Genomic DNA, 204,702 nt, shown 5'->3' on the forward strand with positions numbered 1-204,702 from the left:
TGGTGCTAGGCTGAAATCTCTCCATCTGCTGGAGCACAAGCCTCAGGTGACAAGCAGCCCCCACCCACACCTCCAAACAGGGCTGTGCTGCCAAGAGGCTGCAGCTTCCTCCCTCGGCTGCCTCACTTGAGGGCCTCCAGATGTATCACTGATCTAAACCGTTCTTGCCCAACTCAACCTTGCAGAGTCAGCTTTGCTACAAGTTGTTTCTTGTCCACCCTTCTGGAGTCCTTCAGCCACTGCCAGCGCCATGGTTGGTCCTCACATGTTCTCTGGTCCCATGTCGGCTGCTCAGCTCCAGCTGCTCACACCGCAGGATACACGAAGTGATCCCTTGGGAGATAACTCCCCGTGCAGCACCATGACGCCTTCTCCCCAAGTCAACACACGGCAGTGTTACATCCCGACACTGCACTCTCACCCTGTGGTGTTGCTCCCCTGTCACTCACGCCCCAGCTCACAGTTACAGGAGCAACCCCACAGGGCCTCATAGGTGCGAAGCATGGGGAAATCCCCGTCTGTGTGGCTCCTCCTGAGCTCCCCAGGCAGGCAAATTACCCGTCACTGGGAGAGCATTCTGCAGCTAGAAGGAATTGCATGCAAATAGGCAGAGCAGCCACAGTGTTCCAGCTCTCCCAGCCCTGCTGAGACTGTCTGCAGCCGCTGTGCACCTGCTCCAATGAAGGGTGGAGCTGCCATGGGTAAAACCTCACCGGGCTTTCTCCATCAAAGCTTTGGAGCATATGTAGAGCTGCCCATGGAGGAATGTGGATGACTTCCAAGCCGATGGGCAGGGACAACAACCAGTGGGCAGCGAAACCGCTAATACCTCATAGCAGCGGTAGCTGCTGCAATGGCAGCCGATGAGCTGGTTGGCTTCGAGGGCAGGGATGACTCAAAGCCAGTTGATGTTAGCTGGTGAGCTGTCATGCTGGGCTCAGCAGGGCCTAATTCAGCAATGTCTGCTCCCTGTGCTGGGTGAAAGGAAGAAGGTGTTTTGGTCTCCATGGGTGAGCTGAGTTAGTCCATTCTTGCCCTAGGCTGGAGGTCATGCCAGTAGCACTGCACACTTCCTCGTGTGGCACAACAATCTGGTGTGGGGGTGTCCCGGCCCAGAGGACTGAACATATTAACCTATCCTGCTGTCTCAAAGTCTGTATCAAAGAAGAGATGAGAACAGTGCATACATACACGGCCAGCAGCACCTTGTAAACAAGCCCACTTGCCTCTGTCTGGTAGATGCTCTCATTTGCCGATATGAATATACAGCTCTGCTTCCACACTCACTAGCAGAGACGCACCATGTGTGCAGCACAGAAGCAGCATGCACGGTGAGCCCAGAGCATGCAAAGATCAAAGCAAATGTGCAGCCACAGCCCGGGGGGCAGCCCCAACCGCACCCAGAGAAGCTCTCGCTCTGCTCCTCCCAGTCTCTTGCATACCGCACCTAACTGAGGGGAGGGAGGCCAGCAGAGTCTTTTCAGTGCTCGCTGGGATCATGCTTGGTATCTCAGCCTGCACTCTTGGTTGGATCGAGGTGATGAAACCTTTAGCTTCAGTGCAGTGTCTCCACAGAGAAGGAATTTTAGCCTTCTCTTCATGTGAAATCCATAGCTGGCCATTGTGGCCCTCTGCTGCTTCCTACCACAGAGCAGCCTATGTGGGACGTGCTTTCTGGCAGACCTGCCACTTGTAGCCTTCTGGGCACTGGGCATACTTTTGGCTGCAGGGATGAGGGCCACCTTGCTCCATGACAAAGCCATCACCACCTGTCCAGTTCCTGAATACGGATTTCCTCTTCCTGCTGCTGCCAGCACTCCAGCTGACAAACCATTCCCCTTGCCCCTTGTACACTTCTCCCAGCTGCTTCTCCCCCTGGAGTTGCCTACCCACAACTGCCATTTTGGGACTCAGAATGTCAGTCCGTGAGTGGTGAGTGAATAACTTTACTGATCTCGAGCTCTCCATCGAGTTCTTCAGTGTGTGCAGGCTGTGAAGAGCTGTTTATGTGAAGCAACACCTATCTGGTTTTGCTGCGTCTGCCATCAGCCTCTCCTCCTTTGAAGGACGGGGATTTCCCACCCTCTACTGCTAACCTCTACTGCACAGGGCTCCTTTGGTCTAGGCCAGATGGCCTTGGAGGGAATGGCTCTGTTCTCCATTTCTGAATACCACTGATTCTTTGAAAGATTGGGTTTGCTGCTCTCTCCTTGGCTTCGGAGCTGCAGCCCTTACCCAGCTAAATTCAGCTGGGGGAATTCCACCTGTAAGACGTGCAAGTAAGGGCAAAGACATCCTCTGCTTTGTCCCTGTCAAGTTTCTGCTCCCCAAGGCCTTGCTTTCTCTGCTGGTAGCTCCTACATGCAGCAGCAAGTCTGCTCCCCATGTGTTTCGCTGCAGCAGAAATGCCCACACATTTTTTCCATTGTGAACCTGGCTACATCTCTGCCAGCTCACGAAACAGGCTATTGTTAAGTAATTGTTTGAGTCATCAGCCGAGCCCACACCCAAGCAGGCTCTTTAGATTTGACATATGGAGGATTCACTACTGTTAGCATGGCTCTAGGGTACTCTGCCTCCTGCCTTGTCCAGGACAGGGACAACCGGTGCCCTGAGACACTCCATTCCCATGGCCTTCCTCGGGTCCCTGCTCCCAGCCACCACAAAGCCTTTTCTGGAAGAACAGAGGCTTAAAGCAATGCAGAAAAGCTGCCAGACTGCCCCATGTGGGAGCTTTTTCTTCCCTCCCACCGGTACCTTGCCTTTGCTTCCTGATGTTGCCATCTATCAAGGGTCTCTCATATGCCCTCCCTGTCCCCACTGTCATTACCATGTGGCACAGAGCAAACATCAGAGCTTCTTCCATGGCCAGTGCCAATGCCTCTTGCTGAACCCTGTGTGACGTGTGGGATTGGTAGTCCAATTTGAGTTTGGCACAGTTGCTACTCCCCGACTCCAGCAATTAGAGGAGTGCATGACGGGGCTCCGATTTCTTGTATGGTCATTCTGGCTGACATCACCCTTTTTACCACCTCTTTACATACTCAGACAAAGTGCTCGGCACATTTTCAGAAGAGGGAAGATTAAAAACCCAACCAAGAAAAAAAAAAACAAAAAACACAACACAACAAAAAACAGAAAAAAACCAAAGTGAATTACTGAAGTTTATAAGGCTAATACTTTATAGGGCTAGCATGCACAGGCCTGAGGCCTTCCAGATAATATAATCTAATACTTGGAGATCCCCTGATGAAAGGCACTATATATGCAAAGTGCTTTATAAACATTAATTAGCTAATGTTGAAAATTTTGCCTGGGGCAGAAAAAGAGTAAAAAAATACCAAAAATCCCCCTTCTCTGCCTCCTTCCAGTCCCTAACTATTCGAAGTTAATGATTCTCTATGTGCAAACTTAGAGCACATTTTAATTTCTGTTTACTTCTGGAGAGATGGAAGTGCTTTTATACACTTTATGTTTCTGCAAGCACTGCTAACATGGCTGCTTCCTATATCTTCTGATTTAAGTTTTGTGGATCAAGACACCTCAACACCTACAGCACGATCTTTACCACAGTGTTTGTAATAAAACTGCCCAAGCTCTGCCATCAGTTTCAGCTCATCCCTTTCATTTTGTAATCACCACCCAACCAGACTGTGTGTGAATGTCCTTCTGACAGTAGCTTCACCTTAGGCCACCTCCCCAAACCTTGGGGACTCAAGCGCAGGGCAGCTGCTGTCAGTGTCATCACACCACCCATGTATGCACCTAGGGCAAGAGGCAAAGCAATAAACTTGTTAGTTATTGCGAAAGAAGGGAAATAAGGAGATATGAAAGGAAAAATTGTCTGTTGTGTGCATGTTGAGTTTTTTACAGTAAGGATGATGAGGCACTGGAACAGGTTGCCCAGAGAGGTGGTGGGGGCCCCATCCCTGGAGACACTCGAGGTCAGGTTCGATGTGGCTCTGAGCAACCTGAGTGAGCTGTAGGCGTCCTTGTTCATCGCAGGGGAGTTGGCCCAGATGAATTCCAAGGGTCCCTTCCAACTCAGATGATTCTGTGATTCTATGAGGCTTTGTTTCAAAGTAGTTCACGCAAAAATGTTCATGTTAAAAGTTGAACTTTTAATGATGTTTCCAGTAAGAAGAATATTTAATGATCCTTGCTGGAGAAGAATTTAGTTTCTAGATAACACCTTTGGAAGTTTTAAAGTTGGTTGGATGGGGCTTTGAGCAACCTGATCTAGTGAAGGTTGCCCTTCCCATGGCAGGGGGTTTGGACTGTGATGTTCAGTGTTTCTTGCAATCCCACTGGGTGTTTTGCACCCACTTGAGTGAGTCAGCATCAAGGGATGAGACCCTTGGTGAAGTGCCACCATTTCCCTCAGCCTGAGACATGGTAACCCTTATGAGCAAACTCCTGACGTGAGGCAGCGCAAATAACCCCTGGCAGTGCAACCATTCCTGAGGAGTGGTGAGAGCTGACTTCAAAACACGCGTCCCCAGCACAGAAGCAGGCACTGAGCCAGGGCAGCACCTGCAGCAGAGCTCAGTGCTGGTGCAGCTACCAGCCCAGGCTCAGCCCTGCCAAACTTGTCTGGGAAAGGAGAAAGAAATGCTGTAACAGTGGTGCTGCCCTGACCCTCACTGTGCCTGGGCTGTGACAGCTACCACAGCAGAGTTGGTTGAAGTAGACAGGGTGAGGAAGACAACTTCAGCCAGCTTGGCCAATGGGCCGCTGTTATCCTGCTCCTTCCTGTGAGCTGTCACTTTCTCTTGCTCACACACTGCTTCTGCTCTTACAGAGTTACAAAGGGGCGCTGGTTCTTCAGTGCTAATATGATGAGGATCTCACCCACAGAGACTTGCGGGTAGAAGGTGAGGTGATGGCTACCTGAGCAGGAGGAAGGGAGGGCCCAAGAGTGAGGCAGGAGCATATCTGAGGATGGCCCCAGACCTTGGTGGCCGGCTCCTTTCCACTGGTACAATTATGGTCACATGCAGTGCTGTGACTGTGGAGCTGCTGGAGGGCTCTGACAGAGACAGGGAAGCTGAGCTCCTGCATATGTCTGCTACCCAGGCCAACCTTTCAAGGGCTGGTGTTCCCAAGGCTTTCCACTGCCGGGGCCCAGCTCCACTCCTTTAGAGAAGAGATATCAAACTTTAAGGCTTTGAGAAGCCTTGGATAATGCGTTTAGATCTCGCTCTCAGGTTGCCCTGCATGGAGTCAGGGGTTGAACTCGATGTTCCTTATGGATCCCTTCCCATCCAGGATATAGAATCATAGAATGGTTTGGTTTGGAAGAGACCTGTAAGATCATCTCGTTCCAACCCCTCTGCTATAGGCCAATCTCCCTCTAGACCAGGTTGCTCAAAGCCCTGTCCAGCCTGGCCTTCAATGCTTCCAAGGAGGAGGGTATATTAGCATCATATTCTACGATGCTATGATCCTCATAGGTCCCTTCCAACTCAGGATATTCTGTATGTCTGGTTTGAGTAGTGTTGTGCTCGACAGCTACAATGACTGAGCCATAAGCCCCAGCCTTAAAGAGAAGCCCTCTTTGTATCAATGACAGCTATTGATGAAGCCTTTGAAGGAGCTGCATAGCTTTGCCCTTGTCCAGTCCAACCTTTACAACCTCTGTGCATGTTGCCACACATCCAACCCCATCCAAGCATCCACTGCAGCAAGTCTTCTTGGGGATTTGTCAATACAGAAACGTGAGATCAAGCTCGCAAAGAGCAGTCACTTACTTACGTAGGTATCTTCTTCAGATGTACCTGAATGAGCTACGCTGTGCTTTCATCTCCCACAGTTAAGGATGTTTAATTTTAATCCCATGTCAAAGGGGAGAAAAAATCCTGTACTGAACTTCTGATAAATAAACCATGCCACCAAATGCTCAGATGAGCACATACTTGCTGGAAGCGGTGCAGAAAAGCCGCCTTCCAGCATTGCAGGCTGTTAAAACATCCCTTCAAATAGATGCTATTGTAAGCTGGTGGTACACCAGTGCTGTTGTATTGACTTCAGATCGTAAAGCTTTTGCCATTCTGAGTGCACGCAATGCCGAGGAAGAAGAAAAACACGAAGCATTTAGCAGTTTTAGATGTTCAGCTTGAGAACTCATGAAGAGCTGTGGTTTTCAGGAGCCATTCAGCATCTGCTCTCACAGTCTGACTGCTCTGACTGGTCTGAGGTGCTTTGTGCTGGGCACCCATCAAGTCAGCCACCAACATCTGGAAAGCCACGATCAAAGCTGGAGATGGGGCAAGCTGGCTGCACTGCTGCTGCTGTTGAAGTTATTGATTTCCACCTCTTCTGCTTTTAAATTACTTTGCAGCATTATCGGTTCTCCGGCAGAAAACTGGAAGTTTCAAAAGTGAGAGGAGTCATTTGTAGTGCAGCAGGTGACAACCTGATTTTCCTGATTTCAGGAGTGCTTGGACCCTCGTCAGGCTTCCATGACAGCCAGGTTCTGCCAATGTTACCAAAGCCTCCAGTCTGTGCCGCAGCAGAGTGTTTGCAATATGTATTAGGACCAAAGCTGTCTACCACCCACTGATGAGCTTTTATGTGTAAAACGTCCCTTTCCCTCTGTGTGCTGAAGCAGACACAGGTTTGTTGCTTTGATAGTAATATGAAAAACCTTAACTTTGCTTCAGGATATTTGTAACCAAAACATGCGGAATTATTACACCATAAAGTCTGTTTCACTGGGTTTTGCTGATATGACAGGGTAAAAATTAAAAAAAAAAAAAAAAAAAAGGAAGAAAAGGAAGGTTAATACAATAAAGAAAAAAAGACAGATGGGTACACTGAACACAGCTCAGATCTACAGCACTATATTGCCCCAGCAATGCCACCAATTCAATTTAAATCCTAAGGAAAAAGCTAATGCTATTGGAGCACTGCAAATTAATAGCAGAATGTACATCACCTCTCCAAGACAACGAGCACATCAAACACCTCTGCTGCTATGTGCGCAGACGGAGCAGGGGAAAAGTAGCATAAAAGTGAAATGGTTTCTCTTCCCCTGCCACGCCGGAGGCAAGTGCCAACTCTTGCTGCTGTAAACTGTAGGGCAAGGCAATGTGAGCAGTTCTGGAAAGAAAACGAATACCACATAGCAGGCAGGCAGAATGAGACAGAGGTATTTTTAATTGATGCTAGACAAACGTAAATACTTGAAGCTGGTGTTAAGCAGTGCAGTACTTTTTCTCCCCATGCCAGGTACCCATTTATCTGGGCTCATAACCAAAGGCCAACATGACATCAGAAGCCCTGTGGTGTTTTGCCTTTGGGCAACAGCCGGTAAAACTGGTTTCATCTGGCAGATGAGAGTGTGAGCTGAGGTAATTGGTGTGTTCTTTTCTGCCTCAGATTCCTTATCTCATCCTGAATATTCCCATAACCTCCCTTTTTCCAGCCCTTTTGTTTCTCAACAAAAAAAATATTTACATTGAAATAAACATTGAGAGCCTCCAGATTGCATCAGGGCAGACACAGGTGCTGGCAGCCCCAGGAGCAATGAGCAAGCACAGTGGCAATCGTGGAAGAGGAGAGCTGGAAACAGGGCTCTTTCTGATGGGATGTCATACAGAGAAGAAGAGGTTTGGACAGACACCATTTGACAAAGGAGCGTAACGCAAACAAACACCTGCCATTCCATTTTTCTTTCACTCTACAGGTTTGTTTGGATTATTTTCCTGTATTGTTTCACAACTGAAGGATAAAACCCATCTGAATGTGATGGCAGTGTCATGAGGGAGTCTTTCTGTCTACAACCCAAGGCTGGAAACAGCCATGGCTGCCTATTTCTGGAGCTGCAGGAGCGGTGTTTGCCACGAGTTGTGCAGGTGTTGAGAGGGCTTCCTGCAGGCATCCCCACACCAACCCTTGCTGAGGAGAGCACTCACAGAGCAAAGTCTGCTTGTATGATAATGGCAGTGAGCACATATTATGGATTTTTGTTAAACAGGCTCTGTGAGTGAGGAGCATCACCTGCCATTGCTTTTGAGTTGGCTACGGCACATCCACAGGATTCACACTGTGGGGCAGCCCCACCTCCAGACAACATGGGACTGTGTCATGTAGATCGATGGGATGTATACTTCTAGCTTGCCAGGAACACATGATCATCTAAGAGCTGTCCCTGGAAATGAGTTGAAAGGGAAAAAAAGATTTTCTTTTCCTTCTTTCCAAGCATACTACTGATAGATAAAAATGTAGCACAAGGACTGCACGTGATGCCTAGCAAAGAAAGATTTGCCAGAGGTGAAGTCCCTGCTCTGACATGCTGCATCTGTAACCTAAGGAAAAGTGCCTTGCTTTTCAAAACGCTTGTCCTTTCTACCTACGCATCCAGCTGAAGCTGCAGGGTGTTGGAAGCATGGAGAAGCCTGGGAAGTCTGGCCATGTACAAATCCAGAAAATTAGTTTTAGCCTCTCCTATTGGAACATTTTTGATGCTTTTCCCCAGCTGCTATGGAAATCACTGGTGAGGTTTCCCACTGAAGCTGAACTGGATCCCAAGTCTGTCAACCCTAGCCTAGATGAAGAAGGAGAAGAAAAAGCTGAAGATGATAGAAAAGGGAGACTTTAACTTGCCAAGCAAGGCTAAAACACAAATATAGTGGTTATGTTAAACAGTCCAAATGAAAATTATCCAAATGTACAGGATTATAGGAGAAGAAAGAAAACAGACAACTAAAAGGAGATGATGAAAAATGGGTTAAGGGAGGAGGAAGATATAAAAGGTGGGAAAGTGAATGGGAAAATCCAGTCTGGGATCAGTCTGAAGAAGATGTGAAAAGAGAAGAGTGGAGGAACACTGGTGTGTAAATGTGGCAGAAACACAGGAGCTGCTGGGGTTGGGGATGGAGGGGACAGACTCGGACTTTGACATCAGGGTCTGAACCTCAACAGCAATTCAAGGAGACTCCCCCAGGGGAGTTAAACAACTCTTTGAGCTGTTTATGGCCTCCTGATAGAAGAAGACAGTTGTAATGGGGAAGGGAAGGTAGTTGGGTGCCCCTTTGTCCTACCCATCCTGCCAGACATGCCCTAGGGACTGAGCCCAGGAGGATACTGCAGGATCCTCTTTTTTTTTTTTTTTTTTTTTTTTTCTTTCTTTTTTTTTTTTTTTTCTTTTTCTGAGGAATTGTGTGGCTTCCTACTGGACAGTCAGGACAGGCCCAAGTGTCTCCTTTGTCACATCCCCCTTACCTCAACGCACCTCCCTCCTCTTTTGATACCTGCGAATAGGGGTACCCTTGTTGTAGGGGCTTTGGAGCTGATACGGTGTGCCATTCCTGTGCCCCTGCCATGGCATGTATTCATCTAGCAGCAAGCAACTTGGTTCCTGAGCCAACCTAAGAGGTGCCATGGACCCAGACAATCATGACCAGGCACAGGATAGGACTCTGTCACCAGGTTCTGAACCAAGCCCATGAGTATGAAGTTGGGAATGTGGTTTTGGCCTCTCCTACTCTTGCTGTCCTCTCTCCTCTGCTTGGGGACGTTTGGCCTTCCTGCTTGGCCATGGCCTACTTGGCAAGAAGCTCTCTTCTCTCCCAGTGCCCTCTCCCTGGGCTGGAATGCCCGCCAACAACAGCAGTCTCAGGGACTAGAGGAGGCAAGTGCCTCACGTTCTGGAAGCATGTTTTGGCCTTCTAAGAATGATGAAATGAGGCAGCTGTCCATTGTGGACAATTTAGTTTAATGTGATACTGAATTTGTCTGTTTAATACACCCAGATGCTCCGGCAGTAAGTGCATTACAAAATTCTTCAATAAATAATGGAGATGGGAATAATTTTTTCATTGTTTTCTTTTTTAATGAAAATGGCAAAAATAGTAATTTGCTACAGTACATCTGCATCAGTTATTTAACGTGACATCTTGCTGTAGTAATAATCCATCAGCATCCAGCATTACATATGGATTCATAAAAAGGTCTATGTGTGTGTTGATGCATTTGCTGCCTGCCAAACCAATTACATACATTTTACCATAAATTATACATATTGAACTGGGAACCTGCTGTGTTAATTGCTCACATTTTTATAGGGGAAAATGTGGTCATGGAGCAATTTTTCTTTTTAAACATATTGAGAACAAGGCAGAAGAAGATGCTATGTCTTCAGTTTTCAAAGCTGAGAAATCAATATTTAGCCTGACAGTTTACCATCATTAAAACAAACAAAAAGCTCAGCAAAAACAAACATTTGGAGAAGCTTCCCTTGGTGTCTTCTCTCCTCTCTTTCCTTTAGGCACCCATGTGTTTGCTTGGGGAAGTATGAAAATACATGCACAGTTGTACTGCAACTGTTCCACTGAAATGAAGACTGAACTTCTAACGTATCAACACTAAGGACAGTTTAATTGCCTTCCCATGTTGGATCCCCACAAAAGACCTTTGAGGAGCACTGGGTCGATCTTTCTTAGTGTTCTGCTGATCAACTTGCCCATTCTTCAGGAACAATGCCATGTAATTACGAGCCACAGCTTGGCTGTTCACAGACGTTCTGTGAGTAATTCTTTAAATATAGTTTATTACATCAAGCTCAGCACTGGAGCCCGATGGCTTTCAACCCCTGGTAGGACTGAATCCCCGTACAGTTCCCTTCTGAATAAAATGTAGAAGAATGAAGTGGTCTCACTTGTAAAAGATACAAGAACTTCTGATGAGCCAGAAACAAATTGGCATAACTTTAGAGAGACAGTTGGAAGGAGAAATGAATTTGTGTCCTCTTTGGATCACTATATATGGAAAGAAGCGTGGAAGATGTTTTGCTGCTATTTTTTATGTTTGACATAACACAATATTGTGTTCAGGGAGTCAAGAAGTACAACAGTTACAGTTACATAAAGGAAGCTGAAAAGCGGACTCATTTTTCCAATCACTCACAAGGTTCTTGTTTTATTTATCCCTGTTTAATGAGAATTGCCTGTTGTTGCTTCTCCTGCAGAAGAATAACATCCAAGGCACTTCCCAAAGGAAACTTTTAGTCAGGCTCTGCCTCACTCACTCTCTCAAAACACAATTAAATTTCAAGGTAAGGGACTGGATGACCAGACAGAGTATATTCATGTATTAAGAAAAGTTATGTATAAATAATGGTTTTTCTGGAGGGAAAATAAAAAAAACTTTTTAACATTAAACTGTTTCAATTTTTGTGTGTGTGTGTGTACTTGCTTACAGTATGTATGATGTGTTGAACAAGAAAGAATGAAGGGAAGGCCAGGTAAGAAACTGATGTTGTAGTTTAGAAAGTTGAAAGATATGGATTTCATGGATGGACTGTTTGATAGAGAAGAAATTGGTTACAACATCGTACTCAGAGAGCAGTAGTCAATGTCTGAATATTCTGATGGAGATCAGTGACAAGTGGTGTTCTCTCAGAAGTCGGTACTGAGATAACTGCTCTTTAACATCTTCATCAGTTACATTGACTGTGGAATTGAATGCATTCTCAGCAACTTTTCAGATGACACCATGCTGTGTGGTGCAGTTGACACCCAAGGGACACGATGTCATCCAGAGGGGCCTAGAGAGGCTTGAGCAGTAGGCCCAGATGTACCTCATGAGATTCAACAAAGCCAAGTGCAAGGTCTTGCACTTGGGTCATGGTAACCCCAGGTATCAGTACAAGCTGAGGGATGTATGGATGTAGCACAGCACTGCCAAAAAGGATCTGGGGGTACTGATGGATGGCAAGCTGGATATGAGCCAGCAATGTGACCTCCCAGCCCAGAAAGCCAACTGTATCCTGGGCTGCATCAAAAGGAGCGTGGCCAGCAGGGCAAGGGAGGTGATCCTGCCCCTCTGTTCTGTGCTGGTGAGATCTCACCTGGAGTACTGCATCCAGATGTGGAGTCCTCTGTACAGGAGAGACATGGAGCTGTTGGAGCACATTTCAGAGGAAGGCCACAAAAATAAAGCAAGGGATGGAACAGCTCGCCTGTGAGACAGGCTGAGAGAGCTGGGGTCGGGAGAAGAGAAGGTGACCTAAGAGCAGCCTTTCAGTATCCAAATGGGGGCTCTAAGAAAGAAGTCAGACTCTTTAGCATGGTCTACTGTGATTAGAACAAGGGGAGATGGTTTCAAACTACAACAGGGAGATTTAGGTTGGCTGTAAGGAAGAAAGTTTCTATAAAAGGGTGATGAAGCACTGGACGAGGTTGTCCAGAGAGGTGGTGGATGCCCCATCCCTGGAGACACTCAAGGTCAGGCTGGATGGGGCTGTGAGCAACCTAATCTAATTGTAGGTATCCCTGTTCATTGCAGGGGAGTTGGACCAGATGGCTTTTAAGGGTCCCTTCCAACTCAAATGATTCTGTGATTCTATGGTTAATGCACTAATGTTGGAAGAAGGAGATAATGAGAACACTGTTACAAAATAGACTTTTTCAGATTGTCTTTTCTTTCTTCGCTCTACACTGAGTGGCTGTCCAGGTTTTGCCTTTGTGTGCTTTCCCAGTAACAGATGTAGCTGTTTCATCTTTGAACAAAGCAATAAGGAGCATTTCCTCCTCTATGCATTGTCACTCAAATTACTGCCCTTCTCCCTCTGTGCCTTGCTGTGTGAAAAGTTCATGCTGATCAATTTTTCTGACGAGCATTTTACTTGCCCTTATCCTTTGCCATTCCCATGTTTTACCATCACTAACCATATAAAATACAAACCTAACACCAGAGCTGCCAGTGACTCTAAATATTTCTTTTATGGTCTGCTTCTTAAGCATTGCTGAAGACTGATAGCCGCATGAGGACCCTTCCATGTTTACACAGTGCTCTTCCTCCCATACTGTTTTTAGCCCTGCTCTTGCAGCACTCACTCATTATCTGGGGAAGGCATCATTAAGTGGTGGTCGTTGGTACCCCACGCTGATGATCCCCCACATCAATTCTGCAGAGCACCTAACAAGCACAGACTGTCTGAAACTGATGCAATAAAAATAAAGCCCGGCTAAGTATCGAGGAGAGGTAAGTACCCTAATTTTTTGTGTCTCATATTGCAAATCTCTTATTGCAAATCTCATACTGCAGCTGCTGTCAGGCCAATGAGAACAGCAAGCAAACAACAGCCATGAGTGCGGCTACATCTCTGAAATTAAAGAACGTGCAGCAATGTAAGCATGCATAAAATGAAGGCATGCTGCTTGAGAGATGCTGGCAAAGCACTAGGATAAAGAGTGACATTTACTACCAAGATGTGTAGAAACAGCATTCTTTTTATCTCCCACCATATTACAGCCCTGTATCACATCTCTGGTAGATCTCATGGAGTAAGTTAGAAATAGACTCATTCATACACAATGGACAATGGGAAAGAAGCATTTTTACTAACATTTTGAGAAACACTTTTTCCTACCAAAACAAGGTATATCCTACTCTGAAATATTACCTTTCCCTCTGAGCTTAATGAATTTATTAAAATTAAGCAGGTAAAGATTTTGATCCAAAATAGATGTAGAGTTGTAAATCAGATGGATTTGTGCTGCTGTTAAATTTCGGCAAAAAGAGAGTTGTACTTAGAGGAGAGGCATCGGTGAGAGGAAGGGGTGACCACCAGCACTGGTCACTGGGAACAACTGTCCCATCCAGTTGGTAAATCTCAGCGCTGGGCCAGTGAGCAAGGAGTAGCCATGGGTTTGAGGTCACAGAGAATCTCATAGAATCATAGAATCATAGAATGGCCTGGGTTGAAAAGGACCATCATGATCATCTAGTTTCAGCCCCTCTGCTATGAAGGTTGAAAAGACCAATAAGATCAGCTAGTCCAATGCATGTGTCAGCCCATGCATGTGTCTGCTCTAGGCCACGTCACTCAGTGCCACATCCACCCTTTTGTTGAAAACCTCCAGGGAACAGAATTGTACAGAAGGTTACAATTAAGGTTAGAAAGACCAACATGCTTCCACGTCGTTCCCATCAGCACAGTGTTCGTTCACTCTCCAAAGAGCAACCCGAGGATTTTTCCTTCCCAGAAAGGGGAAGATTGATCAGAAATGAACATGAATGCATGCAACATGTTAAACCACCATGTTCCATGCACTGTGTTTGATTTTTCTTCACCACTGCTCCGCTGTGCTCCCTCGCTGGATTTCAAAGCACTCAGAGCGCTCTGCTCTGCAATATCTGGTTTCAGGCAAGCAGCGTGGCAGTGTGCCTGAGCTGAGAAAATATGCTTGAAGTCTGCATTCACAGGCAGCTTCAGCATCCTAAGGAAAACGCTTTGTTTTTGTAGCCTGAAAGTATGTCGCAAACATGAATAGAATGATACGCTCACTCTCCCTTGCCCTCAATCCTCTTCACCTTAGGAAAAAATTATACACTTCCAATTACAGGGCCAGTTAAAATCAATACAAAGGTGGGAGAAAACAGATCATTTTTCTTATGGAAGTAACTGTTTTCATTAATTTTTCATTAGTCCTGCTTTTGTTGTGCTATCCATCACTGAAGGAGCTGGTATGCAGTAGATTACATTTAGGTTATCTTACATGCTTCCAGGATTTAGTAGATATTGTCTGATAAAGCTGCAAGCTCTATGGCTTTAACTTACATCTATCAATAATGCATCAGAAGAGAATTTTTTTGCACGCAGCTGTCCCTGAGCCAAGCGGCTTTCTCCTGGAATAGCAGCGCTGGTTACAGCTGATACGCTGCTGCAGTTTACAAACCTCTCATCTAAAGGCTACAACTGCGAGATGAGCAGATGTGCCAGGAGAGAGATCATCTGGGAGGGTTTAGCTCTGCTTTCCTGGTGCTGCCATTGAGATTTTGGAACTCCTGAAGCCAAAGCTCTTCCACAAAATACACCAGGGTACTTTGTTACTGGTCAAAATCAAAACCAGCAGAAAATTTTTTTTCTCCTTCTAATACCCAAGTTCTGTGGTAAGGAACTTCAGCCTGCTAAGTCCTGAGAAGGACTTTAGGGGTCCTGGCTGATGAAAAACTTAATATGAGCCAGCACTGTGTGCTTGCAGCCCTGAAAACTCATGGTATCTTGGGTTCCATCAAAAGAGGGGTGACCAGCTTGGACAGGGAGGGGACTGTCTGCCTCTGTTCTACCCACATGAGGCCCCAATTGGAATACTGCATCCAAGTATAGGGCCCACAACACAGGAAAGATGTGGAGCCATTGGAGAGGGTCCAGAGGAGGGCTATGAAGATGATCCAAGGGCTGGAGCATTTCTCCTATGAAAACAGGCTGAAGGAACTAGGTTTGTTCAGCCTAGAGAAGAGAAGGTTGCAGGGAAACCTCATTGCAGCCTTCCTGTATTTAAATGGAGCTTATGAACATGAGAGAAATCAACTTTTTATGCAGGTAGATAATTACAGGACAAGTGGGAACGGTTTTTAACTAAAGGAGAGATTTAGATTAGATGCTGGGGGAATTTTTTTACTGAGAGAGTGGTGAGATGCTGGAACAGGCTGCCCAGAGAAGCTTTGGATGCCCTATCCCTGGAAGTGTTCGAGGCCAGGCTGGACTGGACCTTGTGCAATCTGATCTAGTGCTTGATCTAGTGGTGGGCAATACTGCCCATAGCAGGGGATTGGAACCTGATGATCCTTGAGATCCTTTCCAACCTAAGCCATTCTACAATTCTATGATTCTGTGAACTGAAACATCACAAATAAATAGAAAATTGCAGTTGCTTCTGGAAAACTGAGCCAGAGGGAGGAGATGGAGACATAAGAAGAGCCCACTGTTTGTTTCATTTATTTTTCTTTCATTTGGGAAGGAATTAGAAAACAATCCCAAAGTTGTGTCAAGTCTAACATGCTCACAGCGTTACTCGTTAAACCTATTTGGACATTTCAACAATGCTTTATATTTTCTCAGCCTTAAAACAGTGTGCCATAGCACCTCACTGACTCCAACATCTCTCCATTCTGTAGAGGTGCTGTGAAAGGCGAGGTGACAGCTGGTTGGGAATCCTGGAGCACAGCTTCTATCCAGGTATTTGGAAACCATCCTTCTTGAGTCCCCCAGCCGTAAGAGGAGCGTGTTACTGCCTTTTGCTCTTAAAGATAGGGAGGTGCTCAACTGAAGGCTCACATGATGCTTTGAAGAAATCAATTATGGTAATAAAGTCAAAATTACTACTTTTGAGCTGCCTACTCACAGGCAGAAGAAAATTAAGCTTCCTGAGCTGAAGAAAGAAATGAGGGAAAGAAAGACACAGCTACTTTTGGTTATTATCTGGCAATACAAGTTTTTAATGTGAGCCTTCCAGATCTTGAGAGGCCAGGCTCTTCTCAGTGGTGTGTAGTGAGAGGACAAGGAGCAATGGCATAAAACTTAAATACAGGAAGTTTCATACAAACATGGAACTTCTTTATGGTAAAGGTGGTGGAGCACTGGAACAGGCTGCCCAAAGACGTTGTGTAGTCTCCTTCTATGGAGATATTCAAGACATGTCTTGATGCCTGCCTGGGCAACCTGATGTAAGGAACCTGTTTTAGCAGGGGGTGGACTCATGATCTCTTGAGGTCCCTTCCTGCCCCTGCAATTCTGTAATTGTGTGAGATGTTTAGAAGCAGTAAGGATTAGCGAAATCACTGCTGCTGATCTCAAGAACCACGTTTGGTTGGTCTGGTTTGTTTGCACTTCCACTGATTCTGATTTCTTTGGGGCTAAACAAGGGAAGCACTGAATACCTACCTCTATCCTTGCTAAGCCTTCTATTTGAGCTGAGCCAGAGCACATGCAGAATGGGACTTCAGGGGACTTCAGCAAATGTAGTTCTTTCTTTCTGCCAACGCCCAAAGGGAGCTGCATGCTTAGCACATCACCACCCTGCCCTGCAGGGAGGAGTCAGATTCAACCAGGCTTCCAGTGACTGCCTATGGGAAATGTTACAGCTTTTAAAGATAATACACAGAGGGCATGGTCCAGTGCAACACTACAGCTGATAGCTGTGCTGTGCCTCTTTTGTGGGGCAAGCTCACCATTAATAAGGAAGGTAGAAGATGAGATCTAGCCCACAAGAGCTGTTATCAGCTGCATAATAATGTATTCTATTTTAGGGGCACAGGACTCAGTAATGTATTAAGCCCCCATCCAATAAATGGAAATAAAAGCATAGATTCGGGGAAAAAGGTCTTTCCCCAGCTGTCAGAAGGACACCCCTGTTTGGGAGCTCACTCCTGTGCACACGGAGGAAGCTTTTTGGGTTTGGTATCAGTGTTCTCCCCTAGCATGGACATTAGCATCCTGGTTACCAGGTAGAAGCACTAACTCTAGATTAAAGGGGATATATATGTTTATGCTATGTGCCTGCATTTTTTTTTTCCCTTTTCCTTTTTCTTTTTTCTTCATTTTCTTTCTTTTTTTTGGGGGGGGTGGGGGTGGAGTGGAAGAGATGTGACTTTAATCAATGAGACTTTAACAATTTTAATCTCAAACAGGGCATCCCAAGTGCCAAGACAGTTTTGAGGTCTTTAGTAACCAGGTCAATGAGGTGGCAGCCAAAGCCAACACTGGGACCTGATGCAACATATTGATTTTTGGTGGTGGTGATGCCTCCGGACCCTCAAGAAATAATAAACCACTCAAACTCAAGTCTGAGAAAAAGCAACCGGTCTACAGGCCCTGAGGCTGTCTTGGTTTCATTTCCACTGTAAATAAACTTCAGGCAGCAAGAATGCCTACATACAAATACCAGTTGTCTCTAGAAATAATTCATAATATAGAACTCTGCAGTCAAGAAATGACAGATGGAAATAAATGTTTTTATTTCTCTGAAAAAACAGCCCAGTGGTCAAGAAATATGCTTTCCTCACTCCCCTTAAAATCAAGTTTTCCTCCCTAGAGTCCCCAAAAAGATGAACATTACAGAAAAATGCATGTGACAATTCATTTAGGTGATGGCAAAGCCCCTGTAAATTAGCGTATCAATCAATTTTTAAAGGGTGCTGTAAAAAATTATGCTCATGAACAGAAGGTTTCTCCTCGAGTTGAAATCAAGGCCTGCTGAGCAGAAAGTAAAATTGCTGAATGGGTGGCTTAGTTTTCAGAGGGGGCTGAACCCCGAGTCGATGGAATCAGCGTTCACACTAGAGAAGGAGATGACGCTGGCACAGCTCCTCCATGAGAAGGGGTGGAAGTGGCAACTGCATTCCCCATGTGCCCACAGTGGTTCTCCAGTCACTGCCTGGCCAGGCTGCTCAGCTACAACGCCGGCAGCAGCTGCTCACCGCACCGCTTCCTCTTGTTGAGTGCAGCGCTGCTGGCAGCGTAACATTTTTAATAAAAAATCAGATAAATTTAAACTACTGCACACATCAAAACTACTGACCTCCAGGAAAGAGCTAACTGTCGTCTGCTTCTTTGTTTTTTTTCCACCTCCCTTCCTGTCTGCTGATCCCTTTTTCTGAAGAGCAACTCAAACACGCGGTGGTAAGCCTGGGCTGAACCCAGAACCAACCTCACTGCCTCTCTCAGTCCACCTCGCTGCTGTGTAGTGTTTGCTGCGCATCTGGCTGTGTTTACTTACGACCTCTGACTTTGTGGCCACACCGTTATCACAGTGACATTCACGTCCAGGGTCAAAGGGTGATTTATGGCTCCATTAGCAATGCGTGTGGCCTTGGTGGGAAGCCACCCGGCCATCCAGGTGCCACACAGAGCACCGAGGTGGCCTTGGTGCTTGTCAGCTTGAACAGGTATGGATACAGCAAGCACAACTGCCAGCCAAGCACAGCCTTCTGCTTTGGGAGCAAGGCAACAAGTATCACAGATGGTAAAAAGTGGGGTGAACATCGAGTGAGTGCCCCTTTTGCCTGCATCTCACATGCAAGGCACCATGAGGACAATTTTGGGGCTGACGTTGCTACCAGCCCATCCAGCTTGCACCAGAGCCCAGGCCCATACTTGTGCGTGGGGGCTGGCAGTGCTGAATCTGGGAGCACCTCTGGGCTCAACAGATGGAAACGTGTCCTCAGGTGCACACAGGGCTGCATCTGGGGAGCAGGAAGGATTTCTGCAGCAAACTGTCCCCAGAACAGCACATCACCTCATGCCAGTACTCGGCGGTGTCTTGTCAGCCTGCAGGACTGGCTTCAGGTCAACATTGTTCAATTCAAGAAGTCTGAAGAGATGTTGAAAGTATTTATTTCCCAGAGTTTGTTTGTTTGTTTGTTTTTTTAATTTTTTTTAGACTTTTCTATGCATACTAACAACCAAAATCTGGGTAGAAAGAGCAAGCATTTATTTGGTATGAGGACTACTTGCTGCTGATTGAAAACAAGCACTTTCAGTGAGGCAGCTGTTTCAGTACTGTGAGTAGACAGATCAGCAACACATTGAAGACCCAATAACCTGCTCAAGAATCTTCATTTATGGAGCCCCCCCTTCCACCCATTTCCATATCTCAGTAGTTTCAAAACCCCATTATAGGTGTTGCCAAAGAGCTATGTAAGTATGCCCTCTGACAAATTTCAATGGAAAACAGAAAAAAAGGGTAGCTTTGAGTTATCAGACTATATTAAAAACCTTATTACATGTATTTACTTTAACAATTTCTTTTTTCTTTTCTTAAATAAATAGCAAAGTGTCACCAAAATGAATGTAACGCCGGCACCATTGCTTCGATAGAAACTTCCATACCGGGATGAGTACACAGTCATATTCTGGAATATTGCATAAAAAGGTACTTCAGAGGAAAGAAAGTGGTTGCTGGTTTATCTCATGTGGCAGAAGCATCTCCCTGGGAGAGGGCCATGTGGTGGCCTCATGGAGTTGGGCTGGCTCTAGGATGGCCTTGCAGGACTCACCCATTGCCTGCTGTCAGCCACGGTGCAGCGTGAGGAGCTGAGGGGCTCACTCTCTAGGGAGAAGAACACTAGGTCTGAACAAGGGAAATGAAGGGCACGAAAACAATCTGGCTGGTTAACATGCAGCAGGGCAAGGTCACTGAAAATGGAAGCTGCCTGCTCTTTAGTTAGAGGAAATGATGCAAGCGTTGTTACATCAACACTTACAAACTCAGGCATCCATTCCAGATGGGTTTCCCTGGGCTGGATTGGTGCTGTTTTTTGAGCTGGTCTCTTCAAACCAGGACAAATCTTAAGGACAGCCCTGAAGGAAGACCCCAAAACACAATGCCCGCACAATGCCTGCTGCCTTCATCTCTGTGCACTGTGCCAGAGCGCAGGGAGTTGAACCCCACCTCTCTGCTCCTGCAGGCTGAAATCAGACCTTTATTACTTTAAACAGAGTTTATTGTATTTAATACATTATAAAATTTGAAAAATTGTAGGAAAGCAGCAGATTCAAACCAGAGCATCTCTACCAAATATTAATTATTCTGGCCCCCTTTGAAAAAACACAAAACAAAATGAAAAAAAAAAAACCAAAAAAAAAAAAACCCAAAAAATTCATTCAAAAGAAAAGTTAAGCTTTCACATCTGTGAGGGCAGACAAAACGTGTGCGACTTCTGTACAAACTACATTTAAAATTTCATTTGAGTAGCTTTTCAATGCAATGAATGGTCATCTCCTGAACGCCTGCCCATCCACCTCTAAAAGACAGACATAAAACCTCCATATGCAAGTAGAGTTGAATCAAGGCGTGTAGATATTAAAAATTGAATGAGTGTTTGGAAATGAAAAATGTGTTACGAGCTGTCTATGAATCCCCCCATGGTAATGGCTTGTACACCATTAAGTGGACCCAAGTAAGTCTTAGGACACTTAATGGCCATCACAGCACCAACCTCATCTACCACTTGTTTGTCATTGCATTTCCTACCCTTTGATGTATACATACATATATATATGTATGTATGTACATATATATATGTATGGCTGTATTTTCTTCTACACCTTGAGGTTTTTATTATTACTACTATTCCAAGTGTTCCCATATGAATTCAGGTGTGGTCTCTATATTTGATATAAATGTGTCTTTTATTCACTTTTACTTGCAGGACTTGTTTGGAGTCCAAACTGCACATGAAACGTTCCCCCTTTTTTCCTCTCTTTTTGTTTTCCTCTTTTTTTTTTTTTTTTTTTTTTTTTTGCATAAAGAAACATGTCCATTTTAGTCCAGAGGCTCTTGCTTTATTCGAATGACGGAGGGTGCACGAGATGTCCTTCTGAGTTCTCGTCTCAGTACGTATTCACTGAATTGGGAAGAGTCCACTCCACCTCCACACGAGCCAACAATCTCAAATCCTCTTTGCTGTAACCTCTCAAGGACCTGAAAAAACAGGAAACAAACACCAAGGTTTAAGTAATGAGCAGACTGTCTGTATCTTCTAAAGACTAAAAAACCAACAACTGCAAAGATCTGTGCCTGTATTCAGACCAGTGGTAAAAACTAGAAAGCTTTAATGATGGAACTAAATCTCTCCAGTCATCTACTTTCCTTCATCTTCACAGCCTGAGTGTTGCTTCCAGTGGGAGGGGAGGGAAGGGAAGGGGAAAAGAGAGGAGGGGAGAGGAGAAGAGGAGAAGGGAATAGAAAAGTGAAGAGCAAAGGGAAGGTGGAGAGGAGCGGAGAGGAGCGGAGAGGAGCGGAGAGGAGCGGAGAGGAGCGGAGAGGAGAGGAGAGGAGAGGAGAGGAGAGGAGAGGAGAGGAGAGGAGAGGAGAGGAGAGGAGAGGAGAGGAGAGGGGTGGGCAGAAGGGCACGCACCCATGCAGTTCACCCAGCAAGCAGACGGGCTAAAGAGCTCAGGTCCTAGCACCACACTGCCAAAAGCATGCAAGAGCCAAGTTTTCCTCCACAACAAGATTCCACTGTTATTATTAAGTTTTCCTGCAACTCCTGTGCTCTTAACCTTGCTTAGACTCTGCTACTTTTCCCATGCCTATCTCTTCTGCTGCCAGGGCTTTATTGTCTCTCACCAGTAAGAGACATGCGACTTCTGTCCAGAAGGACAATACTGACAATACCCCACTGATGTTTAGCTGAAGTAGGGACACTTGCAGGGTTCCCTTCTGCTACCAAATGCTCTCACTGCTCTCTTCACACACCTGAAGGCAGGGGAATACAGTGTTTGTCCCACTGTACCAACAATTAGCACATTGGCTTGCAAGGGGAGGGTTGGGGAAGATGGAGGAGCAAGTTGCGTTTTAAAATGCTCGGAACTACAAGACATGCCATGCTTTTACATGCACTGCTTCAGGTCAGCAAATGTCTTTCCAAAATACAGTTAAGTTAATTAAAGAGCAGACAAATCTCAAGAAGTAGAAGGTGGAAAGAAGCCCTGAAAGAAGAACAAACATCAAAACTTCAGAGCAATTTCTGTTTAACGTGATCCTTAGCTTTTAACAACATTAAGTCTACATTCCCCAAGTATGTCTCAGTGCAAGCCACTGGAAAATACAGCAGGAGAAATTAGGTCCTGGGAAAAAATGCAATGGGTCAGGAATCTAGTTCAGCCTTGGGCAAATCACTGAGTCTACGTCTCCTTCTCAAGGTCTGCAAATAGTCACTGTCCTACATCACACTGTTTTGGGGATGGGGAGATGATTACGGCCACCAAAAATGGAAGATGTGGCATTATCAGCATGGGATCATCATCTGTCTTGAAGTCTATGTACGTGTTGCCATTTTTACTTTTTATTGTGAAATAGGCTTGGAAATTCTTATTTGTGTGATAAAAACATAAATATCGGGACAAATGCTGAACTGCTAAACGACAAATTGCTTTGACAACTCTCATACAACATGTGGCTAGACAACTCTCCTTGAAATTCATATCCCTTTTCAGTTATAATCTTGCATGTAGCGGTGTTCTAAATTTGCATTAGTCACTATGACAAAAGAGCTTTGATGTTTCAGTATGACCATGGGGCCAGTAAGAGGCACAACTGTCTGACCGTAGCATGCATTAACCACATCTCAATAGTTCAGATAGATCTGTCCGTATTCCTGTGTTGCAGTAGCACATATGCAGCACCACACAAGCCTTCAGCACATGCTGCCATGCTCAGCCCTCCTCTGCATCAGAAAAGGGGGATAGAATTTTGCTACCTGGAGGCAGGACTCGGTAGCAGGAAGATGTCAAGCTCAGATGGCAATGCTCTTTCAGGTAAGAACTTGCTCATGAGTGTTGAGCGTAAGGAGGTGCAGCTAAACCAAAGACCATCATAGAATCATAGTATGGCTTGGGAAATGACTACCCAGCCATGAAAAAGCATTTCACTCCAAAGTGCTGGTTGTGCATGATGTGCTAACTAGTTGCAGATGGGTGTGAACTTTTTTCCACTGGAAAATTATATACCAGTTTTATCACACTTGTGTTAACTTCCCCCGTAGTGCTCTGTAAGAATTCTTCACATTGCATGTCACCTGACAGTCCCATTGAAAGGCCAAAATCCCACCAGGATGCCCCACTTCAGGGTGTTAAAGCAAGTTTTCAACCAATGTAACTTGTTTTGCGAAGAGATTTGGTGATGATGCGTGAGAATTAAGATGAAAAAGCAGCCATAACCCACAGAAGTAACTAGCTCAGAACCAGCAGCTGGTTTTGTTCATGCAATTCCCAGCAATGAGAGCGAAGCACATCAGCCCACAGGTACCTGGTCGGTAAGCTCTTTCCTACCTGAACTGAGTTGAGGTGGCAGTATCCGTTCAGAGGAAATCTGATGACATGCGTTGAGTCATGATTCCAGCCGGCATTGACAGAATTACACATCACATCACCAATCTCTGGAAACACTTCTTCTATCAATGACTTATCGCCACTCAGTGTAATCCTCTCACCGAGATCTGGGGCAACACGCACCACCAGGCATTCACAAGATTTTGAGAAGCGGCCACTCTCCCGGTCTTGTTTCCACCTTTCCATCTCTCCTAGCATGGGCTGAAGCTGGAAATACTTTGCTTCTTCGTATAACAAACTGTAGTCCTGAAAGACACGTATGTTACTGTGCACAGTTAGGAAAGAGGCAGTGCTAATGTACTGCTTAATGTATACGGTTATTCAGGCTAACATTGCTCTAGCTCTGGAACCCTTCAGACATAGCTCATAAATACTGTGTAGGAAGGTGTAATAAAATAACAGCGCAAGCAAAAAATAATAATAAAACCATCAGCTGCTTGAAACAGACCAGCGTTTGTAAGGGAAGGGGGAAGCTGCATTTGCTCATGCTGTGGAATAACCCAGGCAGTCACATCCCACTTTTCCCTTTGTTTTTATTCCAACAGTGATGTCATAAGATAATGACCTCATTAAGCAGATGGAACTGAATTCAATCAGGATTCAGAAAATTCATCATTAGGATCCATTCTGTCTTACAGCAATACTGGCAGCCACTGTAACAGGTATAAGAATGTAAATGAGGGAGCCTGCATTGGTTCAGTGCAAAATGGTTAAGAAATTTGCATAATAAATTGCACATACTACTGCATTTAAAAAAAATAAGGATCTTTTAGGACCTCTCCATTTTGCCAACAGTATTGTTCACTACATCATTTCACACACCAGAGCAGAGAGAATGCATTTCTGAGCATGGCTGTACCTGTCGGTCTGAACTTTGTCTGTCATCGCATTTTAAATAAAAAAACATATATTACTGATCTAGGCTTAAGACCATAAGACAATTTGGAAAATATTTATATAGGGAAAAAGAAATACAAGAGAATTTGGCAAGGCAGAGGAATAGGAGGACCAAATAAGAAGGCTGGTAACAGTCAATACAGCCCTAAATTTCAGCTACAGACTGAATACTCGATGAACATGGGAAACCTAAATCATATTCAGAATACTTCCTACTGTCTAATGAAAAAGTAATCTAACCTATACATTTCTGAAAAATGAGTGCTGCAGTTCATTTTAAACACATGTTTCAAGCGACTTGCAACACAAGTGGAGAGGATCAGAAGTTAACATTTTTAATTTCAGCAGAGCTACAGCGTATTTATGTTGTTAAAGGTCTCTGCATATATAATTTCTTAATACTGCATGGAAAGTGGCTTTTCCTTTTTCAATATTTCTGATTACCTTCAGGACAAGAGCAGAGAGCAGCACAATGCCATTCTAAGGCTTCAAAAGAGGGGTATGACTCTTATCAGCTATTTCTAAACTCCCACATTATTCAGGTAGGTCTGCCCTTGTCATGCATGGGAGCAGTACACATCTGCAGCAGAAATTCAAAGATTGCTCTTGAACTCAAGCTCACACCTGTTATGCCCCAAACACCTCAAAATGTCTCAGATACAAAAGATAAAAAAAACTGCACTGCTGTGTGAACTGCTCTAACCCTTCCACAGCACCACTTCTGTTCAGTTTGAATTGCTGTATGTCCTATAGTGATCCAATCGCCCAGCTGGCCACATTGATGTGCATTCATAAATAACAATTAAAATCTCTTCTAATTGCAACTGTTGTCTCCAACACTTACTACACTGACACCACAGCTACACCAATATACCTGATATACCTGCAAGAACACAAAGTCTGAAGCTGTGCATCTGCAGGCTGATGTCTAGGTGAACTATCACAAATTTACTTTGCTATTAAAAAAGAGAAAAGCAGACTCTTTAATAAAGATTAAATAAACCAAGAATCTGGAGGAGAAAACAGTCTATGACATAATGCTCAAACATTACCATGTGTGCAGTTTATTTTGTCAGTAATACGATTCCCAAACAATTTTCTGAATTTCAGTGTGGGAGTGGAAGCAGGAGTTGTTTCAATCCAAAGAGAACCATAAGAGAAGACTAGAAGGCAAGTAACCGGCAAGGCTCATGAGAAGCTGGTTACAGATGCTAACATCCCTTCTGTCTCCTTCAGTATATTATGACTTCTAATTTCCCTAGGTCAAACATGGCAAGGTTGCTCCATTACACTACAGACAAGGGGATAATTTAACACTGATGTCGCTCTAGGTAAGCCTGACAGATGCTATGGCAGCAACACCACACTTAGTTTTGCAAAGTACCTGAAATCAAGCACCATATTTTAGCTGTGCCCCCTGTCTAGGATTCCAGTTTGATCACAGATTCTTGTTTTACTGAAGTACATGCAAAATATCCAAGTCCTTTGAAATCTCACCTTGAAATCATCAGGAATGAGGAGTTTCGATGTTCTTAAAAAATTCAAGATATATCTGAACATTTGCCCATCTCTGTCGATGAAATAATGCTGCTTGAGGCTGTCGAGGACGATGGGCTCCGTGCCATCAAAGAGTCTGCCGATTCTGCAGAGGAAACAAGAGGCAAACGTCAGGGTCAGACCATGTGCGGCTTGGCAGTGATTGGGAAAGCCTTCTGCTCAAAGCCCTGTTTCATAAGAGGACAACCCTTGAGTATTTTGGGCATCTCTCTCAACAGCAGATCCCATTTAGGACATATCTCCCAGTGGCTTCACCAGCAAACCCCATCCCACTCTGCTGCAGCAATCTCCTCCATCAGTTTCATTCTGCTTTCTGGGGGAGCACACGGTGAACTTGATATGGCTTAAAAACTGCACTCAGGAAAAATTTTTTAATTATTTCTAATGTATTATTAATTTACTTTTAAACCCAGATCACTTTTTGGATGCCATTTACTGCAGCTAACACTTAGACCAGCATAACTGAGGGGACAGCACATTGTAGGAATGAGCAGCTAAGGATGTAAAAGATATCGTGTTTAAATGGGAGGTAATGATTTCACAGTAAAACTCAACAGTTTGTGGCGAGTATCAATCACCAGGCTCTAAAATAACCAGAAGAAGCACCTCAGCTTTTAGAGACCACTCAGTCACCCAGAGAACCCAGAAAATCTCACTTGCTAAAAAAGCTCGTAACAGCAGCTGCTGGTTGAACACACACTTTCTACACATGTTCCTCACAAAACCTGATTTAGTCGGAGCAATGGGAAGGGCTGAAAACTGGGAACAGAACATCAGCCTCAGTAACAAGAAATGCATGCTATGTTTCTGTGCTGAGGTGTTTGCAAACAGCTCCTGAGTCACTCACCATTTTCCAGTGAAATCAAAAGCAATGACAGGTATGTCTGACTGGGAGTGCATGTTTACGTGCCTATACGTGCATGGGGAGGTATTTTTTGATTCTTCATGACACCACCCACCCCTCCAAAGAACTGTAAACAAAATGGTCTCAAAATAGCTAACTTGTGATACGTCACGTGGACACTTTGCATGAAATACTACCGACACATGAGTATGATTTTAGAGCTTTGTCACAAGCTGTTGCATTCTGCAATATTCTGCAGACTCTGTGCCTTCATTGTTTTAATGAAAAGGCTCATTTGTATGTAGCTCTTGTCCTAATATACACAATCTGATCTGTGAACCAACACGAAAAATCCTATGCATTTTGTTAAGGAACAGTCAATAACATCAATGTACACCAGCATGGAGCTAGGTGAGGCACAGGCACTCTTTCCCTGATCACACCCAGCTTGTGACACAGGCAATGTACACGACTGTCTTTTCACAAACAGATCCAGCAAGCACAATGAACAACCACAGCACACTGTTTTCCTTTTAAAAGAAGATGTGAGTAAACAACCATTCTTCATCACCACCCTGAGGCTGCTTTGAGCCCTCAAAACCAAAACCCAAACTCAGTGTAACTCAGAGGCAGTCAACCTCTGGTTCATTTTCTTGTAGAATGGCTTAGGTTGGAAGGAACCTTAAAGCCCACCCAGTCCTCTCCATGCCATAGGCAGGGCTGCCACCCAGCAGCTCAGGGCCCCATCCAAGCTGGCCTTGAGCATCTCCAGGGATGTGGAACCACAGCTTCCCTTGTGCCAGTGCCTCGCCACCTGCTCAGTGAAGAGTTTCTTCCTCAAGTCTAATCTAAAGCTCTCTCTTCTAGTTTAAAGGCATTACTCCTTCTCCTATCACTGTACTTCCTGATAAAGAGTTCCTCCTCATCTCTCCTGCAGACCCTTTGAGTACTGGAAGACCACGATCAGGCGTTCCCAGAGCCTTCTCTTCTCCAGACAGAACAAAGCCAGCTCCTTCAGCCTATCTTTGTAGGAGAGGTGCTCCAACTGATCATCCTCAAGGCCCTCCTCTGGACCCGCTTCAAAGCTCTACATCCTCTGCTGTGGACTCCAGACCTGAACAGAATACTCCAGCTGGGGATTTACAAGGATGGAGTAGAAGGGACAGTGGCCTCCCTGGCCCTGCTAGCCACCCGTCTTTCAATGCAGACCATCTGGACTGCAGACTTCCAGTTTGCTAGAATAAACCGCTGACTCCATTTTTTCACCCACCAGCACCCCAAGTCCTTCTCCAGAGGGCTGCTCTAAATCCACTAATTGCCCAGCCTGTACCCACATTTAGGATTGCCCTGACCTCGGGGTAGAATGTGACCCAAGGATGCTCTGCATCCATTTGAAATGTCACAGCCAACCCAAATGGAGTCTGAAATGGCATCCATGAGCACAGCAGGCATCCCTGTAGTACATTCAGTAATAAATGCTGCATATTTATATGCACATAATGCTAGAAGAGGTGAGACCAAGAAAGAAATAAAAACCCATTAACCTCAGCGGGCCATTAAAAACTCAGAATTAATTCAAGTGGCTTGAAATCTGTAAGATATAAGAAACTGAACACATTTTGCAGAAAGATCCAAGCAGCACAAAACAATTTCTTCTCAAAGCTATCCCTTAGATTAGAACAATTCAAACTTTCTTCCACTGCTACTTGTTACTGCCTGCCCCAACAGTCAAAATGTAAACTGTGACAGGCCATATAATGCAGGCTCCTGTTCACTAGATGGATGAGCAATGTTTATGTCTAATATGGAAACATAAGGCATTTAGATTTAATTTTCCCCCATACTCAAGCATGTTGTCTTGGAATCTATCACAGAATACACACACAAAACATATACATTTGGCCAAGTCAGTCATTACTGAAATGTATAATTGTAATTGGTTTCTGCAGCATTACCCTAGTTCTAAATTACTGTTATAATTATGTATTTTAAAACCTCTAGGCTTTTTGCCTTCATTTTATTAATTGTTTAGGAGAAAAGTAAGATATTATCAGAGGATGGAGTCTTCTGACAAAAATCACAGAGAGCACCAACACCTGAGAGCCAGCCCAGGTGGCCTGGGAGGGAGAGCCAACAAAGTGCCACCTTTGAGTGCAGCTGCTTTCCAGCAGCAGAAAAACTCGAAGAACTGCAAAGTGCCAACTTCATCCCCTGTCCCCTCCCCAGATTCAGACTGCAACAATGATGCTCTGGGAGACTTTTGTAAATAAAATGGTAATGGTAGCTTTCTTTTTTTTTTTTTTTTTTTTTTTTTTCAGTAGAGAACAGCAATTTCCAGCTTTGTGGCCCCTCCAGGGTAAGGCTTGTGATAACTGAGTGCCCAAATCTGGTGGCATGGCCTAAGCTAAATTTGCTGCACCTGCCAGGAGAAGAGACAGAATGGAAAGAGGCACAGCAGCAAACTGTGACTGTGCCCTGCCTCATTCTGCACCCTGGGTAATATCTAAGACCCTCTCCTCTCTGTCACTCTTCATTCTGCTTGGTCTCATGCTGAAATTACAAATGCTTAAGTGACACCAGGCTGCAGGCATGAGATGGGACTGTGAAGGCATGTTTCACTTACCAAGAAAAACTGGAAGATGTTTTTCCTCATCTCTTTCTAGACAACTTCAGCTGATGATTGACAAAGATAAGTTTGTTTTTTTCACTGCCAAACACATAAGAACTGAATGGATTTCCAAACAGCAAAGTACTTTGAAGGATGCTTGCAAAACAAAGTGATAATTACATGGAGAGCTAACCAAATATCAAGGGTAAAGGATGAAAAATTGTAGTCCATTTACAAGGCAACATACTTCTAAAATGTTTAATTAAAGCTAACAGGCTGGAATTTTCTGTATATAAGGAAAATTAATGTCCCATGGGTTGAAAGTGCAACCTCCAATGGGTAATAATTAATGCTGATGGCTTTAAGTATCATAATCCACTGACAGAAATCGAATGCTTCAAGGGTTGAAAATATAACCAGTGTAAAAGTCAGCTCTCCTCAGAGAACTGGGTTTTACTTTAAGGACATAAAACAGGTGCAGCCACAAAGCTGGTGCTGTGGGGGGAAAAAACAAAGATATGCTGAGGAGACCAGTGCTTTACTTCTATAAAATACTGCATGGACCCTTGTTCCCACAGCCCAGTGCTCGCATAACAGCATTTCTACAATAAAAAGCAAGGGAAGGTGACACCACTTACAGGATGTCTCAAATTCTTCAGAAATGAGTCCCTTTTGTCAAATATAAAAATACACTCAGTCTGCAGTGAAGCTGTTATACACAGCTTAAGTGTTTTTATAGCCTTGTTCTCTGAACATACAAATACTTACATACATTGTTATACACAAAAAGAGTCTTTTCTTTAGTATATGCTGCCTTGGATGAGAGCTTGGGAAAGAAGCAAAGCCCTTTGAGTGGCCTGGCAGAGATGCATGGGCACACCATCAGTGGTGTCAATGCACCCAGTCCTGGGACCCACTGAGCTCTGATACAAAGTATTCATGGAAACACATTTCTCTTCTTCAAATAAAGGACTGCATGGCAGAGAATTTAAAAAAGGGGAAAAAAAAAAAAAAAAAAAAGAGAGAGAAAAAGAAAGTATTTCAGTTGATGCTTTACCTGTTTGGGCCCATAGAGACAAAACGAACACGGGTTTTCCTATCTCCTCATTACATTTACGTGGCTAATGCAAATGCTTATTTAAGACTCCAGGGTGTGCAGACAGTGAGTTTGAAGAGGCTTTCACTTTTTTTTTTTTTCTTCTTAGTCCACATTGTCCTTATTAATTTCTTTTCATTTTCTTTCGCTGAGCGCTCAAAGGCAATTTGCATAAGAGTCCATTATAAATTAGATCTGTTTAATGGTATGCTCATCTCATGGCTATTTAATTTTACTTCCTTGTATGTCTAAATTACATAATATTGCACTCTCCCCTAGCAGCTAGTACTTTCGAGGAGGTGGCCACACCAGGTAGAAATGCTGTGCTAGCCAAGTGCAGACTGACTGCATTTCTATTATGTCTCAGAGGACCACGCTAGCAGTCACTACCTGCCCATCTTATTCTGAACACCTCATGTCACTTGGATCTCTGAATACCCAGCAACCTTCCTAGCTCTGCATAACAAAAGTTGCCTCATAAGCATGACAGAAGAAAGTTAACTTTGCAATGTTCACTAACACATACATTATGAAAACCATAATTTAACAACTTCTTGTTGTAATCTCTTGTTCTCTGTGCTGTTATAGTTTGTTCTTATCTCTTCCCCCTTCTATTTAATTTCAGGTTTCATGTCCAGGAGTCTCAGGAATTCCTTGGCACAGACAGTTCCTATGTTATTAGAAGTGTCATGAAAACAATGATTACAACGCAAAAGTAACTGGGGAAAAGTGTATTGAAACCAAAAATCTTATTAAACCTTCTATAAAAAAGGTATTAATACAGGAGCCAAAGCAGACCAGGTAAGAAGGATGTACAGGAGGAAACGTCAAAACACCAGGTCTTAGGAGATTTAAGAGAAAATGTTACTTGGCATTTTAAAGAACAGATAAATCCTAGATACTGAGTGGAAGTGAGGTTGGAAACCCTTGTGGAAACATTTGCTGAGGATTAAAGAACAGAATCATTTACATGGAGACCACATGAAATGTCTTAGTGTTATCTGAGCAAGGAGGCAAAAGAGAGGGTAAGGACAAGTGCAAGGGGCTCATACAACACTTGGAAGACAACACTTGAGATAAGGAGGTGGTGAATAGCTTTAAATGAAGAGTAAAGCATGTGAGGAACAGAAGGATTGAGATGATGAGTGAGGCGGTATCATGAAGGAAAGCATCACAGACAAAGTAGTGAAGTGAGGGATTTGCTATGACCCACATCATCAGTGGCAGCACCAGGAGCAGAGATGAAAGCCAACAGATATACATCATAAAAAGAACCAGCAGTCACTGGGTCTAACCCACATGGACAAACAGACTTTAACTGGAAGAGAATAAATTGCCCAACACCATGCAGTCATGCTGCAGGAATGTGACTTCCACAAGAGTCAGCTGCAGCTTTCTGTTCCACAGATGAGTGTGGAGATGCTGGGATGTGCACCTGAGCAACACCTTGCAATAGGGACATGTGGGTTACAGGAGACATGAGGGTGAACTAAACAATGGATGGCAAAGGCCCCAGAAGACAAAAGCACCAGCCTTATCTATTTGTCTGAAAAGGAAGTTTTCCCAAGAAAAATGAAAGCCTGTATTTTCCTCAATAAGCTGGCTATCTAGAAACTGAGGAGGTTCAGGCAGAAGTAAAAATTATCCTCCAAAATACAACTTGTACAGCAAGTCACTCTGTATTTTAAGTACAAGCAGTAGGTTCAGGGTGCTCAAATGTCCAACAGAAGTAGGCTAAATAATTTGGCTCTGACACAGCCTCCTCCTGGGATGCTAAGGAGTATCACCCACCTAGAGCCAAGCATCTCTTGTAGAAATGCTGATGTTTTAGAAAGAAAGGGGATAAATACTTGGGCTTGGATGTCAGGGGCTAGTGACTCACGACCAGCAGACAATGCATGCGAGCAGATGGAAGTCATACCCCACACTGCACGGCTGCGGCCAGGGTGAGACCAGCAGAGCACCATCCCTGGAGTGTGGGTGATGGGCCAGGAGTTTCTGCTTACCAGATACTTTATCTCTCTGCTTTGCACATCTCAGCTTCTGGTATACCAAGGAGATACAGACAGATAAGAGGAACAGGGTGCAACCCAAATATGCACCTTTTCATGCACGGCGAGGCAATTAAGTGCTTTAAAAGCGCTTTCAATACCATGGCAGCCAAACTGACAAGCTTTAGAGCTGGCTGAGTGAAGTCCCCAGCTGAGACCCTTGCCCCACGATCCCCAGCACTCCTGGCAAGGTGAGGTTCCTCCTTCTGACAGACACCAAAGTGGCTGATATTCCCCAAAATATTGCATCTATCACCAACCCTCTCAGTTCTGCTTGCTTCCAGCCACTGAGCACTTCTCCAAGCCCTTTTTGCTACAGTAACAGACCCCCTTTCCAACAAACCTCAGCCGTGCAAGTCCCACATAGGTTGTCCCTAGTCCTTTATCTACACCACACCACAGCACTGCAACTTCCTAAATCTACTGCACAGCAGACTGCAAGTCTTGAAGCCCACATCTCCTACAGTGCTCGATATCTTGCAAGCAAGTCCTGGAAAACTTTTCAGTTTTCCACTGCGTATCAAAACCACTTTTCCTAAAATCACTTAAGCCAATGAAATGTTAAATCAATTATTTACGCAAACACTTTCTCCATCTCTCTTTTTTGTAACCAAGTTTTCTTGGCAATGATAACATTTCACAGAAAAATTAACAAATATTCTCTTTGCTTGCCAAGATAATTTTACTAAGCTCGAATCCGATTTCATTGAGGTATGTTATTTATGTTTTATCTTGAGGGAAGCTGCCTATTAAGTTACTACCAACCGTGTCCTTTTGCTTATGATACGGTTATTACCAAGTTATCAGGAGTACCTTAAGTTATTAGGGTGCAATGGCAAATTAAGTACTTTGCGTCATAATTAGCTAATAACTTTTGAATTATATTTTAATCATGTTTAAGATGGCCAGGTTTGCTGTGAGTAGAGATAATGGAGGATAGGAGCAGAACTGGAGTGTTTATCATTCAATACCAAAAGCCAGAAAGCAGCTAAACTAGTGAAGGCACAACATCCCAAAGGCCATGATGATCTGTGTACTCAGAAGGCTGAACCCATTCCCAGTCAGCAAAGTACTGAAGCAGAACTTGTATCTTGGGAACATGTTTAGGGAAAAAAGCAATAAATTCATTTGCTCCAACCCACTCTCCTCTGAGCCTGTCAATTTTTCTTAAAAATGCTCTGGCAGTCTTCACAGCCCTATCATAAGCCCCATAAACCTAGATTACACAAAGAGATAACACTTAAAAAAAATGAGGAAAACTACAAGAGACATTTTCTTACAAGAAAGAGAGAGAAAGTCTTACAAGACTAACAAGAGACACTTTCAAAAATGTGGGTGCTAAGGGGGGGAAAAGCACCAATATCCAGCCTTCTCGGAATGGGAGAAATTCTTTGATGGATTCCTTTGCACATCAAACCTGCCCCTCAGCTTTCATGAATTTCATTGAAACCTCTCCCAGCTCTCAGTATTTTCTCTGTACACTGAAGAATGCTCAGCATTAAATTTTCACATACATGTCACTGGAAATTAAGAAACACAGATTCTCCACAAAAAACATTTTCTCTTTGAAAAGCATCAGCAAAATGATACTCTGGAGACCTTAGTTAGGCATGCGTACACTACGTAGGAAGCACCACAATACTGCCAGCTCTGCCACTTTTCAGCAGGTTACTTTGCAAGCTGGGCATCCCAGCCCCTGCAAAGAACAATCACTGCCATGAAACTGTAACAAATTAAGCTTTCCAAGGGCTTTACAACTCTTCCTACTTTGTCACAAATCCCAGCTCTGATGTTTTGCTAACTGTTGCTTCCTCCAATAGGATGGACAACACACTTCCATAGGCAAGCTAAGGAAGTGCTATTTGCAGGAGTTGCACAAGTTCCTTCTGCACTGCTGCCCATGAAGACAAGAGTCTAGGTCCAGACTGCATGTCATAGTGGGAGATGGTGAGGACTGCTTGAGAGAGAGGTCACTTCTGCAGTGAAGCCTAAGTAACAGAATCTCATTAATGAATAAAAGTCAAAGTGCTTCTGAAACGTTTAGCTGTTAATTACAAGGCTGTGTTGGAATAAAGTATTCCCACACACACTTGTTCCTCTTCTCTCAACAAACACCAGTGGGACTTGCATAGTTTATATCACCCTCCTCGGGTATGGTTCACCCAAATGACAACAGCTTGTACAGCAAAAGCCTGTAGGACAGATTAACAAGTTTCAGCCCTTCTGCTGAACTTGTTCATGCTTTCACAAGGCAAATTTGCAAGAGAAGGTGGAAAGGACATTTAGCCTGCTTTTTAAAATGTTACAAGAACACACACATGTGCAAGAACTCATATAAAGAACATTATGACAGTAGTCAAAACAAGCACCACATGTTAAGATGTCAGACACTGGAAATGCTTCTGCAACTTTAATTTGCAAACTGCTTTCATATGAAACCTCTTCAGGATTGGTCTATCATGACATACAGCCTTCCTCCAGCACCCTCTGTAATCCCTGGGCAGCAGATGAGCCAGGGCTGCATTGTAGGGGACTGCAGCCAACGGCACCCCTGCTTGAGCTGCTGGAGGAGCAGAAGCAGGTCATATTTTGCAAACTTCTCTGCTGTCAGACATGGGTCTGGTTTGCAGAAGCTCTGAGAGCTTATAGCATCAGTCATGCTGACCACAGAAAGGCGCTGCATGACACAAGTGCTGTGTGAGCTTGGGTAGCAGTGTCTCACAGTAGACAAAGTCACAGCACAATCCTGGTCACAACTTCCATGTCGCACCACCTCAGACTTTTTCACATCAAATCTCTGCCTTCAAACAAACTGCCAGGAGAGAAGCAAGTAGGCAACAGGCTAAGGAAAGCTGCAAGAAAGCATGTAGGAATGACTCCTCAGAACAGGACATGAATAATGTGCAGGAAATATGGCCCAAGGACAGTGCTTAACTGTGAGGACAAACAGGAGATGTTGATGAGCTGTTCATTAACCAAGAATCACACTGAGCACATACACCATGAAGATGACAAACTAAGGTTGCCCTGGTAGCCCTAATGGATTTATTTTCCTAAAAAGCTGACTTTAATTGCACTGAGAAAAGCAGCAAGGCCAACTACACAGTAACACGTTTACGTCTCTTGAGCATTCGTGTTCTGCTTTACCATGTAAAGTGTTACTACATTCCTCCACCTGAACTGAGCATTGTACTTCCAGGTTAACAGCTCAGGTTACAAATTCCTTGAGAAAAGCAATCCAGATAGCATGTGAGCAGGCACAATAGAAGCAAGGAAGGTGTGGACATATAGAATTTACTATGAGAACACAGGGCCATGTGCTGCTATTGTTCTGATTAACTCTAGCTTACATGCATTACAATTGCATTGCACTGATTCCTAGTGTGGACACCCATGTGCCTACACAGAGAGACGTGTTTACACCTGCCTAATTTATTCTCATACATTTACATGTTTAACTGCTTCCACGCTAGAGGTCGAAATGATGTAAGCATTTCAGTAACTAGGAAAATCACATTATTAACCAAATCAGTTGATACAAAACCTGCATGCTAATCAGTTAAGAGGACGGGAAAGTCCACCTCAGACAGCTTAGACAGTGGCTCTGAGCAATAAAAAATGCTTAATGCATAGGTTAGAAATGCCAAAGCCACACCTGAATACTCTACTGGTGGTGGGGGTGTTAAAAAGCACACAGATAACATTACCTCCATTGACAAACTTTACATGTACAAAACAGTGGCTTTATTGTTTATTAAATTAGATGCTGTCATGGTGTAATAATCCCTGCAGCCATACCAAACCCAACAGTACATAAGACGTATTTCTGTGGAGGAGGTAAAGAAGGAAGAAAAGAACGGAGATACAGTATAGAAGCAATATAACCCCATAAATAGGGACATGAGAAATAATTAATCAACACGTGAAAACAGCATAATTTCAGCTGACAAAACCCTCAGAAGTATCACACATCAAAACTAAATGTCATATCACAATGCTTTCAAAGCGGGAGAGCCAGGATGCAATTCAGCTGCCAAATTGCAGGCTCCTGGTGCCATTTGGGATGCTCAAGAGCATCTCTGGGATCCCTGGAGGACTGGGAAAAGCACAGGGAAGTCTCACAGGAACCATACATGGGTGCTAGCTGCCCACGTGAAGGCAAGAGTTTCCTGCCCTCAGGATGATCAGACCTTACTGGTAGAAACCAGCAGAGCCCAACAGCCAAAATTTCCTCGTGGCAATACCAGGTTGATAATAAACAAGACATTGCTCTCCTGGAAAGCTGAGCACTGCTTTTAAACAAGCAGCTAGATGTTGCCTATGGAGTAGTCTACTGCATGAATCTACAAATTTTCTCTATTTTTTTTTTCTTTTTTTTTTTTGTACACTAATTTGAAACCTTTCTTTAAAAAGACAGAATGGTATTAACCCCACTTGGATTAAAGAAAGGGGTATGGGGAGAAGGCATCACCTAAAAGACATTTCCATACTGTATCTGCCCTTGTCTCTGGACATTGGTACAGCTGCATCACTCTCCTTGCAGCTTGCACTAATGAGTGCAACTCAAAAAAACTGAACAACCATCATGGGTTATGTGTCCACAAGGCTGCATGTCCCTAACTAACAACATGGAAAAGACCTAACAATGCAGTTAGAAAAATCCTGAATCTCAAAGTATCATTTTGAAGAATAATATCAGTTCCAGTACAAGCATTTTCAAGGACTTTCCAAAATGTCCTCTTCCTCTCTGTGCTCCCTGGAAATAAAACATGTTACAACAATCTTGCATTAGCCCCTCCATTTGTGTAGCTACTTAATACTGATACTTTTTGCTCTATTCTTGAATGTAATAAAATTTTAATTTAGCAGAAATCCAGGTGTTTTGTTAGACTTCTGATTTTTTTTTTCTTGCCTCACCACAGGGCATAGATATAATTGTTTTCTACTATCTTTAGAGGAGATCAACAGAACCACGTTATCAAAAGGTGCAGAAGCCCAAAAATAGTTTGGGATAATCAAAAGCTGTGCTTTTTCATCAAAGCTCTCCACTGCCACTGCTCCAAAAGCTGCTGGGGCTGCAATAAATGGTTTGAGGCCACATGAAGGTAAAGATCATTTTCCACACCTTTCTGAAAGCCTACTTTTCGTAGAGTTCAAAGGCAGGCAGAAGCCAATTAGCACAATCTGTTGATCATAATGTTTTTCAAAACAAGCAACGCCAACTATGAATCAAGACCATCAAATTCTCTGTACTCTCTTGCTAACCACCAAGTCCAAGAAAGTCTGTATTTGCATTAGCCATGCAGACCTCAATGAGGGAAACCTACAGTGCTGTTCTTTACCACCCACTTTTGCAGCAGCAGTGCCAACACTCACAAAGGTGATTTGTGACAGAGCCTGCTGCCTCTGAGTGACATCAACCCATACTGAACTGCTTAGATGTTCAGACCCCTAGCAGGGACACAGTCCCAGCTGTGAGGAAAGAGCTCTGCCACATCTTCAGCGGGGACAGCCTGTAGGGATCAGGGAGAAGTGCTGCCTGATGGCTTGTCAGGAGGAAGGAGTATTTCCCCACTATGCTTCAAGGTCTGGTTGATCCCTGTGGGAAATCCTCTGCTAAAAAACTCCAAGTGGTGCAGGAACCACTACTGTGTCACTGCAGATGGCAGCTCCGGCTTCTCCATAGCATCAAAGTCAGCCAAGAACATGCCAGCTCCATACAGTCTGAGAACACAGGCAGAGTTAAATCTTCCATCTCACTTTCAGAGCACATTGATGGCTTATAATTTATTATCACTGGACACACAGAGAAGACAAACAAGGGATTTCGCTTTTGACGTGTGGAATAGGAATGTTGTGAGGTGCAGAGCCCATAATGACCGCTGGCTCTGCCCGTGTCGCCCCATAAATGTTTTGTTACTACGGCACAACAACATTAGCACACCGATGAGGAAAATAAACCCTCTGTGCTGTGATGGATATGCCCTCATTTCGTACATACATTTAGTCAGCAACGTACTGCAAGTGACATGACCTTTACTGGCACTGGGTTTCACTGGCCCTGTTTTTCCAGACCCCACCCCGTTCATTTTGTTCTGTGCACAGCCTCTCCAGTGGTAGCAGCCTGCAAAGAGACTCAGGCATGCAACTCGAGGGGCAGAGCTGCCGCACAGCAGAGCAGAATGCAGGACCATGGGCTCCTGGTGCAAGCCTTCCTACAAGGAGCAGCCTGGATCACACAGTGCTGCTGTCCTCCCACAGCTTCGGATGGGACTGGAAACAACATGGCCAATATGATTCTACAAATGAAAAACGTCCCACCGTACTGCTTTGTGATTTTGGCATGGCACTGATGCCTGGAATGCTTTCTCCATCATTTCCTATGACCTTTCATGTTTTCAGGCCCTCTCAGTAAAAAGAAGGAAGGACTCACGCCTCTTGCATAGCTAGCTATTTTACATTTCCATAGATAATACTGTGACCTAGATGGAGGCTAACTGCAATGGAAAGTTGCAGCCCTACAAGCTGTTTCTATTTTCAAACCAACACTTGACACACATCCTTTTCACCTCTCCTTTTGTTAAGCCCACCAAAGAGACGCATGAAACACACCTGATTAGGGCTGTTATTTCTGTGTCTAGAGTGAAGAATTAGAGACTCTCCTGTAACCAGACCTCTGCAGCTCAGAGAGCAGCATCCACTCAGTCACAGGGAGCTGCGCCATTAATCCAATGGGGAAAGGGGAAAGCGCAATTGTAGCTCTGCTGATGAGTTTATCTGGGTTAGCTACTAAGAAGGGAAAGGCCAGTATGAAAGGCATGGCCCAGGGCCCGGCTTTATGAGACAACAATATTAGAAGCTGGAAAAATGAGAACGCCTGACAAAAAGCAGAGCATCCAAATAGGCATTAGCCACTGAAAAGCAGCAGCTTTTCTCTTCATCCTTTTCCGTGAATTCAGTCTTCCACAGCAAAAGCAAGCAGGGAAGCATCTTTCCTGCTACCATTGCTCTGGCTACTCCACCTATAACAACATGGTAGCAAGACTTAAGAAAAATCCATTTTAAAATAAGAGACTGGGAGACAATCACGATTGACAGCAAAATGACTTGAAAACCTAAGAGATGAAAACCAATACAAAACAGCTCTATGAAAAATAACCATCTGCCTTTCAAATGCTTGCCGGTGACTTCAGTTATGCAGCTGTATCAGCAACACTTGGAGAACAAGGAAATTGTCTTATTGCTTCAAATGGAACTTGTGCTGTTCCACGTGACAAGCTCCAAGTATAAAATTAAAAAACATTTTTTTTAAATTCTGCAATTATACTGCTACTAAACCAGAATAAGTAGCAAAAGTGAATAAACAATAGGTTTTCAGGCTGGAGAAATTACCATCACGGTGTTATCTAATCTCTCCCCAGAAGTCAAGAATTATGACTAAGCCCTTCCAACACAGATACAGCCTGAAATTCTATGTCAGAAGTATGTCCAATTGCATTTGGCAACCCTTAGTCAAGAGAGAAGCTGAATATAATTGGATGAATATTTGAAGTTTTCATTATTCATGTAGGAAGGCTAGGTAAAAAGTGTTTTGCAGTCCCAAGACACTCGAGGGTGTGTGTTATTGGGTAATAACCAATTAGGAATGTTGACAGCACTCTGCCTTTAGGATCACCGTGGCCAGCAATGTACCTGGGTGGATGTTGTGTAAAAGCACACACCCGTTGCCTACTGCTCAGTTTATTTAAGCAAACCTTTCACCGAAGGAAATGGAAGACACCCTGAAGGATTTAAGATTGATGGGTCAGCTGCATTCTGGAAAACTTTTTCTTTCCCCTCCCCATTGCATCTGACCTCCAAAAATATCTTTTTTTGATCATTGGTACTACTGATTACTGGAAATGAATCTGATGGCATCTGTCTTTTATTTCATAGGATCTAACAAAGTGCTTATTATTAGCAGTATGGAAACACAGACTGCAAAAATTCAGCTGCTAAACACAGAATCTGGTAAAACACACCAGTCTGCAGTAAACGCTGCAAACTCAGAACAGCTAAAAGCAAAGATCTTCCTGTCATGCTTACTTTTCAAAGAAAAATATACAAATAATTACTAAAGGCATGCAAAACATTTTAAAAATGCCAATATTTAAGAAGTAACAGTTGTGACACACTCACAAGAACCTGAAGTTCAGCACCAATTTAGCCCATGATACTGAGTCTCACCCATTGACAACCTGACAAAACAAGGATAGAATGCACTGGCAGCACACCAAACACTCTTTTTTTTTCCTTTTCTTTCCTCCCTCACATTATTATTGTGATGCAAAAAAATCCCCTCCAAAATCAGAAAGTTTGTATTCTGATCTAAAACAGAGCAATTATTGTAAGAGATGCCCAACAGGGCTTTCCTACCTACACAAGAAGCATTCCAAACTTTTCCTGAACAATTTGTTTGCGTCTCAAATATGTATAATATGAAATCCATTTGTTATAAAGAGGAACATATCAGTTTTGTTGCAGCTCTCATTTTCTGGCTCGCATCATATTTAGCCTGTCCTGTGGCACCGACTGTACCACAGATGCTTCTCTGAATTCCCTGAACGCTGCCTCGCTCCCTCCCCATGTATCACCCAGATGATGATGTTTTGATGAAGCATTGCACACGGGCCCTCAAGATAATGGATTCAATGGGATACACTTAAAAGATCATTTTTCTCCTTTGTTATTGACTGCATGCACTGCTCTAAGACAGGAAGGGCTTTCATTTTTTATGCAAGCCACGAGGCCCCCAGGGCCCTCTGAACTGTTTAAGAAGAATCAATTTTGAGGTGGGCAAGAGGGGCCAGCAAAGCCTCCGTTTTGGGAGGCCTCTCCTCAGATCGCTTACAAGTTTGGGCAAACTGGGAGCATCTCCCAGTCCTGCTGTGTTCTGGCACGGCGCTGCTTCCCACTCTTGAAGGTCTGTGGTTAGCATTCGCTCACAAGTGTAATTTATAGCATGCATATGGGCAACAAAATAAGCAAAAAAAGTTCCACAGAAGCAAAATAATCACCACCGATGGAGATAAGCAGCAATACTGCTGCTAAGCTAAGCAGTCCTTGGCACTGCGTAGCGGCAGGAAACCATTACCTCGTGACAAGGTTTTAATACCCTGACATTGTTGCAATTACACCCAGGCAACCTAACAAAACAAATTCACTGTATGGCAGAAAATATTTCCAATTCAATGTCGCAACGTTTATTTTTTAATTACAGCACAAAGAATACTTTTGGGGTGTGGAAGAATGTAATCTATCATTTGCTCTGAAGTGACACACTTATGGGAAATGCTCTGCGCTATAACTTTCTATGCCACAAGTAGTAACTACGAGCAATGTCTTAGGCAAGGAATGCAGAGAGCTTGGGTGCGGTGCTGGGAGATGCTTCTTATCCCTCCATCTCCCTCCCCGCCAGCTGGAGCCGAAGGCAAGCCTCATTTTGCTGCACTGGGACATTCGTCACTCCTCTCATTTTATGCATGTCCCACAGCTCCCTACCTGCAACGCACCTTGCACAAGAAGGGCTTTAACAGTTTGGATACAGGGTGCACAAGAGCACAAAGACAAATTTTAATTAAAAGGAATGGTATTTTAATAGGTCACTTAAAGAACAATTATGCCTACCATTTGACTGACAGACAAGTCACATTTTAACATGAAAACCCAGTGGGGTCGAGGAAGTAGAATTAATCTCTGTCTTTATAAATTGATGAACTACTGTAGTATGCTCCCGCTGCATTTAATATTGCTTTGGTCTGCCATCTCATGAAAATAAAAATGTATCTGTATCTTTCTATTACCCTTCCCTTCCACTTCTTTTACCTCCTCACGAAGTTGATTCACAAAAACTGAGTTGCCAGTGTTGCTCTCCTTTTACTGAGTGCCTGTACTGCAGAACGCAGTGGTGCGTAGAAATCCAGAAGATCGGTCTGCAGTAATTAGCTTGGGTACCCGAGGCAGCTCAGCTGAGCTAGCTGGAAGCAGGATAAACGAGTCCAGGAAGAATGTTGTACCATATTGCTTTGAGTCTCCGCAGACCATGCTGCACAGCAGGACTGGGTGCAAAGGTGACCATTGTGTTCTTAAATTCCCTTCAAAGCAGACCACAAGAATCAGCTCCAAGCTCAGCTTAAACGCCTTCAGACTGTTATAGGAGCCCCTCACGTCTCTGAGGCAAGCAGAAAGTGCATCAAAAAAGCCTGGAGAACTGTCCAAATGAAGTCCAGAGACAACAGTGCTGGATCTAAGCTAACATACACACCACAGTTGGTAATACATTATTCTGATTATCAATTCAAAGATTCAATGGAAGTGATCAATATCAATGAATCTCACAGCATCCTCTGAACTGCTGTTACTACAAGAGAAAGCATTATATGATGTAACCATAAAATATACTGGCTGTTTAAGTCCTCTTGGGAAGCTCACCATTAACAGAAGCCAGCGACCCAAGGGTGCATGGAGAGTAATGGACAAGAAGGAGGCAACGTGACTTGATCTGATCAGGTAAAGATCAGTTTTGACCTTTGTGAGCTTCAATCCCTTCTGACAGAGACAGAAAAATGTAGGTGAAGAAGAAATGACACAGAAGCAAGGAGGGAATTGAGGTGACAAAATTAGGCTCAGTGCTCGGAGCTGAAAGGGGATTGAAGATGCAGCTGAAGAGACTGCAACATCTTGAAAGCTAAAGACTGAGAGAAAATAAAGACTGAGAATGAATGACAAAGGAGAACTAAAGCTCGTCAGATGACAGGTGTCTGGTTATGACACACCTGCATTTGAATGCACTCTAAACCAGCTAAGTTAGAAGGCATGCTCTCATAACAGGAACAGGTGACAACCCCCAGGCCAACACACTATAAGGCATAACCCTTGTTTGTGTTAGAAAGAGTGCAGATAACCTAAACAGTTTTCCCAAATTTCTATACAAACATATCCCCAAATGGCAAACAGGCTTGTATACAAGAAATCCGTCAGGAAAGTTGATTGTCACCAGAAAGAAATAAGACGGAAATCAGAATCTATGTCCTAAAGCTCCAAACATACCCAATAGGTGGCTAGGTGTTGATGGTGAAACTGGAGGTCAAATGTTTACTTCAGCAATTATCTACCTACCTATATGAGACACCAATTTGCTTAGCAACTGCACTGCAATTTATGAAAGACCAATGAAGCACACATAATTTATGAAGGAGCAGGATCTGAATCTAATGCTAACAGAGAGGTTCCTGAGTGCAAGAATTGGGTACAGCAAAACAAAAAGCAAAGCAGTGAGCCTCAAGGCTGTTACTGAGATCTAGACCCAACCAGAATGACCAATAAGCCAAATCCTTCAGTGCCAAGCAGGAAGCAGCCACCTCAGTTTCTAATGGGCTTGTCCTTATCAGAAAAGCACAACCCACAGACTCGGCACTCTTTTATTTTTCCTGAGAATTTTCTTGGCTATTTCAAATGAGAAATACTGCTTGGATGCCTTTAGGCTGGTTTAAGAAGCCATGCTACTGAGCACAGAAGTCCAAATGCTACAACAAACTGCTTCTCACTAAAACATTTCCAATCATGGGGCTGGTATCGAGTCTTGGCAAAGAGAAGATTTCTCAATGTACAGACCCTACAAAAGTAGTTGCTGACATCCCTCCTCTTTTGGATTGCCATCTCGATCCAAACCACATGACTTCACACAGGCCTACTGGTTAACAGACCTCTGAACCCTGCTGACAATATGGATTCCAACCTTCTCTTCCCTCAAGACAAAGATTTGCTGACTCAGAGGCCTCAGAAATAAGGGGACAAAACCTTTCGCTTTGTAATGCTCCTGAATATACAAATTTATTCTCCTGAATATTTCCATGTGCACTATCATACTCATGCAACCATGGATAAAAGCATGGCATGAACCCTGTAATACGAAGTTTGTACATTTACTTTTTATCAGTCTCCATATGGCCACTATCCACTATCTTGATTTCACTATTATATTAGATATTTGAGTACACAAGCATATAACAAGTAGAAAACACCATTTTTAATCAACCAAACAACTAATATACCAAAACAATTTTAGTAACACTTAAAACATAAAGACATGAACTCGATGGTTCAGTGATTACTCACTACCAGTTACTGACCACACAATGTGAAAACCTTCCAAACTGATGATACTGTTTCTTTCACCCAGTCACTAGCCACAAGCAACAGCAATGACTTGCTGACCTTGCAAGGCAAATATAGTACAGGACTAAGATTCAGAAAATATTCACTCCTACCAAGGTGACAGTGATGTCTGACCCGTGGTGATCATTAATTGAGACAAAGTGAGGTCAATATGTATCTTGAGCTCAATATATGCACCTAGAGATACAATTAATCTTCAACCAGAAAATACCCCTCTGAGCTCTTTATTGACAAACGTGTGTTACAAAAGATTTCTCTTCACAATATCAGTTGCGAAAATTCTATAAATTTCTTGAAATAGGCATGGAGTGCACTATCAGTCACTGTTCTATTTTCCCCCAGATTTGTACAGTTGGTTACAGCAACCAGAACAAAGCACAGACCAGCAGCCTAGGAGTAAGAAACAGCAGATGACAGCACAAAAGTTTTAAACAGCGTTGGACTAACTGTACTCCATATGGTCTTTCTGAATCAGCATTTCATTTTTTACTGATACATGCTCCTGATGATTCCAACATCGTCAGCTGTTTCTAGCACAGCTCCTGGTATTTATAAACATTTACGCATAGAGTTAGCAATCTTTCACACATTCAATCATCATCCCAAAGCATTTTACAAATTGCCTTTTTTGTCAACTTTGTCAGGAAGCAACAAAACCTCAAAGTTAAGTCAATCTTGGGCCACACAACAAGTCAGTAATGGACTCAACATATTTCTTTTTTACTTACCACAATACCATGCAGATATCAAATGACAAAATACAAAAGGTGAATAACTAGACGAGCAAGCCAGGCAAAAATTAAACTGAGCCAATACCTACCTGTTCTATCCATTCCCCCCTGCTAGGAATGTTACAAAATATTTAAAAAAAAAAAAGAAAAGAAAAAAAAATGCTGCTGCCTGGACCACTCACATCAAGGAAACTGCCTGAGCTAGTGCATGACTACGTTCAAAGCTCTTCAGGGAGTTGGCTCTTTACAGCCTACAGAAGCAAGAAAACTGTATAAGATTTTTAGCATGGTGATTTAAGAAGTATTAGCTCAACAGCTTGGATGACGCTACTCTAGAAAGGTCACCAAATAGTTCCACTGATACAGATACTCCTTCAAAGAAGATGGACATAAATAGGGGGACTGGAAGAAGGATGTAATAATTCCCATTCTATTAGCATTTTCATAAAAACAGAAAAACATCAAAAAGCAAACAAAAAAAAACCCCAAAACTAAAAGAGCTAATTAATTAGAAGATTTTGTATTTATTGTTTTTGAACTACTAGCATCATGTGACAATAGTTTGGAAGGTATCATCCAAAGTGAGTAGGAAATGGGTAGCGCAATTACTCTCGTGATGGTGTTGCAGAGGCAGTGCTATGCAAAGTATGAAACAACCCCATCACAACAAACCTCCTATCTAAAAAGAAGCCTCCAGCATGGTGCTGCAAACTGCATAAGTATGTACTAAGGGCAAAGACAGTGTCTTCTTCTGGAACTGTGAACAGTATTCAGACAGCAGAACCTGCCAAAGCTCTGAAAAAAGTGAAAGTGTCGTCCTACCTAACTCAAGAGTTTATCATGTCCATATGTAACCTATGAAGGAAAGATAAGCCCTGTTCCCAACTTGCCCGTAAAGGCCAAGGACAGTCTGGGCATTCTCCTAAGTAATTTTGTGCTACTGATGCAAAAGAAACTCTCACAAACCAAAAAAAGCCAGTGTCCTAACTAGATCCAGGTGTGTGAAATTTAATTTCCCTGAGGGCTGAGAGGGAAGATTGTGTAAGAAAACTGGGACATGAATGGATTGGTTAATATGAAAACCTGAAATAGCCCTGGGCAGAAATTTGGAAGTATTGTGAAATACTATTCAAGAAGAACCCACCTTCATATGCAGGGAGTAACTGAAGATGGGAGATGTAGCAATGCAAACAGATGCCCCAACAGATTGTAGAAGGAAAAAATATATAGGGCTTTTGATGAAATCTTTCAACTCTACAGTGAGAATACAGGATGTGGCAATTTGATGTTTTGGAATTATGCAAAGGTTTGTACTGTGTGACTTGGACAGTACTAATTAGAAGTTCATATGCTTTGAACTTGTGATAGACCACACTGCTGATATAGTCGATAGCAGATAGCAGAGAGCTGATCTCCATAGAGTCAAAGTCAAACATTTTTCCATTTAGTCGTGACAGTTGTTTGACTTTGTCTTAGCCTGGTGCACAGCACCTTTTGGTACCTCCCATACAGACAGCATTAAAGCTTAAAGGTGTAGAAATGCCATCTCCAAGCAAAGAGTTTGATCTTATGCAAGATGATAATGCACTGAGAGAAGGTGAGTAAGCTGCTTAAGTTCAACAATCAGAACTAACAGGACTGTGCTTCCTCTGCTCATAATCAGATCTCTGCTAAAACCTCAACCTGGTTTTCTCAGACTCCTTGGTGACCATGAGAAAGGGTACCCATCTTCTCCGGAATAAAAACCATGAGGCTTACTCTGGGCTGTCGAAAACAGACTAATTTCTGAAAACTTCCTTTGCAGAAAAAAAACAATTAAAAACATAAATAAAACAGTGCGCCCGAATTCTTAATAGATAACACTGTGTTATGAAATATCCTGAACAACCTAGTTCAAAACAAACAAATTCCAAAACCACAGGACTCCTCACAGAGTAGAAACACCATTGTTTGGTTAGCTCACATAGATATATGCATAACCATTGATTAACAACTGAGAAGCAGGAGGAACAGTCTGCACATGGGTGAATGCATCACAACTTACAATCTTCTTGGGGGGAGGTGCACAGAAGGACATCTGTCCCTGCTCAAGCATTTAAAGAAAATTACTTTTTTTTTTTCCAGCAAATTGACCTTACATTAAGTCCTCTTGGCAAATACACTGATTCCAATTGCCTCTTCATGAAGCCTAGCTCTGGCAAATTTTTTTATTCAGCAGCATGAGATCATGTCTGAGGCATGATGTCTTGGGAGATCCTGAAGCCTGCTGATGCATTGCAATGATTATATGGGATCTTCCTTGTGAAGACAGCAGGAATATAAGCTGGGATCCCCTAAATTCTATTCTGCTGATTATTATTTTTTTAAATGAAATGTAAGCATTATTTCAGCTTCAGAATTTTTCATTCCAGGCTTATTTACTCAATTCAAGCCAGCAGAAGATAAGCTGCTTGTCTGCTGAATTGCTTCATGGTACCAGCCTTTGCCCAGAATTCAGTTAGGCCTCAATTCCTAGTGTTCTTTGTATGAACATTTGAGGGAAGCCCACAGTGGTCTTTCCATAGGAAGGGGCAGGGACATAGCATCAGCAGCAAGATGCTTTTCTAATCTTTCCTAGGTTTTCTTTGTAGGAAAGGATAGATACCTGTCTGTAGCAATTTTACATATCAAATTATAAATTGCTTTCAGAGATCTAACAAAAGAATTATGGAAAATGTACTCTGCAAACTGCAAATCTTTACCTGGTACTAGTTAAGGAACTCTTTCCAATTCCCACTGTATTGTTCAAGAACAAGAGAATGGAGAGGAACAAGATCAGCTGTTATTAAATCCAAAAGATGAAGGAACAATACACGCTCCCAAACAAAGTGCTCTATCAGGATGGGTCTCCCCTACACTGGCAAGTCATAGTGACTCCAAAACTGCTGCTTTGGATATCACCCTTTCAATCTCACAAAGAAAGATGACTCTGGTACCTGGCCCACAGATGAAAGGTTCATTTTAGGCTTCTGGCCCTTAGACTACATGTAATACGAGTCAGGAGCCTAATGACTTTCGTGTCTCAACCTGTTAGATGCTGGAGCCTGCAACCTATGCTTTGACTCATCCCTGGAGCAGTGCTCTTTCAGGCAAGATAATCAAGACCTTATTTTTCACAAGCAATACTCCATGTGACAGTGAGCCTCAGGAGGCTTCAACTCACCCAAAAAGATCTGTGAGACTCTGCCATAGTTTTGATCTCGTTCACAAATGTGATATTGGTGGAAAAAGAAGATATTAAACAAAGTTGACCAAAACTTCGGACAAGAGTAACACACGCTAAAAAAGTCTGTTGAGTACAGACTGACCAGGTCAGGCTCTGAGGAACAATCTGTATTAAGGTCCAAACGTTACTGGGTACTACCTAGAACTCCCCATACACACACATGCAAAACGCTGGAAATAAATTGTTAAGATCTCATAGACAAAAAACAAACTACAGTATCGTAATTGCCAGCTTATTGCTTCATGCCACTGTCTTGACATCCAAACGAGTTTAGTAATTGTTCTTTTGAAGCTAGTGATGTTAAAAAAGAAATATCTCAAGTTCTGGAAGTGACTGGGAATTCCAGAATCTAATAGCTGTGCTGGAATTATTCACTCATCAAGGGGTTCAAAAGACACTTTCTGTCAGAACTGAGACATAAATGCATGTCAGAACGACTTGAAACAGAATGACTATAACTTAGAGTTTGGATTTTCTATACACTATGTTCGGAGAGCTTTAAAATGTTTAATTTATTAAACTGACTTTGATACTAGAGGCGTAGCTTCCACTTTAAAGTGTTACAATAACTCAACTGAATGTAGAATGCATTAAGTTTAAATTCCACTGCCACTAAACACTTAGAAAAGATACTTCAGTTTCTGCACTTAAAAAGAAATACGCTGTCCTGGTGAATTCGACATGCAAACAGAAGCTGCATGCATTAATAGCAACAGCCTCTTCTGCTGCACTGTAAGAAGCCATACACAGCAGGAAGGCATTTCCCTATTATTTCAGACACCGTCATCACCCCAGCTACAGAGGAAATGCTAAATAATAACCAATCCTAGAAGCTGAACACAACCAGGTCCTAAGAAAAATTCTTCATGTGGGTAGGTTCCATTTTCAAAGAACACTTCGAGTTTTTCCAGACATTGCTTCAATCTCTCAAGGCAGGCCTGTCATCTGGCAATGCCTCTATTAGTTCTCTCTGCCTGGCCTTCCTTGAAGTGTTAAAAGAAAGGCCGTGTGTCCAGCTGTTTCTCTTTCACATGCCTTTATTTACCATTCTCTTCCTGTCACTGTCAGGTCTTAGTGTTAGAAGCGCTCCAGTCCTACTTAAAACTATGCTGACAATGCTGCAGAGGCAGTAGTAGCAGTGAAAACTACTCTTAGAACAAAACCATACTCCATTAAGTGCACCTTATGCCCTTTGAAAAGGCAAGTTAGTGTTGTGGGATCAGGAAACTCATGAAATCACTCCCCACAACCCAGTAAAAAAGAGCTGATGGAAACAAAAGCTTAGCAAGACAAAAGAAATTATCTAAATAAATGCTTCAGCTGTGAATTGCTGTTACTAAAATAGCTCAAAATAATGGGCAAAGGTGACACTGGAGATCAGTCATGTGATAGGACAATAATTAATAGAGGGAATTGCTCGTGAAGCAGAAAAGGAGAATTAACTTGCTTGAATTGCAGGAAGGATCTTTCTGTCTTTCTGGGTTCTTTCTAAATGAACCACTTAACTGAGATTCAACTAGAGTGACAGGATGCCACCAAGACATCCTCTCATGGACTAGCATGAGTATTTCCATTCACTGTAAGATTCTCTTTAATTTCTTTAGGTCTCAAAACATGAATTACAAGTCTCATTGTGATGGAGAATACCATTTAAATCATTTATGTGATCGCCATGCAAAAAAAGTGATATCAGTGCTAGTAAGGTGACAATGCTGCCAAATGCCTATGGCCAAGGATGTGATAGATTGCACTGCTCTTCTCCCACTAAGCCCCCATGCACTAATCCATCTGTCCTGTTAGACTGAGCCACCTCTCTGCAGAAGGTCACACATCAAGGGGGCATTGAGACCCCTTTGGGTCTTCTGCTCCTATGAAACCATAGACCTATGCTGACTATACTATGCAGAGCTTCTTTTCTGCCTTAGCAGAGCAGAGCTGAGAAAGAGGAGTACAAGTGGGTGGGGAGAAAGGGGAGCTGTGCCTTAAAATTCTTCCACCCCTACTCATACGCTGGTGAGGAAAGACCATGAAGGTAAAAGTTCTTATTCTAGAGTAGCTATAGAATAATGCTGCAGACACAGTCAACCTCTGATAACCACTTTTAGAATTACAATATCCTGCCATGTTTATCTGCTATCACCACTATGAAACATTCTCATGCTATATGTTCAGTGAACCCGTTTTCTTAAAACTGCACTTCTATTACATCTATTCTATATACATACAACCCTTTACTCATGCATTCAAAAGCTTTCTAATTATTTAATTCCATTAAGTTACCAAAGCCACATATTTTCCATTTAGAAGATATATAAAGTGAGAATGTGAGAATTAAAGAGTCTAATTATCTGAAAAATTCCTAAGATGCTATAAAAAGTATGAAGTTAATGCTGTCCTATATTTTGTTACATATAACCTCATGTGACACATCTAAGAGTATACTTTCACAATACAGCAAAAAAGGTCTCCAAAAGACCAAAAAAAAAAAAAAAAAAAAAGTGAAAGGTTAAAAAAAAAGTGAAACAAAACAAATATCCCAACACCCCCAACTTCAGACTTACATGCAGTATTTGTACAGCTTTTGATTGTAATAAACCACAGAATGTATGCCGGGCAAAGAACTATGGTAGAAAGTCAGTGTTCTTTACTTTGTTTTAGTATGTAAACACAGGGATCTGCAAAGATGCCATTTGTCTGAAACACAGTGGATCAGAGAAAGAAAAGTCAGTCTCTAACCTCCTATGAACAAAGAAACCTAATTTCATTCCGAAACAAAAGGAACTAAATTTATCGCTCTAAGACAGCCCCAGGACGTCCAAGCATGAAATTGAAGAAAAGGAGTTGCCAAAGACATGCAGAACAATCTTTTTAAAGTTACCTGGAATCAGGATATTTTGTAAGCGTGGCCAAGCTGCTGGTATACATGTGCCCACCCACATCAATGTGAACTGGTGCGTTGGATTTTGTGAGTTGTGCTGGAGTGGGGATGCCTTGATTGTTCAATGGAGATGCAGGGGATCTAGTGATCAGAGGTCTTGACATATTGGGCCGACTGTCCTGTGAAGAGATAGACCCGGATTAATGATCTTCTTGAAAACCTCGCAGAAACCCACAGTCTCCAGTCAACAGTTCTGTTGCAGCCTCAGCTTACCATTTTCATCTTATTAAAGCACAGATAAATCTTTGGCAGTTTTTAAAATCAATCCACTTGTAAAAGTCTTAACTGGCTGCATTTCAAATAGGTAAAGCGTGGCAAAATGCTGCGATTGAGCCCCCAAAGTAGGAATCACACTTGATACAACAAGTTCCTCCTGAACACTGCTCGTGACAGACAATCCATACAGAAAAGAGAAAGAAGCTCATTCTCATACTTCAGAGCTGATAAAGTCTCTGACAAAAGCACCACGAGCCGCAGACAGAAAGCCTAAGAACAATTACTATTTTCTTTAATTAAAACCCACAGGTAGAATTTATGTTCCTTCCCAAGCCCTCAGTCACTGCAATGCAGTCAGAAGAGAAATACGAACCCTCAACTCCTCCATTCTGCACACTCTTCTCTTGAATTTCCAACTCACATAGCACAGAAACAGAAGCAGAAACACCTGGACTAGTCAACTGTTCACGCACTGCACACCGCTGGACATCGGCAGCCTTTGAGAAAGACATCTTCCATTTAAAAGTTACACGGATGGCGAGAGCTGCCCCTGCGTGCCCCACATAGGCGGCGGGTCTGAGCGGCTTCCCCGGGCAGGCGGGCTCCCAAAGTGGAGCGGGAGCTGATGCTGATGAAACCAACTTTTAGTCACAAAGGCAGGGATGTAACGCCAGCAAGCAGCGTGCTCCTCGTCTGCGCGCCCGGCGGGGTGGGGCAGGGCAGAGCCATTTGCCCGAGCCAGTAAGGCAGGCTGTATTCAAAGCTGGGGATTAAAATAGAAATGCGTTCGAGAGCGGTTTTGGGACGACCGCGCTTTCTGCTGAAGGAAAGCTCCACACTGGTGGAATCTTATAGAGATGCCCTGAGAAATAAAAGCCCTTGCAAATTATGCAGTTTTACATTTAAAAGGTAAGCAAAGCAGTGAGAAGTCAGATACACTTCATCACAAAACTCTCTTTGTTCTTTCAACACGTCTTTTAGCTGCAAAACCTAATGGCTTCTTTGTAAACATCTCACAGATCTGGGTACTAAGCCTCGCTGAAGCAGAGTTACGGGGAATTTGGACTGGCGAAGCCCTTTGCTGTTGAAAACATGTATGTTTTTCATGGCTGTTAAAGATTCAAACCATAAAGGCAACGTAAGCCAGGTAAACGTCTAACCCAAATGATTTACAGGCCAGTGTTGCACAATAAATCCAAGTAATACGTAACAAAAGGCATCTATAAACCACAAGGTACTTAACTAATTTTCTTTCATATACAAAAGCAAGCTTTGGTCAAATACTGATAAAAATGAAGAGGATGAAGAAAAACGCCTAGTTTAGATGTTGGAGTTGGGGGGAGTGCTGCTTGTTTTGCTTTTTTTTTTCCTTCCTCTGTTTCTACATAAGCAGAAGTTAATATAAATTTGCAGAAATACCACTCTTAATTACTACAATTGCTTGAGGAGGTGCCTGCAGCACAATGAAGACAAGTCCAGACAAAATACGGTACACACGCTATGCAAAACTAATGTCTGCTATAAATGCTATGTGGTACAACCACCACCCAAGATGTTAGTGATCTGCAGCAAGGTACTTAGCAAAATAATGAAGAAAAAATTAAAAATGATGACTGGAAAAGTGGAAATAAGAAGGCAAGAAATGATACTGACTGAGGATAAAGTGTGCACAGTGGGGTACAGTACACATTCCAGTGCTCAAAAGCGGGCAAACAATTTGAAAAGCCAACAAAGAAAGCTGAGACTAAAAAGAAAAATAAATTCTGTAACTTGTATGGAATAGACAGCATCACCCCCCTTACTGGGATCCTCTCTGTCAGAAAAACACAGCCCTGTAACAATTTAGCAGACCGCAGCACTGTGGAGCCTGTAATAGTTTTTCAATTGGACACATTCTCCTGTATATCCTGCCCAGGGCTGCTCGGGAGAAAATGAACAGATTTTCAGGGTTAATATTGTAGTTAGGCTGGGACCTCATTCAGCAGAGCTGTGATAATGCTGGGCATATGAAACAGGAGGAAAAGGCATAGGAAAACCATCACCACAAGTATGGGAAATAGCTCAAAAGACCATGGGCATTTCACAAGACAAAAAAAAAGGTAAGAAAACAGAACTGGTTTCCAAAAGTGAGACATAACCAAGCAGCTCTGTACACAGTTTACCATTAAAACTCCCAATAAATAAATATCTAGAACTATATTAAAACCATTGCTATTTTATTTCACCGTCCTCCTTCTCAACATTCCCCCTTCAAGCTAACTACATCATTCTACCTCAAGAAACAATGCTCGAGTGTTCAACATTTAGATACTAAATACAATAACCTAATGCTGCTCCAGTCCTAGCTTACAAAGATGAAACTCATTCACTACTCCTTTGGTGACCACTGCGAAATTATGCAGCAGTAGCTCTGCTATTCCACTACTTTTGTCCAGTTACCCTTGAGAAATTGATGCAGAAATGGGATTCAGAGAACTGAGTGATTAAAAAACAACTTCTTCTGTGTGGCACATCCCAGCCAGCATAGCATAGAAGATCATTGTTCAACAGGCATGGTGTTAGACCACTCTGCTTAACAGATTGGAGTTAAATTGTTGTATTAGTTCAGCTATGGAGACAATGAGTTAGGAAGATAGTCCCCCTGCAAAAACATCCAAAACTATCACAAATATGAATTGAGCAAGCTTAGATAGAAAAAAGTGGTTACAGTTAAGGCACTACTGGTAAATTAAACTTCCACTAACCTGCAGTAATTACAAATACCATTCCTTAGAAACAATTAGAGGAGTGAAGGGAGTCGTAGAAACCAAACTCAGCGGGATCCAACCGATTACAAGCCATTTAAAACAGCTGGTAACAAAAACAACCAAAAGGCTCCTCGGCAGCCTCCCTTGGTGTGCTCTGTCTCACGTAGGTCCCTGTGCCCAGGAAGGGTTTGTACTTCAACCATGGCTGCTCCCATATGGGAGGGAGATTATGCAGGTGGTTTTCTGCCTTGGGAATTGCACTGACTTCATTCATGAGTGGGACACAAAGCACAGCCAGCATCTGTGCTGGCTGTAGGATCAGTAATCTTCCTGCTCTTCTAGCAGTTCACTTTTCCACTTGGTATATTTCCTTTACAAATATTTCAATATTTACTATGAAAAAATTAAATAAGAACAGGAAATCCCAAGTTTCACAACACTTCCCGTGGACTGAAATACTTGAGATACTTTGTGAAATATTTGTCATTATTTCTACTCCAGTATTTTGATCCCAACAACTTTTCAATTAATGAGTTCCGATTTCAAACAAACTTATTGCTCAAACTACATACTCAAAAGAGCTACTAAAAGCTATATACTGGGCAGGTTAAAGATATTTAAGTTTTACAAGATGCTGCAGTTTTGGTTCAGCACACAGAAGTACAATTTGGTTCTCCTCTGTTTCCCTGCTGTTACTAGAGGGAGCCTTCAAATAACAAGCAGTTGGTAGGTCCAGGTCTTTCGAGTACATCTGAATCCACTTCTCACTTTCTGCCCTATGTGAGCCATCACGTAGAGTCAACAGAACCAAAAGTAGCCTTATCTGAACTCTTTCCTGAATCTACAAAAATCCTTAGGACCAAGAAGGCATTCTGCCAAACGGTACTGAGGGTCATGGTGGAAACCTTTCAGATCTCCTCACTCCCTGCCTTTTTTTTCCTTTCTCACCAACTAAGTCAAAAAATATTGCTAAAGAATAAGCATTTACATCCAGGCTGGAAAAAAAAAACCAAAACTGTAGGACTGAGATGTGCACCAGAACATCCGGTCTACCAAAGTACAACACAATAACCACATCAATGTGGTGGCAATTGGAAGAAATAAGAAATATCTGAAGAATATAAGGTATTACAATGTACTGCTAAGAGTACTAAATCAAAGAGACAAGATGCTCTGAAAATATTCGCTCATGTTAGGCTGCTCTGATTAGAAGTGGTTTCAGAAGTGTTATTTACACTCTGTGGTCTTAAGCAAAGTCATTTCAGTTCCCTTCTCATGCCAAGAACCTTGACAAAAACCACACCACTACAAGACAACCCAAGCTCACTCACTGTATGATCAACATTCAAGTGCAAAACATCTACTTAACTCCCATGACCAAGAGGATCATTTCAGACTGTGGGTCAAGGCATATCTGGCCAGGGTTAATAAAGCAAACACACTGCCCATGAGCCAGCCCAGCTCAAGAAGAAACGTATAAATGCTACTCAGTATGCTTCAGTTCTGGTCTTTGTACCAAACTGTAAAGTACTGGATCCTCCCTATCACAATTCAAACAATTATCCCTGTTGAGAAAGTCACAGTTACATACTTCAAACATTCTTGGACTTTTCAGGGGGAGACAAGGATAACTTTTCTCACCCAGGCAGGCCAGAAGAAATGATAATCATGTAACAGTTCATTGTAACACATCCAATCATTATATTTTCTTACAATAGAAAGCCGTAAGAGATGTTTCTCTCCACAGCTTTGTGTTGAGGAACCACCTGAGGTGGCAAAAGTAGTCAGCACAGTCACACCAACAATTTCCAGCAGAAACATCTTTGACTGCACATATCCCACCGTGTAGAAAGTGAATCCAAACAGCTAAAAATCTTCCAAAGATAGAGGCACAACGGCTTTTTCCTTCAGTACATAGCAGGAACCATTCAAATCTCACAGTCAGCTGTGCTCCTTGACTCTGAAATAACAGTGGGCTGATTCTCAGGGAAGCTTGTGGTGATGCACAAAATACTGCTTCAAGTCCCTCATACAAACCAAGAACATTAAGATGACTCTGATTTGGCTCCTGCAGAAGTGTCCTCATTCTGAGGAGACACTTTTTTCAAAAGAAACATTTCATTAAAGATTAAAAAAAATCGCTATCATGTCTCACCACAATGCTTAAGCAAGTACCCTCCACTTTTTTCCAATTCAGCAGAAACAGTCACCACAACAAAGAGGCTGGAGAAAGCATTTATTCAATATAAACAGTATCAGTACAGTACAAACAACTCCTCTAGAAGGTGTAACAAACACAAAGAGATACAGAGCTATGTGTCCAGGAAGCTTGTTCTGCTGGAAGGGGAAAATCCTCCAGGCTAGTGACATCCTCACAATGAGCTCCCTGGTTTTGGCCATGGTACACCACGTCCACAGAGAACACCAGGTTGTGCTAGCCCCTCAGACAGACCTGCAAGGTTGTCAGAGACTGTACACAGCACAGAGTATGCCAGATGCTTTTCAGTCTCCTAATTGCAATGGCAGTGCCTTCTCTTCATCTTCATTCTGAAGAACAGACACAAAGTGGTTCAGACCCTTTGCAAAAAGTCTTTACTCTTTTTGCACTTCACACATATCAATGCTCTTTTTTCTTCTTCTTCTTCACCTTTGCACTGATGGTAGCTCTCTGAGGAGATGTCTGGGCTGTAATGGTGCCATCAGGTCTGCAAAACAAAGAAGTAACGCATCACCTTCCCTGGCAAAAATCTGCCGATTGTGCTGTAATGTTTTGCCTTTCATCAATATAATCTGAATGCTCTTTCCCTTGCAGCTGCAAGCTTTAAACTGCTGACTCTGAACATTAAGAATTACGTTTATAAAGCAAAACTCCAAAACAATTGTTTGAGTGCTGTGTGAGAGACAGGCCCAAAACACCATCAGATGCAATTTAGTGCCACAGTAAGTTGAGATACTAGGCCCCCTGAGACTCAGTGGTAGTAGTAGAAGAATTATTTTAGATCTCTGGAGGAAAAACCTCATTTTACATCCGGAATGCCTGTCAACATGTGATGGAAGACTAAATTATTCTATACAAGACAGTCAAGTACAATAGAGAGCTTGAGAAGTCAGGACAGTTTCTCTGAGATGCTGAAGCACTGAGTGCAGCACAAGACCAACTACTTTAACAAGCAGCACTCTGCCTACAACCACTGCCATGTCTGCAGCACTCAGTACAATTTGCAGAAATACAGACAGCAATGCATTTCACAACAAGGTGTGTGACAAGTGACTGCCTGAGAGAAGTCAGAGATACTCAGAGGGTATCGCAGCCTGGGAAAATGGTCCAGGACATCAAAAGGCCATCAAAGGCCATCATCTTTGCCCAGAGAGGCTGTGGATGCCCCATCCCTTCAGGTGTTCAAGGCCAGGTTGGAAGGGGCACTGGGCAGCCTGGTCTAGTATTAAATGTGGAGATTGGTGGCCCTGCCTGTGGTGGGGGGTTGAAGCTTCATGATCCTTGAGGTCCCTTTCAATCCAAGCCATTCTATGAAAAGATAAAGATATGCTGAACCAACTCCTGGAGGTGAGATCATCTGTATCATGCAATAGTCCAAACAACAAAGGTGACTGAGGCTTACCTGACAGGACAGTTTGCTGCTATGTCCTCCTTGTCCCAGAGGTGCTGACCCCAGTGGGCCCTCAAGACGAGTCTCCCTTGCTCCATATCCTACATGCTACTCTCACAGCCTCCTCCACTGGATGCAGGCACGGCTGGGCACACCAGCCTGTGAAGTGCTGCAAGAGCTGGAGAGAACATGGTTGAATTTCCTTGGCACAATAAGTCTTACTGGAACTTCATCTGAGTTGATCAGACCTAGAATAAACACCACAGGTGCAGAGAACCAAGGGCAAGGCAAGATCTAGAGGATGAGGGGTATTTCTGCTGGATGGAGAGCACTGCCTACCTGGAGGTTCAGGACAGTGAAGAAGTCTTGAAATCTTCAAATCTTGAAGATTTGAAAATCCCAACATCAATATGCAGGTAGACAGTAGTCGAGCCTGCAGCACACATCTCACTTCAGCAGAACAGCTCTAACCACAATTTCATCATAGACTGACCACTGAGAACTTAAGAAAATCTCTAATTAATTTGAGAAGGAGGCTTTAGGAATAAGGGCAGGAGCTATGCTTATACCATCATTGCAGCAAAGGCAACTCCAAATTCTAGTAAAAGTAAAGTTTACAGAGACAGGATTTCTCTCTTCAAGTGCCCAGAAATTTTTCTGAAGATTTCCCTAGGCCTTGAAACTGCATGTGAAAGTTTACCACTGCCCCTCAAGATATTCTATAGTTTGCAGTCTTTATGGAAGATTAACTCAGCCCCTTGCTTGTTTGGGTAAGCATAACTGAGGCCAGACCAAATGCTTTCATTTATTACATTCAAGCATTGTAAGTAAAGCTCTATACTTCTGTATGTCCTACCCTCTTCTTGCCATATACACCCTCTAAACACTGGTCAAGCCAGTGGTAAATGTGGCTGATGCAGGACTTGACTTAAGCCTATAGCTCAAGCTGGATCTTCTGCATATATGCAACCCAACACACTATTAAAATAAAATCCATGTTAAACTTGGGGGTCAAGCTCAGGTGCATCACCTCCTCCGGCACACAGCCTCTAGCCACTTTGCTTTCTGTAATAGAAGCAGACTTCTATGGTCTTCAGACTTGCTGCTGGTTGGATTCTCACTTGGGAAAAGAGGCACTGTAATTTACAAGCAAAACCGGATTTGAAAGCTGCTCTCAATTACTACACAGCACACAACTGCCCACCCAACACTGTATAATCACAGGGTATACAACCCAGACTGTGGCCAGCAAAACCATCCCCTAAAACCTTCGGGAGGATGAAGGAGGGCACCAGACCGAAGGCCAACAGACCTGCTGCACCACCTCTAATGGAGTCCTACAATGGGAATGGGACACATGCATGCAATTTTAGACCGTTTGTTCCACTAGGAGCTGATTTGCTCTACACTAGCTTCTACTCAAACTGACAGTAACATTGATTTAGGAGTGACCAAAAGGAAGAGCAGCTCCCCAGCCTGAGCCTCCTCTAACTACATGTGCCCAGCCCCAAATACTTGAAGGTATGCATAGCCAGGTACCTCCTTCTCATGCTTTTGTTCTCACAGACAGAAAGTGGATCCTGCCAGGTACTGCAGGAACTGCTACAAGCCACCAATTGCCAACAGATTCCTCAGCCTCAATGGAGACAGACTACAGTTATCTTGTACACATCCATGCAATTATTTTTATTTATTTATATTAATAAAAGGAAACACAGAGATGAGGAGTCCCTGGGAAAGAGGCTGCAAGGTCTGAAGAGCCTTGCACAGTCTGGCAGCCCTGCCCACAACACTCCAGCTGATACAAAAGCCTTTGCCTCCACTGCCCTGAGGACAACTTCATTTATTTTTCTTTAAAGCTGGAAAATAGGTCACTCATTTCTCTTACCTCTATCAAACCTCAGGTAGCAGAAAGAGGGTGAATTTATCCATAACTGTATGAAAGCAAGCACACAAAGAAGTTTTGCCTTCTGGCAGAGGGCGGATGACAGACCTGTTCTCCTTCATACAAGGCCTTAGCTGTTCCAGCAGCAGCCTTGATCCAAACGCCATGGACCACCTCATCCTGGGTGCAGAGGTGTGGTCTGCCAGTGCCTTTGCAGACAAGATACCTGCCCTGGGACTCCAATGGTGCTCTCACCTCCTCCCTAGAAAAGACAGCCACCTGGGCAGCTGCCCCCAGGCTGTGCTGGGAAGAACCCAGCACAGAGCAGCCAACAGTTCCTGCTGCAGCGATGCTATACCACAGCCACCTTGGCCCTGAGTAGTACACAGAGTTCAGGTCAGGAATGGAGGTGGGAAGGAGCAGTTCTGAACACACGAATCTGCCATCCACTCCTCCCAAGTGGACACCCCATAGGTTAAGCTGAATAAATAATTTCACTCATACTTCTCACTCTGGTCCTTTATCCACTTCCAGCAGGCACTCTGAGCACATTCTGTAGGAGTCTTCACATATGAAAAAAAAAAAGAGGGAAAAAAAAAACAAAAACAAGCAACACAACGCTCCCTCCTGAGCTTAAAAAGGGAAGAGCTTTTCTTGGCCAGGACCATGCAGGTACATTTGAATGCAAACTTAAACAACTCTTTAAAGATGGTGTCAAAATTTGAACGAGGAGAAAAACTAACTGGCTACATTCTTCATGAGTCTGCAATTTGTCCAATAATCTCCTGGTGAGAAGAAACACCAAAATACAAGCATTGCTAAAATCCGGCTGTTTTGTTTGTGAGTTAAGATCCTATCAGCTGTACATGAACAAAGATTAGCATCTTGAATTGCAGTCATATCTGAAGATTTTAAAGACTCATAAGAATGCAGACTACAGTGGGATAACTGGAAGATTGTCATTAACTGTCAGAATTTGAAAAATGGGCCTTTTCTGCAAATTTGACTCGCAACCCCAACAGAAGTAGGCCCACACTACTTTATTTAAAGTTAATTTACACTACAGTTTGAATAGCACCTGCCCTTGGGTATGTTCCAGAGGAACGTCTACCTTTTCACAAAGCCAGGCTAACACCCATTGTAAAACTTCCAGAGGCACATTAGATGTCTGTTCTCCCCCAAGCAATTTCACCCTTAGAAGTAGAAGGAACGCTGCCAGTTACAGCCTGTGCTGAGGAAACATGAGTTATAATTTACCCTGGGAAAATTGCTGAACTGGGAGCTTCTGGTGTGGCATAGGTCTTGCCTTCGCAATCCAATGGTTCTTTTGATTCAGAGAGGCTTTGAAAGGGTGGTGATGAAAAACATAGCCTCACCCTTTGAATCAGCCAGCTGCCTGCTTTCCTTTGCACTTTTAAAATTTGTTTTATTAATTTGCCTGGGAGCAGAAAGAGATAATACTGACCCATATGGAGAAGATGCATTTTTGGACATATCAACAGAATATTATCTACTTCAGACTGAACAAGCAGCCAACAGAAAGAACCACCTTCATATAGCCTGAAGAATTTTATATCTGGAATCACCTTAAGAAAAAAAAAAAGCGCCTCTGTTAGCTCTTCCTGCCATATGAGAGGGACAAATCCTAAGAATCCAATAAAACTGTTTCTATGAAACGCTGTAATGCACTTGAGCTCTAAGCACTCTCCAGATGTTTCTTGCAGCAACAAATAATAAAATATTCTCAGTCTGAATTGTAATTTTGAAGACACTGTGTCCGCTTAGTAATTATGAGACTAGACAATATAACAGACAGATAGCTTCATCTATAACCTCACAGCGGGAAAAAAGGACACAAAAGACCTTTAAGACAATACCTTTGTAATTACCTAATTTACAATTAAGATGTCAACAAAATTGCAAGTTTGACAGTTAGAGTTCAAGCTAGTACAGAATTTGAAATACTGTGGAAAACTGCAATGCTAAATTATACATCCTTCACTCCAGGAAGGATGAAATGCAACACTATAGCCAAAAAGAATCAGCCTTCAGGAGTCCTCTGTTGTCACAGGCTTTTCCTTCTCTCTATCGCCCATTTCCCCTCCCAATGCTGACCTAAGCAAAGCGGTGGTGCCACCTAAAAAAAAAAAAAAAAGGTTCTCTACCGAAAACCTGTCAGAGTGATAGAGACCAAGAGGGTGAAGGAAATGATAAAGACCAAACTTACTGAAACAACAAGCTGTTCGGAAGTCCTGGTTAATGTAGAGTGCAATAAGGAGAGTTTAGTCAGCTCTAAAATGATCCCAAGCATTTCCAGGTCTGGCTAAAAGTTTCTCTCTTCTCTTGTAACTCTCATTAAAATTATCAGCCTACATATTTCATAATAAGCAGGAGAATGAAAAAGTCCAAGCACTATCATGAGAGAAATCGCCTTATTTATCATTAGCTATTTCAAAACACACGTAGGTTACTTAATACCTTGGGACAGGCGGCATAACAGCACACAGGTGCTGGGAGAGAAATCAGGCTTATGTTGAAGGCACATACACAAAGTGACAGAAGATGGTTGAGGTATCTCAGGAGCAATCCTAGCAAGCTACGGACGCACCACTGCATACAGGAGCTGAGTAAACAGCCCTCAGCCACCCAGATACTTTCCTACCCCTGCTCCATACCGAAACTCGGATGCTCTCTCGATCTTAAAGCCGTCATAGGAGGAGGTATTGCTTTGAGGCAACTAGTGGAAAGGGGCTGAAGTCCTCAATTAAACTTAAAAGGCTTCATTAATGCAGTACTTTTTAGTTTGCTTCTACCCCTTTTCTATTTTGTTTTGTTTCGTTTTTTTTTTTTTTTAAGTTTTCTTAAACATCGGAAAAACTCTTAGGGATGAAAAGAGAAAAAGAATGGCATCCACACAACTGTGAGGTCAAGCAGTGACTTTTTTGCATGGTATGAAGGGCAGGATTTGAGAAGAGGAGAACACAGGATCCTGCTCTAGGAGAAGAGAAGCGTGCTTGGCAAGACGGCAAACATATGGCATAGGAACAAAGCATACTTTAGATTTGGTTCATTTGATTCCATTATGTGTAAAAGATACCTTTGGATCCAAGGCTAAGAAATACAATTCTGATTATTATTGTTTTCAGACCTGTAGGGATTCCTCCAAGTAGTCATAGTAGCTCATACGATAAAAACACTCATTTGCCAGCTAATTTTAGTGCATTTTGCCCACAAGGGTGGATTAACCACAAATCTATATAACCATGTGCTGTATGCACGCTGAAGCCATCACTGCTATCACCAACTTCATGAAGCAGCAGCTGACTAACTAGTTTTAGACAGAATGGTTTCTGTTAACTAGCTCAGCAAACTCACAATTTCATACTAAAAGACTTCGCTTGGTCTGACATGCAATAGACCACACACACATCCTCAGAATATCAGAAAAAGTGTCATATAATATTCATAAGCTTTCCATGGGCTGTTTCTGAGTCTAGTTTTGCGCTTTGGTTATTACTAAACATATGAAGTGCCAGTGCTTGGACAACAAAATAACTGAATATGTCAAAAGAAGCATTAAAGACCATATCTGTCACTCAGCAAAAAATATCTACTTTAACTTTCTCTAGCTATTTGCTTTTAACATTTCTAACATATAACATGCATTTCAAATTGACAAGCAAGAAATAAAGACACATTAGCAAACTCATGCTAAAGATACGTATACTATGACATAGAAGCCAGCAATATTTCTGTATTCTTCCAAACGACCAAATGAGACAATTCTGAGACAGCTAGAAAGAAAAAGGGCAACAGGCAGCTTTACGAAGAAAATAAAAGCCAAGCTTATATTACACAAAGTTGCTTCGTTTTTAAAACAGAAGCTACATCAGACAACCTAAGGGCATGCACTGCCACTGGCAAGAACTGGATCAACCCCATGTGGAAAGAGTTCAGGTATGAAATTTCTCTTTTTGGTTGGTTATTCTGTAACTGAGTTCTTGGAGAAGCTGGCCGTTGCCAAGAGGTTAGTTAGCATAATTTAACCACTGCTGAGGCAGTAAGCTTAAGTGAAACTGTCCTCATTCAAAACAACATCTGAAAAAATCTTTTATCTGTCTGGGGGGAAGACATCACCTAACAAGAGCCACAGAAATCAAATCCAGTGAGCATCTTGAGCGGTAATAACCAGTGGTACGAACTAGTAAGACCATGCTAACAAGGGGACACATCCTCTATAAACAGCTCAGGTCCAAAATTAACCGTTCTGAACTACACCTGGCTTTTGCAACAGACAAAAAAAATACTTCAGAGAAGGATCAAGCCACAAGGACTGGGCAGGACATATTAAGGAGAACAGTTTGAGTACATAATAATTACATGCTTAGAAGACATGATAATTTAAGATCTGATACCATTTTTTCCACACAGAGGAATTCATTGACAGACCACTGCTTCAAAGGCACTTCCATATCAGACGCCAATTTGTCAGATTCCCCCTCTGCTGCCATCTGTCACACAGCAACAACACGCGTTATGTAGATACTGGGATATTGGTGGGAAGATTCAACATCTACTGCCACAGCACCAACATCCGCCTCAGATGTCACAGGCCAACATCTTAAAATAGGCATTACTTTCTCAGCAGCCCTCATACATCAAAATTTGTTTGATTTCCAAACAAATCTAACTGACTTAATATAGCGAAGTCAGTTTAACTTCCAAGGGGAAAAAAAAATGGGTTAAAAAATATTTTCTACACAAAGTAGGCAGGAATGGAATCCTACCTCTACCTAAAACAAAACAACCAAAACCAAAACAACCAAAACCACAAAAAGAAAAAAGAAAAGAAAAAAAAAAAGAGCAAACCTCACAACAAACAATGATTTTGAGACACTGTCCCTTATTTACCAAGGAGACACCACTGGAGGCTTTTCCCAGGCACACAGGGAACAAGACATTGCATGCTATGGAGAATGCTCAAATCAAATGCACCATGCAGCGGGCTCCCAACACTTAGGCTGTTTTTCACAAAAGTACTGCCTTACTGTGAATAAAAATAAAAACAAAACCACTAACTTCCAACAGACACCTGAGAAGTGGAAGGAAGCATCACAGGAGGAATACTTAACAGCTCATGAAAGGACAGTCACATAGTAACGCATCTCAAGGTGTTGAAAGAGCAGATCCAGATTAAATCTGGAGGACAACCCTCAAAGGACTTACTCTGGAAGTGGGCAGGCTTGGAGAAAAGGCCAGAAAGCCTAGGACTTCATGCGCTGCCCAGCCTTTGTCCAGGAAGGTGGTACAGGACACCTGCAGCTCTGTCCCAAAATACTGGGCAGGAAAGCAGGGAGACTGCAGGGTCTCCAAGAGGCAAAAACAGAAGGCAATGGGGAAGCCAAGCATGTGCTGGGAGTGGGAGAAGTAAGACAAAGCTTCCCTTGTTGGGGCAACAGAGCCCTGCCAGAAGAGAAAAGGGTAGGCTGGAGGAGGAGGCATTTAATTTGCAAGAGTGTGGAGAAGGGTGGTGAAACACAAAAAACATTCAATCTTTGCTTTGGTCTCTTCCACAGAACAAAAGTTTGCCTTCAGGAACAGCTGAATTGTAATGAGTAAGAGCACTTAGAGCAAACAGGAAAAGTTTCAGAAGACCTGTGATGAGCATGTAGCAGAGGGGGCAGAAATTAACTTCAACAATTCCTAAATGATGGATTTGTCTCATGGCTGTCATCTTAAATCCCATTATATACATACCCACGCTGAACACTTGATTTCTGCTGAGTGGTGCCCTGGAGCTGCACAACTGAGGGGGATGAGTTAGAGGAAGGAGCGCAGTGGAAGGATGGGATCTCTTTGTGTTTATCAGAAACATTAAATCTCAGGATTTCCATCCATGCTGCCTCGTAGAGGGAACAGGGCTGCAGCCCAGGAGCCAACAAGCAGCGAGGGTATGTGTGTGCCTTACTCCACATATTTGAAAGCTGTGTGGAATGAGGTGTGGCAGTGGAATTCATAAATCCAGTCCTAGCTGGAAACAGTGGCGGGTTGCCAACCACGCCATAAAGGTCCTGTCATCTCAGCTCCAAGTAACGTCCTCAGGATCCCAATGTTTTCTCAGACTGAGGTGTGCCACAGCTGCAGAGAAGAGTTATAGTGCAGTCACAAAGTGCAATACCTACCCTATTCCCTTAAACAAAACCTCACCAGGATGAACCTCACAAAGGGTTCAACACCATTGTAGCTTCACCAAGAACAGCACTCCTGCCAACAGTAACTTCACCTGACCACAAGCCGGTCTGGACGTTTCCATGAAGCTCAAACAGAAGTAACTGGTGATGGGTACCCAGTAGCAAGGATGGAGGCCCACCTCGTGTGACCAAGACAACGCAAACTGCAAGTGATATCAGTGGGACTACAAAACCCAGAAGAAATCAGAATGTGTGCCTAAGCTGTTAAATTAGAAGAGATTTTCAAAACACAAAAAGGAAATGCAAGACAGACAGACAAACTCTACTGCACAGATGAGAATCAATGATGACTACTATTTTTTATAAAGAGTCTAATAACACAGTACAAACAAATTCCTCTCTTCTGAATCCTGGCACCATTTGGTATCTTCAATTCAAAAAAACTACAAATCAAAACCCAAACAACTGCACGCCTTTTTTCTTCCCCCCCCTTCTTCTCGCTCTTTTGCCATGCTGACGCTTGTTTGCATTATGTCTATTTTGAGCTAAATTAAGTAGGAGCAGCAGAGCTTTGATTCAGTAGTAGCAATAAATGGGGTTAGCCTGGCATTGATCTGTGTAAAGGGCCAAAGCTGGGACTGCCAGCAGCAAAACGTGGTCAGTGAACTCTGCAGTGCAAGTGACCCTGCAGCTGAATTCTTAGCCCTGATTACAACAGAAATAGACTTGCTTTCCTGAACAAAGAGTATTTCAGACAGCAGATTAGCAAGCGAAAGTGCACTTATAACAGAGGATTGAGGAAATGGAACAAAAATAAGAACCACCACACGCTTCCGAGTATTTTAGATAGCTCCTAAACAGTGCAAAACAAATGCACAACTTGCTTTGCATTTTAGTTATTCCAGCCAGCACTAGGCCTGAATGCTAAGGAAAATACAGTTTATTGCGTATCAGCTGAACAGCTTCAGCAAGTAAGTAGGCAGCACAAAAGATGAGGAAAAGCCATGTTAAGGACAGCATACTGGAGAAGTCAGAACATCTGCCTAGCAATCCTACAGAAAGGGAAGTCATGCTAACTACAAGAGGCAAGGCACCCGTCATAAATCATGCTTCAAATTCAGACAGCAAATTTATATACAACCAGAATTTCACAATCCTTAGGAACACAGATCAAATCTGCTAGCTCGCAGATGTCTGGGTGTCTGTACTGTTGTGCAATGCAAAAGAGGGAAAGAATATCAGTATGTCCAGTCTCCTAACTAAGAGGTTTAATCAGTGCATTCACAATGCGGAACAAAGCGCCTTGTTTGAGCTGCAGACTCCCCAGTCTTACCCAACCAGGGTAGGTCCAGGTCCCTGGACAGGGATCTGTCCCACTTAGGTCAGGAAGCAGCAGAACTGACTGCTGCCCCATAGGGACCCCAGCTCCTGCAGCAGACTGAGGAAAGTAGGGACTCACAGATCATCCCACTTCCTCTTCTAACCAACTTCTATTCCATGTTTCACCATGAATGCTCATTAACACAAGCATTTTCTTAGATCAAGCAGTACAAAATAGTGAGTCTAATCTTCTGCCTGCCCACAGCAGGAGGTTTGAATTGGATGATCTTTAAGGTCATTTCCAACTGAAGCCATTCTGTAATTCTATGAAATCCTTATGAAAGCCCATAAAAGCTTTCATCTCATTTCTCCCAGAAAATCCCTCTGTGGATTTCTGTTGCTTGATTTAAGCAGCAAGGTGGGGGGCATGGAGGAAAGAGAGGGTGGTTCTAAGAATCTGCTGGTGCACTGACAGTCTGAATAAAAAAACAAGGCAGAAATCTGTCAGATTGTGCCCTGTGTTTTAAATGCCACTCCTCTGCCTTGCTGCTCTTTATGGGCTGACTGCAGCCTTTGCTGGAGTTTGTGGCAGCTGCAGTGCCCGAGCACGGGACATGCGGTTGTCACAATGACTGGGAACTTGCTGACTGATTTATGGGAACTTACAAAACCACAAAACCAGAAGATATTTGTATTCACTCATATCCTGAGTGCTCCTTTCACCTCTCATTGAACAGCTCCCATGCAAGTCAGTGAAAGTTTCTGTATAGTTCAAAAGTCACTCTCGGCAGACTTAAAGCATCACACCGCAGTGCCCAGACCGAGCAGCTTGAGGCCAGCGTGCCCACACTCGTAACAGCAACTCCAAATTAAGCCATCATCTTAACTGGGTAATGGTTATTGAGACATCTCAAATGGATCAGCTCATTATTAAAAAAAAGGCAATTATGGTAAATTAGACTTCTCACCAGAACAACAGCCTAAGCTTTAAATTTGCTACGATACATGCCTGACCACCCTTTTTAAATGAGGATAGCTGAGGGCTCCGACTCACCATCACTCAGCAAACAGCTGTGCAATTTGGGACGGCTCCTTCTCACCGCTCCTCTCCCTGGGGTCACTGCCCTGGGGCAGTGCCTGCAGAGCTGACCACGTGCCCGTGCCTCATGCATGCCCCGTCACCAGCTGGGCAGCCCAGTGCCCATCCCCAGCGACAAGGGCAGCCCCATAAAATCCGCTGACCAGGGCTTGGTGCAGCTGCTGAAGCCCAGGTACGTTCTGCTGACTCTGCAAGGGAGCAAAAGCCTTCTGCAAAGGAGGGCAGCCGAGGGCAGCAGCATCAAGCTAAGATTTGCCAGGGCTTGCCTGCCAGAGGACAGAGTCTGGAGTTTTAACCATTTTTGGCACATTCCACATTCAGTATTTTCAGAAGCTTTCGAGGATGTTTATGAAACAACTGCAAGGTAGGCAACTAAATTCACAGCGGTACAAAGAATTCCTTCCCACATTCCTCTCCCATGCTCTACAGTCGAAATAAATGAAGATGTAGTTTATGTTTCTGTAATTACAGTTTGTTAAAAGCAGAACAGGTTGTTAAGTTATGGTAAGGAGCCCAGGAGCTCATACCCTGCTTTGAATGCCGCAGCGGTGTAGATTTCACTGAATAAAAAAGGCTGGCCAAAACCAGAGGGAATTTGCGCTCTGGTATTGTTCAGCATAAACCAATTTACCTTTAAAGCAATCATGTTAACCAAAGCGATCAATTAGAAAACGATCTTATGAGAGCAATGTCAATGCACAGCACACTGCCAAGTTTCAGTTATTTAATACCAAATACCACAAGGGTAATACTGCTCGCTTGTTTTATGACGTTGTCGTACAATCCATCTTCTGCCGTTTGCTTTTAATCCTGCTTTTCCCCCATTAAATACTTACAGTATTTATACAGCCTTGTAAAACTTCAGTACAAAAGAATAAGCAACAAGAACTTTCCCCCATACATTACTTCCCAACTTAATTATGTAATGCAATGTGAAAGGTTTATGTACACCAGCTGGATCTCATTACAGCTCCGTTTCTTTCTTTTTAAAGTGTACTTTATCTGGAATACTGAAGTCACTAAGAATTTCACTTAAATATGTTGAACTGGTGCACACAGTGCTGCAGGACTCCAACTCATTAAACAGGCTCACAGCAAGTCAGGCATGTGGACGCTTATTTTGGAATTTTAAAATGCACCAGGTACAGGTAAATATTTGAAGCTAAGTCAGGATTAAGTGATTCAGCCTCATTCAACCTTCCCTTCCTCAGCATCACAGCAGACTGAGGAACGCTCTGCCATGTACAAGAGGAATTAGGAAAGTCAGAAAGGAAAAGTTTCAGGAGACCATTGGTATCACACTCTTACTAAGAGTCAGGCAGGTGCCAGCCCTATAAACTGAACAAATGCCTCAAACAAGCAGAATTTCAGTGCTGTGAAGAATGTGTTGTAAGACCATCAATGAGGTTGCTAAATGCCAAGCTGAACCCAGGTAAGCTTGTTGTGCACTTCACGAACCTTCACAGAATGGTTTGGGTTGGGAGGGACCTCAAAGCCCACCCAGTTCTGCCCCGTGCTGTGGGCAGGGTTGCCATCCAGCAGCTCAGCAGCCCATAGACCCATCCAACCTGGCCTTGAGTGCCTCCAGGGATGGGGCACCACAGCTTCTCTGAACTTCGGTCCTTTGGTACCACCGACTGAGAGATTCCTGTTCAGTCGCGAGGCAAGAGTTGTGGTTTAATAAATAGAGAGAACAAAACCAAGCATAAAAAAAAAATAAAAAAACCCTGTGCAGTGATTTTATTTTTGTTGTATATTTGACTGTAATTACTGCCTTAAGTAGTTTAATTGTCTGGCATCTCTTCAAGTGCCTTGCCTGTGGGGAGGGGAGGCAGGCCAGTTTATGGTTTGTTATTAATGAACAAAGCACAAACAAGTTTACCTTGTCTGCAATCAACATTCCCATCAAAACAGATTGAGAAGAAAATGCAAAGGGGTCCGTTCATCCCACAGACTGAACGCTATTGTGTTAATATCTGATCTTTTCATTATGAATGTCATTTATACCTCAGAGGGAAATTGGTGTTTTTATAACACCCACATGAGAAGCACCTGAGACCACCACAAGCATGCCCTCCCTGCCCATTTCCTAGTCTCCGCAGACACCTGCTCCTGGTCACTGGCCTAGGGATGGGAGCACTGGAACAGACAGCCCCAGGGTCCAGCCCTGAATGACCTCCCTCACGTACACTCAAGGTGAGAATACAGGATGTGCACACAGGCAAAATGAGTTCTGATGTTTGCAAGCAAAACTGTGGGGCCTTTTACAACTGCGGTGGAATGACACGCATCCAACCCTTCTCAGCTGGAAATAATTTTTGCCTGGAGTGGAAACAGAGTGGAAGGAAAACAAGAATGAGTGACAAAAAGAAGCTTGTGCAGGACAGAATAAAGTATAGCCCCCCTGCTTCATTAAGAAATGATCAGGCACAAGAAGCCATCAGTAAAAGTCAGATAAGTTATATTGAGGAGATGGTAAAGCCAGGAGGATAGAGAAGCAAATCGCTATTTTTCAGGGCAAGTAAAAACCATGAAGACAACAAATTTGGTCATTAGTCTTGCTTTTCCACTTAAATTGGTGCAGGAGCCCACTGCTTTTAGCTTACATCCTGCTTCCAGCCCAGCAGGACACCCTGATGGCAGTGTGGTGGGGGCAGAGTCACAGCCAGCTCATCACAGGGGAGCTCACTGCTGGTGACAGAGGCAGCTCCTCCTCTCAGCCTCGCTGCCAGCAAAGGTGACAATTAGTGTCATTCGTGCTGGACTCCTCTGCCAGGAGGGAGGACACTCTACTAGGATCCCAACTGACACTGCTACCTTTCATGTAAATCACAAGAAAACTGCTTTAAGAGTCAAAGAATGGGTTGGGTTGGAAGGGACCCATCCAGTCTCTCCCACCTCCATGGGCAGGGCTGCCACCCAGCAGCTCACACCTTACCACCCTCTGAGTAAATAATTTGTACCTAATATCTAACCTAAATCTCCCCTCTTCTAGTTGAAAGCCATTCCCCTTGTCCTATCATTCTCAGACCATATAAGAAGCTGGACTCTCTCTTGTTTAAAAGTTCCCTTCATGTAATGGAAAGCTGCAATGAGGACTCCTTGAAGCCTTCTCCTGTGCAAGCTGAACAAATGCAGCTCCCTCAGCCTTTCTTCATGGAAGAGGTGCTCCATCCCTTTGATGATCTTCATGGCCCTGGTGCTCTTTTGGACACGCTTCAACAGCTCCACATCCTTCTTGTGCTGGGGGCCCCAGGACTGGATGCACTGCTCCAGCTGGGGCCTCAGGAGGGCAAAGAACAGCTAACAATTTCCCATTATCATTGCTGAGGACTTCCTTCCCCACCCTGCTTTGGGCTAAAATTGCTGATGATACTGATTAACATCTCTTATCAGCTTTCTCAGTCACCTCCAGCACTTCTATCCCTAGCTCCTGAAGCACAACCTTACACCTAGGTGATGGTCACACTGGCTGCAGGGAGGTTCTGTGTTGTGATGGCTATTTCTTGTGGGCTTCATTTTCCCCACAGCAAAACACAGCTTTTATTCAAATTGCACAACAAAAACAACATATTCAACAGTGCCTCCAAAACAAAGCTGCTGATTTGCAGCAATGCTCAAGGCATCTGCCTGCCATGGGTAAGCAGAGCAGATAAACTCCTCTCCTTGAATAAAGTTATAATGCAGCACATGGTTGGGCATCTTGTTACAGTTACACGTATAAAGCACAGAAGCAGATGCTGTAAATACTGTTCTGAGGTCTTCTACTCATCGAGATGCACAAGCAGAAACTTGATAGAGGAGAGATCTGAAAAGAGACTGTATAAAAGTTTAAAATAGGTTTAAGAAAAATGGACTGCTGTATGATAGCAGCTTAACTACTTCTAAAGAATTACTTGCTGAAAGCCAGCATCCAGCCATCCACCAACAGAACCAACAAGAAATTCCTGCCTTCTTGGAGCTAGGACCCTGCAATTGTTTCTTTAGGGGCAAAACCAACATGTTTTGATTAAGCACATCACTGAAGCATTTAAAGCTGTGATACGTAACATGAACTGACTGCACAATGAGAACGCAGGCATTAACATACAGAACAGAACAGTATAGACAAGTAATTTTGGATGCACATAGCCATTTATCACAGGGACTAAACAATGCTAGCATTTCACTAGAAAACCACAAGCCAGATAGGCACAAGAGAAGCAGGGCCACAGCCCATACGTTGCATCCTATTCTTGCATCCCTCTGGGGACCCACATGCTCCCACCTCATTGCTGGAACCAGTTTGGGTGGGGGAAAGCTTTCTTTAGAGGAGAAAATCCACTGGAGTTCTCTTGAGGAATTATATGAAGAAGCTTAAAGACTAATGGGGTACGTCACCAGCACACAGTGCTTTGATCAAAACCCTGTTTGCCCGACTTCCTCACTGAACTTTAATAAGATGTGAATGAGAGATTGATCTGGACACTTGAGTTTACAAGGAGTATTTCAAGGAGCTTGACGAAACTCGTTTATTGGCCATTAGGAATAAAAGCAAGCACAATGCTTCCACGTTGCGCTACCACAGTGCTGACAGCAGATCCCTTTTGGGATACATACCCAAGAACCAGCACTTACTGTAAAACAGAACTCTAAAGGCAACCACTACTTTAAACACAACTTTTTTTAAGGTTAAGGAAAAAAAAATCTTCAGGTTTTGATTTCCATAAGAGGCAGTAATACAGCGTACTCAATTTAAGTCACACTCAGCTTCTTGTAACTAACTTGGAAATTGAAGAACACCAAGATTTTTCCCCCTCTACTCTACTTCTACATTTTCCTCTAGCATTTCTACTTTAAATAAAGCAAACCATTCTTCGTTGCCACTCCCTGGCTCTATCTTTTCCTTGATCAAATCTTGCTTTACTGCCCTCTATACATGTTATTTAGTATTAGGAAGGACAAATTTTTTAATCTAAATTTCCTCCTCTAGTTGTAGCCCCAGTTCGGAGACATTATTTCCCACCTTTTGAACCCATCCAATGGACTCAGTGGATGTACACTGGCATACAGAAATGAAATCTAGTCCATACCTGACAGGTTACAATAAGGTAGGTGGTAATGGTTTCTCACCTTCTCATCCTTATTCCTCAGTTCCATCTCTTTTCCTTGCCCCCAAATTCTGCCCCACAGCCCAGCTGGACCCATTATTTAACTCTACTTGCTTACTTCTGGGTAGGTTGGAGCACTCACCTCTGCTCTCCTCCCTCTCTTAGGTAACAATTACATCACACCATTGCCTTTAAAGTGAATAAAAAGTTTTCAGACCATGTGTTTGATTTGGAGCTTTTTGTTTTCTATAAACAGTAGGGGAAAAAAATGAGAATGTTTTAGGGTTTCTCTACAATACTTGTTTACGTTTCTGGAGGAAAACCCTCAGGGGGCTCAGGCTGCCTGCTGCTGGTGCCCCATGTCCCCAGGGCAGGGCTCCTCGGTCACTGTTCAAACAGCAGCACGGAAGGAATTTTTGTTTGCTCTGCTTTCTCCTTTAGAAAGAATGTGGACATGGGCCCTGTGAAATCTAATCTACTACTATATATATCCATGTATAGAGAAAAAGAGAGAGCACATGTTTTATAGTATTACAGTACATAATTTAAATATATTTGTATTATTTATGCTATGTATAAGTATGTTTCATATATATAAGAATGTAAATACATACGTTTATATATAAATAGAAATATTTATATAATAAAAAGTATATTTCATGAACACATAGGTCACTCTGAAAGTAATGCTTCCTATTTATTTCCACAGAAACTACAACAGATACATAGACTGCAACAACACTATTTGATAGAAAAAAACTCTCAGCTACAAAACGCTCTTTCTCAACACAGTCACGACCATTTGTTATGCTTTGTCTCCAGCAATGAACAAGAGTCTACATGCCATGCTCATAAAAATTTGCTCCAGTGGAGGTGACCCACTGTCACTGTTGCCACAGCTGAAATGTAGCACCCACCACCTTGCTGTGCTCACAGCCACTGGTTGGTCTCCATAAGCACTCAACAAGCATCAACAAATAGGTGCCATTTCTTCCATATGAAGAAGTTCAATGGCACATCTTTGCTTCATATGAACTTCCACATCAGATGCCATTCTGTCAGACTGCCCCTCTGCTGCCATCTGTCACATGGCAACAACATGAAACTGAATACAGAATCAACCTCAACTGTCACATCTCCAACTGTTGATTTCTTTCTATGTGTTTCTAGTATCCTTCAAAAGTGGCAGGGAATAGTCACTGGGAGCAGGAGGTGATCATCCCCTTGTACTCATCACTGGTGAGGCTGCACGTCAAGTACCGCATTCAGTTTTTGGGTCTCTCACTACAAAAAGACATAGAGGCTCTGGAGGGGCCAACACCAACATTCACCTCTGCCTTTGTGGTCCAGCATCAAAGAATAGGAGGCATTACTTCCGGAGAAGCTCTTGTATATGATATTAAATATTTACGAATTTACGTATATGAAATATACATCAGCCACTTCTACCTTGGACAAATTATGGATTTGATCTGATGCCTTACTATCTCTCTATAACACAACTAACATGCAGCCTCCATTCACGCTACATGACTGCAGCAGTCACTGCTGTATCACTACCCCACACCATGATTGAGCCTGCTATTATTATTCATCATCCTGCATAGATCTATCAGCAGTCTGCAAGTTAATATGCTACACTGAGGAAAACTGATTTGTTATAACTCCCCTTCTGAGGAATCCTTCTCTATCAAATACCACAGCAAACTTAAAAAACAACCAACCAAACAAACAAAAAAACAAACAAAAAAAAGCATTCATTTCTCTTCCACTATACCATATAGATACTCTTGGCCATTCACATCTCAGTGTAGTGCTACTTGTGTTTACCAATGCAGTGCATTAGAATGCAATTCACACTACATTTAATATTATCTGAGTCACCACATTTAAGCTTGATTCATATTTTAACAACTCCGTACTGGTTAAAATGAGCATAGCTGTTACTTGATGCTTTGGGGCATGCCTCACTTCTGGCACTTCCCTACAACCTAAAAGGAAGGGAGTAGCTTGTGTCCAGAAGTCCTTTCAGAGGAAACACTGGTATCCAGGTCCTGCTTAAGCAGCAGCAAGAAGACCTGCAATGTTTTCTCTGAAAGCAGCTGACAGATGCAGGTGCATTTCAACAATGCTTTAAATAAATAAATGGTAACCTGCAAGGACTTCCAGAGATAGAAACAGAAATCAGGTCATTTTGGAAGCGCATCAAATGCACTAAACAAGGCAGGCAGAACCCTGCTTTGAGTTAAACTTGTGTCCCTGTCATAAAAGTCAAACCTTCACATAGGGGTTTGGAGAGGGAACAGGTTCCCAAGCCAATTTTCCAGACTTGTTTTTTTTTTTTTTTTTTTTTTTTTTTTTAAGACACCTAAACCATGGCTGAAGAATACACGTTCCAAGACTTCACATTTTTCAAATCTTATTCCCACCACCATCAGTCTGTTCTACGGAGACCACACAGCTTTGCACCATTCCCTCTGCCTGCAAGGACAGGTGCTTTTCCAGCCCTCACAGTCCTGGAATTTGCCAATTACTGTGTTTTTTTGTGTCACCCATTTATATGTATTTTTAGAAAGACAAGGTAATTCTTCTGAGAAGCTGCATTTTCAGAGATATAGTCAGCAAAATGTATGCTTCAGCATTGCGAAGTTAAAAGGAAACAGAAAGTATACAGATACTAACAGGCTTATTTACTAAGCAATTACTTCCCAAAAACCCACATGCTTTCAGCATCTCTTTACTTCTTCCCACTAAAATGCACTTCCAACAGTTGAGTAAAATGTGAACCATGTCCAGACTGGATGCAGGGACAGTTCCATTAACTGGTGATACAATTACAGAAAAAAGGCAACACGTTTCCACACCAACTTGATAAAAGCCTAGAGAAAGTATCATCTCCCAAACACAGCAAACATGGTCTGCATTAATTTCCTAGCTATCTACTGTGATATCCAAGACAAAGACTAAAGGAACAATGCACAAGTTTGTTTTGTGAGTGTAAAATAGGAGCTCACACTGAAGAGGTGGGCATGGGCTTCACAGCTAGTAACTCAAACTCAGAGCAAGGGGTCAGGACTATGGTACTGGACCTTAACAGAATCATGGAATCTTTAAGATTGGAAAAGACCACTAAGATCACCCAGTCCAACCATCAGCCCATCACCACCATGCCCACTGACCACGTCCCTCATTGCCACATCCACACGGTTCTTGAACACCTCCAGGGACAGTGACTCCTCTACCTCCCTGGGCAGCCTGTGCCACTGCCTCACCACTCTGCAGAGAAATTTCTCCTAATACCCAATCTGAACTTCCCCTGGTGCACCTTGAGACCATTACTGCTCTCCTATTGCTGTTACCTGGGTGAAGAAGCTGAAACATACCTCACCATAACCTCCTTTCAGGGAGTTGCACAGAGCAATAAGGTCTTCCCTGAGCCTCCTCCAGGCTGAACAATCCCAGTTCCCTTAGCTGCTCCCCATGAGACTTGTGCTCCAAAACCTTCATAGCACCATCGCCCTTCTCTGAATGTCTTTCTTGTAGTGAGCAACCCAAAAACTGAACACAGTACTCAAGGTGCAGCCTCACCAGTGCTGAGTACTCCCTCTGACTATTCCCTGCCACTTTTGAAGCATACTAGAAACACACAGAAAGAAATCAACAGCAGTAAAAGCAGCATATGCATACGCATCCATTACACACACAAATACATATCTCTATACATGTGCACTTAGAAACAACTCAGGGTTCAGCTCAAGGGTACTGAAAAATCACTCTTGAAATTTCTCCAGAAGTCCTTAATTTTAAACACGCAAACGGACATACACACAAAAGAGGAGCTTAAAATACAGTGGCGTTTTAGAGAAGTCATTCATTTATGCACTATGCTTCTGGCAGAGAGATGCAAAAGTAGCAACAGCATACACAGGTGCCAATTTACAGGGCAGCCCAGGAGCTGCAGCCCTTTCATTAGAGATCCCAAATGCAACACTTGCAACTTCACAGCCTCCCACTCCCCATATAAAAAACAGCAGAACTCAAATAAATGACAGCATCACCAGACACTGGTGTGTATGCTTAAGGAGGAAGGATGGAGATGGAGTACTGTGCTAGAACTGAAACTATCTGTACAGAAGAGTACAGACACATGCAATCAGTAAGCATATCAATTAATGAAGAATTTACTGGAAATGTACATGCTGCATCTGCGTGCTCTAACTTTATTTCCTAAATTAAAAATGGCACTAAGAACAGATCAAAGCACTTGTCCTCATTAGGGATTAAGTCCCTAGCAAGTTTGAAGGTTTTCAGATCAACTCACTAAAATTGGCTGAGTGCAAAAGCATGTGAATTTCTAAAAGCCTGGAAGAGCCATTTTTCTACGTGGATAATCTCAAAATAACAACGAGAGCAGACTTCAATCTCATGTCTTTCAACGTTACTTTCAGATCAAGGTATTGTGAGAAGTTGCAATCCCTTCCCTCCTCCCCCCTTAAATGCCTGAGAGGGGCTTACAAAGCATTCCCTGAAAATGTGATTATATATTTTGACTATCACAACATTAATAAATCTCTTCTACATCAGATAGAACGCAGTCACTAACACTTGTCCCTTCAATCCAAAATACGATAAAAAATTATCTTCCACGTACATATTTGGCTACATGCCCTCAATAATTTCCTTCGAAAAACAGGATGCTTTTATTGCTTCAGAAACAGAAAAGCAAAATAATAAGAAAAAAAAAAAAAAGGACACTAGGAAAGGGATGAACAGAAGGGCTTCGAAAGTGACTGAAAATCTACAACATTGCTAATTAGGTTCCAGCTTCTAACACAATAGTGGGTGTACCATGGTCTGTTATCAAGTTTATAGCCAAGGGCACAAGACAATACAACCCCACATTCAATTTAATTACAGCCTATGGCTTGTGCAGTAGTGGTGTGTTTCAAAGGGTTTAAGCACTCATTTATTTCTACACCACACATGAAATAAGGCAGCTCGCTGTCACACAGACTCACCAATTAGACCAAACAGTTTCTGATCTCTTGCTCTCTAGCAGGAGAGCAGTGGGCAATGGGAAATCTTTTACAGGATAATCATGGAAGACTTTCCTGTTAGAAAAAAACAACTGCTGCCTATAAGTTTGTGCAGTTCCCCTTTGATGCTCACAGAGGAAGAGTACCGACTTACTCATTTGGGGTTCTACAGAGTTGCAGAAGTGTCAAAATACAGCAGTGCTTCAATGACACTGTCTCCCCTCTAATTGTATGTAAAAGGTCATCTTCATTTGACTTACATGAAATGGATCATCTCTGGCACTCCTCTCACCCAAAGCTGGACTAGGCAAGTTTCTGACTACTTCACATGATGTAAATAACTAAATGGAGTCCAACTTCTAAAAAGTAAAAACTTTATAAAAACTTACATGCTGCTGGTAGAAAACACCACCTGAAACAGGTACATACATCACACCAATGCAACTAAGTTGATACAGCAACTGTATTTGACTCCAAAATCCAAATTCTACGTGTGCAACAAAATGCCATTCTCACATCTAAGAAATTCACCCCAGGTCACCTTGGAGCACATCTTGCCCTCCCCACCAGCTGCCTCAAGTGGAAGAGAAGAAGGAGCAGCTCCCATCCTGCACTCCAATGCACACACAGCCCCCAGAGCCTACGGAGGCCACTGAGCTTCTTCTCTGTTCTGCTTCTCATTCCCTGCACTCATCTCTGCCTAACCTCAGGTTGGTTATAAGGATCATAGTTTAGGATATCCTTCCACTTTCAAAACAACAAAACAGCTCTGTTCAATGACTGGTCTTTAGAAAAATTCACAGTTACGAACAGCATGGATTGTACACTGAATAAACAATAGCCAAGGTTTTGCTATGGAGACTGTTAAGGACATCAGATTTAGGGACAATATGTGCTTCATCTGCCTCCCCTCCCCCAGATTTAAGAGCAGCTTTGATGACTAGCAGCTATAACACATCCTTTCTGCAACTGTCTTCCTACATATGTAACTCTACTAGAAGAAACTTTTTCCTTTCAAGAAAAAAATAAAAATCAACCAAGAAACAAACAGCCTCAAAAGCAGGTACAATGTTACATTCCTTTTATCCTCACTTATAGATTTTAACAGTGTTTCTTTTAGAACAGACATGAAGTACATCTTGCAAGCTCTGCTAATCTACCAATGAAAGGGGATGGCACTAACACCACTATATGGTGTAACCAAAACTAACCTGGAAAGCTAAATAAACAGATGCACTTTCAGAAGAATTAACAAGGCATTTTGCAATCACCAGTCTCAGTAGCAGCTGTACTTTAAGCCGCTGAGACAGGAATATTGGTCCACCTATTATCCACACAGAAATAAAGCCTAGCTTCCTAACACTGCTAAGTATTCCTGATGCTTTCTGATCCTAAGTATTCCTGATGCTTTCTGAAGAGTTCTCCTATACTGCACACATGGAAAGCTCCTGGTGATGATTCTTGGCAGAGCACTGTAACAGCTTATGCAGAACAGGAGCCTCTTTTGTGGCAGTTTTTGGAAACATGGGACATCCTCACACCAAAGGTAAAGATTGTCACCCACTTCTAAGAGAAAAACGTAATGAAGAGAGCTAGACTAATGTATTAATTGCTTTGATTTGCTGCCATTTGTGATTTCTGTCTAATTATTTCATCATGTAATACTATTCTGCCTTCTGCAGTCAGTACAAGATTTCTGGGTCTGGTCAAAGAAAGCCCTTCAAAGAAAGTGTAAGGCAGTGAAAAAAATCAAAAGAAAACAAACAAAAAAAAACCAGCCTTGGGTTAAAACCAGCAAAAAAACACCGAAGCACTCCCCAAAACACCCAAGACAAAAGCACACGGGCCATGCTTGTGACATCCTCTGAACATCTGGTCATTTAAGAGCTGATAAACTCTCCACAAGCTGTCAGGCACTGAGTTACAGACCAACATGACAGGAGAATACTGAAGCGACCCGCGACTCTGTTCACCCACAGCGGAAGCTGAACTATTTCCTTAGACCTATTTTTGGGAATTACTACTGTAGGAAGCTCAGCATGTACCAGGCCTATAAATCTCAACAGCTACCACCACATTGCAGCATCAAAAGCTTAAACTTCAGCTATTGTTCATCTTTCAGTACCATGAGAGATGAACAACAGCCAAATTACATCCCTCTGTCATCAACTTGAGCTGAAACACTGCTGTCAGTGGCAAGAAAATTGCTACACTTCAGAGCAAACGAGGACTGAAAAGCAAGTTGTGCCAAGATGGCACAGTGTGCTTAAAGCACACTGCATAATGCAGCTCTCACGGCTGCAACCTAAGGATCAAGATGATCATTCAAAGCATCTTTTCCAATTCTGAAGGAGGCTCCTGCAAATCAAGTGTTAACAACTCATCCCGGGGCTGAAACTTAAAGAACACAGCAGCCACAATAAAAAAGAGCAAAAGCAGCATCTCTGCTCAGATTGTTTGAAGCTCATACTCAGAGCAAATTCAGTACCTTCAGTTTAGTGCCTTTGCTTAACCTTTTCCATACACTGCTGTGGGACAGCAGTGTGCAACCCCTGGAAGGATAGCTGCCAACACAACCAACTTCAGGGAATCAGTGATATTTGTCAACAGCAGAATTTAGCACCACATGGCTTGATAAGATGCATTCAGTAAAATGGCCAGGAAAGTCTTTGTTTATAATGAAGCAACCACGATTAGAGAGCCGAGGCATTTCCTGGGGATTAATGACCAGCTGGGAGAGCCAATGACTGGGGGCCGTGCCGTGGGCCATTAACCCCAGCCAGTCATTAATTTCCCCAGGAAATGCCTTGGGTCCCAACCAGCGTAACTAGTATAAAAGGTAGATGGAAAGAAAAAGTTCAGCATGAACATTTACCCAAGGAAACTAGTCCGCAGACAAGATTTTGTCACATCCCAGAAGAAGCACGTAAGTTAAAACAAGCTAAAAATGACACACAAGAATTGGTGATTAAGAAAAAAACAAAGCTTCCCTCTCCTCAAGACTTAAATTAATGAGTTTTGTAGCAAAGGAGAGATTTAGCTACAGAAGTGGCTGGGTACCTTGTTTAGCTCATTATATTGTGAACGGAGATGAACATTTCCATATAATTACTTCTGAAGCCCACACTGTCTCCTAGCTTCGCTGACTGCTCATTTTCCTCCCTGCTGCAGTTATAAGAAAACAGCACATAGCTGTGCACGCCGCCACCTGTTTGAGATACTTCTCTCCTCCTCCCAGTCACAGAACCATAGAACAACTTGAGTCACCAGCCACTAACGAGAATCACTAGTGCCCAAAAACACAGCTACACAACAAATGGATCCCTCCTCACATGAGCTGGGTGCGTTGTTCAGAGAGGTGCGGGCCAGGCTGTAGACCCAATGCCCTTGCAGTACGGTTTGAGGGTGCATGATGCTCTCTCCATTGGGTCCCTGTCCCTGTGTGAAAGACCTTCCTGAACACTGGACCGTGCTGAGAGTTTCAAAATTACTCTCAAGGTTGTTAAAAGAAAGTAAATGAGGAGCGTGGGGTTAAAACTCAGCCACAAGCTTTAGCTGATACCTGAAATAATGAGCTAGAACAAAAGCTCTGTCTGCACACAGCCAGGCCTCCAGCCATTCACAGACACCAGGAGATCAAACCCCACTGACTAGGTCAAAGAACACACCAAAAAGCAGGGGGCATCGGTATTCTAAAGACCACAGATGCTTATGCAGGCATCCCCGGCCTCTCCCCTAGCCAGCCCTAAGGTGGCTGAGGAGCTGCAGGCACTCGGTGGGGTCACTCTGTCCAGAACTGGTATTTCCACTTGGGAGCAGCTCAGGCATGTTGGAGAGCTGTGCTCACCCACAGCGGGCTGCGACTGACCGCTGTTATTGGGCATTGCAGGGGTGGGAGTCACATAGGGCAGTGAGCAATGAGGTTACGGCCTGAAACATGAGATTGTATGGGGCATGACGTTGGTGCCAAGATCTTATAGACAAAGCTGGAATGACTTCCAAACTTAAAGTAAGGGGTAGAAGTGTAGCAACGTTCCAATTGAAGCTGGGTTTGCCAAGTTAGCTCCTGTGACCAAAAACCCAAAGACAGGGTAGTGCAGGGGCCAGGCAGCAGGTGGTGGGCGTGCAGGCAGAACTGGGCCTGGTTCTGCAGCTCAGCTCCACCTAATTGTGCGCTGCTGTATATTTCGCCACTATGGCAACTAATGCTACTCAAGTCAATTTGCTTCATAAAAAAAAAAAAAAAAAAAAAAAAAAAAAAAAAAGAGGAAAAAAAAAAAGAGGATCACTGCCAGGAAACAGAGCTATTTTAAATAAACAAATACAAGATGAATGCAATTGCCATATTAACCCTCTTGTTAACTTCTGAAGTTTAAAATTACACCCTCATTACTAGTGTGTAATTGAGTATTCTCCTGGCTGTTTCCTGCATCTGAGGTTATTCAAATAGTTCATTAGCACATCAAGAACACCACACACACTAATGATATCAGACGCCCTTATCTACTACTTTGGCCCGACTTTCAGAACTCATAACTCGCATCTTCCGCAAAAAGGAAGGAGGAGAAAAAATAAGGAGGGAAAGAAAGAAAAACAGAGGGGGAAGAGGGGCAAGCAGCACGCTGCACGGGACAGGGTCACCAGCTTGCCTTTTTCTTTTCTTTTTTTTTTTTTTCTTTTTTTTTTCTTTTTTTTTTTTTTTCCTCCTTTTTCCGGTTACCTGTGTGGGGGAAACAAGAGCAGGTGATACTACAGTGGGTGAGGTGGTGCTTCTGTGCCCGTTGGCTTCGGGCAGGAGGTGAGGCAGGGGGTCGTGTTTCACTGAGACCACCACCACGGCAGGCACGGCGGCGGCGTCTGGGGGCTCGGCGGGGCGGCGGCACAGTCTTTTAGGGGAGGCTGAGGACCCACAGGCCTCACCGCCGGCCGCGGCCCCTGCTGGGAACACTGCCTCGTAGAGGGCTCGTTTGGCCGGGGCCACCGCGGCTGCTTCTGCCTTCACTGGCGCGGCGTCACCGTCTTTGGGCAGCACGTACGGGTTGGCGGTGGGCGGCCGGGGCCTCGGCCCACCGTTGAGGGCAGCGGAGGCATAGCAGGTCCCGCCAGCGGGATGGTGGAGGAGGTGGTGGTGGTGGTGGTGGTGATGGGGAGGGGGGTGGTGATGGGGCAGCGGTGGCCCCCCCAGCTTGGTGCCGATGCCGGCGATGCTGTTGAGAGTGGCAATGGAGACGGCGCCGATGCAGTGATTGGTGTAGGTCTTGGAGAGCTTGGCCGCCTTGGAGAGCATCTGCATGCGGGTGCCCAACAGGTTCTTGCCGATGGCCTTGTTCTCGTACCAGGTGACGTCGCCCTCGCTGCAGTGGTCCCGTGGGCGCTGGAAAAAGGCTTTGCACAGGGGGTTGCGCTTGGAGAGGTACTTGACGAAGCTGGCGTAGGGGCAGAACTCAGTGCCAGTCTCGTACATGCGGGGCAGGTTCTCCTCGTCGCTGCTCTCCGCCCGCTTCTTGCTCCAGGAGGACGAGCGCGACTTGTGGTAGGGCCCCAGCGCTTTGAAGTAGACGAACTTGCGGCCATCCTCGTCCACCGCCAGCCCGAAGGAGTCCTCCTCCAGCTCCCGCTGGTTCTCCCGGCCCCGCGTGCAGAAGTACATGCAGGTCTCAAACCAGACCTTGTTGAGGAGCCCGAAGGGGCTCTGCGTGCTGAAGACGCTGCAGGTGTAGAGCTTGCGGAGGTCGGCGCGGGTGATGGCCTGCTTCTGCACCACCGGCCCCGCGCCCTGCTCCTCCAGCTTGCGGATGACGGCAGCCAGCGTCAGGTTGGCGGCACGCAGCTCGGGGTCCTTGGTGAGGTCGAGGGTGCGGCAGTAGGGCGGCTCGTTGAGGTAGCGGTTGAGGGAACTGCGGATGCTGATGAGGGACGACTTGGAATAGAGCTGTCCGCTCTTGGAGCGCGCCTCGGCGTAGAAGGAGCGCAGCACCCGGCACAGCGCCCCCTTGTCCATGGTCTCGAAGTCCGGGCTCTGCGCCTTCTCGCTCAGGTACTCGCGGAAGATGCGCACGGCGTAGCGGGTGGCCAGCCGCGTGTTCTCGCTCAGCCGCGCCCGCTCGGGCCGCTGCAGAAGCAGGGCCGCCTCCAGCTCCGCGTCCTCCGCCGCCCCCCCGGGGCCGCCGCCGCCGCCCCCCGGGGCCGTCGCCGCGGCTCCCCCCGGGGCTGCCCCGACGCCGCCGCCGCCGCCGCCGCTCGGCGTACGGCCCGGGGCGGGCGGCATGGGCTCGGGCTCCTCCTCGCCGTCCCAGTCCAGACCCATCTCCTCTTCCTCCTCCTCCTCCTCCTCCTCCTCGTCCAGCAGCAGCCCCCCATCGGCTCCGTCCTCCTCCTCCTCGTCCCCCGTTATCTGCACCTCCTGGATCTCATCCTCCTCCTCGCCCTCCTCCTCCTCTCCAGCGCTGCAGTAGCGGTGCGGCCGGGGGGCTCCTCTCCCACGGCCCGGCGGCCGCTCCCCCGCGCCGTACCCGCCGCCGCCGCCGCCGCCCCCGCCGCCGCCGCCGCCGCCGCCGCCGCCGCCGCCGCCACCGCCGCTCCACTCGCCGCCGCCGCCGCCGCTGCCAGGCATTCTCGCCATATTGCCGTCTCCCTGCCAGTCCTCGGGCAGGGCGCATGCGCTATATTGGACCGCAGCGCTGGAGCGCTTTTGTGTTTAATGACCTTCAGCTACCGGGAGGCAAAGCCGGGCTCTTAAAGGGGCCGCGCTCCCAGTGGCGGCGACGGGGAACGGACGGGGCGGGACGGGAGAGGCTGGGTGAGAGCGGGGCTGCAGGGAGCGCGCGCCGCGCCGCGCCGCGCCGCTCAGCTCCAGGCCGGCCAGTCCACGGAAGGGAACGGGAGCGGGAAGAGTCCGCGTCCGCCCGTCCCCAGGCGGCTTGTTTTTCGCTCTGTCACTTAACTCTGACTCAAAGCTTCCGAGAGCTCTCGAAGAGGGGGACCCGATGCCGAAAACGCGGAGCAGAAAGGCCGCTAAACGGCAGGAACTGCAACGGATGATCGTCGAGGTCCCTTCCAGCCCACGCCAAGCTATGAGTCTACGATTATATGATGCTATGATGCTGTGTCCCAAACGAGTTTTTCTGAGGAGCTCTAGTGACCCACCCAAGAAGACACAGAACTGCAGGGCTTGCAATGCATGGATTTTCAATGGAGATCTTTTTCCTTTATTGCTCTAGTAAATGCAAAAAATGACACAATTGATATTAGCCTTCCAACCTGATTCTGTGCTAAGGTCATACACCTCCTCTCCCTCTCCCTCTCCCTCTCCCTCTCCCTCTCCCTCTCCCTCTCCCTCTCCCTCTCCCTCTCCCTCTCCCTCTCCCTCTCCCTCTCCCTCTCCCTCTCCCTCTCCCTCTCCCTCTCCCTCTCCTCTCCTCTCCTCTCCTCTCCTCTCCTCTCCTCTCCTCTCCTCTCCTCTCCTCTCCTCTCCTCTCCTCTCCTCTCCTCTCCTCTCCTCTCCTCTCCTTCCTTCTTTCCCCTTCCTTCTTCCCCCTTCCTTCTTCCTGTTTTCTCTTCCCCTTCTCCTTTCACTTTTTCCCCTTTCTCTTTTCCTTTTCCTTTTCCTTTTCCTTTTCCTTTTCCTTTTCCTTTTCCTTTTCCTTTTCCTTTTTCCTTTTTCCTTTTTCCTTTCTTCCTTTCAATCTTTCCCCCTTTTCTCCTTTCCCCCTTTTTTTTCCTTTTCTTTTTTTTCCCCTTTTATATTTTCCCCTTCTCCTCCGCTCCCCTTTTTTTTTCATTTTCCCCCTTTCCACCTTAATCTTTTTCCAAGAGTTTTTCAGAGCCACATGAGTGCAAAAGGTAATTGAACGTTGTTTTTTTTTTTTTTTTTTCCTAACTTTAAAAAAAAGATGAACACCAGGTTGACAGCTTCTGTACTTGGATGTTCATTTAATCACCATTTCCTGATTACAGGAGGTGAACTGTGTTGACAGATTCAGAGATGAATATGGAGCCAAGTATAGGAATAGTAAGTATAAAGGACATTAAGAACTTGCAGTGAGGTTGGAGGGGAAAAATATACATGGAACATCCATATTATACACATCAGTTGGAAGCACCTCAACAGCCAGAGGGAATTCAGAGAATTGCAAATGAAGTGTTTAGGGTGCTGCAGGCGACCATAATTGGGAAGACACTCATATAACATATATACCTGTATAACCTATATGTATACGTGTGTACGTGTATGTTAATCACATAGGCATGTAAGCTGCCTGTCTCTCTACATTCATAAAGATAAAATATAGCTTCCTCAGTTGCATTCCTGAAGCTTCAGCTCACAAGCTATGCCAGGTAATGGAGCAGTGTCTCACAGCTGCCTGAGCCATACAAGGCTGTCTGACTGAGGCACACCAACATCACACTTAGACCCATCACACCCTCCATGCCACATATCAGAGTTTTGTCCTGCAGAGAGCCCCACACAGGCAGAGCCTTCCCCTGTGACTCAGTGCTCGAGGCTGGTACCAACGTAAGCTCTGTCCACACAATAAGTTTTATTACTGCTGTCAGTGGAGAAGATGTAATTACCCACAGAGCACTAATAATGCACCTGCCCCCACTAGGATTGAAACCCCAGGACTTGATTTTCCTTCTTTTCATATTCTCAGAGATTGATTTATATGTAACACAATTAGCATTCCAGGTTAAGAACCAAAACCAAAGGAGCCTTCTGCCCCTGTCATAACACAGGTAACGCTGTAACCAAATAGTTTCAGGCTTTTCCTCACTTCTTTTTTTCCAGCTCCTTTCCCCCCCACCCCATCTTCCCCTGGTCTTGCTCCTGGCAGGCACAGAGACCAGGACAATCAGACCATTGTCTAAAGCTCTTTGCAGCCTCATTCTTGTACAGATCCAGTGCAGGCGCTCCCCCAGATATGACTATTTGACTTGCATTCACCTAAGGCTCTATGTTCTCGGCAGGTGTTTCATGAAGCTTCACAAAGAACTAAAATGGTATGCACTTCAAGAGCTAAGGAGCAAAGAAAACCCACCAGACCTCTGTTCCTTGGGATCCAGGAGAAGTATCTAAAACAGATTTTTAAAAGCAGTGCTCAGAACAAGTGTGTTGGTTAGCTTTAAAGCTGACCACACGGCGTGGGTTTAAGAAAATTGCTTTTTCTCCTTGTTTTTTTACTGTTAGTTTGAATACAATAGACACGTTCTTAAAGCATGTTAATATATTTTCTAAACACAGGCTATTTTCCCCATAGAGGCAGGCAATGCAGCAATCGGTATGAGAAATCCACAGAGACACCACAGAACCAAGAGGCAAACAATGCTCGGGATGCCTGGTAAATTCACTCAGGGAAAAAGCATGTCCCAGAAGTCCTTCAGGCACACCACAATTTGAGAGGAGCTTTTTCAGCATTTCAGAGCAGTCACTTCAAACACCATTTTCCTTGTAGTCTTTCACTTGTATATAGAATAATTTGGGTTATTTCATTACTTCTCAATACCAGGGAAAGCTGATGTCGACACATTGTGCTATAATAGATTATAAATCTCTCTTATTTTAGTGGGTTTTTTGTTTGTTTGTTTGTTTTGTTTTGTTTTGTTTTGTTTTTTAGATTAGCAGTTCCTATCTGGGCAGCAGCAAAACAGATTTACACAACCCAACAAAGGAGACACTGATTTAGAAAGCAGCGCTGTATCCATTGCAGCCAAGTAGCTGATGTCCTTAATGATTTTTAACACACAAAAGCTATTGCACCTAAGGGACGGTCCTGCTGTGAAGCGCAGGCGGTAGCAGCGCACATCAAAGCCCCGACTGCTGCCAATACACAGTGGATGAAGGCAGCATCCAGCCTGCCCACACCGAGCCCTGTGTCATGGCTTGAGAGCACGCTGCCGAAGTGTGCTCGCAGTTCTACCACAGCTTTTTGCTGCTTTTAACTCACGTTTTTTCACTCTTTTACAGAAGCAATATTTTGTGCTGCTGAGGAAAGTTGTTTTCCTCATTACTCTGTTTTCCAAGCAAAACAAAGAAAACCCAACTCATCATCTTTGCAAGGAAGCACAGTTGGCAAATTAAGTGCCAAGACTTTGCGAATTGCTGTTATTTGAAGTGTCAAGCAGCTGTAGCATTTTTTGCTTATAAACAGACATACAGACAGCTGCGTTGTCAGACAGCTTGAAGAGAGTCAGGTAGTGTATTGCATCACACTGCGCAGAGGTTTTAAGGGTCTCTTAATCTGTGCAGGGTGCAGGTTGCCAGCAGGCATATTAATGTTCTGTTTATCTATGTTTGCATTTGTGTTTGTCTTTGCTTCTGTGCTGATGATGGCTTTGGAAACAAATCAGCTGCTCTGTAATGCACAGAAGTGGCTCCGGCAGTTGTGTGTAGGAACTGCTGACACTGAGCAGCCCACTACGTTGGGGACATGGTATTTATCCTCCGCAGGGAGAAAGGGCTCTTTGTGCCCGGGTAATAATGCAGGTCAGCTTGTGGTCCTCCTCAGTAAACTACCCTGAGGTGAAGATTTGGAACGACTAAAGCAGTGACTCAGGAAAGAAACCTCAAAAGAGAGATCCCTGTGAAACCACTAAGCCTCGTTTATAGATATTCTTGGTCTGTGGAAGCATAAGTTTTTGCTTTTAATAGCATTTTTAGTGCTACATAATGGAGTATAAATTAATACTTTGTTGGATATGGACTTCTCAAAATATATAATCTTCCAATAAAAGTTTATTTTGAACAAAAAGTTGGGGCAGGAAGTCAAACTGGGCTGTGTGAAATCTACAAATGCAGCAAGGAAGGCACAGCTGTACTGCAGCACTGCTTCTTAAGATTTCTTAAACGTTCCCTTAAGAAAGAAAGGAGGAAAAACCTGAAACCTCACAGTGTAACAAACACTAGTCCAGCGGTTGGTGATGCTGCCCAAACACTGGTCTGGTGGTTGGCAACCCTCCCTGTGGTGGGAGGGTTGAAAATAGATGATCTCTGACATCCTTTTCAACCCAGACTATTCTATGATTCTATGATGCTATGAAAAATAAAATACTGCTGTTGAGACCGTGATGAAATGCACTCCCTACCTTGTTTCTGTACTGCATGGGTTCAGCTTTATCTTGTTTATTCTCTCCATCCCCAGGAAGTAAGACACAGCGCCAGCACTCTCCAAGGTGGGGCTCAATGCCCCAATCCAGTGTGGGACTGGAGCTGGGGACTCGCCCAAACCCACTCGCTCACAGCAGGCTTTGCTCAAGGTTGGATCCTCAAGGGATGGGCAGCAGCTGGCCTTTGGCACCGTCTGCAAAAGGGAATCTTCCTCCCACTGCCAGGCGAATGGCTTCAGAGACTCTTTACACTGTGGATTCACTGTCAATATACTTTTGTTTTGACTTAGTGACTGAAATAAACTGATTATTCCCCTTTTCCACCAGTATTATGTCTGTGTCACAGTGGATTTGGAAATTCCTTTTCAGGTATTTATATAGCAAAAAATCCAGCACCAATGGCCTGTCTACTTGGATTTTCTTCCCTCAATTGAGTTGTCTCAGCCGGGTTGACACAAACCCCTTTTAAGCAACTTTAGAAGTGGCTGAGTTCAGCTGAACCGTGCAGAGCGTGACACTATCCTGACCACAAGTGTCAGAGTCCCATGCAGGCTGTCACCCTGTCCACCTTGCTGCTGCTGGAGCAGGAATTTACCATCAGAAAAACAAAAAAACACCGCTTCATTCTTGTGCCCCTCTCTTCATTCTCCCACATTTTGTTTGCTAGGATTTTGGCAAAGCTGTCTTGTGCAATTTTTGCACCTATCTTCTTTTAAACCATTACCTAGACACAAAGATTTCTGGCTCTACTAATGGAATTCCTCATTCCCTTCTCCACGTGTGAGATGCTTAAGAACTTCTAGTCATCCTGTGAGAACAGGAACCATCTATGTAAGGTCGGCATCACAGATCACACTGACTCGTAAAGCAGCGTTTGAAAAGAAAGGAATATAATCATGGATCATGTGGAAGAAGAATACAGGGACAGAAAATATAGAATGTTGACTGCCATCTCGTACCATGTCCTCTTTCAGTCTGTGATTTCAGTCTTTATCAAGAAAAGAGCTGGGTCAGAATATTACCAGATGAACAGAACTAGCTGCGCACTTGTTTCAATTTGACTGATCTTTATGCAAAAGCCCTTTCACAAATGAGTGTGTTATTTCAGGCAGAAACTTGTGGTAAAATCTTCAGCATGTTGCCAGGACTTTCCCTTGAGGTTTGAAACCAGTGGCCATGTAGTAGAAGAGAACAGAAAGTGGAAATTGTAATAGAAAGCTGTATTTTAAGTCACAGACTGCAAACCCTAGAAATATATATATATATATATAAAAATTGAAATGATTTTTTTCATGTCATGAGGAAGCAAAGAAAACACACAAAGTGAAAAAAAACCTGACACATTGTGTATACTTCTCTTGTTTTCAATTCAGACAATACTAGAGCAGGTGAAAAATACCTTCTTACAGCTGGTGAGCATCAGTATTTTTATTAGCATTTTGCATTACAAACAATTACCTCTACAACTGCTAAGCATGCTTAAATGCAATATGATTTCTGTCCATTCCTGTTCTAAACAGCCCTGCCTTTTTAAGTCTGTGAAAGATTAAGCTGCGCACAGTCCAAATTTTCCTTCTTTAATGATCAGGGCTAAAATTCAGTTTTTTTCCACAGAACAAAAGATGCCATCAAATAAAGAAAATTTAGGGAGTCCTCCGAGAGGACCTTTGCACATTCATGGACTTTGATTTTTTTAAATATGGGAAGGTAGTTATTTGATAGTAAGAACTCTACTTTTTAGGATCAATGAGTGTTGTGAAAATAAACAAGGAAAGACCTGAGGTTTTTATTTTGCCTTGGACAAAACAAGATCTCATTTGCTATTTACAGTGTACAATCTCTCAGTTAGCAATTTTGGCAAAGGTTTATCAAGTTATTCGGAATAATTTCCTCCCAGATATGACACTATCACTGTGTCTGCTACAGAACTGTCCCCGCAGTTTCCTCGGCTGTTTACCTGTGTGTTGTCACACTCATTCCTGCTGATTTGTGTCACAGGAGAAAAAAATAGGTTTCAAAATTAAAGCTTCAGTGTGGAATGATATGAAGTGTGAAATCCAGACCCATTGCTTTCATTCTGGCTTTAGTGATCGCAGAAACCTGCTGTAGGGCAGGAGTAATCTGCCAGAAAATTATTATTGAGCCCTGGTAGCTCAGATATATGTGCAGACATGAAAATGTTGCTCTTTGTGCCAACTCTAGGTCCTATAAGAACCTTGCATGCCATCTTCCACCTGGCTTGAAAATATGCTGCATTCCACCATAAAGGACAGGAAGTTTGTTAATTCCCAGGCAGCTGTGAACAGTTTAATCTCTTTCCAGACAGCCCAGCATCCCATTCCAATTGTGGAGCTTCCTGGGGGATAGTTTGAAGAGCTGGTGAGAGATAATAGGGCCTTTATTCCAAGGTCATTCCTATGAGTTTGGCCTTGACAGTAACATCTTGATAACAGGGTTGCCAATTCAAGCAGTCTCATGATAGGATTTCTGAAGCTTCCTCCTCCATATACTGGAATGGAGGGCTTGAAAATTAATGTTTGGAAGAATAGTTTGAAGACTCAAATGACTGCTCTGTTAAACTTAGGAAATTAGCTGGAGAAGCATAGTTCAGAAAGGAGAAATTCCTGTGATTTTTAAGATAGATTTCTTATTCTGAACACTGCTTGTTGGCACTCCTGGGATTTCCCAATCTGCCTGTGAGGGCTGAGCTGGTAATTTGCCTTGGGTTTCTTGACAAGTCTCTAAGTTACTGAGCTCTTCTTCTCTCAAGGCTTCTGTATGTATATTAAAAAATACAGAAAACTCCAAACAAACGCACCAGTCTTCTTGTTCTCTCTTTGGGAATATATATTGAAGAATCAAAGAATCACAAAGAACTACCATAAGACACTAATGTCCACTTCTCAGAACCAATAAGTTTGCTGTTTTCTAGAAATAAAAAATTAAAAAAAAAAAAAAAAAAAAAAAAAAAAACTTGAATAGGAATTCAAAACAGCTGTAGTTTTAAACAGGGTTGTGCTTGATATAGTTTCCATAGGAATTGCTTGGTGCTTAGCCATTTGAAAACATGGCTACTTATGTAGATAATTAAATTAGAATTAGTGAACGCAGCATTCTTTTGAAAACCTGACCTTTGGTCTTTCTGGCACGCTGGTTGAAGATTGCAGGAAAACACAGCCTTTCTGGGCGTTACATATTTTGTACCTCCATATTTGCTAGATGCTACATTTAGAAATCTTCTAAGAAAAACTCCCACTGCTTCACTGTGTTCTCAGCAATGTCAATTGGATTATTCTGCCCAGCTCAGAAAAGGTGTACCTTTTGTTTCACCACCGTCAGAGAGAGAACCATTCCTTCCAACTTCTTTGCCAAAGTGTCATGAAAGGTCAACAATAAGAAGTTGAATGTTTGACAACTTCAAATATGTTTTAAAATTGAATAATAAACTAAGCTGAAAATAGACTAATGTAAACAAGAAACTTGAAATCAATATAGGTAATACAACTTCTTATTTGGGTGACACAAGAGATTTACACACTGCTAGAAAACGATCTTTTCCCTCAAGTGCATCTAAAATGTCACTGAATCAACAGACCAGTACACAGAATTGGGCAGTAACTGTATTGTGTTGGAATAACTAGTTTGAAGACAATTAGCCAGATAATGCAGAAGACATATTTCTCATGTAGAAATTACTAATTACTGCAAAACAGTACATCAAGAATCACTTCAAAAGCAAGAACAGAGAAAATCTCACATCACTGGCTGCCCTTCTTCTTTCGAGTCCTACAATGAGGACTGTCCTTGTGTTCTGGATTAACACAGAAATCTGGCAACAAAATATGACTTGGCAAATAGGCTGGGCAAAGGAGAACTGAATCTCAGCTCTCTGCAGTCATCTGAGACCTCATGTTCATTCACGCCATGCTGTTTGCCCTCACTGAAAAATGTGTACACCTTGGAGGACCATGTTAGTAATCTAGGTGCAAAATTGAAGACTTTCTGGTAGAATAATCTGCATCACGGATTTGGCTTAGTTTCCTCTTGGGAGAAATTGGAACCTCCCTTACTCTATGTAGTCAGCTGTCACTCAGCTTGTTATTTTATTTTTAAAAGGACATTCTCAGCAAACAGTAAGGATTCCAAGACTGCTGATGTGCCATAATTATATATGTGAGATCTTTATGTTCCCTTGTTAAGGGGAAGAAGAGTCACAGATTCGTGAATATCTTCTAGAAGAGAGAAGAAAATCTCCCAGGATTGCAAACCAGCCCTATCAGAGGAAACCCAGCTTGGACTCATGACAACCAGTTTGACAGAAAATTACTTGCAAGGGCGTAACAGATGGAAACACTATTTCACCATGGACATTCCTCTTGAGCAAAAAAAATCCCACCCAAAACTGATCAATCAATCAATCAATCAAACAAACAAAATAACTCACCAGAAACTGAGATCAAACAGATGGCTTTTGCTTCAATACCATCCTCTCTTGATCTTTTGAACCACTATCCCAGTCCTATCAGAGAAGATCTGAAGCCATGATGTGACGGCTGTTTTAGATCAGCCAGGGAAAAGAAGGTGAAACAAGGATGAACGACAGGAATAAGCGAGGGCTAATGCTGGACCACAACAGAACATTAAGTAATTCTGAAACTGCTCTTCTTCGGGTTGTGTTTTACTCCAACAGTCCCTGCATGTCACACAAACCTGTTAGCAGTTATCTGAACCCTTATGGCCCCAAACCCATCCTTTTGTCAGACTGTGTGACATTCATCCAATACTTTCCTAAGGAGCACTTATTAGAAGATGAGGTCTGTCTGCCTGTATTTTTTTCCCGTACAGAATGAGTCAATGTGGGAGAATTCCTATACCACTGATGATACATAGGTACATTCAGATATATTTGTGAGCTCCATACAGGTAAAGGCTTCTCACTAGCACCACTGAATTTGAACTCCACTGCCCCAGTGATGTGGCAGCGATGAACAGGTTTCAGTGCCATTTGACAGAGAGGAGGGAGGGGAGTGGGGGCAGATGTGACAGAGCCAGAAGAAAGGTGCCACAGAGCCAGGCTTCCTCCATCCCACAGCTGGAAAGAGACAGGATCTGATTCCTCCTTTTCCAGAAGTGACAGTCCCTTGGTAAACAGCAGGAACAAATCTCATTTCTTAGGGCTCTGGCTGAGGTGGTTTTATCCCCATGACAATCTGCTGCTCTGGGTTCTTCCTGAATTGCTAGAACCTCTGGACAGCTATGCTTAAAATCTCAACTCATGTCAAACCACTGGTGTCTCACCAAAGCCACGGTAAATTTGCTGTGCCTACAAAGGCAATACAGAATCTCCCCTTGGAACACTGAAGAGGGCTCTAGGGCAGTGCAAAATGGAAGACATCTCACAGAGGCCAGGCAAAAATCATTGCTGGCAGACAGGGCAGCTCTGTCCCAAAAGCGAGCATGAAGCCTGGTTTCAATGGTCCTTGATTTTCTTTTTTTGCAACCCCCAAAGAGGTATGAAACCTACCAGTTTCCAATTGTTCACTCCAATTAAACACAACTGTGGACAAATTCATCTTAGACTCCTTGAGCTTTTTCTCCTGACTCTCACTCTCAGCAGTCAGGTGCTACACTGGTACAAATAGCTGATAAATGTTGTGTGCCTGGCACTCTCCTTTCTGCTGGTATTCTTCTATGAGAAACACTTCTCAGGGAGAATCCCCAGCTCCACTGTTGTTCTTATGGGGTCATTCAAACAAATGATCATAATGCTGGTATTTATGGGAAGGACAGGATGATCATCACCTCCTGTTCCAAACTCTTCCGTTTTCTGTGTAACCCTGCCAGCCTCCTTGGGAGTTTCTACCTCCTCACCTTGGCATATGACATGGAAGAAACGTGATGGCACCACGGCAGTCTGCCAGCACTGATCTCTACAGATACATGTAGGGAACATCCATGCTTTGAGTCTGTGTCATTGCAAGTGTTTGGGTACAACAGAGCCCAGGCCTTGCCAGCCTCAAGTACACATAACCACAAGATGTTCCCAAACAAAGCACAAGGAAAAGAAAACAAAAACTTGATCATTATTTTTTTTTAAAGCAGATTGTTTGAGGGAATTCACTTATCTTCTTGTTTTGAACCTTCAGATTGCATTTTGTCTGTTTTTGTGTCCTATTCCACCTTCCTCTTCTCCTGCTGCCCAATCCATTCCCCCTCCATCCCAAACATAAGGGCTAAAAAATATTGTTTCCCTCCTTTGAAACCTGAGATTTTTCTTCATTCCTGGATATAAGACAGAGTATAGCGGGGAGTGAGGTGGGGGAAGATGCTTGGCAACCCAAAAAAGAATGCAATAAGCCAGTCATTTCCTTCCAAAGCATTAAACTCCACTCACCAAAGTTAGCACTTTATGACAACCCAGTCAAACAGAAAAAGCAGAGGAGAAATGTCCCATGTATCAGATCTGATGCATGGACAAGGTGCCAAATGATTGCATTTCTTCCATTTGCCGCAAACTGGGTTAGCTTTGAGCTTGAAGGAGCAGGTTTTTAAATACTGCTTCTGGGCCTGGCATCAGCACTTCTGTTGCCATAATGAGTCAGACATCAGAGGCAATGCACACTAAAGGATGCAGGCCAATACCTAGGCAAATATGAGTGGGAAAGGAGGGCTAGCAAGTACATGCACCTGACAGGCAAGAAGGACTCCAACCCAACATACATTTTGAAATTATAACCTCAATTTCCTGGGCTTCAGCAAATAAAAACATCTAAAAACAAAACTGATGGAAAAAAGTCTCTAGAATCTGTGCAAGGTTAATTTGCCAGAGGCAGATTTTGTTCTGTTAATTGCCATTTGCCATGTACCAAAGCCACAGACCCCAAATGCTCTTGCACATTTCCCATCAGGCAAGCAGACACAATTAAGAACATTTGAGCAGTCATCCTTACAACTGTAAAAAAGATAAATCTTTAAATGAAGGGGAAATTAATCTTTTGAGCCACAGAATCCACTGCTTCCAATGTTCCTTCCTCTGAGGGCTGCTGAGCGGCTGTTAGATGAGTGTGAGTAGACAGCTGGCTTTGGGGACAGCCATGGGAAGGACACTGGATTGATGGAAAACATTTGAAAATTCAGTTCCAACCCGCATGCTATAGGCAGGGATACTTCCCTCTAGATTGGGTTTCTCAAAGCCCCATCCAGCCTGGCCTTGAATGGGGCACCTACAACCTCTCTGGACAACCTGTTCCGGTGTCACACCACCCTCACAGTTAAGAGTTTCTTCCTCATATCTAGACTACATCTATCCTCTTCCAGTTTGAAGCCAGTTCCCCTCATTCTGTTGCTACACGCCCTTACAAGAAGCCCCTCCCCAGCTTTCCTGTAGGCCCCCTTCAGGTACTAGAAGGCCACTACAAGGTCTCCCAGAACCTCTCCTGCATACTAAAGAGCCCCAGCTCTCTCAGCCTTTCCCCGCAGAGGAGATGCTCCAGCCCTCTGATCATCTTTGTGGCCCTCGTCTGGACCTGCTCGATGTCCTTGTAGTGCTGGGGGCCCCAGAATTTGCACCCTGACTTAGGCTCTATGCAGTCCAAGGACATCTAACTGACAATTCTCACATATAAGTCAACTAATTCTCAAATTCATTCTCATCTGCCTCATTTTCCCTATTTTTACTTCCTCTTCAGCTTATTTTCCTTTGTCTCTCCAGGACTTCATCAGACGTAACTGTCACAAATAATTTACTACATGAAGTTGCGACAATCTGCCCACCAAATAATACAAAATGGCCAACTACAGACCTCCAACCAACCTCTCATGCTCCTTCCTTTCTCTGTTCACAGGCTTCTCATACCATTTCAGAACTGGCTTAACACTGACAATTTAATTAATGTGATTTTTAAATGGGAAGAGTTTTAATTTTATTCTTATCAATGATGGTACTGATAAAGTCTTGTGCATTGTTGTGAACACGACCTCCACAAGTCACATTTCTTATGAGACCACCACCATCATTCAAAGCTCCATGCAGCTACAAATGGATATCACTCCTTTTTTTCTGGGATTCATCACTGAGCCTGTCTTCGGACTCAAAAATTGGACTGACATGTTGCAAACTGTGTTACAAATCCATGTGATGTAAAAAAAAAAAAACAAAAACAAAAAAACTCCAACCAAACAAAAAAACACTTATTAATGCATACAGAAATCAATAGCCATGCTTTAAAACATCCAGTACCTCAATTTCCATGGTGTTAGACAACACTAAGACTATACAAGCCTAAAAGGTGAGGTCACTGCTTCAACAGGAACAAAATAATGAGGTCCAATATCCACAAAGAATTTGTATTCACATGCCTTTGTTCTGCAGTCAGTTAACTATTAACACAGATTAGCTCATGCACTTTATGGACGTAGTGCCAGGGTTTCTCTAAAATGCAGAGATACACAGATATGCTGTAAGGATTTTGAAAGACTGTATTTTCAAGATTACATAGAGATGAAAAGCAAAGACCTTACAGAACAATAAAAATGTGTACAATTTCTGATCAACCTTTATGTTACATTCAGTGCCTTGGTATTTGAGTTCAAGCCTACCTTGTGTGATCATGCAGGCACATTTAAATAGAGAGAAGGAGATAAGGCAGCAGGAATATGATTCAGCTTTGATCGTAGAATGGATCCTGACTTTAATGTGTTGAGGATTTATGGAAACCAACTGGAATATGGTAAATTTGCTCAACAAACTAAGGGTTTAACATTAATGCAAATCATCCAGTGTTGAGGTCTTCCATACAGCCACATCTACCATAAAACAGTTTCTTCATTAGTTAAAGACAGTGTGGCCATGCTTCTTCTTCCTACTGCCACATTTTCTTCTGCACTTAATGATCTAATCACATTCTCTCTTTTCTACAGGGCCTTTGCCTTATTCAGTGCCCAGGATGAATGGAACTCATTGAATAGACATCTGTAGTCTGACAGTTTGTCTGTAGACTTGCCTGGAGCTCAGGATTCATCTTTTGATTCTAGCCTTGTTTGTGCCACGAAGTTCCTATGCTATGATACTGGGATAGTCACTTAAACCAAACTGAAATGGGTGTCTGATTCAAGTCATTCAATGCGTCATTTGTGAAAGAGCTGAATGCTCATTCCATACAACTGCAGCAGAACACTACAAAAACACTAAATATTCCAGAATAAGACACTCAGCAGGTCAAACTTAAGACCATTGCTTTGGATGAAGTCAAACGAGGCTTGCAAAGACATCTCTTTCATCTAAACTTTGTTGTGCCAATTATGGATGCTCCAGACCTCCTGAGGAGCTAATCTGGCTCAGGTGGTCATCTCATGCTAGAGACTTGGCGAGTGATCAAGAAAGCACAGTTTCCCTAGGCCATCTATCAAACCTGCAAAGTCTTCAGACTTTGTAAATATCCAAGCTTTTCACCTTCACATACATATGTACAGGAAACTACCAGGTATCAAAATACAGTGTGACCATAAGTTGGCAGAGAATTGATGAGTCCAAACGGAGAAAGAATGTGATTTAATCAACGTGCTTATCTTGCACTGGACTTGAGCAAACATGGGAGAAATTTGCTTATCTGACCAAAGCAGCAGACAGATGTGGAGGTACATTGTTTCACACTCCAACATGGCTCGATGACCGTAGCAACAGCGTCAGCTATGTCCAACCTGCAGAACACAGCTTGCATGAAGCCCAACCCACCTGGCAGAGCATCCACCCCCTGCCCTGTGCCATCATGGCAGCGGCTTTTCCTACTGAATGGCCTGGCCCAGCCCTTCAGCACCAACCAAACCTTGGTGTGCTGTGAGCCCCAACTGGGCTGAAACCAGGGCATGGGGCACAGCATGGTGTAAGCTCAAGTCATGGCCAATAAAGTTATGCACTTAGATACACTGGCTAAACATAGATCTGCAAACAGCAAAGAATATGCTGCGCCGTTATCCCTTTCCATAAAGGAACTTGAGAATACATTTGAAAAAAAATCATCAAATTTTTTGTTTATTTGCAACTTCATTTTCAGTCAACATAAACATATTAATGGAATGTATAAAGCCGTAATCAAAACTTTGATGAGAGTTTTATAATCCCTCTCTTACTAGAGAGACATATCTCTGACTCCACAGTCATGCCTTATTATCGTTATCACTTTTGGTCAGCACGTACATTTGTGAACAACTCTTTTGAAGGATGAAGTATGTGAAGAGTAAAATTTCTTCAAAAACCTCTGATTAACACCTTGAGAGCTCACTAAGAAAGCTCACTGAGCCACTGCCATTGAACCAGAGTGACGTATTAGTTTCACAGAAACAAGGTCACATATCCCACAAGTTTTATGTTTTTGTTGCTCTCATTTGTATATGTTTTAATTCAAAAAAATTTATTACTTATATACATCAATTATGCTATATATTTAATGAGAGCTGTTCCAAAAGTAATGCCTCCTTTTTATTAATTTGGCTCACACTGTCAGAGGTGGATGTTGGTGATATGGCAGTACAGGATGAATCTTCCCACCAGTATCCCATTACATTTTGTTGCTGTGTGACAGTTGGCAGCAGAGGGGCAGTCTGACAAAATGGCATCTGACACAGAAGCGTGTATGAAGCAATAGAGTGTCACTGAATTCCAGCATATAGAAAAAATAGCACTTGTTGACATTCATTGACACTTGCTGAATGTTTATAGGGACCAAACGGTGGATATGAGCACAGTGAAGCAGTGGGTAGTACATTTTAGCAGCGATAACAGCAACAGTGAGTCACCTCCGCTGGCACAGATTTTTACAAGCTTTGCACAGCTAATGGTATTGACTATGTTGAAAGATAGTATTTTGTAGCTGAGAATTTGCTCAAACACTGTTATTGTTCTCTTTGCTGTCATTTCAATGGAAACAAATAGAAGGCATTACTTTTAGAGCACCCTGCGTATATGGCCCAAGACAATTCCTCTTTACTCACTGTGGCCCACACAAGCCAAAAGGTTGGACACCCATGGTCTGAGTGATGCTTGGGGCAAGGTGGTGACTTCACAACCCAACGCTGTTTCAGTGAAGGCGAAAGAGCAGACACTCACTTCATTCAGATCTCTATACCAGACTTCATTTAACAACACAAGAAGCCTCACTAGATGCCTATCAACACACAACATGTGACTCATTCCCATCTCACAAGCAGTATAAAGCAGGTCCCTTGCGTTAAAAGTAGACACTCCATTGACTTGAGTGGATTCGTGGATCTGTCTCATTCTCACTGCCTATTAGCAGGGTTGCCTCTTTTAGTAAGAAATTGCACCTCTGTTACTTTGTGAATGATAAATTGGTAATATAGCTTAATTAACTACTGACTAGCCTCATAAAATTTAGAACTAATGTAGCTAGTGCATTTATTAATGACAATTCCAAATCTGTTATATCTGTTGTCTCAAAAACCTACCATTACAAAAAATCTACCATTAACTTTGTAAAATCTATCTCAGAGAAAGTCCTTGAGAGGCCTCTGACAGGCAATTGTTGATTCCAATAAGTGGCTATGCACAAAATCCCTCTGACATAAACTGTTGACCAAGTCTGAGAGAAAGACTGGGCCTAGACACACCTAGATTCCTCTCTGAAAAGGAGTTTAGAAACCTTGTAGCTCAACAGGAGGACTTCACCAACCAGCCATGTGTCAGACTCATACAATTAACAGGACATTTTGTCCCCCCCACCCCCCTATTTACTACACTCTATACGGGAAGGCGTAGTAAAAACTCTTCTGAGGAGAGGACTCCATCATCCCATCCTACCCCCACTGTAGCCAGTTATTTCTGTATCCTTTTTCAGCCCTGCTGAAATATTAGGTAAGACTGTTAAAAAGAGATGGAAAGATTTCAGCAGGTAGTGGTAGCAACTGCAGGGTTTTCTATGTCCTGTGCAGGTCACTTCTACCAAGAACCTGAGCAATCTAGTATTTAGGCAATGTTGCTTTGGGAGCAATTCTCCTTTGCAGTGTGATAAGTTTCTTTTGTGGTGTCAAATTTGGTATCATTTAGGGGACTGATCTGTGGCGCTCATCCAACAAGTGTAAGTGAGTCAGTGTTGGGCAAAGTTGGCAGGAGAGGCTTGTTCAAGTGTTTGTTTTCACCCTGTAGAGTAACTGCTCAGTAATTAATTAAAACCTTGTCTTTAAAAAAACAAAGAATGAATAAAGGTACACGGAGACCTTGTTCCTGTTTCTCCTTGGTTCTATACGCTTTGAGAGAGCATTCGCCTTTGGGCTTGCACTCTGGTTTCTCCTCCTGACTGAGCCAGATGCCCCCAGCTGAATTTGCATAGGCCACTCTATCTTCTGGGCAGCAGTTTCCTTCTCTGCAAAATGCATCCAAAGCTCAACACCTCATTTGTTAGAGACTTTGAAATCTGCTGCTACTGAAGAGATTGCCATTATTATTACTATCGCTATCTTTCCTTGTAGTTATTCCATTCAAATGATCATAGTTTTAAATTAACCTTTTGTGTCATCTACCCATTGCAGAAGATACATATTCTCCTGAGCACAATGGGAACAGAATGTTCAGTTTCCAAGGCTGCTTCTTCAGGTAAACCTGTGTCCTCTGGGAGCCTGCTTCACTGGATTTACCCAGAATAGAGCACAAAAAACACTTATATCTGCCTTACTGCCTACTCATACTTATTCATAAATGCATGGTGTACTGAGCAACCCTTTTCTCCTCCATATGTGCCTAGGGAATGCTCAACTGCTCTATTTTAGCTTCTGAACCGGTATTCGGTTCTTCACTTTGGGACAGTGACTTCCACCTTCCCAAGACACAGCTGTACTTCCTATTTGCCTATCAGTTTTAACCTGATCCAGTCTGCAGATCCAACAAATGACAGACAGCACCTACTAAAACCTTCAGCAGAACATTTATTTACAAATGTAATGGACGAGGAAATGGGGGGAACTCCTCATACGCGGCTAAATATGGCAGGTTTTGTCCAGCATATCTGATCTTGTTAGGCTTTGAGCACCTCCGCTGAAACCCTGAGACACTGAAGGATGCTCTGAACAGTCTGATTGCCATTTTGTGGCTGGCAGACACCAATGTCCATTTCTTTAATACTCTGAATATATTTAAAGACATGCACCCACCATGGGGATTATATGATCTGCCTTTGCAAACTGAAGAGACAGTCACAATCTGGCTGTTCTCTTTTTTCCCCTCACCTTCTTACATCCATATAGCAATAGGTATTACCCTAGAAGCCTCTGTGAAAGGTTTGGTCAGAAGTTCATCATATATTGCATGCTTTTCATTTTCTAGCAGCCCACGTAAGGCCATCTTGGCACTCTCCCAAATTTGTCATTCTGCTTTTAACATTATCAATCCTGTTAGACAAAACCACAAATCAAATACTAGGCTTTCAAATGCAGTTTCCTAGAAAATACTCTGGATGAGCCAGAACAGAAGCATCCACTAGGGACACTGACTAAAAAGAACAAAATATAGCTCTAATTTCTGTTTACTTAAACCACAGAAAAATGTCATAGTTCTGCAATATCATTCTGAAGTCACCAATATTTTACCTATACTGTCACTCCAGTGCCAGGGAGAAGCATAGGAATTTAATCCCTTTTATTTGTAGATCAAGTCTGGCAGAAGGGCTGTGTGTTATTATTTCTTATCTTGCAGACTGAAGCATGTACAGTATGCGTGAGTGAAATTTATTTTCCTTTTCTCCATTGTCATTTGTGTCACAATAAACTTTAGTTTCTCCTCTAAATTATTTCCTTCTCTATAATTTCCCTGGGTGACTCTTGAACCCTGAAGTGCTCCTAGCTGCAAAACTACCAATAAGAGTATTCTGAACTCTACTTGTTCACAAGAAACTTGTAATCCTCACATCCCATAAATGCTGTAAGATGAAAGGAGCTTACTCTGCTTTCATCATGCCCTGCTCATTTCCTCAAACTAGAATTTCTCTTCATTCAAGTGTCTCTCCATTTCTTTCTTGCCCACTCCAGAAATGAAAAAAAAAATCATATAGGCGCATACTGAACTGAACGGTAATTTTGCAGCAGAATTTCATCACTACAGGAACAAGGGAATGAAAATACACAAGAGTGGAAAAATCCTTTAGATCACAAAATTTAATAGTTTTTGTAGATAAATGGTATGAAAGGCTCCAGCATTGTTCTCCTTAAAAAATGCATCACAGCTTTACTGTAGAGCACTATACCAATCTATATATACCAACCAGTACCAATGTGAAGCATACTAGCAATGTGTGGGATGATCAGCACTTCATGGATGGATTTCAGTTTTGCACTGGAAACCTAAATAGATAGATAGATAGATAGATAGATAGATAGATAGATAGATAGATAGATAGATAGATAAAAAAAGGAGGGATGTGGGAATAGATTGTGCTTTCACATATACTAAACTTGGGTTATTCTGTCCTATATTGAAAATGTCAGCACAAGATTTTCTTTTGTTATAAATACCCAATAGCTTAGAATGCCTTTCACAAATCTTGCTAGAAATTTATAAAGTGTCTGCTGTTGTTGTAGTTTTCTCTAGCATCGTGTGTTGGATTTTCCAAAAATACATGTTTCAGAAGAAGCACCCAGGTGAACAAAACCTCAGTAGCAATACTAGTGCTGCTACACATAGTTTTCCCCAGCTTTGTGTTGGGAGATCCCCACCTCCAGAGCAAGAGTCGAGAGGCTCCTCCAGGAGCCCTGCATGCTGCCTACTGCACCCCGCTGCTGCAGCGCTGCCTTTAGCAGCCACACACTGCATGTGGCACAAGAAATAAAGCTTTTAGACATTTTCCGTAACCTGATGGCATATGTGGAGAACTCAGAATATTCCTTCTCACATTTGTCACTTTCTATGTCATCAAAGAAGCAAAATGAATTTCATCTTCCTTGTCACAGCGCTGTATTTGGGTCCCCAAGTTCTCAGTCTTGTCTTGCCCTGACTGCCCAAAGGAACAGACATTTTTGATTTTATTACATCCAAACACCCCGCTTTATTGTTCAGATAACTGATCAAAGTATTAAAGACTACCCTAAGGGTCTATCTGGGGGTATTCTGCTGCCATCCTTCCTAACCCCACTGCCCTTTCACTTTTCATTCTGATGATATTTGCTTTCTATTTCAAATCAGATACGAAGCAGAAGTTTGCACCTTACCTCCTGGCTGCCAGATTTTTCATAACGATAACACTTTTCTCATCTTGTGAGAAAAACTATTGGATAGTTTCCCAAATTTTTATGGAAATTATTTTCCCTAATATTTATGTTAAATGGTTCTGTTTAATCCATGGCTTCACCGAGAGACTTCAAGGATCTGTTAGGAAATTAGGAGAGATATGCTTTTCCTCTACTCATTCTACAACATCTAACATTCAGCTCATCTGCAGGTTTTGTACCTCACTAATTCACCCTTTCTTCTTTTTCATTAGGCTGAGATGATCTCAGTTGTAAAGCAAAATGCTTGAAATGTTCCATTTATTTGGTATAGCAGAGTAGTCAATTGCTAAGGGAACACTGCATGATTTTCTTAACAGCTCTCAGCCTTGATTAATGCCATCTGCTCTGGGAGGTTTGTTCCTTTAGCACGTCAGTCCTGAAGCTTCTCTTGTGATACCCCAATGTTTGATAGGCCCTTACCTTTAGTAATTAAATAAAATATGTAAAGAGTGAATATATTTCCAACGAGTAAAGACTAACAGGAGGACACAGTGTAGGCTCTGTGATACACTTATCATTTTTGAATAGCCTCTGCTAGCAAGTCTACCAACTCTCTTTTACATATTAGTATTTCTCATTTGTTTCTAGAAATATGTCTGCTTGCTTTTAAAATTTCCTCCCAGTCCTCCTGTTTCCTATCTTTCACTCTTCCTTGCCAGTTTACGTTCCTTTCTGTTGGGTTAGTCAGGGCTAGATTTCCTTTTCCTGAAGGTTACCTGTTTGGTTCATCGTACTGTGTTTGTTTTTTCTTGCCTTCCTGCTTCCTTTTTGGTTTCAGGGTATGCATACCTTCTGTGATGCAATTATGGTATGCTTAAGTAGTTCCATGCAGAGGCTAAGGATTGTGATGTCTTCACTTCTGATTAGTTTCCTCTTCTGTACTTCTTTCCAACCCTCTCCTCCTTCCAAATCCAAGAAATGTAAAAGATTATATTTTAACTACAATATAATTTAATTGTTAGCTGCCTAGTAGATTTTGTTCTCCACCCTGTAAGGCTTTGTATTATGTTTTGGGTTTCTCGTTCCGTGCCGGGGTGGGAGATATTTGTGTTAGCTTCTTTGTTTAAGGCTGGCACAAGCTTTTATACTTCCAGATCCTGCATGAAACACAGTTGTGACACAAACAAGTGGCAAATGCAATTTCAAATAAAAGTGCTGCCAAAGCACTTTGAGGGGGAAATGACAAAGTAAGACTGGTCAGACTGCTTGATGCTGGAACATGTTTCAATAAGTTCAAAAGCACTGGCAGCGTTTTGGAAAAAAAGCTGGATATGTTATCAGGATGGCATTCTCCAGGAATGGAGGGGTTGCTCTGTTTTCTTTTTGCTCCATGATCCTGTTTCACTGTGTTTATTAAACATAGAAACTGGGAAAACTGCAAGAAAAAATTCTGGTTTAAAACCAGCAGACGCACATGCTTTGTTTTAACATCTCCTTGCCATGGTAGAACAAACTGCTTTAATCAGTTTCAATCAGCTTTGAAACCTAAGGGGAAAAAAAAAAAAAAAAAAAAAAAAAAAAAAAAAAAAAAAAAAAAAAAAAAACGGCATTTAAACAAAAATGCCAAGAGCACTGAGAAGGGGCATAATGAGAAGTCTGGGAAGGAAGAAACTAACAACTAGCCTTCCTCACACTGAAAACAAGAGTATTATCATGCAGGAAGAGAAAAAGAGGAAAAACAAGGAAAGGGTCAGGTAAGGCTCTGAATATGACCAAAGAGTTTGCATATGGAGGCTGGCCATAAAGACACCAAATCACTGGGCTGCAAAGCTGCAACCAGGTCCAACGGGGGAGCTTGGAGTGTTTCCCATCTGGATGCCTGCTACAGCCACATCCCAGATGGGCCCTTGGCAAGAACCCACTGCCCTCTGCTGCACAGCAGCCAGGCAGGAGCTGAGATACCCTTCAAGCCACATACCTGATTTGGAGGTGACGGTTGCCATTGCGTAGTGAAGGTCAGTTTGGACAGTTTCTTTTACTTCCCCACCATGGTGGGGGATTTACTTGGCTGCAGGTAGCTGAAGTCATGCAGCATGGTGACATTACATTTACTAGACCTTGGCTTTAAAAGGAGATTTGTAAAAGAAAAGAAAAGCACCAATGTATTTTTAGGGCAGAGAAAATTTTAAAAAAAGATATGTATTTTGAAACTGACCCTTGGCAGCCTGTTTAAAAGAGCTTGAAACTATCTGAACAACACAAGGGAAAAAAAAAGGGAAGAAAAACATGCCCAGGAGGGCTGAAAAATCACTTCAGTAATAGATGACTTTTAACTTTACATCAGAAAATGTTTGGCAGGCATAATTTTAAAGTGTTAGGGAAATGTGTGTGATAACTGCTCGGGTGAAAGAGCAAATGTAGTCCGCAGTGAGATTTATCAAATGTTCATATAAGCAGTCAGAATCTGGCAAGGCCAGCTACCGGAGAGGGGTAAAGAGGATCACAGCTCTGAACTTTGAAAATCTAATGAAGCCCAGTGATTTCTCACAGGAAATTTTTCTTTGAGCATGTTCATATGTCGTGGGAATGCTAGCAAGCAGAAGGCTCTGACAAAATGCCAGCTATAAGGCATAAGGGAAACAAAACCCTCCAAGCCCCACCAAAGGCCAAACCACCCTTTTCCTCTCTTAAAGCTGAAAGATTCTTGATGCAACAAAATCCCTGAGCTCTGCTGCATTATCCTTAATTACACAAACAGGCCTATTAACACAGCCAGGGTTATCAAGAGGGTCTTATAGGACTGATTCTTTCCCCAAAAGACCTGAAAAGAACTGAACAACGCAGCGCCTGCACGAGAATATGAGCAGAGGCTTTAGCCAGTCAGCATCAGAAGTGCAACCCAGGGTATACATGGGAGCAGAACCTTACTACATGCTCAGAAAAGGAGAGGTGGACATCAAGGTAAGGGAGAGAGGTATAAGGCTAAGAGGATAACAAGCAGAGGAAAAAATACAGCTTAACGCAGAAATTAGATTTCCCCGGTTTTGCACCATAAATATCTAAGCAGCTTGCTTTTGCTATTCTGCTGGAGTAGCATCCTATCAAGGAAGTGTATCCTCTTAAGCACCTTTTGTGGCCAAAAAATAAAAAAAAAAGAAAAAAGAAGAAAGTGGATTTAATAGCAGACACCTCCAAGATCATTCTCAGTACTTGAGCCATGATCGTTTTGCGATGAGTTGACATTTGGAAATGTTTGCTTGTAAGTTTCCTTGGAGCATGGGTTGTAATAGCAGGGTACACCTCAGATCCCTCACGCCAGAAATGAGGGGACACCAATGACACAGAAAGCCACAGAGGTCACCAGACCTGACATGGACTTTTGGAGAGCACTAGGTGTGTGACAGAAAATATGTAACAGCCAAGCCTACTTGCAAATGTACCTTAGTCTTGAAACTATACACATGAAGTCCAAGTGGGAGTGTGGGGTGCCCAGCACCTTCAAGAATTGGGCCATGTCTTGCATGTAAGAAGCCGGAATTTGATTCTGTTTTTCACTTTCGGCAGAACTGTGCTGACTTTCCAAGTCCCCAGGAACACATGAAAGCCATGTGTCTCTTTGGCCCCAGCCATTTATAACTCATACTTTCCATATGAAGTTCACCATAAAATAACAAAGAAAATGACTTAATTGAATTTGTTTGGAACCCAATGTCAGAGCAGTGTAACAAACAGAAAACAGTCAGGCACTGTGCAATCAAACAATTAGGGAGATGTTAAAAATTTCAACACACATGCAACTGCATTGTGGAAAAACAATCCAAACTACTACATGTAGTACGGCTGTGCTTCTATAATAATTTCCATCCAGGCGTAGAGAAACATATATTTTACTTGAAAATTCTCAGCCTCATTCCCTGGGACTAAAAGGGAAACTGCAGATCTCTGCTGCTGAGTGATTAGCACAGGGTCATAGGGTAGGAGAGGTGGAAGCAGGACTCTGGACTCCTGGCAATGTACCTTAGCCACAAAACCATCCTTCAGTCTCCTTCATGCTGATGACTTTGGAACTCACTTTAAAAGATCCAGTGAGTTGCAATGATGGGAGTACTAGATAGCCATGCTAGACAGCCAGAGGCAACAAAAATGATTAGAGACGTGTGGGGGTATTTCTAAACAAAAAGATTAAGACCATTTCATTTAGAAAGGAAAACGGTAAAAGATGATAGAATTGAGGTATAGAAAGTAATGAATGGTGTGAAGGAGAAATCAGATGCCCTTCATAAAACAAGAGGGCACCTAATTGAACTTAAAGCGGCATTAGCCTATAGATGGATATCACTTTCCAGCTTATCTCTAAGCAACCTATGGAACTCTCAGTTGCAGGATACTGATGTAAATTGTTCAGTAAGATTAAGAAAAAAAGGAATGGTTATAGCTAGTTATAAATACAGAAGATCTTTGAGCTCAAGAAACTACTTCTTCAAAGCTCCATTTTTCTTCTGGAAGAACAATCTCCCGAGAAAGACCTAACTCTTCATGTTCTCCAACTGAGTGTCATCTGTCTGAGTGTGAAAGTCCAGCAAAGGCCGCAGCTGATTTTTCATACGTCCCCCAAATGGGAGCAGACCAGCCTACACACTTTTCAGGAGTCCTGTTCATCAGAGCAGCCTTTGACACTCAGCCCTGCTAACAGTCAAAATGATACTCTTATCTTGCCTCCAGGAATCCCAAACTGCCCTTGTACACATGGGCCAATACAAGAAAAAGCTTAGGGTCAGGAAGGCTGTGCTGTCTGTTTCTTTTCCCCTCAGCTCACGTGTGCAGCCACTTCCAACTTTACTGCTCCATTCCCTCTTTCCCTCTTTCTCCAGAGCTGAGCTGTGGATCTATATGAGATCCCATCAGGGCCTCAGCAGTGATTATTTCCTGGACATCCAGGGTGTTCATCAGCCCTTTTTTTTTGTCTACACACAATGAAGCCAATAGATCTAACTGTTCAGGTGTCTCTTCTGACTCTCTTTAAAGCCCCACAGTGGTGCTGCATTTTCTTCAGGGCTCTCCCTAAACTTCCCCACATCTGTAAGCTCTTTTTTTTTTTCCTGTGATTACAGTGCTAACCCTTCTCTGTTGACCTAGTCTGCCTTTAGTAGTGCAGTGGTCTTCATTACTTTACCCACAGGCACTGGTTCAGGTGCCTTGACATCACCCATAAAGTCCCCTCCAATACAGATCATAAGGCCCACCTGGCCATTTTCCTACTATTCCATTTATAATGAATCAGGCTGCTGTATATAAATGATCTCAAATTTGCCTACCAATAGCAAGCTAGGAAGGTCTGTGTTCACCTTATGTGAGTGATCCCCAGCATCACCCTTCAGTGTTTAGAAAAGTGTTTGGTTTAATGAGTACATAATGGGTTACAGAAATGACAATGACTTGAATTACTCAGCATGGGTCCCAATGCTGAATGGATGGATGGAACATTGATCTCACTTAGGAAGATGTCTTAACTAAACCTTTGAGTTAATTCCTTGCATTACTTGGAAAGAAGCACGCCTCATAGAGAGAGGCATCATTATTTTAGTCAGAGATCCTGCTTCAGCCCTTCCCCCTCTGTCTGGTGACCATGGCACTCTTACCTTCAGCCCTTGATCATGCTGGTGTGCCTGCATTTCTTTTACAAGACACGAGATGCACAGCTCCTCTTCTATCTAATGCTACCTCCAAGTTCAGATCACACAAGGAAATACTGCTGTTCTTATTTCGTAGGAGTACTTTGCCTTAACTCTGAGCAATTGTAACAGCTTCTAAACGCTTTGGTTTCCAACAGCTATTTATATGTTCTCAGCATTTGCCTTTCCACTCTTCCCTCTGCTCCTCTGGCAATGATAGCAGGAGCTACTATTATTAATTACTTGTTGAATAACTGCAGTGTTCTGCTATAGCAGGAGAGGTGGTCCTTCCCCAGCAGGATCTGTAAGCTGGGTATACATGCAAACTAGCATGTAGAAAGTTTGCAGGGTGATCAGATGATGAGGAGGATGTTTTTAAGTCCTTGTAAGAAGGTGAGGAAAAGAGAAAAAGGCTCTTTGCGTAGTTTCTTTTTCAAGTGCTCCTTTCACTGACATAGAGCATGATGAATATTAATTATAGAAACATAGAACATCCAGAGTTGGAAAGGACCCACAAGGAACACTGAATCCAGCTCCTGGGGGGATGAATGAGGTGAGAAAGTGAATTCACAACAAAGTGAATGTCAGTAAGTAAATCAGAGAACAATAAACATTAATGGTTTACTTGAAGAAAAAAAAAAAAAGAACTACAGAGAGAGAAAAAATTTTACAGCTGGAACAGAGAAGCAATGATGGATCTACATACGGGGCAATCAAAAATTCCTCTCATGGGCAAACATCCAAATTTTTTATTGATCAGAATAACAGACAATGATTGAGGACTTTATTCCTGTGAAAAAAAAATCAGATACTTTTTCATTTTTCTGTCACATGGTCTTCTTCAAATTTTTATTTAACTGAAGTTCAAAATAAAATAAATTGTGGTTGCTAGTTGTGAGAAATCTCTGGTTTCAGTTTTGTAAAAGAATCCCACCACATCTGCTTTTAAACAGATTTGATTTTTTAAAAGTAAAATGTATTTTTACTTGAGAAAATTAAGCTTTTTTCCACTGACAGAACTGTTGATGAAAAGAGTGACTCAGCCATAGACTACTGGGACTGTGCAGGTGAGCTCACCAACATAAAGAGTTGGCATTCTTTGTAAATATTCTTCAAGCAGCTCAGGCTTTAAACACATGTTCAACGCATCACTCAATTCAAGGGTATCTCACTTCCAATAACATACTCCAGATTTTGTGTCAGGAAGCATTCTTGGAAACAATTGCTTTCTTTATGTCCACATTTATCACCGCTTTGCCTGAGCAGATTTTTTTCTCTGGGATTTACAATTTGTGTATATTTATAAAGAACAGTCATATCTCTTTCTAAACTATGCTCTGCTAAGATAGACATTCAAGTTCCCTTAAATCTCCTTTCGCTCCACTCCCTAGTCATCCTTTTAGCCCTGGTTCCAGCCCAAGTTCATTGTTCTGCAAGACAGATGCTCTGAGTCGTGCATTCTGCTCTAGATTAAATTTCACCTGTGCCTTAAACTGAAGTATTAATATTTCTGCTGGAATTGACTCTCCTGAGACAACTACCCATAATTTCTAGTCCAGCCAAGTACCAATGGAGTTTCACACTTCTAAACTAAAAGCTATGACAGATGAAGTCTAGCACATATATTACAGCAGCATGAGATAATTCAGTCCCCACACCGGGTGCATGTCTGGCAGAGACCACCATATTCACACAGAGATGGGACAGGAATAGATATATGCCTGAGTTTATGTATTATCAGTCACAGTCCCGCATGCTAGATATCCAGTCAGTCATTCTGAATTATTAGCATGAAAATAAAGGAAATCCCATAGATGCTTACACCAATTCCAAGGTCTGGAGCAGAACTGAACCACCAGGGCTGGCTGAGAGCAAATAACCATAGCTGTACAGGTCTCACCTTAAAATCACAAGTAGAAAGCCTGGGTGAGAGAGAAATCCTTCCCTTCTTGGAAGCGGACAGGACAGGAAGGAAAGATAACCTCCTTGTACAGTGCTATTTTTTTTTCCCTTCCTCAAAAGTCTGTTTCTTATGAGTGTACTGAGCAAGGAAAGCCAGGTGAGTAAAGCCACTACATAATTTGCAAGGATGAGCTGCTCTTTGCCCAAACAAGCACCTTTAAGGTTTGTATCCCTCACTTGTACACCTCAGCTACTTATAAACCACCTGCAAAGCCACATTTGTGCTAACCTGCCAACCACACCAAGCTGGGAGCCTCCACTGCTGGTGGGGCAGCCAGCCATATGAGCAGCCATCAGGAGAAGGTTGTGGGGTGAGCAGTTCATATCACAAACATGGGCTGAACACAACTGAGAATGTACCAGCATCCACTTTGATTCAGTTGGGCATGGGATAATTTTTATTTGATTTCTGGATCAAAAGTCCGATTAAAATTCACAGCAGACAACTCAAGATTATTAAAACTACAACACACATCATCAATTTGGAATGTGCTCATGGCTTTCATGTACATTTAAAAAAATGCTGAAGGTATTATCAGCTAGGAAGATAGTAGTTACTGCCTCCCCCCACCCATAAACATTCTCTAAGTGTATAAATACATGCAATACATGCCTCTGGGCAGCCTGGTCTAGTGGTTGGCAACCCTGCCCGTTGCAGGGGGGTTGAAACTACATGATCATTATGGTCTTTTTAAACCCAGGCCATTCTATGATTCTATGAACATAATTTACTAGAGAAAAAGGAAAAGGAGAGATACCCCTGCCTGCACAAGTAGTGAAGTGGACAAAATAAAAATGAAGGTCTGCGTTTCACACTGTTTGATTTCAATCAGAAAAAAAAAAAGAAAAAAAAAAGAAAGAATTTCTATTCTGTGGAAAGTAGGACACAGAAATCTGTATTTTAACACAGTAAGGCAAATTAATTCTTTGTGAAACAACACAGAAGTCGATGGAACTATACCAAAGATGAATTTTATCCAGGCTGTAAAAAGAAAACATAAGTGCAATGTGGATCAACAGAAGATATTCCATTTAGAGCAGGAGTTATGTTTCTGTCATAAAAACAACAACAACTAACTAAATTTATTTCCTGGAAGGAGATCCAACTTGGCTCCAGTGCAGTAGTGTAGAAGGGTCCAAAATAAGTAACAGCAGGCATCTCCACTAAAATTTGCTTCTGAGCATCATGATTTTTCCTCTGGTACCAGCGAAGAGTTGAACACATATTGCAAGTGAGGCACAGGAGCTGACTGCACAGAATGTAAAAAGGGGGCAAAAGCTCTGGAATTTAAAACTCAGCTTGGGAATCGGTGTACGATCTTAAACAACTCACACACATTCTGTGAAAGTAGCTCCCACTCAAGTGTCTTCAACTTCCTAAATATATAGGCTCAAACTCAGGAGTGGGGGGAAAACAGTTTCACCAAGCTCAGTGCCTGCTGCCTCACACAGAAAGGTGGGGGTCTAATCCTTGCTGCAGGAGTGCTTGCAACAGTGAGTGCCTATGGGCTCCCTGAAGCATCAGCACTTTCCAAAACCCAGCTGATGACTAGATACACAAAAGCAAGAACCCTGTATTATTTTAATGGTAGCAGTTCACACACACCAGCACAACGTTAACAAATGAGCAGCAAAGCGCCATAATCACAATCTGTGTGTTTCTGTCTGTTTTCTGGTATCCTCTAAATGTTTCTAAAGAAGGCAGGATACAGAAAACAGAAATATCTTTCCTTCCCAGATGGGCTCATGTGAAATTCAGCCTGACTGTGAATGGCAGATAGGATATTTTGTTCACTGCGAGAGACCCCGCTTTGAATAATGTCCTCACATTTGTTATAAACAGTGAATATTTCCTTTCAGGTTACATTTTCTCCATACGTAAACTTGGCTTAATACAATAAAGAGCCTATATATGCAGGTCTTCTACCCATGACGCAGGGGAAAGGGTGGCTTTTTGATCCCTGATAGTCAGCCAGTTTTTCATTTCTGCATGAGCAAGACCCATGAGTGGCAGTTTCCCTCATGTGAAACCGTTTGCTCACAGGTTGTTCTTAGCCTCAAAAGGAAGGAGGCATCTGGTAAGTAGTGCTTCTTGGAGGGCAGCAACAAAAGCTGCACCAGGCACAAGGAAATTGTTCATTAAAGAAACAATACCAAACATCAACCAGGGAACTATGCTGATGTGACAGATGAACAACAACAACAAAAGAATGGAGAGAAAACACAGTTCTAAAGTTTTGCAATAAATTTGTCTTCTGAATAGCAGATGTACACCAAACATTCCTCCGAAATTCTGGCGTCTAATTCAATCATGTTTAAAATGGAACTTTAAATGGTGGCAGTTTCTAAGGGACAGAGCAACACGTAAGGTCTGAATCTGACTGATATCTGGGAGAATTCCACTGAAATCAATGGTTACAACAGTGCAAATCCGCAAGAGATCTAAATCTGTCCTAGCTGATTCCAGATCTATCTTTTATTTGCTATTTGGCTCCAGGCAAGTCAGTGACCTTCTTTTTATTTCTCAGCTTCTCCATCCGTAAAATGGTGATAATGCTGCTTGTAACACACGAAGGCTGGGGGGACTGGTTAGTTCTATGGCACTCTCTGGAGGTGGAAACTGCGTGGGCTCAGCCATTTTTAGTCACCTCCACCACCTTTACGGACTATTCTCAATTCAAGTATTTTCACTCGCTTGCATATTTCTCTTTTAGAACTCTCAAACTGTAGGCTGAAGTCCTTACTCAGGCGTTAATTCCATCACAGGATTCATTTGAGAAAACCACGGATCAAATTCGGACTTCGGCCTCAACAACAACAAACTGCAAAGATACCTCATGCAAGATAACCCATGCAGCACGCAGTGCCATTGGTTCCTCTCGCATTCGTTTTTCGGAGCTCGGGCGACCCAAACAGCCACGGTACCCGCACACTGACAGCCGCCCGTTTCCTCGCTGCCGTTTCAGGAGCCCTCCCGTTCGCAGCCACAGCCCGCGCTGTTTCAGCAGCGAAACCGGGAGAAAGCCCCAACCTGGGAGCACCCCGGTGCCTGACAGCGGTGAGAGGGACCTCTAGCGTGTGCTACAGCTGCGTGCTGCGCTCGGGGCTCGCACATCCCAACCACTGCAGTCATTTTGAATACGCGACGGGAAGTTTCGCTCAGTGCTTCCCAACTACTTCGCGAGCATCCTCGCACGGGCGCGGCTTAACCCGATCGGCATCAATAAAAGTTCCACTTTCTGACGGTTCGGTCAGCGAAACACCAACTTCCTCGGCTTATCCCGAGTCCTATCTCGGCCTCAGCGCGGAGCTCCGCGCACCCCCGAGCCCCCGGGGAGACGAAAAGTCGCGTTTCGGGCGAGCCTAGGAACCAACATAAGGCATCCAGCCGGCAGTCCGCCGCCGTCCCCCGCACACTGGGCGATGCTCGCGCTGCGGCGGCAGGAAGCGTCCCTTCCCCGCCGCCCTGCGGGGACGCAGCCCGGGCTGTCCCCGCCTCTGGGAAGGTAGAGGCGTTTCGCCCATTTTTTTCATTTGCCCGAACAGTCCCAGCACGCTCGCTGCCCGCGGGGCATTCTCGAATAAACTTGTATCTCGTTGATTGAAAACAGGCGGCGAACGGCTTTATTATTTTTTTTATTATTTATTTTTGGGTTTTTTAAGATCAAGCCGCTGCTCTCTTTCTACCGGGACACCAGGGGAGCGGAGCCGGACGCTCGGGGACCTCAATCCCCTCCGTTCTCGCGGCCCCGCCGCCTACCCCCCGGGGCCGTGTTGGGGGAAGGGCCCCGGGGCCGAGCCTGTCTCGCCGCCCCGGCAACAAAGGGCCCCGCGGGGTGCTCCGAGGGGGATGCACCGCGGAGGAACGGCGGCGCGGGGGTGAGATGAGGTGCGGCGCGCGTGTCGGGGGGAAGGTGCCTCCGGCTCCCGCACACACACACACACACACACACAATGGCGGCCCCCTCCTGCAGCCCGCCGGAGAACAATGCCTGCCGCGCACCCCCCGCGTGAAAATATTAAAATTTAAATGAAATAATTCCCCCTCTTCCATTCCTCCCCCCCCGCCCTCCTCGGAGAGGCGGTGGGGAAAGGAGGAGCCCCCCCCCGCCCGCCGCCGCCGCCGCCGCCGCCGCGAGGCCCCCCCCTTCTTCCCTCTCCATCCTTCCCTCCCTCCCCGCCTCCCCGCGGCGCTGCGCTGCGCGGGGGCGCGAGTTGCGCGGGGGAGCGCGGCGGGTGAGACGGCCGCGCCGCGTCCCCGCGCGGGGTGCGAGCGCCCGGCACATGCGTGGAAGCGAGCGGCGCCCGAGTCCCTCCGCACCCTCCGCTGCAAACAACAACAATCCCGAGCAGCCCTTACCTGGAACATCGGAGCCTCCAAAGTGTCCCTCTTTTTTTTTTCTTTTTTTTTTTTTTTTTCCCTCCTTTTTTTTTTCTTTTTTTTTCTCCCCTTCCCCCCCCCCCCAACTCACACTTCCGATATTTCTCTCTCCCGGCAGCGGTCTGCTCTCCTCGCTACACCAGAGAGAAATGCAATAGCTTGGCTAAGGTAGACAGAGCAAAATACAGAGAATAGTTGCTCCAGGGCTTTGAAACCCCTCAAGGCAAGGATCAGGATACAATTAGCTCATGTCTCTACCTCCAGTCTGAATCAATCTCCGAAATAAAAGTTAAATTAAATTAACTGATCACACGGGCATTAAATTGATCTCCTTCGAAACGTGCATATATATATATATATATATATATACATATATCGCGTGTAATTTTTTTTTCCGATTTTTTTTTTTTTTTGGTGGAAAAAACAGTCTCATTCCAGCCTCCAACTTGCTTTTTACTTTCCTCTTGCACAGAAAAGCTGATTTTAATCGTTGTGATTAGTTTTGATGTAACGTTTCCGCAGGCGATTTCTGCAAATGGATGGAGTGTTTCTTTGCCAGAAGAGGGAAAAGCAGCAGATGATGATAATTATAAGGATTGTTGGTTGTTTCTTTCTTTCTCTCTGTCTCTCTCCCTATTTGTATTTAGATCTGTCTCCTCACTCCCCGAGCTGACCTGACATTGCCATTGCACCGAGGTCACACCACTTGTTGATTAGGATCACCTCCCGTTCTGATCGAGGGATATGTGATAATTTGGCAGCGGAGCAACACATTTTCTGTTCCCTTGGCTATATAACTTCCCAAATGACGTGTATAAAAATAAGCACATGGAGTCTGCTTTGCCCCAATCGAGTCTGAATCAGTGCCTGGGGGTGATGCACAAACTCATTTCAAATGTTCAACCATGCAGAATTCCAAAAAGATTGAAGGAGTTGCATTGCATTTTTATTTTATTTTATTTTTATTTTATTTTTTTGGAAGCAGCAAAATTAAAAGAAAACAAACCCATGTAAGCAAAGCCAGGAATTTAGCAATTAGGTTCATGTGACATTGCTCACAAATGCTACTAACTTTCTTTCTCCAATTACCCAATTAAAATGGAGCCTGGCGCATTTCCTCTTCTTCAGCGGGGAGCGTGCAGCTCCCTTCTCCTGAGGAAAACAAAACCAGGGATAACTCAATCATTGGGAAATCTTTCTCTTGAGCGGGGCTCCCTGACATTCCTCACTCCCCACTCCGTTACATATTGCTGCGTTCAAGGCTACCGTGTTCAGAAATATATCTTTTTTTTTTTTTTTTTTTTTTTTTTTTTTTTTTTAATTATGTATACTTTGTTACAGTGGGCTATTTTATCATAAACCCATGGGTCGCCTCCCATTAGTGTCACATCCTTGCAGTATACTTTTTTGGAAACTGTATGTTTCTAAGCACTTCACAGCCCATTAATTCAGGGACTTTGTTGACATTTCTTATGACAAAGACCAGGCTGTGCGGCCAAAACTGCCCAGTAAAGCCCCTAAATAGAACCAGCCATGTCCAGCAAATATCTGCATTTAGCGTTTTATTATATTTTTGTGTAGTATCTTAAATAAAATAATTCAAAATATAACTATTGCCTTTTCCCCCAATGGCAGTCGATGTAACCTAAGGAATGATGACCAATTCTCTTGCTTAAAAATACATCCAACTCAATCCCTTCTTTCTTTTTTTCCCCCCTTTTCTCTTTCAATAGCAGTTGTCACTTCTCACATAAGAGTCACATAATTTGCAACTGCTTTGTCTTTGTGGTATAACAGGCACAGATATCATAGAATCATAGAATGGCCTGGGCTGAAAAGAACCACAATGATCATCTGGTTTCAACTCCCATGCTGTGTGCAGGGTCAATATATTTGTTAATTAATCGAGAATGGCTGACAGAAATTAAAAGCAAAAACTTTAAGCAGCCACACACTTACATGCCCCAGGAAATACTGAAATATGTGGCTTCATCTGGAATTTTTATTTTTAATACTCTTCCCAAAACCAAGCAGCACACAGGAGGAACAGCTTCCCTCAGCCATTTGTGCCTTCCCCACTTGGGTTTGGGCGGCACATCATCACTGCTCTTACTCATGTTATGCGGCTTCAGCAACTGAGTCATCTTTAAGAACTTAAAGCTGCCTTAAGAACTAAAAACCTTGAAATGCAGTAAAGAAAAGGCCTCAAGTTTTCCATCCAAATGAACTGAGCATCAGGGTTTGGAAGACCTGTGCCTTGACCTAACTTTATTTCAGTCTTACTTTGTGTCACTGCAAAAATCTTTATGGCTCTTTGTATGTGACTGTTTTAAATGCTTCACTGCTCTTCTCTTTCTAATAAATAAGTAAAGCAATGCCAGCAGCCTAGTACTCATTAGCGACCTGCATAATACACAGAGAAAAAATCAGGAAGGGAACAGATTTTAATTTTAAGCTTGCGTGTAGCTAACGCAGAGAAAGGTGAAGAAAAATAGCGAAGCAGCATCTTTAAAAAAAATATGAAAAAATATTATTTTACATGCAGTAAAGAGTTTATCGGGTGATGTCAAAAGATAAGAAAAGACGTATTTTCCTAAGAAGCAATTATTACTTCAAGAAGACTCATCCACTAAAACTTTCATTTCCATGTCAACTACGGGCTGAAGTCTCCCATCGCATTTATAGGGTAGGGCAAATGCTCTCTGCAAACCATACTGGGGAGATGCTGATGTCTCTATTTGACCATTGCCATATGGTGGTGGGACTGCAGCCTTCTTCCCTTTACAGGATGGAGAAAAATATAAGTGCACATGCATAAAATGGAGACACACTCAAAGATGTCAAGATTAACCATCACACTGAAAGGCCATCTGCATCTCTTTTTACATGCAAATTAAACATTTCCACAGTGCTTTCCAAGAGATGCAAAGCCCCTGCCTGTGCTTCTTCTGCCTTCTACCAGCATCCAGTGCTCTCAGTCTGAATTTTCTACTTGTTTGGCCATGCTCTGACCTGGGGATGTATTTTTGACATCAGTAGGGCTCACTAGTCTAAGCCATATGGGCTGCCACATATCTCTAAATAAGTTAGTGGTGTTTACCTTTATCAATTGCTTGGAGGTAATTTTCATGTAAAGGAGAACGTACTAAACCAAATTCTTTTCTCTTTTATTTGAAGTTATGTTTATTTTTTCTCCCTTAAAAACAGGTTTACATAAAATTTCATTATGTTTGTGCATTATAAATATTTTACCAATGCTGAATAGCAACCTTAATGAGCTCAAACTGAGCTCAACATTTGATTTCTTAATTTTTGCTCAAATCATCACCTGTTCATAATTAGCTTCTGGAAATCTATAGTAGTTTTGCTGCATCATTGTCAGTGTTAACAGTTTGGAAAATTGTGGCTTCTGAAGAGACAGGTTTTCCAGCTGCTGCAAATCATACGTGCCCACTTGCTAAAGGGCATTATTTCTGATTTAGTTGTAATCCTGTCTGCAAGCAAGGACTAGGGCTCTTCTCAGGAAGTCCCTCATGTTGGTCTGACCTTCTTTTGCAAGTTTCCTCCTGCAGTTCCTTAAGTTCCACATGTGCAGTAATCTAGTTTCAGAAGTACTGAGAAGTGCAGGTCAGTGTGGAAATAAAAGCTGAGTGACAGTTATCTACCTTAGATTGTTTGGATGGTTTTTCAGTCGTTCCTTCTTTTTAGGAAACAAATGTGGAATATTTTAAATTGCATTCAACAAGGGAGATGTAGAAAGACAATTTATCCAGATTTGTTTTCTCAAAAGACTGCAAAAAATACTGACAGTTTATTTTTTTCCATTGTTATTGGTAGTATTTTGATGCAGCATTTGAAGAAATAGATTTTATTATTTAGCTGTAATTGAGACTGAACAGTGCAAAGCAAACTGAGCAGTATGTAGGCTCAGCAGTAGTATCCCTTCTGCACTTGTGAGAAAAATCACACACAAAAAAAGTAGGAAATCATGCCATGGGTCTGCTGTAGGATGGTGGCTGAACTAATGCAGCAACAAGCTTCCCCGTCCCTAAGGAATCCTTACACACCACTACCATCTATGCCACTTATGTTCTGTTGTGTTTAGAAAAACAACAGAAAAACAACAGAATCTCAGTATTTCCGTATCCCACTTGCAGTTCCCAGCTGCTTTCCATGCAGATGCCCTTGTCCTGTGCTTGGCTGCCCAGATATGACAGCCCTTTTTGCAATGAACTACAGGAGGAGGCGATGTTTCTTCCTACATTTAAGCACCTTGGGCTCCAAGCTCTTTCTTATCCTCTTCAGGGCATAAGAGCAGAGTCTGTGGGTATGTGGTTAAAGGAGAAATAGCATCACTGGAGTGGGAGACGAAGTTAACGTAACACTGTATGCAATTTTTCTAACTGGAGTGAGAACAAGAACTGAACTACGTTCTTCCCCAGAAACATGAGGTAATGGAATATCATAATCTTCTGAGAGTTTCTGGGTCCCATGTGAATCTGTGGATGCACTTAAAGACTGCACAGGTAATTAAGGGACCATAGAATAGCTTCATAGAAAATCTCTATTTTTTCTTTGGAGGACTCTTCTGTGAGTGTTTTCCAGAGGCTTTCAGTGACCCTAGATTCCTCTACCAGCAGCTGGAGATGCTAAGAACTCCAGGAAACCTGTGGCTAGGCAAAGAAAGGATGGGCTTAGGAGATTGTTTTTGAGCATGCAGGACTGAAATTATGAATCTTGATGTAATTGCCTCCTATGTACAGGTGCATTTATAGTGAACTTTGAGAAATCCCCTGATATTCTCTCCTTCTCTCTTCCTTCCCCTGGCACTCCTTTCTGTGAGTCGCATACCCCTCTGCTTGCCCAGTGGTGGCATAGAGAAGCTTTTTGAGGGGCACAACAGGACAGAACTGCAGAAAGTGTTTTCTGCTGAAGAACAGGTGGGAAAGAACCAATTCTGCACAACCTGTGAAGGCAGAGTGCAAACTGGAGTGCACCTGTGCTCCTGTTACCTGTTGCTTGGATATTCAAGCTTTTTCCCTCCACCACCTCAGCAGAAGGCAGATTGTTTTTCAGACAAGGATGTCTGCTTTATCGAAGGTCTAATGCACCCTGATGACCACTGTAAGCTTTTATGGGCCAGACTATGTGAAACAGCAGCAGGATTGAACATGTGAGAAATTTCAGCCAGTCTAACTGTTAGATAAAGCATGCAGAATTCAGGGCATAAGTGATAATGTATCTCATGAGATTGTACAAATTGCTCTAAGACCATTCCAACTGAACTGCTCAACTGATTCTAATTAAAGACTACACCGAGGATAAGAGGGTAAAGGGTGTGTGTGTGTGTGTGTGTGTGTGTGTGCTGGGGGTGTGCGGGGGAAGCTGGTAAGGAGTAAAATAAGCATTTAATTAACTTGTTTTTGCTATTTTATCTTTTAGTACTCTATAGCAAAACACACAGTTCATAGAGATCGTATAATCTGACTCATTCTCAGTTCACCTGGTCCAGAGCCACTTAACTTTTCTTCACAGTCCTATTGCTTGAGCCAGAACTGCACACGAGGAGCCCTATAACACAATGGCGGTACCTTCGAGGCACCATATGAAATTTATGTATATCTCTTTGTTCATCCTTTGAGTGTCAATCTCTTGTCTTTCCTACCCATAAAAGCATTCCCTGAGTGTACCTGTGTACATAAAGCCAGTGAACAGAGGTATTTGATGTTATTAAATAACAAAAGGCGCCATCAACCTTCTTTCCCAGATTTGGAACATTAAAAGCACTGTTCTCTGGAGTGTTATTCAACTGTACCACAAATTTCCAGAGAGGAAACTGGCATTGATGATACAGTACTCTCTTTCAATACAGTTTTATTTTTATACATGTTCTTCTAGAAAAATTGGCATGCCAGTGAAGTATGGTAATACCTTGAGATAATTTCTTGAAGCATGAATTTCTACGCAACCAGTCATCCTATTCCACTAAAGAAATATTTCAGAGGGATAAGAAATACAGCCTCAAGAGAAATTCAGGCTGTAAAATCTGGATCCATATCTGTGTTCTGAATAGCCCAAAGTCTGGGAGTGAATAGTAGTCTGGGATGGTTAATGGCTGATCTGGCTGAAGAAAGAGTCAGGCTGTAAAATCTGAACATGGCTTACCCTTCAGAAACAGTCAATTTGAAGGTTTTATACCTTCAGATAGTTAGTCTAATTGTTATAGTGAGGGACCTGCAGATTTTGGAACCAGACTCATTTTATATGTTCATTGTCGACGAAGTGATTATTTTAAAAATATATATTTGAAAGAGATACTCACTACCGATCTGCTAAAGAAGCAGCAATTGCTTGTTAGACTTTCCAAAACAAAGGTGTATTATGGGTTGTGTTGTATTTATTTAAATTACCCTAAGCTTTCAGTGTTAAGGTGAGCTTTGAAAACCTGATGTTGTTGTTATACCTTTGATCTCTCTCTGCAGGAATGGGAATCCCCTGAAAGCAGCTGTATTTTTCTGTTTGGAATAATTTGGAGAAATCCACTTTTCGATCAGTGACGTTTTTTCTCCTAGCCACTTCATGAAAAGCAGCATTTTTTCACCTCATACTGATTTTACATCATTGTCATTTCCCAGGTTTGCAAAGAATTATTGGAGCTGAGCTAGTGAGGCCTTACTTGATGGATGCGTTTATGCAAGGAGGAAGGAGTGAGCAAATGTTGAGCTACTTGTCTACTTCATTCTTGGTTCTATATGTAGTGTGCATGTCACACCTGCAGTTACACTGCTGATATTTATGTTTTAATAATGGCCCAGTACCTTGTTTTACATGAGGAACTCGTAAGCACTGAGTAGTGCTAGACAGCAGCAGGTTTTTTGGGTAGAGAAAGCAGTCAGAAGTATGAACCTTGTAGCACCATCACTATTCTTATTTGTTTCTTTTTGGATCAAAAGTAGTGGCTTGCTAGAAATTCATCAATATTTTAATCCATGTCCTGCTTGTCCTGTCACAGCTGCTAGGGGAACATGCAGAGACCTACAAGTTTAAAAAGGATTTTAGTTGACTGCCTGTGAAAATAGAGCAAGTCATCCAAGGCAAAGGCTGAAAATGTCTGCCAGGGAAAAATGCTATCTATCTAAAAAAGCTCCCCCTCTCATGCCACAGTCGATGAAAACTGCTGAGCTAGTTCACACAAGGGCAGTGTTCCCATAGATACCTCCCGACAGCCCTTCTCTGTCCCAACCAGCGTGAAACAGATATTGAGAGAAGTCCTACCTTGTCAGACAACCTCCTGCTAGCCTGCTTGGGCTTTTGCTGATTTTCTTCCAGCCTTCAGTCTTCTTGTAAGTAACTGAACCCTGGGACGTACTTCCTAATGGAGAGCCCTTAGAAGAGAAAGAACGTGACGATTGCCAAACAGAAATACAAAGACAATTCAGGGAAGGTGGCATGAAAAAAGCACCTTACAAGAGCATGCTGGCAAGCAAGGATTGCTGCCAAGGCCACGTCTATGTTAGGAACACTTCCCTGACAGATATAATATCAAAGAGTGCTGTCAAAGGGTCTGCGGATTGGTGTAGCTGGAATAGCTGCTGGTGCAAAGGAAGGAGAAGGCTCTTTGTCAAGATAGCTGGCTGCCTTCTCTCTATGCAACTACACTGCCCACAAACATGAGTAGTTACTCCAAAGTGAGCTTACAAAGGCAAAATTGCACTATCTCTTTCTCCTGCATTTGTCTGCCTCAGCAGAAAACAAAACTTTGCTAATGCAGCAGCAGTCTTTCTCTTTATCCGCATGGCACCAACAAACGATGAAAACCAATATCCAAAATGATAAGGGACGACCACCGAGGTGGACAAAACATCCCTTCTTCCTTGCCTGGCTGTTTGTTGCCTCTTACCAATAGCTTGGCCAGGATATTGTTTCTTATGATTTCTCTCATAGTTTTAGTAATGAATACGTTCAATTTGCTTTTTTAACTCAGTGCTCAGCTAACCAATCCACTCTGATGCCAGCACAGAAGCGATCCTCTCTGTTATTTCTCCGTGCTTGCATGCAGATAGATGTGGAAACGTGTGTTGTGACTGCGTACCAAATTGAAGCCAAGATGAATTCAAAGTGAAATCAGTGAGATCACAGAGGGAGTGATGCCAATGTTTATTACCTTATGCTTGTCCAAGATAAATTTCATCTGATCGTCAGTCATCCCCAAACTGAGGGTACACCAGTGCCTTTTAATTCATCGCAGTCTTCTCACAATCCTCTTCAGCTATGTGGGACAATGAGTACCATTAGGAAGTGTCACTCATTCACTGTTTATTTTCCTCTGCCAACTCACTAGTGCAAACATTAGCTAGGAGTGGTTTCTGTGTGCCCCTCAGGAACAGCCTTTTCTCCCTTCTTTCTCACCAAAAGCACCAGTCCAAACTTGAAAGACGTCAGTCACCCCAAGAGGATCCTGGGCTCCCTTGCCAGCTGTGGGAGGGGGTAAATGTGTTCAACATTTTGCAAGAACGAGCTGAATTAAAACAGATACAATTTGTGTGAAGGCTGGCTTCATTTCTATTTTTTTTTTTTTTAATTTCCTGTAGAGGGCCTTAGAATTTATTGGTCATAACTTCCCAAGAAGCAGGGTGTTCGTGCTTCCCTGGGAGAATCGAGTCAATACTCTTTAGCTGCTTTACAAACATTGACCAACTAATCCATGCAATAGCCCCCAAGACAGGAAAAAAGAGGCAGAGATTATATGACTTGCCCAAAGCCACCGAAGGAATAAGTGTCAGGCTTACTATGAATAGGGCATATAGATCAAAGGAAATACAATGAGAACTTGGGAGTTCCTGTCTCCTAGTCCAGTTTTTACAACAGAGAACATTTATTTCCTACAGTACAGCTTTTACAGTTCTTTTTGTTGTTGTTGTTTTTTTTCTTTAAGTAAGGGATCTTGTCAAAAGTTTGAAGAAAATCCAAATAAATCATCTTAACTATCCTGTGTTGGTGCAGATGACTTATGTTTGTGAAAGGAACTTGCAGGCTAGCCAGCTTTTGGGGAGAGATGATGTCGTAAGATCACAAAGGCGCAATCTCTGTCTTGAATAAAGCTGATGCAACAACTTCTCTCTATGTTCTTAGCTATACAGCTATTCTTCTCTCATTTAGTTACAAAACTTTACTAACTGGAAGATTTAAGTGTCAACCTTCCTTGTAATTAATCCTTGGCTTTTTTAATCGTAGCACTTCAGTGAATTAGGAACTTGCAAATAGATGTGTACTGCCCATCACATTCGTGGACCCTTTGGAGAGTTAATTAGTACAGCATTGATTTGTATGTCTCAAGGAAATTTCATTTCTCGTGATGCCAGTAACAAAATTCCTATGGCTTTAAATACCCCAAGGTTGTACTTCTCATTTCCAATTTGTTCTGTAAATTCATTTTACTGTGGAGATCATAGCTAGAACTGTAAGCTTGCGGAAACAAACATACTGCAATTTCATATTACTTATAGCCCTGGTGGTAAACATATCCTGTTAATGCTTTGCTCAGGTTTTAAACATTATCCAGTTTTACAGGCACTCCCTTATGGGTGTGGTAGTACTGAGTACTCTTCTACATATATAGAGAGGCATATAAACATGCCTATCTCTACCTATGAGTATCTGAATATCTATCTACCAATTTATTTAGCAGTAACAGAAAAGGCAGAGTCAAGACTATACACAAAACTCTTGCATTTTCCAGCTTATAAATTATGAACTATGAAATCAGTACTGTATTCAGAAATAAAATAATACATTTTTAGTGAAAAATGCAGAAATTGAATCATAGAGTCATAGAATGGCCTGGGTTGAAAAGGACGACAGTGTTCATCTAGTTTCAATCCCTGCTATATGCAGGATCACCAACCACCAGACCAGGCTGCCCAGAGCCACATCCAGCCTGGCCTTGAATGCCTACAGGGATGGAGCATCCACAGCCTCCTTGGGGAACCTGTTCCAGTGTGTCACCACCCTCTTTGTGAAAAACTTCCTCTAAATGTCTAACCTAAATCTCCCCTGTCTCAGTTTAAAACCATTCCATCTTGTCCTATCACTATCCACCCTTGTAAACAGCCGTTCCCCCTCCTGTTTATATGCTCCTTTCAAGTACTGGAAAGCCACAGTGAGGTCTCCCTGGAGCCTTCTCTTCTCCAAGCAATTGGACAGACTGCAGAGAAAATTGCAGGGAGGTATGTAAATGTTGAACTCTAAAATAGCTTAGTTGTTTCACAGGCAACCCGAAGAATCTCAGTTTCTGGGTGCTGTCTCCCTGCCCAGCCACCTGGTGTTTCTGAGCAACTGTAGGTGACAACTATCCCTGTACACAACAGGCTCTCCAATGATGGGAGGTGGTCTGTTTCCTGACTGTTAGTTGGAGGGAATCTCACCTTCTCAAAATGTGTTCTCTTAGCATGAAGACTTGACTTGCTAGATTCTGCTGCATGTTTGTATTTGATAGCTTTCTAATATTTGTATTTTGTATGGGAGTATTCCAATCAGCTCCTCCTTAGAAAGTGTGCTCATAGGAGCTGGAAGTGGATTCACTAGCTTTCATTGCTTTGTTTTGTCCTTTAGCTTGATAATGCTATGTAGAAGTTTTTGTTCAGATGCTATTTTATGGAATCATCAGTTGTCTGACTTAATCGGCCAACATTTACTCCTCAGTTCCTGTATCAAGTCACTGAACTGGCTTAAACACTGCGGCAGAGAGAGACTTAAGTCTCATGAAGCGCAACAATACTTAAGCATGTTTAAATGCTTTAATGAACGGAGGCCTGAAGCTTCCATATTGTTATTACACTAGATTAAGCCAGCAATTAAAACTCACCATTAGGAAAAAATGAGTTATTTCTGGCATTATTGTTTGGACAAGTATTCATTTGTTTGTACTTTCTGCCCTATGACTTGACAGAAGGATGTTACATTCCTCCAGTACAAAGGGAAAATAAATAGCTGCAAATGCTTATGGTGATGCTGGTGTTTCTAGAACGTCTGTATCATGAGGTTTCATTAAAATATCTCTCCAAACCTGTCACATGTCAACTAGCAAAATAAGCTGTGCATAGATAAAATAATTGCTATCAGAGGAGGTCTCACCTGCCCACCTGCAGCGTACCTGACTTCAGCAATGTTTTCCTTTACTAAGTTGGCAATACTTTTAATTTGGGATAATATTTCACTAGTAAATGAGATTAATACACTCAGTGTGGAAATGGAACTGTTGTTTTGTTCCTTGGTGTCTCACTGATGTAAAAAAAATCAACAAAGTAATCATGAAAAAATTGAGAAGATTCACATGGCAGAAACCTAATTTTGTGAAATGACAACAGAGTTCATTGAACTTAAGGCAGATGTATGTCCACAGACACTTTGCTTCCATAGTAAAATGCAAATAACAGAAAAATGATTTTATATTTTAGGATGCCAAAAGTAAAAGTAAGTGCTAACTGCCTCATAAACGCACCACTGTGATGATGAGTGCAGGATACAGCCCTGCAGGGTGGAGCATCTTCACGTCTGGTTTATGTCAGTGGCAGCACACCATTATCAACACCATCAGCTGTCACTCAGCACTGGTAAGATCATGCCAAAAGAAGAGATTCTTCTAGTATAAGAAAACAGCTCAGAGTGCATATTGGAAATTTGCCTCTGTCAGTTGCCTGCCACTGTTTACAGCCTTTTTGTCTCATCATTGCAGATATAAGGGTTCGAATAGGAGTTCTCACTTGAAACTGACCAAATGAAACAACAAGGAGAAACTCCCATGATCACAATTATCTCAGTAAGCAGGGACTACAGCATCCTAGATATAAGCTTGTGGCTTGCTTCAGAGCTGAGCAGAAAGAGATGAAGACAGGAAGCAGAGTTCTGTAAGCAAAGAAAAAATGTAATTTATGCAAATGATGGTTTGAGTTAAGCTAGAATCTCTATTCCAAAGACTTAACATCTTATAATCTAGTCCTGCTTAATCTTAGCTCTGAACCACCTTCTATGTTATTACTTGACCAGATGAAAGAGCTCACAACAAAGTAAATGGAAAGACTTATAAAACAAGGGACGTTCCATAAAATGCTCTTGTTTTTCTGGGCCAAAAGCTCAGGAGATATCAGGCACCCCCTATAAATGAATCATTCATCATGCAGCTTGCTCTTACTTTCGTTTTTGGCATCCTAATAAATATAGTCTATTTAAGGTTATTTACACAGACACACTGTAAATGAAACTGTCTGGGCTGTTTTATTTCATGTGACGATCTGGCCCATTATTATTTGCTTAAAAAAAGAATAGGCGTGAAAAGAAGCCTCACAATCCTTGTAATTTCCCCAAACAATCTTAAATTCCTCTGTGTGAGAGACATTAGAGAAGAAAGAATGAATACCTTGATCACTAGCCATTCAGACCATCCATAACACTCCTTCAGAAGATGTAATATAAAGAGAAACAAACAAACAAACAACAAAAAAAAAAAAAACAACAAAAATAACAGAAAAAAATAATAATACAACAAAGAGGTTGCTTGCCCTAATCTTCAGTGGAATTTACTGTACTGCGACTGTAGACTTTTACAGTGGAGTCTACAGTCTGATCATAAAACAGCCTTGTTGTGTCCTAAATTTTATGGCACGAAGGTTGCTCGGAGGAATAACCCCTTTTGTTTGGCACATTGGAGCCCAGATTGCCACAACTGTGGCTCATGTTTTGTTCATGTTTATACATATGTATGTATTTTCACTTTCCGCTCGTTTCATTTCTCTTGGAGCACTGAGGGTTGTGTATGTGCTAGTTTTAAATTTCTGCAGCAGGGGAGCTGAGGAGCTGCTTTTTTCCTTTTTTTTTTTCTTTTTTCTTTCTGTTTGTTCCCCAAACTCTTCTTGCAGTTTAACAAGTCAAATACAAAACACGGGGGGAATAAACATCCACACAGTGGTACTGTGTGTGATATCACATCATTGATTGGATATACTGCATTGGAACATCACACAAAAGAGCCTGTAACCAAAAAAAATCAGTTGCCTGGAGCTTTGAGCTTTCAAATTAGGCTAAAGAGGTTCCCCTGATAACCAGCGGTATTGAAGCTTTCAGTATTATTTAGTTGCCCAGACATCAGCAAAATTTTTCAGTTAAAAGGCCCCGGAGAGGTAGCACACCAGCAAGGTAACCCACCTGCCCACTCACTACTTCGAGATCAAAAAATCTATCTAAAAATCTTCAGTTTACCAAGCATCACTGGGAGCAAATACGGCTCTCCCTTCTTCAACACTATCTCTGTCTGTGCAGCCTATTTTGCATCAAAAGATCCATTTGAAAGTAGAGATCCCTTAGAGCTAAATATTCTAAACTGACAGAAGAATTTCTAGTGGCACACCAGCCTGGAGCCATATTTTTATGAGGACATCACTTTCTATTTCTAAGCTTCAGTATGCACTCATGCTTCCTCATTGCCAGGAGCCATGCCACATCAAGTTGCCTCCTCCCAGCTTTTATGTTTTTTTAATGGAGTCCAGTTTGCTGCCTAACTTATGGCTATCTCCCTGATAAATTATCAGACACCTAAGTCTCTAGGATGGAGATGTCCTTGTGTAACATGAGCCAGAAAGGGCATCATAGGTGTCATTAAAAAGCAACAACAACAACAATGATTTTTAAATTTGATTTTTCTTGAAAATCGGGAGGGATTTGAAAAAGAGTGTGAGGGGGAAAAAAAGTAAAAAGAAAGTACAATATAAAATATGCAGCCCTTAAGTATAAGCTATGAACTATGGACAGACAAGACAGTTCTCTTCCCAGAGAGCCTTACGCTCATGGACCTGATCCTGTACTGCTTGGCACCATGTGGTATGCCTGTGAACGGCAGCCATGCTGGACCCTGGCACCAGCAGACCTTTGCACAACTGCCCTTGGGTCACACACTCCTTGAGACAAGGCTCGTGACCCCTTGTACGCCTCATTCAGCTCTGAGGAGGCTGCTCTCACTTAAATAAACTGCAGTTTCTTCAGTGTCTGACACGTTGTATTGCTGAGTTTAGAGAAACAGTAGACCTTCCTGGATTTCATACCAGGTGAAAGCACTGCATTTACAGTAATAATTGTGTTCTCTTTTATTTTTCTGATTGAAAAGACATCAGGATTTAACTACTTCCTTGCAGTGCTGGGCAATTAGATGGTTGTTAAAATATTTTCAAAGGACTAGCACAAGATTTCAATCCTAAAAATTCCACATTCTTCAAAGAAGGTAAGAATTTTTATGTTAAAAGAAGAAAGATGTGCTGTTATAAGTCAGCAACTTAAATGCCTTTATCTATCCAGCCTGCAAGACATCTGCAGAACATTCAGCAATTAAATATGCCCCCAGCTGAACAATAATGTTGTTGCTTGGTCTGCATATAAATTAGAGGGAGTTAAGGGTGGGTGTTCAAGCCAGGCTCTGTTGTCAATATCCTATGCCATAAGCTGCCCTTGAAATCACCCTGGACTCTGCATAGGGCTCTTGCAAAGGTCCTGGCCACAAATCTCTTCCCCCTGGCCCTAGTAAAACAGAGCACAGATCCTTGTGACAGGGATAAATGCTAACAATTCATCAACCTTAGATAGCTCAGCCTATCTGTGAGCCTGCCAAAATATGTTTGGTTGGGAAGAACAGAGGAAGAAGAGGGCTGCACTATGTCATTTCTGAGGGTGACTAGAGGACATTGGCATCAAGCATTTCCTGTGGAAAAATTGTTTTATACATACATTTTTTCTCTGGTGCCTTTTGTGTAAGGATTCCAAAGTATTTTACAGATGCTGACATGTTTGATGAAGCTGCTGTATTGCTCTAGCGAGGCAAACAACCTGGGGATGGGCCATAGCTGCCTGCTCACGTGCACAGCAGCAGCAGCTGCAGTTGCTCAGGGGACGGCAGCCCTTGCTCTCCTGTCCCTCTCCTCTGCCAGAGGCCACCCCTTGCAGGAGCAGAGGCAGCAAGACAGGCTCTGGGCACAAGGACATCTGCAGCAGCAGGGGAGAGATTTGCCAGAGCTCAGCTTCCAGTATCCTGAGGCATAAACTTCTCAGATGACTTACACCTTCCTTAGGACTGTAGCACCTTTCCGCTTACACTAAATTGCCTTGAGATTAGAACAGGGGGAGAAATGAGAGAAAACATTTATCTTTGCCTGCTGGGACTTATCCTCCCATACAACAACAAATTTGTACCTGAGAAAAAGGAACACTGGCTTGCTCACTGCTCCCAGTAGATAACCTGTAGAACACCAGAAAATGCACAGCTACACAGTACAGCACCTTGCATGTTGACTGGGCTCAAATATGAATGGTTTTATGGTAAAAAAAAATCAGACAGAGCATGTCACCTTTCAGCAAGAAAGATCTACTTATTCTGTACCTCAAATTTAATTTTAACAGCGCTTTTCTTTATAAGCACCACAGAATATCCGTCTTTTAGCAATTTCATGGCAACCAACAGCTCATGCCTTCCATTCACTGTCAGCTTCTTGGCTATTTGAGAAGAAGCCTTGCTTGTAGCCTATTGCAAAAGCACCAGATCCGTTAGAGATGATCTGATGGGATTGAGGGACTTGAAGTATGCACTCCAGCAGCCTTGCACATCTTGGTAGCAACGGAAGCTTCTGGGAAAAAGACACAGAAATATCCAGAAGCAGTAAATATGATAAGGTGTGCATAGGGCAACTACAGACTGTTAGCTAGGGACCAATAATGGAACACTGCCATCTTTAAAGGCATTTTTGTTTCTACAATTTTTATGACAGTTTTATGGCAATTTTGTAACTACTGTACTTCACCGCTTCACAGTGATTCCTTTTTATCTCTAGAGATTATTCCAGAATGTTAGGATGTAATATATGGAGAGAAGAGCAATCCCTGCATAGCAGGCTACACATAAAAGAGTCATATAATCAATTGCTCTGATGTCATAAAAGTCACAGTCCACTGATCTGATGTCACTGTGATGGATTGGGACTTTTAATGCTTCATTTATGGCTTTTTAAAAAAGGGGAAAGCACGGTTTTGTTAAGACACATGCCATTCCTAATGTGGCATTAATAGAGCTAAATGGGATGCATTGATACTTATTTATTTGACCACAAAAGTGTGATCCAAGTTGAGTTTTAATGACAGAATTCTGTATGTTTTCAGAAACCAGTGGGTGAGGGCTGGGAGCAATGAGCATTTACTCCAGCTGAGGATTTCATACAAAGTTTTAATTAATAATAAGGGAATGCAAGGTTTAGCCATGACTTTGCCCCAGGTCAGGGGCAGCACATGACCTAAGGAGGGAGCAACCTGGGAAGCTGTGACTGTCGCTGTTGCAATCTGCTCCTGGTTCCCTCAGGCTTGGCAAAGGAAATATCACTGATTGCCCTTCCCTTGCTTGTGGTACCTCGAAAGAGGATCAGGGATTAGAACAGGCTGTTGCAGGTATTGCTATGGGCAAAGGTGGATGGATGTGAATATCACACAGAGGCTGGTCCGCTCTCTTCACTGTGCTCAGGGAAAGCTGATTGAAGGAGACTAAGATGTGATCCCTAGTCTTCTGGTGAGATGATGCACATGGGACCATCAGGCCATAAGACTCGAGTCATCTAACACAGTGTTAGAATTGAGGACCAGAAGAAATGCTTACGAAATTGGGTAAAACTGCAACACATTCAGAGCAATTTGTGTTTGGCCCCATCAAGCTATTTGCAGTTAATCTGATCAGCTCAGACTGTAATGGAGAAGTCTAACTAAAACTGTGGTGCAGATGTACCTCTGAAAGACACGGCTGACACCTGGCTGTACAACCAGTCCTGCTTAGGGTTTTACTCTCCTGAGGCTGCTGCTGTTTTTGTCATCTCCATGTAATGAGTGGCTGTTTCTTTTCACATGCTGTCAAGCTCGGTCTTTGGCAGTGCCATGGACATGGCCTGTGCCTGCTGGGATGGCTGAGGGCAGCTCAAGATTCCCAGGAGCTACCCTGGGCCCACAGGAGTTGATCTGATTTTCACTCACATTAAAGAGCTTTTCTAAGCAACCTAAAGGACTGCAAAAATGAAGCTACTTTTCAGCAAATGCCACAGCCATGAAATCACTGAATACTGAATAGTGCTATGAGTAAGAGCACCACTACCTGGGTTTGTGACAGGCATTCCTGTTTTTGCACCTGGCCAGACTTAAGTCTGCAAGAAAGCAGCTTGAGTCATTCCTGTGCAACAGTTTCGCTCATCCTGGCTGCGGTTAAAAGATGATCCCTGTCACATTGCCAGATAGAGACACTATCACTCTTTTGCCTGTGTGCTCTCAGCTGCAGCTTCCCTCTTCCCCCCTGCCTCCTCTTTGGCCTCCCCTTTCCTTTCACTTCTCTGGTCCTCATCTCAAGAGCATCCTTTTTGGCTTGGGAAAAGTGAACATCATGCTTGTGGGGGCATTTAAAGCAAGCTTGCTATGTCTATCCACCCAATAGAGATATGGGGCCACAGCTATCCCCCAAGGTGTCCCTTCCACAGCAGGATGTCTACTGGTGCCTGGCCACTAAGATGATCAGAGGGCTGGAGCACCTCTCCTATGAGGAAAGGTTAAGGGAACTGAACTTGTTTATCTTGGAAAAGAGAAGGCTCCAGGGAGACCTCATTGTGGCCTTCCAATACTTGAAGGGAGCTTATGAAGCAGAAGGTGAATGACTGTTCATGAGAGATAGTGGATAGTGACAGGACAAGGGGGAATGGTTTTAAACTGAGACAGGGGAGGTTAGGTTAGGTATCAGGAGGACATTTTTTACACACAAGGTGGTGATGCACTGGAACAGGTTGCCCAAGGAGGTTGTGGATGCCCCATCCCTGCAGGCATTCAAGGCCAGGCTGGATGTGGCTCTGGGCAGCCTGGTCTGGTGGTTGGTGATCCTGCATATAGCAGGGATTGAAACTAGATGAACACTGTCGTCCTTTTCAACCCAGGCCATTCTATGAACTATGAACTGTTAGCCTGAGGACGAAACAACTCCATTCCTGAGTGGTATCCTCTGAGTTCCCTTGGAGACCTACTGCAGATTCCCTGGAGAAAAAGCAAAATATTTTTTCTCTGCCACATGAATCCTCTGAGCAGGGCAGGGTTTCCTCTTCCACCAGAATTCCTTGACATCACTGCCTCTTGCTGCTCTACATCTTTCCTGATGCCCAGCGTATTTTCCCTTCCATGCTGGAAGGGAAGCCAAGCCAAGGGATCTGCTCCAGATATGTGTGCTAGTGCTCATTTTTTCACCATCAGTTTTAAAGTATCCTACAGTCCCTTTCTTTCTTGTTGAATGCAGAGTAAGAGAACTCCAATTTCATGCCCTCGGGCCTGAATAAAAGAATAAAAACAACACAATATTTGCATCTGTTTAACAGGCTCTATTCTAGAAGTCTCCATGCAGGAAAAATGGGGGGAAAAGCCCCATCACTCCAAGTTAAATGGTGCTGCTAAGAAATAACTGCAGGAAGGGAAGGCAGAGAAGAAAATTATTGGTGTAAATGACCTAGGAATTCATGGCCCTGCAATTGCAAACACAAAGTCTAAAAAGGTTACATTCTCTTGCTTCTCTGCCTACCCCCGATATCAATGAACATCAGCTAAAGGTGGCTGAAGAACCAATTTCATGCATCTACTGTAGAAGGAAATGAACTGAGCCAAGGGCAAAAATAAAATTATACAAATGTTATTATAGACTAGCCTGCTTCTGTCCTAGTTTAATTCAAATTTCAGTGCTGCAGGCTTTGCTGCTGGCAGTAGCCTTCCTGAATAAATCAACATTTGCTTACATCTAAATTATTAGAGAAACATGTGACTTTGTTTATTGTATAAATTATACGCAAGGTTAAAGCATTAACTGTTCCACTGGCTTTGTGCAGCCACACGATCTCTCCCCTCCCCCTGCCAACCTTTCTCCCCCAAACATGTTTCTGAGGACGAGCCATCTTCAGGGCGGCTCACGGCTGAATTTCAGGGCCTTTTTTTCCATTGCACTGGCCTGGGGGGAAATCATTTACTGCTGTGCAGAGCACGCAGGGGATGCGGAGTGCTGCTGTGCTGACAGGCTAGTGCTCCAGCCTGGCTGTGCAGGAAGGTTTATGGCTGCAGGAGGTGGCAGTGAGAGGGGTCTCCAGTGCCTGATACATGGATGGGCAAGAGGGAGAAATGTCCTTCTGCCAGAACTGCGGCCTGGCTTGCTGCTTCTGCTGGCACAGGGATGCCTGCTGAGAAACACAAGCAGCTTCTGCACTGTCACAACTCTCAGCCCCAAAGGGATTGGGGGTTGACTGCTCAGCTCTCAGATCTGCATCCATGGGGTGACAACCTCACCTACGGTCACTCTCATCGGAACTCATTTTCCATAGCTGCTATTCTTACTCTCTCCAGTCTGGAAAAAAGGGCTGTTTGCTTCCCCTTGGAAATGCAATTCAGCACTGCTGTAAGAGTCCTAAGCACAGCAGCAGTATTGCTTCAAACTGTAATATCTGGGATTATTGCTACAAAGTGCTGAAGGATCTTCTTTTAAAAAAGAAAAAGAAAAGCAAACAGAAAACCCCAAGGAGTCCTTCTCCTCCAAAGCCAGCACCATCTCACGGACTGGCTGGTACTGTGCTTTCTGTCACAAGTGCATTACCATGCAGCAGCTGAATAAATCTCATCCACAGATGTATCAGAAGCCATTAGTTTAGGGTCTAGGACATGAAATCCATACATATGTCTCCTGGGTTTCTGCACTGAAACACTATCAGGAAATTTCTGAGATCAGATTGAACTGAGTATTTTATTTACTTTTCATTTACACTTACAAATTAATATACATTTTCTGTGCCATTGTACAGTGCTGTAGTTTTATATTCAGCAACAAGATGTAATTTCCCTATCAATAAAATTGTTGTTTGTTTTCCTCTGCACTCGATTATTATGGAAATTTCACAGTTTTTCAGCTACAGTGATGTCTAGTGAAATGAGCAGGCCACTTATGTGGAATTCTTTCTTAGCATCCTGAATCTTTTCTATTTATGCTAATGTTATTTCATGCTAATAGCAGACCATATTTTGCTTTGATACTATTAAAACCTGTCTGGCTTGAGTAAAGAGAACATTTTTTAATGCTTACTGAAAGTGATCTGATGTAGTAAAACCATCCACTTTAAGAGTCTGGTTTTGGAGGACACTGCTTCCTTCACCCTTCAATCCAAAAACTGAGAAATCCTTTAGATGTAAATTAATTTCACTCACTCCTATTCCCATTTTCATTCTTTATAAATGATAACTTACTGTGTAATTTAGCTGTGCTGTAAGGGACTCTTCTTCCAAGAGGAATTCAGGAAGCATATATTGTTTATTTCAGCCTCTGAACATGAGTTTTACAAATCTCATTACCAAATAATGGGATTGGAATTCTCATTGCAATTTTGTACACATCTCCTTGCAAAATTGTGCCCTGCTTCTCCCTCCTGAATAGCCAAAGTCTTCCTTCTCCGTTAGGAGGTTGTGACAATCTGCTCAGGTTTCCTTCCTGAGTATTGCCACAGATCTCAGCAGGGCTGTGCCTGCAGAACCAGAACACAATCTTTAAAGAAGCTCTAGAAATTCATTTCAGCTTGAAATGTAAACTAAAATGAACTCCATTTCCATTGCCCAAAATGTATAATGAAAGAGGACTCGCTGATTGAAAAGAATCAGTGCAGAAAATGTAATTAATATTTAGATACTTCTAACTATGAAGTAAGACTCTTCTGTAACCACACAGTTCATGCCTTCCTTCTGAGCCTTGCACCCGAGTGGCACTGAAAATAGCACCCAGCAAAACCAGTCTGATTTCCCCACTCATACCCAGCTGGGGACAGCACACATGTGTCCCGGTTCAGGACATGCATAGGGCTAGCAAAGGTTGCACAGGTCTGCTGCTGCTGCCTCCCAGCTCCAACATCGGGGACAAATCTGGCGCGGCGATGCCTTCCCATGTCTGACTGACAAGCCTGGGCAGCGGGGTCAGCTGGGAGGACTGGCGGAACAGAAGGCTGTAATGAAGACATTTTCTCTCTCCTGGCTGACCTCCTGCAGCCGACAGATTTGAATAGCCTCTTTCCCAGTTGACAACATGAAATACAGGCTAGCAGAGATCAAAAGCGCTCACCATTTATCTATCTCGTTATTCATGAAGTCCCCAATCACCGTGGTATCTGAATGCCTCCAATGACCTGGGGAGAGTTCTCTAGGGCCAAAAGCCTCAAGTAGTTCCTCACAGCAATCAAAATTGCTTCCTGAGGGCTTGTTTTCCTGCTCCTGCTTAGAATTTTTATCCATTACTGCGGATCATCATGAGGATTAAAGGGAAGATTGAATCAAGCGGGCAAAAAGCTTTGGCTGGATTTGCATAAACTCTCAGCCAGTTCCAGTGTTCTAGCTTCTGATCAAAACACTTATTTTAAGAGCAAAAAAATAGGTAAAGAGAGGAATTAAAGGCTCCTAGCCACAAAACCCTGTGTAAGAGCCCTGCAACGCAGCAGAGACAAAACTACCATTTTAACAGCAAGACTTGATATGTTCTACATCATACTACTGCCACAGTGACTCCTCTCACTCATCTTCTGTGACAGCTGTGGTGAGCAAACACATGGAGGCACTAGCACCTGGGTGCTTGTCTACTGCAGCAGAAATCCTGATCTTCTCCTCTTTTGTGAGCATTGTTTTATAGCCACTGAATACAAATTTCAAGATTTCTTCAGAACAAATAAGAATAGGAAAAAAAAAAAAAAAAACCACCTCAAATTAGTATTTATCTGAAAAATATAAAAATAATCTTTACACGAATTTCGTGATTTATGAAAATCCAATGTATAATCTCTAAATCCTTACTACTAGCATCACTAAAAAGACCATGGTGAAGATTTTTCCAAAGACTGAAGCTTCGCTCTAAAGGAAACACATGTTCAGAATCTACCAGCAAGTTTGGCCCTTGATTTTCATTTGCAGCCTGTTCTTCTGTCTGTATTCTTCCAAGCTAAAATAAAAAATAAAACCAAGATGGTCCGGAGACTGTAAAATAGTCATCGGATAAGACCAACCAATAAACAGCCATTATGTCTTGGCATTGATGCTGTGAGCTTCCTCTGAGACTACAAGCAAGTCTTTTAATTGATCTGTGCTCTGTTCACTACTTGTTAGCCTCCTTTTACATCACTTTTCCATTTTTCATTGGCACCACGAGAACAAATTCTTTATTGTTTGAGCGGTACTGGGATACTTCAGCAATGAACATCTTAGAGTTTCTATTAAAAAACTATGAACAAATTTAGTCAAGGGATGTCAGTGTTTGCTGCTTCTGATTCACATTAAACAGCCAATGGTTTATTAAGGGCTTCTTAATTAATAACATGGGCAACTTCACAATTAAAAAGAAACCCAAATAGCAGAGAAGAAAACCTCTACTGGATTATCTAATAGAAAACTCAATCAGGCTACAAAAGCTAGCTAAAAATAAAGCTAATATCTTCATCACTGAACCCAGGCAGTTGCAACAGGATAGTATTCAGTTTGTTCCCAGCGGTTTTGTGTGGTGTTTCTCTCTGATGGGGCTGGAAAGTGGATTCTGCTTGGAGGAAGATTCATCTCATCTGTGTGAGAGAATTTTGAGTTCAAATGAACCTTTAGAAGGGTCATATTTCAGGTACCTACAATTTTATAAACACAGAGTCAGAGAAAAGTGGTTGCTGTCATGGAAGTACCTACTTAAACCTTTATATAAACATTTGAATGGCATGGTCTACAGTACAGGTCATTAATGTGACAAAGCAGAAAAAAGCTAGTTTAAAATAAATCTGTCCTGTATTGCACAGACACTGGCAGATATCCCTTTGTATTTCTAATTTGGGCTGTATACAAAATTGCAATAGTAGAGTTCTATTTTGGTGGACCACTTTGGGTTTTTATCACAGAACATGTGATATCTCAGTGTAGAATAGAATATCTCAGTGTAAGCTTTTACCTAAGTATGGTACAGACATTTAAACTATACTACAACTGTCAAGAAAATGAATCCTGTATGTGGTGAAGCATCCTATGCTGCTTTATTTGACAGTCTTTGGTCTCAGTTGAAAAATTGCAAAATAAAGTAATTCATCTTGGGGTTTCCACTACTAGTGCTAATTAACCAAATTCTGTTATACATGTTAAAGGTTATTAGAACAGTATTTCGTACTCAAAACTATTCTGCCCACGTAGGATATGATATAAATCACACATAGAGCAGTGCAAACGATAATAAGCTCCAGCGTGCTGTATGTATAAACAGTCTTGATTTTTTGGTTAGGAGCATAATGTTCTATCACATGAGAAACCTGGGCTGTGGTGTTAACCTCACCTAGCTCAGAGTTTAGGAGCATCGCAGAGGTGATATTTTCAGCCTTGGAGGGATAATGTATCATACTTGAGCACCTTGTTCACAGCAGTGCTGCAGTCCTGAAATAGGCTATCATCACTTCTAGGGGCTGATGGCTTTGTGCTGTGAGGTACAGCTACACCTAATGCTGTGAGGAGAGGGGACGTGGGTGTGGAAAGACAGAATTTAATGAGGAACAGCATTTTGCAGTGGTGCTTAAAATTCCTCAGGCTTTGTGTCCCAGGAAGCTCTGGGTAAGAGAGAACAAGCACAAATAGCTTGGAAATTTCAAATTGGAAAAAAAAAGAAAAAAGATTGAAATGTGTTTAGACAGCTTACAATTGTGCAGGGTTTATTTAGGCAGCTTTATTTTAAAAGCATTAATTGCAATGATTGCTTCAGTGCTATGCAATTACAACTTGAAAGTAAAGCCTGGCTCTTTCTGAAGAGAGCAGACAAAACAAAATCCTTCAATGCCCAGGTAAAGTGCATCAGAGGTGCCACGAAGGTACAGTCTCCAGCTCTCTGGATCTTCTGTGTCCAAGTGGATTTGACACTGTTCCTCAATTTCAGCTCAAGAGAGCCCTAAGTCATTAAGCTGGTTCCTCATGAGCCCTCCATCCATGTCTGAGCCCTCCGTTCAAAGCAGCTCCATCTGAGTAAATGACCTGCTTTTTTTCTGGCCAGCTGTTAAAAGATGAGTGATCCACAATCCACGTTGGACAGGGTTCCAGGTAGTGAATCCTAACCAAACATTAACTGCATCCTACAACTGATTAAATACTCCAGTCTTGGAAAAAAGGTCAAACTGAAGACATATCTGTTTGTCTGCAGTTTTCTACTAAATTGTGCTAAGCCTAAGGAAGCTGCAATTACACTTTGAAGTGTACTGAATGTTTTGGTTCCTGTTAGGAGATGCCTAGCTTTTGTCAAGCATTGTGTAGTGTGTTTTGACACTAGCTTTTGCAGCAATCCATCACTCACAATTTAGCTGCTAGCAAACAGTATCACCCACCCAGAAGAAATTAAAGACATCTTTGGTGCCTTTAAAGATGATGCCTGAAGCAGTCCATAAGCATATATTGAGAAAGTGGTTCAAGACCAACATAGTGCTACCTGATTTACTGGTTTTGAGAAACAGGAGGGAGATATGTCCACTGACCACTCTTCATTTTTCACTCAGGTGTACTACCCAGGTGATCAGGTTTGATTTTGACTTGTTCAAAATCCAAATCCAAAGCGTTGTGACTATGAGATAATGTGACTACATGGTTGTTATACTAGTTAATTTCAAACACATACCTTTTCTACATCCACAGAATTGCAGACAGCAGAAGTGGACATCAAACCGAGACATATACATTCTTGCTGTAGTCACAGAGTCTTCTGAGATATCCACAGGATGTGGGGATGGGGATGTGTGTCAGAAGAACAGCTAGTAGATGTGATCAGGAAATGGATGCACATGCCAGTTTGGTCTGTGGATGGTTCTGCAGAGTGAAAGTATAGGTGCACGTTCTGTTGGCACTGAACTGCACAGGTTGGAGACATTCCTGTCATTGTTGCTGGAAGAAGTACTCCTGCCAGAAGATGTGATCCAGTGAGAGCTGCCAGGCAAGGCAGCTGGGTGAGGTTACTTTGCTGAGGAAGGCAGTTTTGCTAACTGTCTAGCTTGAAGCAGATGAGGAAGGGCTTGTGTGCCCTTTTCTTGGAAGAATGGAGGTGACAATGCTTTCTGGTAGGGGCATGGTAACCCCCAGTTAGGAATGATAGTCTTTGACAGGCACAGCTGTTTGCAGAATCCATGACCTACTATGAAAACTTCAAGTGTGACTGCAAAATCAGTTAGACAGTGGCAAGCATAATATTTACAGATAGCAGAAATCTAACCACGCTTTTAGGTGTGACAGGACTATGGCATAGGGTGCTGTGGCTGCCGCAGAGTTGCAGGACTCCAGGCTCATGAATCCCTTCTCCATCCTCTCTCTACTTCTGTACCCAGCTCCTCTACTTCTGCCCCCTAAGCTCCCCAGCTTAGGGCAGGGTGAGCTGGAGGGGTGACCTAAGGCTGTCCTCCCAATGCTGGCATCCAGCCTGTCTGTCCAGCACTGAGCCCGGCAGCCCTGATACAAAAGAAAGCATGCACACAGCCTGCAGTTCTGGCTGCCTGCAAAAGCAAGGGCTGGCCCACAGCCCTGGCAGCTGGAATGCAGAAGTGCAAAGTGAAAGGAACAAAGGCACTGCTTCCTTTCCCTCTTCTTTATCTATTTATTTGGCTAGTTAATCTAGTTTGGGATGCTGTTTATTCCTTGGGCAGCCTCTGTCATCCCTAAGCTACAATAACCTTGATTCAATCCAAGCACTCTAATAATGAGAGAGCTGTGGTTCTGCATGGTGGTCCCACACTGTGCAAACAGCAGTAGGGAAGCATAATTACATATAGTGACAGATGCAGAGCATGAGCATGTGTGTTAAACTTGTGTGTAGCCCACAGCCCAGTAGGGCTGCTGTGACCCATGGCTTTTCAAGGTGAATGTGTTGTAGAGGAGGTAGGCAGAGAGTATGGGTCTCAAGACAAGTCTTAAAATCCAAAGTCACAGCACTTTTCTTCTGAGAGGAGGTCTGCTTGGGAAAGTTCAGCTATATCATCCTTTCTGCTGTGGCAATTCTTCCCCGTTTTTGACATATTTTGGACAAATAGTGTAAAAGGGATTTTGGTAAGAGCCCGCTTCAGACTTCAGGTAAGCAGAAGAAGATGAAAGATAGCATTAGCACCTGAATTTTGCATGTCCTTACATTAAAATCCTATCAAAGCGCTGAAGTGTCTTTCTTGTGTTACCATGCTTGTTTTCAACTCTTTGAAAGGGTAGATAACAGCAGGACAAGGGGAAATGGTTTTAAGTTGAGGGAGGGAAGATTTAGATTGGATGTCAGGGGGAAGTTCTTTACTATGAAACTGGTAAGGCTACCCAGAGAGGCTGTGAATGCCCCGTCCCTGGAGGTGTTCAAGGCCAGGTTGGATAAGGCCCTGGGCAGCCTGGTCTAGCATTAAATGTGGAAATTGGTGGCCCTGCCTGTGGCAAGGGGGTTGGAGATTCATGATCCTTGAGGTTCCCTCCAACTCAGGCCATTGTGTGATTCTGTGAGTCTGTTTTGCAGTATCTACATTCTGAGTCGATCCCTTACCATCAACAAGTTAGACACTCATGAACTTGAAAAGGATAGCATGTAGGAGTGAGAGAGGAAGATGGAGACTAAGCAAGTTGCAAGGTAATTTTTTTAATCTCTTGATCAGGGTTTTCCAAGAAAGACATGTATAGGAGTTTTCACTGCATTGGCCAGTTAATGAGACCACAGAGGACTTTTTCCCAGCAGGTGCAAGCCCACTTTTGGGCACTCAGCAAATGAGGATAACAACATTGCGTACTATTTCCAGCTTCAGCTACCTGCTTCCTTTCAGGAAGCTGGGTTCAGCAGCCCATGATAGGATGGCCACTCTGGCACTTTTTCAGTGCCTTTCTTCTCATCAATTAAAAGGCTCACAGTAGCAGGACAAGCCAACTTTTTTTCTGGAGATCCATAGTGTGCACACAGAGAATGGGGAGAAGGTTGGGAGATTGTTATCTACCAATGGCATAATGAGTTTTACTGGCGTAAGTGCAGCTGTGGAAAAGAGGGGGTTTATAGTTCAGCATGCCAGGGAAGTCCTGATGAAGCAGTCATACGTAGGAGTAGGGAGGAAAGAATACTGTTTATTCAGAAGGCAAATTATAGAGCTACTGAAAAACATTGCTCATGCTCTTCAAAAACTCACCACCACTCAAAAGGCAACATCTGAGGCCATCTATTAATAGGATTTATGCTACAGAGCAAGCTGTCTGGAGAACACAATAGAAATTAGTTCCAGAGCACCTTTGCTTCTTGATACTTTTGCAAATCCAAACAGCAAACAAAAAAGTCAAGATTGCTATATATATTTCTTTGAATGAGTAAACTTCTGCCACTAGGATGCTGAGCCACCTCACCTATCGCAGGATTTTAAGCCATCTCCCTCTATCACTTGACAGCCAGAACATTTCCTTTTACTTCTCCTGCCCTCCTCACGCCTCACTGAAAAATGATGCCATGTAGGCCTTTGTTACCATTTAAGAGCTGCTGGGCATAGCTCTCAGCTTGGCTTTGTTGTTTTTTTATCCATCTGCTGGAGTGCTGTGATGCTGGGTTTCTAGTCTGCTGTATGCTGGGGGAAGGAGAGGCCACATGAAACAGCTTGGTGGTTTATGCCCCCGGGATATGTCTATGCAGCCTGCAGCAGTCAGATGTGGCCTTGCTTTGCTCGTTCTCCACAATCGACCAAGAGCCAGCCACATACCACTGTTACTCTGCTGTGCTGCCTCTAGCTGTGCAGTTTCCTGGCAGCCTGGACCTATCTGGAAATAGCACAAGGACATGCTCTTTGAAGAATCAGAGGCTTGAACCCATGGTCAAGCTTGAGATCTGGTACCTTTGCTAACTCAGTCCTCATCTCCCAGTAAAGCTGTCTGGCAGCCTGAGTGAGCAAAGAGAAGTTTTATCAGAGATTTTAGGGGGGTTCTTTCCACCTAGGTGGCAAATTCTGGGCCTGCTGGAGATGTGCTGGTTTTGCCAAATGGCAGAATGTCCCCAAATCACAGCCTGAAGGTTCGTGGAAAAGAGGTACAACTGCAAATAGAAACCACATGCCATGTCACTCCAAAAAAGCCATACCATAGACGTGACAAAAGAGGAATGTATGAACATAGCAAATCAGTGGTTTGCAACCAGCAGAGAAAAGAAAACAAGGAAATATCGAAGATGATGGTCTTCAACATTTTTTTCAGTGGTCTTGAATTGGAATCACAGAACCACAGAATCACTAAGGTTGAAAAAGATCACTAACATCATCTAACTCAACCATTAGCCCATCCCCACCACGCTCACTAACCATGTCCCTCGGTGTCACATCTACATGGTTCTTGAACACCTCCAAGGACAGTGACTCCACCACCAATTGCAACATTACTGTCAAAAATATTTGCAGAGAGCTCTAAGTGATAAACAGTACAATTTTCAAGTGGGGACAATTGCAAAGTGATCAAAATTTTTTGGCGTGCTGGGTACATTTAAACAAAATGCATTTCAGCGCTAAGAATACAAGCTGTACATGAAAGACATGTGGCAGTCAATGGGGTTAAGCAAGGACATAGGGAGTGCTCAGATAGGGTTGAGGAAATGAGCAGGGATGCCCTGTATGGGCAGGAGCAGGGAAGTGTTATGAAACACCTGATGAGAGGGATACTGATGTGCTGCCTGTTTTTCTGGCACTCACACTGTGAAGAGGAGGTTGGAACCACTGCAAACAGCACTAAAGGGTCATGGAAGTAGCTGAGCTATAATGTGTGAGTATGAGGTCCTTGAAAGAGAAAAAATACTGGCTGCTACATGGCTCTTGAACTAGCACTGGAGGCTGGAAGCTGAAGTTATACAAATTCACACAGTGCAGGCTCTTAATACAGAAGGTGATTAAATGTGAAATAGGGTAGCCAGGGAATTGTTGGGGTCTTTTTTCTTGGTACCCCTAAATCAAAATTAACTGTGGAATAAGTTACTTGAAATATATATATATGTATGTATGAGTATGTAACCTAAAATGAGACAAATCTTTCATTCCAGATAAGTTATCAAAACTTGGAAGTGTAACATATTAGGCTATTTTTTGCTTGGAAAGACTGTATCCATGGTACAGGGTCTGTGTTGTTCCTGGTAGGAGCACACAGACATTAAGTGGAAAAAGGCTGTTACAAGGATATAGGAAATCAGATTATCAAAGTCCAAGCACTTAAAAACTTTAAAGTATTCTGATCCAGGTATAACAACAGCAGAAGATTCTTCATTAAGGTGAAATTTTTCATGTTTGCTTACTTCTTTTCCAATCCAACAAACCTGGGGCACCGGAAGCTTTCTGTTCCAGAAAAGGATCCATTTCTATTGCAGGGAAGTAATCACTGCTTCACCATTCTCCTTACCCTTTTCTGGGCTTCTGTGGTTTCTAGCCCAGATTTCTTGTGCCAGTTCTGCCCAAGTCTACTAAGTCTGGCTTTTAATGCTGAACAGGTAACATTGCAGATGATCTTGAAGGTCAAATGAAGGAGGGGAACAACAAAACCACCTGACTTTGAACCCGAGTGCAGATTCATCAGGAAGAAAACAGTTGCAACTGGATGGCCTGTAGCACGCCAGCCTAAAGCTCACAGGCATGAAAGCCTGTCTTCATTCAGTGTTAGCACTGCTGATTGGAATCATACAAACAAAAGAAATGAGCCCCCGTCACAGGATGTGATGTTCTGTTAGCCTATATTACCATCTTTGTTTCTCCACTGCTATGCCACAAACCCTGAACATGTGCTACATATCCTTAGGCACTCATTGGATAATTTACTTGTGCAGAGTAAGGCAACAAAATAGTAATAATAAATTGCCAAGCATAGTACAACCAGAACAAAGATACTCTGCTGCATTTCTTTCTGCTTCTTTTCCTCGGTATTTCTCCTCAGCCACAGATATAATATGAAAGTACAGGTGAAAGTAAGGCCTGACACATTAATAAATCTTATGAGAAAAACTAAATAATTCATTAAAAGGAATTAACAAGTTAATAAGAGCAGAAGTGAGTTAAAATACAATAAAATATTATTAATACATCTCAGCCTGTTTCCAGAGCTTGTTTAAAGTGAATCAATGCACAATTAATGGGAAGCTGAACTCCACTTTCTGTATGATTATGTATAAGGGGTATCATGCAATATCATCCAATCTACGAGCTGTTTAATCTCTTTAGCACTTTTTTGAAATGAAACCAAATGTGATCTGGACTTCAGGCTGCTCAGTTACTGCACTGATGTAAATTTCAAACATAAGAAAAAGTGGTAGTCAGAAAATAGCATAGCATCTGTGGGATGATTCTTAATCCCTAGAAACAGTAATTCCCTTTCTTTATAATTTTTAGTTTAAATAGAAACTTTGAGTTTTGAACAAAGCTTCAAAGTTCTGTATATAGAAAAATAACAATTTTAATTGCAATAGAATTATCACACATTTTCACACATTTGTTTTTAGGGGTTTGTTATACCTATTATATAATTACAATATTATAAAATTGCAATATTGATTGTTTTTTTGTTTTTTGTTTTTTTTGTCGTGGGATTTCTGTGGTGACAAAGAGTTTGAACAAAGATGATTGTGCTGGGAGAAGCAGCTAAGGAAAATCCTGAAGGATGGAAAGATGAACACAGGCTGTGGAATCAGCCCATGTATATGCTATCCAGGGAGCAGTGACTCCCTGTTACTTTCCAGATTTGGAGCTTAAGAAACAAGTCCACTAGTTTTAGCCTTTTGCACAGTAATAATAGTAATGTGTGAAGTAGATATTGTAAATTTAGTGTGACTTCAGTTTATCATGTGTTTTATCCTTAACACTTTGCTGAGAAGGATGCAATGACCCAAGGACCTTGGGTCCTTGGCATTATATGGTTACACCCCAAGAGCTCAGAGAAATTTCTAATTTAAAAAGACATCAAATGCCAGGTGCATGGTTAGAGTTTGCCTATTTGAAGAACCATTTTGGCTCTGAATGTACTCGCAGACCTTTATTTTGAAATAGGTGCTGCTCATCTCAAGGGCAGGGATGGCCTTTTGTATGTCAACAGTGCTGTACTCTCTGAGGACTTCCGTAAGGGCTTGTATTTGGATTTTCCTTTGACTTTGGTGGAGACTGTGGAGATCAAAAAGATAGATGTGGCAGAGGAGAGAATTGAAATCACTGAGATTTTTCTTCAGCAGAAGAGGCTGCAACAGGAAGGAAAGCTGAGGCCAAATCTTGGCTTCAGTGAAAGAGAGACATTTCCTTCTACCGTAATAAGTAATGACAGACACAGTGGCATGCCCTGCCTGGCAATGTGACAACTTGCTTGCTTCTCCTCAAGCCATGAGCATGGCCCTTCCTAACTGCCTGGTGTTGAACACAAGTAACCCTGCCTGGCAGGAAGTACAGCAGGCAGATCCAGACATAAGCTATGAAAGAAACTCGTAGGTTGACCTGGTGAGTTGTGACAAACACTCTGCACCTGAGAGCAGAGATACAGAGGTAGGGAGTACGGGGACAGGAACGTACACCTTGTTCAGGATGTATCACCAATCCCTTTTGCACCAGGAGGGCAGTATCTGCAGCAGACCGGACTGAGATGAAAACCAGGGATAAGAATGTTTTCTTGAAGAATCTCCCAGTTTCCCTTCTCTCCCTCCCCCTGATTTTATAATGTACATTTGAGAGTGATGTCACAGCTCCAGGTGGTGCTCTGGATGAAGATGGTCTCTGTGCAAGGTGCAGTCTGAGCAGGGCTGTGTCTCCAATGTCCCATCCACTTGACACATTGGAAATAACTTAGCCACCTTCAGTGTGGATGTCTGCAGTGAATAAGCTCTGACTGTCCCTGGGTCTTGAGGCTGAGAGAGTGGCAGAAAGGCTTAAAAGTCCAGCTTTTGGGTAGGTGAGGAATTTCCCACTGCCTGCTTCTAGCAGCCTAAAGATTTTTAATACAGCTTGCCTCAAAGTCTAGCTTTTCACCAATGACTTGCTCCTCATCATGCAAGCTGGGGATTTGTCTGGTCTTTGTAATTTGATGTTTCTAGGGGAACCATATATTCCAAATTTTGTAGTACTTGAGATAGATCCTGTAATAAGATACGATGGGGCCAGTTTAAAACTGTTTTGGGGCCACATGGACTTCAAAAGATGAAATTCTTTCTGAGTGGAAAGACAGGACTCCCCTATGCAAAGCAAGTCTCAACCCCAAATAAAGGTGCTTTATGGCCTCCTTACTTGACAGTCCTATGAAAAAGGCTGAAGGTCTCCCTGCTGTCAGGCATTGACACTCCCTGAAGTGGTGTGACCTGGGCCAGCTTCATGGGAATTTCATTTTTTCCTCCTGTATTCATGTTGAAAACTTTTCTGGGTTTGCCTTCGGTCCTGTGGTGCAGATGTTCAGCAGCCTGCATTCTTTTGAAAATAATGGGTTATTTGCAGGGCACTGATTGTCCCTGTTTAAAAGAAATAACCCCATCCTTGAAAGAGAAAAAGGAAACGTATGCCTCTCCTACTCTCTCATCTCTTCTCGCACATTGCACCGAGGGTTAAAGGCGTGTCTCTGTCTCCTCCCCAGATGTCTTTATTAATAGCTTTCAAATACTGGCCTCCTTAGGCCATGGACAGATGCAGCTCTGGACATGCTAGAGGCTGCATAGCACTCAAGGAGATAAGACAGTTTAGTTTAGCACAGCACGAATGATTCCAGCCTCAAGTCCCAATCAAAGAGATTTACAGCTGTTTTAAAAAGACAGTAATGTTGACTTGACTGGTGAAAGAATGCACGAAACCTCTCTCAATAAAAGGCCTGGTTTTAACAAGTAAATAAATTTTGGAAGCACAACATATGAAACTCGATTATTATTTCCTTTAAAATTAGCATGGTATCCTGATTATAACGCATCAGCAATATTTCTTCTTTTGGAATTAATAGTCAGTACTTCCACAAGAGAGCCACATCCTTTAGTTAAAACAATTAATAAAACAGACAGTGAAACAGATCTCCTTTGTCACGATTTAGGAGCAATTTAATACTCTGTACCTAATATTTCACAGTGCAGAAATCCTATTCTCTAATTTTCTTCCCGAGCCTCTCTCCCAAAGGGCTGATAATTTTGCCTTTCCCACTCCGTTCATGCAAGAGATCGCACTGGATCAGGCTCTGGGAAAGGCACAAACCAATCAGATGTCCCTGCAAAGGGACAAAGACGACCCCATACCTCACACCGGGTGGCCCTACGCGGGCACTAATGAAGTGACCATCTGCAATCTGCACCAAGCAATTATCACTCGCCTCCCCTGACTGCCCGCCATGTGCTGGCACAGCCTGGTGGGAGGTGCACCTGGGGCGGCGGGGGTTGGGGAGTGAGGGTGTGCAGCCCTTCACTGGGAGGCAGGCAACCTGCTGAGCAGACAGGTGCTGGCTGTGTGGATGTCCATGGGCGATGAAGCCTGGTTGTCCTGGTAGCTGACATCTATATCTAGATCTATCTGGATTTTTAAACTGATACAACATGAAGAATGTCACTCTCTGTTACTGTATATGTGTATCTTGTGGATACCCTTTAAGCACAATGCCTTGACCATGTCTGCCCTGCTTTCCTCAGCTGATGGATTTTGCCATTGTAGTGGTCTATTGTTTTTCTTTCTTTTTTCTTCTTCTCCTTCTTCTTTTTTTTTTTTTTTTTTTTTCCTCTTCAGTTTAAATGCTTCTGGACATGATTCCATTTAGATTGCTTCACCAGTACTGTAACAATTCTATTGTTTCCACATATACTTTTGAAAACTTTGAGCTTTCTCTAAATAATGCTCAGATATTGAAACCAGTGGAAATTTTGCCCTAATGTATACAAAAGCATTTAAGGAAGCCTACTGTGCTGTGTGCTGAAACCCTATATATGTCAAAGGGGGCTGGTTATATTGCATGTAGAACAGCATGACAACAGGCTTACTGGTTCATTTGTTATTCCTTTTCTGCCTTACAGACTGTCTCTCTGTAGGTATTAAAAAGATTTCATTGTCTTTTCTCGGTCCAAAGTTTAACTACAGTGAACAGAAACTTTTATAAAATCTAGCTCTAAAAATATGTTCCCAAGATATCCCATAAAAGGCAAGGACAGTGTGTATTTTTACATCAGTGTACATTCCTAAGTAGTATTTGAAACCTCGCTACAATAAGACTAGGAGACAGATATATAAAGAGACTGTGAACAGGAAAGAAATGAATTTCACTGAGTCTCCTCAGTGTTGCTCACAAGAGGAAACAATCAAACTGTTATGTTCAAGGGAGTTTCCAGAAACCATTGTGTGTGTTGCCCAGAGCAAGATCAGTAGATAGCTCTTATCTGTGTTTTGGTCCATTTTAGCTAGGCAGTGATCTAAAGCAAAAGCTTCTCTGTTCCAGTCCAGGGCTGAAGTTGAAACAGGGAGACAAGAGGGTGGTTCAGGTTTCAGCCCATTTCTGCTTAGCTGTGGTCCCCTGCAGCCGCTGGAGGCCTGGATGGGATGCATCAGGACTGCAGCTGGGCTCCACTCCCTTCCCCAACTGCTGTCCTGCCTGGGGGAACCAAGACAAGACTTTTCTAGAAAGGTTGGTGATGATACACTTCTAGCAACATGAGCTGTGCATTGCTTGAAGGTAGCAAAGTCTCATCACACTAATCAGCAACTGCCAGTGTAGGTTTGCTGAGAATGAGGCTGATGGGACAGCCCTCCCTGTCCAGGAGAGGTGTTAATAGCAGTCAGCTATGCTGCTTCTTTTCCTCCCACCCTCAGGTCACTGTGCAGCTGAACTCAGGAGCTGAATCTGTGTGTAAGGTGGTATTCCTTGCAGCATGCCTGTGCACACAAGGTAGGGTAGCTCCAGGCAAACATCCCTGGGAGATGCTATCAGGCCCCTTGCTCAAAGCACCTTTGTGCTGTGCATCCTCACATCTGATATGTCAGCCTTGTGCTTGTGCTTGTCTTTGGCACCACACCCTCATTCTTCCAAAGCCTTCCCTTGCCCACAGAATGGTATCTGGCTAGCATACAGGGAATTACAGGAACAGAAATTGCTATGGTATGTGGGAGCAGTGGGTAATCTGTTGGGATTATACAGATGTTGTCACATGCCTTTGAAAATGAGTTTCATTTTCTCCCTTTAGGCTGTTTTCAGCACCCTTGGTACCCTCATAGCTGAACAGAGCTGGCAGAGACACCATCTCATTAAGCAAGGAATTTTCCTTTCTCTGCTAGCCCCGCTGACCCCATGCAGGCTCATCCGTATGCTACGGATCCTCAGGTAAGAGCTCAAACAATGCTGTGGGCCTTGCATCAGCCCTTTGCTGTAGAAAAGTTATACTAATTGTGCCAATTTGGAATTTAAGCTAATGTAGGCATACACCCCCTCTGCCTCTTGGGTTTCAGCCAGTTGCTCATCGCTCCCTCCTTTGGGAACTGATTTTGGGTACTTGAGTTTTGTCTTTGCCAGAGCTGTGTTGCACCTGTGTCATTGCCAGACCCTCACTGAGAACAAAAATATCCTATTTCCTTCACAAGTTTTAAAGTGAAACAACTTTTTTGGTTGGCAGGAGGCAGATCTTACAGATCTTACACTCCTTTTGTTCATGCCTCTCATCTCCCACCACCAGCTATGTGGAGACAAAAGACTTGTGATGGGAGAGAGGGATGAGAAACCAGGAATGATGTGGGTTGGTGGCCAGCACTGGGATGGAGATAACAATGTTAAAGGGGTTTTTGCATGGAAACTCAGCCAATCTTCAGGTTCTCCAGCCTCACTGAATGATTGCATTCTGCCACCGTGTCTTTCCTTCCTCACAGCAGAGTTGCTCAGGTCTACTGTGAGCTAGATAAGGTTCAATCCTTGCACCATTGAGCAGATGCCACACTGAACAATACCTACAGTTTTTTTCTTCCTTCTTCTACACTCTCTTTCTTATAAATCCACTCCTGGGAACTAAAATATACAAGAATATGTTTGATCTCTCACATGCCATATTCTACTTGTACATTAATCTACAGAGAAGAACATAAGTGTCAACCAATCTAAAACATGGGGAATTAGTTTATAAAGGTCGTTTCTTTAGCTTTTGTTTCTAACTGGATATGCATCATTCTCATTATCAAAAGGACTATACTTCAACAGCAACAGCTGTTGAACCCCAAATATTTGCAAGTCTTAATTCAATCCACTCATATTAGTAGAAACATTTCTAGTCTCTTCAGCACGGCATGGATTAGGCTCTTGTAATTGTATTTGTCTGACCAAGAGCATTGTGCTTCAGGCATGTCTGCAAAATCCTGTAACCTTGTGTGGCCTTCTAGCAAAGGGAGTTATCATCTTAGTGGGGGAGCTAGAAAACCTACATGGAGAGAGACTGGCAGTTGAGGATACGAAGCAGCAGAAAGCGGTCTATCAGCAAATTATCCACTATAGGTGGAAGCAAAATGCAGAGAAGACAGGCAAAGATAGGGCTTGCTGGGAGTTGGTTCCTCTTCCTGGCAATGTTTGTGAAATATGTGCTTTCTCTTGAATATAGGTGTCTGTGTGATTAGTACTTCAAGACACCCACAAGTCTGGGTGTTTCAGTTCATTAAAAAATGCAGGACTCTAATTGAATGTTTTTACCTTTTTGTGATTTACATAATCATCCACACTTTTTCATGGCCACTAGGACTCCAAAGTGATGGAAATGTTTTGAGAAAGATTTGCATTACTGGGGGCATTTTTTTTAAGGACTCTATATTCCCCTAATATCTAGATGTCCAGGTGTTCAAGTGCTAATCAATCATCTGATGCTATACCCATTGCCATCATCGCTACTTTCCCTGTGCAGCCTTCTCTGCCCCAGACTGCTTTCATTAATCCCAGTCACTAATTCTGATGATTTTTTCTTCTTTGTTATTCATTTTACTTTTTCTAATCTAGAATTAACCAAGCTTACCTCTGATTTTTAAGCTCTGCTTTTCTCCCTCTGGTGCTTGCTACTTAGATGGCTGAGCTTGTCCTGCTTACCAAGAACCATTCCTTTTGTGGAGAACACAGACTCCTCTCTAGAGGTTGAAGGTCTAGTGGGCAACAGAGTACCAGAAAATCATGGATAGCAATTCTAAGTGTAAATCCTCTTGGTGAATTTTGTTTAGCAGACACTGAGTTAAGTCTGTAGTAAGTTTAGATAGAAGTAGAAAAAAAATTTAAGTACGTTACCTTTAAATGTTTGGAGTAACAAAGCTAGTTATTTTTTCAGATACAGCTCAAAGCCACAGATCTAAAAGCATATTAAGTCATATATGACAAGAGATTGAGACTCTTGGAGTAGAGTGGCTATCTAGCAGGATTCTCTTGGTCAGAATGGATCCTCTGCATGAAGAAAGGTTGTGGTGCCTGATAACTGTCTTGCAGATGGATTATTGGGGAGTCAGTGGCTGTCTGTGCATACCTCCTTTTGCAGAATGAGGTCTCTTACGACCTAGAATTTACTTGCACCTCATAAGGGAAATGAACTGTTGTGTTAGACAGTTCAACATCTACAATGTCAAGAGAAAACCGTTAAAATGGAAAATATGCATTCTACAGTGAATCAGCTTTTTCTAGCTGGCTTGTTACTTATTTGGGGCAAAAAACAAACTTGTTGTTAGAGAGAGTTGATTCCTCATAATGGACTGTCAGATTTGTCAGAAGTTGTATGGAAATCATGACAACAAAAAGGATCAGCAGATTGAAAAGGGAGGTTGGAAGGTTGATAGCTTTCCTACAGGGCTTTGGTTTTCATTTTTATTGAGGATTTTGAGGCTATCACTAATCTTTTCCATGTTAACACATCCCAAAACTGGCTGTAACAAGGTGAGTACTGCTGATTTCTTCTGCTGAGCTGCGGTATAACATCTGGCATTTGCTAACAAACAGCAAATTAGCTTTCTGATTTGTAGGGCATATTTGTCTAGAAATAGAAAGCTCAGTAACGGGGTCATGAGGTCCAACTACAAATCCAGTGCTAAAAGTAATCTCACCTTTTTTTTGAAGTGAAAGTAAAAAATCTTGTGAAATGTTAGAGAATGTCAATATAAAACAGTAAGGATGTTTATTCACCTTCAGATACTATAGCAAAACAGGAATTATCCTCTATCTTTTTGGCCAGTAGAAGATCCTTCCGACCTGAATGAGCCAGCTTTAATGTCACTGCTTCTGAGGTTGCTCAGTCTTTCAGTTGCCCTATGAGCTGAATATTAAAGGTGCCAACTGTCCCAGACATGTATGCTTTCAGGATAGAAACATCTGCCTTCCTCAGGTAAATGCTGACCATCAGTCTTAATTGGTACAGTTCAATGAACTCTGAGGGGATGCTTTGTCCTTAACACATAAAATATTGTCACAATATCAAATATATTTAAAGAATCCAAATGACATGTCCCTGAAGCATCTTCAGTCACCTGAGCAGTGTGCATACACTCTTCTGTCCAATGAGAAATATTTGCCATGTGATAGCTTACAGCTATATTCATTGACTTTGATGTAGCTTCAGGAGCTAACAACTTGTCTCCAGATGTCTAATTTGCTGTTAGTATTGACTGATTTGCCTACTATTGCTTTCTACAGTTTTATAGACATCCATTTCTCATCCACACTCTCTGCTATTACCATTTAATTAAACATGGAAAGACAACCTTCATGAGCTGTAGTTACCACACAGCATTTTTTGTTAGCCATATCTGAGATGTTTACGCAACCTGGAGAGTGCCTGTGATGGACTCAAAGAGACAACATCAGCAGGATAATGGAAAATAAGATTGAAGCTTATCTGCTGTGAAAAATTAACAACTCCCTAACACCTTCTCTTTCTTGGAACTCTGCAGAAGGAGAAGCAGGAGAGAAAATGGCCTCAGTTTCTTTCCATACTCAGTTATGCTTGACAATGATGCAGGCTTGTTCCACTGTCTCAGGAACTCATATTAGATAGGTAAGTATTATGAAGAACCAGTGATACCGTTTACCAAGCATAAGACAGAAATGGTAAGCAACAGGAACAATAACCTTTCTTCCTTCTATTAGCATTTATTTATTTTTTCTCTCCAGTGGGTTTTGACAGAAAACACGTTACTGCAAATTACAGAATTGTCGTTTTTTGTCAAACTATGACTAAAACTGAAAGACAGCATCCTGTAAAACAATTCTTTCCTACCTGCCCAATAGTAATTCTAATCAACACAGTGATCAGGAAGTAATTAATCTGAGGGCATGCTGGCAGGGATATACAAACTCTTATTTTTTTCCCCAGACTTAAGAACGTGTCAGCTAGGCCTGTCTTACAAGATTTGCTTCCTGTGCTCACAGAGCAAAAAGGCTGATGGATTTTAACATTTCTTATTTTTACATCTGCTCTTTTCTAAAAATCTATATTCAAAATTTTAAATTAAATTAAATTAAAAGACTGACCACATAAGGAAAAAAATTCAACACAAAACTCCTAATGAGAGCAGTAAAAGAAACAAGAGATTAATAGAAGGGGCTCACCCTTGGTTTATGACTTTACAATTTGCTCTAATGAGGTACAGTGTTGGGTAACTGGTGTCATGTGTTGTGTCATAGCACATCATATTCATTCGAGGGTCTGTCATGTCACATAGTGTAACAGGAGATGACGGGTACAATGAGAGACTGTCAGCCTAGAAGCCTTTTCTTGATATTTTTTTTCATGCAAAAAGGTTTAAAATTTATAAAAAATTCTAGTGGTGAGTTAAAAGAAGGAGGAAGGAAAGAAAAAGGGCAAGGAGTGAAAAATAGTCTTTACAAGACAGGTATCAGGGCAGGGCAAAAGGCCAAACATCAGAAACATCAGTCAGACAGGCAAGCTGAATCCCTGTCACCTTAACTTACAAAATTAGCTGAGCAAAAACATTGGAGCTGCTCAGAATTCGAACCCCAACCTCTGGGACTATTTAGAGTAGGTTCTGGTTCAATCCAGTATTAGTTGATTCAGCCTACACCTAGGAAACTTTAATTCAGGTGTGCATTTTTGTTGCTAATTCCCTTCATGTTCAGGTCCAGCTCTGAACAAAAGATTTTGTACTTCCCTGTGTCAGGCCAGAGCTGTTGGAGCTGGAAGGGAATGGAGTCATCCTTCCACACCTGCCCAAAGGCCTTTGTCAGGCAAAGGACTCAAGCAACGCAACTTGAGGCATGTCCACATCTGGCATTTGTGGTTTCTGCACATCCTGCACCCACTCAACTGCAGCTCCTGTTGCACAAGCAGTGCACACACAAATCTTAGCAACCCCTGACTAAGCTGCTGCCATACCACACTGCCATGTTTCAACATAAGTGTCAAGAGAATCTGATCAGGCATCCTGTTGTGCACTGTTCTGCTGCTCTATGAGGGCCAGCAGGGAGACAATACAATCTAGGGATAGGGTTATATATCTCCCACCATTCCTCCAGTTTAATTCCACCATCTATATCCCCCAGATTCATCCCACCATCTACACTCACTTCTTGTGAGACAGCTCTAAACACTATTTCCCAATTGGTGTCATGAAGGAGACTCAGCTGAGTGCTGCAGTTCTCATGGCAACAACAGGTGTGTGTTAGCATAACTACCATCAGGTTATGATTTCATGGCTCAGGACATGACCAGTGAAGCCTGAAATCAAGCAGATATTTCTCTGGGATTGTTCTTCTGGGATTTTTCTGGGAAAGCATCTTCAGAGCTAAGCCAAACTACTGCTCTATTGGGGCAGGATGCTGATGCTGACCCTCAAGTACTCAGTGGTGGAGTAGCAGCCACTCCTGGGCTTCCATCCTCACGCTAGAGGCACATGGATATCCTTACTTGGAGATATGTCATACTAGTAATGCTGTGCTTGTTTCTTCAGGTTTTTTGAGGGGGCTAGCTTACTGTCTGGGTAAATGCTTCTTATAATGTGTTTGGGTGGGAACACAGGTTTTGCACACTCACAGCAACTTCAAGGACAGAACAGATTGAGAAATTTGATATTAAAGCTGATGAGTGCCAAGAAGCAGATGTGTCTTGTAGTGGTTAATTTTACTTTGCAGAGTTTGTAAGCCTAAGAACAATGTGTGACTTTCTTTTTAGCTTAAATTTGCCATGGATACTCTTCATGTATGAGTTCAACAGTGCACATATTATAGTTCATATAGGGATGCTTGTTTATTCTGTCAGGGATTTTATTTCACTGAAGTTTGATGTTTTAATGAACTACCTACAATGTGGAGCCAAAACTTTAAAGTTTTTTTAAATTGTAAATAAAGCTAAATGATGTGTGCAACAGAAAACACAAGAAAAATTTAACAAGGAAAAGTTGGAAACTATCAATTTATACTAAACCCTGAGACCCAAGAACTTCCATAGGGCTGCTTTCAACGAGTTCCCAAGACACCTGGCAGGCATCACTCATCACTGATCTCAACCTGGACAGATTTCTGTTGACCACCACCCCCTGGTTGCATCATCCAACCAATTCCTTACCCACTGAATAGTCCATGCTTCCTATTTCCAAGTTTGCAGCACTTCTGCATTGGCATAAAGAGCTCAGAAGGTAGCATCAACACAGAGGAGTGAGACGTAGTTGTGAAATTACTTGAAGTCCTATGGAACAGATTTAGAAGAGAGAGGGGAAATATTCTTGTGGGACAGGCAGGTCTCATGAAATTTCACATTAGCTGAAAACAGCTTTTTTTTTGAAAGTGAAACTGAGGCATCGAAGTTACTTCAGTACTTTTCTGCATCTGTTACTATGACAGAAGTTCTTTACATTCAAACTGCTGATTAATCTATGCAGAGCCACCATTTCTGCTAAAAGTGGACTTGGCAAAAAAGGGCTGAGAACAGGATAGGAGAGACACAGTCCAATAATTACCATCAAAGAGTGAATAATTTTGTCCTGCTGCTGACACAACAAACTCATTTAGTGATGCTACAATATTTTAGGAGAAAATAGAGGGAGTATATATGTATTCTCCATATTTTGAACTGCACAGAAAGTAGAGTAGTTAGGAGAAGACTAAATTAACATGGTAGTGTGCTGGCAGTTCCCTGAAATAAGGTATTCCTGTGCCCTGCATTTATAATACATTGATATAATAGCATGCGATCGATTGCAAAAGCCTGTATCTATAGATCTTGTTAAGGTAATATTTGTATTAAGCACTTTACTGTTATTAAAGTTTACTATAGCTGCTCTAAACACTGAAGCAAAATTCTTCTACCCTGCTATTTGTGTCAGCTGAACTTTCCATGACCTGTAGCCTAGTTAACTGCTTCATATATTACTTTGTATGGATCACTGAAGAAAAGCTTTTCTGTTCAATAAATATTATTCATAGATATTTTCCTTTTTTATATATTTATTTGTTACTTTAAGGAAAACTAACAAAGATAAAAGATTCTTCTGCTGTTTGTTGCCATGAGTGTTATTGTGTTATTCGTCCCATTCTGCTTATGAAATAAGGAGATGGAAGATGGGAAGCAGTGTAGGATTTTTGCAGTCAATAAATAGGATATACATCTTGGCAGATAATCCTTCTATCCTTTGAACATGCCTTCTTCTGTTTGGGCAGAAATATTTCATTTTCCATGCATTTATACAGTTAAGAAATTGTATCTTTCCCTTAACTGTTTAGGCATGAGTATGCACTCAATCAACTGAACTTTAGACCAGATTTTTGACTGCTGTAATACAGTGTACTTTCACTAGGTGTATCAGAGTTTATTCCAATTAAGTATTCAACTACTCATCCAGTTCTCTTCCAGATAAATCTATTGACACTACACTGTTGTTAAGATTACATGTGGAGTTTAAGTCAGACAGAAGAGCATTAAGTTGATTGATACTTTGCAATGTATTACAGATCTTGTTCCAAGAGGGTGTTTGGGCTGATCACTTCTGCTCCCATCTGCCAAATATGAGTTGCTACTCCTCAGTGGAAGTGCTCCTGGGAGCCAAGAATTGTGCGTGTTGCCATAAAGAATAGGCCATTCATCTTACACTCTTTTATAAGTTCGCCTCTCTATACCACAGTACCTAATTTTTTTTAATGTATTTATCCTTGTCAGAACCCCAGAAGATAGCAGTGCTATTTTGATGTAATGGAGGAAGAATTGAGGAGTAGCAAAAGTGTGGAAATATTCAGGAGATCTGGGATGGAAAGCAACTAAATCCCCATCTCCTGGGCATGCTTCTGAGCCATGTACTCTCTCCTAACTCTTCTAGCATCTCTAATGAGGCACAGTACTTTCAGGAGCAAAGCCACAATAACTGTATATGACCCTACTGCTTTTTATCTAAAGAAAGCTTCATAAACAGCATGTGTTCACTGGATTTATCTGTAGCTTTTTGCAGGTGGGAGAAACATTAGTTTAAATGAGAGTCAGATTGTTAGTGGAGCCAAAGAATATGTATTTTTCTAGCACTTCATAAAAAAGTTATTGCAGTTGAAAAATGTAGATGTTCTCCATTGTCTCTGAATTATCTAACACAAGAGTGTTCATTTGGATCATACAACCTGTGCTAAAGCAGGTGCAAAACTTACCCTTTTATGGAAACTCTTCCTGCTAGATAAAAACCAACAATTTTAGCACTACCAGCAGCTTTCCTACTGCTTCCTGGCAGAGGGCAAAAGGAGCAGTTCCCTCTTCATTGGCTGACGTGCCATCTCCAGCAGTGCAGGATCCATGCTTTGGCTCTTCCTTTCTCCCATCACATTTTGAATAAGAAGGCCTATCACCAAGTCTTCCCACTAAGTAATTGGCAGCTCACTCTCTTGAAGTATTGCTGTAATATATCTTTGGAACAGAACCTCATTCTGAGGCTCTTTCAGTATAATATGCTCCCTACTTTATAACCATACTATTAAGAGAGAAGGGAGAGTAAAACAGAGAGAGAAAATGAGGGGCTTTGTACAACTCAAGCAAATTTCTTCCGAGAGATAAAAAATACACCAATAGACTAACCATGATATGAAAGTTATGTTGATACAGCACGAATGTATCTTAGACTTAACTGTACATTTTGTGTTACTGTTACATGGTAAAAGCATAACTGCCCATTTTTTATAATTTTATTTCCATACAAAATATGTTGGGAGACAAGTAGCAGCTACATTGCATATATAAATCAAGCTTGTCACCCTTGGAAATTACAATGGCAAATGGAGAAATACCACACGTTCTTTCCCTAAAATATATGTGCATTCTGCAGTTTCAAGAGAGAGGATTATCTCCATTCCTTATCTGAATGGGCTAATTGGGTCACAACTGTGATTTCAGCTGCTAGAAAAGACACACAGCCATGTCATTGTTCTCTGTGCAAAGGCAATTATTTTCCAGAATCTGGAGTATTTTTCCAAGGTAATTTTGACTGCAGCAATTACTCACACAAATATATATCTGTTAATATTTAAAAGAATTTTCATCGAACATTGTTTCTTAGCCTGTGCTAGCTAACTGATTGACAGATTAAAGAACAAGAGAAAGAAATCACTGTGAAATATAAAGTATGCAATGTGCATGATCAAACCTGGGTTTGTCCAGATAGAGAAGGTGCATTAGCTTGAAGTTGCTCAATTTGGCATCATCTTTTTCATTAAACTGACACAGTTGTCAAGCTCTTGTGCCTGGACAAGCAGTCATAACAGTATTCAGTTTATTTATGAAGTCCTTTGCAAGAAGGGAACTGATGCAAATCTATCAGTGTATCCATCTGTGAATCTGTTTATCCATATACCTATCCATCCCATGCAATCTATGGAGAAACATCACAGACATAATAATGAGGGGAAAAAAAAGACAGAATTCTTCACATTGGTGAAGTAAAACAGGAACTTCAGCAGGATTCTCTTTAATTGGAAAGACAGATAGACAGATAGATGTGACAGCCTGCATCTAGAGGGTTTCAGTTGCTTATTTTTAAAATCCCATCCAGTGTTTCAGTGGAAAGTGTGGGTGTGTTTTGGTGACCAAACTTCTCCTAGCCCCTCTTTTAGGAAAATATACTAGTGAGAGTCATCTTGAACCTAACAAGATTTATGCCTTTGGCTTTCAATCAAACCATGTACAAGTTCAAAGTCAGTGTTTCTTAGACCGTCATTTAGCAGCATGATTTTGCTGCTTTTGGTGGCAGCATCAAAATCAACAACCGCATTACTGGAAAAACTCCAGTTCAAAGGTTGAAATGGAGAGATTCCATGTAAATCAGTACTTTTTTCATTCAACCTACTTTAAGAGTCTAATTAGGTGTTCCTACAGCTTTCTGTAAAGGAAACTAGAAAGGGATTATTTATAGCACAGAGACATAATAGAAGAGTACCACATTTTTTTCTGCTTTCTGATGTACTCACATATCCAGTCACACTAGGTGATTTTCTACATGAGGATGTTAATGCATAGTAACAGTATGACGGACATACTAGGTTCCAAGATGGTTTGCAGTGACTTGTGCTTTGAAAGCAGGGAAAAATACAGGAAGTCCTATGTGAACTGATGAATGGAGATGATTTTTTCTAAGACATGCTTTGCCCACTTATTTGCTCCTTTTTGAACCACACTGGTCTCCAGAACATGTCATAGTGATTTTGACTATACTGTTACGTCTTTTCCCATGTCTTTTTCATCATATGTGCCTATGTAACTTAATTCTTAGAGCTTTCCTAAATAAAAGTGTCTCCTCCTCTCCTTTGAAGTGTAACTTTGCCTCTTCACTAAATTGTTTTTCTGCCGGTGCCCAACAAAGCCTGGGCTTGTTCTGTCTTCCAGAAATTGCTTGTCCCATTGAACTTCTATGTAGCTTATTCAAATACAAATGAACTCCTCTTAGGACCAGGATCTTCCCTTGCTACCTGCTCTGTGCACCTCAGAGAGAAGGATATCCTTCATCCTGCACCATGGTCAGGCTCCTGGCAGCTGCCCTGCCTGGTCTGGGCTCTGGTGAGAGGTTAGCTCTGTGCTCACCCCAAGATAAGCTAGGTCCTTTGGTCCTTCCAGTGTCAACTGTGCTGCAAGGCAAATGTTGTGTGCCTCAAACAGCTACCAGAAAGTAAAAAGCTTTTACTGTGAACAAGAGAGGTGAAGAGATAGAAGTTATATGGAGCTTTCCTAGAGTTTCACTCAATCCCTAGAAAGTATTTATTATTAAATATTATATATTATTTAGTATTACTAAATAATAACCTAATGAAGCGTCCCTTTTAACATGACTTCTTTGTCACGTACCCACTCTATCACCTTTTCAACTGCAGAAATATTCTGACCTAACATCATTTTGAAAAAGAAGTAAATACAATTACCAGCAGTATTGAAGATGCAGATACATCATGCATTTATGTCATGTTATGCAGATGCTATGTGTTTTATTTTCAATTCCTTTCCTAATAATTCCTAGTGCAGTATTTGCCACATGACTGGCATGGAGCTGACTTTTCAAAGCACTATCCATTATTACTATCCAATCTCTTTCTAGAGTACTGATAGCTGATTCCCCTAGCTAATAGCTAATTTAGAGTTCATCATTGTGTGTATAATCATACAGATAGTTGTTTTTTCTTCCTCATGTGCCTTACTTGCATTTATTGACATCTCATTTGTGATTTTCATTGAATTTCATTTGTGATTTTATTGCCTCATCACTTAGAATTGTGAGATATTTCCATAGCATTTTGCCTTCGCTGTCCCAAATAGTTTTATGTCATCTGTGGTCTTCATTGTGTTAGTTTTAACATTTTCCGCATCACTTTTGACTATTTTGAATGAACAGATCCCAGATCTTGTACGACTGCTGTGGTAACAGCTATCCATCAAAAAAACATGGCATTTTGTCCTCACTCTTTTTTTTTTTCCTATTTCTTAGCCAACCATTTATCCATGCCAAGGCAAATAGACTTTCTTTTCCTTAGCTCAGCTTATCTGAACCCTTGGTGAGGCACTGTCCTACTCAGTCTTCCAACAGACACCTCTATTACATGTCTCCTACTGTCCCTGAGCTGTGCCTTGTAAAACCCATTCCCCACAGCATTCAACCTAAGACCTTGAGCCTCCTTGACCTCTGTAATGGTTGAAGAAGCCCATGATTTGCAAGTGGGAGCTCTTAGTAATCTTAGCCTTATGGTGATGGTGCATGGTATCAGTGCCACCATGAAACACCACCAAGAGACCCTGATAAATTAGATACAGTACATCTCCATCTGTAGGACTTACCTATGCTGTGGGGAATTGGACGGCTTTAGGAGCAGAGTGCCAGCAAGGATTTCATTTTGTTTTGCGTATGTCTGGTGTATCATAGGATGCTGCTGTTGGAGCAAATATAAGGAATTCTAAGTCTTACTTCTTGTGTTTTGAGGATTCACTGTGCTCCTGAAACTCCTGGATTGGTATACAGGAACCTGAAGGAAATGTCTGTAAGACAGAGGAAAAAAAATCCTCAGTTTTAATCTGTATTCAGGTAAATGCTAATATCTGCCTCTTGAGCTTTCATTTTAGAGTACACAAAAACTCTGCAGTGCTGCTATCTAGACAAATAGCATATTTTCCTTGTGAAAATGCTATATATTTTTTTCTTTCAACTAATTTGCTAAGAGCCCCACTCAGCCTTTTCTGAATTCTTTGTCTCATTAATATGGGACTCAAATGTACAAAAATCAACGACGTCTAGAAGGAAGATAAATTTTTACATGTGTTGAGAGCGATGGCAAGATGTGAATTACACAGTCTAGCTGCTTTGGACTTCTTTGTCAATATGCATCGCATTGCAGAAACAAGTTTTAAATCTTAGTACAGTTAGTCTATTATTTTAATGACTATTAGTTTTGTCCTCTCAGTATGACAACTGATTAGTTATTGTCTTTTTTCCAAAACAGAGAAATATTTAATTGAAAATTTGGTGCATTAAAAATACTCTTCTTAAGCATTGTGTCCCACCCTGCCTCAGCTTGTCATCCCTGTTTTTAAGTATAAACATGTTTAAATATTTAAATGAAACAGGGACAATAATGGACATTTAGCCAACTTTTGAGGGCATAAACCCACACATGAGACTTCTGGGTAGGAAAAAAACTGTTTTTATTTCACTTAACTTGGTCTTCTATGCTGCCAACATTTTTGTATGTAAAACATCTTTATATAGTGGACCTATTCCCACTATGCTCTTCTGACATGTGCAATAATATAAATGAGATTTACATGGAGAGCTAGAATGAATAAACATCTACAGCGTAAGCTGAGTGTGACAACATACTGCACGCCTTCACGAAAATATCGAGCAATGATTTTAGGATGGAGTTCCCAACCCATTTCAATTACGTATAATTGCCTGCATTAGCAAGGAAATCTTCCTTTTAGATAAAAGGCAACTGCGTGTTCTGGCCTGGTAACCTTTCCTCCAAATGAACCGGTGCAGCCCTTCCTCTAAATGGCTCTGTTTTCCATTGCTCTTTTCCCTCTGGGACCAGACAAATCAAAAGTGGTTGGAAATGCACTGAAAACACTTTCAATTCCTTCCTTCCTTCCTTCCTTCCTTCCTTCCTTCCTTCCTTCCTTCCTTCCTTCCTTCCTTCCTTCCTTCCTTCCTTCCTTCCTTCCTTCCTTCCTTCCTTCCTTCCTTCCTTCCTTCCTTCCTTCCTTCCTTCCTTCCTTCCTTCCTTCCTTCCTTCCTTCCTTTATGTCTGTCTTTCTTTCTGTCTTTCTGTCTTTCTGTCTTTCTGTCTTTCTGTCTTTCTTTTTATAGAGAGAAAGTGGTGCATGATGCCAGGATATGACTCCATTAGGAGCTTTTTCCCATTCACCTCCAGAGACGTGTACCCAAATGATAATCTACATAATCCCTTTCTGAGTTTTGTCATGAAAGCAGTGTGAGCACAAAGAGTGAATAACATGCTCAGTAATGAAAAACATGCCTTGGCTATTTGTGCACCAGGCCCCACTGCACATCCAGTGATGGCCATGGGGGTCCTTCTATTAACATGGGGGAAAACAACTCAGGCTTCAGAGTAATTTCTAACATCAAAGTGAATTAAATACTGACTAGCATTAGTAATAAAGAAATATGTGACTCTTGGGATAAATTCCCAGTGCCTTTGCTCCAGTTTATAACTCTCTCATCACCAGGCAGCTGACCAAAGAGATCATTCGGTGCTTCAGTGGCTGCCTGGAGCATCTTCTGGCTTCTGAGAAACTCTGGCATTAAAGACCTCTTGTATAGAATGTCGGCAGATGATTTTCAAGGGCTTTGATTTGTCTGCACCTGTATTTTGATGTATCTGTATAACCTGCTCAGAATAAAAAAAAAATCAGTGCTGAACAGCTGGAAAATTGAACCTGAATCTCTTGAGTTCAATGCCCTACCTGAAAGGCTGGTTTTTCATTGCCTGTGTGAGAACTTTGTGTCCTCTGGGCTTGTGTCCATAGAACAATTTATTTCCGTACAGGTTTCTTGCTACAGTCCTATGTCTGGTATAACTTAACCAGTCATTCACACATTTCTAGAGGTGGTGCATATGGAGGTGCATTCTAAACAGCTGCACCCATTTGTACATATTGCACTGGTGGTTGTAGAGATAATTAACACTTGCTATTATGCTGCACTTTATGCTACAGAGACATGGAGAGCAAGGGCATGGATTTGGCCTATCAGTGGCTTGCAGTGTATGAAGAAAAGCAGGAGTGGGGCTAACAGGTCTCCTGCATGAGACCTGTTTGCATGAATTAAGTCAATAAGGAACTATCTCAAGCTCAACCTAAAGCTACATTTTAACAAGTTTTTTCTCTTTGTGTGTACGTGTATGTACTGTATGCCTTTCAAACTGAATAACAGTTGTTGCTATAAACACATTAATATAAATTCATCACCTTGGTGCAAGAGACTTCATCCTTCCAGTCCACTGCAATATTTTTGCTTGCATCTTCCTGCATCACTGATTCCTGTTTCCTTCCATATGTTATTCAAAAAGCACTTCTTTGTTCCCTCTTTGTTTTGTTTTTTTTTTCCTTATAGCTGTTAATTTCTTTCTGTTATATAATGCTGTAACTGTTGAATTTTGCTGGATGTTGCAAATCAGACAGCATAAAAATCTTCTGTGAGATTTGGGCTAATAATTTATTGTCATCCTCAGGGATACTTGTGTTTTTTCTTCCCATAAATGAATAAAAGCTCTTTTTTTGTTGTTTAAAAGGCAACATTCTCTTGTGGATAAAACTTGGGAAATGAAGGAGACCTGAATATCTTTCTAAGCCATTGATTTGCCCTGACCTCAGATGTCGCATTTGGACACCTAATGCTTCTTTTATTCCAGTGGTCAAAAGTGGATACACATATGTATCCCCCTCTTGCCATATGTGGATAGAAAGCATTAGGTAAGAGCTTTGGATAGCCACTGATTTAATTCTAAATTCTGTTTTACTGCAAGAATAAATGGTCTTATTTTTAAAAACTTTAAGAAAAGATTAAACGAAAAACAGACAGGGCAGAAACCAAAGGCCACCCAAGTCAAAAGGGAGGTACACCCTGGTTTCAGCAGGTTTGAAGCAGATCACACTTGCCAATTGTATTAAACAGATGCCACTGTGGGTCAAATATTCTATATGTCGATAATTACAGTCCACACTATTATAGGATTTATGTGATCCTAAACAAATGGCCCACCGGAGTCCTTTTCCAGTGCAAATATCCACTGAATTCATGGAGAGAAGGAAACACACATGTGCATCACGTTCTGGGATCAGGGCTCTATTTTATTTCCAACATACTGATTGGAGGAACAGTTATTTGGAAGAGTTTGAATGTCTAAATACCTCAAGAAGACTCGTTGTTTTAATTAGCAGAGTGCTGGGGAGCATGCTGCATCCCCCTTTAGCTGAGCTATTCTTTGTCTGTTTGTTCAATTCTCTGGATGCTCCATCTATGAACATTATAAGAGCGTGTGTCCTTATCCTTACTTTAGAAGCTTGTTTGTGGTTCATTATGAGCTATTAGGGAGCACACATCAAGCAATTGTTTTGGCAGAGATACAGGAATTGTTTCACATTCTGGCAGGAATAATTCTCACCTACCAAACACAAGGCTTCATGGTTGGATTTACAGCTCCTTCCCTACTCCCAAGCATGTCTTCGTTAGGAGAGCTCCTCTTTGAGGAATGTATGGCAAGTATTCATTCTCAAAGGACTGACTGTAGATTTAATGTGCAATTTATATTTTCCCAACACCACATTTCCAAAAATAACAGTTCAAAAAACACTTCAACACATCATAAATTCAAGAACTGGAGAGATGTATAGGATGTTTTGAAGTAAAGATGTTGTCACCAACGAGCTTTGAGATGAGGGCTGGCTGGAAAACATTACATAAGCAATGCAAAGAAGCTTCTGTGTGGAGCTTCTACTTTAGAAATCTGCAGAGAAGATCTCCCATTATAAGGTTACTTCTCAGTTTGGTGTACCATAAAATCCTGTGATCCTTAGCTCTAGTAACTACTACTAATTTTTTTTTTTTTTTTTTTTTGCTAATATGTGTTCCTCACAGTATAGATACCTTCCATCTCCTTCCACTTTTCCCCAGGTGCTTTGCTTTCTTGGTTATCCTCCCTGTGTCCCAGGCAGAGGATGTAGATTCCTATTCTGGAAGCATTGTGATGAGAAAGAGTAGCCTGGCAAAGCAGAAAGTTACACGCTCCCTTCCTAATCATAAAATCATAATTGTAAAATTACCCAACAGGAGGCATGGCTAAAAATGTATTAAGTAGTCCTGGTTTAAACTCCTGACAGTGAATTTCCTGAGGGCAGAGGCATTATCAATGCCGTTTGTCCATTTGTGTCCATCCCAGGAACAAGCTGATTGTCTGCTGAGATCCTCTAGCAAAGTAATAATTTCTTGGAAGGCATCAGTCCACAGCACTCTTGGTCCTAAGAAAGTGCTCATCTCACTCACTTCAGCTGAGGAGGAGGCTGGGGATGTTGTTTGAGACATTTGTTGAAGCACTGGTGAAGAGTCTGCAGATGTGCATGGAGGAGCTGAGGTGGTTGTTGTGTTGTCCAAGATGTAACCACACCACAGTGGTGGTTTCTGAGCATGACTCAGCAGAGAGGTCAGGAGCTGCTGCTTCACACTGGCCATTTGTTGAGGGAAGCCCTCATCTGCTAAAGTTGACAACCACATAATAATTTAATAAATTCATGCAGTTCCAAATAATTTCTAGCAATTTTTTTCACAGAATCACAGAATTGTGAGGGTTGGAAGGGACCTCTGGTGATCATCCAGTCCAACCCTCTGCAAAGGTTGTTCCCTACATAGGTCACACAGGAAAGAGTCCAGGTGGGTTTCTAATATCTCCAGAGAAGGAGACTCCCCAGCCCCCCTGGGCAGCCTGTTCCAGTGCTCTTTTTGAAGTTCCTGGACCTTGACTGAAATCAAACCCCTTCCTATTAACTTCAGCCAAATTTGAAACAGGAACTAGGATATTTTTAAAAGTATAAGAAAGTCTTTTCAGACTTAATGTTGTTACAGACACAGCAGAGAAAGGCACTAATGCCTTCAGAAGTTGCCAGGTAATTTACAGAAGCTGATACCAAGGCAAGGGGATGAGCACCTAGAGACAAATCTGATAACCTGATGCATTACAGGTTTATATCTGTTAATCTGGCATTCATGAACTTCTGCGCTTTGTCAGGGATGACTTCTGTGCTCCCTCTCTTCTTTGTAATGGAAAATGTCACAAGAACTGCACACAGACCCTTTCCTTGGGCTAATTTCAGGCCTTTGGCTGTATTACTTCCAGAAGATGGAAAGGTGTAAGGATAGTGAACAGAGGTGCATGGGGATGCTCAGAACCAGGTGAACGTGATCACCCTAGTGCTGGTGATGTGGGAGATTTTGTGCGACCTCATTCAGGTATTGCTCCCTACCCTGCTCAGGGTCAGATGCCCCCAGAATATTTTGGTATGGCAAACATCTGGTCTAAATAAAAGGAAACCCCAAATATCAGGGAGTTTACCATCAGGATAAAAGTTGATTAAAATTTGCTTGAAGAGGCGTGTTTAGATGATCTTATTGGTAGTTACACAGGCCCTGTTATCACAGCAGTTCATTGCCAGCTAAGAAAAAGTGTAAAATAATTAGACTTAAAACCAAATACTTATGGAAGGCAGGTCTGTAGTAGCAAGCATTTCATTTTCTCAGCTCAGAGGCAGAACTATTCTGTACTGGGGGAGAGAACACAGACTAAAATCAAGTCAGCAAGACACTCATATTCACAAGCCTGCTCTGAGAAAGTAGGAAGCAAGGACCATGATCTGCTACTAACTGAAACCACTACGGAGAGTAAAAAACATAAATGTTTTAAATGTGCACAGAGTTAATAGAGTTGAGCTAGAAATAAGAGAGTAAGTAGAGAATGGAGGTGAGCTACAGTTAGGAAGGCTTATCAGTAGATTAATTATCTACCAAACCACACTGATACTTGTTTATGGTAAACAGTCTGTGTTTAGTAATCGAGTCATTAAATGTGCAAGAAAATCTCCATTTTTTGCCTGGTGGTGGCAGGCACCAGAACCTCCCAAGTTGCTGTCTTGTTTGTTAAAATTCTTGGTTTTGCTACCCCTTGAATAGAGATGAATGTAAACAGCAGGGGTAACTGCCCCCTCTCCAAAACTGTAATGTTCTCAAGAAACAGCTGCATCTGGGTTACTGTACGAATAAAAGGAATTTGTATGGTCCTCTTTTTCTGCAGTTCTCCCCAGAAGAAACTGAAATGACACACATTTATTTCTTGTGAGAACTTCTTAAGGTCCAGGGATCTGAGCTAAACCTTTGTGAACATCTACTCTGCTGCTTCACCTAGTAGTCCTCCAAAAACAAGAGCGGGAAGTCTTCTTTGATCCAAAGCATCGTCTACTGTTTTTCACATCAATCAGCGTTCAAGTCCTTGCTATCAGCTTGGCCCTGAGTCAACACAAGGAGGCGGTTCAATGTAGCCACAGAAGAGATGATACTCTGTAACTGCTCAACAGCTGTAAAACCTCTCTGTGCATCAAAGTTGCAAAACGGCATGCTTTTACAAGGGTAATGACTCTGGAAAAATCTTACTTCGCAGCAGTGTGCATGCAAATTCTCAGTGCCTGAAGACTTCAAACTAAAATCTTCTTTGAAGCAGTACCTGAGCCACTAAATGCTGCAGTCGGTCGCCATCAGTTGAGCATACTACCATCTCCTGTAGTACTGCAGAGGACAGGAGGATGTTAGATATGGTGTTAAAGTGGGAAGATCCAGCCACTTCACTTCTGCTCCTGGAGGTCACCGTGGCAAAAGGAAGAAGTGCCCAGTTATCTTGCCAAAACTTAGAGCCTATTGCACTCTCTGCTGTCCACCTGTCTTGCTAGAACAAAGGTGGTAGAAGAAGATGGTACTTAGAAGGAGTGGAGGCAGAGGGACTACAAAACAGGCTGGTTGCAGCAGCACTAAGGGACAACCTCCAAACAGGGGGATCACTCCAGCCCTCTTTCAAAAGTCACAGAACATATTTGGTCTGCTTCTGGTAGATTTTACTGAAAATTTCCCGCCTTAGGAAAGGGGTAGTGAAAGAATTAAAAATAATAGCAAGCCAGATGACCAATATGTAATGAGATATCAAAAGCAAGCATAACAATCTCACAGGATTCTTTAGGTGCATATCCTGATATTTCAGCCTGCAAGCTTTGCAGTATTGATGTTCCATTAGCAGATCCCCAAGCTTTGCAGATTACTGGTAGCATACTCCCAGCTAATCAGTATCCAAATTCTCTGAAGTAGCTCAGAAAGCATACATTTTTGGTGAGGTAAATGATAACTTCATCCTAGTCTGCTTTCTGTTGCATAGAGCAATGCCAAAAAGCAGAGGCACGGGTAAGAATGTATGTGAAGATCTCAGAGCAAGCACATTTTAACAGAGACTGAAGATGACATCTAACACTAACCAAGATGAAATGCTACTACTAGTAATGCTGAAATGTAGTGTTGCTAACCTGGAAATCTAGAGGCAGCTGAAGAGGAGTATGAAGTAGTTATAGGTTGAAGCACCTTCATCTTTGTCTTTGGTACCAAAATGAGATTTTTTCACAGTCCAGCAGCAAATCTTCTGGATGAAGCCAACATCAAGTTAGTGCATAGAAAACTGCTTTCTTCTACTGCTGATCAAAGAACAGTGTCAGAAGTTGGAGAAACCACAATAACTAGCAACAGGATGAGAGATAATTGGCCTGAAGTTTCTCCAGGGAAGGTTCAGGTTGGATATTAGGAAAAATTTCTTCTCAGAAAGAGTGGTGAAGCCCTGGAAGATGTTGCCCAGGAAGATGGTGTTCAAGAACCATGTGAATGTTACACTGAGGGGCATGGTTAGTGGGCACGGTGGTGATGGATTGATGATTGGATTAGATGATCTTAGTGGTCTTTTCCAACCTTAATGTTTCCATGATTCTGTGTTTCTATGAAACTACTCCATGTATCAGGCAAGTTTGTCTTCTCCATGCCTCTCTGTTAGCTCTGGTATGGGTGGTTCCCTGCTCTTTCAGCCCTTATTTCCTGAAGGGGTTTCCAGGAAACAGATTGAAATGTCCTATCTGGAGATCAGATGCACAGCAAAGACCATCTTCTCCATTCTGCATGCTCCATTTGATACTTCTCATCCAAAGCACGAAAGGCTGGAGAGCTACGGGGCAGGAGGGCCTGAAAATGCTGTGGAGCAGAGCTCAGCTGTGGTTCAGTTTCTGAAGCTGTGGTGTTTTGCCATAGGCAGAGAGCCCCCTGGGTCTTGCACACTGGGCAATGGATCTCAGTGGAGCGTGTCTTGCAAAATGAACACCACAGTTATTCCCTAGGGACCTATGTTTAAAAAAAAAAAGAAAAAAGAAAAAAGAAAAAAGACCTCTGTGTAAATGAAATGCTTGTTTACAGCATAGTGCTACTGCTCTATGTACAAATTTTCATATCTTTACTGGGAGTAAAGATACTCATACTCATCAATACTCATAATATATTGATAGTATAGCTAATAAAGGTGATAAAAAGTGATAAAGGTAATAGTATCCACTCTTTAAGATTTTTTCAAAAGCAGCCTTGACACTTAATTTTGTGTTACACCCCAAAATGTACAGTGTAGTAGAAAATTAAGTCAAGCTACAAGTTTAATAACTGTACATAATAAAGACAATGTGTGCTCCTAATCTGTTACATTACCACTTTTTAATTACTGCAAATGTTTCATTAACTAGGGGTGATGACACTGTAATTTCATGTGTGTCTTTGCATCTGTTGTCACATCTCAGATATAGAAATTGCCTTCTTTATACACAAAAGTAGCTGCAGCTGGGGTTGTTGAACTTAGTTTTTACTGGGAGTTAAAAGATAACCTAGAAGTGCCTCTGAACAGGCAATAATCTGGATTTAATAGTTCAAAACAAGTGTTCAGAGCAGTTTAATGATGAGAAGAACAGGGCAAAGAATACTCAGGTTTCCATCTGGCCTTAATGAAAAAAGCAGAATGAAAGGCAGGTGAATAGAAGGGAATTTCTGGTCATGATTTTCATCTGTGATGGTCTGCATGAAACCCGTGGGAGGAAGAAAGGGACAATAAACATGGGGTATTAACAAGGACCTTGAAAAATGCTGCTTCTCAGCCTTTATATTTGCAAGATGTTTCATCAACTTTTTCATTAAAGAAAGCATAGCCTGCTGATCAAAAGAGGTGATTCTCCCACTGTGTTTATCATTGTTGCAGCCTCGTCTGAATATTGTGTGCAGTTCTGGTCTCCACAAAATAAAAAGGATGTTACGTTTTTGAAAGCATCTAGAGGAGGATAACAAAGCTGGAGAAAATGTCCTCTGGGGAGAGACTGAGAATACTGAGCAGTCCAGACTGGGGAAGATGAGAACAAGAGATGACCTCACTGCTCTATACAGGTCCCTACAGAGGAGGGGAAGTAGAGGGAGGGTTGGGCTCTGCTCCTGGGAACTGATGGCAGGAGGAGAATGTCACCAAGCTTCCAGGGGAGGATCAGACTGGGCACTGGGAAATGTTTCTTTAGCGCTGGGGTGGTCAAGTACTGGAACAGATTTCCTAGCAAAGTAGTTGATCTCCCATGCCTGTCAATGATCAAGAGGCATTTGGACAATGCCTTCAATAACGTTTTAACTTTTGGTCGGCTCTGAAGTGGTCAAGTGTCAAACTAGGTGATCTTTTAAAGTTCCTTCCAACTGAACCATTCTGTTGTGTTCTGTTCTGTTCTGTTCTGTTCCATTCTATTCTGCAGTACTTTGTTGTGCTATATTGTTACAGTTTTGATTCTTCTAGCCTCAGGACAAGTCCTGTGATTATACACAGATAAGTGAAATTTTCTGATTTTCAGTGCAATGAAGAGAGAAGTCTGGAAATCAATAAACAGGTTTGTATTTACAGAATGCTCATTGCACGTACAGGGGAGATCAATCTGGCTCATTTTTGGGTTTCAGCATGTTTCACCAAAATCCTGGGTTAAAAACTGTCACACTGGAATGGCAGGAGCTGAAGATATGTTATTTAAATAAGCCAAACCAATGTAAAGAGCAAGGAAATACAGTTCCATTTTACTGCAAAAGGGAATAACAAGAAAAAAATAATTAAAGTATAGTATATACTATATATACTATATATAGTATATACTATATATATATGCTATATAATATATACTATATAAAGTAAATATATAGTATTGAGTGATATATTCTAAATATTGCAACTGTTACTAGAGTAGGTTCGTACTGACACTTTGGTGATAGGGTAGGAGGAAGAAGGGCTGCACTTCAAATCATTATCTCAGCTGATGAAATCTAATGGGACAATACAATATTGAAAACTTTAAAAGTAAAAAAAAGGTTTTTGTTTGTTTTTAAATTAATTGATTTAATTTATAATAGCAATTTCTATGTCCATTAGAAATATACAGTATCCAGAAATTCAGAAATCAAAGTCCTTTTGAAGCTTCTTCTAAAATAATGACATAAGGAAAACATTCCTTTTTAATCAGCAATAGAAGCTCATACTTACCCTGGGCTTTGGAAGCTGCCAAAATAAACTACTGTTTCTTGTCATTGTGGCACGCAGTGCAACTCAACCATTCTCTTATACAACACTTTTGGGCTGTATCCCCATTTCCCTCAATTTCTTGTTTCAGTAACATCCTTCCTCCATGTTGCAATCAAAAGAAAAGGGTACCAGACCTGTTTGATTTCTGTTAAGCATCAAATTATCATGATGCCAGTCATATATGATATGTCCTAATAGGAGAATGTTGGAGGGTGAAAAAAAGATTTTTTCAATGTGCCTTCCTTTGTCAAAGGTTTCTTCGTATTTCTAAGAGGCTGTGTCTTGTTACCCAGACATGCAACCATTATGGCTACAGATATTTATAGATTTGCTGCAGCCCTTATTGAGATGGTTCAGGCAAAACAGGATTTCACTCTCTCTTAAAATTCGATTCACATGGGAATTACTTTTACTGTTGATTTCAATAGGATCGGGATTTTATTCACACTTAGTTTACATCCGACTTACGATGAACCATTGCTAAATGGTTTCACTGAAGTAGAATGCAGTATCCTAAAAACAAATACACTTTCTTCCGTGTCCAAAGACAATAGTCAGAGGATGCTTCAGTTTACAAATATGTATGCTTACTCGTGTTGAATAGCCAACTCCAAATCAAACTAATTTGCCACCTAGCTCAAACAGGTGGGCAGGAAGACAGGCATAAGAAAGAATTGTTTTCTCTAATTTGTCAGTTATCCACACCTAGTTATAACTTGGATCACAGTTTGAGCCACATAACAGAGAAGAAAATTACAAAATAAGAAACTTAAGCCAACTTTCCTTGATTCCCAAAGGCCATAACTGAGGATCTAAAGGAATTAGTCCTAAGCCGTTATGCACCAGCTATACTTTGGCTTACATTAAATCAACCAACACTTTGGAGATTAAGATACTTCTATCAGTCATTCATAGCGTCATAATGGCAGCAATTTAATTCTTTGGGGTTTCTGTAACATCTTTGCAAAAAGCAAGTGGAAGAAAGTCTATGGTTGTTGCCTTAGGCCTTCTGTGGGTGTTAAATATGTGTAGGTAAATAGCTGGCAAACCAAATATTCATCCTAGCTGAAAGATAGTATATGCATATTCATCCATTTTACTCATGTTTATGTAGGACTGGTTTTAGTTCAGTTACAAAAAAATTCTTCTCCCTTCTTGTCCTTGCTCATCCTATCACTGATGTAATTTCTGCTTGGTGGACCTGGACCAAAGAATGATGAGAAAGAGAGGGACAGTATTCATATGTACTCTTTTTATGTGAATTGCATGCCTCTTCTGCAAGTGGTGATTTTTTTGCCCAGGAAAGAATACTGTAGGCAGCAACTCCACTACAGCACCTCTTTACTCCAACATTCATTCTTTTATTTAATTCCAGAACAAGAATCTGGAAAGGTAAAGGTCTCTCCTTCCATCCTCAAAAATCAGTAACAAGGTCAAATGAACTTCAGAACTAGTGGAGTGTATGTCTCAAGCTCACGTGCTCAGGAGTCCTGTCTGAATGGACATCAGATGCAGGTGAAAGTTGATTTTGTCCCATTAGAGATATAAGAAAAGAATTCTGGTTCTTATTCTTCCTTCTCATGCCTTTTCTTTTTCTGGATGTTTTGGCACTCATGGCACCTTGTTTCTCTCCTTCCTTCTCAGCAGAACACTCTGCTCATGCTTGTACTGGCTGTGATCAGCAGAGTTTCTAGCTCTTTTGACATGCTATGCTACTTTGCTTCCTGCTGCAGTGGGAGAGCAACTCCTGCTTATGCCAGATTTAATCCAGTCTGGGGTTGGCTCTTACTTCCCTGCTGCTGCTCTTCAGCTGCTCCCTCCTTTTTAGTCCCATCGGTCCTTCAGCAGGTACCTTTATGCTGTCCCATTCTCCATTTCTCTTGCTCCTAGCTGTGGATTAATCCAACTAGAAGCTGAACACCACACAGCCTTTCATTCTCCCCCCTCCCAATGGGATGGGAGATATAATTGGAAGGAAAGAAAAAGGTAGAACTTGTAAGCTGAGGTAAAACTATTTGCTAAGACACAAACAGAAAAGAGAAATAACAGTGATGATGTTGATGATGAGGATGATAATAGTAATGCAATAATAACAAATATATGTATATATAAACAAAACAAGTTATACAAAAAAACAATTTCTCACCACCCACTGACAGATGCTCAACCAGTCACTGAGCAGCTGTGGATCCCCCCCTGAGAACTCCCCTCAGATTTATAGTTTTTTCACATGATGTCATGCAGTATGGAATATCCCCTTGGCCAGTTGAGGTGAGCTGTTCTGTTTCTGTTTTCTCCCAAGCAATTCATCCTCTCCATCTTTCCAGGTTGTTACTGCCAATGAGATGGCATACAGCGATAGTGAACTCTGTACAAATTTCAGCCACGTGGATCATATGCACTTAGTGCTATTTGGATTTTAGGATAACTGATCATTTTTCAGGTCAACAATATACACTAGCTCTAGCTCAACTACTTCCCTCAGATACTGGATAACATTTTCTGTGGTGGCCCACTTGACATGTAATGTCATCCTGTAGGGCTGTTCTCCCTTCACAGCCAACAGAAGCTGTGACTAGAGCCATTTTCTTTCTTTCTTTCTTTCTTTCTTTCTTTCTTTCTTTCTTTCTTTCTTTCTTTCTTTCTTTCTTTCTTTCTTTCTTTCTTTCTTTCTTCTTTCTTTCTTTCTTTCTTTCTTTCTTTCTCTCTTTCTCTCTTTCTCTCTCTTTCTCTCTTTCTCTCTTTCTCTCTTTCTCTCTTTCTCTCTTTCTCTCTTTCTCTCTTTCTCTCTTTCTCTCTTTCTTTCTCTCTTTCTTTCTTTCTCTCTTTCTTTCTCTCTTTCTCTCTTTCTTTCTTTCTTTCTTTCTTTCTTTCTTTCTTTCTTTCTTTCTTTCTTTCTTTCTTTCTTTCTTTCTTTCTTTCTTTCTTTCTTTCTTTCTTTCTTTCTTTCTTTCTTTCTTTCTCTCTTTCTTTCTTTCTTTCTTTCTTTCTTTCTTTCTTTCTTTCTTTCTTTCTTTCTTTCTTTCTTTCTTTCTTTCTTTCTTTCTTTCTTTCTTTCTTTCTTTCTTTCTTTCTTTCTTTCTTTCTTTCTTTCTTTCTTTCTTTTGATTGCTTTGTCAGTGCCCACTTTCCTTAGAGAGAGAGTCCAACTGTCTGGTTTCTGTGCCCACTAAATCCAGGCTATCAGTCCCATTATCCCAGCATCGGAGCAGCCAGGTGACAATGCGTTCGTATGGACAATGGCTGAAATCTCTCTGCATATCTCACAGACCACCTAAGGGTAGGCATTGGGTGGTTACTGACCCATTTATAGCCTCTGCCTCTTCCCTTTGTTCTTGTAATAGCCCATATATGGAGTAGCCTAACTAATCTTCTTCCTTCCTTATTAAATGAGCTGAATTTAGACTCCGTTTTTTCTGCTTGTGGATAAAGTTGATGGATATTTGTACAGGTTGGCTCTCCGGTTCAGCCACAGGGCTTGTCACAGGGATTGGGTCAGCTGCAGGGCCTGTCACAGTAGTTGGGTTGGATCCAGAGACATTTTCTTCCTTTTGAGGGTGCTGAATTCTGTTGGATAGTGTTTGATAGTTGCGGGCCAGGCCCCAGAGCAGTGCAGCAAGCTGTAACTCTTTGACGTTGCCAGGATCAGGACATGTTTTTTAAAGCATTCTGTTAGCATTTTAGGATTCCACACTTGTTCAGGGGTGAGTTCTCCTCGGAAGTGATAATCGTGACTGATACCTGCCCGTATCCTCCCACATGCTTTGCCACCCACAGCCATCCTGCCTCGGGTTAGATCTCTGGGTGGTATTTTTGAATAGTTTCTTAACCACAGATAAAACCAGAAACACATGTAGAAGACACAGCAGTAAGATCATACTAGTTTGAATATCCCAGACATATTCAAAGTTTTCAACAACTATTTTAGCTTGCCTGGAGTAGAGAGCATATTTGAGAAGAGTTTTCGTGGTAAACTTCCTGAAATCTGGGAATGATGGCACTGTTGAGTACAAGTCCCAAGTTAAATCCATTAAAACACAAGCATATGCTATATACAAACTAGCAAAGCCGTACAGAAGACAAGGATAGCCCTTAGAAGTGATAAAAAACAGATGGAGTTAAGAAAATCAACTTTGAAAGCAATGTCACACTGTGAATGAAAAGATCAGCACTGTGATCAGCAGCTATTGAGCTACTATGCTGCTCATAACAATTTTGTTCTAACATATTTTGGCCAGATTTGTCATTATTTCAACCCTGTAAGCCCCATGTTGTGTTTGACAAGGGGCTTTACCTGGCAGGTAGCTCATCAGAAAAAAAATGGTAGAATTTTTAGGTTAAGATAAAAACTCTTTACTAAGACACAAAAGGAAGAGAAAAATAAATGTAATGATAATTATATATATATATGTATATTCATATATATACATGTATATACACATGAAACGTGATGCACAAAGCAATTGCTCACCACCAGCCAGACGCTGAGCAGACACTCCTGGTCAACTTTCCTCAGTTTCATAGTTTTTTCACATGATGTGATACAGTATGGAGTATTCCCTTTGGCCAGTTTCAATCAGCTGTCCTAATTGTGTCCCCTACCAGCTCCTTGTTCCCCTCAGTCCCTCAATGCCAGGACAAGACAAAAAAGCGGAAACTGAAATGTCCTTGGCTCTGTAAAGCACTACTTAGAAATAGCTAAAACATCAGTGTGTTATCAACATTGTTTTTCTCCTAAAGCTAAATTACACCATCATACTGGATATGATGACGAAAATCAGCTCTGTTCCAGCTGAAACCTGAACACTGGCCTTTCCTTTTCCCAGTTTCTCCTTCCTCTCCTTCGCTTCGGCACTGAAGTACAGTTAGCAATATACTTACAGGAAGAGAGACAGCACTTCCTTTGATTTGTCTTGCAATTGATGAAATATTTTCAAAGAATCTTAGAATCACAGACTATCCTGAGTTGCAAAGGACCCACAAGAAGGCTACTGAGTATCATGTATTATGCACGCTGCAACATCTGACCCACAGAACACATCTAACATCAGGAGTCCCCAAAATAAGGTGAGGTCTATAGCTACTTGTTTAGTATAAACATACATTTAATAATCATTGAGTGTTTTTGAGACTGAAATCATTTCATCAATGTTTTTCCCCGTCTCTTTTGTTTGTATAAATATGTACACATATATATAGAGAGAGCAGCTAGGTGAATCCCAGGTGCAGAATCTTTGCTGATTAGAAAATCAGTGTTGTAATTGGTCAAAGCTTATTTTTGCCTTCTGTGGATGTTTCTTAAACTTATTCTTTTCAACTGTCTTTTTCAAGTCATTGGGTTAATCATCACAAACTTCCTAACACTTTCCAGTTCCGATTCTTTAACTGAATCTCTCCCCTGACATTATGCTCTGTGAAATTTGCAGTCGTTTTTCTCTGAGTAGTTGTGCTGCTGTATCCCTGCCCACTGCTCCAATCAGGACTGTTCAGCAGAGGTCCTCTCAGATCTAGAGAATGTGCACAGCGGTCAAGGTCTGCTGCGTACGGACTGCCTTGTACTGGCACCCAACCAGAACCTGTGGTGCTCACAGCTGCTGCACCTTTTTTGCCTGCAGCGTATTCTGAATTAGCATGTACTGAAAATATTCATTTCACAGATGTTCAGCTTCAAATTCCACTATTTGGAAGACAGACTCTATTAGAAAATGAGCAGGTTTTAAGAAAGGACTCTTCGCGTGGATGAGTGTGCCTTTTGACTGGAGGTTTCACTTCTCATTCTTTTTGGAGTGTATGATGCATCAAAAAGCCAATAACTGGAGAAGTTTATCTCATTCACATTAAATATTGCTATCTCTGTCTCAGCTTATGTATATACTTGTCCTTAATAGGGCCTGAGCAGGGCCACCCATCTATATCACAGGATATATTTTAGATTTTCGATTGCTTTTGTGGGTTTGTTAGTGATACCCATATACTGTGTTGTCAGTCTCTGAATGTCCTTCTGGTATGGAATCCTTAACTAAATGAATATAAGGGATTTTAGCGATGGATTCAGTGGAATCAGGATTTCACTTCTAGGTTTTTTGTGGTTTTTTTTTTTTTTTTTTTTCCTTTTGGTGTGAGGCTACAAAATCTCAAAGCAGTCTGAAGATGTCTTTTACTTTCTGTTGTACAGATAAATTTTACTCTTGCCTTCATTATCAGGACAGACATGACCAGGAGCTATGCTTTGGACAGAAGGAACATGAAAGAACTGCAAAATTCTGGCTTGATGAATGATTGTGAGGAATGTTTTCAAATGTGTTTTTCCTCAAGGTTGCTGCTTCTGTGTGCAATGGCTGTTCATTTAATTCAGACAGCACCTGTCTCTGATCATTATTTTTTAGAGTTCCAGTAATCTATAAACTTAATCTAGAAAAGAAAGTGTCCTATTTCCAAAGTACTCTGGTGGAATCACACTCCTGTTTTGATTGCTCATTACTAAGAGGCAGATACCGAAGCATTTTCTTCACCAGTCAGATGTAGTCTCTTCTGCACCTTGTCATCTCCTTTCTTGCTTTTCCTAGTTTTGCACATATCTTTTTTCTTTTACTACTTCAGAATTTCCTTCCCCTTTTTCCAGATAAAATTCCTGTAATATGAGCAGCTAAGGGGAGCAACCAGGAGTCTAAGCAGGAATTTTACAGCTATTATTATTGTGGGCTATACAAAAAATCATGAAAACCACTGCTTACATGGTACCCTTTTCATAGAATCACTGATCTGCCTGGCACTAAGAATTTCAGTGTAATGACTCATTTAGCTGTGACTTGTCATCACAAGTCATGACAAGGAATGGGCCCACTCTGCTTTTTTTGCTACGCCTCATATAAAGTGGTGTAATCTACTACAGAAAGTGCGGTGGGTTGCTGGAAGTGCTTATTTAGGGTATTGCAACTAAATCATAGAATCATAGAATCATAGAATCATAGAATCATAGAATCATAGAATCATAGAATCATAGAATGGCCTGAGTTGAAAAGGACCACAATGATCATTTAGTTTCAACCCCCCTGCTGTGTGCAGAGTCGCCAACCACCAGACCAGGCTGCCCAGAGCCACATCCAGCCTGACCTTGAATGCCTCCAGGGATGGGACATTCTAAAAACTGAACTCAAGATCTAATTAAAAAAAAAAAAAAAAAAGATCTAAACCTCTCAAGACCAAATACTGACACCCTTTAAGTACTAAATTCTGCAAATTTTTAAAGAAAAGGAAAGCCTCATGTAGCTTCTTAAGCACATAGACAAGCAGTACTTACTGAGCTCTGAATATAATTTTCCTTTCAATATTCCTGCAATCTTGGCATTTTTAATATTTCTTAAGTTGTGGTTAAAGGACATCTGTGCCTATTTAAAATATTAATCCCTGATTATTTTATAAAATCAGCACTTGGTTAGCATTAAAGAAGAAAGAACTAATGAGGTAGTTTAGCTTTGGTGCTTCTAGTCATGATGTAAGCATGCAAAATGCAAGTTTATCCTCTTAAGGATGGTTATTCTTTCCCAACATTCAGGTAAAAATAAATCAGTAATTTAGATATGTCATAACTTTATAGATCTTCCCTCTAATTTACATGTAGCTTAAATTCAGTGTTTGCATTAGCTGAAATGATGGGTAATACATTATAATCAACAAAATCTTTGAAAAGCAAAATGACCCATCACCTTCCTCATTTAATATCATAGCATTCTGACAAAAATTTCAAGTATTTTAAACGTCATTCCTCTAGCAGAATTGAACCAGAAGTTACCTCTATAAGAGATACCTATTTCACTGAATCCTGGCAAATGCAAATTGCAGTTCATTCAGTTATATTGAAACTGATTCCTGACAGCTTTCAAACTCTGCAAATACACAGCATAAACTTGCATCATGAAGAAGACTGAAACCTCTTCTCTTGCCATTACCCAAGTATGTAATGACAATGTTGTGATATTAGCACTTCTACACCAGACTCATTCCTGGCCTCGACATGAGGCTGTAGGCGCCAGCATCTTCACAGAGGGTTTCCCATTATGGGGTCTCCCCAGTATGGGCAAAGTGGGAAAGTCAAAATTTTCTGATATTAGCTTCTTTGATCCACCAAAAATACAAAGGAGCGTCTTCCTTAGTCAGTACTGCATAATAAATCATAACCTCCCAAGAGGACTCTTTTGTCCCTTCCCATATCCATTACTTTCCATGTGATCTCCCATTTTTTTCTCTCTGGAGAAAAAGAGGCCCAGACACAAGAACGTAGCAATACTTTTAATTTCCTTTGGCCTTGCTCCACTGCTTTGAGTCCTTTTGCAGATTTCATTGCCAAACTCTCTCTTGGCTAATGTTTCTCCGTTATCATTTTTCCTGTATGAAATGTGTACTTGTAGAAGTGGTTGGCAGGCACTGAGTGCCTGGATAGATATGAATGGTTTGATATTAGAGGTAGTGGCTATTGAACATATTTAATCTCTCTTTCTCCATTAGCCTTTTTCATTTTCCCATCTGCTTATACTGGGGTTGTATTTGTGTAATTCAGTTACAAAGCTCCTGCAATGTGTCTCTGAGAGCTGGTGTCTGGATGAGGTGCTTTCAGTAAGGGCTATTTGGTCAACCAGAAGATCACAGTGTGCAGCTCCTGTACCTGATCAGACAAACAGGCTATCTGCAGCTGTACTGAACACAGGTGTTGACAAAGGTAGAGCACTTTTACAGCAATTTTTGACCTAATCAAGTTTCCCTAGCAACAGGAGTCTGAAGTCCAGAGTGACATCTTATTTCTGCTAATCTTTTATTTTCTTCTCAGTGGGTAATTGCAGGCAAATCCTCCAACAGCTGTTGCGAAGCAGGATGGTCAGTACGTTCCATTCTAATGCCTGCAAAGAAAAATATATTAGGGAACAGAGTCAACCAGCTAAGACTTTTATCTCAGCTACTTAATCTGCATATTATTTAGTATTATCTGAATAGGTACATGCTCTTTCTTTACAAAATTATGACATACTCTAGCAATTAAGTATCATTCTTCTCAAATACATGATTAAATAGAAGTACAGATTACATTACTGAAGCTGAGGTATATCATTTACACAGGAGACCTGAACATCTAGTTCTTATATTGTGTCTTCATAGCATTGTGGACCTCGTCATCACTCAGGTGGTTTCATCCCTGTAACTGTCAGGAGAAAGAAAAAAAGAAAACAGGCTACTTACTTCTCTTTCCTGTCAGCACTAGCCAAACAGCAGCCTTAGCTTCTGAGTACTGTACAAAATTTGGAAAGAGCAGTTAACATCTGATGAGAGACTTAAAGAATGCTTGCAATCATCTGGCAATAATTGCAGGAACGAGCTGTTATAACCAAAAACACAGCACTGCTCAGTTCACATTAGATCAGCTCTCTGTCATGCATATGTTTTACAAAAGAAACACTACAATATCTACACAGGCTCCGTATGTTTTTTGGGGAGAAGTGTCAGGTATGGACAGAAAAACTGAATGATAGAAAGTACTTATGATTAGTTAAGACATACTAGGACTAGAAGTCATAACAGACGTTAAAAGAGGGTAGGACATTTCTCCTGAGTTGTACTTTGCTTTGGAACTCGTGTTTCTTGCTAGGACCAACAAAGTCTGGCTTTGTCTGTGGGTTTTACTTCCATAAGGCAGAGACAACTTTGATGAGAAGATGACTTAAAAGATATAGGACGATGTGGTGTACATGGTTGTTACTTTTTGGAGCAGTGAATAAACATGTCCTTTCTTATGAGAGAAAAGTTTGATTTTGAAAGGTCAAATGGATCTAACAGGCTTAATATTTCTTTTCTTACTATGCAATTTGGTGGACTTTTTCAAGGAATAGAAGCTTTGGTGATTTAACACCTAAAGACAAGAGACAAAGAACTGCCAGCCTTCAATTGAGGATGAGTTTTGGACTTCCTGAGAGCTATTCAAAAGTCTGGAGATGGAGCATAAGAAAGAGAAGAAAGGGCAGGGAGGAAAGGACTCAAAGCTTGCATTTGTGATTGGTATGGTCTTCCAGGAACTAAAATAGCACACTTCAAACTGCTTGCTGGTTGCTTTCTGTAGTGAGAGTCCCCTCTGGCATTTATGTCTCAAACACTCCCTTTGGCCGCTCAGCCTGAGACTTAATAAGCGAGGACACAAGCTACTAACAAAACAAGAAATGTTTCAGTTATTATTCAATCTTAGAGCAACACTAAGAGCACTTTCTTTGTTTATTTAACTCAGGTAAGTGTAGTGCAGGCAAACCCAAGATAGCAAGATACATCCATCCCAACCACAGAATGTTCTTACCTATAGCTTTCAGGTATACACACAGATCCTTAACCTAATCAGTGAACACCTCCCTGCAGTATTCCCTGCTAAGAAATTCTGTCTGTTTGGTTTGTCTGAAGCTTCTCAGGCTTCCTCTACTTCTCTTTTTCTCAACACATTTGAATTCCCTCTATATGTCTGCTTACTGACCAACACAAGCATCTACAAAAAACATGCAAACCCAACCCACGGTTTTCTACCAGAGAGTGCAGAACAGAGAAGCATCATTCTGAGAAAGACCTCAAAAAGTCATCTGCTCCTTTTCCCTTTCAAAAACAGGATCAACCACCAAATCTGACAGATCTTTCCCTACCTCATTCCTCTCCAGGAATATGCACGTTTAAAACTCTCCAATGGAAAACCCTTCAAACAATACCTTCTGTATTTCATCACTTACAAATATACCCAGTATTTCATATGGATGTTCTTATTGCAATTTAAATCTACTATATTTCAGTCTTTAAATTGCAGAGGGCATTGTTTATATGTGTCAAACTGCCTCCTTCCAAGCTTCTCTTCTATAGATGAAGAATTATTTAGGTTGATCAGGTTAGTCTTCCCAGCATCAAGTGTTCTAGACACCTGAACATTCTTGTTGCTCTGCCTGTGGACTGTCTCCAGCTAGCCTATCTCCTTCTAAAAGTTCAGTGCCCAAATCTCAGAATATTCTGAGTAGAACAGAAAAATAAATCTCTACCTGAGCTTTAATGTTTGAGACTATCATGAAGAACCTTGCTCCTGGTTGACATCTTAGGGGATGCTCCAGCTGCAGTGGGAAGCAGCTCACAGGGTCATCTTAGTCCTACAGTGTGGTCTGTGGGGCTCTCTGGAGAAACTAACAGACCCTGTAGGATTTAGGCTGGCAAACATTTCCTGATGTAGGCAGTGAAATTTGTAGTCCATTACATATACCAGTGCTGATACCAGGCTATACTCGTTTTACAGTGCCCTGCTTAATTGTGTTAGCTAGGGAGCTGTCATAGAGCAGAGCAACTGCCTGTGATGGGCACAGCGTGGAGGCAGAGGGGAGGGAAACGTATTCCTTGTTTCTGAGTGCTCCCAGGGGCAGAGCTGTGCGTAGGAGAGACTTTTCCTCAGGGCAGCTGGTCTTGCTTACAGCCATGTGAAATTCAGGGACAAAATAACTGGTCTGTCAAGAAATTTAGCCCATAGAAGCACAGGGAAGCAGCTACCAAAGGATCTTTGTACTCTCTCAGGTCATCAGCAGAGTCAGACTTTTCTCACAAAATTGTTTGTACATCCATGTCTCATTTAGGAAGAAAAGGGAAACATTCCAGTCTGAAGGAACAAAGACTTCATTTGATTTGCTGGTTGCTGTCTTGAAAGGCTCTTGTCAGGCTGACTTTTGCCTACGGGGAGAAAATTGCCATGGTGTGAGGCTTGCAGGCAGATGGCTGGGAGTGCGCACCGGGCTCAGCGCCTCTGTCAACCCAGCTGTAGCTCCCAGATTGGAAGGATCTCACGCTCTTTGCCTCTAGGTAGAAAATGTGAATGATAAGAGCCTGCCAGAAATGTCAGCTTCCGGCTGCGTGACAATTCCTCCCCAACACAAATTTAAAATAAGAGTCAGGTAAAATTGGAAATTTTCAAAGAAATATTATCTGATGGACAGTTATTAAAAGGGCATTTTCCACAGCAAAGAATGACATCCTTTCCATTCTGACAGGAAACTGTCAACCATTCCTACTTGCCGGTGCCTCAGAACCTTTCAGATGCTCTTTTCTGATCATTGACTGCTGGCTTCATCCTGTGACCCTTCTTACATACTTTCTTATGAGCCTTATCCTGCTCATTCCATCTGCCCATCTTCCCTGCTCCCCTTTTCACTCTCATTGCCCCTCTGCATTTCAAGCAAGAAAAATAAAGCAAATGAAAGAACTTAGCAATCAGAAATCCTCTGATGCTAACACTGCCAGCTCACTAATGCCAGTCTTAATGTTTTTTCCTAGTTCTTTTCTTCCAGTGTTAAAATACTGAATCACTTCTATATTTATACAATGTCTTGTATTTTGATATTGCAACTTACACAGGAGCCACTAAAGGCAGAGGAAAATGGGAAGGGAAGGAAACAAGAAGAGGGAACTGTAAGGAAGCTTTAACTGCTCACTGCTGTCCAAGTGGTATGTGTGATTGCATGGCTGACTGTGCTAGCTCTTCATCACTGTGTACTGATTTTGATCTTCTTCTATTAAAAACAGCATAAAAAACTTTTTTTTTTTTTTCCTTTCTTTAATGGCCTGGCCTTTAACTTTGTTATTCCTCAGGAAGCATATTGCCAGCTTTGCCGGTTTCCCAGACCTGTTTGAAGTATGGATCCTGAATAACTGTCCATCTGGAGACATGAGGAATCGCCAATGACTAGTGGGTACTTGCTAGATCACAAGCAAGTACATGCTTGGGTACTTATATGGGTACTGGCTTGGCCACAGTTTATTCTCCAAATCTTGGGCAGCCTGCTGCCTACTGACTGCATGTCACTGCTAACATCCACTGACTATCATTTGTCCTTCCAATACTTGTGAGGAGCTTATGAGCAGGAGGGGTACTGACTTTCTATATGACCTAACAGTGGTAAGAAATGGGGAAATGGCTTTAAACTAAAAGAGGGAAAATTTAGGTTAGGTGTTAGGAAGAAATCTTAGAGAGTAATGAGGCACTGGTATAGACTGCCCAGTCTGTACTACACCCACATGGCTCTTGAACACTTCCAGAGACAGTGACTCCACCACCTCCCTGGGCAGCCTGTGCCAATCCCTCACCAGTCTTTCTACGAAGAATTTTTTCCTAATATCCAGCTTGAACCTTCCATGGCACAACTTGAGGCCATTCCCTCTCATCCTATCATTAGTCATGTGGGAGGAGAGGCTGACCCCTATCTCACCACAACTTCCTTTTCGGGATTTGTAGAGAGTAATGAGGTCTGCCCTGAGACTCCTCCAGGCTGAACAGTCCCAGTTCCCTCAGCTGCTCCCCATGAGAGCTGAGCTCCAGACTCTTCATGGCTTTGTTGCCTGGACACCTCCGGAGTGTCTCAATGTCTTTCTTGTAATGAGGGGCCTAAAACTGAACACAGTATTCAAGGCATTGCCTCACTAGAAGTACGAGTACAAACTACAGGGGGATGATCACCTCCCTGCTCCTGAGAAGCTGTGGTGCCCCATCCCTTGAGGCTCTCAAGGCCAGGTTGGATGGGGTCCTGGGCAGCTGAGCTGCTGGGTGGCAGTCTTACCCGTAACATGGGGTGGGACTGGGTTGCTTCAGAATCTCTTCCAACCCAAATCATTCTATGGTTCTGTGATTGGTCAGCACTTAGAGAAATGCTGAGGCTCTGGTGGTGGTCAGGCAGCTCAGCAGGAACTCAGTGTGCAGCCAGAGACCCTGCAGCACTGATTGCTTGCCTAACTGTATCTACATGCTTTTTTCAGTGTTTCCCAGCACTAACAATCCTGGGCTGGAACCCCTCTTTAATAAGGTGAGAAATTAAATCTAAACTCCTGTAATTGGCCTTTGTGATTCTAGGCTGAGCAGGCACTTCTACTCCAGATACCTTTTCTCCAGATTCCCTCTAAGTCTAAATCAGCTCCTCTGCCACCCTGCCGACACCTTCAGTAAGAATTTTTAATGTGTACACTGCAGGCCTCATCTTCTGGATTCCTAAATGTGTGTGTGTATTTATATGAAGCCCAATAATGTGGCACTCAGCTTGGGGGAAATGCAAACACTGCACGCTGGCTGGCTCTCACCCTGGGTCAAGGGGTGCATAAAGCTCGTACATGAGCATTGCTTCGTCTCCCCATGCATCCAGCATCTGCCAAACAATCAACTGCAGAAGTCACCACTTTCTGCCAGCTAGCAATACACTGTTAGCAGTAATTGCAAAAGCCATTAATAAAAGAGGGGAGGGGGTGAAGCAAGACACAAAAGGGAATAAATACTGTACATAGCCAGAAGGCCCTTCCCTCCCACACATATGATTCACTGTTGTTCCTTGCCTCACATGGGAAAATGTTGTCCTGCTGAATATGTACCTTAAAGGCAACTCTGCCTCAGAGACATCACATATGCATATTGATAACATGCACTTTGTAGTGCCTAGAGATGTTTTTAACGAGACTTGCTGAAATGTACCAACAACTTTTTCTCTTCTCCTTCTGTGTGCCACGGATGATTTTTAAATGTGTTTCCTAGTGGTCTCTATTCCCCGTGAGAAAGTGAAAGGATGGCACAGGCAAGAACTCAGATGTCCGAAGAGAGGGGAAATGCCTCTCCATCCTCCCTAGCAGTGCAGGCTGGCATGGGACCTTGGCTCCCTTGAAATTTCCAAACAAGCTTTTGGAGCTGTCCACACAGGAACCACAGCATAGCTTAATCTTGTTTTGGGGAGAATGCCTGGAGAGGTGGCTCCATGGGGCTCACACTCCATTAACCTGATTAACCTCACCCATGACTGGCAAAATCAGGTGAAGCTTCCTTGTGAGTTTGAGGAGGTGGGAAGGGCAGTGACAAACTTGCCAAATCTTCCCAGCCTCTATTTGCCTTTTCTCATAACAATATTGAGTTAGTATTATTTATTTTCAACATCAGCTTTATGGTTCCACTAGCAACTGAAATGGAGATTTAGAGCCAGTAGAAGCGTGGCTGAAACCTAGCACACTATTCTATCTTTCATGGTAAGATATAGGAGCAAGCTTTAAATAACCAGTTGCGTGCTGTGGTGTCCCCATAGTCCTTTATTTACCAAAGAAAATCTTTCTCAAACATTCTCTTAGCTTATTCCAGCTTTTAACTGCTGAGCCAATGGAATTAAGCTGCTTTAAACATCTTAGAAACAGCCCCTGTGATGGCTCGTAGATCACAATATCATTTCTGGTTTGTAGTAGATATAAGGATACACTCTTACCTGAAATTTTCCCTACTTTAATTAATAAAGCCAATTCCTACAAGTTTCTCTGCTTTGCACTACAGAGCATAATCAGATTTATCTGTCTGTTGTAGCAGGGTATTTTCCTCTTTTTTGAGAAATCTTCGTGTTGAATCAATTTAGAAACAGAAAATTTTAGATACAGTTAAAAATTTTTCTGGATGATTCCTCCCCCCTCCCTCCCTCCTTCCCACTTCCTTCCTTCCTTCCTTCCTTCCTTCCTTCCTTCCTTCCTTCCTTCCTTCCTTCCTTCCTTCCTTCCTTCCTTCCTTCCTTCCTTCCTTCCTTCCTTCCTTCCTTCCTTCCTTCCTTCCTTCCTTCCTTCCTTCCTTCCTTCCTTCCTTCCTTCCTTCCTTCCTTCCTTCCTTCCTTCCTTCCTTCCTTCCTTCCTTCCTTCCTTCCTTCCTTCCTTCCTTCCTTCCTTCCTTCCTTCCTTCCTTCCTTCCTTCCTTCCTTCCTTCCTTCCTTCCTTCCTTCCTTCCTTCCTTCCTTCCTTCCTTCCTTCCTTCCTTCCTTCCTTCCTTCCTTCCTTCCTTCCTTCCTTCCTTCCTTCCTTCCTTCCTTCCTTCCTTCCTTCCTTCCCTTCCTTCCTCCCTCCCTCCCTCCCTCTCTCCCTCCCTTCCCTGCTTTCTTCCTTGCTTCCTTCCTTCTCTCTTCTCTCCTGCCTTCTTTTACTGAAATAGTGAAATAATCCTTTGTATTTCCATTCTATTGACATATGACTGCAGATGAAGTTGCGATTTCTAGGTGTACCTAAATCCATAGACTTCATTACTAAAAGAGAGAAAACTTGTAGGTTGCCTCAGATAAATTATCTGTCAGCACTGTAAATGTACACAGATCCATTGTAATAGAATTTTCACAGCAAAATGTCTTTGAGGGAGATCAGGTCCTTGCTTGAAACAAGCATGTACTGGTGGAACACACATAGAGAGACATGCTCCAGCACTCATTATTTGTTTTGAAAACACAGAGACTACTTCCACCAAAAATAAAATAGGAAAGATGATGATTAATCTGCAAAATTTGGTGGTTTATGAGACACCATTACGCCTGAAAGGTCTGACTGCATGAGTAATCATCTCTGGACCAGGACTTGTAATATTTGTATTTTAATAGAGAGAAGGATGTTCTGGGAATACTGAGAAAAAACAAGGCACTCCTTAAGAACTTGTCAGTGTGTAAAGGCCTAAGAAATGGAGAAAAAGCAGTACTCTGCACAACTGCAGTGTCCAAATATCCTCACTGAGTACTGTCCAGCTGGGTATAATTTCAATATAGCTTAGTTTTCATACTTGCAACAACCTTAGTTTTCATATTTTGAATAACTTTACTTTTCTTCTACTTTATTCTGATCAATTTGGGGAGAATCACAGAATTATAGGGCTTGGTAGGGACCTTGAGATCATTAAGTTCAACCTCTTGCCAAAGCAGGTTCCCTATAGTAGGTTGCACAGGAAAGCATCCAGGTGGGTTTTGGTGGTTCTGGAACATCTCCAGAGAAGGAGACTCCACAACCTGATCCACGCAGTTATTCCTTCCCATGTGCAGAACTCTACCTTTGCCCTTTTGAATTTCATCAGGCTCTTCTCTGCCCAACTCTCCAGCCTGCCCAGGTCTTGCTGTATGACAGCACACAGCCTTTTGGTATGTCATCCACTCCTCCCAGCTTTATATCATCACCAAACCTGGTGAGAGTGCATTCTATCCCTTCATTCATGTCACTGATGAAGATGTTCAACAAGTCCAGACTCAGTACCAACCCCTAGGGAGCACCACTAGCTACAGGTTTCCAAACAGACTCTGCACTACTGATTACAGTCCTCTGAGCTCTGCCAGTCAGCCAGTTCTCAGTCCATCTCACTGTTCTCTATTTATCCCACACTTCCTAAGCATACCTACAAGGTTGTTATGGGAGACAGTGTCAAAAGCCTTGCTCAAGTCAAGGTACACAACATCCACTGCTCTCTCCCATCTATCATCTACGTCAGTCATGACACTGTAGAGTACTACCAGGTTGGTCAAGCATGATTTTCCCCTGGAAAACTCATGTGGGCTATTCCTGATAACCTTCTCTTCTTCCATTTGCTTGGAAATGACATCCAGAATAAACTGTTCCATCACATTCCCAGGCACAGAGGTGAGGCTGTCTGGCCTATAGTTTCCTGGGTTCTCCTTCCTACACTTTCTGAAGTGATACTGGAGTGATGCTGGCTTTCCTTTAGGCTTCAGGCACCTCTCCCCATTCTCTATGACCTTTGAAGGATGATACGGACACAAAGGAAAATTTAATCCATGTATTTGCTAAGGAGAGGTGCTCAGTTTCAATATTAGATAAAGTCCTTTGGCAGAATACGTATGCATATTCTGTAAAATATACTTCCATTCTTGTAGAACATATTCACTTGAGTGTTATCCGGTATCAGTTCATTTCTATCCCTGCAGATATATGGAGAGTTTCCCAGCCTTGAAAGCAAAAATCAAGAGACAAGAATTGGCAGCTATTGGCACTCATTTGGGGAAGAGTTTTTCCTGTTTCTTGCACAGGTCTATATTGTTTTTCTCCTTTTAGGATTAAAAGATGAACTCACAAATCCTTCTTTTATTTTCAGGACTGCTGGAGGGGAAGCTAAGGAAGAAAACCAGAAGCCTTAAGGTAGTGTCTGAATTAAGAGTGTGCACAACTTTGCTAGCTACATGTCTTAAAACTAAAAGGGAAGTATGAGGAGAGGCAGCTACAGCTCTGCTGGGGAAGCCAGCAAATGTTCACAGAAAGCTGCTGGGGGCAGAGGTGGGCAGAGAAGACCAGCGTCCTGGTGAGGCACAGCCCTTCCACATTGCAGGCATCACACCAGTGAACAGTAAGCACAAGCTAATCATATATAAATTTAGGCTGGAAATAGAGAAGTTTTCAGCTTTCAGATCTGCAAGCTCTGGAGCAACCTTCCAATTAGAGCAGTTTTAGACAAGCTGCTAATCCTAACAATAAGAGAGATTGATATGTTGGGCTAAAAGTATTGCTTTATGATTACTGGAAGTAGTCAAAGACTGAGCCATGTATTCCACAAGGTTCTTCCCTGTTCTGTGTTCCTAATTAAATGAAGTGTTTGCTCACTACCTATCGTACTAGTGTATGGGAATAAACACTTCTCTGTGTTTATTTCTGTGCACAGAAACCTCTATGTTCTTCCCATTGGCATACTCTTCCATGGTACGATCCTTACTGTGAATGATAAAACAAATGCAAGGACTGAAGAGAAAATAAATATGTGCCAGGGGAATGGTGCTAAACAGTCACAATCTTGACTGGTCCTGTTCAGGTCAATAGGAAAGGCCAGATTCTGGCATCCTTGTTCTCTCTCAACTACAAAAGGCAGCTTCTTATGGTATAGAAAACTGTGACGAGGTGATGCAAGCTGACTTAATTACAACCTTCTGTCTAATCATTTAAGAAGAAGTACAAAAGGCACACCAAATGGTCACTGAGCTGTGCTCCCAAGGACTGGGTTGAAGTGATGTAACTCTAGACAGCTTTACCTTGCTTTCTGAGGCAAGCAGTGGCAAGATAACTGTGACATTTCAGATAGCTTTATCATAGGTTTTTAGCTCCATTCCAGCAGGCTTTGGTTCAACTGAAATCCAAAGTGAGCCTGCAGGTTGGTTTCTAGTTTCTAAAAAAAAACTTTGCCTTTTTGTAGTAAATATCATCTGTCTTAGCATCAATAATCAGAGGCACTGGAACTGCCTGATGATCGTACTTTTATAATCAACTGTGTTTTAGGAAAATGAACTGCAGCAGAAGCTATCTTATCTACAGGAAAAGTGTTTAGATTGTTTTCTTTTTTATTCTTTTTTATTTTTTATGTTAAGATGAATGAGCATGCTGAAGTAAATATAAAAGGCAATGAGCCAGAGGGAAAGTAGAAACACAAACACACTGCAACCAGAAATACCAGGGTGTGTGTGTGTGTGTGTGTGGCTGCTGGGCAACATTATGAACCTGTACCCCAGGACAACAGGTCATCCTAGGAATAGTTTTTGCTTGGAGCGTGTGGTGTCATCTGCCTACCATCCCATGGCTCCAGGATTTATTCTGATTGAGAAACCAGGAGTTGAACAGTGAGATGTATATGTTTTCCTGTGATACTAGGTCAGCTTTGGAACTGGAAATTCTAACTGGTCAGAATATACTGGGTCTCTAATGTTGTCCAAGAAATTGGTCGTTGCTTTTAAACATTTAGTGAGCAGTAGGATGATATCAAGCAAGACTGATGTGGCTGGCTGTTCTGATACAATGGATAAGAAAATAGAAATTGAATCCCAGAGTGTCCCAGCTGTGATTCTGTGGATCGGAAAATGCTGTGAGAATGGGACCAACCTGAGCAGGCAGGGAAGATTATTTTTTATGTTAAGATAAATGGGCATGCTGATGTAAATATAAAAGGCAATGAGCCTCCCATGATGGGAGGGCTGTGCTGGAGCCACAGGGGTTCCAAGGAGGAGTTTGGGGGCAAGCTTGAGAAGTGACATGGGAAAATACCAGGTAAAACAAGGTACCAGATGCAAAGGGAGAAGGAGGTGTAGGAACATACTCCTCAGAACAGGCCTGATGACTGAACACTGACAAAGCAATACCCCCAAGAAGTGCTGAAGCAATACAGATGAATATGTTCAGAGCACAGTTTGTGATGGATCCAGTACAGAAATACTCAGTCTCTACATATTATCTGCTAGAGGTAATGCCTTTAATCAACAACCCTGTTTGAGTTTACATGCACCTTGGCATGAAAGCTGTTACATGTCATCAGCATATGTTAGGCCTGATGACATTTATCTTCTCTTTTAGTTTGGTTCACCATTTCACCTACTTTGGCACATGGACTGCTACTTGATGTTCCTGACATGAAATTTCAAGCCTGTTTTCTAAACATGTCAAGCACACAGGATTAGCACTTCTTTTCCACATCTCTTTCTTTATGGAAAAAAAAAAAAAAGAAAAAAAAAAAGAAAAAAAAGAAAAAAAGGAAAAAAAGAAAGAACATGACAAAAAACAAACAAACAAACAAACAAAACAACAACAACAAAAAAAAACCAGATGTGAAGAAACCCCATCTTCTTCCTCAATACCACAATGCAAAGCTGAGCTGGAAAGCAACTGGTGTGGCCATAAGAGGGCACACTGCTGCTGCAGCTCCAGCGTAGCCCAGCAACACCTCCTGGGATGAGAAGTGCCTGTTGCATCCCTGCTGAGAGAGACTGTGCAGTGTCTGCCTTCTGCAGGATGTGCAAGAGGTTTGCTAGTGCATTCCCCAAATGTTTCTTATCTGCCGGTTTCCCATTCCCCACCCTGCCTGTCAGTCTTTCAGTCTTTCTCTGGATTGCTGTTAAGTGAGAGTTTCAAAGCTTGCAGTACTGATGTACTTAAAGATAATTTTTTTCTGGTCACAGCTTTAATGTATCTGGAATTTCTTAGTGTTATTGTATTTCAGCCTGTTTGCACTGCAGTAAGTGATCATATAAAAACAGATATGTGCGAAGAGATTCTCTCTTGAAGTTATTCAACGTAGATCTCTTGGTGCCTTTTGCAGCAGCATTTTTGCAAGAAGTCCTAGGCAATATTTTGCTAAAAAGGTTCTGACAGTATCAGAAGTGCATACATAAATTAAAAATGATCAATGAGCTGAAGGCCTGGAATTGTAAATCTAGAGCACAAGATGATTGCTAGTTATAAAATTAACAAAAAAACAATATTTGAAGGTCACGAACATAGTGGACACAGAGAAACTATGTAGCTCAACAGAAACAAGATAAATCAAGATGGAGAGCAGATGAGGCTACCCCACAGATCTACTCCCAACTTCGAGAGCAAGAACACCAAAGTACATTTGCAGGTAGGATGGAAAAGTGCCATCACATAAACAGTAAAAAACAATCAGGTTCTGACAGGGGGACGTACTCTACTTACTGCTTATGACAATTATCCATGGAAGTATCCAGGAGTTCTTCACATTAGTGAAGAAATACCTTTACATCCAAACGGCACTTGGCATTACGATAGAGAATAACTTCTTCAAACTAGAAATTCCACATATATTCTTTGCCACTACATTTTTTTTATAAATTTAAACTCAGGAAGTGTATCAAATTCTAACGTCTGTTTGAAGCACACATTAAACACACTTCTATATGTCCAATACATACAGTTTATACTCACTTGTGTAAGTTCAATCTATTGGAAGATTTCCTGTACCATTGAGGAGTTCCAGAAACTTGAAGAGAAACTCCTGCAGCTTGCACCTGGCTTGATGTGATCCTCATTCCCTGGCTGCCTCTGAACTGTTTCATGTTCCCTCAGCTCCCCAGGGCTGTTTGTTTTATCCCCTCTCTAGCCAACAGCCCTCTAGTTTGAGTGCCAGGCTTCTAGGACGGAGGTAATTTCTTTGTTATACTTGCATTATTTCTAGTACAGTGAAGCACTGACCCCCGGGTTATCATACTACAGCTAGCTCCTAATAATGGAAATCTGACCTGCTGGTACAAAATACTGTGCAATAAAAAGTGATGAATGTGTGTGTCAGGAGCAAAATTCAAAGCCTTCCCGAATAATTTGACAAGACTATTTCTGCACCTCTGATTGCTAGAAGTGCCACAGCTCCTGTGTAATGTTGTCAGCCTGGATGTTGTCAGGATGATGAAACTACTTTTGAATGCTATGGACCTAGTATTCTGTATCAGGAGTCCCCTGAAAATTATCAGGGAGCGCTACTTGCAGGCATCACATATTCTTAGCACTCATACATGTTGGTTTTCTGTCCAGCTGATCAGAATTCCTCTTGCAGAAGAGTCTAAGAGTTATGGACATCACTTTCATGTTATCTCTGGGCTGCCTCCTGAGCCAAGCCCCTATGATCGTGTGCATGAACTTCAAAGGTACAAACTCTGTCAGTTTGGTTTAAATAATTCTCATACACTGCTGAACCAAGATTGCTTTCCAGTGAGGAAAACTCACTTGTTCTGTTTCAGGTTCTCCAAGAAATGGGCAATCTGGAGCAAAATATAGGGATAACCCAATCCCTAATTCAACCCAATGTTCATAAGAACATTGCTACTGTTTTAGTCTTACTTACAGCACACATTTTCAACAATAGCCTTAACAAGGAGAAATGGTTAAACCGGTAGCTAGAAACCCGTGCAGGTCAACACAGACTGTGTTGATGCTCGTAGAAGAGTCAGAAATTGAAAATACACATTGACAATTTCTTCTCAGGATCTCCTGGTCTTGGCCTGCACTGATGATAGAGGGAAGGACATGCAGACTTCTGAGAGTCTGTCACCTAGATTTAATAAGTTTTCTTCTTCCAAGGAGAAAGTCAGTCCACTGACTTCTTTATGGAGTGTTCTTCAACTGGTTCATCTTAGTTCTGGTGAGGAGGACTCTAGAACATATCAATTTGTCATTTGAATAATTTATTTTTGATTTAACTGGACGGGGTACTGACTCACCCTCACAGTACAGCTTTACAGCTTTTTTTCCATACATCAATTTTACTGAGTAGGTGACATCCAGCATAAAGAAAAATGAGATCTCGTTTCTTAACAGAGATTAAAGCAACTTATTGCTGCCTCTGGGACTGTGAGCTCATCTTTTATTTGGCCTTACTAATTAGCAGCATAAACTCCTGCCTCCCTTATGAAATTGGCTTGCAAGTGGATTTTGACAGAAGCTCTGAGTGTCATGTAAGGAATGTTCTGAGGGACTACTCAGGCTGATAAAATGAATAATGAAATGAAAAATACTAAAATACAATGCAATTCCTAATGTGAAACAATCTGAGATAACAGCTTGCTGGGAAACGCCTTCTGGAGTTCCTGCTTTCATGATTCTTGTTTTACCATCTATTTTGAGTACAAATTTTATTCGTATGTGTTTTTTTCCAATAGTTTCTTTGAATTCATGTTAGCAGGGTTGCACTGCATAGAGGACACCAACACCAGATTTGAACTTCCAGATTTTTTTGGATGTCCCATGCCTTGCTGCAAGAACAGTCAGTGACCCCCTCAATTCCCAGACAGCATTTATTCCCAGAGTAACTCCCAGTGGAGACACTTCACCTGCTTCATTTGTTGCAGAAAACAACAGCACTAAAGGGCTAAGGAAGTGTATAATAGCTACCAAAAAGTTCTTTCGTTATTTGTTTGGAATCATTCTTTAAACCCTGGAGTCTCAGATCACAACATTTCTGGCTCTTATAGTTGTAACAGATGATCACATGATGTTATAAAAAGCAAACAAAATATTCTTAATGTAAATCTCATCTGGCTTTAAGAAGAGTGTGTTTTGATTCTGAGGCCAATCATACAAATAGCAATATTTTGGATCTGGAACTTAAATTGCACTAAAGCTTTCCCAACGTTATTACAAATCTTCCCTTCCCTTCCCTTCCCTTCCCTTCCCTTCCCTTCCCTTCCCTTCCCTTCCCTTCCCTTCCCTTCCCTTCCCTTCCCTTCCCTTCCCTTCCCTTCCCTTCCCTTCCCTTCCCTTCCCTTCCCTTCCCTTCCCTTCCCTTCCCTTCCCTTCCCTTCCCTTATGCACATATACTATATTATATGTAGATATACACACATATTAATACATAGATGTACATATTAAAATTTAAAACGTGCATCTATGATTGCAATTGTAAAATGGTTTTAGACATTTCCTAGGACTACAAGATTTATTATTTGAAAAGAGTTTTAGCTATGGGGTTCTACAGGACTTCCTCCTGGGCACTGGAAAGCTTATTGCTATTTAGGTCCTTCTACCACATCCTTTCCCGGAGGTGGAGGTAAGAACTTTACAAATCACTACTTTATTTGCCTGGTGCTTGTCCCCTTCTCTGCCTGTCCCCATCTCGCATCTCAGTGACTCCATCCATGCATGGCCCTGTCTGTCTTTCTCCTGTTGTGTTAAACGCACAGATGAGTTCAGATACGTGAAGTCCTACTTGCTCCAAATCTTCTGCCCATGGAGACACTCTGCTCTTAATGATGGCAAAGGAACCTTCTAATGATCAGGTAGTTGTACGCTCTGAAATGATTCAGGTCCATTTTGTACAAGGCAATTTTTAATACATGGCGAATCACTTGGGAACCCTTCCAGGACAGAGGGGTATGGTTTGACTATTTCATCCACTGACTGCAAAGCTGGAGCTCAGTATCTAGGCTTTCGCTTTATGGTTGGATTATACACTTTCCAGTTATCCCTGAAACTTCTAAGTGATGCTTGACTGTCAACTGAAGCTTCAGTTTGCTGGGATACACAAAGATAGCTTTTCAGGGTTCTTCTAGAGTCCGAGATTCTGGTTTTGCCACCTTGAACTGCCCGAATGTGAGTTTTCTTCAAAATAATTAGCAGAGTATTGAGAAAAAGGATAAGAAAGGACAGAATTTCAGAAAAAAAAAATAGTTCCAGCATTAAATAAAGTTTATGGAAATTGTGAGTATTTTATTAAGGAAAATACATTTTGAACAACAACAAAGAAGGGAACTATGAACCAGAAATGCATATTCTTGAATCTTCAGTGTAAAACCTCAGTAGATTCCATGGGCATACAGGTTCAATGAAGGGGCTGCTGTCTATACAGGAAATATAGACAAATGGAGATTATGTGGTAGAGAATGCCATCAGATCCTGCAGAACAAAGATCTCAGACAGCCAGAAAATTTAAAGCATCCTCAAATTTTATTATTTGACGAAGAAAAAAATGAAAAAAGGACAGCAAAAGGCCTCTCTCAATGAGAAAATGAAGTGTTCTACTTAACTCCGTAAAATGTTTGAGGATTCAACATGTAGAAAAGATAAGATAAAGCATGGAAAGGAACAGAGATGTACAAGAGGGAAAAAGACCAAATTCCCACACAAATACAAACAGATGAGTGATTTTTTCTGACTGGGGAGAGAATAAAATCATTTCAATCTGATCTTCTCTTCAATACTCAGACACAATAGCAGTAGCTGCTATACATAAACTTTATATGTTCTTCAGCTACACTCAATGAAAAGGATTATATTCTAACTTAGAAAGGTCAGTGGTGAACGGAGTTAGGGGATGTTAAATTTACACAGCGGTAAATTAACTGAAGGAGAACAACTCTAAGTATAGCATGATGAAGACACTGAGGGATCCAGATGAACTTTTTGAACTCTGTGGTATTTGCTGGGCTTTTTCAATCTATGAGGTTGGAGGACACAAAGCTTTCTTCTCACATTTTAGTCTTCAGGCCACAGAATCTTCTGCATCTATGCCCTAGTGATATTTGCCTCCAATAAATCTGAACTGTGCTGGGCATCTGTAGAAGACAAAAAACAAAAAAGCCTGCGTCTGAAACATTTGTGTTTGTGTGCATCCTTGCCTGTACAGCTGGTCTGACTCAGCTCTGAAGATGCCATGCAGCTGTTCCTCTGGAGCTATACCTGTGGGCAAGCAGCAGCAGAGTCCAACATCTATGTACAACTTCCTGATCTCCAGAGTTCATTTTGTCCCTACCCTGTCATGTTTAATCATCAAGCATTAAGCTTTTTTCTTACTGGATATTCATGTGCATATGTTCAGAGCTTACAAGGCCAATCTACTATTGTTCCAGTTTTCCTATTGATGTTTTTCTTTCTAATCAGAGCCCAGGGACTTGCTACAAGCTCCAGTCTTTCAAAACTGATTACTTCTTTGCTGGGTCCCTGTTTACGTTACTGCAGTTCTCTAAGGCTGGGTTCAACTGGTGCAAAATGACTTTGCCTTTTCTGAGAAGGGCAGGATTTGTCCTGAGTACTGTGGAGCTCTGGCAAGTCAAGGCAAATGAGAAATGCCCCTTAGGACATCTCTGCTGTTGCTTGGCCATAAGGGCAAAGTGGCAAGGAGTGGCAGCGTCCTCTTGAAGCTCAGGGAAGTATGCTTGGGAAACTAAAATGTCTCACTACATCTCCAATAAGCCCATCTTTCTGGGAAGGCAGGGAACCAAACCAAACCAAGCCAAGCTAAACCAAACCATTATCAAAGGAAATTTTGAGAAAAACAAATGCATCTCCAATGCTGCTGGATCTACAGTTCCAAAGTAAAGCAATAATCTCCACAGAAGAAATGAAGCTAACCTAAGGTTCAGTTGGATAATGACAAAATATTTCTAATGCTAGAAGGTTCCAAAATGTGTAAGGGAAGCAACATTTGCATAGCTCGTGTGTGGAAAGAAAAAAACTCATGGCAAATGATCCTTGTGAGGAAGAGCAGCAGAGTCCAGTTGAGTTTCATGTCAGTAGGGGATGGTCCTAACAGCATTCCAGACTGAAATCCAAATGGCTCAGACATAAGTGGAAATAAATGAGATGCTGGAATCCCAGTGGGTCATGCAGCAATCTCAAGTGGCAGCCGATCTTCCAATTTCCCTAAGGTTTACCTACCAATCTTGTCCCTTCCAGGAATAAATCCTGTTGCTCATTTTTGTGCAGCTCACTTTCAGATATACATGCACACAGAGTATAATAATATGAACATTTATACAAACCATGACTTTTGTTTTAGGAAGATTCCTATCAAAAGGGAAGAAGAGATGAAACATCAGAGGAAGATCATTGCTGTGGTGAGTGGCTGGGAATTCTTGGGCAGGCATGACAAACAATATAAGTTCCCTTTGCCTTTCAAAAGAACCTTGAGATAGCTCTGTTAGATAGATTATTCCACAGTCTTTGTAGTTGTAAGGGTTGCTTTTCTAAAGAGGTAAGAGAAGTCAAAAGAAATTAACAGCCAAGATAAGAACCATCGGTCTGATATAAATAAAGTTATAAAGCTTACAATATATCACAATCTGCAACAGATAAAGGAGTGAACCCAAAGGAGGGTTCAAGAGGAAGCTGATATTGGGAGTATCTACACCCTCAGTTCTCTTTTTAAGAAGGCAGTTGAGCCACAGTTTGCAATTGTTGCAGCTGAAGCGGGTATCACTGTTGGAGCTGAGGATGAGGACATCACCCGCCTGCTGCACTGCAATTCCTCCTGTTCTGTGTCTCCAATGTGTTTCCACAAGCCTACGTGCATGTCCTTGTATGACCATGTCCTTATCACATAAGTAACATCACAGTGCCAGTAAGAACTAACTATAGAACTCTCCCTTGCCACTCTGCTGCTTTCCTGTACCTCCCAGGACCTTCCTGTATCCTAACCCCAGATACAGCTACATCCCTACTTGTCTGATTGTCATGCATGTTTTAGGAGCTAAGCTTTGCATTCCAAGTAAAGAGCCAGGCATCAAAAAATATTATTGCTACTGGAGCCAATTTTGTTGCTGAAATTTTCCATGGGAGCTGGGTCTCACAACGCAGCATCAGCAAAAAGATTCTGAAATGTCTGCATCCATTCTCTCACTTCTATAAAATTTTAGCTCCTCACTATTCTACATGCATTTTCAACCCATCCAGCAAAATCAGGGTTGAGTGCAGTGGTATAACTTTTTTCTACTTGGTTTTGTTTTCTTCCATGAAGATATTACATCTTTTGTAATCTCTTTCCTGATATACAACTTCCGCAGTACATCTAAGTAAGCGCACACTTCCAAACTCCTCAGATCTGCTATTTTCTGGATTGTTTATTTTCTATATATTTTGGTCATGAGCTTTGGGACTGTTGAATGTTTTCAGTGAACAAATGATGCCTTTTCTTTTTTTGGAACAGACAATTTATTTGCAATAAAAGTGTGAGATACAGTAGAATACAAGGGGGAACCAGAAAATCATGTATTATTTCATGGTGTATTCTTCAGTAGATTATTCCAAACATAACACATGGAAAGTTTAAGTCCTATAACATTAGTTCTGATATGATGGTGACTAAACATTTTCACATTAAGCAATGTTGTGGAAAAATCATCAAACATAGTTTGCTCTACCTCGCTTGTCCTAAATTACGAAGACTGCATCAGCATGATTTAAATTGTATAACTAACCATGTAACAAATAATTCAGTCTGTATTTGCATCATGTCTATTTGTAAGTCCTTGAGAAACTCAAATACGCACAGGTTGATTTGAGAGTCAGAATGTGTGGCATCCACATCTCTCACCTTGGACAGAAAGGTTCATAACATAAATTCTCACATATTTTCTTTAGGTTATAAATAGTGGATGGTATGTTACATCCTGCATGTGTTACACGGACTTAAACTAAAATGTTGCAGATTTCAGATGCAACTGCTTTTAGCTAGCATTAGAAAGGTGAAAGCCCTATCTGAAGGCTATTTGTCTTTTTAGGTATCTACCATGCCCAATAATTAATAATTAAAGCACATTTTGAAAAACTCATGTGCAAATACATGTGACAAGCCTAAATGCTGCATATGAGAAGAGCCTTGCTTCTGCTTCCGCTGAATGAAAAAACTCCCATATACTTCAACATGAGAAGGGTTTTTTCTTTCTTTCTTTTTCTTTTTTAGTGAAGATTTGGCTGACAAACTCCTCAGGATTTAGGCAACCTGAAAGGTATTTGTGTGCCTCAGTGTAACCACCTTCAGCTTTCATCCTTTCTTTTCTGAAGTCTGGGGATTAAATATTCTGAATATGCTCGTTAGTGTGCAAATGCAGTGTTGGAAACACCTGTGCCATCATGGAGGGGTATGAGACTCATTCACAATTTTTTCCAGAATAATGGTGAAACACCTGTCAAGCTTACTGTGATTTATATCCACCAACATTAACCAATACATATGCTAAGTGTTCATAACCCATATGAAGGTGATGCCAGCCTATTATTTAACAAAGTGTTAAATAATTGTTTTTATAATGATGCCACTGCAAAGCAACTTAGAGAAGCACATACCCTTGAAGTTTAAAGCCCAGTCCTAAGGGGTGCTGAGGTGTGATGTT

At 42.3% G+C, this 204,702-nt stretch overlaps 1 protein-coding gene across 5 annotated transcripts; it reads right to left on the bottom strand.

Annotated features, from left to right (window-relative positions):
• Positions 1-20,977: 20,977 nt before the first annotated feature.
• On the bottom strand, positions 20,978-117,395 carry KCTD1 (potassium channel tetramerization domain containing 1). 5 transcript variants are annotated; one of them, XM_052704470.1, is made up of 5 exons: positions 117,326-117,395; positions 51,767-51,945; positions 26,018-26,162; positions 23,564-23,869; positions 20,978-21,212 (listed from the first exon to the last, which is right to left on the bottom strand). In XM_052704470.1, exons 1-5 carry the CDS (start codon positions 117,332-117,334, stop codon positions 21,054-21,056), a joined length of 798 nt encoding a protein of 265 aa, XP_052560430.1. In that variant the 5' UTR covers positions 117,335-117,395; the 3' UTR covers positions 20,978-21,053. The 5 variants fall into 5 exon arrangements, with proteins under 5 accessions (XP_052560430.1, XP_052560431.1, XP_052560428.1 ...); XM_052704471.1 differs by lacking the exon at positions 117,326-117,395 and adding an exon at positions 68,848-77,596; XM_052704468.1 differs by lacking the exon at positions 117,326-117,395 and adding an exon at positions 65,509-68,807.
• Between the last annotated feature and the right edge of the window lie 87,307 nt (positions 117,396-204,702).

Source organism: Tympanuchus pallidicinctus, unplaced genomic scaffold, assembly GCF_026119805.1.
Source record: "Tympanuchus pallidicinctus isolate F22 unplaced genomic scaffold, pur_lepc_1.0 scaffold5, whole genome shotgun sequence".
Lineage (NCBI taxonomy): Eukaryota > Metazoa > Chordata > Aves > Galliformes > Phasianidae > Tympanuchus > Tympanuchus pallidicinctus.

Bases quoted from the DNA above. Each gene is read 5' to 3' on its own strand.
- KCTD1 (XM_052704468.1), bottom strand. From the start codon at position 65,784: ATGCCTCCTCCTCCAGCCTACCCTTTTCTCTTCTGGCAGGGCTCTGTT. The intron at 51,946-65,508 runs GTAAGTCCTTTG...ATCTCTTCACAG, and splicing joins CAAGCCTGCCCACTTCCAGA to GACAGTCGGCCCAATATGTC. The intron at 26,163-51,766 runs GTAACTTTAAAA...TTTCCTCTGCAG, and splicing joins ACAAAATATCCTGATTCCAG to AATCGGCAGACTCTTTGATG.